Source organism: Coregonus lavaretus (assembly GCF_964263955.1).
Source record: "Coregonus lavaretus genome assembly, chromosome: 33".
Taxonomy (NCBI): Eukaryota; Metazoa; Chordata; class Actinopteri; order Salmoniformes; family Salmonidae; genus Coregonus; species Coregonus lavaretus.
The window spans coordinates 27,173,325-27,461,682 of NC_140020.1; the positions used below are offsets into that span (position 1 = coordinate 27,173,325).

General features: G+C 43.2%; 9 protein-coding genes and 3 pseudogenes across 16 annotated transcripts; 7 read left to right on the top strand and 5 right to left on the bottom strand.

Moving 5' to 3' along the window:
- The first annotated feature begins 3,141 nt into the window (after positions 1 to 3,141).
- LOC311108397 (ankyrin repeat domain-containing protein 9-like) lies at positions 3,142 to 4,023 on the top strand (annotated as a pseudogene). The gene has a single exon. The product of its transcript is annotated as an ankyrin repeat domain-containing protein 9-like (transcript).
- Positions 4,024 to 15,719: 11,696 nt separating this feature from the next.
- On the bottom strand, positions 15,720 to 18,404 carry LOC311108224 (4-galactosyl-N-acetylglucosaminide 3-alpha-L-fucosyltransferase 9-like). The gene is made up of 2 exons (XM_084150844.1): positions 18,339 to 18,404; positions 15,720 to 17,528 (listed from the first exon to the last, which is right to left on the bottom strand). The coding sequence occupies exons 1-2, from the start codon at positions 18,367 to 18,369 to the stop codon at positions 16,417 to 16,419; spliced, it is 1,143 nt and encodes a 380-aa protein (XP_084006970.1). The 5' UTR covers positions 18,370 to 18,404; the 3' UTR covers positions 15,720 to 16,416.
- A 35,991-nt stretch (positions 18,405 to 54,395) lies between these two features.
- On the top strand, positions 54,396 to 62,630 carry LOC311108449 (lactoylglutathione lyase-like; annotated as a pseudogene). Its single transcript has 6 exons — positions 54,396 to 54,464; positions 54,858 to 54,940; positions 55,310 to 55,450; positions 62,039 to 62,106; positions 62,231 to 62,320; positions 62,506 to 62,630. The product of its transcript is annotated as a lactoylglutathione lyase-like (transcript).
- A 14,643-nt stretch (positions 62,631 to 77,273) lies between these two features.
- LOC311108479 (BTB/POZ domain-containing protein 9-like) lies at positions 77,274 to 90,084 on the top strand. Its single transcript, XM_084151106.1, has 11 exons — positions 77,274 to 77,362; positions 78,381 to 78,599; positions 79,674 to 80,037; positions 80,282 to 80,549; positions 80,745 to 80,964; positions 81,287 to 81,406; positions 81,502 to 81,611; positions 81,781 to 81,970; positions 82,092 to 82,199; positions 82,313 to 82,391; positions 88,223 to 90,084. Exons 2-11 carry the CDS (start codon positions 78,412 to 78,414, stop codon positions 88,415 to 88,417), a joined length of 1,842 nt encoding a protein of 613 aa, XP_084007232.1. The 5' UTR covers positions 77,274 to 77,362; positions 78,381 to 78,411; the 3' UTR covers positions 88,418 to 90,084.
- A 435-nt stretch (positions 90,085 to 90,519) lies between these two features.
- On the top strand, positions 90,520 to 108,339 carry LOC311108481 (AN1-type zinc finger protein 3-like). 5 transcript variants are annotated; one of them, XM_084151109.1, is made up of 7 exons: positions 90,520 to 90,600; positions 91,201 to 91,565; positions 94,571 to 94,611; positions 97,759 to 97,956; positions 105,805 to 105,873; positions 105,967 to 106,140; positions 106,314 to 108,339. In XM_084151109.1, exons 2-7 carry the CDS (start codon positions 91,501 to 91,503, stop codon positions 106,466 to 106,468), a joined length of 702 nt encoding a protein of 233 aa, XP_084007235.1. In that variant the 5' UTR covers positions 90,520 to 90,600; positions 91,201 to 91,500; the 3' UTR covers positions 106,469 to 108,339. The 5 variants fall into 5 exon arrangements, with proteins under 5 accessions (XP_084007235.1, XP_084007236.1, XP_084007234.1 ...); XM_084151110.1 differs by having other exon boundaries at positions 90,538 to 90,634; XM_084151108.1 differs by having other exon boundaries at positions 90,551 to 91,071.
- Positions 108,340 to 108,760: 421 nt separating this feature from the next.
- Positions 108,761 to 111,976, bottom strand: LOC311108482 (protein yippee-like 5). Its single transcript, XM_084151113.1, has 3 exons — positions 111,778 to 111,976; positions 110,793 to 110,958; positions 108,761 to 110,109 (listed from the first exon to the last, which is right to left on the bottom strand). The coding sequence occupies exons 2-3, from the start codon at positions 110,931 to 110,933 to the stop codon at positions 109,885 to 109,887; spliced, it is 366 nt and encodes a 121-aa protein (XP_084007239.1). The 5' UTR covers positions 110,934 to 110,958; positions 111,778 to 111,976; the 3' UTR covers positions 108,761 to 109,884.
- An 11,809-nt stretch (positions 111,977 to 123,785) lies between these two features.
- LOC311108480 (phospholipase B1, membrane-associated-like) lies at positions 123,786 to 149,036 on the top strand. Its single transcript, XM_084151107.1, has 37 exons — positions 123,786 to 123,810; positions 123,914 to 123,991; positions 124,097 to 124,162; positions 124,253 to 124,323; positions 124,453 to 124,528; positions 124,860 to 124,970; positions 125,149 to 125,214; positions 125,333 to 125,404; positions 125,646 to 125,720; positions 125,850 to 125,910; positions 126,708 to 126,766; positions 126,941 to 127,020; positions 127,719 to 127,762; positions 127,961 to 128,069; positions 128,213 to 128,264; positions 128,382 to 128,462; positions 128,621 to 128,686; positions 129,043 to 129,149; positions 129,605 to 129,686; positions 129,812 to 129,916; positions 132,853 to 132,948; positions 138,477 to 138,548; positions 138,762 to 138,839; positions 139,048 to 139,108; positions 139,358 to 139,416; positions 140,452 to 140,519; positions 140,670 to 140,713; positions 141,776 to 141,878; positions 142,104 to 142,155; positions 142,418 to 142,498; positions 142,626 to 142,691; positions 142,845 to 142,939; positions 143,057 to 143,138; positions 143,357 to 143,461; positions 143,606 to 143,701; positions 143,928 to 144,002; positions 148,493 to 149,036. The coding sequence occupies exons 2-37, from the start codon at positions 123,947 to 123,949 to the stop codon at positions 148,757 to 148,759; spliced, it is 2,928 nt and encodes a 975-aa protein (XP_084007233.1). The 5' UTR covers positions 123,786 to 123,810; positions 123,914 to 123,946; the 3' UTR covers positions 148,760 to 149,036.
- Positions 149,037 to 149,731: 695 nt separating this feature from the next.
- On the top strand, positions 149,732 to 162,176 carry LOC311108525 (serine/threonine-protein phosphatase PP1-beta catalytic subunit-like). The gene is made up of 8 exons (XM_084151172.1): positions 149,732 to 149,805; positions 158,435 to 158,566; positions 159,059 to 159,289; positions 159,651 to 159,755; positions 159,829 to 159,900; positions 159,972 to 160,123; positions 160,288 to 160,422; positions 160,516 to 162,176. The coding sequence occupies exons 1-8, from the start codon at positions 149,754 to 149,756 to the stop codon at positions 160,618 to 160,620; spliced, it is 984 nt and encodes a 327-aa protein (XP_084007298.1). The 5' UTR covers positions 149,732 to 149,753; the 3' UTR covers positions 160,621 to 162,176.
- A 720-nt stretch (positions 162,177 to 162,896) lies between these two features.
- LOC311108398 (3'(2'),5'-bisphosphate nucleotidase 1-like) lies at positions 162,897 to 187,468 on the bottom strand (annotated as a pseudogene). Its single transcript has 8 exons — positions 187,419 to 187,468; positions 185,870 to 186,028; positions 185,463 to 185,552; positions 184,924 to 184,991; positions 163,960 to 164,046; positions 163,540 to 163,727; positions 163,147 to 163,252; positions 162,897 to 163,045 (listed from the first exon to the last, which is right to left on the bottom strand). The product of its transcript is annotated as a 3'(2'),5'-bisphosphate nucleotidase 1-like (transcript).
- Positions 187,469 to 194,080: 6,612 nt separating this feature from the next.
- On the bottom strand, positions 194,081 to 195,296 carry LOC311108807 (SAYSvFN domain-containing protein 1-like). The gene is made up of 2 exons (XM_084151570.1): positions 194,820 to 195,296; positions 194,081 to 194,603 (listed from the first exon to the last, which is right to left on the bottom strand). Exons 1-2 carry the CDS (start codon positions 195,036 to 195,038, stop codon positions 194,286 to 194,288), a joined length of 537 nt encoding a protein of 178 aa, XP_084007696.1. The 5' UTR covers positions 195,039 to 195,296; the 3' UTR covers positions 194,081 to 194,285.
- A 20-nt stretch (positions 195,297 to 195,316) lies between these two features.
- Positions 195,317 to 197,286, top strand: LOC311108808 (protein C10). Its single transcript, XM_084151571.1, has 4 exons — positions 195,317 to 195,419; positions 195,811 to 195,869; positions 196,236 to 196,412; positions 196,597 to 197,286. The coding sequence occupies exons 2-4, from the start codon at positions 195,818 to 195,820 to the stop codon at positions 196,734 to 196,736; spliced, it is 369 nt and encodes a 122-aa protein (XP_084007697.1). The 5' UTR covers positions 195,317 to 195,419; positions 195,811 to 195,817; the 3' UTR covers positions 196,737 to 197,286.
- A 78-nt stretch (positions 197,287 to 197,364) lies between these two features.
- Positions 197,365 to 211,169, bottom strand: LOC311108806 (uncharacterized protein). The gene is made up of 12 exons (XM_084151569.1): positions 211,018 to 211,169; positions 210,197 to 210,348; positions 208,681 to 209,202; positions 208,459 to 208,532; positions 204,125 to 204,756; positions 202,928 to 203,021; positions 199,836 to 199,911; positions 199,659 to 199,704; positions 199,465 to 199,561; positions 199,247 to 199,363; positions 199,091 to 199,150; positions 197,365 to 198,841 (listed from the first exon to the last, which is right to left on the bottom strand). Exons 2-12 carry the CDS (start codon positions 210,234 to 210,236, stop codon positions 198,752 to 198,754), a joined length of 1,848 nt encoding a protein of 615 aa, XP_084007695.1. The 5' UTR covers positions 210,237 to 210,348; positions 211,018 to 211,169; the 3' UTR covers positions 197,365 to 198,751.
- Between the last annotated feature and the right edge of the window lie 77,189 nt (positions 211,170 to 288,358).

Genomic DNA, 288,358 nt, shown 5'->3' on the forward strand with positions numbered 1-288,358 from the left:
CTCTCCCTCAACGTGACCAAGACAAAGGAGATGATTGTGGACTACAGGAAAAAAAAGAGGACTGAGCACGCCCCCATTCTCATCGACGGGGCTGTAGTGGAACAGGTTGAGAGCTTCAAGTTCCTTGGTGTCCACATCACCAACGAACTATCATGGTCCAAACACACCAAGACAGTCGTGAAGAGGGCACGACAAAGCCTATTCCCCCTCAGGAGACTGAAAAGATTTGGCATGGGTCCTCAGATCCTCAAAAACTTCTACAGCTGCACCATCGAGAGCATCCTGACTGGTTGCATCACCGCCTGGTATGGCAACTGCTTGGCCTCGACCGCAAGGCACTACAGAGGGTAGTGCGTACGGCCCAGTACATCACTGGGGCCAAGCTTCCTGCCATCCAGGACCTCTATACCAGGCGGTGTCAGAGGAAGGCCCTCAAAATTGTCAAAGACTCCAGCCACCCTAGTCATAGACTGTTCTCTCTACTACCGCACGGCAAGCGGTACCGGAGTGCCAAGCAGGGACGGCCTGTTCAATAGGGCGACATGGGCGACGCACTGCCAAACGGGAAAAGGAAGGGATTTTTTTTCTAATCAATTATATCACGGCAACAGTAGTTATCAGTGTTGTAATCTGATCTGACTGCCACTAAATGTCAAATCAGGCTAAAGTCGTGCTTCAAATGGCCCCGCCCGTTTTTGGGCGATTTCAGTCAGGTTGAAAATCGCCCAGAAGTCTCTCATAGCCTGTCATGTAAAATCTATTTTTTTCAAATTTCAAAGCTTTCAATACATTCTCTATGGGTGTCTGTGGGCTTGCACTTACGCGCTTTCGTCATACGTGACGTAACCATGAACGTAACTAAGCAAATAGCGGCTAGCAGCGTCTCTTTGCGACCTGCAGTGTGGCGTTATTTTATGTTTTTAATTTGTACACTTAGTGGCGTTATTTTATGTTTTTAATTTGTACACTTAGTTTACAAACATTCTGCCAACCATGGATTTCGAGTGGTGGGTTTTGGACTGATCTTGTTGATCGTGTACATACCCGCTACGAACGGACTAAATAATGAAAACGTTGCTGGCAGCGGAATCCAATACAGCTGGGAGACTTGGCTGGATGACAGAGTCCCGGACAGAGAAGTGGAGCCGGCCGGCTTCACCCTGGTCGGAGCGGACCTCGATCTGACAGTCACAGGGAAAATCGATCCTGGTAAGAGAGCGACTCTGTACCCCCGAGCCCCGACATTGAACTGCTTTCTGTGTCAATGTGACCTTACTATCTGCCCCGTGAGTTCCCCCAATTGTTTGTTACCGTTGTGTACTGTTGATAATCACAAGTTTACTGGAGAACTGAGACCAAGTAGAGACTTTGGACAGGGTGGATATGCACAAGATTTTAGTCAGACCAAGCTATAACATTATATATTTACTACGACAGTACATTCAACCAAAAGCTAATATAACAAAGGCATCAGAGATTATTTATAATCTGTCACAGAAACTGGATTCCATCTCCCCAGATCAGTCAATAAATGCTTCTGGTATTGACTTATATGCTGCCCCTGTCTTCATGTTGTTGCTGGACATATCTTTTTTAAAATGTGTGTAGGTCACCTAAATCATCAGAAAAATTGCCCCTCCTGAGAATTTTTTCAGGAGCCGCCACTGGTGCCAAGTCTAGGTCCAAAAGACTTCTCAACAGCTTCTACCCCCAACCCATAAGACTCCTGAACAGCTAATCATGGCTACCCGGACTATTTGCACTGCCCCCCCACCCCATCCTTTTTACGCTGCTGCTACTCTGTTAATTATTTATGCATAGTCACTTTAACTCTACCCACATGTACATATTACCTCAACTACCTCAACTAGCCGGTGCCCCCGCACATTGACTCTGCAACGGTACCCCCTGTATATAGCCTCCCTACTGTTACTTTATTTTACTTCTGCTCTTTTTTTTCTCAACACTTTTTTTGTTGTTGTTTTATTTTTACTTTTTTTGTTAAAAATAAATGCACTGTTGGTTAAAGGCTGTAAGTAAGCATTTCACTGTAATGTCTGCACCTGTTGTATTCGGCGCATGTGACCAATAAAAATTGATTTGATTTGATTTGATTTGAACTAGCTTGGCCGACGCCAAGGCCATGAGCAGGGCAGTCTTGTAGGAAAGGACCTTCAGGTCCACAGACTTCAATGGTTCAAACGGAAGCTCACACAGAGTATCCAGGACCAACGGCAGGTCCCAGGTCGGTGCAATAGGCTTAGACCCTGGTCCAAGCCGTCGCACGCCTTTCAGGAACCGCACCACCAGAGGATGACACCCCGGGGTAGAGCTGTCCATCCCTACATGACACTCCGAAATGGCTGCCATATCAACCTTCAATGTGAGAACTCCTTATCAAGAGAACACGTCGTCATCCCTACTGCGTCTGGCCTGTTGGAATGTGACCCTGGCTATCCAATCATTTTAAAAACAAGAAAATGCTTTGCTTAATATAAGGAATGTGAAACTATTTATACTTTTACTTTTGATACTTAAGTATATTTTAGCAATTACATTTACTTTAGATACTTAAGTATATTTAAAACAATTTTTTTTAAACTTTTACTCAAGTAGTATTTTACTGGCTGACTTTCACTTTAACTTGAGTAACTTTCTATTAAGGTATTAATACTTTTACTCAAGTATGACAATTGGGTACTTTTTCCACCACTGCTTAAAGGTACGGCTACAATTTTAGAATGTAACAGATTGTTAAAACAATTTCAGGTAAAATCTCAATAAAACATAAGGAATACAAGGAAGATATCTCTGCTATTAAGAATTTTGCTGTAGAGCATTTGGCTCAATGAGACAATTCTATTTACACTGCAATGCTTGGAGGGGGGTGACTCTAGAGGAAGGCTCACCCGATACCTCTGGGGGTAGCGGGCGCTGTGAGATGTGGGTCCTGTAGCCTATGTGTGAACGTAGTGTGAGTATGTGTATGTGTGTGCTTGAAGGCATTTATTAGAACAGGCCGGCCTACATATAAACAATACAAGCATTTTAACCTAATACCACGGACAGTTTGTGCAATTTTCTATTTTATAAATAGCCTAGTTTATGCCTGAACTACTGTGGTCTCGTTGAAGGATAGGAATGACGGGCATTAGGAAAGCAATCGGACCTCAGATCATGTCTACGTCGGCTACGAACAAATCTAGTAGACTCCATACGGACGACAAATGCAAGCAACAAAAATTCCAATCTTTTCTCTTCTACCAGGCGGTGCGGGACCTAAAGCCTGTTTAGATGTTGGAGAACATGCGGACAATGGATATTTTTTACTGGGAGGAGGATGTGAGACAGAGATCCTACACTCCCTCAGAGGCATTGCTGTACGGTATCGTACATGACCACCAAGCCTACACTCAATACTTGCTCAGTCACTACACTGATGAAGCACTGGCCATGCCCGGCGAGCGCTTTTGTTGCTGTCCATCCATTTGACGATGGCTGTCAGGTATGACAGACGGGACATACTGGGTCTCATACTGCAAGAAGTACATTGACTACCTAGTCTGCGGTCATATATGAACCGAGGCGGATGTTTTCACATGGAGGACGGTAAGACCCCACTACATCTGGCCTGTGAGCTCCTGCGCTCCGAAGCAGTCATTCTGTTATTGGGCAACGGTGCCTTGCCACTGGCAGAGGATCAAAACGGTATGACACCACTGGATGTAATTTTGGAACAGCTGTGGGACTCCAAAGTGAACATTGGGCCCAAAAAGCTGCGTCTTGACAACTTGTTAATGTTTATGCCCGAGATTCGTTTCAAAATGAAGAGTGCACTCTTCCAAAATCCTTGGTGAGCGCAAATTCAAATATCTCGTTGGACAGATTCCAGCTCCATTGTTTCTCATCGCTATTCAAACAATTCTGAGGCAGCTTCCCCCAGAGCAGTTCCCTGATAGCCTGGATGAGCTTCCCATACCCTTCTCCTTGAAACCACTACCCTGCAAACTGCAGACAAAATGAGAAAAAAAAATCCAGAAAATCACATTGTAGGATTTTTAATGAATTTATTTGCAAATTATGGTGGAAAATAAGTATTTGTGTCAATAACAAAAGTTTCTCAATACTTTGTTATATACCCTTTGTTGGCAATGACACAGGTCAAACGTTTTCTGTAAGTCTTCACAAGGTTTTCACACACTGTTGCTGGTATTTTGGCCCATTCCTCCATGCAGATCTCCTCTAGAGCAGTGATGTTTTGGGGCTGTCGCTGGGCAACACAGACTTTCAACTCCCTCCAAAGATTTTCTATGGGGTTGAGATCTGGAGACTGGCTAGGCCACTCCAGGACCTTGAAATGCTTCTTACGAAGCCACTCCTTCGTTGCCCGGGCAGTGTGTTTGGGATCATTGTCATGCTGAAAGACCCAGCCACGTTTCATCTTCAATGCCCTTGCTGATGGAAGGAGGTTTTCACTCAAAATCTCACGATACATGGCCCCATTCATTCTTTCCTTTACACGGATCAGTCGCCCTGGTCCCTTTGCAGAAAAACAGCCCCAAAGCATGATGTTTCCACCCCCATGCTTCACAGTAGGTATGGTGTTCTTTGGATGCAACTCAGCATTCTTTGTCCTCCAAACACGACGAGTTGAGTTTTTTCCAAAAAGTTCTATTTTGGTTTCATCTGACCATATGACATTCTCCCAATCCTCTTCTGGATCATCCAAATGCACTCTAGCAAACTTCAGACAGGCCTGGACATGTACTGGCTTAAGCAGGGGGACACGTCTGGCACTACAGGATTTGAGTCCCTGGCGGCGTAGTGTGTTACTGATGGTAGGCTTTGTTACTTCGGTCCCAGCTCTCTGCAGGTCATTCACTAGGTCCCCCCGTGTGGTTCTGGGATTTTTGCTCACCGTTCTTGTGATCATTTTGACCCCACGGGGTGAGATCTTGCGTGGAGCCCCAGATCGAGGGAGATTATCAGTGGTCTTGTATGTCTTCCATTTCCTAATAATTGCTCCCACAGTTGATTTCTTCAAACCAAGCTGCTTACCTATTGCAGATTCAGTCTTCCCAGCCTGGTGCAGGTCTATAATTTTGTTTCTGGTGTCCTTTGACAGCTCTTTGGTCTTGGCCATAGTGGAGTTTGGAGTGTGACTGTTTGAGGTTGTGGACAGGTGTCTTTTATACTGATAACAAGTTCAAACAGGTGCCATTAATACAGGTAACTAGTGGAGGACAGATGAGCCTCTTAAAGAAGAAGTTACAGGTCTGTGAGAGCCAGAAATCTTGCTTGTTTGTAGGTGACCAAATACTTATTTTCCACCATAATTTGAAAATAAATTCATAAAAAATCCTACAATGTGATTTTCTGGATTTTTTTTCCTCAATTTGTCTGTCATAGTTGACTTGTACCTATGATGTAAATTACAGGCCTCTCTCATCTTTTTAAGTGGGAAAACTTGCACAATTGGTGGCTGACTAAATACTTTTTTTCCCCACTGTAAATGTTTTAGCATGATTGATCAAGATATCTGTGTGATGAGCATGTAGGTCTATGTATGATTTTATCAATGCAAACCCCTGTATGAAATGAATAGGCTATATGAATGGGTGCTAATTATGATAATAGCTGTGATTCAAGTTTCAAATAAAATGGAAGATGTATTTGGTAAATCATTTTATTTTTCTTAAAACCTTTTTATATAAGTTGTATGCAACTGTCTCAGATTGGAGACTACATACAGTATAACAACATATTTCCATCGCATTTTTAGCCTACAGAAAATGTGTAATTTGTTATCTGTATAAAATGATTACCTGAAATATGTTTAATATCTTAATAGGAATTTTGATCTAGGAACTTTTAAACATATTTCAAATGCTGCTAACAATTCCACTATGCTTCTCCAGTGATGGCTTTCCTCATTATCAACATAATGGTCAAGAGAAATGAAAACTTGAGAAACTAATAAATTGAAACTCGCAGCATCGTTTCTTCTATTCATGCTTTTATCATTTGAAAGGAAGGAGAGGACCAGGTGTTTAGCCCACTGATAAGAAGATTGGGAAGAGGGGTTGGGTAACCTTTTTAGTTTCTCTGTTTATCCTCCCTAGGCTTATATGCATATTGATTGATTGGTATATGTTATTTTGCCCAAAGGCCTTAACTTTGAACATGAGTAGTTTTGGGCAGTCAGCAGCGGGAGAGGCAGAGTGACACAACTCCACCCTCTGCTGGCATACTGTAGCCCAGATATGTCATTGTGCTGTCTATGTATTGTTTTAATCCTCCCTCATGTGGGGCCTACCTTCACATGCCCTTTATAAGGCCTTTATAAATGCTTCATAAATAATTGATAAGCATTCATATGAGGTTTGTGTCACAATTGGCAAAGAACTGTATAAAGGCATGTTATATTACCCTAAAACAGTGTGATATTTGCTTATACATGATTTGTGGGTTTGACATGGATTTCAAGCCTTATAAAAACACAAACATTACAATGATGATAGTCTCTCGTGGCAGTAGCTGTCCAGACGCTAATATTTTATGTCATATTTGGCAAAGAGCTAGATAAAGACTTGTTATATTACCCTTATACTGTGTGATATTTGCTTGTAAATGATTTGTGGGTTTGACATGGGTTTTAAGCCTTATGAACACACAAATATAAGGCCTACATTACAGTGATGATAGTCTCTCGTGGCAGTATATCTGGGTTGCTGAAATTAAAGTTATGACAATAATAATGATCCTGATGATTAGCACTGACAGTACGCTGATGATGGATAGACAATACAGTCTCTCAGACAGACTTGCAGAGACATGGGAAATGTAGACTGGCTGCAGTTTTTGTCAATTAAAATATCCACCAGAGGGGGCTCTAAGATCAGGACAGGTACTGCATGGCAGGCGTCTGTATGTGTGGGCCCAAATTCTTTTTCTTTCAATGGAGGGACCTGAAAAACCTACTGAAGTAACTTTGATGAATCATTTTGTGGCCTGATGAATGCCAAAACACTTGTTATTATTCTCCAATCAGCATAATCTATATTTTATCATGATCTGTTCTGTGTTCCTTAAGAGGGACTCCACTGTAACAACTTCAAATTGTGTTTGTTTATGTGAAATTAGTGTTTATCTTGTCTAATAAGTGATTAATCACCTATATGTCAAATCATTTTTAGAAATCTGGAAAAACATGAAGAAAAAAACTAAGCCTACTGTGTAACACTATGGGGCCAATTCAGATTTAGGAAATCTAGCTATGCATTTTTTTTACGCGTTTTGATTTAACCCACTCAGCACATGACGTCCACGGATGTCAAATATTGGGAGATATCAGGTCCGTCTGTCGTGGCCGCTATTTAGTCCAAAAATAGTAGTCACAAATTGGGTTATGTTTAGTCCGTCCATTTTGGTCCAAATGTAGCTAAATATCAGCCTGACAGCTAGCTTTCTGTACTCATTGAAAACATGAGATCAACGAAGAAGAAGAAAAATATATATATATTGCATAGCCTATATTGATTAAATTATGGTGGCTTCATGGAAATGTCCACAATAAAATATTAAATGTTTATTTATTTTTCAACAAATTTAGCTTGTCAAATTGTCAGATGTTCTAACATCACTGAAAATGGTCTGTAATCTTATGGGTGCACAATTTAACAACTGAATTTATAGCAATTGCTGGTGATTAGCTAGTCATTGGTGTGTGTGCGTACAGCTAAATTACGTTAGTTATGTAGCTAGCTAGCTAACGTTAGCTGCTAGAGATTTTTTTTTTTGCTAACGTTACTCTGGGTAATGTTACCTGCAGTCAGATGCTAAGTTACCTAGGTAGTAAACAAGGCGGGAAAGCATAACTAGCTCGTTTGCTAACTAGCTTGCTGTAGTTATCCAACTATTATAGCTAGTTAGCTAACTAGGTCTTAAGACTCCCGAGTGGCGCAGTGGTCTAAGGCTAGCTGTGCCACTAGAGATCCTGGTTCGAGTCCAGGCTCTGTCGCAGCCGGTCGCGACCGGGAGACCCATGGGCACAATTGGTCCAAGGTAGGGGAGGGTTTGGCCGGCAGGGATGTGGGTTCGTTTCCCACGGGGGGCCAGTATGAAATAAATAAAAAACATGTATGCATTCACTAATTGTAAGTCGCTCTGGATAAGAGCGTCTGCTAAATGACGTAAATGTAAGAGGGGCTTGATATGGCGCTAAGAGAGGGGAATAAGGTTGGCTAAATTCACCTTCTGTTGGTGCGCTAGCACACACTTTTCTGCCGTGAAACATTAGATTACTGCACCATTTGTATTAGTTAGTTAGAGTGCATTCAGAAAGTATTCAGACCTCTTGACATTTTTCACATTTTGTTACGTTACACCATTATTCTAAAATGGATTAAATTGAAATATCACATTTACATAAGTATTCAGACCCTTTACTCAGTACGTTGTTGAAGCACTTTTGGCAGCAATTACAGCCTTGAGTCTTCTGGGGTATGACACTACAAGCTTGGCACACCTGTATTTGGGGAGTTTCTCCCATTCTTCTCTGCAGATCCTCTCAAGCTCATTCAGGTTGGATGGGGAGCGTTGCAGGTCTCCCTAGAGATATTCCATCGGGTTCAAGTCCGGGTTCTGGCTGGGCCACTCAAGGACATTCAGAGACTTGTCCCGAAGCCACTCCTGCGTTGTCTTTGCTGTGTGCTTCGGGTCGTTGTCCTGTTCGAAGGTGACCCTTTGCACCAGTCTGAGGTCCTGAGCGCTCTGGAGCTGGTTTTCATCAAAGGTCTCTCTGTACTTTGCTCCATTTATCTTTCCCTCGATCCTTACTAGTCTCCCAGTCCCTGCCACTGAAAAACATCCCCACAGCTTGACTCTGCCACCACCATGCTTCACCGTAGGGATGGTGCCAGGTTTCCAGAAGTGACACTTGGCATTCAGGCCAAAGAGTTCAATCTTGGTTTCATCAGACCAGAGAATCTTGTTTCACATGGTCAGAGAGTCCTTTAGGTGCCTTTTGGCAAACTCCAAGCGGGCTCTTCATGTGCCTTTTAATGAGGAGTGGCTTCTGTCTGGCCACTCTACCAAAAAGGCCTGATTGGTGGAGTGCTGCAGAGATGGTTGTCCTTCTGGAAGCTTCTCCCATCTCCACAGAGGAACTCTGGAGCTCTGTCAGAGTGACCATCGGGTTCTTGGTCACCTCCATGACCAAAGCCCTTCTACCCCGATTGCGCAGTTTAAGAATGATGGAGGCCACTGTGATCTTGGGGAACTTCAATGCTGCAGACATTTTTTGGTACCCTTCCCCAGATCTGTGCCTCAACACAATCCTGTCTCAGAGTGCTACAGACAATTCCTTTGACCTCATGGCTTGGTTTTTGCTCTGACATGCACTGTCAACTGTGGGACCTTATAAAGACAGGTGTGGGCCTTTCCAAATCATGTCCAATCAATTGAATTTACCACAGGTTGTAGAAACATCTCAAGGATGATCAATGGAAACAGGATACACCTGAGCTCAATTTTCAGTCTCATAGAAAAGTGGCTGAATACTTATGTAAATAAGGTTTTTCTGTTTTTTTTATTTTTTATGAATTCGCAACCATTTCTAAAAAACGTTTTCTCTTTGTCAATATTGGGTACTGTGTATAGATTGATGAGGAAAATGTTTTATTTAATCAATTTTAGAATAAGGCTGTAACATAACAAAATGTGAAAAAAGTGAAGGGGTCTGAATACTGTCAGTTAGTCAAACATGTTTTATTAGAGCAAAATCATGAATCAGGTCCAAATTTTGTTTAGACTTTCACCCACTCTCTGTGTGAGCATGTGTGTCTGTGCGCACTCTCACTGAAAAATGCAGTTAAAAAATGAGAGAGGGTGCATTGTCCTTACCGGAGCTTTGTTAGGCTGTGATGCACTTCACTTTATTTCTGAGTGACAACTGTAATAGCTAGCTAGTGATGTTATTGTCATACCAGTAGCATAACTGTTAGCTGTCATGTTAGGACAATATCAACAGAACAGTTTTTACAATATGTTGCGATGTCAAGGCTCATTTTTGCTTTTACACAAGGTATGTCATGTAGCAGTTGGGGTTTTGCATAGCTGATGTTAAAACATCAAATAGATTTTAAGAAGTTTCATTCCAAAATGTTATATACACTATATATACAAAAGTATGTGGACACCCCTTCAAATGAGTGGATTTGGCTATTTCAGCCACACCTGTTGCTGACAGGTGTATAAAATCAAGCACACAGCCATGCAATCTCCATAGACAAACGTTGGCAGTAGAATGGCCTTACTGAAGAGCTCAGTGACTTTCAACATGGCACCGTCATAGGATGCCATCTTTCCAACAAGTCAGTTCGTCATATTTCTGCCCAGCTAGAGCTGCCCTGGTCAACTGGTGAAGTGGAAACGTCTAGGAGCAACAACGTCTCAGCCGTGAAGTGGTAGGCCACACAAGCTCACAGAACAGGAGTGCTGAAGCGCGTAGCGCATGTTAAAATCGTCTGTCCTCAGTTGCAACACTCACTACCGAGCTCCAAACTTCCTCTGGAAGCAACGTCAGCACAAGAACTGTTCGTCAGGAGATTCATGAAATGGGTTTCCATGGCCGAGCAGCTGCACACAAGCCTAAGATCACCTTGCGCAATACCAAGCGTCGGCAGGAGTGGTGTAAAGCTTGCCACCATTGGACTCTGGAGCAGTGGAAATGCGTTCTCTGGAGTGATGAATCACGCTTCACCATCTGGTCGGACGAATCTGGGTTTGGAGGACTCCAATAGAACGCTACCTGGCCCAATGCATAATGCCAACTGTAAAGTTTGGTGGAGGAGGAATAATGGTTTGGGGTTGTTTTTCATTATTCGGGCTAGGCCCCTTAGTTCCAGTGAAGGGAAATGTTAACGCTACAGCATACAATGACATTCTAGACGATTCTGTGCTTCCAACTTTGTGGCAACAGTTTGGGGAAGGCCCTTTCCTGTTTCAGCATGACAATGCCACCGTGCACAAACCGAGGTCCATACAGAAATAGTTTGTCGAGATCAGTGTGGAAGAACTTAACTGGCCTGCACGGAGCCCTGACCTCAACCCAATCGAACACCTATGGGATGAATTGGAACGCCAACTGCGAGCCAGGCCTAATCGCCCAACATCAGTGCTCGACCTCACTAATGCTCTTGTGGCTGAATGTAAGCAAGTCCCCGCAGCAATGTTCCAACATCTAGTGGAGGCTGTTATAGCACCAAAGGGGGAACCAACTCCATATGAATGCCCGTGATTTTGGAATGAGATGTTTTACTAGCAGGTGTCCACATACTTTTGGTCATATAGTGTATGTCCACTGTGGGGCTATTTTTCTTTTTCAGGACAATCCGATACGTAGGCAGATACAATACAAGAACGATACGTGTTTATACGGGGGTAATATCTATTCAATTTGGTTATATTTCACTGACAAGCTCTTAACTTTGCCATTATACATGTTTGATTATTGGGGAGACTAAGTATTTAATTGGCTTCTAGAAACATCCTTAGACTGCGCTGGAGAGAACCTGTCAGGCTCAGAGGTTTGTATGTTCATGCAGAAGATAGTAATTATTTTATACAGTATAGTACATTCTGATTAAGGGCCTATTTACGGCTGTTTTAACTTTAACTGTCTACACTGAACATGTATGTTATTGTGTGTCACTGTCAATATATTTTGTTGTTACCAGATGGAAAAGACTTCTCCCTGACTTTTGTGGCCCATGCACTGGGGAAGGCTTGTGTTCTTGGACACAGTGGTAAGCAAGGCTGCATTCAACATGTGTTCCTCCAGCATTGATGATTGTCAACTGCAACACTTTTCCATTCATCAGAAGAGTTACATGATTGTGTCTCTTTCTGCAGGGTTAATGTTTGAGGTGCTGGCCCCTCGCTTCTCTTCCTAAACGCGCTCTGACATGGTGGGGCAGAGTGTGTGCTGGAAGCTGCTGGAGAACATCCTGGAGTGCTGGGTGGACAGTGTGCTCACTGGGCTGGTGCAGGCTGTCAACAGGTAAGGGAAGGGGAGATAGCTAGAGGTTATAAAAAAAGGTGTCAAACTGTCTGCGACTTTGTCCCATCTCTTTCTCTTGTAATATAAGTGTTATTTTTCTTCTAGGCCTGACAGAGGTCCAGGATCATGGGGAACCTGGTGTTGAAGAACAAAAAGGCCCGTCTCCAATACAAGTATGAGGTGAGATGGTAAACTGATGTTGAACTGGATAGTCAGTCATTCATTCTCTACTAAGTGTCTATTCAATCTATCATTTTTGGCATTGAAATAGCTGAAGTCTTCAACATTCCCAGACTCGTGTTTTGTGGATTCTTCCTAAGGACAGGGAGAGTCCACTACTTATACAGGTGAGTGTACAACCAAGTCTTTTAGTGTTGTGATGATATGTGTATTTATGACAATGTTGTTGATTGTGTGTGTGACTGTGTGTGCGTATGTCCAGGTGCTGCGGTTGCTGTGCCAGGCCTAGGTCAACCCCCTCTGGATCAGCAGCTGTATGTGAGCCGGGCTTTGCTGCTGTGTGTGGGACTACTGAGTGATGCAGAGCTATAGGAGCTACGGTCAGGTACACCCCCAACACTACAGCACAATATTGTGTCACACCATCAGAGCTGTTCACACTACTTTCTGACCTGTCCACCTCCAGGTTGTATTCATTTGAGAAATGAAAAAAAAAGTTTTCCTAGGAAAACGACTATGAGCGTTTTGTTATGGGAAGTGTCCATGTAGTCCCGCCTTGTTGAAGTCTGTTTTCTTCTGTTTGGTGCCTAATGATCACGACCGTCATGTCCTTACCCCTGTCAGAGCTGCTGCAGTTCATGTAGGGAGGAATGCAGAGCCACCTGGACAGCAGTGAAAGGCGTGTGAGAGGCGCTGAAATCAGGAGCTGACCCAGAATCAGAGCTGGATAGGTACGAGATAGCATGATCATAATCAAACCCATAATACTCTGTAATACCTCTTGTTACACACTACATTTATAATAATAATAATAATAATAATAATAATAATAATAATAATAATACTAATGTTAATAAATAATATTTATTAACATAATGCTGTCTGTAAGACTGAAGTTTTATATTTAATTAAAATCATTACAACTGAATTAATCTTCCCACGGGCAGTTAAGAAGGCATGGTATAGAGCTCGCCAGCTTGAGTAACCTCTGGTTCGTTCAGCCATTTCTATGGGGAAAGAATAGGGATTTGGGATAAACGCCGTAAATAAGGTCTGAGGTTAACACAGGCTTAGGAGATCGTTTTGTTCTATGAGATAATATCAGTCAGTTAATGTGACCTTTATGAATTATGAAGCCTTTATGTGCTTTTTTATATTACATAAATGCTTCAAAATTCACGAAAAGTGACATCGGCTGATTAAGTTTATCTAATAGAACAAAACGTATAAGATCTCCTAAGCCTGTGTTTACCACAGATCTTATTTTCGGCGTTTAACCAAAAACCCTACAGAAACGCCATTCATTTCCCAGTAGGCTTTGTCCAAAGAACCATGGCGGAGTAAGTGCCTACAAGAAGACTGTCACGTCTCCTCCCATTGTTCCCCTCCGGCGCTCGGATTCGCCGGTCTACTGAGCCACCGGTATGAGCGCATCACCTCGGCAACACCGGAATGGAAACCCAACGCACCCTAATCACCTCCAGCACACCTGCACCTCATCTCATCACCACCCCTTTATAGCCCTGCACTGTTCAGTGTTGTGTTGTGTGTGATTGTTAGTGTCTTGTCGTGTACTCACTCTTTGTTGTTCTATTGCTCAGTGTTAAGTAAACCTTTACATTGTTGATTCCTGCGTCCTGCCTCTTCGTATCCTCAGTACTCGTCACAAAGACACCATTTCTATTCTATTTCTGTCTATAGTAGTGTTGTATTAACTAGGCTCTATGTCCCTGTCCTATGTGTGTATGAACCAGTGATGATTCGCTCATCTCGTAAGGAAAAGAGAATAGGTTCTATCATCTATGTTAATTTACATTAGTGCAAATTACATGTTTATTTCCCCTCAGGCACACACATTTGTTCTTTGTTATTATGAAAGTAAATTCTAGAATGTATACTGAACCAAAATATAAATGCAACATGTAAAGTGTTGGTCCTATGTTTCATGAGCTGAATTACAAGATCCCAGAAATTTTCCATACGCACAAAAAACATATTTCTCTCGGATTTTGGGCACAAATTTGTTTACATCCCTGTTAGTGAGCATTTCTCCTTAGCCAAGATAATCCATCCACCTGACAGGTGTGGCATATCAAGAAGCTGATTAAACAGCATGATCATTTCACAGGTGCACCTTTTGCTTGGGACAATAAAAGGCCACTCTAAAATGTGCAGTTTAGTCACACAACACAATGCCACAGATTTCTCAAGTTTTGAAGGATTGTGCATTTGGCATGCTGACTGCAGGAATGTCTACCAGAGCTGTTGCCAGAGAATTTAATGACAATTTATCTACCATAAGCCACCTCCAACATTGTTTTAGAGAATTTGACGATACGTCCAACCGGCCTCACGTCGTGTGGGCGATCGGTTTTCTGATGTCAACATTGTGAACAGAGTGCCCCATGGTGTTGGTGGGTTTATGGTATGGGAGGCATAAGCTACGGACAACGAACACAATTGCATTTTATCTATGGCAATTTGAATGCACAGATCTGTGCTATGTGTCTGTTGTTGATCATTTGATATTAATTTATATCAGGGGACCAATAAAGTAATATTTACCCTATTTATTTACCCTAAAATATAAACATGGAGCCATCAAACCCTCGACTGAACACAGTGAATGAGGTGACATCAACAAACTCGCTACCTCAACCTCCATTATCTTCAACTGGACCTCAAGTGAACCAGGTAACCACTGTTGGTTTGGCAAACCCAGAGCTGAAATCCAGACGGACTCATACAGGGAGGTCACGAAGAAATCACACTACACAACACTTAGATTTATGAACATTATGTTTGGTGTTTGAGATTCTGTGTTTTATATATATATATATATATATATAGAGAGAGAGAGAGATGACTTAATTTAAAAATGCTAGGTGGGAAGCACTTCTCAGTTTACCTTATGCAGGTGCAGAACTAGCTCTGCGGGTGTGGCTGCTTGCACGCACTGAATACATTTAATTAAATCCCTGAAAACACACCCACTGGGTGGCCGAAAGAATAAAGCTGTAATATTTAACTTTTTGGGTAACCCGACCAAATTCACATAGAAATGTTTGTTATAGATATTGAATTATTCAATGTTCCCATACACGTGTTACTTATTTTGGTCTTGCTGCCATAAACTTTAAAATGTAGTATTTCATTCTGCATAATAGAAACTCCACTCTGTTAAAGTTGCAAAGCTACCAGCTTTTAGAAACTATTGATTTTCACACAATAAATAGCCTGCATTTATGTTTAGACTGTACAAAAGTTAGAAAGAAACAAGTTGTGCTGCTTTCAAGGCTTTTGTACATTGGATTCATAACCTGAGAAATTACAATTGTAGTAATTTGGCAGACATTCTGATCCATGGCAACTTACAGTTGGTGCATTCATCTTAAGGTAGCTAGGTGAGACAACCATATACAATAACACAGTGGTAAAGAGAATTTCCAGGTGAAACAAAAGGAGAGCAGTCGTTTATAATATCAATCAAAAACAAATCTGGTTTATTACAAGTTGCAGCAGGGAAACACCTCCAGAACAGAACCAGAGAACATTTCTTACAGGCCTTCTCTGAGAAGGCCCTTATATAGTAGGCCAGTCTACGAGTATCGAGTTTTCATAGACAAGTGTGAGTGTAAAGGCACGGACACATCGGTAGTGTTTGTTGGCTGAGAGTACTTAGCACCTCTGAACAGAGTGCCAGCGTAACAGTGTTGCTTCCGTCCCTCTCCTCGCCCCTACCTGGGCTTGAACCAGGGACCCTCTGCACACATCGACAACAGTCACCCTCGAAGCACCGTTACCCGTCGCTCCACAAAAGTCGCGGCCCTTGCAGAGCAAGGGAAACAACTACTTCACGTTCTCAGAGCGAGTAACGTCACCGATTGAAACGCTACTAGTGCGCAACACTAACTAGCTAGCCATTTCACACCGGTTACACCAGACATAATTTGCAAACAGTGTAAACTGATTCTACATGTTTTTTGGCAGTCAGATGCCAACCTGCGGGTGGTCACTAAAACACACAGTGCCGAACGAACCAGCAGAACAGCAGATCGACATATGGTGCGGTGTATGCGCTCCCTAAGTGCTGTGGGATAAATCAAGATTCCTTTTTGGTATATTGAAGATAATAGGCATGTGAAGGATGGTAATAGCTAATCATAAGTGACTAATTACACAAAATACCACTTGTAAAGATCGTGAACAACCCTATATTCTTTATGTTTGCCCACATGGTCACATCCATAACAAATAGCTTGGATGAACTCTTGACTCAGTTGAACCAGATGTTGCTGAGCAGAGAAGTTTCTACGCCATTGAAAGTAGCGCAGATATGCCTCATCATCCTTGTCCAACTTGAGGAGGAATTTAGCCAGGGCTTTTGCATTGGGAAAGTCATTAATATGGATGAAGGAATCTCCTGGGACAAAGTCTTCATAGTTCTGTCTCGGTGGGCCCAATACTACTGGCACAGTTCCTGCTGCAAGTGGTCCGTTTAGCTTCTCAGTGATGTAGTCTTTGTGGACTGAATTCTCAAAGGAGAGGTAAAACTTACAGCTGGAGAGTGTTGAGTAGTAGTCCTCATATCTCAATAGTTTTGCAAAGGCCCTGCCAAAGAGATCCACTTTAATATGTTTGACAAGTTCTTTGTAATAGTTATACCGTACCCCTGTTCCAGTTGCAGGGTTATTGTTACTCACAATCCAGCAAACTAATTTATCCTTCTTGGGCAGCACAAAGTCTTCACCCTGGCCTTTCCTTGCGGTCAAATGCCAACGAACAGGGATGTCTGCGTCCTCCCTATAACTCAAGGTCAAGTTGAAAAGGTTATCTAGACCAGGTATCCTAATTGTGTTTGTAGGTGATTCCACATGATACCAGATCCACTTCTGGAATGGTGGTCGAGGTGATGGAGGCAAATTGGATAAATCGTGTTTGATGGATTTGTGAAAGATGAGCACACCGTCTGCCTTGTTGTACAGAGACCTGTCATCGGTCAGGTGGCAGCCATCAATGTTGAAGAAAGTGGCACAATCGCTAAAATCAAACCTGCGGTTTTCAGGCCAGAACCACAACAGCATGATGGGCTTGTCTGGCTTTGGCTGCTTCTTAGACAAGGAGCTGTTCTCAGGTCGCTTTGAGTAATGACCTGGCAAAGCAGGCTGGGGAGGACAGATCTGAGATGGAACTGATTTAAAGTACATTAAAAACAGCATCAGAAATCCTCCTAGACCAAGAATCGAGAACAGGACGACACGTACCGATCCAGACAGCATTTTTGGTCCTGCAAAAAAGAGAGAACTTATTATTTTAAGTCATATCAATCTTGTTTGACTTATTAACAACCTGTTTTGTGAACAGGAAGTATGAGAACATAGCAAATGCAACAACTGCACAAAGTATATGTCAGCCCAGAACTGTAAACCACATCCTGTTACACATCAGCAAAAGTGAACCAACCGAAAATCTTCTTCCTAATTTAGTCAGACTAGCTTCAAATGTACCTAGTCTGCTTTTGTCCATAATGGGGGAAAATAGCCACTTTTCTATTATTTATTCATTTGCTTTCACCCTGTACATGAAAGACAACCACTCATGAACCCATTAACTGGGATGTAAACCTCCTCCTTCCAATAAGGAAATGTTCCCAACGCTCACTCTTTCACTACATACCCAACTCCTCAGTTTTATGTCTAAGTTAATAGTTAAGTTTTGTTCTCAGTAGAACACAAGTTTATGGTCTTTTTACAATGGTGGGTGAGATGCTTTAAACTTTAAAGTGACCTTTCATCTCTACACTTGCTGTTCTGCTTTGTGCTACCTTATCCTGTGCTATTTTGTAAAAAAAAACATTCAACTAGACTTGACATGAGGGTTTACCAATACAGTAAAAGACAATATGTGTTTTTGATTCTTTTACTTTCGGAACTGCACTCACTCTGACATCATGACCCTCAAATAGGATCCTCTCCCTTCCTATTTACAAGCAGACATATGAAACTAAGAAACCATGTTTGCTTAGCAAACCTTAGTCTTAGTTTAAGTCTGTAGTTTAAGGAGTTCAATAATGAAAGAGGGAAAGATAAAGACTCACCAGTCAACAGGTTGTTCTTGTCACAGCACATTCAGCCTTGCTTGGTGATTATTCTTGTTTTGCGGTTTAATTCAAACACACTCCCAGTGAGAACTGTGCACCTGTACAAGCTTTTTTATCTGTCACTTTGGTAGTCATCTGTTCAAGTAAATACATTTGAAACTGTGAGACGCTGTATCAAATTATCTTCAAAATATATAGCTATTGTTTAAGTTTGAAAAGGAAGAAACACCAGACAGACCCTCTTACAGCAATAGAAACAGAAAGCATACTCATTACGCTTCAGAGGAAAATTAGAGGCGGGGCAAGGCCTTAGCCACAGCCAATGAGCAGTCAATTTGCCCTTACCGGACCTGGAAGAACCTTCGATTTCTAAGCATATGGAGAATGACTGCCAAGAAGATTTACTAAACAAACATATCTGACATCACTTAATAGCTGGTAAGCACTAAACCTTTGTGAAATTTATTGCAACTCCACGAGGTGAGATCTTGCATGGAGCCCCAGGCCGAGGGAGATTGACAGTTATTTTGTGTTTCTTCCATTTGCCAATAATCGCACCAACTGTTGTCACCTTCTCACCAAGCTGCTTGGCGATGGTCTTGTAGCCCATTCCAGCCTTGTGTAGGTCTACAATCTTGTCCCTGACATCCTTGGAGAGCTCTTTGGTCTTGGCCATGGTGGAGAGTTTGGAATCTGATTGATTGATTGCTTCTGTGGACAGGTGTCTTTTATACAGGTAACAAGCTGAGATTAGGAGCACTCCCTTTAAGAGTGTGCTCCTAATCTCAGCTCGTTACTGTCACGAGAATTTCTATCTCTAATTAATCAAACTTAATGCTCTGAATAATTCCCAGAGGGTGTAAATTCTCTGGTTTAATCATGAATTTAACAAAGGTCCGTAACCAGCAAAAATAATCTGTATTTTTAATCATGGAGAGCTCTGGCACCACACAAAGGCACTTTGCTCCGCACAGCTATAAACCGTTTCTTAGTCCCCTTCACCCTGGAATGCTTTCAACAGTTTCTAACTCCCCCCTCTGTTAGTGGGTTCACACTACATTATAACTCTAAGACCTCACACATTTATACTGTATTTGGGGTGAAATCCTTTAGTCATTATTCTTAAAATACAAATTAATCTATCAATCCACCCCTTTGACTAAATGTTTTCACATTCAGGATAAATGTATTTTACAAGCATGATTAATCTCAGAGATTACGTCAGAACTAATAAACATTTCATCCAATGGCGGTCTTTCAGGGTCAAAATACTCGTCATCCACCAAGCCTGGAGGATCGTTTTTCACATTCCCCTGGTCAGAGTCCGGAGTCTGTCATCTCTCATCATTGTTGAGATACTGCATTTCACCAATGCCTTACTCACCAATCCTCGTACACAGGGAACAAGACAACAACCACATAATACAAGAATACCCATACAAACACTGACCACCCCTAAGATGGTGGCTGCTATGGTTTTCCCTTTACCAAACATTTCATCAAACCACCCTATCCACGAAGTACTAACTTCTGAGTTCTCAGTTCATTCTTCACTTAGTGCAGTTAATTCTGCAAGAGCTCTGGTGACTGTCCCATCCAGTGTGGTGTTGTTAGAGATAAATGTGCAACAATGGCTTATCATTCTATAGACATTGGCCCTTTCTGCCTGATCTAGAGCCAACCTCTTTTACTAAGTCATGAGTGGGATGGCGGTTAATTTCAGAAATCCCTTTTACTGCATCCCTAGTCCCGCCAATAAATCGTTGTTGGTCGTAATAGATATAATTAATCCACTTCACAATTTTGTTTATTGTCACGCACCAAAAGAACGTGGTAGTAAACCCTTCCCCTAATTATTTCATAGCTTGTTATCCATCCGATACCCCCCCTTGGTATCCCAATCGCATCCATCTAAATAGGGCTATTCTCCTTCTTGTTAAAACTCCTCCTACGTCTGTTTAACCCTTTCCTTGGTTCCTGGTGACTAGTTCTAACTAGCTGAATCAGTAGAACCAGGGCGCACGTATCCAGCCACCCTTTTGGTATTCTCTGCCTTATACTGCCTTTACTGGCACACGCCCACCACACATCGGTTACAGGGGCTGTTCATCATTTCCCCCCCCTCCCCTATCTAAATCAGTCACATTAATTATCTCCTTACAGCCATCAAAATCACCCAAGTTACGGGTGCCATTTCTATGTCTGTAACACTGGTATTCGCCAGGAGTTAAAGTGAATCTAGGTGGGCTGGCCGAGTATGTCAACTTTGCCAGCCCAATCCCTGTGCAATTGGGCTCTTTTTGATTGGACCCCAGGTCTAATACACAGAGAAACATTGCCTTTGGCATTGGGGCGGTCAACATTGTCGGTCGCCCAATGGAGCATACCTAACAATTGGTCTCCCCAAGGCCCTAGCGGTGTACTTCATCCACTTTAACCAGAGATTCTCATCAGGGACCCCCTCCACTTCCCCTTGGTTCCATTCTTGGAGGAGAAAATCTTTCATAGTGGACGGGTTAGTCGAATTGACTCCGTCATCCCTTGACTGATCTACTCGGTCTATTGCTATTAATGGATTAATGACAGTACCTGTGCCCTCCATATCTTTTGACTCCATCAAATGTAATCTTAGACAAGTATCCCGTCCGTATTCATCCGCGCAAGCCCAGTAAGTTCTTTTCATGTCCTCTTTAGTGACCTTTACTATTGTTACTACCATCTCCGTGGGGATGTCGTTATACCTTCTTATCCTCCATCTGGACGTCCAGCCCCCCCCCCCCCCCCCCCCCCCCCCCCCAAGGAGATGGTAGTAACAATAGTAAAGGTCACTAAAGAGGACATGAAAAGAACTTACTGGGCCCCCCCCCCCCCCCCCCCCCTGCCAAGGCAGTGACCAATATAACCTGATAGGGCCCTTACCAACAGGCCTGCTTCCAGTTTTCCTTCTTTAGGGATGCTCACCAGTCACCTGGTTAGATAGAGTGGGTCACCTTCTCCTTTAGTTCACCTGTGGGGCACAAAACCTCTGACATACGGGTGTGGTTAATAAACTATCTTCACACATGTTCAGATTAATCTAACAATTTCTGACTGCATTCTCTTTCTAGACTGTATCTAAAAAAATGTTTTCTTTCTTTCTTTATTTTTAAATATTTTGTCCTCTCCTTCGTATATTATTTAATCCTACCATTAGCCTCTTCCCCCCTCTTGACACAGTTCTGCTCATGTGTCAATATTACCACTTACCTAAACAATCACTTAGGTAATTTATCAACCAATTGCCACGCCTTTCATTTTTGAGACTGTCTTTTGCCTCTTTATTGCTCCTCCCACTTCCTTTGTCTTTTATGGCGGCTAAATTCGACTTTCATTCAGTTCAGAATCAATTGGTAATCCAATCAATCAATCTCTTATCTTGTAAAAACACTCATGTTTAGTTCAAACTCTGTTCTACCCCGGCTCTCCCGGGCTTGACCTGAAGACTGATTGTTGGACATGACAAGTCCATATTTAAATATTTCAAACCTAACACAACCCCCCCTCTTGCTGTAATCAATCGAGAAGATAGCAAAGGAGAGACAGGTTTTAGCCTGAACTCTGCTTAATCCTGGTGCCGCTCCCTTCACAATGTTTGAAGAGAGACAAAAGACAGCCATGGATTGAAGTAAGAGCAAGCACTTCGACCCTAGGTCACCTAAGTCTTCTGCCTAGCAACAAAGAATAAAAACCTCTATGTTCGTGATTAACCCAGTTATATCTAATAGCCCACCAATAAAAAAACCTCACCATCTTTAAATCACGACCAATGTCATATCCCTCTTTACTCTCTACCATTTTGGTAACATCCCTGATATATGTATGAAAAGCTAAGACTGTTTGGGAAGAGAGCAACAACATAAACTGTTCTTCCTCCTTAGAGTTCCAAATGATTTTACCATGGGCTGCCATTGCCTTCCCATAGATAAGATCACTTAATTTACCAGTATGCAGTACATAATGGAGTACCCAAGCTTTACAGCAGTCTATCATTACCAAAAAGCTCATCATTCTTCATAAAAAAAAAATGTTTTCCTAGTCCCTATCTTCCTGATCCTATTGCTAAATCAATGATCTAGGCAATAGCTGTTTCACCTTAGATTGTACATTCCTCTGATTACTGCAGCTCATTGCATTAATTTTAATTTAAAATATCACCCAACAAACCGTTCCATCCCACAGCATAGTAAACACCACCTATGAACTGTTGAAAATCCCCTAAATTCAACATAACAACCCTTTATAAACATCATACTGGGTGTGTTGTTTTTTATTTAAATCCAATTGAAAAACAACAATCAAAGATAGCCAGGCCCCACTTAATTTGGTAGCTCACTTTTATGACCTAAATACTGCCTAACTTCACTACTCCTCCCCCTACCCCTGGGCAACATTCCAATGAGATAAGCTAATCTCTTTCTCCTGGTTATACATTTTGTCAACCTTCAATTACCATCAGTAATCTAAAGATGGTAAGCACACACAAAACATGATACAGATATCCCCAGTCCTAACTCATCAATAATCGTTTGTATCAATCTAATTCCTCATAACTAATCTCACAATGATTATTGAACCCCTAAATCTGCTCCATGTGATCTCATCTCAAATGATCCATTATCAATTATTTTACCAACACCATAGGAAAATCTGTCTCTCCTTCTATTGTTCCTTTTGCCCCTGTAAATGTCATATTTCATTCATTAGCCAATACAATCACATACTCCGTGTAAGTAAGACATTATATTTTATCCCAGGCATCCCCTTAACATAATGCTATAGGAGACTTCCATCAATCCTGGAAGACACTATATAATACCACGTTTCATTAAGTTCACTACACCTTCTAATATAACCCTATAACCCCTTTCTATTAATTTAATCATTGCAACCTGTTGCATTGATGTTTTTAGAATATAAACATATTGTTTAATAACTTCATACCTATAATCAATGTTTATTCAATCCATCATCCTAATAGTAAAAACGATATCCCATTGTTCACGTAAGGAAACCAAATTATCGTTTTAGAATTCACCACTTATTTTCATACACCACTGGTGTTACCCAACCTATACAATAAAGTAATAACCATTTGAATTTATCAAAGCACTTCCTTTCAGTCAAGTATTTAGACCTCTACTTGAAATCTTACAGCTCAATCTAACTCGCTGGACTGTCTCAATTTTCACAGCTCTATCGCCATTTCAGTTCGCTATTCAATTTCTTTAACTGTTCTCTCTGATTCGGCCCTGATGAATAAAACAAATATACAGATATCGTTGATAAGCATACATTTAATGATATTCCTATCATCTGAACTTCCTTCTTAGGAAATAATGTCATTCGTACTTGTAACATATTTTCATAGACTTATCTAGAATACTTCTAAAGCTATCTAATTCAACTTTTAATACAAGTAAAAACTCTCTCTCCCTACACCCATTCCCTATTGAATAAGTGAGTCTTTCTATTTAACCCCAGCCATGCTTAAAATCTTCCATTCAACATCAACAAACCAAATACTCAGTAGTATCCGGTTACCATTCATACCAGCCGTTGAATTCACTCATACACACAGATTTCACCTTATGCCATTGAAATGCCCAACAAAACATAATAGTTCAATGGAACCCTCTATTGGCTCTCTACTATTTATACATTACTTCTATAACCACATTAGTTATGGTCTGATTACCCATTAAACCTTATCACATAACCGTATCACATAATCAAACAACGGCACAACCTTAAACTCATATGGGGCGGCAGGTAGCCCAGTAACCAAGAGCACCGTGTCAGCAACCGAGATGTCACCGGTTCCAATCCCCGAGCCGACCAGGTGAAAAATCTGCCGATGTGCCCCCGAGCAAGGCACCCAACCCCAATTGCGCCTGCAAGTCGCTCTGGACAAGAGCGTCTGCCAAATGACCGCAAATGTAAATATTCTCTACTTTCTCACCCATGACGTACGTCTACGTTTGGGTGAGAAAGTTCATACGTATATATCGTTAGAAATGTATAGGTACCTCTCAAATAATCACTTTGTGGTGTTTTTAGCCAATTCTTAATCGACACAAATCACTTCTTCAAACATTTTACCCGTGGAACCAAAAAATAGACTGTCATTTCCCGGACATTGCCCTTTCCCTTAGCTCTGCAGTCACGATGGTTATGACCTGTTTTGTTACAGTATTTACACGGGGCCTTACACTCTCTAGCAAAATTCTCTAGTCTTTCCTGACTCTCCAAAAGCCATACTCTCGCTGTGTCTAGCCCCTCCCCTCGCTGTTTCTTCAAATCCGTTCCACAGTTTAGCCTCTAATTTCTCCACATCGAGATGCCCAATAAATCCATACCTCTTCTCCCAAATGGATCCATAAAACATTTTATTCGATCTCCTTAACATATATCTTTCATCCCCCGTTAATTCTCGGACCTCTTTAGAATATTTATTTCCCATGGTAGCAAAATAAGAAATCCCCCCATTTAGTAATAATTCAATCAAGAATGATTTCCTTTGGGACTTATTAATGGTGCGACTTTAGAAAAATTTTATGATCTGCTTTTGTAATAAACCATTTAAATTATTCAACCCGTAACCCAGAGTTTTTAAGACACCAGTTTCATGAAACGGATGGAAACCATTTTTTCTCACGTGACCGATTTTAGTCCCTCCCTTGAAACAATGATCACGTATTTCGATGGATCATTAGGTCTCACATTTATACAACCTTATATGATTTTTACTAACACTATCCGTAACCAAGAGGTCGTAACTGCTCCAGTTTTATGAAATAGACAGAGTTAGAGCAAATCCCCAGCTGTTTATTACTCTCGACTTGTTTAATGTATCTATCTCACACGACGATAATTATATCCCTTCCTGTTTATACTGTAAAGACTGTATCTCGTACAATCTCAATATTAACTAGTTTATTTTGGTAATAGCTATCTACCCAGAGTCAATTCCGGACCCTTCTTCCTTCCTTTATAATTATCTTATGAGATTTTGGTAACTATTCTCTGCCCTTCACAATAATTATTATTCTCATACAAGTTCAAATAATCACACCAAATCCATCAATAAAAATTACTGACCTTCTCCTTGCAGTTCGGATTTAAATGCTTTTTCAATCTCGTTAACGTCTTTATCGTTCATAAGATTCATCACCGGCCTGTTTATAACCTTAACGTCGAAGGCCAGGTCTATTCTATACGGATGCTATCATCCGCCCGTGCACGGTTTTCGGTGTACTCACGATAAAGACGTATTTTGAGTTCCGCCCGAAGGACCATTTGTCACAAGAATCTCTAATTAATCAAACTTAATGCTCTGAATAATTCTCAGAGGGTGTAAATTCTCTGGTTTAGTCATGAATTAAACAAAGGTCCGCAACCAGCAAGAATAATCTGTATTTTTAATCATGGAGAGCTCTGGCACCAAAAAACATACATACAGCTTTTATATCCCTTGACACACAAAGGCACTTTGCTCCGCCCACCTATAAACCGTTTCTTAGTCCCCTTCACACTGGAATGCTTTCAACAGTTTCTAACTCCCCCCTCTGTTAGTGGGTTCACACTACATTATAACTCTAAGACCTCACACATTTATACTGTATTTGGGGTGAAATCCTTTAGTCATTATTCTTAAAATACTAATTAATCTATCAGTTACCTGTATAAAAGACACCTGGGAGACAGAAATCTTTCTGATTGAGAGGGGGTCAAATACTTATTTCCCTCATTAAAATGCTAATCAATTTATAACATTTTAGACATGCGTTTTTCTGGATTTTTTTGTTGTTATTCTGTCTCTCACTGTTCAAATAAACGTACCATTAAAATTATAGACTGATCATTTCTTTGTCAGTGGGCAAACGTACAAAATCAGCAGGGGATCAAATACTTTTTTCCCTCACTGTACCTGCATGAATCTGCAGGTAGCTAACCAACCAGGTTCAATGTTAGCTAGCTAACATTAGGCTATAACTAGCAATGCAAATGGCTCTGAGATACGAATAATATACTACACAGATCATACACATAACGTAAGTGTTACGTGAATTATTTAACAAACTATTTCAGTGTCTCTGTGCGTCTCCCAAAAGGTTGTAAGTCTTTTGGGATTTAAATAACGGACAGAGTCTTGATCTGCATAGTCAGAGATTTATTCATTGAGAATTCTGCCATCACAATTTCAGAGTCCATCTTTTATACTCATACGTCATACAAAAAAATCCCTCCCAACTGTAGGCGGGCTGTAGTTTTCCACTCTAAAACTGCTCTCCTGACCATCAGTTCACACACATATACACACATGCATACACACATACATACACACACACACACACACTTTCTTATCATAGCCTACTCCCTGCATTCCTCATTTATGTTCGTTCTCACAATATTCTGCACCATGTTTTCATAACAGTTTCTCCCCTCCCTAAATTGGGAGGCCTCTTTATCTTAGTTTCTCAGTTGTCTGTAGACAGTTCTCCTTGTCCTTTGTTGTCTGGCCTAACTCTTACTCACATTGCTAAATAGTGGCTCAATGCCATAGCCTTTACTGGTCCTACACTCACACATTTCTAACACATTATACACAGTTTCAGGGTGTAATAATTAGTCATTAATAATTAATCTATCAATTCCACCCTTTGACTAAATATTACACACATACTAAATATATGTTGTTATAGAAATGAATCACACTCATTGAAGTATATAAGTTGGTTTGCATATAAAAACATTACAGGTTCATCAGGGTTACCCCATGATTTAAAGTGTAACGTTACTTTTTAGCAATGGTAACTAGTACATCATACTTAAAACGAGACTTTAATACACAAAAGATCATTACAATAACTTTTAAACTAGAGATTTATAGTTCTAGGAAAACATCCAGTCTCAAACTATCTGAATCGTCGTCGTCCTCCACCAAGCCTGGTAGGTCATATCCTTCATTCCTTAAGTCGGAGTCCGGGATTGGGCCGTATGTCACCATCTGTTGGGAAACCGCCTTCTCCATCGCCTTGCTCAGCAATCCTCGGACACAGGGAATAAGACAACATCCACAAAAAACAAGTATACCCATAGAAGCTATAACTGCACTCAGAATAGTTACAACAATAGTTTTCCATTTACCAAATATGTTATCAAACCAACCGTTTAGTGAGCTATCAATACCAGAGTTCTCAGCCAGTTCGTTCGCCAGCGTGGTGAGTCCCTGAAGCGCTTTGGTCACGGACCCGACCGGTGCTGTATTGTTGGGGATGAAAGTACAGCACATAGATCCAAACAGAACACAAACTCCGCCCCACTCAGCCAAAAGCATATCTAAAGCTATTCTATTCTGCCATGCCATTAAGCTAGTTGCCGCTGTCTGCTCAGCCAATCCCTTTATTGCATCACGAGTGTGGTTTATAAATCTTTGCTGATTATAGTAAATATAATTTATACAATCTACGTTTTTATTAATTGTTGACCACCAGAAAATACTTGATTCAAACCCAGCTGCGATCTGATTCCTAGCTTTGAATTATTCTGGAACCCCTTGAGGTACTCCTATCCCATCAATATATATCATTCATCAAAGGAACCCGGGAGGAGGTCCCACTTTCTACGTGACAACTCACCAGTCTCTGACACGTTTGATTGTTTACATATGTAGGTGAGTTCACAATCTGTTATCACCACACAACCACCAGATGTCAGCACGGGCCTGGTTTTGGTTCCTAAAATCCTTAGGCTGCAACAAAGAGGAGAGTTTAGTCATGGTCTCTTTAGTTGTGACATTCTCTGTGTGGGAGCAGGAGCTAAGATGCCCTACCCTGTATCCTATCTTATTAGTCCTAGAAAAACAATAATAAGAATCCCCTGAGACTTCAAATGGAGGCAACCTAGGTCGGGGTGACTTTGTTATCGGGGGATACAGATAGTGCAAGATACTACAAGACTCCTTCACCACATTCCCAGGTGGCTTGAACAATTTAATCATGGAGGATAAACCTGACGGAGAACTAAAGCCTGTCAAGGGGAACGGAGTAGTTGTTAACCTTGGTTTGGCTGTCCCACAGGCATAACAGTCCTCTTTAGACATAGTTCTTGCCGTATACTGAATCCATTCCAACCACAGGTTAGGATCTCTATACCCCGTCTCCACCTGTACTACTTCCTTCAGGTCTATAGTTTGCACTATCTTCACCACAGCCCCTAGTACTTCCCCTTTCCCTACGTCTAGCTGTCTCCTATGCCTTCGTAGACTGTGCTCAGGTATTATTTTATCAACTTGTGTTAGGTTAACTACTACTTCTGGCGGATCAGGAGGGTTTGAGTGTGTTAGGAATATGGCCCCCACAATCAGACAGCTACCTACCGTCAGGAGACCTGTGAATCCCCACCCTCGTCCTGAGAACATGTCAGACGCCAGAGGCCAACCCATTGCTTTACCTTCTATCGAACTCACACAGGGATGATCAGACAGGGTAAGGGAATCTTCGTTAAGGAGCCAACCCCCGAGCCCTAGTGGTGATCGGTTCTTTCTCCTAACTCTGTGTTTGTTTGTCAAGTGTAGCTGGGTTTACCTTTTTACAGTGTGTGACATGCACCCAGGTGGATCTTTCCGCAATTCTTACAGCGAAGGCCGTCACCAACAGGACCTGATATGGACCTTCCCAACGGGGCTGCTTCCAGTCTTTCTTCTTCAAGGATTGGATCCACACCCAGTCACCTGGTTAGATGGGTTACCTTCTACTTTAGTTCTCCTGTGGGGCACAAAACCTCTGACATACAGGTGTGGTTAATAAACGACATTCTCACGTGTTCTGCTAGGGTGCTCTCTAGTTCTATGTCTGCCTGTCTGGTCCTGCCAACTGTGGCATTCTGTAAGGTCTTCCAAACACTTTTTCAAAGGGGGATAACCCATATTTATCTGGGGTTACTCTAAATTTCTTCCCTTCACTCCGTGATAACTCTATAAAATCAATTTCCAATTGCTGGAAAGGGTACTTAGCCGGAGGATACTCACCCTGAGGTGCCCTTTGTCTGTCCTGGTGATTATTTTGAGCACAGATAACACATCTTGAACAAAAGTTTTTTATTTTATTTTTATAATTAGTAATCCCATATGCAACAAAGTGTTGTCTAATCTGCACTACCATCCATCCCTCCTTTTGACACATGTCACTGCCCATGTGTCAATATTACCACCTACCTAAACAATCACTTAGGTAATATTGGTAATTTATCATCAAATTGCCATCCCTTATTTACAGTGGGGGAAAAAAGTATTTAGTCAGCCACCAATTGTGCAAGTTCTCCCACTTAAAAAGATGAGAGAGGCCTGTAATTTTCATCATAGGTACACGTCAACTATGACAGACAAAATGAGAAAAAAAATCCAGAAAATCACATTGTAGGATTTTTAATGAATTTATTTGCAAATTATGGTGGAAAATAAATATTTGGTCAATAACAAAAGTTAAATACTTTGTTATATACCCTTTGTTGGCAATGACACAGGTCAAACATTTTCTGTAAGTCTTCACAAGGTTTTCACACACTGTTGCTGGTATTTTGGCCCATTCCTCCATGCAGGTCTCCTCTAGGGCAGTGATGTTTTGGGGCTGTCGCTGGGCAACACGGACTTTCAACTCCCTCCAAAGATTTTCTATGGGGTTGAGATCTGGAGACTGGCTAGGCCACTCCATGACCTTGAAATGCTTCTTACGAAGCCACTCCTTCGTTGCCCAGGTGGTGTGTTTGGGATCATTGTCATGCTGAAAGACCCAGCCACGTTTCATCTTCAATGCCCTTGCTGATGGAAGGAGGTTTTCACTCAAAATCTCACGATACATGGCCCCATTCATTCTTTCCTTTACACGGATCAGTCGTCCTGGTCCCTTTGCAGAAAAACAGCCCCAAAGCATGATGTTTCCACCCCCATGCTTCACAGTAGGTATGGTGTTCTTTGGATGCAACTCAGCATTCTTTGTCCTCCAAACACGACGAGTTGAGTTTTTACCAAAAAGTTATATTTTGGTTTCATCTGACCTTATGACATTCTCCCAATCCTCTTCTGGATCATCCAAATGTACTCTAGCAAACTTCAGACGGGCCTGGACATGTACTGGCTTAAGCAGGGGGACACGTCTGGCACTGCAGGATTTGAGTCCCTGGCAGCGTAGTGTGTTACTGATGGTAGGCTTTGTTACTTTGGTCCCAGCTCTCTGCAGGTCATTCACTAGGTCCCCCCGTGTGGTTCTGGGATTTTTGGTCACCGTTCTTGTGATCATTTTGACCCCACGGGGTGAGATCTTGCGTGGAGCCCCAGATCGAGGGAGATTATCAGTGGTCTTGTATGTCTTCCATTTCCTAATAATTGCTCCCACAGTTGATTTCTTCAATCCAAGCTGCTTACCTATTGCAGATTCAGTCTTCCCAGCCTGGTGCAGGTCTACAATTTTGTTTCTGGTGTCCTTTGACAGCTTTTTGGTCTTGGCCATAGTGGAGTTTGGAGTATGACTGTTTGAGGTTGTGGACAGGTGTCTTTTATACTGATAACAAGTTCAAACAGGTGCCATTAATACAGGTAACGAGTGGAGGACAGAGGAGTCTCTTAAAGAAGAAGTTACAGGTCTGTGAGAGCCAGAAATTTTACTTGTTTGTAGGTGACCAAATACTTATTTTCCACCATAATTTGCAAATATATTCATAAAAAATCCTACAATGTGATTTTCTGGATATTTTTTCCTCAATTTGTCTGTCATAGTTGACGTGTACCTATGATGAAAATTACAGGCCTCTCTCATCTTTTTAAGTGGGAGAACTTGCACAATTGGTGGCTGACTAAATACTTTTTTCCCCCACTGTATACATCTAAGGTTGCTGGGGCCCCTTCATTCCCTGCCAATAGATTAGGTAAGGCTATCAGTGGGTACTGGCCCCCTCCTACTCTCTCATCTCCTGATTCATACTGACTCCCTCCTGAGCTCAGCTCCTAACTGGACTTTTGTTGTGGGGTTCAAGTCTCCTCAGGGACCTGGGTCTTCCACCCTTCGGTCCCTTGACCCCCCTATTGTACCCTAGTACTCTAGTTACTTTCTTAGCCTTCTCTTTCCATCTCTCTCTCTCTCTTTCTAATTTCTGCAATGACCAATTGGGTTGCTGCTGTTGTTCCAAACATTTCGTTAGAACCTCAACTGTACTATCTTCCTTTGCCTTATCCTCAACCCCCCTCTGTGCTTCCTCAGCTTCCCCTTGGTTCTGGTAAGGGGGTGGAAACTCCAAAACGGCAGCCTGCTGTGGCACCCTTCCCCTCACCACCACTACCTAATTGTCTGGATTTTCCCTCCAGGCCTAATCTGCCAAAGAGGGGTATAATCTGGATCCAAACCGTTCTACAGGGGGAGCTGTGGGTTCTGTCTTAGACCATTCTTACTTACTTTTTCCTTCTGCATAACTTACTTTTTCCTTCTCAGACCCTCCTCTCTCTTTCGAGACTCAGGGGGCCACACCTTGGCTGTATGTAGCCCTCTCTTTTCTGTTTCTTTAGATCATTACCACAATTTACATGCATTTGTTTAATCATGGATTCCAGTTTAAATACATCAAGTCGCCCAATAAATCCATATTTCTTTCTCCAAATAGGTCCATAATACACATTCCGTTTGTCTCGCATTTCCATATATTTTGTCGTCCCCAGTAAATTCTTGGACCTCTTGTGAGGATTTTCCTCCCATGGCTGGTACTGTTAAAAATCCCTTAGCCGCCTTTTTAATATAACAAGTTATTCAAAACACTTTCACACAACAATTGGAATCACCCCTTCCTGTATAGGTAGTCTTGACTAGTCCCCCAGAATTATCTCATACTCTACGGAGGAATTTATCCCCACAATGTAATCTTGATAATTCCTGACAGTCTCATACAACAGGAATGGGTTCTCCCTTTCCTGGTGATCTTAACCATCCAAATAGCCTCCTCTTCTATATAACAAGTCAATATAACAAGTAATTCAAAACAGTTTCACACAACACCTGGAATCACCCCTCCCTGTATAGGTAGTCTTGACTAGTCCCCCAGAATTATCTCATACCGTTACAGAGGAATTTATCCCCTCAAATGTAATCTTGACAATTCCTGACAGTCTCATACAACAGAAATGGGTTCTCCCTCTCTTCACTTCACTCTTTCACTGTATTTCTTTCTCCCGGATTATTTGTTGAACATTACTGTTCTGTAATCTACTACAGGTTCTCTGAATACAGGGTAGTTTCTTTTGGTAATGGCCTATTACCGTGAATCGTTACGGACCCACCCTGAGCAATCCCAGACTGCCCCAATTAATGAATAAAGACTACCAACCTTTTCCTTGCAGCCGAGATTCACTGTAGGTTTGGATTCCGTCACCGTCTCTGTCATTAATCAGGTGTCCTCTGGCCTGTCTTAACCCTTAATGTCAAAGGGCAGGTCTTTCTATTTACCAATGTATCATTCGCCCGTCGACGGTTTTCAGAGTTACCTGGAATGACAGGGGCAGGTATTGGATTCCGGCTCAGAAGGACCAAGCTATTATGATAATTATTTAACTAACTATTTCTGTGTCTCTGTGCGTCTCCCAAAAGGTTGTAAGGCTTTTGGATCAAGAAACGGACAGAGTCCCGGTCTGCATAGTCAGGCCTTTATTCATTGAGAATTCTGCCACAAAATGGTCGTACAATATTTTTATACGCACACGTCATACGAAAATCCCACCCCTCTGTAGGCGGGCTGTAGTTTTCCACTTTAAAACTGCTCTCCTGACCATCAGTTCACACACACACACACATACATACACACACATATACACACATACATACACACACATATACACACATACATTTTCTTATCATAGTCTACTCCCTGCATTCCTCAGTTATCGCCGTTCTCACAATATTCTGCACCATGTTTAACAGTTCTCCTTCTTCTTCGCCGTCCGGTCTAACTCCTACTCACATTGCTAAATAGTAACACAATGTCATAATCTTTACTGGTCCTACACTCACACATTACCAGGTAGTAGATTCTAACACAACTCACAAAGTTTCAGAGTGTAATAATTAATCACTACTAAGAAAGTACTAACCATACTTAAAACAAGAACATTTCACAACTATATTTAAGGGTGGAACATTTAGTCATTACTTTTAACCTGTATATATTTTAATTTCTATATCACCCTCACTGTACTGCTTGGATAGTTCCATATCAGCCACTGGCTTAATCCCATTATTTAAAAAAATTAAATTGGTTGAGTTGGAGACGTGCATCCAACATATAATTGTTTAACTTGTCGACAAGCTAGCAGGCTATTTATTGTATTTCAAAAGTGATATTGAATTAATTGTATTTGGTTTTCAACGGAACCAAATATCAACATTCGAAGAATTACATTTACATTTACATTTAAATGTAATGTAAATGAAGAATGTATCTTCTGCTTGGATAGTTCCATCTGTGCCACTGATTTAGTCTGACTTTAATTCCAGTTTGTCTAATTTAATAATTTATACGTTGAATTCACGTCTTATCTCAACCAAAAATCAAAGTTAAAGAATAGGATTAAATCAAATCAAACTTTAAATGCACTTTAAATAAAGTTTGATTTGATTTAGTCCTATTCTTTAACTTTGATTTTTGGTTGCGTTGACAACCAAACACAATTCGGTATCCCTAAATATAAGTTTTGAAATCAACCAGATCTTGAAACCCTAGGCCTATTGTATTGTATTTTAGTTGAATTCTAGTTTAAATTGGAACAATAGCTGTTGATGACTTTGTAAATGATATATAAGCCTAAATAGCATCATTGATGATATATGAGTGATTAAGTATGGTTACATTTCATTTGCTCTGTTAAACCTATCCTTTGGAATGACTTCAATAGCAACAGTGAATCTATTTCGTTTCTAAGTGAAGACCCCTCAACAATCATTCTCACGATAGCACATTGGTAATAGTCAGTGACAAATATCATAGCTAAGCAGGGTTGTGGGCGGTTAAAAACCTTAATGGGAAACCAAAGGGTAGCTGGAGATAGATACATTCTCCAGTAGGAGGTGCTGTCTAGGCTATAGTTTGTTTTCTGATAGTGGATATAACGTTGAAGATCTGACGTGTTTTTAAAGGTACAAATTCAACATATTTTATACAAGGTTTGTTTATGTTGAAATGTGGTTACCATGATGACATAATCCTGTGGTTGAAATTTCAACCTCAAAACAACAGTTGATAACTTTTTTCAAATCTAATGTATTTTCCACCTAGATTCCACGTCACAATACGTTGACAAAGTACGTTGAAACAATGTTGATTAAAGCAGCTTGTGCCCAGTGGAAGGTGATTTCCTGGTAGCCTACATTTGTGTGTACACCTGACTGACCGGGTGTGGCAGAGATTACAGTGGGAAACTAACTGTGTTGAGACAGTTGGCTATGGGCTCAGACTGGGCACTTCGCATGATTACCCTGGACTCCTATCTTAGCCCAGATGTATGCCCACAAATATTTATGTATGCTTTGGTATGAGTAGAGAAAATACGGTGTGCACTGGGAAAATACGGTGTGTCTAATTTAGCAGAAAGATCCCTGTTGTGGTTAATTAATTTCAGTCTGTGTAGAGTATCATAATCTCAATGATGTGTATCTGTCTGGGAAACTTGACAGGTACGCACCAGAAGAGGAATTCAAGGTTAGAAAATATGCCTCACTGGGAAATGTTCAGCTTTGGAGCGATGGAGATTTTACAATTCTCGTAAAGCACACACCCATACGACACTTTGCTCAGAAACAGGATTAACAGAGGTGTTAGTGAAATCATAAACATAACATCTAAATTATCCCTGTATTTTATTACTTCTGATGCCTGCTGATCAATGACAACTACATTTAGGCTCCCGAGTGGTGCAGTGGTCTAAGGCACTGCATCTCAGTGCTTGACGTGTCACTACAGACCCCCTGGTTAGATTCCACGCTGTATCACAACCGGACGTGATTGGGAGTCCCATAGGGCGGCGCACAATTGGCCCGGGTTTGGCTGGTGTAGGCCGTCATTGTAAATAAGAATTTGTTCTTAACTTACTTGCCTATTTAAATAAAGGTTAAATAAAAAATAATATGAAACTTGTATTGCAATTCAGCGTGGACACTTGGTTTAAATCAATTGGTTTGATTTATTATCAAAATGAACTTTTAGATGACTTTATAGCAGTTCTATTCAATCAGTTTTTAAATTGAGTAAATAACATAAGTGTGTACATAGAGAAACATAAGACAAGGGAAACTTTACAGGACACCAGGAGGAGAGCGTGCTATGTGTCTGTTAACAAGAATAGTTGGATAGTTGGGAAACAAAAGCAACTAGGGAACATGGGCAGCTTCCTGTCTCTGATTTTACACGTATCTCAACTCCATTGTTGCCTGTTGCCTGTAAACATTCACTAGACATACAGTGGAAGAGGCTAAAAAAGACACCTGACAAACTGGACCCAGATTACCTTGATGAGCTTAAAGTCTTATCTGCATGTGTGTGCGTGTGTGTGTGTGTGTGCATGCATCATTCACTTAATGTTGCCATCTGTGTGCATGCTAAAGGAGAGAGTCCTCCAATCCTACTTGATCCTTTTAGCTCCTCAGTCTCTCTAGCTCTGTTTCGTGGGGAGGACTGCATATCTTCCAGAAACCTCAGCCGGACCGCACATCCACGAAACCCAGAGGAAAGTAAAAATGACAGACATTTGGTATGATCCATCTATTCAAGAACCCAGTAAAGAAGATTGATTGAGAGGCTTAATTGTTATTGAGTAAGATGCGCACCCGGCTGAACACACATGTTTTCAAAGGCAATCAGACATACGCACCAATGGATGAGCAAGACTATCCACACTTACTAGGCTAAATATTTGGTTCTGTATCTCTTTATTGAAATCACATTGTAAACTGAGAACTTGAATGAAAATTATTTTTTCAACATCTGGACGTAAAAATGGGCTGTTCCCCATCCAAGGGTCAGCTCTTCCCAGAGGTAGCAGAGGGGATCCACAAGGCTCTGCTGCCAGGACCACCAAAGTTGGGTGACATCAAGCCTGTTGAGGGAGAAAACCAAGATATTGACGATATGGATATTGACAAAGAATTAGAGGAACTCTCATTATCAGAGGGGAATCCTATTGCCCCTCTGGGCAAAGTGGCTGACATGGCCCCCAACACAGCCATTGTGTCAAACCCAGGGGCCGTCTCTGAAACAGAGGTCAAAATGACGTCACAGGTGAGAGACATACAGATTGAGGAATTACCGGAAAAGCAGGTGAAAAAGGTAGCGAAGCGAAGGAAAAATAAGGGCGTCAAACAGGGTCGTCGAAAAGAAAAGGAGGTAAATACCTCCATCATCCAGGAGAAGGTGGACCTCCCCATGCACATGGCGAGAGCTCACCAGGCTGCCTACGAATACCTGAACCCCAACATCTTCAAGTGTGAGAACCTGCTGGAGCTGCTGGACCAGGCCGCCCAGACCCAGCTCTCCCTGCAGCCCATGATGACAGCCATTGTAATGCGCTTCGAGGAGGTCAACCAGGCCCTGGAGGAGATGGCTGAGGAGGGCGAGCTGATGCTGAAAGAGCATAGCAACCACATGGCCTGGCCCTCCGAGACAAGGGCCCCAGCTCCCATCCCTGCCAAGCCCAGTGCTGACCTATCAGAACCCCCTCCAGACCTGCTGCAGCAGCTGCTCCAGCATTCCACTGAAAAGTTAAAGCTGGTGGGGAGCTCGGTCCAAGGCCTGGGAGACACTGCTCTGGAAGAGGCGGCAGACTACTTTGCCTCGCTATCTAAACTACTGGGCGAGAAGCTGCAGGCCAAGCGAGCGGTAGACGAGCGTCTGAGCCAGGTGCTAGCACGCGTGGAGGCAGCCGCCAAGTGCAACCTTGATGACTTGTCCCTTCACAGCGAGGACAGCGGCATTGGGGGAGAGAACGAGTCGCTGACGGGATCAGAGCGCCACCGTTGCCAACAGGGGAGCTCTGGGTCCAGTGGCCGTGCCCGCCCCACACTCCCAAGCCATTCACCTGACCAGGTATGCCTTAATAAAGGTGAGGAGGAGGAAGAAAATGAGGAAGATGATGATTATGAAGACGAGGAGGATGAAGAGGAAGAGAGGTCATGGAGGGTGCGGTCCAACTCTTCCTTGCCAGACCCCATTCAGACCCCCAAGCGCAGTGAGAGGCAGCCACCCAAACGACCCCAGACCACTGCCCCCTTGGGCAGGCCGGTGAGACCACCACACTCACAGTCCATAGAATCTTTCCATGTTCAGGAGCTGCAACAGAAAGACCTGGACCAGCAGATGGGAGACGACACTCTGAGAAGACACTCTTCAGGAGGGAGGAAGGTTTCTAGATTTAAACTCGAAGGGTCCGCGAAGGCAAACCAAGCACCAAGTTCTCTACCAGCAATAGCACCACAACCCCCTGGCCGCAACTCTGTCAAAAGACTCATAAACACATTCAGTGGTGGGATGGACAGTAGACCAGGACAAAGTCTCACTAGTGCACACCTTAGGGGGTCTAGGAGGAGTGAATCTCCCATCTTACCCGACCTTGGAAGTGGAGAGGACATTGTCAATACCAACAACAATAATAACAGCTGGCCAGTGGAAGGCAGGGAGGACCTAGATGTGGACAACCTGCCCCCACCTCCCCCTGAGGTCCTGATGGACAACTCCTATGAGAGCAACGAGGAGAACCCGGGTGATGAGGACGGGGAAGAGGAGGACGTCGACAGGAGGGGCCACCCTGTGCCACACCAAAGGAGCACCGCCTCTCAGCGCCTGAGGGCCTCGTTGCAGAGCATGACATTGTTGCCCAACCGTGGCAGTGTCGGACCAATCAGGCAGGATGCCGTGGCGGGTGGAGATCAGCAGCCAGCCTCTGAGGTCAACCAAAAGACTGTGCAGGCCTCCTCGCTCTACCGCCAGGCCTGCAAGATCATCCACCTGCGCAATGAAGCTGAATCCCCTCCTACGAGACCTGATCAGGGTGTCCGAGGACCCCTTAGAGTTGGGGTGAGCCTCAGGCAAAGAAGCAGCAACCACTATGAGGGGGAGTATTACCCCACGAGCATGCCACCAACCGTCCCATCAGTCTCCAGAGTTCGCCTACCACCCTCTTGTCCCTCTACGCACCACAGACTACCAAGCCCCCCTGCTTTCGCACAGCCTAATCCACCCTCACGTCCATCCTCTCCCCGGGTCCTGAGATGGAGCACGGAGAACAGTGGTGAAGAAGGCATGTCGCCGTCAGTGTCCTTCAATGATGCCCGATTGGTGTTCTGTCAAAATAGCCAATCGAACTCCCAGATTTGGACCCCCTCCTGTAGCTCTACACTACCCAGGCCCTATGGTGAGCTCTCCCGGGGAAGGGTGTCCACACGAGGGTCCCAGACTGTCAGTAGGCGCAGCCAGTCTGACCAGAGACCCAGCCTGACGACTCAACGGGAGGAGTCCCTTATCCCAGGCACACCACAGGCCCGGACACGAGGAAGTGAGCCAAATATCACCAATAACAGTGAAAGGTGAGTGTCTCCCTTTACTCCCTGGGTCTAGCTAAAAGTTTAGTGTACCTAACATGATGACCAAACCGGCTCCGGAGGGGCGTCCACGTGCACCATCGTGCGCATGTTGAGTTTGTCTATCCCCACCAGACAAGATCAGGACACACAGGTTGAAATATCAAAACTAACTCTGAATCAGCTATATTAATTTGGGAACAGGTCAAAACACATATGAAACATTCATGGACATTTAGCTAGCTAGCTTGTTGTTGCTAGGTAATTTGTCCTTGGATATAAACATTGGGTATTTTACCTGAAATGTACAAAGTCCTTTTTTTTGCTGGATCTTTGTAGAATATCGTCCCATTTTGAGTCACACAAAATCTTGGGTTCTCTACTCCGACAATTAATCCACAGATAAAAGGGGAAACCTAGTTAGTTACTACTATTCTTCTCTTCTTCTTCTTCTGTGGATTTTATATGGTGGTTGGCAATCAACTTTAAGGTGCATTACTGCAACCAACTGGACTGGAGTTTGGACCTCGTTCATCTTTCGATCACCCATGTGGGTATATGCTCCTAAAAACCAATGAGGAGATGGGAGAGGCAGGACTTGCAGCGGCGTCAAGCGTCTAAAATAGAACCAAGTTTGGATGAAATTATAGAATAACATGTAGGTGTACATTTATTTTGCAATGCTCGCTAGGGTTGAATATTATCCCGGTATTTTACAAATGTTCCATCCCCAGAATAAATCACTTTTCTCCCAGGTAACCCGGTATTTCCCGCCACAACCGGAAGTGTCATTCAAAAGCATTATAAAGCATAGAAAATGTCTGGATTTGATTAGAGCTTAGATTAGCATGAAAATTCAAACCTGATGCTACCTGAGCCTGATGAGCCATACATTAAATACATTTTATGAGCCCTACATTAACGACATTTCATGAGCCCAAGCCCAAAAAAGGCCAAATGATTGCGCCATTATCCAATACATACTGAATATGATATAGGCTACTGAACATTACGCACAACAGAAAAACATAAAAGCCCATAGATGTAGCTAGCTACATGTATATGCTCTCTTGGGTAAATAAATGAAACTTGCTCCATTAGGCTAATCTTTTTTAGTGTGAACTGTATTACTGTAGTGCATTATACTGTATTATATGAACTGGAATTACGCACATCGTTCAAACCACGGGGGGCCAGTATAAAAGTTTGGGATGAGTCGGACCGCAGAGTGATGGAAAAGCAGCCAACAATCAGCCTCCTGAGTGGCGCAGTGGTCTAAGGCACTGCATCGCAGTGCTAACTGTGCCACTAGATCCTGGTTCGAATCCAGGCTCTGTCGCAGCCGGCCGCGACCGGGAGACTCATGGGCGGCGCACAATTCGTCCAGGGTAGGGGAGGGAATGGCCGGCAGGGATGTAGCTCAGTTGATAGAGCATGGCGTTTGCAACGCCAGGGTTGTGGGTTCGATTCCCACGGGGGGCCAGTATAAAAAAATATGTATTCACTAACTGTAAGTCGCTCTGGATAAAATAGAACATGCGATTCTGGTGCAGCCTACAAATTTACAAGTATAGGCTAGCGAATTTGATTTTAATTTCAAAATATAATAGGGCCTATTTGTATAATTAGTAGACTGACGCATATATACCTTTCATAATATTTCCCCTAATGTTTTAGCCTACCTCCTCTTTCTCTCTCTATTGTTGCTTCATTCCTTCCTCACATTCAACAGCTAAATGAAATAAGTTTTGTTGTCCTTATCTTCACCATTCTATTGACATCCTTGAATAATATAGGACTAGAATTGGATGCAGAAGGCTTTCACTTCTCTTCACGAAGATTGAATGGTTATGGGTCTGAATAAATAACTGCTATAGCCTACCGCCATCGAGCATTCGCTCTTCTTTCTATTGGCTGCTGTATTTAACATTCAGTAAAAAAGAGCGTGCCTCCCTCTTCGAATAGTCTATTGGTATAAGAAATGTTTTTAAAAAAGAATGTCCAGCAAGCTATTCTACTCTAGCTTTTCTTGCATGTGTCTCCAAGAGCTAAGGAGCGTTTTTTAAGAAGAGGCCAGCGGAGCACAGGCATTTGCGTATTGCGCAAGAGACAGAGGCTATAAGTTAGACGCTTACTATGCATAACCCATCATTAATTAGCTAAATATAAGGCTAATACTGCATTGAATTTATTACCTGAAAGAGGTAGGCTAGGACATCTATATATAGGGCTATATATCAATCTAGAACAGGATTATCTACACTACCGGTCAAAAGTTTTAGAACACCTACTCATTCAAGGGTTTATCTTTATTTTCACTATTATCTACATTGTAGTATAATAGTGAATACATCAAAACTATGAACTAACACATGGAATCATGTAGTAACCAACAAAGTGTTAAACAAATCAAAATACATTTTATATTTCAGATTCTTCAAATAGCCACCCTTTGCCTTGATGACAGCTTTGCACACTCTTGGCATTGTCTCAACCAGCTTCATGAGGTAGTCACCTGGAATGCATTTCAATTAACAGGTGTGCCTTATTAAAAGTTAATTTGTGGAATTTTCTTCCTTCTTAATGCGTTTGAGCCAATAAGTTGTGTTGTTACAAGGTAGGGGTGGTATACAGAAGATAGTCCTATTTCGTAAAAGACCAAGTCCATATTATGACAAGAACAGCTCAAATAAGCAAAGATAAACGACAATCCATCATTACTTTAAGACATGAAGATCAGTCAATACGGAACATTTCTTCAAGTGCAGTCGCAAAAACCATCAATGATGAAACTGGCTCTCATGAGGACCGCCACAGGAATGGAAGACCCAGAGTTACCTCTGCTGCAGAGGATAAGTTCATTAGAGTTACCAGCCTCAGAAATTGCAGCCCAAATAAATGCTTCACGGAGTTCAAGTAACAGACACATCTCAACATCAACTGTTCAGAGGAGGCTGTGTAAATCAGGCCCTAATGGTCGAATTGCTGCACAGAAACCACTACCAAAGGACCCCAATAAGAAGAAGAGACTTGCTTGGGCCAAGAAACACGAGCAAAGGACATTAGACCGGTGGAAATGTGTCCTTTGGTCTGGAGTCCAAATTGTAGATTTCTGGTTCCAACCGGCGTGTCTTTGTGAGACGTGGTGTGGGTAAACGGATGATCTCTGCGTGTGTATTTACCACCGTAAAGCATGGAGGAGGAGGTGTTATGGTGTGGGGGTGCTTTGCTGGTGACATTGTCCCATCTGGTTTGGGCTTAGTGGGACTATCATTTGTTTTTCAACAGGACAATGACCCAACACACCTCCAGGCTGTGTAAGGGCTATTTTACCAAGAAGGAGAGTGATGGAGTGCTGCATCAGATGACCTGGCCTCCACAATCCCCCGACCTCAACCAAATTGAGATAGTTTGGGATGAGTCGGACCGCAGAGTGATGGAAAAGCAGCCAACAAGTGCTCAGCATATGTGGGAACTCCTTCAAGACTGTTGGAAAAGCATTCCAGGTGAAGCTGGTTGAGAGAATGCCAAGAGTGTGTAAATCTGTCATCAAGGCAAAGGGTGACTATTTGAAGAATCTCAAATATGAAATATATTTTGATTTGTTTAACACTTTTTGGGTTACTACATGATTCCCTATGTGTTATTCCATAGTTTGGATTTCTTCACTATTATTCTACAATGTAAGAAATTGTAAAAATAAAAAAAATAAAGAAAAACCCTGGAATGAGTAGGTGTGTCCAAACTTTTGACTGGTACTGTATATGCACACCTTAAGTTGCCTTAACCATTTTGATGAACAGATGTGACCTGAACAAGTAGAACAGTAAACATGTGAGACAGCTTGCATACGGCACCCTGTTCAATAATTTTCACGTTATTTTAAATTACTACAGAAGTCTGAGGATCTTAAAAGGTGTCGTAACCAACTAGAGCGAAACAAGTTCAGTGGCATTTTGATGGATCCGTTTTCTAGGTAGTGGGTGTGTGATCATCTGATTGTTTTTCATATACGTCACCTTTGTTTATGTGGGTTAAATAATTGTTATGCCACTGTAAATGCCCATGTCTGCATTACAAACATGAACCAAACAAGTTAGTTTGTTATTGGTCCAGTATCGGGGAACACAATCTTCAAAGCAGAGTGCTGATGATAGAGAGTGTATGAAAATGACAGTAGGCCAGAGGGAGAGAAAGTATCATGGAAATGCTGAAGGAATGTGGACAATTCTTACCGCAAAGAACTGAAGTGACACTTCTCACAGTAACATGATGAGGTGCTATAAAATTTGAAAGCCAGAATGAAGGTTTGCGCTCAGGCTAGAATGAATGGTGGCCGGTGCGTGACAGAAAAAATATATTTAAAAGGTACTCACGCTCAAACTATAAAAAAGTAAAATCTGATAAAACCGAGATGCATAGATATACTTAATTTAATCCATGCACGAAATAATACAAAAGGTGAAAAAAAAAGGAGCATATGTTCCTTTACAGCATTTGTAATGGTTTGAGTGTGAGTGCTATTACATTAGCACTTCTCAGCTATCTGGCCCGCTACCCCACATAATCCACTCATGCACTAAAGCCTATTATTTTCCTGTTGTTTTATAGGATGGTCAATGGTCTTGTGATGGAAGGGGAGAACCAATCAGATCCAAGTGATGTTGCTCCAACTGACTTGGACACTGAGCAGTAGTGAATGGCAGCCTGCCAGGGTAGAATCTACCGAGCTAATTAGAAGGTGAGGACTGAGCATAGAAACGTTAGAACGTTATTCCAACAACAATAACATTTACAAAATAAATAAAAATATATTCTAATTAGGATTAGTTGATTTGTTGAAGATTAATAATGAGTATACTTTGCAATCTGTCAATACATTTCTGAAAATGTTTTATAATGATTGACTATGACTAATTATATATTGGTGAATTGGTAAAATTATTAGTTTCTTGTTCATGTCATACTGTTTATGAATTAGCATTTTGTGTCTGAACTGTTGGCATTTTTGTTATACAGTAACTACAGTGTTTGTTTGCAAATGTTGCTTTATTATTATTATTCTACAGCCTCCTGTAGCTCAGTTGGTAGAGCATGGTGCTTGCAACACCAGGGTTGTGGGTTCGATTCCCAAGGGGGGCCAGTATGGAAAATGTATGCACTAAGTCGCTCTGGATACGAGTGTCTGCTAAATGACTAAAATGTAAATGTATTCATAGTTTCACCTTTGTATTTTGTTTAATTTAATTGTTTTCTTTTTTCTACTTTTGTTCCTAATAAATTTTGTAAAAGAAAATACTGCCAACAGAGTATGTGCTTCATGAGAAGAGCAGTGTGACTTAAACAACACATTACCTGTCACGATCGTCATACATAGAGGACCAAGGCGCAGCGTTGCAGGCAAACATACTCTTTAATAGAGACACGATCAAACAACAAACGATACGTGACAGTTCACGGTCTAACATAAACAGACTTGAAACAAGATCCCACAAACGGGAAACAGACAGTTTAAATATGGCTCCCAATCAGAGACAACCAACGACAGCTGACACTCGTTGCCTCTGATTGGGAGCCACTCAGGCCAACATAGAAATACACATACTAAATAAACAAAAGAAATGCACACCCTGGCTCAACATACAAGTGTCCCCAGAGCCAGGGCGTGACAGTACCCCCCCCTAAAGGCGCAGACTCCGACCGCGCCCACCAAACACCACAGGGGAGTGACCGGGTGGGCACTCCGCTTCGGCGGCGGATCCGGCTCCGGGCCTGATCCCCGCTCCCTCTCCAACCCCCCAAAGTACCCCTGGTCCGGTCTGGCCCCGCTGGCCGGAGCTGGACTGCACACTGGTGGAGCGGATTGCTCTAGCTCTGGCGTGAAGCATCTGACCGGTGCCGGACCAGCCACCGGTGGAACAGGCACGGGCCGTGCCAGACTGACGACGCACACCACTGGCTTGGTGTGGGGAGCAGGAGAGGGCCGCGCCGGGCTGACGAAACGCACCACTGACTTGGTGCGGGGAGCAGGAGCGGGCCGGACCGGGCTGACGAAGCGCACCACTGACTTGGTGCGGGGAGCAGGAACGGGCCGTGCCGGGCTGACGAAGCGCACCACTGACTTGGTGTGGGGAGCAGGAGCGGGCCGCGCCGGGCTGACGAAACGCACCACTGACTTGGTGCGGGGAGCAGGAGCGGGCCGGACCGGGCTGACGAAGCGCACCACTGACTTGGTGCGGGGAGCAGGAACGGGCCGCGCCGGGCTGACGAAACGCACCACTGACTTGGTGCGGGGAGCAGGAGCGGGCCGTGCCGGGCTGACGAAGCGCACCACTGACTCGGTGCGCGTGGCAGGAACAGGCCGGACCGTACTGGGAACACACACCACTGGCCCTACGTGGGGATCAGGAACAGGCCGGACCGGACTGGCAACACACGCCAGTACCTCTCGCCGTGCCTCTACATCCTCCTTCCCCCTGGTGACCAGTGACTCCCGTAACCTGGCGGCCTCCTGCTGCCCCGTCGTCCACGGCGTTAGCCCCCCCCTAAAAATGTTATGGGCTTCACTCCTACCCGTGGCCAAGGCCTCCATCCCTCTCTTGCCAGACTTGCACTCATCTCCTCCCAAGTCCATCCTCTCTCCTCGTCACGCTGCTTGATCCAGTCGAGGTGGGATCTTCTGTCACGATCGTCATACATAGAGGACCAAGGCGCAGCGTTGCAGGCAAACATACTCTTTAATAGAGACACGATCAAAACAACAAACGATACGTGACAGTTCACGGTCTAACATAAACAGACTTGAAACAAGATCCCACAAACACAAATGGGAAACAGACAGTTTAAATATGGCTCCCAATCAGAGACAACCAATGACAGCTGACACTCGTTGCCTCTGATTGGGAGCCACTCAGGCCAACATAGAAATACACATACTAAATAAACAAAAGAAATGCACACCCTGGCTCAACATACAAGTGTCCCCAGAGCCAGGGCGTGACATTACCTCACCCAGCCATAAATACAGTGAGGGAAAAAAACATTTTTGACATGCGTTTTTTCTGGATTTTTTTGTTGTTATTCTATCTCTCACTGTTCAATAAACCTACTATTAAAATGATAGACTGATCATGTCTTTGTCAGTGGGCAAACGTACAAAATCAGCAGGGGGTCAAATCCTTTTTTCCCTCACTGTAGTTTCCTGATTCCTCTCACATACAGTTTTCTGTGAGCATGAGTCCCAGAGGCATCATGTACCCATTATTTTCGAGGGGACACAAAGTATGTTATGATGGAGGGGGGTGGTAAAACACCTGAAACAGCTTTTTTCTGTAATCTAGAGCCATAATCATAATGCCTCATTTTATGTAATACCTCTTTACCAGTTCAATTGTCATTTTAATTAATGATGCACATTGATTCTTTAAGAACATTTATGCCTTAGGAGTTTAGTACAACTGCCACACTGGTATATTGTATCATGATCCAAGAATTAAAGCATACCAGCTAAGATAGTTAGACAACTTGATTAACTTGATTGATAGCCTGAAATGCCTTGGTAGCTAGTTAGGAGGTTGGGAGATTGGGAACCTATCCAGCTGGCTAGCTAGGTGGCTAGTATTACAGAGAAACAACAAAACATTTTAGTTTTATTTATTCATCAAGAAGGAATCAATAGGGTACATAGAGTAGCTTGATCAAATGCATTTACTGTACAAATTTGCATAGATACTGAATTTCAATCTGCATAGAGGATCATCTCTTTATTGTGATTCAGCTATGAGATAATAAGCCTGTTGTCCCACTGGCACATTTTTCATAGAACTGCACCCACAGACAATGTCAAATACAGACTAGCAAATTGCAACAGATTGCAGCAGGCAGAGCTGCAGATTGTATTCTCATAGAAGGTCAAGCTAGTCTGTACCGGAACATATTATTTGTCTGACTGTTTGACAAAATCTACAGTAATGACTTACAGAGAGATTGCAATAGAGAGAGCGCAATAGAGAGAGAGAGAGAGAGAGAGAGAGAGAGAGAGAGAGAGAGAGAGAGAGAGAGATGGAGGGGGGGTAGACATCAGGAATTTACAGTCACAATTCATAGCAGAGCTGGGAATTGCCAGGGATCTTTGGTGCCGATACGATATGTATTGCGATTCTCACGATTCTATATGTATTGCGATTCGATACTGTGATTTTATTGCGATTCTATGTTCTAAACATATTGCTCACCACATGTCTGCTGCAGAGGGACAAGAGAGAGACATGATCATTTTTGTATTTTGTTATTAGGATCCCTATTAGCTGTTGCAAAATCAGCTGCTACTCTTCCTGGGGTCCACACAAAACATGAAACATGACATAATACAGAACATTAACAGACAAGAACAGCTCAAGGACAGAACAACTTAAATGTAAAACGTCACACATAGCCTACATATCAGTACATACACACAAAATATCTAGGTCAAATAGGGGAGAGGTGTTGTGCCTTGAGGTGTTGCTTTATCTTTTTTTCGAAACTAGTTTTGCTGTTCACTTGAGTATACGGAGATGGAAGGGAGTTCCATGCAATCATGGCTTTATATAATACTGTAGGTTTTCTTGAATTTGTTTTGGATTTGGGTGCCAGTCTCTCTTGGCTAAGAGTTGAGGAGAGACTGACTGCATCACTTTTTCTTTTTATAAGAAACATTGTGTTGAAAATCCCAAATTGTTTGCATAGTCAACTTACACACAGCTCTGACACACACACTTATCCCACCAGACATGCCACCAGGGGTCTTTTCACAGTCCCCAAATCCAGAACAAATTCAAGAAAGCGTACAATATTATATAGAGCCATTACTGCATGGAACTCCGTTCCATCTCATATTGCTCAAATGAACCGAAAACCTGGTTTCAAAAAATAGATAAAGCTTCACCTCACGGCACAACGCCTGTCCCCTATTTGACCTAGATAATTTGTGTGTCTGTATTGGTATTGATATGTAGGCTTTTATTTTATTTTTTTGATGTAGTTCTGTCCTTGAGCTGTTCTTGTCTATTAATGTTCTGTATTATGTCATGTTTCATGTTTTGTGTGGACCCCAGGAAGAGTAGCAGCTGATTTTGCAACAGCTAAGAGGGATCCTAATAAAATACCTAAAAATACCAAAATACCAATATGTTTTAACCATGACAGTTTACAATCCAAGGTAACACCAAGTAATTTAGTCTCCTCAACTTGCTCAACAGCCACATTATTAATTATCAGATTAAGCTGAGGTCTAGAACTTAGATGAATGATTTGTACAAAATACAATGCTCTTAGTTTTAGAGATTTTCAGGATGTGTTTCTTACTGACCACCCATTCTTAAACTGACTGCAACTATTTGTTTAGGGTTGCAGTGATTTCACTAGCTGTGGTTGCAGACACGTATAGGGTTGAATCATCAACAAACATAGACACAGAGACACATTGTTTAATGCCAGTGGTAGGTCATTAGTAAAAATAGAAAATAGTAGAAGGCCAATAAAGCTGCCTTGCGATACACCACAATTTCCATGTTGTTTAACATTAGAGAAGCTTCAATTACAGAAAACCCTCTGTGTTATATTAGATAGATATCTCTGAATCCACAATATAGCAGAGGTTAAAAAGCCATAAAACATACAGTGGGGAGAACAACTATTTGATACACTGCCGATTTTGCAGGTTTTCCTACTTACAAAGCATGTAGAGGTCTGTAATTTGTATCATAGGTACACTTCAACTGTGAGAGACAGAATCTGAAACAAAAATCCAGAAAATCACATTATATGATTTTTAAGTAATTAATTTGCATTTTATTGCATGACATAAGTATTTGATCACCTACCAACCAGTAAGAATTCCGGCTCTCACAGACCTGTTAGTTTTTCTTTAAGAAACCCTCCTGTTCTCCAGTCATTACCTGTATTAACTGCACCTGTTTGAACTCGTTACCTGTATAAAAGACACCTGTCCACACACTCAATCAAACAGACTCCAACCTCTCCACAATGGCCAAGATCAGAGAGCTGTGTAAGGACATCAGGGATAAAATTCTAGACCTGCACAAGGCTGGGATGGGCTACAGGACAATAGGCAAGCAGCTTGGTGAGAAGGCAACAACTGTTGGTGCAATTATTAGAAAATGGAAGAAGTTCAAGATGACGGTCAATCACCCTCGGTCTGGGGCTCCATGCAAGATCTCACCTCGTGGGGCATCAATGATCATGAGGAAGGTGAGGGATCAGCCCAGAACTACACTGCAGGACCTGGTCAATGACCTGAAGAGAGCTGCGACCACAGTCTCAAAGAAAACCATTAGTAACACACTACGCCGTCATGGATTAAAATCCTGCAGCGCACGCAAGGTCCCCCTGCTCAAGCCAGCGCATGTCCAGGCCCATCTGAAGTTTGCCAATGACCATCTGGATGATCCAGAGGAGGAATGGGAGAAGGTCATGTGGTCTGATGAGACAAAAATAGAGCTTTTTGGTCTAAACTCCACTCGCCGTGTTTGGAGGAAGAAGAAGGATGAGTACAACCCCAAGAACACCATCCCAACCGTGAAGCATGGAGGTGGAAACATCATTCTTTGGGGATGCTTTTCTGCAAAGGGGACAGGACGACTGCACCGTATTGAGGGGAGGATGGATGGGGCCATGTATCGCGAGATCTTGGCCAACAACCTCCTTCCCTCAGTAAGAGCATTGAAGATGGGTCGTGGCTGGGTCTTCCAGCATGACAACGACCCGAAACACACAGCCAGGGCAACTAAGGAGTGGCTCCGTAAGAAACATCTCAAGGTCCTGGAGTGGCCTAGCCAGTCTCCAGACCTGAACCCAATAGAACATCTTTGGAGGGAGCTGAAAGTCCGTATTGCCCAGCGACAGCCCCGAAACCTGAAGGATCTGGAGAAGGTCTGTATGGAGGAGTGGGCCAAAATCCCTGCTGCAGTGTGTGCAAACCTGGTCAAGACCTACAGGAAACGTATGATCTCTGTAATTACAAACAAAGGTTTCTGTACCAAATATTAAGTTCTGCTTTTCTGATGTATCAAATACTTATGTCATGCAATAAAATGCAAATGTATTACTTAAAAATCATACAATGTGATTTTCTGGATTTTTGTTTTAGATTCCGTCTCTCACAGTTGAAGTGTACCTATGATAAAAATTATATATATATTTTTTTAGATTCTTCAAAGTAGCCACCCTTTGCCTTGATGACAGCTTTGAACACTCTTGGCATTCTCTCAACCAGCTTCATGAGGAATGCTTTTCCAACAGTCTTGAAGGAGTTCCCACATATGTTGAGTACTTCTTGGCTGCTTTTCCTTCACTCTGCGGTCCAACTCATCCCAAACATGTAAGGGTTGGTGTGAGGTGTGACCCAGGTGCGGTGCAGGATATACAGTAGGCAGTAGGCAGAGATGGTGAAACAAGGAGTTTACATACACTAAGTTGACTGTGCCTTTTAAACAGCTTGGACAATTCCAGAAAATGATGTCATGGCTTTAGAAGCTTCTGATAGGCTAATTCACATAATTTGAGTTAATTGGAGGTGTACCTGTGGAGGTATTTCAAGGCCTACCTTCAAACTCAGTGCCTCTTTGCTTGACATCATGGGAAAATCAAAAGAAATCTGCCAATAATTTTTTTTGTAGATCTCCTCAAGTCTGGTTCATCTTTGGGAGCAATTTCCAAACGCCTGTAGGTACTACATTCATCTGTACAAACAATAGTACGCAAGTATAAACACCATGGGACCATGCAGCCGTCATACTGCTCAGGAAGGAGACGCATTCTGTCTCAGTTGAAGTCGGAAGTTTACATACACCTTAGCCAAATACATTTAAACTCAGTTTTCACAATTCCTGACATTTAATCCTAGTAAAAATTCCCTGTCTTAGGTCAGTTAGGATCACCACTTTATTTTAAGAATGTGAAATGTCAGAATAATAGAGCAAATGATTTATTTCAGCTTTTCTTTCTTTCATCACATTCCCAGTGGGTCAGAAGTTTATATACACTCAATTAGTATTTGGTAACATTGCCTTTCAATTGTTTAACTTGGGTCAAACGTTTCGGGTAGCATTCCACAAGCTTTCCACAATAAATTGGGTGAATTTTGGCCCATTCCTCCTGACAGAGATGGTGTAACTGAGTCAGGTTTGTAGGCCTCCTTGCTCGCACACACCTTTTCAGTTCTGCCCACACATTTTCTATAGGATTGAGGTCAGGGCTTTGTGATGGCTACTCCAATACCTTGACTTTGTTGTCCTTAAGCCATTTTGCCACAACTTTGGAAGTATGCTTGGGGTCATTTTCCATTTGGAAGACCCATTTGCGGCCAAGCTTTAACTTCCTGACTGATGTCTTGGGATGTTGCTTCAATATATCCACATAATTTTCCTTCCTCATGATGCCATCTATTTTGTGAAGTGCACCAGTCCCTCCTGCAGCAAAGCACCCCCACAGCATGATGCTGCCACCCCCGTGCTTCACGGTTGGGATGATGTTCTTCGGCTTGCAAGCCCTCGCCCTTTTTCCTCCAAACATAACAATGGTCATTATGGCCAAACAGTTCTGTTTTTCTTTCATCAGACCAGAGGACATTTCTCCAAAAAGTACGATCTTTGTCCCCATGTGCAGTTGCAAACCGTAGTCTGGCTTTTCTGTGGCAGTTTTGGAGCAGTGGCTTCTTCCTTGCTGAGCGGCCTTTCAGGTTATGTCGATATAGGACTCGTTTTACTGTGGGTATAGATACTTTTGTACCTGTTTCCTCAAGCATCTTCACAAGGTCCTTTGCTGTTGTTCTGGGATTGATTTGCACTTTTCGCTCCAAAGTACGTTCATCTCTAGGAGACAGAAAGCGTCTCCTTCCTGAGCAGTATGACGGCTGCGTGGTCCCATGGTGTTTATACTTGCGCACTATTGTTTGTACAGATGAACGTGGTACCTTCAGGCATTTGGAAATTGCTCCCAAGGATGAACCAGACTTGTGGAGGTCTACAATTTGTTTTCTGAGGTCTTGGCTGATTTATTTTGATTTCCCCATGATGTCAAGCAAAGTGGCACTGAGTTTGAAGGTAGGCCTTGAAATACATCCACAGGTACACCTCCAATTGACTCAAATGATGTCAATTAGCCTATCAGAAGCTTCTAAAGCCATGACATAATTTTCTAGAATTTTCCAAGCTGTTTAAAGGCACAGTCAACTTAGTGTATGTAAACGTCTGACCCACTGGAATTGTGATACAGTGAAATAAGTGAAATAATCTGTCTGTAAACAATTGTTGGAAAAATTACTTGTGTCATGCACAAAGTAGATGTCCTAACCTACTTGCCAAAACTATAGTTTGTTAACAAGATTTTTGTGGAATGGTTGAAAAACAAGTTTTAATGACTCCAACCTCAGTGTAAACTTCCAACTTCAACTGTATAATTTAGCTAAACAGGTGTGGCTCAAAACAGATGGGGCTCTGCCCTGAATGACGGGTGTCCATTGATTATAAGGTATTTTATGCATAAGTATGACAGCTCACAGTTTGCCTGCTTTGACAATGAAATAGTCATTATAATAATCGGCAACATCAAAAGGTTTTGTGATAAATGAGCCATCTAATTCAGTGAAAGATTTTTTCATCATACTTTGTCATTTATCTTGGTTTCACAATACAATTTCTTCTTCTTTTTGTTCAGTTTAGTCACATAATCTCTTGATTGACAGTAAGTTTGACAATCAGATGTGCAGCCAGAATTATTTACCACTCCTTTTGCCTTGTCCCTCTCAACCATACAGCTTTTCAATTCCTCATCAATCCACAGGGCCTTAACAGTTCTAACAGTCGGTTTCGTAATAGGTGCATATTTATCAACAACTTGAAGGAACAATTTCATAAATGCATTAAGTGCAGTGTCTGGATACTCCTCATTACACACATCAGACCAACAAATATGTTTTGTATTTTCAATTTAGGAATCAGTACAAAATGTTTTGTATTATCTCTTATATACTATTTTAGGCCCAGCCTTTGGAACTTTGGCTTTTCTAGAAATGGCCACTATATTATGGTCAGTACATCCAATGGGTATGGATACAGTTTTAGAGCAGAGTTCTGCAGCATTGGTAAAAATTTGAACAATACACGTGGATGATATAGTTCCTGTACTGTTTGTAAATAGCATGGTAGATCGATTAATGACCTGAACCAGATGACAGGCACTGGTTACAGTGAGCAGCTTCCTCTTGAGCGGACAGCTTGATGAAAACCAGTCTATATTCAGGTCAGCCAGAAAACAGACCTCTCTGTTAACATCACACATATTATCAAGCATTACACACATAATGAATGTTAGCACTTGGTGGCCTATAGCAGCACCCCAAAAGAAGAGGCTTTAGATGAGGCAGGTGAATGTGCAACCACAACACTTCAACAGCATTAGACATGAGATCCTCTCTAAGCTTTACAGGGATATGGTTCTGAACATAGCAACTTTTTCTCTAAGAATGTATCTAGAACCTAAAATGGTTATTTGGCTGTTCCCATAGGAGAACCCTATGAAGAACCCTATTTGGTTCTAGGTAAAACCCTTTTGGGTTCCATGAAGAACCCTTTCCACAGAGGATTCTACAGTCAGTCAATCAGCCATGAGAAAACTAGTTCTGATCAGTCATGGAAATAAAAGTGCTGAAAACAAATTGGCTCCCTATTTAAAAAGAAGATGGAGAACAAGCTATGAAGTTAAAATACTGGAGTTTGGTGCAGGTACAGCCAACTAGTGCAAAAATAATATTGCTATTTTGTCCAAAATATATGATACAACATAAAAAATTATATCCTAACATGTAACTATCGATTTTAAAGCAATGCTGACCTCTAGCGGTAAAGGAATGTGCTTTTTTAGGATGTTACATTACATCATGCCTACTCAATCATACATACAGTGTAGGCCCTCCGTTTTATTTACATGTCTAACCTACCACTCAATTCCCCATTCTTGAAACGTCTAACTGTGAGGATTGTAGGGGCCTGCTTTTTCACTCATTTATAGCTCCAACATTATTATTTACCAGGGAAAGTTGTCAGGTCCTTCTGTACCTACTCCTCTACTCTGCCAGGGCCCTACGTCACTTAAAACCGAGTAGGCTTTCTGCCAGTTGTAGCCTCCATTGCAATGCACACCTCCTCGGCATTAGTTTGACACTTACACTAACATATTCTACTAGTGCTTTCGGTTACATTTTTTGGTGAACCCTTCCTACCTGCCAACTTTAGGGAGTGTCATGCTTCACTGTCAATTATCTCGACTTGCCACAGTCGGCTTTGGGAGTGCCTATCCCAAGCTACTCGAACGGCCTGTGAATTTGCCTGCTGTCAATTGGGTTTATCACCGCAAAATGACAGATAAAGGACTCACGGATGAGGCTGTGTCCGCAGCGTGCAAAGAAGGGGACCCTATCACCCAGGTGAGTGTCACGCAGTAGAATGTGTAGCATTTATTTGTCACTTATTCACAGTAGGTCTATTTTACTTGCTTGACACAGTCTGTCTCAGCAAACCTGTTGTTGAGCAAGAGTCTCTGGCCTCAGCTATGTGAGTTGTAGGCTATATAGCTAAGGCTGTGTGCTCCTATAGCAAATACCAACGGAAAACAGCATTTAGGGAACTAGTTCCAGGCCTTAGAATGTTATTACTTATACTGAATAATGTGTTGGCTCTAGTTTGAGTTCTTCCTTTTCTTCTAGAGTTATAAGCTGAGAACATAGCTGAGAAGTAAGCGGTCAAGACATATTTTGCAAGTGACAACTCGCCCGGCACTCCCCCTTCTTTTCTGTCTGTCTCCCTCGGTCTCTCCCCAGGACTACATGTTGCAGCAAACTATGCTGAGGGTGAAAGACCCGCTCAAGTCTTTAGACTTCTACACCCGCATCATGGGCATGACGTGAGTCCCAGACTTCTCTCTCACACAAACATGAAGGGGCTTCGGGCCTAGTACCCTACCCCTCTAGATGAGTTCTCATTCTCTTGAACAAGAAATAGTGATTCATAAATGTTTATGACTAAAACTGCTGACCCCTTTAAATAAGTGTGTCGCATGTGTTTCTCACTGTGTGGTGATTGTGGCCCTAGCTTCAGGTTTTATGTAGAGTGATCGGTTTGATCTCCTGGATGCTTTAGAGTTATGAGAAATTAACCTCTGATTTTGCATGTGATGTAGTGACCTTTTCATTGATCTTAGGGAGTTGTATTCTCCATCTTCACCTCAAATTGTCCCACCAGTTGAACCAGTTGTGATTGCTATTTGCCTCAGGTTGCTGCAGAAAATAGACTTCCCATCAATGTGCTTCACACTCTACTTCCTGGGTTATGAGGAAAAGAAGGAAATCCCTGCAAACGTAAAGGACAGGACAGCATGGACTTTCTCCCGACGAGCCACAATTGAACTCACACAGTAGGCACCCGACTTAAAACCTCCCCACTGGGCACACTTTGGTTCAATGAACGTTGTTTCCATGTAATTTCAATGAAATTATGTTGAACCAACGTGGAATAGAAGGAATGAATTGACGTCTGTGCCCTGTGGGTCAGCACACAAGCACATAGATTTCAGGTCTGCTACTAAGTAGAGCTATGAAGTGCCCTGTAAATTTTTTATATAATAGAAGATGATCCTATAACATCTAACCAGGGGTCTCCAACAGGTAGATGGCAAGCTATCAGTAGCTCGTGGGCTGTCAATAAGTAACTCGCAAGTAGCCCATTCATAGACGTTAAAGGAATATTCCACCCAAAAACTATCTTTTGGTATTTGTTTCATTAGTCCATTGTTGACATAGTCCAAAAATGTTTTCAAGATACAGTGGGGGAAAAAAGTATTTAGTCAGCCACCAATTGTGCAAGTTCTCCCACTTAAAAAGATGAGAGAGGCCTGTAATTTTCATCATAGGTACACGTCAACTATGACAGACAAAATGAGGGGAAAAAATCCAGAAAATCACATTGTAGGATTTTTAATGAATTTATTTGCAAATTATGGTGGAAAATAAGTATTTGGTCAATAACAAAAGTTTCTCAATACTTTGTTATATACCCTTTGTTGGCAATGACACGTGTCAAACGTTTTCTGTAAGTCTTCACAAGGTTTTCACACACTGTTGCTGGTATTTTGGCCCATTCCTCCATGCAGATCTCCTCTAGAGCAGTGATGTTTTGGGGCTGTCGCTGGGCAACACAGACTTTCAACTCCCTCCAAAGATTTTCTATGGGGTTGAGATCTGGAGACTGGCTAGGCCACTCCAGGACCTTGAAATGCTTCTTACGAAGCCACTCCTTCATTGCCCGGGCGGTGTGTTTGGGATCATTGTCATGCTGAAAGACCCAGCCACGTTTCATCTTCAATGCCCTTGCTGATGGAAGGAGGTTTTCACTCAAAATCTCACGATACATGCCCACATTCATTCTTTCCTTTACACGGATCAGTCGTCCTGGTCCCTTTGCAGAAAAACAGCCCCAAAGCATGATGTTTCCACCCCCATGCTTCACAGTAGGTATGGTGTTCTTTGGATGCAACTCAGCATTCTTTGTCCTCCAAACACGACGAGTTGAGTTTTTACCAAAAAGTTCTATTTTGGTTTCATCTGACATTCTCCCAATCCTCTTCTGGATCATCCAAATGCACTCTAGCAAACTTCAGACGAGCCTGGACATGTACTGGCTTAAGCAGGGGGACACGTCTGGCACTGCAGGATTTGAGTCCCTGGCGGCGTAGTGTGTTACTGATGGTAGGCTTTTACGTTGGTCCCAGCTCTCTGCAGGTCATTCACTAGGTCCCCCCGTGTGGTTCTGGGATTTTTGCTCACCGTTCTTGTGATCATTTTGACCCCACGGGGTGAGATCTTGCGTGGAGCCCCAGATCGAGGGAGATTATCAGTGGTCTTGTATGTCTTCCATTTCCTAATAATTGCTCCCACAGTTGATTTCTTCAAACCAAGCTGCTTACCTATTGCAGATTCAGTCTTCCCAGCCTGGTGCAGGTCTACAATTTTGTTTCTGGTGTCCTTTGACAGCTCTTTGGTCTTGGCCATAGTGGAGTTTGGAGTGTGACTGTTTGAGGTTGTGGACAGGTGTCTTTTATACTGATAACAAGTTCAAACAGGTGCCATTAATACAGGTAACGAGTGGAGAACAGAGGAGCCTCTTAAAGAAGAAGTTACAGGTCTGTGAGAGCCAGAAATCTTGCTTGTTTGTAGGTGACCAAATACTTATTTTCCACCATAATCTGCAAATAAATGCATAAAAAATCCTACAATGTGATTTTCTGGATTTTTTTTCTCTCAATTTGTCTGTCATAGTTGACGTGTACCTATGAAGAAAATTACAGGCCTCTCTCATCTTTTTAAGTGGGAGAACTTGCACAATTGGTGGCTGACTAAATACTTTTTTTCCCCACTGTATGTAACTTTCAAAATACAGAAATCATCCCATATGATGCATTTTGCATAAAAAAAAAAAAAATGCATAATACGGGGATGATCTCTGCATATTTCATATAAGCATGATTTTTTTCTCAAAAAAACTAAAAGTTAAATTACTACAGACCTTTATAAGGTTAGGGTTAGTGTTCCCACACGGCCATATCTCCATGTTACAGTGCTTGTTACGGAAGACAGATGGAAGACAGAGGCAACCAGCTGTGCTTTAGCTATCTAGCATGCTCAAACACCTGTGTGTAAGCGTAACTGGGGAGTTTAGGTTCTCATCATTAGCTGTGATAAGCGTTGATAACAGGCTGCTATTTACTTTGGAAGATGAAGAATTTTCAGAATATGAGGATCATGTCTCTGTCAATTCAGAGTCTGACAGTGAGTTAGAAGAAGAGGATGAGATTGACCCTCAGCCAGCCCCAGGACCAGCCCATCAGCAGCCAGCCCCAGGACCAGCCCGTCAGCAGCCAGCCCCAGGACCAGCCCGTCAGCAGCCAGCCCCAGGACCAGCCCATCAGCAACCAGCCCCAGGACCAGCCCATCAGCAACCAGCCCCAGGACCAGCCCATCAGCAACCAGACCCAGGACCAGCCCGTCAGCAGCCAGCCCCAGGACCAGCCCGTCAGCAGCCAGCCCCAGGACCAGCCCATCAGCAACCAGCCCCAGGACCAGCCCATCAGCAACCAGCCCCAGGACCAGCCCGTCAGCAGCCAGACCCAGGACCAGCCCGTCAGCAGCCAGACCCAGGACCAGCCCGTCAGCAGCCAGCCCCAGGACCAGCCCGTCAGCAGCCAGCCCCAGGACCAGCCCGTCAGCAGCCAGCCCCAGGACCAGCCCGTCAGCAACCAGACCCAGGACCAGCCCGTCAGCAGCCAGCCCCAGGACCAGCCCATCAGCAGCCAGACCCAGGACCAGCCCGTCAGCAACCAGACCCAGGACCAGCCCGTCAGCAACCAGCCCCAGGACCAGCCCGTCAGCAGCCAGCCCCAGGACCAGCCCGTCAGCAGCCAGCCCCAGGACCAGCCCGTCAGCAGCCAGACCCAGGACCAGCCCGTCAGCAGCCAGCCCCAGGACCAGCCCGTCAGCAACCATCTCATCAGCAGCCTGCAGGAGGAGAAATATGGATGTCAGAAAATGGTGAAATTGAATGGTCTTCTTGCCCAAGGAATGAGCCACCCCTCAAAGCTGCCAATGTGATAAGGATGCAACCAGGGCCGATGTGGATGGCGGTTACTCATGTGCAGGACATAAAGTCTTCTTTTGAACTGTTCATCCCAGACACCATCCAGAAAATCATTCTGGACTGCACTAATTTGGAGGGAAGGCGTGTTTTTGGAGAAAGATGGAAGGAGATGGACCAAACTCATTTACATGCATACTTTGGGGTTCTTATCCTTGCTGGTGTTTTCAGATCCACTGGAGAATCCACAGAATCCCTGTGGGATGCAGAAACTGGCAGAGAAAATGTCTCTGGAAAACATACACATTATTTCCAGGATTATCCGCTTCGATAACCGAGACACCAGACCAGCTCGGCGGCAGAGAGACAAGCTAGCTGCAATCAAGTCAGTGTGGGACAAGTGGGTGGACCGCCTTCCCCTGTTTTACAACCCTGGGCCCAATGTTACTGTTGATGAGCAGCTTATGCCATTTAGGGGCCGCTGCCCCTTCAGTCAGTGCATACCGTCTAAACCTGCAAAATATGGAATCAATATCTGGGCTGCCTGTGATGCTGCTTCATCATATGCGTGGAACTAGCCAATTCCTCTAAGTTTGTGTTCACGGCCGACATGTCCCTAGTGTCTTACGTGCCAAACAAAGGCAAAAATGTGGTTTTCATTTGGAGGGGGATGGTAGCATCTAACAATTGGATTTCATTCTTTCTTGGGCACTGCGCAGCAATGCAAACGACGACTTCCTAATCAGAACCGTCTACCAATTATGGATATAGGCTTGGACGTGGAAAAAGTGTCGCCAAACAAGCATAGGTACGGGTCGGCAAATAACTTGCATGGTGGGTGTATGTATATATATATATGTATATATAAATATTTTTAAAAATACTACAGCCCATGTCAACGCATTGAATAACACATTCATAAATGGCAAAAAATGACAGTCAAAAAATAAATCACAAGGAATAAGGTTTTAGAAGTGTCTGTTCTATATCTATGAGATATAAGAAAGCTCAGGAAATATTTGAGTTGTTTTGGACACATATTTAACCCCTTATTTTTGTTGGCACAAAACTACCTCCCTACTTCCATTCATTTGTATGGGTTACCTTCAGATGAGTCCTGTGACACTTGTGGGGGTCGTAGAACACCATCATGTTTGTGAGAGTCGCATCTTTCCATAGACTAGTCATATTAGTTAGAACGGCCAAACCGTTCACACGCTACAGACGTTTTCGTGAGAAGACTAATTTTCGGGATGTCTCCTGGTCTGACAAACAGCACTGTAGCTCTGCCACTTTCCACCGTAGATGTGGAAGGGCGATATACAGTTGAAGTCGGAAGTTTACATATATAACTTAGCCAAATACATTTTAAACTCTGTTTTTCACAATTCCTGACATGTAATCCTAGAAAAAATCATTTAGGATCACCACTTTCGTTTAAGAATGTGAAATGTCAGAATAATAGTAGAAAGAATGATTTATTTCAGCTTTTATTTATTTCATCACATTCCCAGTGGGTTAGAAGTTTATATACACTCATTTAGTATTTGGTAGCGTTGCCTTTAAATTGTTTAACTTGGGTCAAACGTTTCGGGTAGCCTTCCACAACCTTCCCACAATAAGTTGGGTGAATTTTGGCCCATTCCTCCTGACAGAGATGGTGTAACTGAGTCAGGTTTGTAGGCCTCCTTGCTCGCACACGCTTTTTCAGTTCTGCCCACACATTTTCTATAGGATTGAGGTCAGGGCTTTGTAATGGCCACTACTATACCTTGACTTTGTTGTCCTTAAGCCATTTGGAAGACCCATTTGCGACCAAGCTTTAACTTCCTGACTGATGTCTTGAGATGTTGCTTCAATATATCCACATAATTGTCCTTCCTCATGATGCCATCTATTTTGTGAAGTGCACCAGTCCCTCCTGCAGCAAAGCACCCCCACTTCGGCTTGCAAGCTCCCCCTTTTTCCTCCAAACGAAACGATGGTCATTATGGCCAAACAGTTCTATTTTTGTTTCATCAGACCAGAGGAAATTTCTCCAAAAAGTACGATCTTTGTCCCCATGTGCAGTTGCAAACCGTAGTCTGGCTTTTTTATGGTGGTTTTGGAGCAGTGGCTTCTACCTTGCTCAGCAGCCTTTCTGGTTATGTCAATATAATACTTGTTTTACTGTGGATATATATTTTTTTGTACCTGTTTCCTCCAGCATCTTCACAGGGTCCTTTGCTGTTGTTCTGGGATTGATTTGCACTTTTCGCACTAAAGTATGTTCATCTCTAGGAGACAGAACGTGTCTCCTTCCTGAGCGGGATGACGGCTGCGTGGTCCCATGGTGTCCATGGTGTTTATACTTGCGTACTATTGTTTGTACAGATGAACGTGGTACCTTCAGGCGTTTGGAAATTGCTCCCAAGGATGAACCAGACTTGTGGAGGTCTACAATTTGTTTTCTGAGGTCTTGGCTGATTTATTTTGATTTTCCCATGATGTCAAGCAAAGAGGCACTGAGTTTGAAAGTAGGCCTTGAAATACATCCACAGGTACACCTCCAATTGACTGAAATGATGTCAATTAGCCTATCAGAAGCTTCTAAAGCCATGACATCACTTTCTGGAATTTTCCAAGCTGTTTAAAGGCACAGTCAACTTAGTGTATGTAAACTTCTGACCCACTGGAATTGTGATACAGTGAATTATAAGTTAAATAATCTGTCTGTAAACAATTTTTGAAAAATTACTTGTGTCATGCACAAAGCAGATGTCCTAACCGACTTGCCAAAACTATAGTTTGTTTCAAGAAATGTGTGGAGTGGTTGAAAAATAAGTTTTCATAACTCCAACCTAAATGTATTTAAACTTCCGACTTCAACTGTAGGTGGATGCAGTGTATTGAGATGCAGCCCATGCAAAAAAAAAACTGATATCGCTAGCTTAAAGATGCACTATGGAATGCTAACAGTTTGCTTACTTTCAGTTTATGTGACAAAACAAGCAAGTATAGTGTAGAGAATCATTGTACCATCTAAACCGCTGTGAAATATATTTTCCATAACCAAAAATATTGTATTTTCAACTGATTGAAGCTGATGTACAAAACCAAAAGTAAAACACGCAAAAAGTAAATGTAAAAAATGGGAAGCATAGAAATAGTGCACATAGACAGATCTACCACTTCTTAGACTTACTTTCAATGAGAATAACATATCTATAATTCACATTTCTATGTTAATTTTTGTCAGGGTCACCCAAAAAGTTACATATTTTAGCTTTAAACTGATGGATTTTTAAAATATGTTCATTAGAAACTATGGTTCCTACCCTGTCACAATACCATGATGGTGATGTCATATTTTTCTCTTTACTCTCTTCTCTTTAAGCAACTGGGGCTCTGAGTCAGATGAAAATCTATCATATTACAACGGAAACTCTGATCCAAAAGGTTTTGGTGAGAAAACAATATGATCTTTTTAATTCGACATTTTGAATGTGGTACTGATCAGCCATTGTCCTTTTCCACCATGAGGCAATTTCACATTCTTTAAATGTTCCCTCTCCAATCTATCATACAGGGCACATCGGAATTGCTGTACCTGATGTTTATGCAGCCTGCAAAGTATTTGAAGAAAAATGAGTAACATTTGTTAAGAAGCCAGATGATGGTATTTATTTTTTCTCTTCCCTGACATAACCCTCACACACAATTATTTTGTTTTATGTTTAGGGTCACTTTGAAAACGCATTTGTGTGTAGGATACATAACAATTTACTTTCATCTGTATCAGTCTGCTTCATCTGTATTCTCTCAATTTATAAATGCAACGTTCAAAGTTCTTTCTCCACACAGGTAAAATGAAGGGACTGGCCTTTATACAGGATCCTGATGGATACTGGATTGAGATTTTGAGTCCAAACAACATGTTCACCATAACATCATACAAGCGTCAAACTGAGACAGTACAAACTGACTGAGTCAGAAAAAGTATGTGATGAAAAGGTAAGAGAAATTGGAGAAACCAAAGGGGGTTATGTGAGGAAATTAAGAGGTGAAGATTGAGTATTTGCTTCTGATTGAGATCACATACAGATTCCCACTGAAGGCCTACTTAAGCGGGGTGGGGAAAGTTTATTTTAATATATTACAAATATACTGACGTATACTTAAATATACTACAAATTCATATAATATACTTCAAATACGAGATGTACTTTTCTAGTATATCTTAGGTTTACTATACATATTCTACACTTCACTACACTTATTACAAATGTACTTAAAATGCATTGTTTTTCAGTCTTTAAACTATATGTTCACTATCATTACACTTAAACACACTTACACATAATGTACTTCCATTTCATACACTTTAATTGTACTTTAGTATATTCATTCAAAATACACTTGGAGTTGTTTTGTAAGTTGAAACATTGATTTGTTTAATGAAACTCTTCTTGTGAGTGATCAAGTACACTATAAGTATAATTTCAGTGCCAATAATGAGTTTTGAGGTACTTTCTGAATTCCTGTTCAGAAGAGTGCAGAGAAAGAGAAAGTTGACAATGATAATAATTGTTTATTCCACATAAGGAAACATGCACAGCTGAGGAACATGCTTCCTGAGAGTATACTTTTTCATATCTCAAGAAAATATACTTAAAGGAAAACTTCACCCAAAAACTATTTGTTGGTATTTGTTTCATTAGTCCATTGTTAATATTGTCCCACAATAATTTGCATGTCAGCAATCACATTTTCAAGATATATAACTTTCAAAATACAGAAATACAACCGGTATGATGCATTTTGTATGGTTGAAAGAGATGGGGCAGACTTCCTGCAAATTGAGAAATTATGTGAATAAACTACAACAACAAAAAAGAAGAAACTGTATTATGAAGCCAAGATCAATGAAATAAAGAATGATGGAAAAAACTTTGGAGTACTTTCAATGAAATTATGGGCAGAAAGACAATTTCAACTCCATCTTTCATTGAATCAGATGGCTTATTTATCTTGAACCATTTGATGTTGCCAATTATTTTAATTATTACTTAATTAGCAAAGTGGACAAACGTAGGCAGCAAATGCCAACGAACAGTGAATCATTGTATTCATGCATAAAAAAAACGAATAATTAAAGAAAAACATTGTAAGTTAGAATTTTTTTAAGTTAGTGTGGGAGAGGTGGAAAAACTATTGTTGTCGATTAATAATGGCAAATCTCCTGGCATTGACAACAGATAGAAAGCTACTAAGAATGGTAGCTGACTCTATCGCCACTCTAAATTTAATATCTTTAATCTGAGCCTAGAGGAAAGTGTTCGTCCTCAGGCCTGGAGGGAAGCCAAAGTAATTCTGCTACCCAATGATGGTAAAGCGGCATTTACTGGTTCTAACAGTAAACTTTCAGCATGCTTATAGAGAAAGGCATGTGGCGCAGCGGTCTAAGGCACTGCATCGCAGTGCTTGAGGCGTCACTACAGACCCGGGTTTGATCCCAGGCTGTGTCACAGCCAGCCACGACCGGGAGACCCATGAGGCGGTGTAAAATTGGCCCAGCGTCATCCGGGTTAGGGGAGGGTTTGGACGGTCGGCCGGTATGTCCTTGTCCCATCATGCTCTAGCAACTTCTTGAGGCGGGCCGGGCTCATGCATGCTGACTTCGGTTGCCAGTTGTACGGTGTTTCCGCCGACACATTGGTGCGGCTGGCTTCCGGGTTAAGTGAGCAGTCAAGAAGCAGTGCGGGAGTTGCAGCGATGGGACAAGACTGTAACTACCAATTGGATATCACGAAAGAAGGGGTAAAAAGTACAAAACACAGTGCGACCGAAGTCAGCGTGCATGCGCCTGGCCCGCCACAAGGAGTCGCTAGAGCACGATGGGACAAGGACAATCCAGACTGGCCAAACCCTCCCCTACATTTTTAAAAAATAAATAATAATAATAATCTCTTCCAAGCTATTTTGCAATATGTATGGGACCGCTGTCAACATCCTGGTCCTCAAATGAAACTGATATACTTTGCTATTTATGCAATTTTGTTCCTCTGCCAGATTTGATCCTTTATATTGGGCAGACAGACCAGTGCCCTACCTCCTCCCGCTGCCACCTGCTTACTCAATTTTTGGGGTAATGCTGTAATCAATTGTTTGTAATCTTTGATTGAGCAGACCTTTCCATACAATTCCGGTAGCTCCATGAAAGACATAACTCTACCATTCCAATTTACAATATCATTTAAAACAAAATACCCTTTTCAAACATATTTTTCCCATAAATACAGGTCTTTTATCAACCAACACACTGGAGTTCAACCATAATATTTGTTGTAATATTTGTTCTATCTTTTCCGGGAGATGAAATTGAAATTGTAACCAGCTCTGCAATGCTTGTTTGAAAAAGAGAGATATTTTGAACAAGGCTTAATTTTCATTTAATCTAAAATGAGACATGGCAATCTGCATAAAGGCAAAAAGGCCACTTTTAAACAATGGATGAGCTTTTCTTAGTAATCTACTTGAGAACCATTTTGGGTTCAAGTAAAACTTTTGTATAAGTGAAGCTTTTAGAGAGAGGTTTAGTACTTTTATATTTAATAATCTCAACCCACCCAGTTCATATTCATATATAGATAGGCACGCTTTATCTTGTCTGGTTTAGCATTCCAGATAAAGCGAAATATGTTTTGCTCATATGATTTGAAAAACGAATCATCAGGAGTAGACAGCGCCATAAGTAAGTGAGTAAACTGAGATATGACTAAGTAGTTAATCAGTGTAATTTTACCATAAATGGACAGGTATTTACCACTCCATTGTTTCACGATCTTGTCTATTTTTACTAGTTTTCTATAAAAATTCATTGTGGAGAGCTCATTTAAATACACTGCTCAAAAAAATAAAGGGAACACTTAAACAACACAATGTAACTCCAAGTCAATCACACTTCTGTGAAATCAAACTGTCCACTTAGGAAGCAACACTGATTGACAATAAATTTCACATGCTGTTGTGCAAATGGAATAGACAACAGAGCATGGAGGCGCTACCAGGAGACAGGCCAGTACATCAGGAGACGTGGAGGAGGCCGTAGGAGGGCAACAACCCAGCAGCAGGACTGCTACCTCCGCCTTTGTGCAAGGAGGAGCAGGAGGAGCACTGCCAGAGCCCTGCAAAATGACCTCCAGCAGGCCACAAATGTGCATGTGTCTGCTCAAATGGTCAGAAACAGACTCCATGAGGGTGGTATGAGGGCCCGACGTCCACAGGTGGGGGTTGTGCTTACAGCCCAACACCGTGCAGGACGTTTGGCATTTGCCAGAGAACACCAAGATTGGCAAATTCGCCACTGGCGCCCTGTGCTCTTCACAGATGAAAGCAGGTTCACACTGAGCACATGTGACAGACGTGACAGAGTCTGGAGACGCCGTGGAGAACGTTCTGCTGCCTGCAACATCCTCCAGCATGACCGGTTTGGCGGTGGGTCAGTCATGGTGTGGGGTGGCATTTCTTTGGGGGGCCGCACAGCCCTCCATGTGCTCGCCAGAGGTAGCCTGACTGCCATTAGGTACCGAGATGAGATCCTCAGACCCCTTGTGAGAACATATGCTGGTGCAGTTGGCCCTGGGTTCCTCCTAATGCAAGTTAATGCTAGACTCATGTGGCTGGAGTGTGTCAGCAGTTCCTGTAAGAGGAAGGCATTGATGCTATGGACTGGCCCGCCCATTCCCCAGACCTGAATCCAATTGAGCACATCTGGGACATCATGTCTCGCTCCATCCACCAACGCCACGTTGCACCACAGACTGTCCAGGAGTTGGCGGATGCTTTAGTCCAGGTCTGGGAGGAGATCCCTCAGGAGACCAACGCCTCATCAGGAGCATGCCCAGGCGTTGTAGGGAGGTCATACAGGCACGTGGAGGCCACACACACTACTGAGCCTCATTTTGACTTGTTTTAAGGACATTACATAAAAGTTGGATCAGCCTGTAGTGTGGTTTTCCACTTTAATTTTGAGTGTGACTCCAAATCCAGACCTCCATGGGTTGATTAATTTGATTTCCATTGATAATTTTTGTGTGATTTTGTTGTCAGCACATTCAACTATGTAAAGAAAAAAGTATTTAATAAGATTATTTCATTCATTCAGATCTAGGATGTGTTATTTTAGTGTTCCCTTTATTTTTTTGAGCAGTGTATTTTGTGATATGAATACCAAATATGTCTACTTCACCGTCCGCCCATTTTATAGGTAAAGGTATATGGTACATTTATCATAATTAGGTTTTAGCCCAGAGAGGCCAGAAAATGTATCTAGATCTCCAATGAGACATTGCAGGGATCTTGCTTGCAGACTTTTTTTAAGCCTTGGATTTCTAATCCTCTAATGTTGTTATTATATCTGATTTTAATAGCTAGCATTTCGAAGGCCATAACAAATAGATATGATGACAACGGACACCCTTGTTTAACTCCTCTTCACAGTTCAAAGTCTCTGAGAAGTAGCCGCTATTTACTATTTTACACCTGGGGTTGCTATACATTACTTTTACCCATTGAATAAGAGACTCACCGAAATTGAAAAAATCCAGGCATTTATATATAAAATCATGCCTTACTTTATCAAAGGCCTTTTCAGAATGGACTGGATCTTTATATTTGCCATCTGGGTCTTGTTTTAATAATAGTGACATCAGGCCTTCCTACTGAGTATCTGACAAGACTACCATTTCTATAGGAGTAGTTAAAACAGGCTTATAATACAAAGATTGTGGGAGCTATACTTTTAGATTTCAGTGCAGCCTTTGATATTATTGACCATAATCTGTTGTTGAAAAAAAGTATGTGTTATGGCTTTTCAACCTCTGCCATATTGTGGATTCAGAGCTATCTATCTAATAAACACAGAGGGTTTTCTTTAATGGAAGCTTCTCTAATGTTAAACATGTAAAGTGTGGTGTATTGCAGGGAAGCTCTCTTGGCCCTCTACTCTTTTATGTTTTTTACTAATGACATCAAACAAAGCTTGTGTGTCCATGTATGCTGAAGATTCAACCCTATACATGTCAGCAACCTCAGCTAGTGAAATCACTGCAACCATAAACAAAAAGTTTCAGTCAGTTTAAGAATGGGTGGCCAGTAATAATGGTTTGTCCTGAACATCTCCAAAGCTAAGAGCATTGTATTTGGTACAAATCATTCCCTAAGTTCTAGACTAAAGTGCTTGGTGTTACCTTAGATTGTAAACTGTCATGGTCAAAACATATTGATTCAATGGTTGTAAAGATGGGGAGAGGTTTATCCGTGATAAAGAGATGCTCTGCTGTTTTGACACCACACTCCACAAAGTAAGTCCTGCAGGCTCTAGTTGTATCTTATCTTGATGATTGTCCAGTCATATGGTCAAGTGCTGCAAAGAAGGACCTAGTTAAGCTGCAGTTGGCCCAGAACAGAGCGGCACGTTTTGCTATTAATTGTAATCAGAGGGCTAACATTAATAATATGCATGCAAGTCTCTCTTCGGTAAGAGTTGAGGAAAGACTGACTGCATTCTTGTTTTTATAAGATACATTAATGTGTTAGAAATTCCAAATTGTTTGCATAGTCAACTTATACACAACACTGACACACACTTACCCCACCAGACATGGCACCAGTTTTTTTCACAGTTCCCAGGTCCAGAACAAATTCAAGAAAACTGTCATGACTCATGGAGTGGATGTAACTCTCACTCCTGCTGAGCTACAGTTAATTCTAGGGCGGAGGGAGCATGAGGCCAGAGAAACTGAGAGTTGTCATGAGGGGAAGAAAAACAGGAAGGGAGAGGTGAGCAGCAATCGCAGTCAGCCGAGGACTGCAGTCAACATCAGCACCTTCGACGTCGACTCCAGCATCAGCAGAGCCAGAGGTGGAGCATGGGGAAGTACCAGAAAGGGAGGACGAAGAACGGGCAATGGAACATGAACTTCCACCAACCTCTTCATTTTCAGTCCTTCTGGAGGATGACAAGTGCAGCGAAGGATGGGGGTTGGGGCTGGGCGAGTCCATTATGAACCAGATGTAACCAGTTTTGAGGAAGGAGTTGGGTACGGGGGATATGACAGTATATAAGTCATTGCTTGAGGGTTAGAACGCCCTTCTCTCTTTTGGGGCATTCTGCTTAGAGGGGCCTTTTGATTATTTTGTTATTTTTACTGCTGTTTTCGGTTCTACTTTTTGGAAATTTTTCTTTTTGGGGTTGGAGTCTGTTACTTTTTCTGAATTCTTCTAGACATCAGTTAGAGGTAAGCCTCCATTACATCCACAAGGGCTGGGTTATATTTTTACTTTTGGAGGAATAGGATTGGGTTCCTCAAGATTGGGAGCTAGGGCATTCACAGGATAATACTCATTGTAAAGGACTTTGCTTCAATGGAAACAGGCAGTGGATTTCTCCGACTGGAATAGAACAGAGGGTTTCCTCTTTTTTATTACTGTGTGGGTCCATGCTTGGGGTGTCTAATATGTCTTAGAGGGGAAGGCTAATTCTGACACAGTAACTATAATTATCATCTGGTGGAACAGTAATTGCATTACAGGGAGTAAGTCCAGGTCCACAGGTGAAGGGTTTGGGGCACGCACCTGTGGGTGTAAAACTAATTTTAATAATAATAACAGTTGCAGCCCGGAGAAAGTATACTCACTGCTCAAATTCCTCTGGTCTTATAGTTCTAGGAGAGCCTGATGAACTACGGGTTGCCCTATCCCCTTGGTTGGTTGTCCTGCTGAGTGGTTTTTATTCAAGGTTTCTCCCATCTTGGCTGGCGGCCGCCGAGTCAGCAAGGCACTAGGATCGGGACAAGGGCTGGGAAGGCAACAACCGTAGGTAATAGGCCTGAAAAGGGGTAACCTAGGCTAGCTCACTGATAATCTTTGGCGTCCCTGTGTGGGCTCAATTAAAAGAGCCTTAGGTGGGCACGACTAAAAGGTTAGTCTTAAAAAGCCCAAAAGAAAATAACAAAAGAAACCATAGACCGTGTAAGAAAAAATTGCCTAAATGAACAGGGGTTTAAATTCGATAGACTCATCTAAAACTCGCTCTGAGAAAAACAGTAGCTGCAGGTACAAGAATTGAGGGGTAATCGAAGCATGGCCGAAGCTCTGTCCAACAACTATGTGTTAATTCCCCTCCAGGGAACATGGTCAACGGTGAATGAAAGGATAAAAGCAAAATTGGTGACAAGCGGTGTGACTGAGCGAGTATGGGAGAAACAAACGTTGTCAATAAGACCAGGTCAATTAGCCGAGCTGGATCAGCAATGGGAGGAGAGACCAATTCTCTTAGCTCAGGTCTCTGAGGGAAACTCTGAAACGATGGGGGAAGGACTGGTTCAGTCGGACGTTTGGTGGAGGGCCATGAAGTCCCTTGGAAGGGGGAGATAGGAACCATAATAAGTCCTAACGAGGTGTCGGATAAGTACCTAAAGGCGGTGGGGAAGTATACTCTGGAGGTACTACTGGTACTCACCAAGGACGGCATAAGGGCAGCCCCAAGGCAGACGGAGTATGAAGCCAAGAGGGATAACATTTACCAAGACTACTATTTGGACAATACCTCGGGGGTTAAGGCGAGGTAATAATCCAGAGGCGTTGTACGAGTGCAGAAACGCAGGCTGATGGTCTTACGGCAGCTCAGGTGAGGGCTGCTGGGGAGGGCTGTATCCAGACCCAAGAGGCTACGGTGGAGCTGTTCAGGAAGGGACAGCTCCTTGGGTAGCGGAGGGTCCCATAACACCAGTGTGGGAAGAAGGGAGAGTGGGTCCCCCAGCACTGTCAGAGCCCAAGACTAGGAGCCCATACTTTCAAAAAACGGGAGGATCTGGCCCTCTTGCTAAAGGTTCTGAAAATAACGAACAGAGCGGAGCTGTGCCAAGGGGGCCTCAATGGGGCCGGTGGGGAAGGAACTGTGTGCTCTGGGCCAGGTGGTTATACAGCACCAGGGAATAGAGGAGACCTTAAGGAAGGAGGTTCCCCTAGTCTGAGTCTAGGAGTTTGGGCGCTCAGAAAACATTCAAGGAGCAGATGGAGAAGAGGAGAAGGGCTATACGAAGTACGTCGGAAGTGTCAGGGTTTGACCCGAAACCAGAGTCCAAGGTGCTCCCTGATAAAATGGTAAGTCAATGGTTGTAGGGGTTGGACGAGGACTGCGATGAGTCGGCTTCTAGGGTAGAAGTAGCAGGCGATGGAATGCCGCCCGAACCGCCTCCGAGAGCGCACCAAAAACCTCAACCCCAGGTGAGGAGATGGGGACAGGAGGGTAGGGTGAAGGGTAACCTGCCTAGAGCACCTTCTGGATAGGAATGCTTGGCCGGGGAAGGAGATGCGAGGTCCAGAGACACCAATCGAGCCTCCACCCCAGAGAAGGATGAATCCCCATGGCAAAGGGGGGATGCCAAAAGGTGAGGACTGGGGGCTGCCTCTGGAACCTGTAATAATTGAACAACTGCCATTAGTTAATGGGTTACTAATAGCTATGGCAGAAGGGAACATAGCTGGGAGTGGGGAAGAAGCAGTGGTGAACGCTGCCAATTTTGAGCATAGGGATGGGGTAGCCAAGGTCCTTGCCGATGTTGTGGGACCGGTCATGGAGGAGGCCGGACAATACTGGGTAAAAGTAACCATAGTTATGTTGACCAAAAATAAACTTCCGCAGGGGGTATAGTTTTATACAGGGCCATGATTGCATGGAACCCCCTTCCTTCTCATATAGCGCAAGTAAACAGCAAACCTGATGGGGATCCTAATCAAATAAAATAAAATATGATGCTGCTGCTGAGTTTTGCATCATATGAAGCAAAATGCATTATACCGGCTGTATTTCTGTCAAACTTGATTGCTGACATGCAAAACATTTTGGGACTATATAAACAATGGACTTATGAAACAAATACCAAAATATAGTTTTTGGGTGGAATTTATCTTTAAGTATACTTTCAAAAAAGTATATTTAACTTAAATGTTCACAAAATATATTTAAGTATATTTTCAAAGAGTTTGTGCAAAATTGTAGGCATATTACCCAGCATCCTTTTCTGCAGTTGAATTATATATAATGTTGTTCCTCATATTTAGCTTATTCAAATGTATTTATGTTACGCCACAAATGCTTTATAGTGCCTTCAGAACGTATTCACAACCCTTGACTTTTTCCACATTTTGTTGTGTAACAGCCTGAATTTAAAATGGATTAAATTAAGATTTTTGTAACTGGCCTACACACAATACCCCATAATGTCAAAGTGGAATTGTGTTTTTAGAATGTTTTTTTCAAAATAATTCAAAATTAAAAGCTGAAATGTCTTGAGTCAATAAGTATTCAACCCCTTTGTTATGGCAAGCCTAAATAAGTTCAGGAGTAAAGATTTGCTTAACAAGTCACATATTAAGTTGAATGGACTCACTCTGTGTGCAACAGTGTTTAACATGATTTCTGAATGACTACCTCATCTCTGAACCACACACATACAATTATTTGCAAGGTCCCTCAGTTGAGCAGTGAATTTCAGACACAAAGAAGGGAACTTATTGGTAGATGGGTAAAAAATAAAAAAGCAGACATTGAATATCCCTTTGAGCATTGTGAAGTTATAAATTACAAGTTGGATGATGTATCAATACACCCAGTCACTACAAAGATACAGGCGTCCATCCTAAATCCGTTGCCAGAGAGGAAGGAAACCGCTCAGGGATTTCACCATGAGGTAAATGGTGACTATAAAACAGTTACAGAGTTTAATGGCTATGCTGGGTGAAAACTGAGGATGGATCTTCAACATTGTAGTTACTCCAAAATACTAATCTAATTGACAGAGTGAAAAGAAGGAAGCCTGTACAGAATAAAAATATTCCAAAACATGCATCCTGTTTGCAACAAGGCATTAAAGTAAAACTGCAAAAAATGTGGCAAATCCAATACAACACATTACTGAGTACCACTCTCCATATTCTCAAGCATAGTGGTGGCAGCATCATGTTATGGGTATGCTTTTAATCGTTAAGGACTGGGGTGTTTTTCAGGATAAAAAAGATATGGAATGGAGCTAAGCACAGGCAAATTCCTAGAGGAAAACCTGGTTCAGTCTGCTTTCCACCAGACACTGGGAGATGAAGGATGGGGAGGCAGGTAGCTTAGTGGTTAAGAGCGTTGTGCCAGTAACCGAAAGGTCGCTGGTTCTAATCCCCGAGCCAACTAGGTGAAAAATCTGTCGATGTGCCCTTGAGCAAGGCACTTAACCCTACTTGCTCCTGTAAGTCGCTCTGGATAAGAGCGTCTGCTAAATGACTAAAATGGTAAATGTAATGAAATCACCTTTCAGCAGGACAATAACCTAAAACACAAGGCCAAATCTACACTGGAGTTGCTTACCAAGAAGGCAGTGAATGTTCCTGAGTGGCCGAGCTACAGTTTTCACTTAAATCTACTTGAACATCTAAGGCAAGACCTGAAAGTGGTTGAATAGCAATGATCAACAACCCATTTGACAGAGCTTGAATAATTTTGAAAATAATAATGGGAAAATGTTGCATAATCCAGGTGTGGAAAGCTGTCAGAGACATACCCAGAAAGACTCACAGCTGTAATCGCTGTCAAAGGTGCTTCTACAAAGTATTGACTCAGGGGTGTAAATACTTATGTAAATGAGATTATTCTGTACTTCATTTTCAATAAATTAAACATGTTTTCACTTAGTCATTATGTGGTACTTTGTGTAGATGGGTTAGAAACAAATCTTTCCACCTCCATGTTTGACGGTGGGGATGGTGTTCTTGGGGTCATAGGCAGCATTCCTCCTCCTCCAAACACGGCGAGTTGAGTTGATGCCAAAGAGCTCCATTTTGGTCTCATCTGACCACAACACTTTCACCCAGTTCTCCTCTGAATCATTCAGATGTTCATTGGCAAACTTGAGAAGGCCCTGTATATGTGCTTTCTTGAGCAGGTGGACCTTGCGGGCGCTGCAGGATTTCAGTCCTTCACGGCGTAGTGTGTTACCAATGGTTTTCTTGGTGACTATGGTCCCAGCTGCCTTGAGATCATTGACAAGATCCTCCCGTGTAGTTCTGGGCTGATTCCTCAAAGTTCTCATGATCATTGCAACTCCACGAGGTGAGATCTTGCATGGAGCCCCAGGTCGAGGGAGATTGACAGTTATTTTGTGTTTCTTCCATTTGCGAATAATCGCACCAACTGTTGTCACCTTCTCACCAAGCTGCTTGGCGATGGTCTTGTAGCCCATTCCAGCCTTGTGTAGGTCTGCAATCTTGTCCCTGACATCCTTGGAGAGCTCTTTGGTCTTGGCCATGGTGGAGAGTGGAATCTGATTGATTGATTGCTTCTGTGGACAGGTGTCTTTTATACAGGTAACAAGCTGAGATTAGGAGCACTCCCTTTAAGAGTGTGCTCCTAATCTCAGCTCGTTACCTGTATAAAAGACACCTGGGAGCCAGAAATCTTTCTGATTGAGAGGGGGTCAAATACTTATTTCCATAATTAAAATGCAAATCAATTTATAACATTTTTGACATGCGTTTTTCTGGATTTTTTTGTTGTTATTCTGTCTCTCACTGTTCAAATAAACCTACCATTAAAATTATAGACTGATAATGTCTTTGTCAGTGGGCAAACGTACAAAATCAGCAGGGGATCAAATACTTTTTTCCCTCACTGTATAAATATACATAAAATGTACTTATGGTGCATTCAAAGTATATTAGTTTTTTTATCTAATATACTAATAATATACTTAAGTTGTGTTGGATGGGTTGGACGGGTTAATATTTTTATTTTATTAAAAATAATATATATACAGTACCAGTCAAAGGTTTGGACACACCTACTACTTCACAGAGTTCAAGTAACAGACACATCTCAACATCAGGTGTTCAGAGGAAACCGTGTGAATCAGGCCTTCATGGTCGAATTGCTGCAAAGAAACCACTACTAAATGACACCAATGAGAAGAAGAGACTTGCTTGGGCCAAGAAACATGAGCAATGGACATTAGACCGGTGGAAATTTGTCCTTTGGTCTGGTGTCCAAATTTGAGATTTTTGGTTCAAACTGCGTGTCTTTGTGAGACGCAGTGTGGGTGAGGAACGATTCTCTGCATGTGTAGTTCCCACCGTAAAGCATGGAGGAGGAGGTCTTATGGTGTTGCAGTGCTTTGCTGGTGACACTGCCTGTGAAGTATTTAGAATTCAAGGCACACTTAACCAGCATGGCTACCACAGCATTCTGCAGTGATACGCCATCACATCTGGTTTGGGCTTAGTGGGACTATCATTTGTTTTTCAATAGGACAATGACCCAACACACCTCCAGGCTGTGTAAGGGCTATTTTACCAAGAAGGAGAGTGATGGAGTGCTGCATCAGATGACCTGGCCTCCACAATCCCCCGACCTCAACACAATTGAGATGGTTTGGGATGAGTCGGACGGCAGAGTGAAGGAAAAGCAGCCAACACGTGCTCAGCATATGTGGGAACTCCTTCAAGACTGTTGGAAAAGCATTCCAGGTGAAGCTGGTTGAGAGAATGCCAAGAGTGTGCAAAGCTGTCATCAAGGCAAAGGGTGGCTTTTTGAAGAATCTCAAATATAAAATATATTTTGATTTGTTTAACACTTTTTTGGTTACTACAGGATTCCATATGTGTTATTTCTTAGTTTTGATGTCTTCACTATTATTCTACAATGTAAAAATAGTAAAAATAAAGAAAAACTCTTGAATGAGAAGGTGTGTCCAAACGTTTGACTGGTACTGTATATATTCTTTCATCTGCTTGGGTATGCTATGGACACCTAAAAGAGAAAGGATGGGATAGCCGTAACATACAGAGAAAATATTGGAGATGTTTGGATGAGACAAACTGACAATGAAGATGACTTACTAATGCCAGGGTGAATAGCTGCTCCTAATGTTTTTTGACTGAGGTTGATATGATCCCAGCCTGTGTCTGTATTTTATTTGCAATAAACAGAAATGTGGATCTACCTCACGTATTTTCGACATCTGCGTTTTGTTCAAATTGTAAAGATTTAGCCAACTAGACCACTCAGCCTATTTATTTGTTAACCATAGCATCAGCAGTTTCCTTAGGTAGATTTACAAGAAGTGTGTAATTGTGGCCTGCATTTCGGGGCGTTCCTGCATGTGGGCATTACTGCATCTGCAGGAACCCCTCTTTATACTTCTATTGGTCCATTTTTAAGCTAGGACTCTGGTACACAGGCGGGAGGAGGGGGTGCTCCAGTTTAGTCGGTGGCGGTAATGCACCTTAACGTTGGATGCCAACCGCTGATAAACCCCACAGAAGAAGAAGGGACGGGGGCAACAACGGGTTTTGACTAGGTGGTATACAATGACCGGAACATACTTTTTCGTAGCAGGTTAGGATAGCTTACGCAGCAGGTTAGGATAATTAACATAGCAGTTTAGGAGAATTCGGTTAAGGTTAGGTAGGGTTAACTAAAATGCTCCCCTAACGTGCTACGAAAAGTCACTTCCGGTCGTAGCTGTACTCCATCAAGTCACAACTACAACAACGGTAGCTAGCTAGCTAGGACACCGGTAGACAGTGTCCTTCACCCCTGCCTGTTTGGCACTGCTTTCCTACAGTTCTGTTAAAGATGGCGAGGGCAGATGTTCGGCAGCTGGGAGCGAAAGACACTGGGCTTGTTCAACATTGCAGCCAACAGTGCAGGCGACTGCCGACTGACTGATCTACAAAAACCTTGCATCATAAATAACTACTAATGATTATTTGTAGATCAGTCAGTCACAATTTAACCATGATACATTACGGTTTTGATCCTCTCAAACACGGCCATTGCTAGGACTCTGGTACACAACAGGCGGGGGGCACCGGTAGCTAGCAAGCTATGACAATAATACTTTTATTTACCTTTTGTCCACATGGTAATTGCATAACAAGGTCGACTTTACCACAGCCACAGTCATAACTATGGCTAAACCCTGTCTATTTCTACAATGTATCTTATTAAAATCTGATTTTAAACTTAATGAGTTAATGAATTTATAAGATATAGCCAATTTTGACTTTGTGGGCTTTGGTAACTAGTGCCACCCCGAGAATATCAAAAGTGTCACCAAAGACAGTAAGTTCACAGATGAGCTGGGTTAGTTATGAAAAACTTTGGTAACTCTGTGGTTTCACACAAGCATGAACATGGTGCATGAACTGTAAAAAATAGAGATTGAATGCTTGAGGGGGCGTTCATGCAGGAACCAATGGAATGCTCGGGGGGGGGGGCGTTCTTGCAGATGCAAGAATATCCACATGCAGGAACGTCCCGAATTGCGGGCCGCAATCACAAACTATTGACATTTACAGGAATTTACATTGCTGTTACGTGATCATTTTCGCAAGTGTGACATCCACCACCTGCATTTACACTGCTTGTCCATACACAAGGGGCGCTATTCTTTCTTAGAAAAGTGCCGTTCTTCCCACCCTAACAACATCCGGGTTGTGACCCTACTCAGTTGTGTTTGTGATGGTAGCGTTTTTTAGTACTGATAGCAAATTATTGAATTATTCACGACGAAATTGTCAATACGGTCATTTGATTGAATAAAGGGGAAAATAACGTCAAGGAAGAGGTTTCGTGGAAGGGAGAACGAAAGGGGATACGCTTATTGTGCTGGTATGTCACACGGGTGAAACCCAAGCTGCTGTATCAGTTGACAGCGTCACAGATCAGTAGCACAGATAGAACAATGAGACAGATATTTCACCGGATGTATACATGTGAAGCATCCGCTTGGCGTTTCCACCTACTACCAAATTTGGTAGTGAGAGGAAGCCCATTGACCGGTAGTGGAAGAAGATGGAACGAGATGGATTTTGGCCGACATTCTGCTACTTTTGTCATCGATGAAACATTTGATCTCAATACATTTTTCTGTTCCCAAAACTAGAATGTGTTACGAACAGAGTGGATTACGTGTTGTAGACTTGACCCTTTGCCAAAGTTAAAAATAATTGCGTTGTTTAGCAGGATTGCAAAGGCGAATTGAGTTGCTACACACGCGCACTTCACAGCTAGTAGACAGTCCCTAACAGAAATATGCAAATGATAGCTAGTACGCGCCAATAGGATCTCGCTATCTCGTGCATGGCTCTGCCCACCTTGCTTCTTCTGCCCACTATGACTCATTTGTTCCTATTTGAAACGACAGGCTGTGGTATGGCTTGGTTTAGTTATACAAATCTTTGCCTCAGTGGCTGACATTGCTAGCTACACTGAATAGTTTCACATTCTTGATTTATTAGCTCGTTAGATGATTCCTGTATTTCAAGTTTTCTACCTATTATAACACATGCATAATGTCATTGTTACCCGCATTACACAGTATATATATATCCGCTAGCTCCGTCTACAGCGGGGCTGTTAAATTCATGTCATGGAGCCAGGGCCGAAATACTTCTGGTTTTTGTTTCTACCTGCCTTGTAGTTTATTGCACTTACATGGTGTCCCAGGTCTGAATTAGTCCATTATTAAAAGTAGAGGATGAAAAACAGAAGTGCCTCCAGGACCGACATTGAACAGCCCTGGTCTACAGTTATCTAAAGTTAGCTACTGTAGCTAGGTACTTGAGACAGTGTGTGCACTGCCTGTTTGTATGATACCCATTAACCATCTTGTCTTCTCTTCTGTCAGATGTTATTGAGACGCCCCAAGTCTAACCATAATGAGTAGCAACAGCCATCCTTTGCGTCCACTGGCCTCAGTGTCAGAGATCGACCACATCCACCTGCTGTCCGAGCAGCTGGGTGCTTTGGTTCCAGGTGAAGAGTACAGCGATGTCACCTTCATTGTGGAGGAGAAACGCTTTCCAGCCCATAGGGTCATCTTGGCAGCACGCTGTCACTACTTCAGGTACACCTGTTTGGATGGTTGTCTTTGCAGTGCATGAGGTTTTTGGCTTCCAATTATATGTCAGATGACTGGCTGTCCGGCAGTTGGCAATTCAATTTTAACCTTACAGTACTCCCTGCTTTTAGGTGATAGTGTTCTAGGGCGTTTCCACACCAGCGGGAGCAGAAAATATTTTGGGCATCTCTGATTGTTCTGGAAATTCTCACAAAGGGACTTCATTGGGAGGAAGGATTGTTTGACATGCTTTTTACATTTGTATCACAAACAATTTTTTAGAAAATCACGATGAAAGTGCCTCCACATCGTCAGACTCAGCCAGACTCTCATCCTCGCTGGCTGAACAGTTCAGCCTCCTCTTGGTTTCCTTCTTCTGCTCCCGCTTGGATCCATACTCCACATCTAACCAGCTGGAGGGAGAGTCCTGTTTCAAAGGGAGAGGTTTAGGGGGAGAGGGGAGCTTCAGAGAAGTTGGCAGCTGAAAAGGCAGTTCAGCCTTGGGGGTTGCTTTTTTAGTTTTAGGGGGTTCTTTGAGGACCAATATCTTCTCGCCATTTTACGCCCTTTTTAGACCTATACATGCCTCCTGTGAGACCTTATGATCTGTGAACGGTATAATAATAATAATAATAATAATAATATGCCATTTAGCAGACGCTTTTATCCAAAGCGACTTACAGTCATGCATGCATACATTTTTGTGTATGGGTGGTCCCGGGGATCGAACCCACTACCTTGGCGTTACAAGCGCCGTGCTCTACCAGCTGAGCTACAGAGGACCATGATACAGACATCTTGATGTCATTATACTCCTTATAGTGTGCTCTAACATATGGAGTATGTGTAGATTCTAAAATACAAATGTAAACATTAGTTTATTCAACATTAATAATTTAAATATCTCAACTACCCTTTTTGATTTAGCTTATTTTTAGACATTTGAGATATTTATATTTTTTATATTGAATAAATTGTGAACATTTGTATTTCAGAATCTAAACATACTCAATATGAGCACATTCAAAGGAGTAGCTAGGACTAGGTAACAGTCTCTGAGATGTTTAATAATTTCCCCAGAGCTCTGCTGTATGGGGGGATGAAGGAGTCCCAGCCGCAGGCGGAGGTGACCCTGGAGGAGACGCGAGCCGAGGCCTTCTCCATGCTCCTCAACTACCTCTACACGGGCCGGGCTAGCCTCAGCTCAGCCCGCGAGGAGGTGCTGCTGGACTTCCTGGGTCTGGCCCACCGCTATGGCCTCCAGCCACTAGAGGACTCCACCTCAGAGTTCCTGCGCACCATCCTGCATACGCACAATGTGTGTTTGGTGTTTGACGTGGCCAGCCTGTACTGTCTGAGTGCGCTCAGTGCAGCGTGCTGTGCCTACATGGACCGTCACGCCCCGGAGGTCCTGGCCTCAGACGGCTTCCTCACACTGTCCAAGGTGAGTGAGAGTGGGCAGGGTCGTGTTCATTAGGCCACAAACATGGAAGAACATGGACCAAAACAGGAAGGGAACTACCTGGACTAATAAGAAATGCTAATTTTTGTTACCCTTTGCTAAATGTTTTCAAACGATTTCCATCATGTGCCCTAATGAACAAGACCCAGATCAAAGAACTATGACTGAATCCAAATCGATAGGAGTCTTAACTGAATATCCTTTTATCCTCTATCTCTCTGTGCAGACTGCTCTGCTGACTGTGTTACGGAGGGACTCATTTGCGGCGAGCGAGAAGGAGATCTTCCAGGCGCTGTGTCACTGGAGCCGGCAGAACGGCGAGGGAGGCGCCACGCAGGAAGTGATGGCAGCTGTGCGGCTGCCGCTCATGAGCCTGACGGAGATGCTGAACGTGGTGCGTCCCTCGGGACTGCTCAGCCCAGACGACCTGCTGGACGCCATCAAGACCCGCTCAGAGAGCCGCGACATGGACCTCAACTACCGCGGCATGCTCAGTGAGTCTCAGTCGCTTCCGGTCCTGTTCTAGTAGTCGGCAACTAATAGCTTTATTTGTCAGTGGGAGTCTGTGTATTCTGTTTGCATGTGAATTCCGTGTGTGTCTCTCTTCGTATTCCATGTGTGTGTATTTTGTGTGTGTGAGATATGTATTTAATATTAAGTATTCAATGTGATGCCTTTGTGTCTTACAGTCCCAGAGGAGAACATTGCCACCATGAAGTATGGGGCCCAAGTGGTGAAGGGAGAGCTGAAGTCAGCGCTGCTGGACGGAGACACCCAGAACTACGACCTGGACCATGGCTTCTCCAGACACCCGATAGAGGAGGACGGCCGCGCTGGCCTTCAGATCAAACTGGGCCAGGCCTCTATCATCAACCACATCCGCATCCTGCTCTGGGACAGGGACAGCCGGTGAGTGAGACATCCAGCGTGTTTTAAGGGATCAGTTTGAGCAAGGCACAATTGCTAATCTTGATCACATAATGAGTAATTATTTGGGATGCAAGGTGATTTGCCAATCAGTGATTCTGCTCAGTCTAACTGCATTGTAGGCTATCAAACACGCATTCATTTTTCTCTGAAGGTTTTGCTCAACTGATGAGCAATGTTTTTATAGTGTTTTAAATATATATTGCAGTAATGTTACTATCATGCTGATATAGAAATACTCTTTAGCTATGCTTTGGTAACTGGGATTTGTATGGTCCATATCCATATTTCTGTTTTTGTGCAGGTCTTACTCCTACTATATTGAAGTGTCCATGGATGAGCTGGATTGGGTGCGTGTTGTGGACCATTCCAAGTACCTGTGTCACTCTTGGCAGAACCTCTTCTTTACACCACGTGTGGCCAGGTAAAACCTCACCCTTTGCATCTCTTCCTATGGTTGGCACCAATTTTGACTTTTGGTTCTACAACAGTGGGTGTGATTTTGTCCTTGTGTCCCAGGTATGTGCGCATTGTGGGGACGCACAACACTGTCAACAAGGTCTTCCATCTGGTGGCTTTCGAGTGCATGTTCACACACCGCTCCTTCACTCTGGAAAGAGGTATTCTCGGTAAGGCAGGAATATCAATTGTTATACTAGTGTTATATATGATTCTTAAGATGCCAGGTCTGATCAACATAAACATCTATTACTACTCTCGCCAATCCTCTACTTTATTCCCAATCCTCTCTCTCCTACTATTTTTTGCCTCTGCTTTTTTCATCCTTCATATCTGCAGTTCCAAATGAGAATGTGGCTACCATCGCGGCCTGTTCCAGTGTCATCGAGGGGGTTAGTCGGAGCAGAAACGCCCTGCTCAACGGGGACACCAGCAACTACGACTGGGACTCGGGCTACACCTGTCACCAGCTGGGCTCTGGGGCCATCGTCATCCAACTGGCTCAACCCTACACTATAGGCTCCTTAAGGTGTGTGTTTGTGTGTGCGTTTTCACTCATGTTGAGTCTTGGGAGTTTTTGTATCTGTCTGCATGTTTGCTACATTTTTTCATGCTAATCATTTAGTTATTTTCTACTTCTATCTGGACAGACTGCTACTGTGGGACTGTGATGAGCGATCCTACAGTTACTACATTGAGGTCTCCACCAATCAGCAGCAGTGGACAAAGGTGGTGGACCGCACCAAGGTGCCATGTCGGTAAGACTCCCAGTCTGTGTTCAAGTCTCTCCCTTTCCCAAACTCTTTTCAGATTATCTTTGTACAATACTGTCCATTTGAGGTATTTTAACAGTCTTGTTTTTCTTCAACAGATCGTGGCAGACACTCAAATTCGACAAGCAGCCTGCCTCTTTTATTCGCATCGTGGGAACTAACAACACTGCAAACGAGGTGAGGATTGCGCATACACCGTAATTTCCTTCATCTGTCGTCTGCATTTTTGCGTTTACAGAGCTCCAGACTGCGACCATTTAGTCGACTTGGCTGCGAAAGTAAAATTTTGAATTGGTCGCATCTGGAATATAAAAATAGATGTGTACAGTACTTTCGGAATGTATTCAGACCCCGATAACGACGAGACAGCCTATAGGGAGGTGGTCAGGGACCTGGCCGTGTGGTGCCAGGACAACAACCTCTCCCTCAACGTGATCAAGACAAAGGAGATGATTTGTGGACTACAGAAAAAAGAAGAGGACCCGTGCACGTCCCCATTCTCATTAACGGGGCTGTAGTGGAGCAGGTTTAGAGCTTCAAGTTCCTTGGTGTCCACATCACCAACAAACTAACATGATCCAAGCACACCAAGACAGTAGTGAAGAGGGCACGACAAAACCTATTCCCCCTAAGGAGACTGAAAAGATTTGGCATGAGTCCTGAGATCCTCAAACGGTTCTACAGCTGCACCATCGAGAGCACCCTGACTGGTTGCATCACTGCCTGGTATGACAACTGCTCGGCCTCTGACTGCAAGGCACTATAGAGATGGATGGGTATTCCAGCATGACAATGACCCAAAACCCACGGCCAAGGCAACAAAGGAGTGGCTCAAGTAGAAGCACATTAAGGTCCTGGAGTGGCCTAGCATAGAAAATCTGTGGAGGGAGCTGAAGGTTTGAGTTGCCAAATGTCAGCCTCGAAACCTTAATGACTTGGAGAAGATCTGCAAAGAGGAGTGGGACAAAATCCCTCCTGAGATGTGTGCAAACCTGGTGGCCAAATACAGTGGGGGAAAAAAGTATTTAGTCAGACACCAATTGTGCAATTTCTCCCACTTAAAAAGATGAGAGGCCTGTAATTTTCATCATAGGTACACGTCAACTATGACAGACGAATTGAGATTTTTTTTCCCAGAAAATCACATTGTAGGATTTTTAATGAATTTATTTGCAAATTATGGTGGAAAATAAGTATTTGGTCACCTACAAACAAGCAAGATTTCTGGCTCTCACAGACCTGTAACTTCTTCTTTAAGAGGCTCCTCTGTCCTCCACTCGTTACCTGTATTAATGGCACCTGTTTGAACTTTTTATCAGTATAAAAGACACCTGTCCACAACCTCAAACAGTCACACTCCAAACTCCACTATGGCCAAGACCAAAGAGCTGTCAAAGGACACCAGAAACAAAATTGTAGACCTGCACCAGGCTGGGAAGACTGAATCTGCAACAGGTAAGCAGCTTGGTTTGAAGAAATCAACTGTGGGAGCAATTATTAGGAAATGGAAGACATACAAGACCACTGATAATCTCCCTCGATCTGGGGCTCCACGCAAGATTTCACCCCGTGGGGTCAAAATGATCACAAGAACAGTGAGCAAAAATCCCAGAACCACACGGGGGGGACCTAGTGAATGACCTGCAGAGAGCTGGGACCAAAGTAACAAAGCCTACCATCAGTAACACACTACGCCGCCAGGGACTCAAATCCTGCAGTGCCAGACGTGTCCCCCTGCTTAAGCCAGTACATGTCCAGGCCCGTCTGAAGTTTGCTAGAGTGCATTTGGATGATCCAGAAGAGGATTGGGAGAATGTCATACGTGTCATACCTACTGTGAAGCATGGGGGGTGGAAACATCATGCTTTGGGGCTGTTTTTCTGCAAAGGGACCAGGATGACTGATCCGTGTAAAGGAAAGAATGAATGGGGCCATGTATCGTGAGCTTTTGAGTGAAAACCTCCTTCCATCAGCAAGGGCATTGAAGATGAAACGTGGCTGGGTCTTTCAGCATGACAATGATCCCAAACACACCGCCAGGGCAACGAAGGAGTGGCTTCGTAAGAAGCATTTCAAGGTCCTGGAGTGGCCTAGCCAGTCTCCAGATCTCAACCCCATAGAAAATCTTTGGAGGGAGTTGAATGTCCGTGTTGCCCAGCGACAGCCCCAAAACATCACTGCTCTAGAGGAGATCTGCATGGAGGAATGGGCCAAAATACCAGCAACAGTGTGTGAAAACCTTGTGAAGACTTACAGAAAACGTTTGACCTGTGTCATTGCCAACAAAGGGTATATAACAAAGTATTGAGAAACTTTTGTTATTGACCAAATACTTATTTTCCACCATAATTTGCAAATAAATTCATAAAAAATCCTACAATGTGAGTTTCTGGAAAAAAAATTCTCATTTTGTCTGTCATAGTTGACGTGTACCTATGATGAAAATTACAGGCCTCTCTCATCTTTTTAAGTGGGAGAACTTGCACAATTGGTGGCTGACTAAATACTTTTTTCCCCCACTGTACAAGAAACGTCTGACCTCTGTGATTGCCAACAAGGGGTTTGCCACCAAGTACTAAGTCATGTTTTGCAGAGGGGTCAAATACTTATTTCCCTCATTAAAATGCAAATCAATTCATAACATTTTTGACATGCGTTTTTCTGGATTTTTGTTGTTGTTATTCTGTCTCTCACTGTTCAAATAAACCTACCATTCAAATTATAGACTGATCATTTCTTTGTCAGTGGGCAAACGTACAAAATCAGCAGGGGATCAAATACTTTTTTCCCTCACTGTATATACTAGGCGGTGTCAGAGGAAGGCCCTCAAAATTGTCAAAGACTCCAGCCACCCTAGTCATAGACTGTTCTCTCTGCTACCGCACGGCAAGTGGTACCGGAGTGCCAAGTCTAGGTCCAAAAGGCTTCTCAACAGCTTCTAACCCCAAGCCATAAGACTCCTGAACAGCTAATCATGGCTACCTGGACTATTTGCACTGCCCCCCCCACCCCCACCCCATATTTTTACGCTGCTGCTACTCTGTTAATTATTTATGCATAGTCACTATAACTCTACCCACATGTACATATTACCTCAACTAGCCGGTGCCCCCGCACATTGACTCTGCACCGGTACCCCCCTGTATATAGCCTCCCTACTGTTATTTTATTTTACTTCTGCTCTTTTCTTCTCAACACTTTTTTGTTTTATTTTACTTTTTTTATTTAAAAATAAATGCATTGTTGGTTAAGGGCTGTAAGTAAGCATTTCACGGTATTGTCTACACCTGTTGTATTTGGTGCGTGTTGCAAATAAAATGTGATTTGATTTGGTGATAGAAGCTGTTTTTCAGTCTCTCTGTCCCAGCTTTGATGCACCTGTACTGTCTCCGCCTTCTAGATGATAGTAGGGTGAACAGGCTGTGGCTGAGGTCCTTGATGATCTTCTTGGCCTTCCTGTGACACCGGGTGCTGTAGATGTCCTGGAGGGCAGTCAGTGTGCCCCTAGTGATGTGTTAGGCTGACTGCACCACCCTCTGGAGAGCTCTGTGGTTGCGGACTGTGCAATTGCCATACCAGGCGGTGATACAACCCGACAGAATGCTCTCAATGGTGCATCTGTAGAAGTTTGAGTGTCTTAGTGGCCAAGCCACATTTATTCAACCTCCTGAGGTTGAAGAGGCACTGTTACGCCTTCTTAACCACACTGTCTGTATGATGGACCATTTTAGGTTCAGTGATGTGCACTCTGAGGAACTTGAAGCTTTTCACCCTCTCCACTGCAGCCCTGTTGGGGCGGTATGCAAATTGTAGTGGGTCTAGGGTGTCTGGTAAGGTGGAGGTGATGTGATCGTTAACTAGCCTCTCAAAAAGCACTTAATGATGACAGAAGTGAGTGCTAGGGGGTGATAGTCATTTAGTTCAGTTGCCTTCACTTTCTTGGGTACAGGAACAATGGTGGGCATCTTGAAGTATTTCAAAATCCAATTGAGGGGATAACACCGTTATCCTGTGTAATACTAATGTCACCGATAAAGGGAGGACAGGAGGTTCTCAGCTTTCTGTCGGTATAATTACAATTTCTCAATTAATAGCAACTATTTTACAACCAAGATATTTGATATGGCTTTGAGATAGAGTGCGCGAAATGCGCATTGGCCATTGCGATTGCATAGGCCTCAGTGGTAGGCTATGACTGCAAAGTTTTTTTAGGACATTATATTTACTGTTAGATTAATACATGGCTACTAGCAGTGGATATTATTACATTTACATAATTTAGCAGACATTCTTATCCAGAGCGACTTACAAATTACCGTAATTTTCGGACTATAAGCCGCGCCTTTTTTCAAATTTTTCGACCCTGCGGCTTATATAACGGTGCAGCTAATCTATGGATTTTTACAGCTAACGGCCACTAGAAGACCTCCTAAATCTATGGATTTTACAGGTTACAGTCCACCAACTTTAACTCTATGGGCTCTATGACCGGTCCGCGCCCCCCACCTTTAAGCGGCGAGCTCCAGCAGGAAAAGCTGGAGGCCGGAAAAGAGTGAGACAGGTAGCGCGTAAAAGTGGAACCGAGAGTGGTACGAGAGACAGAACGAGAGACAGACAAACAGACATTACGAGAGCGAGACAGTTTGTCTCTTTCCCGACAATCCCCTCTGTGCACGAACCCTTACATATGGTAATTAAACATTAAAACACCTGCGGCTTATAGTCCAGTGTGGCTTATATATGTACACATCATTCAATATCATTCAATTTAGCTGCTGCGGCTTATACTCCGGTGCGCCTTATAGTGCGGAAAATACGGTATATTTAAGCAATAAGGCCCGAGGGACTGTGGTATATGGCCAATATACCACGGCTATCTGCTATTATTATAAACTGGTTACCAATGTAATTAGAGTAGTAAAAATATAGATTTTGTCATAACCGTGGTATACGGTCTGATATACCATGGCTTTCATCCAATCAGCATTCAGGGCTCAAACTACCCAGTTTATAATTAGTTAGTGATCTAGCTAAAGTGTGTTGAGTTTCCACTTACTCAGGTGGGAAATTAACCCGAAATAAATTAGCCTATGATATTAGTGCACATAAAGACGTAAGAAAATTCAACTCTAGTAAACAAAAAAAATTAAAATTCTGGAGCCCTATTTCAACAGTAAAATATAATGACAATAGTCTAATTGTCAACCCAATATTCATGACAATCACTGGATTAGGTTGTGCATATTTTGAATCACAAAATGTTAGAGGAAACAACATATTTCTGAATACCATCTCACTTCTTAATAAAGCACTTTGAACTACATTTACATTTTAGTCATTTAGCAGACGCTCTTAACCAGAGCGACTTACAGTTAGTGAATACATATATATATTTTTTTTTTTTATACTGCCCCCCCCCCCCCCCCCCCCGTGGGAATCAAACCCACAACCCTGGCGTTGCAAACGCCATGCTCTATCAACTGAGCTACATCCCTGCCGGCCATTCCCTCCCCTACCCTGGACGACGCTGGGCCAATTGTGCGCCGCCCATGAGTCTCCCGGTCGCGGCCGGCTGCGACAGTTACCATACAAGTGTTATTTTATCTGGTTTTATTGCTAGTTTGAGTTACCTGGGGATGGCAGAGCGTTCCATGTAGTCATGGCTTTATTTAATACTGTGCGTTTCCCAGCCTCTGTTCTGGAGCTGGGCACTGTGAAGACCTCTGATTTGCTTGTCTTGTGTGGCACAGTCCGAACTGTGTGCCAACTGCTTGAACAGACAGTTCGGTATCTTCAACACCTCGCACAAAGACCAATAGTGATGCAGTCAATCTCTCCTCCAACTACTTTCTAAGTTGATTACTTATCTTTTTCTATTGCGTGACCGTGCGGGGGAACAAATATTGCAACCAAATCATGGGCTGGTGCCACCATCTGAAAAACTTAGTGGCACCAGGGGTAAATGTTTTATCTCCGTTCCTCATTCCCTGTTTCTCTCTCTTTTTCAGGTGTTCCATTGTGTCCACTTTGAGTGTCCGGCGCAGTTGGACACGGAGGTGAAAGAGGGCAGTCCTGGGCAGGCGTCACCTTTTGAGTCCAGTTCCACATCCCAGAACCCTAGACCCCTGCGGCCCTCCTGCAGCCATAGCCTTCTCCCCTCCCAGCCCTCCTCATCCTCCACTTCCTCACAACCCCACCTCTGAGAGAGAGAGAGAGAGAGAGAGAGACAGAACCCCCAAGAAAACAATTTTGCACAACCTTTATCCATCACACAGGATGCACTGCTAAAATGCTGCTAAGCATGCAATCAATTTTGATAACAAAGATAAGCCTCTATTGCAATGATGAACACGTTAACAGAATCTTACATCCATTTCAGGTTTTTAGGGTGCTCCCTGTCTGAGATGATAGACAATGAAGGAAAAAAAGGCTATGGAGTAAATTGGTCCATACATTTTCTGTGAAGGTATTAGCCCACATTTGCAGCCGGTTTAAGGGTACTCAGTTGGCACTCTTCAAAGCCGGGCCAGGTGCTATCCAGCCAGTGGAGGTGCAATCAGGACCGCTCGTCCAAAGATTAACCAATGGAATACAGCAGTGATGTTGGTAATAATATCACTATCAATTATTTTCTTCTCATTTTGAAAATGAACAATCCCAATGACAAGTTTTTACTTGAATGTTAAAAAATACTTTCTCATAATTTCTGTGGCATTGAAGTTGTTTATGTGCACTTGTTGGTTAACTAGAATGGTCATGTTCACCTATGTTGAAGGTTTTTATTTGGCAAATTAATTCGATTCACCCCCTCCTCCCAAGCAAACATTTGGGCTAAAATACTAATATTACGGTCTTGGCTGAGCAGCACTTCAATGTTCCGGTTTAAATTGTTTGGTAAATTTATCAGCACTTTGTAGAAATCGGAGGCTGGGAGAGTGGACCAAATTATGCACTGGAGCTTAGAACGTGGGATATTTATGGTTTATGAGCAGCTGATATTTGGCACTTTATTGTTCCCCATATTTACTGTAAGAAAGATGTTACCTAGGTCTACTAAGAACAGGAAAAATGTGCAGCGCTGGTAATAGTTATTTCTGTCTATGGATTTGTTTTTGTCATTTTATTGTTGTCCTCACCTTTGAGAAAAACTTTAATTGCTGCTTGTACTTACCGCTAAATGCTCAGACATAATACTGTATATTGTCAATGATTTTGTTTGTGTGGTTTGATTTGTTAATTAAGTTTTGTGTTGGCTCAACTGCTTATTTCTCAGTGCTGTGGTTCCTATTATCCCTCACCTCTTCCCTCTTTCTTAATTTTTTGGCTCATAATATTGCTCTACTTTTTATAGTTCCTTTGATCTCCTATGTTATTTTAGAAGCTTTCAAGTAGATTTGAGCAATCCTTTAGATACTTTCACGTTGCTGCTATTGCATGAGGGCTGAACATTGACTTAAAGTCAATTAATTAGAAAGCAGATTACCCTTCTCATATCTATACATTTTCCATTCTCTTTCTTGAATAGTTTTGATTTGCAATTTCTTTGTTGTATTATCTTAGTACAATAATATCATTACTGTACAATATCACCATTGCTTGGGATGACTTTTATCCGTTTTTCTATATCACTGCCATTACCATACAGTGGTGTTTCTTTTCAGAAGAGGTCTCTTTTGTAGATGTTGATAGAGATTCAGCAGAAAGGTCTCTGAACCTCTTACTGTTCAAATAATGGTGATTTATTTGTGAAGTCAAGCAGGTTTGCGTTAGTGAGTGCCAAAGGCTTCTTCGGACTGGTGATCTCTGCTTATGGAAAATGTTAGTGGGCCAATAAATGTACATTTTATTGCAGGCAGTGACTGCAGGAAACGGCATTATATCTTGTCTGACTCATTTTGCAGTACTTATTCAAAGCAACCCTCATCAAACTTGAAAGACCACGTGTTTTTTTTTTATACCCTACCAGCTGACAATCAAGCTTTTAAACAATACTGTATTAAAGATGTGGAACAAAACATGTACAACTTGTGTGTCATGAAGACTCACGTAAGTCAGTATGTCTTTGTATTTTGACATATGTTTTACAAAATACTGTAACTTTATAAACCAGCTGGCAATCAAGCTTTTAAACAATATTGTATTAAAGATGTGGGACAAAACATGTACAACTTGTGTGTCATGAAGACTCATGTAAGTCAGTATGTCTTTGTATTTAGACATATGTATTACACAATACTGTAACTTTATTTCCAATTTGTACTGTTTGAAAGATGTAATACTCTCAAGGGAGGGGTTAGACTACAATGGGGGGATGGGATAGATTCCAAACAAATTGTATCTCAAGAATGCTTGTTCATGCTTCAAGCACTCCAATTGCAAATGTTCGGTGAGCAATATGTTTGATCCATATATTTAGATAGGTAAGTGACTTCGAATAATATGAGTTGTGCAAATACCTACTCTGACGTGAAATGGATTTTGTGATCCTCCTGCTTCACAGCTGATTCATGTTTTGGTTTGTCCCAAAAAGACCAATGGGTTGGGACGTATTCATAATCGCGCTTCGGTAATAATTATTTTCAAAGATTCAAACCGTGAAGTAAGGAAATAAACTGTTTTATATTGCTTCTGTTTAAAATACATGAATCCATATAGTTTGTGTGTGTGTTTACATTCGTTAATCCAAAACACTAGGGGGAATTGCCTTCAATGAACGCCATTTTGATTCTATTGATAGGACACAGTGTACGTTTATTCTAAATTTGAGCCACAATGAAGGTGTAGGTACCGGTAGTTTCCTGAACCGCTTACTTTGTACAGTTCGGCCCACTGAAGATTGGGGGACACAGCACATGGTGTAAGTGGAAAGATTTTCGATGTGACTGCTGCTTACTCTGTGTCGAATACGCGTGATTTAATAATGAGATTGTTTGAAATATTTGTTGTTGTGGTGTTTATGTTTTGTGTTGTATCTTTCATGTTACAGGTTGGACAAATCGTTAACACCCCCTCTGTGGCTGTTAGTAGTAGCCGAGCTCCAGCTGATTGCTTTGAGTCCAGTGAGGACACTTGGATGATCAATTAATCCAATCTGAGCTGTTTAGGACTATTCGGATCCCTGTGGCCGCTCGTGTCGGCAAAGCCATCCACCTTCGTTGTCCAATTTGACTGAGGACTATTTATAGAAGCGGATATTTGCTACTTGAGTTGGCTGAAGATCCTTTACAACGACAAGGCCCCTGTCTCATCCCCAGCCTTGCGTACCCTTGATCATTTTATTGAAGTCATGGGGGATACTGGTAGTGAGCGCAGCAAACCCTTACCACCTCGGTGTCCATGTGGATTTTGGGGGTAAGATGTCGCACATAATGTATTGTGGAGATGGTTTATTGTAGTATTAATGGGGATGGGAATGAATGTAGCCTAGGCTAAAACCATTGTTGTTATGTTGGGCATACCGGGTGGGGGTTGGGGCAAATGTTTGAGTTACAAAACTGATTCCTATCTGATTTTTTAGGTTTGGTCTTTTTATCCTCTATCCATGAGTGTAGATCTATCAAAGCGTCGAATCATGTTCTGTGGTTCTGAACGTTTTATGTTACGTTTTCTTGTTATAATCTGTTCATCATTCGCTCTAGTTAGGCAATGTCTCCTTAAATGGAAATGTATCCAGTCATAGCTATGATATCCTAACTGAAGATGAAACGTTGACTTTGTATCCAATATTTTAGACTGTAATTGCTGTGTAACCACATTAGTTATCAAGTTACAGCACGTTCCTCCCTCACATTCCAGTGAAGTTGTGATTACATACCGGAAATGTTTCTTTAATGTCATTTAATCGAGCCCATTTTGGCAGAAAATGTAACATTAAATCATCTTTTGTGAAATCGAGCGACCAACCAAAGTGTATAGCCTACTAAGATTAAAAATGGGGGCTTTGTTTGAACTGGACAGTTCTTCCTGTATGTGCAACTATTGCCACGTTCAAAACAATGGGGAACTCGGAAATCTCCGACTTTACTGCGTTCAAAACAACTGGGAACTCGGAAAAAAACGAGCTCCCGACTGTTGAAAAAATCGTTTACGACTTGAGTTCCAGGTCGGAAACTCGGGCATCTTTCTAGAGTTCCATCTAAAAGATCACTGACGTCATGTCTTGAAAGCACCATAAGTAGCAATCAGAGGAGGACTCTGGGATATTAATCCCTGGATGATTTTATGTACTAAAACCCTGCCCTTCTTTCTTGTGCCATGCTCTCTAACTAGTCACACTGATCTTTAGGGTGTGTTGTGCGCAAACTGGGAATTACTCACACCTGTCAATGTCAGGTGACACAATCGGAAGCATGTTTACGGCTCTTATGGTCAACACCTGGTTCGAGGCGTCTGAAGCTTGTCACAGTTTTTCCCTCTGAAGCCCTCCGGCTTTCTTTGTAGCCCTTCCCTGCTGTGTGTTCAAACTATCTCTCTTTCTGAATATGCCTGATTACAGCAGCTAGAGTCAGGAACAAACATCCTCTTCAGTTTGAGGTCTCATTAAACATTTGGAGGGGAGTCTGTATCTCGAGACTGCAGGATATAGGCTTCGCCTTTAGAAGTGGGCTAGTTTCAAGAAATCTGGGCTGAATTTCCAACTCCTGTTTTTAGGTCAGTTGGTTCTTCTCTGGTAAAATGGAGCCTGTGCATATTAATGTGACTGAATTCAAAGGAATATTATTTTGATAGTGATGGACCATTCTAGACTGATATTCTGTTTTGATGAACATGTTAGCTCAGTTGAAGCCCTTATCGAGATGGGGAGCGAAGGAGGACATGACATTAGGTTACATTAAAGTGGGTAGGCAAACACATCTTCAATGTAGTGCAAGAATTCAAGGATTAGGCTAGCATGGGGCTGGTCAGAATGTTCATCTATGATTGAGGCCTTTCTAGGGATACTGCAAATCCTCTTCTCAGTTCAGGTCCAGTTACTGTACCACTGAATGACACGTGATGTAGGGAGGAAAAGTCAAATTGCAGTTAAGGTCATGGTAGGACGAGTCCTAAATGTATCCCAGGTCAATTAGAACACTGCATTGGTCACATTCCCTCCTGAGGGCACAATGGGCTGAATACCCTATGGAGTTCCAGCCTTTCCCATATTGACAGGGCTCACACAGCCCTGAACAGAAACATCCCAGCATTATGCATTGTGACCTCCTATTAAAGTGAGTGTCAGAGGTCCAGAATGAGAACAACCATTAGCCTACCACTGGAAACGTGATGTCATCGAGGAAAGGATTGAAAGGAAAGCCTGAGAAAATGGTGCATGTTTAGTGGGAGATTTAGATTTGAGTTGAACAGGTTTTTGAGGCTATGTGGAAGGGTATTCGGTTGTGTTCATGGTCCCGTGTAGCTCAGTTGGTAGAGCATGGCGCTTGCAACGCCAGGGTTGTGGGTTCGATTCCCACGGGGGGCCAGTATGAAAAAAATTTATGCACTCGCTAACTGTAAGTCGCTCTGGATAAGAGCGTCTGCTAAAAGGACTAAATCATGGAGTTTAGTCTGCTATGTCGTGAGTTAGCCTATTACACATCATTAGGATTGTGAGAGAAGTGAACCTCTGTCTGATTTTAGACATATTTTTTTCTGTCTAGGCCTATATTTTCTCTAGGCTATTTCTGACCACAACATTTTGTAATGTATACGTACAGTAATGCAAAAATGTGATTGATACACAAAGAGCTTCTGTAATAGTTGTTATCCATGTTGAGTTGACTAGCCTACTTCAGTCAGTAATGAACCCATGTCAATGGCGGTTGGTCACTTGTCCTAAAAGTCAAAGCCCCTGTCAGGATAGGCTTCTTGGCATATTTGATTAGCCTGGACTGATTAGCTTGTTAACCAGTGAGAGGTAATATCAAAGGAATGCAATGGTGTAGGCCTAGCTATCATTTGTTGCTGTAAAAATATTGACTTTATTGCTACCTTATGCTCATTCCCTTTTCAACTGTTTGCGACAACCTCTACCCCACCCCCGCCTTTGTTTGTTTCCCCCTTCTCTTCTTCCCTGCCATGACTTTCTGTCATCTTTCACCCCTGCCATATGTTTGTTTTCACTCACTTTCCGTAGCTATGGCAACCTCAGAGCAGTCTGACTGTCTGGGTATCAAAAAAGTGGTCAGGTTTGAGCGTCTCGAAAGCAATTGAAATGCATTTAAATGGTTTTTTTTGTGTGATTTTGTTGCAAATAAGAGGGACAGATTGCATTGACCGAAGTGTGTCTAGTGAGCCTTTATCCTGTTTGGCAATCTCTCCACCTTGGTACCATTCCTTTCTGGGACTGACTGACTTTTTTTTTTTTTTCTCCCCAGGTCCAGTAAAACCATGAACCTCTGCTCAAAATGTTTTGCTGGTAAGTCTTGCCGTTCCTTGCGCAAGCCAATTAAATTCCCATATGTGTGGAGGACAATGGGTTTCTGTTATGTGGCAGAGCCCTGTGTGTACCTGAGACATCAGAAGGGGGTGTGCGGCCTGGTGCAGATTACTGCCTGTCATGTGATGTCTCTGCTGTATGGAAATGCCGTTTTATTTTACACCTCGATTAGCTTACATTTATTGGTATGTTAGATATATTTTGTAGAAGTAATGTACTTTCCTTTATGGTAAAAAAAATCCATGTGAAATATTCCAAAGGCATGCAGTAAAAATACTAGGCTATTTACAGAATCCAAAAAGGGCCTAAACCCTATTTACAGATGGACTTCTCACTGACATAATAGCTATCTCAAGAATAAGACTGGTGTCAGGAAAAATATTTGCTCAGGTCTGATCTCATGCTTTGCTGTATGTCGGGGTGTTGGCTCTCAATACTCCTGTGGTAAAAGATTGCAGCTGTAAAATGGAGATTGTGACTGAAGTTTTGAGATGGGCTTCTGTAGTCCTTTTCAGCAGCAACATTGCCTAGAATAGATTCAATACACAAGAGCACAGTGACAGCAGAAATGGGTTCTATAGAGGATTAAGATAAAGCCCAACTGCTTTTTGACTTGTGCAGCCCTCTGGGTTTGTGGAGTTGATGGATAGACTCCCTGGTAGCCTAAAATGGGGTCATGCTCAGGGCTGTTGCGGTGACCGTATTACCGCCACACCGACGGTCACGAGACATGAAGGCAGTCAAATTCCACGTGACCGTTTAGTCACAGTAATTAGGCTTCTCCAAGCTCTGATGCTGCTGCTTGTCATTAGTAGCCTACCAAACTTGCTAACTGCCTGGTACTCAGCACTATTGTCCCTCTAATCACTCTGACATCAATGAAAATGTTTTGAAAATCGAATCAGACACTTCATGAGAGCTTATGTTGTGAAACATTTCTATAGGCTATGCAATTGCATGAGAAAACAGAGGTATGGCCTCTAAATAGAGGAGGATCTCTTCAGCTTTCAATAGGCTAGGCCTACTATATTGATTTATTTTTCAGCTTTCCTAATATTTAGCACATTGCTTATCTTAGCATAGCCTACCTGGCTGGCATGAAAATGAATCACAGGAAAAGCGTCCTCCATCCGCTATTTAAGTGCATAGATGACATGTATTTTTTCCCGCTGCCCCTGTTTCGAGACGGGTGCATGATAATGGTCCATTCTGAATCAAAACAAATTTCACACCTATATTATTTAGTATATGCAAAGATGAAATCAAGAATAGTCTGATGAGTGACAATATTAGCCTATCACTTGTGAATTATATATTATCACTTACATATGCAACTTTTTCAGATCATGGTCGCACACCTCGTGTTGCCTAGCCCATAGGCCTATTTGTTTTGATAAGGTTTGTAACTAAAGTGTCCAAATAACTTCTTAAAATTAAGCACATTCATCCGCTTTACAAGGGGTTTAGAGCCTAACTGGCATACATAAGCAGCACGTGAGTTTCAAGTTTGGGGAAGATAATGTTCACCATAAAAATGCACCTTTTATAATAAAAGCATTACATGCATAATGGCATTTGCGGTCACTTTTGATAATGGTGTTTTCCCGCTAATGGAACATTCCCATTAATAGCCTACTGCCATGTGCGCATTGCTGCGCTTATAATGTCAATAAATGTATTTCTCGCACAGAATAGAATAGGTCAACTTTTATACTATGGGGGATAGTAGATTGACATAGGCTAGTGCTTTTGCTGTTCGTTAGGCCTACTCATCTTGTTGGCTGACAGAAAGTAAATGTGGACAGTTCTTTCAATATGCACCTCAGAATTGGATAAGGACGCGCGCAGTTGCGTCCCCGATGTGTCTGTCTTCACTTGTAGCCTGTGAGATAGACCGATCACGTGATGGAGAGCACGCAGCACTCAGTGAGTGCTTCGGAGCGCGCATTCAGGGAGAAGGGCACAACAAAGGCATGGATTTTCTTAGGGTGCATTATGGCCACAAATTGAAATTCGAGGCATCAGCAAGTGCTTGTCAAATTGTGAATGAGAGAATAATGAAGTGTGTACAGCCTGCGCAAAAAACAAAGCAAAGCTCATGCCTTTCAAGCGACTTAAAATGCAGCCTTAAAATGTATAGAAAATCAAAACATATATAGCCCAACGTTTGTAGAACAACTGAAGTTACATTAACTCTAAATTAAGCATATAGGAGTACCTATTTCTTTGTTAACCGCTCAACACAGAATAGCCGCATATATTTGCACTCACGCAAATCGTTTGGAGAAATTATTTCTATTTTATTCAGCTTTGTTCAATTGTATTCTTCATACTATAAAATAATGCTGTGGAATTCTAAGCAAATCTTGTCTGCTAAATGAACTAGTGTAGCCCACAGCCATTTGGCATAGCCAGATCAGTACCTAACATAAGGACAACTCAGAGTATGCTATTCTGTTCTTAAATGGACTACTTTTTCATCATATCATGCTTCTTCTGTCTAAAATAAATAATGGATTTATTGTGAAGGTGTAGGCTATATTACATGGATTTATTAGACTTTTTAAAATGTAGATGTTCCAAAGGTCTGCATCAGTGGCTTGTAGGCTATGTGTGGAAGTCAGGAGATGCTAAATGTGTTTGTTAATTAACAGTCAATTACAGTGCGACCGACAGTTATTTGCTTGACAATCACCGGCTGATGGAATTGTGTGACCGCCACAGCCCTAATCATGCTGAAGGGTCATTCTGAGGGATTGACCTCCTCTCAGGCCAGACTATCTGGGATTCTGAATTATAATAATAATAATAATAAAATGGCATTTAGCAGACGCTTTTATCCAAAGCGACTTACAGTCATGCGTGCATACATTATTTTTATTTTAATTTTTTTGTGTATGGGTGGTCCCGGGGATCGAACCCACTACCTTGGCGTTACAAGCGCCGTGCTCTACCAGCTGAGCTACAGAGGACCACGTATGTTCTGGGGAGAGGAAATGGTGACGCATGCCCCCACATGTGTATGTTTGTATGTACTAATGCTCTGAAGCAGCTGGTCTGTTAAGAGCCAATGTACTGTATGTGGTGCTGGGGGCACTAAAAAGCATTATTTCATCGTTCTTTCAGATATCGAGCAGAAGCAGACAGACGAGGACTGCACCTCAAAGCCCAGCCCGAGCACTGGCAGTAGCCAATCGGCTGTCTTCAGTGGCGAGACGAGCAGCAACGGTAGCCAATCCCTATCGTCGTCACCACCCACTAGCTCCGAGCAGCCGTCGGTGTCAACCGAAGACCCTGTCCCCACATTATCACCTACACAGGAGGGTAAGAAGGGGGGTCCACAACTTAGAGTTTTGAGGTGGCGCACATTCTGAAACTTTTGAATGATTTACCATAGCTGAGATCATTGTCAGTCATGCAATCACACAAAGTCCTAACTAAATCTCATCAGACTGGACCCTCACTCTTCAGCATTTTCAATCTATATGGTTTATACAGTGCATTTGGAAAGTATTCAGACCCCTTCCCTTTTTTCACAGTTTGTTACATTACAGCCTTATTCTAAAATGGACACAATACCCCATAATGAGAAAGCGAAAATAGGTTTTTAGAAATGTTTGGACATTTATAAAAAATATACAGATACCTTATTTACCTAAGTATTCAGACCCTTTGCTATGAGACTCTAAATTGAGCTCAGGTGCATCCTGTTTCCATTGATCATCCTTGAGATGTTTCTACAATTTTATTGGAGTCCACCTTTGGTAAATTAAATTGATTGGACATGATTTGGAAAGGCACACACCTGTCTATATAAGTTCCCACAGTTGACAGTGCATGTCAGAGCAAAAACCAAGTGATGAGGTCGAAGGAATTGTCTGTAGAGCTCCGAGACAGGATTGTGTCAAGGCACAGATCTAGGGAAGGGTACCAAAACATTTCTGCAGCATTGAAGGTCACCAAGAACAGTGGCCTCCATCATTCTTAAATGGAAGAAGTTTGGAACCACCAAGATTCTTCCTACAGCTGGCCGCCCGGCCAAACTGAGCAATCGTGGGAGAAGGGCCTTGGTCAGGGAGGTGACCAATAACCCAATGGTCACTCTGACAGAGCTTCAGAGTTCTTCTGTAGAGATGGGAGAACCTTCCAGAAGGACAACCATCTCTGCAGCACTCCACCAATCAGGCCTTTATGGTAGTGGCCAGACGGAAGCCACTCCTCAGTAAAAGGCACATGACAGCCCGCTTGGAGTTTGCCAAAAGGCACCTAACGGACTCTCAGACCATGAGAAACAAGATCCTCTGGTCTGATGAAACCAAGATTGAACTCTTTGGCCTGAATGCCAAGTGTCACTTCTGGAGGAAACCTGGCACCATCCCTACAGTGAAGCATGGTGGTGGCAGCATCATGTTGTGGGGATGTTTTTCAGCGGCAGGGACTGGGAGACTATTCAGGATCGAGGGAACGATGAACGGAGCAAAGTACAGAGAGATCCTTGATGAAAACCTGCTCCAGAGCACTCAGGACCTCAGACTGGGGCGAAGGTTCACCTTCCTACAGGACAACAACCCTAAGCACACAGCCAAGACAACGCATGAGTGGCTTAAGAACAAGTCTCTGAATGTCCTTGAGTGGCCCAGCCAGAGCCCAGACTTGAACCCGATCGAACATCTGGAGAGACCTGAAAACGGCTGTGCAGCGACGCTCCCCATCCAACCTGACAGAGCTTGAGAGGATCTGCAGAGAAGAATGGGAGAAACTCCCCAAATACAGGTTTGTCAAGCTTGTAGCGTCATACCCAAGAAGACTCTGATGTAATCGCTGCCAAAGGTGCTTCAACAAAGTTCAGAGTAAAGGGTCTGAATACTTATGTAAATGAGATATTTCCGTTTGTTATTTGTAATTTAATCATTTTTAGAATAAGGTTGTAACGTAACAAAGTGGAAAAAGTCAAGGGGTCTGAATACTTTCCGAATGCACTGTATATGCATCTTCAGTCTATATGGTCAAACACTTATCAAATGCCTTATCTCTTAGTATTAGATGTCAATAAGGAAGAAAGGAGAGTGCACGTTTTAGTCCACATACACTCACCTCCATATTTCATTGGACGGTGAAGCTAAAATGTATAAATTTGGCTCTGTGCTATAGCATTTTGGATTTGAGATCAAATGTTAAATATAAGGCGACAGTATAGGATGTCAATTTTTTTGGGGGGGGTATTTTCATACATGTCTGTTTTCACCATTTAAATTGAAAGAACTTTATGTATCTAGTCCCGATATTTGGAGAAGTCATAAGTATTTGAACAAATTCACTGATGGTGTATTAAAGTAGTAAGAAATGTAGTATTTGGTCCCATATTACTAGCACGCAGCGATTTTTCAGCTGGTGGGTCGCGACATTTATTATTTTGACTGACACTTGCAACCCATTCAAAACCTCCCGCGACCCACCAGTTGGTTTTGAATGAGTTGCGAGTGTCTAAGTAAAAATAATACGTTTTTTTTTTTTTTTTTCATATAAATGAAGAATACTCTAGTCTGAACTTAAATGACTAAAACCAGGTAGCAAGTGTGTAGAAATGATTATGAACCTATATTTTTAAATAATTTAAGCTCTGTACTATTCTTCAATCACAGTATGTTCAATATAGTTATTAGTAGTCCTATTTAGCGGATTTGGTTGATTTTGTTGTCTCACCAGTGAGCTTAACATTCTTCATCAAGAATATGGGCAAAATTGAATTTTTGACAATGAAAAAGGTGGGACTGTTGTGTTTCGGATTATGTTTTGCCCAATAGGAACTGAACAGCGAATAATGTATTGTCATTTAGTAGCCAATTTGATTGTAAATAAGAATAAAATGTTTCTGAACACTTCTACATTAATGTGGATGCTAACATGATTACAAATAATCATGAATGAATCATGAATAATGATGACAATACCTCCTCAAATGCTAACCTCTCACCTAGGACTGAGCAATGTCAAATTAATTTGAATGTGTGTTTTAGCACAATATTCCAAATCCCTGTATCAGAAAATCAAGTTTATTTTTTTGTTGTATTTTTTATGAGAGTTTAAGTCCGCTTGTTCTCATGTTGCCTTTTTGGTCTTGTGTTACTCGCTCCATTCTGTGCTGTGTGCACATTCCCATATACTCTGGGAAGGCTATACGGACACGCCTGGTGCCCACATTGATGGCGTATGTCGTGCAGTGAGAGTCGAGTGGAGACTAACAAATTTTGTTCAGTCAGTCGCCCTTCCCAGCTAGCTAGTTTATGCTTGTGGCTAGAAACTTATACTACAAGTTATTTATCCCTCGCCCATTGAAATAAACATCAGTTTATTTGACAGGTTTTAACTAGTGTCATGCTGCTGATGTTGCCAGCTAGCCAGTATGAACTAGTTAGCTGGGAAGGACTCATCAGGATGACTGACTGAACTGAATCCATTCCTCTCTACGCTTGTCTCTCGGCTGCGCGACATGGGTCATCAATTTGGGCACCAGGCGTGTCCGTATAGCCTTTCCCCATTTACTTACACACACCAAGCCCCTCCCCCTGTCACTCACAACAAGAAGATGAGCGGTTTTAACTCGCTATTTACTTTTGAGGCTCGGTCCAACCGACTCAGTCATATCGACACAGACATTTAGACATTGTTTTACTGTAATAGAGGAGTAGTTAACCTTTCTAACGATACACTTTTTATGTCTCAACTCCTCAAATTGTGCGCAGAGCAGACACTACTAAAACAGGAGTATCAATTAACATGGATTCTGGAAAATGTATGCTCAGTTTGTCGCGCCCGGTATCATTTTAGCCAAAAACATATACTAGCTGTCTAGTCTGTTTTTATAAATGTGCAATAAGCATAAAACATAATTATATAAGTAAATGGCAACTCGTTCTCATTCTGAGAAATAAGCTAAGCCACTTGATTTCAACATCTAAACAAAGTGGGCAGGCTAGCATGCTGTTCAAACAGTTGGAGATGAACAGAAGGGTGTGTTCATAACAATTCAACTGTTCTGCCTTGTTAGCTAGCAAATAGGTCCAAGTTGGCTAAACTTGAAATATAAAGAGTAGCTGGCTACTCACTAGCATGTGGGCTTGTGCTTGAGGGATTGTTTGAGACCTGTGGTCATTTTCTATTATGCCTGCTACAAGAAGTTAGTCATTATTAGTGAATTAATGTGCATTATGCATGCATGTTTCTGGTTAAATTGTTTACAAAAAAGGCATTTTCATAGACAGACATGAAAGCCAGAGATCAGTGATTTATTGCAAAAAAGCAGGTTAAACAATTTTGATACAATTTAAATTTATTAATGGGTCTTATGGTTGTGGTAGAGTTATATTTAGCCTAGGTATAATTTCACAAGCCCTGAATTAGAGTATTGACCTTTTTAATTGTACAACAAAGCTTATTTCGAGAGAACCTAAAATAAAATATATTGTGAATCGCCCTTAAGGGCGGCAGGGAGCATAGCAGTTAGAGCGTTGGGCCAGTAACTAAAAGGTTACTGGTTTGAATCTCCAAGCCGATAAGGCTCTGCCGATGTGCCCTTGAGCAAGGCACTTAACCCTAATTGCTCCTGTAAGTCGATCTGGATAAGACTGTCTGCTAAATGATTAAAATGTTTGAAAGAAATCGATTGGGGGGGGTTATGATCTTTGTGCCTCTAACGTTCTCACTCATCATTTTTCATAATTGATTCATAATTATCCGTAATCATGGTAGCATCCACATTAATATAAAAGTGTTAACGAAACATCTATTTTTATTTACAATAAAACTGACTCCAAAATGACATAATACGTTACTCCCCATTCAGTTACTATTGGGCAAAACATAATCTGAAACACAACCAAAACAAACTGCAAATGCATCCCCAAAAACCTTTGACTACTTTAATACACTAAGTGAATTTGTCCAAATACTTAAGACTTCTTCAAATGGGGGGACTAGATGTATATAGTTCTTTCACTTCTAAACGGTAAAACAGATATGGCCATAATATGATATCACGGTATTTTTTGACGGTATGATGGTATTTGACAGTATTTTATGTTTTTTAATAATAAAAGGTATACATTTGCTTTGAGTAGTGCGTGACCCTAGGGTGGCAACACATACTGTAACTTCTAAGTGATTTAAGTGGGGCTTTCTCCATTCTGATTGTTTTATACTGTTCAATTCAACTTTAATCGAACATTTTCATAAATTTGTGCATTTCCTGCACTCATTTGAGATTATTTCCACACTCCCACGTAGGGCTGAACGATATATGGGCGAAAAATCGAGGCATTATTTTTAACTAAATGTTGCAATTGTGATTTGACTTGTGATATAGATCAAAACACTTGGGGGAACTGTTGGAATCATACATGTTTATTCTAATTCTATAGTTAGAATATAATAGTGGGCACTTTGAATACAGTGTTTGACATGACAACAGATGAGTTGTTGTAGCAGGGTAGGAACCAAAGTGTTGGTCAGTGTTTCCTAGGGGACCATATAATCTTTGGCTAGATTAAATGTTTTTTCATGTAGCCAACATATTCATGCTTCGCCTATTCCTCTTTGATTTAGAAGATACTGTTGCACAAACATGCTGATTTAGGCCTACACAATCACTGCTATCAGGCTGTATAGCTAGATACGTTTGCTCCGACTCGTACATATATTAGCTAGCTAGCTAGCTAGCTAGCTAACTTCGATTTAGCATTAGCGTATAACACAATTTAGCTAAAACTTGCTAAGGTTTATATTAAGAAGCAAAGTGGAAATAACATTGTTGTCATAAACATTGTTGCATGTGCTGCATTGACCATGCAGACTGAACGCAAGTTTCTCGTGGTCAAGCAACAACAAATGTGCTCCTTGAGTGACGGGGCTAGGTCTGTGTGGAAAGTGGCATGGAGAAAGATGGCAGAGAGGGATGACTAAAGTAGCTGTGTAAACTATTCAATCACATTTTAACAAACCAAACATTCAAATACCGTTTATAGAAGGTAAAGTAAAAACCCAAACAGTGCATCAATACCGGTATATAGTAAAATACAGTATACCAACCAGCACTAATGGAAATACCCTCAAATAAAAGGTGACATTCCGTACTGTCTCCTCGTGGAACATTTGATCTCAAATCCAAAATGCTGGAGTATAGACACAATTGCAAACATTTTCGCTTCGCTGTCAAATAAGATATGGAGGGGAGTGTATATACCATATGTATTTCATGAAGTCAGTTGGCAGAGGTCTGCAAGGTTGGACTGATATGGTGACAGCCTGCTTTTATTTCTACCTTGGGAGGAGTGGTGCTGTGTGTGTGTGTGTGTGTGTGTGTGTGTGTGTGTGTTTCACTCTGCTGGCAATACATTTACTAAGCCTGGCCCAGATAGGAATCATAGTGGGGCAACATGGTCACACTGACCATCTTTTAAGACCTGCTTGGTTCTCCCAGGATTTCACTTAAGATCTCCAGTTTTCAACCAATTGTAGTATCTTGTTGCGTTTTGGTATTTTTTAGGGATGTAACGATTCACCAATACGCATCGGTCCCCGATTTAAAATGTTTAAGATCCAAGTGCATCGGTCCGTGGAACCAAAACCGATCCAAAAAAAGCATGCATCGGTCAGAAAGTAGATTCAAACATAACGAATCGGCGGTTCACTAAAATGTTTTGCTCATATTACATTCTTTCTACTTTCAGAAAATAACTCCTATTTTGTGACAACTGAATTCCTCTCTCCTTCAGTGTCGAACTGCATGTAACTGTGTTGACAGTGTTGACATCTACAAGTCATTTTGCATGGCGAACAACCCCAGGCAATATCGGTAGCCTAGTTTTAAACTGAACACACTGCCCAGCTTCGCGCGCTGACCAACGTGAGGTAGGCGTCCTGTTCCTGATCTTACACATCTGCGCGGCACTTTCGGCATTCAAATGCTAAAATCACTTGCATGATATTAGGCTTTATTAGTTGTGACAACCTATGTAATTTGCTAGGTTATTGTTATCTATGTGCTGTTAAAAAGGGTGTTTTACAGGAATAAAAGTAATCTATAGGAGACAACTCTCATCTGGCTATACCTGCAGAATTGGGGCTTCCAATATATTTTATTTTTCGATTTTTCAGGTTCACCATCAGCAATAGTTTTGGTAGTTTTGCTTTAAACAATCAGTGTATATGATAATTTTTTTATATACAAGGTAAAGTTGATAATTTACTAACGAGGACAGCAATATCTTTTGCGAGGCGCACTGCATGGCCGACGCGAGAGGACAAGATCACTCCGTAAAGAACACTTCCGAACGGTCAAAACCATTTGATTTTGAGATGGGGGGGTGAAATCCAAATTGTGCTATATATTCATTGGCTATGTCATAGCTAATTTTTATACAATAAATATTGATACATTACTAGCTCAAGCACTTAATCTGCTAAAATGACAAGTGAATTAGTGGGTGATAATGATTTCAAAACCAAAGTATAGCCTTGTTTTAGTTTTTCTGTTACTATTTCCTTTAGCAAATATTTGTCTTACTTTTTAACACTGTTGGGAATGGGCTCGTAAGTAAGCATTTCACTGTAAAGTCTACACCTGTTGTATTCAGCGCATGGGGCCAATAAAATGTTATTTGATTTAGACAAACACACACAAGTCAGCTCAGACCGATCCATCTTAGAGAGGCCCAGTTCATGAGCTCCATCAGCAGCAGATTTTAATTTAGAATAAAAAAAGTAATGTTTATGCAACAAATGTTTGTGCATCGAATCGATTTGTTCTCTAATCAAACTGAATTGCACAGACTCGTTTCAAACTAAAAATGTATCGTTCCTGGAACGTATCGGAGCCAATGTATCTAGAGACCTGTCGAATCATCTTGAAAGGGAAATATGCACATCCCTAGTTATTTTTTTAACCTCCATGTTAAGAATGTAAGTCAAGCGATATGTTGACATAAATAGACTTGGCATGTCAGGATTTGACATGGATTTGAGCTTATCTGGTTGCATAACACTGCCACAAGGTCTTAAGTCCTTCAAGGTTCTGGTATTTTCTTTCTGGCTCCAAAACATCTTGGTCTAGGTGACACACATTTGGGCTCTTGATCAATGAGGAATGATTCCCTTGTCTTGCTCTTCCTCCTCCAGGAGTATCGTCATGCACAGAAACAGCCCAAGGCACCCTCTGTACACCCACAAAACGTCCTTGCGAATCAGGTACAGCCATGCTCCTGCTCTCTGTGTATATGTCCGTGCAATATTGTACGTCCCACGGTTACTCTGTAACCGCGTAACCTTCTGCCCTTTCAGCTTCAGGGTCGGAGAGTGAGGCGTCACCAGAGAAACGGGCACGGCGGGACTTGGAGGGGGAGGCGGCGAGCGAGGAGCCTAGCCGAGGGCCCAAGCAGAAAAACCGCCGGCGCTGCTATCGCTGCCAAACCAAACTGGAGCTGGTACAGCAGGAACTGGGCTCCTGTCGCTGCGGTCAGTACTACATGGGAACAGCGCAAACGCATCTGAACACGTCTGCCCATGGCTTCCATGTGTCTCCTCACTGTAACAGATTTTTACATAATCTATTTTTCTCTGTCTCTTTGTTGTTTTCCGCCTCCCTCTTTCTCTCATATTTTCCCTCCGTCCTTTGTTTTGTCTTCTAGGCTACGTGTTCTGCATGCTCCACCGTCTACCTGAGCAGCATGACTGCCTGTTCGACCACCTGGGACGCGGCCGCGAGGAGGCCGTCCTCAAGATGGTGAAGCTGGACCGCAAGGTGGGCCGCTCGTGCCAACGCATCGGAGAAGAGTGCTCTTGAGTTGCCCCCACTGCCCGCCCGTCGCCACCCATCCACACAACAGAGAAAATGCACTTAAAGAGAGAGGGGGATGAAAGAGAGAGCGAGAGAGAGAGAGGGGGAGGGAAGGGGAAGAAGAGGGAGAGAGCATGGTTGTAATAGAACCACACTTACCCCACCATTCTGGAGCTGAGGGTTGTTGACCCACTCCTGTTAGTCTTGACCCCTCCAGAGGGGGACAGTTTGGACCCTGCCTTGGACACGGTCACCATGGCAACCTCTGGAGCCACACTCAGTCACTATCACACGTTCGTTTTCACGCAGCCTTAACTCGCCAGAGGGGTATACTACAAAGCAGGATCAATGGGTTAGCCAGCTAACAGAAATAACTACTGCTGTTCAGGTTCATTTAAGAAAGCTAAACTTAGATATGTGTTTTTGGTTGTTGAGTAAATTGGACCATGCCCATTTCAAGCTTATCTTTCTTAAGAATTAAGTTATTTCACAATATTTAGGCAAGTTAGCTGGCTAACTCTTTTTATTTTTATATATATTTTTTATCACACAGCAGCGCAACCATAGCTCAACAACAATCTTTCCCCTCGGTCTTTGTTTCACTGATCACGAAAGATAAGGCTGTCTGCACCAGTACTTTCTATATCAAACTGACCTCTCTTTACCGGCTCCTTGGTCATCAATGGTGACAGATGAACGGAGCATAGCCCTGTCTGTCCCTTGACCACTCCTCAGGTTGTAGGGGGGTGGGATATTGACCTTTACCCTCCCCCACACACACTTTCTTTCTCCTCCCTCTTCACCCAATGGCTCTTGGATTGAATTAGCGTGTGTTAAGGACGTCGTCCCCCCTGGACCTGGGTCAGTTGTTGTGTGGCCGTGTTTGTTCTTATGAGACTCTGCTAGACTGGTTTGACAACAAACCGGACCACAAACCCTTGTACTGCAGCCTTCTCCTCCTCCGCTTCTCTGATGGATTAGTCTGAACAAATGGACTAGAGTCACTCACACACAGAACCTCTCTGAAGCAGAAGCCCTTCTCTGCCTGCTGCTCTTTGAATAAGTGATGCTGTTGCCGTTAATGCTCTTTCTGTTTTGTAATACCCTGTGCACTCTTACTCCCTTCTTTACATACACACTACACAACCCCCGACTCATTGGACTGTCAAACTATGGCTCTCTTCATATGGCCATACTAGCAGACCACTTAGAAAGCATGCATAATACATTGCTTCATTTTTTTGTAGTATGCTAGTCTGTTCCATATTTTCTTCCTACTACCCTAGTCACACTACTTGAGTGTGCTGGTCCCAATGCGCATCTCATTCTTCTTCCTCCCTTCCCTCTCTTGCTTCCTTCGACTCTTACTGGCCCCCTTCCTCTGGTGCGAGGAATGATTTGAAGGATGGCGGGAGCAATGTGTAGAGTTGCGTCGTGGGTGGTTTTATTTTGATATTTCTGCGACCCGTCATCTCTCGAGTGCTAATGGAAAAATGTACGAAATTAATCTTTCTGTATCTTAAAATACATTTTATTTAACCATATTGTTTTGATGTACTTACACACTAGCATAGAGCTGCATATTTAGTTAAATGTATAAAACAAGAACAATTCTGTTTTTATGTTCTTATTTGATTATTTTCCCTTTTTGCTGAGGATGAATAAACTGGATTAGAGGAATGGGTGGCCTGTGTGTGATCTTTAAAACATTGAATTATATGATTAAAATAAGGGTTAACATTTTGCATTATTTTCTACAGAAACTTGTAAGCAGTTAATCAAAACAAGTGATAATGGAAAGTGTGAACCTGATTCTATGGAAAATTTTGCAAATGTCTGTAACGAAAAATAAAAAGCTCTCTAAAATAGACAATGAACATGACCCTTTGTGTTTTCTGTCAGCCTTCAGAGTACAACTTTGTTAGCATTCTAAGGCTGTGGCCACATTTAGATTGGCTCCATCTGGAATTTTCAGACAATGGTTTTTCAATGGGAGTCAACAGTTGCCGAATGAATGACAATGGATATGATTGTCTGCCTAAAACCCAGCAAATTCTTTTTTAATGTATTGAGCTCTGCTGTAAAACAGTATACATGAGTTCTACTTTTGACAGACAACAGGACAATGAATTTCCTCTACTGTATGTTAATTCATCTGTGTGCCTGTACCCTTATGCTTTGTGTTGAGGTGTCTACTTAATCTAGCCCTTGTTTCGAGGAGTGTGTAGTCCTGCCCAATAAATACTCTTCCCTCATGAGTGTCCTATATTGATCAGAGAAGTGATGCAATACAAGAGGTAAAGTTGATTCATATGATCAATTTCTTTATTATAATAATTCATAAACCCGGAGGCCTTGACAACGAAAAAACAGTAGCTTTAACTCAACCCCTAGGTTTGATTTCCAGGCTTTCACACGATTTTGTTCCTTCGTTCCAATAGCGGAGTGATGAACGAGGATTGGAAGGATGGCATCGCAAGACCACACAACCCAAAAAGAAAACACAACACTGACCAATCCTAAAGTGGCAATATTATCAACAATGCCATTAAATTGTATTTTGGTCACATTTACACGATGGTTAAGTTGTCTTTTGATAATTGTTACACAATTGTCAGCATTTGAGGTTGATCATAGGTTCTATAGTCTAGGTGTGCTGTCGTTCCAGCGGTAGACGTGGAGAGAGGCTTTAGTACACAAACATGCATTTATCATCGGGATCAAAGTGAGGGTTGACGTCAGTTCTATAACGCGAAAAAAAAAACATTAAAAAATCACTATCAAATCAAAAAATCATGTTAGTAAAAGCAAATGGAAACTGGTTTTAATGACAAAATTCTGAAATATTATTTCCTCATAAATTTTCACACCCATTCTCACTAAATAAAACGTAAATATTGAATCCTAACACAAGCTTACTTGATCACAAGCATCACAATGCGGAAAGCCATCACTCATCTTCTGGTCAAATTTTTTGACCCAACGCTTTTTTATTTTATGGTGGAACACCCCCAGCACACTCTCACGCAACTGAGTGGTTGTTTTATCATACACAGCTGTAACACTGACATAAAGGCATTAGCATCTGTCCATGCACCCTTGCTCTCCACTCAGGGTCAATAAGAAGATACAACCCCTACTCTTCGGGCAGCTGTATTCCAATGTCTACACATGTATCGTGTAGAATCTAATGCATGTACATTATACGCAAGCAGTATAGCCTGTGAGCAAGTGCATTCTCAAATGTTTTGTGTGTACAATGTGTGTTAGGGGCGGACTAAATGACAGGATTGTCTAGCTCTACACAATTCTTGCTGGTGGGAAGCTGATACACAGGTAGTTGCCTATAGGGAGAGCAGTGTAGGGACACTGGGGATTGGGAAAGACGTTGGGTTCACAAGGCAGAAAGGGGGGACGAGGACTCAGGAGTTATCAGAGGGCACATGCTCCTCAAAGCCCTCGCTCTCCCTTACTAGCGCCCTTTCGAGGATGACGCGGCCTTCCTTGTAGCGCTGACTGTCTTCTGTGGCAAACTCGTAGATCCAGCCCAGCTTGCTGTTGCAGTTCTTGCAGCTGACGTCTCGCACCATGTGTCTGCCCGTCAGCATCACACGGTCCTGCACCTCGCTGTACTGCAGGTTCACCACCTGTGGGTGACAAACATATATATTTATTCAACAAAGTATCTGAACCCGCAAGAGGGACACCAACATAAAGAAAAATACAAGCGTGCACTATGTGCGAGTGACTAGCAGCTTGTCCCATAGAAGTATGCCCTAACAATGAGTTTGCAACAGCACATACAGTATGGAACGAGGCTAGAGAATTATGAAATGGTGTTGTGTGTTATCTGTAAGGACATGGTGTATTTCCCAGGACTCTATCTATAACCAATTAAAAAGGTCCATGCATCTGTTTTTATCTCACTATTAAATCATTTCTGGGTAACAATTAAGTACCTTACTTTATTTTTTATTATTTTTTTATGGTCAAAAAGAAACAAAAATAGCTTCTTAGCAAAGAGCAATTTCTCAAGTAAGAATTATGCTAGGAATGTCTGGGAGTGGGGAGGGGAAAATGTAAAACTAGCTATAGGCAGAGAGGTTTGGAACTCTCTTAATAGTCTAATAACTAATTTACCATCAGGTGATGTCACCAGGCAGGCCAAAATTCCATCCCACCAAAACAGGCATACATTTCAGGCGGTCTTTTCAAACAGCTCTTACACTAAAAGGGCATTATCATAATATTCAACATTTCCAACCTCAGTGTGAAAATATATATAAAACACAGGAAAATCAGTAAAGTTGTCAACTGTCACCAGGCTCACCTTGTTGAAGAGGAAGGCCCGGCCCGTGGCGCCAGTGAAGCGCGTGGAGATGAGCTCTGAGCGGTTGGTCAGGATGGTGTCACAGTTGGCGCAGGAGAAGAGGCGGGTCCCGCCAATGTGGTCCAGGAAGATCCGGCCCATAGTACTGTTGTCAGCCGAGACCAACCTTTAGGAAGGTAAAATAAGTCCTGTAAGACACTCACTCATTCTGACAGCAGCTGAACAGAGGAGAGCAGGGAGGGGGTGGCTCAGACTGAAACAGGTGTACATAAGACAACTACTTACAAAGATGCATACTGGGTTTTCGAGACTACATAGTGCCCAGTTAGTGAGTTATTTGTGTTATAGTGCGAGCCTATTGAGATCAACATGGATGCCAACTAGTTTAGGTGAACACATCATAGCAAAGATTACAAAGATGGCTAGAATTAACAAGTGTATCTTCTATTCGGTTTCATAGTGAACGGTTGTCTTCATTGGCTGACGTTGACAAATCCTTGGGGGTAAGTACATTCTACATAGAAACAAGGGCGGATGAATTGTGACTGCGTCAGAGAGTTGCAGCGGTTGCCATTTCCACTGGAGTTGCAAAACATTCCATACTAAATCGACGTTTGATTGATTGAACAACATGTAATCGAGAGGTTAAACAAGACCTGCGCACATATGAAATGTAAACGGCTGTCATAAGACTATGGCAGCTGTGTCAGTCCTTTTTTTCAAAATAGTAGCTTTTTGTGAGCCAAGTGCCAATCAGTCTTGATCGAAGTGTGAAGCGATTTAATTAATTTAAGTTGTCAACAACAACATGACCTCATTCAGATTGACAACAAAACTATACGTTTATCAATCGTTGTCTCTTATAACAAACACATGGACAGCATAGCATTTCACGGCTAGTTTGTACAATCAAATACCGTCTAGCTCATACAGTACACAAAGCCAATGTTCTCGACGAAACATCGCGTGCCCAACATTTTCTCACCTTGAATCTGTAATTGTCAGAGTTTTGTCGACACGAATGTTAATAACCGGTTTTCTTGACCACTTTTCTCGTCTTTATCAACCTCGAATCCAGTTTTGTTGTTGTATTTTCACGTTAATTTTGTCCTTCTCGTCGATTCTGTCGCTAAATATCGCGTCAGCTTTGTTGCTCTCTCACAGCTGTTCCGCAGACTATCAACATCCGGTACATGTGGTCCCGCCCCCTACTGGGTAAGGAGTTGTTAGAGAGACCCCAAGGGGGCAGCAGAGACCACATTGATTAAGGGCCAAAGTGTTTTAAACTACGCTGATGCAATGAAACCAGGGACAGTAGAGGAAGCTGATGAAACTACAAGTCCTCTTTTGATATATATATTTTTTTTTTTGAAAGCGGCCTGAAATTATGAAGCTCAGCTCAATCTTCATTGTACATTGTGGTATGGTTTCAGGCAGCTGATATGAGAAACTCATGGATCAAAACCTAGGTAGGCTGTCTAACAATGAACATAGCCTTCTGACATTCAGGTAGAAAAGTTTGCATCAACATATTTCCTATGCTCAAACAATGCAGTGTAATAACTGGACATGCACTCACATGAAATAACACTGCAGTAACATCACAAAGAATATCACAAAAAGATTAATTTCATTCCCAGACACTTCCACCCAATAACAGTCTGGTGGATCAACAAGTCAAACGTGGCCTTTGTTAACCCAAGTACAGGAAATCTTTGGGCACAAGGTTACAAAGGCATTTACCTGGCATCTTGAGCTGCACAAACTGTTCAGCCGTAGACTAAAGATAAGCAGCGCTCCTGAAGATAGAGCATTGTCATGCTTGAGAGTGTCCTTGGGAGACAGATAACAGAGTCTTGTGGAAAGACTAATCTATGCAGTTATCGCAATTGAAGTGAGCTTGTGATTATTGTATCAAACGTCTCAGAGTAGGGGTGCTGATCTAGGATACACAAACAGTATTTAGCAGATGTTATTGCGGGTCTAGTGAAATGCTTATGTTGTTAGCGCCAACAGTGAAGTAATATCTAACAATACACGCAAATCTATGAAGTAAAATAATGTATTTAAGAAATATAGAAATACTAGGACGAGCCATGTCAGAGTCTGGAATATATATATATATATATATATATATATACACACACACACACACACACACAGTGCACTCGGAAAGTATTCAGACCCCTTGACTTTTTCCAAATTTTGTTACATTACAGCCTTATTCTAAAATTGATTAAATAGTTTTTTCCCCCTCATCAATCTACACACAATACCCCATAATGACAAAGCATTTTTACGGAAATATCACATTTACATAAGTATTCAGACCCTTTGCTCAGAACTTTGTTGAAGCACCTTTGGCAGCGATTACAGCCTCAAGTCTTCTTGGGTATGACACTACAAGCTTGGCACACCTGTATTTGGGGAGTTTCTCCCATTCTTCTCTGCAGATCCTCTCCAACTATGTCAGGCTGGATGGGGAACATTGCTGCACAGCTATTTACAGGTCTCTCCGATCGGGTTCAAGTCCGGGCTCTGGCTGGGACACTCAAAAACATTCAGAGACTTGTCCCGAAGACACTCCTGCGTTGTCTTGGCTGTGTGCTTAGGGTCATTGTCCTGTTGGAAGGTGAACCTTCGCCCCGGTCTGAGGTCCTGAGCGCTCTGGAGCAGGTTTTCATCAAGGATCTCTCTGTATTTTGCTCTTTGCTCCGTTCACCTTTCCCTCGATCCTGACTAGTCTCCCAGTCGCTGCTGCTGAAAAACGTCCCCACAGCATGATGCTGCCACCACCATGTTTCACCGTAGGGGTGGTGCCAAGTTTCCTCCAGACGTGACGCATGGCATTCAGGCCAAAGCGTTTAATCTTGGTTTCGTAAGACCAGAGAATCTTGTTTCTTGTCTCCCGAGTGGCGCAGTGGTCTAAGGCACTGCATTGCAGTGCAAGCTGTGCCACTAGAGATCCTGGTTCGAATCCAGGCTCTGTCGTAGCCGGCCGCGACCGGGAGACCCATGGGGCAGTGCACAATTGGCCCAGCGTCGTCCAGGGTAGGGAAGGGAATGGCCGGCAGGGATGTAGAGCATGGCGTTTGCAACGCCAGGGTTGTGGGTTCGATTCCCATGGGGGGCCAGTATGAGGGGGGAAAAAAGAAGAAGAAAAAAAGACAAAAGAATGTATGCACATTACTAACTGTAAGTCGCTCTGGATATGAGCGTCTGCTAAATGACTAAAAAAATAAAATAATGGTCAGAGTCCTTTAGGTGCCTTTTGACAAACTCCAAGCAGGCTGTCATGTGCATTTTACTGAGGAGTGGCTTCCATCTGGCCGCTCTACAGACAATTCCTTCGACCTCATGGCTTGGATTTTGCAATGACATGCACTGTCAAATGTGGGACCTTATATAGACGTGTGTGCCTTTCCAAATCATGTCCAATCAATTGAATTTACAACAGGTGAACTCCAAGTTGTAGAAAGGTCTCAAGGATGACCAATGGAAACAAGATGCACATGAGCTCAATTTCAAAATCTCATAGCAAAGGGTCTGAATACTTTTGTAAATAAGGCATTTCTGTTTTTTATATTTAATACATTTGCAAACATTTCTAAAAACCTGTATTTGCATTGACATTATGGGGTATTGTGTGTAAATTGATTTTATTTTATTTAATCCATGTTAGAATAAAGCTTTAACTTAACAACATTTTTAAAAAGTCAAGAGGTCTGAATAATTTCTGAATGCACTGTATATCCCTTTTCCTGCAGTGAAATGACTTAGTGGCCTCATGGGTGGAATGTTAATATTTTTACGCTGAAAAGCCAGTGTGTCCATGTCAAACAATTTTGCTATATTTCAGTTTTCTGTGATGTATATAAAATGTAATATTGGAATTCAAACTCAAAATGTAAAACATTTTAACTCTATATCTGACATGATACAAGTGTCAGGTGTGTGAGGTTTATACTTTTGTTTCAAAGTAGATTTGTTTAAGACTACCAAGAAACATTCTGTGTGACCCTGATTTAGCCCGCTGCAGTAAAAGGATATTATAGCTAGGTAGGACAACCACATATCACAGTCATAGTAAGGACAGGCTTGCGAAAATATTCACCCCCCTTGGCATTTTTCCTATTTTGTTGCCTTACAACCTGGAATTAAAATTGATTTTGGGGGATTTTTTTTATTTACACAACACGCCTACCACTTTGAAGATGCATTTTTTGTGTGTGTGAAACAAACAAGAAATAAGAGAAAAAAAACAAAAAACTTGAGCGTGCATAACTACTCACCCCCCCCCCAAAGTCAATACTTTGTAGAGCCAGTTTTTGCAGCAATTACAGCTGCAAGTCTCTTGGGGTATGTCTCTATAAGCTTGGCACATCTAGCCACTGAGATTTTTGCCCATTCTTCAGGGCAAAACTTCTCCAGCTCCTTCAAGTTGGAAGGGTTCCGCTGGTGTACAGCAATCTTGAAGTCATACTACAGATTCTCAATTGGATTGAGGTCTGGGCTTTGACTAGGCAATTCCAAGACATTTAAATGTTTCCCCTTAAACCACTTGAGTGTTGCTTTAGCAGTATGCTTAGTGGCATTTTCCTGCTGGAAGGTGAACCTCCGTCCCAGTCTCAAATCTCTGGAAGACAGAAACAGGTTTCCCTCAAGAATTTCCCTATATTTAGCACCATCTGTCATTCCTTCAATTCTGACCAGTTTCCCAGTCCCTGCCGATGAAAAACATCCCCACAGCATGATGCTGCCACCACCATGCTTCACTGTGGGGATAGTGTTGTAAGGGTGATGAGAGGTGTTGGGTTTGCGCCAGACATAGCTTTTTTCTTGATGGCCAAAAAGCTCAATTTTTGTCTCATCTGACCAGAGTACCTTCTTCCATATGTTTGGGGAGTCTCCCACATGCCTTTTGGCGAACACCAAACGTGTTTGCATATTTTTTTCTTTAAGCAATGGCTTTTTTCTCCCCACTCTTCCGTAAACCCCAGCTCTGTGGAGTGTACGGCTTAAAGTGGTCCTATGGACAGATACTCCAATCTTCGCTGTGGAGCTTTGCAGCTCCTTCAGGGTTATCTTTGGTCTCTTTGTTGCCTCTCTGATTAATGCCCTCCTTGCCTGGTCTGCGAGTTTTGGTGGGCTGCCCTCTCTTGGCAGGCTTGTTGTGGTGCCATATTCTTTCAATTTTTTAATAATGGATTTAATGGTGCTCTTTGGGATGTTCAAAGTTTCAGATATTTTTTTATAACCCAACCCTGATCTGTACTTCTCCACAACTTTGTCCCTGACCTGTTTGGAGAGCTCCTTGGTCTTCATGGTACCGCTTGCTTGGTGGTGCCCCTTGCTTAGTGGTGTTGCAGACTCTGTGGCCTTTCAGAACAGGTGTATATATACTGAGATCATGTGACAGATCATGTGACACTTAGATTGCACACAGGTGGACTTTATTTAACTAATTATGTGACTTCTGAAGGTAATTGTTTGCATCAGATCTTATTTAGGGGCTTCATAGCAAAGTGGATGAATACATATGCATGCACCTCTTTTCCGTTATTTATTGTTTTAAATTGTTTGAAACAAGTTATTTTTTTCATTTCACTTCACCTATTTGGACTATTATGTCTATGTCCATTACATGAAATCAAAATCCATTTAAATTCCAGGTTGTAATGCAATAAAATAGGAAAAAGGCCAAGGGGGATTAATACTTTTGCAAGGCACTGTACATTTTTCCTCAATAAAGTTGCTATCAGCAAAGTCAGAGCTAGAAGGGAGGGTTTAAGATACCCTTTGAAGGGTAGGGTTTCAGGTTTTCGTAAAATGGTCAGGGACTCTGCTGTCCTAGCTTCAGTGGTGCCAGGACAGAGAATAGCTTGGACTGGGCTGAGCAGGAGCTGCCCTCTCGTAGGGGTGGGCAGGCCAAGAGACCAGAGGTGGCAGAACAGAGTGCTCGGGTTGCGGTGTAGGGTTTGAGCATAGCCTGAAGGTAGGGAGGGGCAGTTCCTCTTGCTGCTCCGTAAGCAGGTACCGTGGTATTATAGTGGATGCAAGCTTCGACTGGAAGCCAGTGGAGTGTGCAGAGGAGTGGGGTGACATGGGAGAACTTGGGAAGGTTGAACATCGGGCGGGCTGCAGCGTTCTGGATAAATTGCCGCTTTGGCAGAGTGGAGAGCCTCCATGACACATAGAGAAGCGCAGTCTCAGTTGAGTGACCCGTCTTGACGCCTGACTGGTTAGGGTCAAGAAGATAATTCTGAGAGAGATAGTGAGAGAGTTGGTCAGAGACAGCACGCTCAAGTATTTTGGAAAGAAAAGAAAGGGATACAGGTCTATAGTTTTTGACGTCAGATGAGTCGAGTGTTGGTTTCTTGAGGAGGGGAGCGACTGAGTGGCTAGGGTTGGAGGAAAGGGACACAGAAAAGGAAACACAGTAGTGATCAGAGACCTGGAGGGTGTTTGCAGTGAGATTAGTAGGCAAACAGCCTTTAGTAAAGATGAGGTCAAGCATATTGTCTGCCTTGTGAGTGGGAGGGGACTGGGAAAGGGTAAGGGTAAGGTCAAAGGAGGCAAGGAGGGGAAAGAGAGAGTTGGAAATACATTAATTGATGTCTAGAGGTTGAAGTCTCCAAGTACAAAGAGCGGTGAGCCATCGTCAGGAAATGAGCTTATCAAGTTGTCAAGCTCATTGAGGAACTCTCTAAGGACACCTGGTGGGTGATAGATGACAATGTTAAGCTTGAGTGAACAAGTTACAGTGACAGCATCAGTGACAGCATGGAATTCAAATGAGGAGATGGACAGGTGAGAGAGGACGAAAATAGAAAATCTCCACTTAGGAGAAATGAGTAGCCCTGTGCCACCACCGCAATGACCAGAAGCTCTCGGACTATGAGAGAAAATGTAGTCAGATGAAGAGAGAGCAGCTGGAGTGGCAGTGTTCTCTGCGGTGATCTCCGTCAGGCCAAAAAAGTTAAGGGACTGAAGGGCAGCATAGGCTGAGATGCATCGGCAGTTCAAAATGCTGCCAGAGACCAGGAATTCCACATGGGTTGTGCACACAGGGTACACTAAATTAGAAGGGTTGCAGCCAAGGGGTGGGGAGCGTCTGTAAAGCCTACAGGGAGAGGAGCGAACTGGGATAGAAAGCACACACATAGTTGCCAAAGCTGCAAAAGAGCAAAATCTATTTCCTTCCTCGAATAACTCGGCAAAACCGTATTTGTTTCGTCAACGGTCTTAGTTTTGCGATGAGACCGCCTCTGACACGTCCGCCGCTTACAGATGCCGCTGAGAAAACAGGGGAGACTGAAGTACTAATACTAATTGCTAATTTCCTTACAAAGGTGAAGAGCACACCTCCCAGTACTAATTGCTGATTGCCTAGGAGAGGAGAAACCACTCCCCCTCCAATACAGCCACTGATTACCAAAAAAACAACGGTCACAAATTGCCCTGCCCCTTAATCCTGGTTGATGTGTCAACAATCATCTGCAAGTCAGCAGTTCACACACCAAGTAGGCTGCTGGGAAAACAGGCAGCACTTAAAGTAGATGGCCCTAGCTAGCAAAAATACAGTAGGAGTCATATAGAATGAAGCACTGTTCAACCAATCCAGTAAATGTGGAAGAGGAGTTAAGATGGAGTGTCGCCTTGTTAATATTCCGGATGGAAACAACATCAGAGAGCAAGCTAGCAAAAGTTAGCGTTACCTAGTGATAATGGAATCTCCGACAAAATTGACACTAACAAAATTGGTATGTGGTGTCTTTGTGGCAAGAAGCTATCGTGTGAATATTACAAGTTTTATTCAGTGCTTCATCGAATACTTGCTCGGAAAGCTCCACGTTTTCCAGTCGTATGCTCATCCGCTATATGTTTCACCTGGGACTGTAAACAGCGAGGCGCATGTCCAAAAGTGGATGTCGCGTCACAGTCTCGCTTCCTTTTCTGTTAGTGCTATCCGGGATCCTTGGGATGTCACTACCCTTACGCTAACCCTAACCTTAACCATAACCCTTACCTAACCCTAACCTTACCCTTACCTTAACCATTTAAAATTTCAACTGCAATGGGGTGATGTCAGAGTTGGTGTGCCACAAGGATCCCGTTTAGAATTTTGTCTTCGTTTTCCCGTGAAAACCAGATGTCTCCGGTGCTGAGGGTGGGGTTAACCATGATGAATCAATAAGTAACTCTCCACTCTTGTATATGTAGCCTAGCCCAATATTCCCTCGTCACATGGCATGATATGTTGTAACTAATGATTTTCAGTTAGTTTTGTGAACGCTAGTGCAGTGAGTAAATCTCAAAGACAAAAGCAACCCCCATCTTTTATCTCCCCTCTGGCACAAAAGGTTACATAAGTCCTGTTATTTTATTACTACCGGGAATCGATAATCATTCTGACAAGAACATGTTGTAATCATGAAGTTCATATTGGTTTGAATGTATGTACAGTATTACATCTTTCTCATATCCAACATAGTTTTTGAAATAGGCCGCATTAGATCTCAATCTCTATTACAATATCTACCCACCTCTCTCTCTCTCGTCTTTGCGTTCACTTTCTTCCATTCTTTCTTCCCGTAATTATCACTATAGTGATGTAACAATGTCACGGCCATGCCCTTGAACGAGAGCCCAACCCCTCCAACTATGCATAATATGCATATGCATGATGTGTATTATTTACCCTGGATAGGTATACCTTTGAATCACATCAAACCGCAAGGTAGAGGAAAGCAGGACAGTAAAGGACAATAAGCCCAGACAACTGAGCTGTTAGACAAACAGACTGATAGTCAGACAGAAAGACAGACAAGACAGACAGAAGACAACAGGTGGCCTATGAGGACAAACTTTGACAGAAAAAGGATGCTTCCATTACTAGTTATAGCTCTGCTGGGGTTCTCGACAGCACCAGGTTTCTATGCACTTCTATACTCAAACTCTCTGATTGTTTTAAACATAAAAGTTCACAAACTGGGTAAATTGAAGAATACCATTGGCCTTGTGTCTTAGGTTTGCAGGAATGATATTGGGAAAATATTGCAAGTAGAGTCAAGTTGTATTCCTGTGGTGATTATTGGCCTGCCTGAGGTCTCTCATATTTCAGTATAACTGATGTACTATTGCCCGCTTTGGTTGTACCATTTTAATGTATTTCTGAAAAGTTAAAGTAACATCTTGGGGACCTTGTCAGGCTTTCAGGAGTGAGACAAAAACAGTATACATCATATGGGACAATGAACTATGTTATTGATACTGTAGGCCTATGACAATCTTTGGGGACATGAAAGCATTCTTGTTGAATGTGATCTGTCAAAAATCGCCTCTCTCTTCTAAGATGTTAACGCTAAATTCATGGAACAAATTTGCTCTGAGAAAGTATTTGAGAAAACCTAAGATGTTATTTCATGTATGCATACTTCATGTATGCGTTCCACATCCATTTAGCAGTAAGCAACATTGACTGTATAAAAATGTACTGTATTAATCTCCATAGTATGTGACCTGTAATGTTGCTTTTGTTATTCCCAGCCTCTGCACTGCCTTGCACTCAGATCTCTCTCTCCAAGACCCTTCCCTCCTCAGGTGAGTCTGTTCACTAATCAGTCATTAGTTATCAACGTCTTGACAGCCAAGGAGGGAAAGTACATCTTAACTGAGTTAAGAACAGTATGATCTGGCCTTGTACTCAACATTAAGAACACCTGCTCTTTCCATGACATAGACTGACCAGGTGAATCCAGGTAAATGTTATGATCCCTTATTGATGTCACTTGTTAAATCCACTTCAATCAGTGTAGATAAATGGGAGGGGACCGGTTAAATAAGGAATTTTAAGCCTTGAGACAATTGAGACATGGATTGTGTGTGTGTGCAATTCAGAGGGTGAATGGGCAAGACAAAAAAATGTAAGTGCCTTTTTAACGGGGTATGGTAGTAAGTGCCAGGCGCACCGGTTTGTGTCAGGAACTGCAATGCTGTTGAGTTTTTCACACTCAACAGTTTCCTGTGTGTATCAAGAATGGTCCACCACCCAAAGGACATCCAGCCAACTTGACACAACTGTGGGAAGCATTGGAGTCAACATGGGCCAGCATCCCTGTGGAACACTTTCAACAACTTGTAGAGTCCATGCCCCTACGAATTGAGGCTGTTCTGAGGGCAAAACTCAATATTAGGAAGGTGTTCCTAATATTTGGTATACTCAGTGCATATCTTCAGTCTCTTTAGTCCTTTCTGAGTTGAGTTGGCTGTTCTGAACGATCAACCAGTGCAGTCTCAGGCAAGCTCCTAATTTCACTATTTTCTCTCCAGCTCACAGTGTCAGACCCTCAGATGTGGCTGTGCTCTCTGCCATTGGACTTCCCCACACACACAGGTAAGCAGCATATCAAAATTCTCTAACCTTGATAGATAGAGGACACTACCAGGTGTCAATCTTGAGTCATACCTAGTGTCAATGTGAACGCAGAAAGGTTTTTCAGACTTCTGTTTTTCTCTCTCCCTGCAGCAGCGAGCTGTCTAGAGTGTTATCGAGACTTCATGGTAAGCCCCTGCTATTCATGGGGTTTTGGGGGTTCCTCAATGTATGTATGCACTCACTAACTGTAAGTCGCTCTGGAAAAGAGCGTCTGCTAAATGACTAAAATGTAAATGTAATCAAACCAGTTCTCTGAAACAGAAGAAAACATCTTGCTCCACAGTCTAATATTATTGCGAAGATATGTATTCAAAACCAGGCTATAAACATAGACAGACACGCATACAAGTACATACAGTACAAATTCCTAATTTCATGTGACCATTAGCACCAAATTCATAATTTAAAGTCTTCATCAAATAAAATCTCAATAAAACATATTTATTGGTTGATAAGACATTTTGGTGTGCTGACAGATCCTCCTCTTCCATGCCAAATGTCCTCCCTTTGCAATCTGACCCTCGTGTATACTTACGTTGAATTTTCATCTCACTTCATCAAGATAATCTAGGACCAGACAGAATTTAGGCTTTTGCCTTTTAAACAATTTATTTGCCTTCTAAACAATTTTCAATGATAGGATTGTGCGGAAAAGGATAAAAGCATTGAAAAACCTAATACATTTGGAAGAAAATGTAATAAATTATATAATGTACTTGAGATAATGGGAGTCAGCACTGCTCTTATATAACTTACTGTAACTATTGAACAGTTTCACATATCCTTATATTGAAAAAAAATAACATATTTGTTTTTTAGACAATACACAAATATAAGAATGAACAGTTTCACGTGTCTAATAGCTTATTATAGATCACTGTAGTATCAATTCATAAATCTCACACTACTGGGTGCCATCTTTATTGGTCCGGTATCAGTACCAACCCTGATACTACTAGTAATAAGCCTGGATAGAATCACCAGACTTTGCTGCCAGCAATTTCACAAGAAAGCATTTCATAAGGAAGAGATAAAGAGTATTGTACCTCTCACACAATAGAAAAGAACATAAATAAAGATGAAAGCGATAGACACAGTGTACTCTCAACTCACGTGGCACTTACTGTATGTTAGTACCAAGAAAGTCCGATGTGTCTGGTCAAACCAATTGCATACGTGTATCTACACTACCAGTCAAATGTTTGGACACACCTACTCATTAAAGGGTTTTTCTTTATTTTTACATTTTTTTACATTGTATAATAATAGTGAAGACATCAAAGCTATGACACATATGGAATCATGTAGTAAACAAAAAAGTGTCAAACAAAATATATTTTATATTTGAGATTCTTCAAATAGCCACCCTTTGCCTTGATGACAGCTTTGCGCACTCTTGGCATTCTCTCAACCAGCTTCACTTGGAATGCTTTTCCAACAGTCTTGAAGGAGTTCCCACATATGCTGAGCACTTGTTGGCTGCTTTTCCTTCATTCTGCCGTCCGACTCATCCCAAACCATCTCAATTGGGTTGAGGTTGAGGGATTGTGGAGGCCAGGTCATCTGATGCAGCACTCCATCACTCTCCTTCTTGGTAAAATAGCCCTTACACAGCCTGGAGGTGTGTTGGGTCATTGTCCTGTTGAAAAACAACCAGATGGGATGGCGGATCACTGCAGAATGCTGTAGTAACCATGCTGGTTAAGTGTGCCTTGAATTCTAAATAAATCACAGATAGTGTCACCAGCAAAGCACTCCCACACCATAACACCTCCTTCTCCATGCTTTACAGTGGGAAATACACATGCAGAGATCATCTGTTCACCCACACCGCGTCTCACAAAGAACCGGTCTAATGCCCATTGCTCGTGTTTCTTGGCCCCAGCAAGTCTCTTCTTATTATTTTTGAGGCTGGTAACTCTAATGAACCTATCCTCTGCAGCAGAGGTAACTCTGGGTCTTCCATTCCTGTGGCGGTCCTCATGAGAGCCAGTTTCATCATAATGCTTGATGGTTATTGCGACTGCACTTGAAATTTTCCGTATTGACTGACCTGTCTTAAAGTAATGATGGACTATCGTTTCTCTTTGCTTATTTGAGCTGTTCTTCAAATAATATGGACTAGGCCTTTTACCAAATAGGGCTATCTTCTGTATAAAAACCCTGGAATGAGTAGGTGTGTCCAAACTTTTGACTGGTACTGTATATCTATATAGACAGTATATACTTAATATATAGAGGATTCAGAGCCATTTTCTATAGTCTTTTTCACCCCATACTAAGTGCCAAGCCATGTGTATATGACAATGTTGATTTCACTTATAATCAAGCAACTTCCTCCTCCCCGTCTCTCTGTCACTCTAGAGCTGCTGGCCATGTTTAACCCTGCAATGACCAGTACTCTTCCTAGTCCGACAAACCTCTATTCTGAATCCTCACAGCACAGGTAAACCACAACTACACTTGCTCCCTGTGAGAGTAAAGACAGACAAAGGTAGTATTTCAGACCATGTTTTGTTAATTTGCAGGGCTCTTGTGGAGCAGGCAAAGGAACTACCACTCTCCCTCAGGAGTAACCAGGTATTCTAGTGACTCTCCTTCTACATCACCCAACACATTGTCCTATAGAATCAGAACAGCTTCCCTGGTTGTCATCTCTGACTGTGTCAGTCCTCTCTGATAGGCCGTTGAGCTAGACACAGACTGGAAGCTGGTGATGCTCTTCGTTCAGGTGGATGAGCTCTGTGTATGTCAGGACCAGGTCAGTAGCCACCTCACATGTCTGGATTTCAGTCAACGTCTGTATTTCATGACATTACAGTGTTAATAGCTGCATTCCTTTGAGTGAGTGTTTGTGTGTATGCAGGTCAGCGAGACAATCAAAGCAGCTGTCCAGCAGGTGGATCTTGCGCTGCAGGTGCTGCAGTCACAGGTGGGTTTTGGAGACTCGTGTGACACTCTTAGCAATGCTACAGTACATTAATTTAGATGATCGTTAAGATTGTTCTTAATGTATTTGCAGTTGAAGCGGACCATTGTCAATGTTGCACTGTGGTATGGAGAGTATGATACTGGATTTCGTTATCAGAACAGGTGACTTTCTCAACCAATAGCACAGCTCCTCAATCAGTCGGCGCACTCATTCCCTGAGTTTTAAATGATTCATTGATTTCAATCTATAGTTTGTGGTAGACATGTGATTGCTTGTATGTCTATTGACAGGATGTGTCAATGTATGGAGGAAGAACATGAAGGGGAGTTCAGACTACTGAGGGCCATCCTCACACAAGTCCTGCAGGTGCAATGTCTTACATCTATGTCATATCCCCTATATCCCCAACATCTATGTGTTGTTTACATTGCTTCTACTATACAAATAAGATCAAATAAGATTAGATTGCATGTTATTGTCTGTTTTCCCTTATGGGACATAAAATACGATAAACAACATACAGTAGGTCTACAGGAGATATGGACGGAAGGGGCTGTAGTACAGGGGATTATACAAGTTAAAATGAAAGTTGCACACTCATCTCTCCTTGCTGTGGATTTATTGGACCAACATTTCAGTTAAATAGGTGTATTATATATAGTTTATTTTACTAACTATTATTCATGGTGGTCAATAGGAGTCCCTTGATCGACACCTGGTGGAGAAGCAGTGGTACAGCAACAGAAATGACTTCACCGTCCTACTGCAGGATGCCCCCTTCATCACAGCAAACCCCGCCTCTGTTATTGTGAGTGAGAAGCCATTAAACCCTCCCTACAACTTTTATACATTAATGTGCTAATGTGCCTCTCTTATTGTGTGATGCAGAGTTGAGTTGTTATGGTGTGTGTGTGTGCGTACACTTGCATACCGGTACACGCATACGTGTGTCAGTGTGTGTAACACAAATGTTAATCTTTGTGCAGAGCGCTGCCCCCAGAGCGGGTGAACTACACACAGACAAACTGGCAGTACAGATGTGGGCCAACTTGGTGAGTCACACCAAATACTACACATGCTGCTAACACTCTGTGGCATTGTCTCGACTCTCAGTTCAGTCAAGTCAAACAAAGGAGAATTGACTCTGTTTTTTTTTCTTCTGTTTTTCAGCTGCAGCCCACCATAGCCCAGCAGAACATGGAGGAAAATAACATGATTATCTATGTGCCATGCCCCAGTGAGGTGAGAGAGTGCTGCCTCTAACACAAACCAGACCTCTCTCTCTCTCTCTCTCTCGTTCTCTCTCTCTCGCTCTCTCTCTCTCTCTCTCTCTCTCTCATTCTCTCACTTTCTCACTCTCTCTCTCTCTCTCTTCCCCCCCTCACTCTCTCTCTCTCTCCCCCCCCCCCTCTCTCCCTCTCGCTCTTTCTCCCCCTGTCTTGTCTCTCTCTCTCTCTCTCTCTTATCCCCCTCTCTCCCATAGGACCGGCCTTTCCTGAGAACAGAGAGTAACTCTCCTTCAGATCATACCAGTGAGCCCTCTCCTCTTCTCGACCCTGTGAGTTATTGTTGTCATGTTGATAAGGCCTGATACTGTAGGACTATTAGTGCCCTGCACATAGTGGTCTCCACGTACACATTATACATGGTAATTACGCTGGATGTGCTCTGCGTGTCTTGTCATCAGATCATGGGGACTCATATGCCCTGCGAGGACCGTAGCCCTTCCAACTCCCCACCCACCTCAGGTGAGAGGAATCCTCGCTATATACAATATACAGTATACAGCTTATTTGTTGAAATAGAGCCAGTATTCCCTGGTCTTGTATAACCCTGTACTTACTGCAGCGTTTCCCAAACTAGGGGTCACGACCCCACGTGGGGTCGTCTAATTTGAAAATGGGGTCGTGAGAGAAACTCAAAAAAGCTTCAAGCTTGGTTCATAGAACCGGGGTTATGTCAGTAACCTCCGGTAGCCGCTAGATGCAATGTAATAAACAAAGCGGTTTCTGTTTTCTTCTTGCAAATGTGGCGCTATCCTTTGAACCGTTTAAGTTACACAATATTATGAACCCTTCACTTAAAGATAACTCTTCAATGTCAGATAAGACTTCTGTTTCCCTCTACAATGCCCAATTGACTCATTAGAACAGAGTGGATAGGCACTAAATCAGACTGGTGGTAACAGAACATCATCCATGATAAAGTCATTTTCTACACAGAAGATCATAAAGCAAATTCACCTTTCTGATTCATTACAGTCACTTCAAACCATACTTCCTTCAGATTGAAATACTTTCAAAAGTACTGTCAGACTGATTCGTAATAGACTGTTATAGCCCCAATAAAAAATTGGCAAATAATGTTTTGATCAAAATGGGGTCGTGGACCAAAAAGGTTTGGGAACCCTGACTTACTGTATTATGGAACGTAAAACTTTTAGAAAACAGACAGAAAGATGTCAACAGGTTTCTGATTGGGCTACTTGGATAAAGTTTGCCTTACATAATTCTCATCACCTGATTCATCTTCTATGCGTTCACAGTTCACGCTCTCCGGCCTGGCGATATTAAAGTAATAGCAGCAGTGGGAGACTCTCTGACAGTAAGTCAACTGTTCCTTGTTTACCTTTTATCTGTACTGTAGTAGCTAGTACATTAGTGAATGAATCTACATTACCCAGTTGCAGGGCTGTTACTAATCATATGCTATTACTACCTGTATTATTACACTCATAATATTGCTATCTCTATAACACTCTCTTTGACCAACCGGCAGGCGGGCAACGGTGTCGGATCGGGATCCAGCGTAAACAACCTACTGGATGTCCAGACACAGTACAGGGGGTTATCATGGAGGTGGGTCCTTATCACTCCTGCAATAACACAGCAGTACAAAGTGCAGTGTCAATATCAGTTCATCTTCCTGTGCTGTGGGTTACCTGGAGGTAGAGGTCAAATCAAATCAAATCAAATTATATTTGTTACATACACATGTTTAGCAAATGTTATAGCGGGTGTAGCGAAATGCTTGTGCTTCTAGCTCCGACAGTGCAGTAATATCTAACAAGTAATATCTAACAATTTCACAACATATACCTAAAACACACAAAACTAGTAAGGAATGGGAGTTAAGAATATATACATATATGGACAAGCAACGACAGAGCAGCATGGACTAAGATACAGTAGAATATTATAGAATAGAATGCAGTATATACATATGAGATGAGTAGTGCAAGATATATAAACATTATTAAAGTGACTAGTGTTCAATTTCTTAAAGTGGCCAGTGATTTCAATAGGCAGCAGCAGCCTCTAATGTGCTAGTGATGGCTATTTAACAGTCTGATGGCCTTGAGATAGAAGCTGTTTTTCATTCTCTCGGTCCCAGCTTTGATGCACCTGTACAGACCTCGCCTTCTGGATGATAACGGGGTGAACAGGCAGTGGCTCGGGTGGTTGATGTCCTTGATGATCTTTTTGGCCTTCCTGTGAACACTAATCTATTTAGTTACATTTCTAAATAGTCTATATTCTGTCTTTGTGTTTCTCAGTATCGGTGGAGACGAGAACCTCACCACTGTCACCACTCTTCCCAGTGAGTCACCTTCCTGTTGCTGTCATCTTGTCTTAGCTATCAGGCTACTTGTGTAGACAAAATGTTGCCAAACGGCTGGAATACACATTCACACATTTACATTCAGTACAGTAAGACAAATACAGTTATTCTATGTGTATCATTATCAATGTGTTCAGGTTTGACTGATATGTCTTTGTCTTTTGTGTTGCTGCTCAGATATCCTGCGTGAGTTTAACCCCTTCCTGACTGGCTACTCAGTGGCCAAAGGCAAAGAGCACACCCCTCAGGCCTTCCTCAACCAGGCTGTGGCCGGAGAAAAAGCCAAGTGAGTCTCATCACCAGTCCATATGATACTCTTCTATCCAGACATACCTTCCTCTCTGACTGCCTATGTTTTACTGAATATGTTTTGTAGTCTTTATACTGTTGCTGAATAGTGAGGTTGGATTGTCTGTGTTTGTTTTTAAGGGACATACCAGACCAAGTGCGAGCACTGGTGGCCAGGATGAAGAATGACTCGGTAAAAGACTATCCTGAATTATATTTGAATCTACTTCTGTTTGTCTACCACACATAGATTGATATAATACACAAGCTTATATGTGAACATGTTCTCACCCTCTGTCCTCTTACACAGCGCGTTAATTTCCAAGAAGACTGGAAAGTTATCACTTTGTTCATTGGAGGCAATGACATGTGTGAGTACTGCTACAACTCTGTGAGTACCAATACTATATGATAAGATACAATACATTAAGATACAATACAATACCATTCTGTATCGTGACCTTCTCTAAGAACTCTGTCTGCAGTGATACTTTACCGGATGTGCATGTTCCATTGCTCTGACTGTCACTACCTTTCATTGTCCCACAGCTGTTTTACTCCACTGACAACTACGTGCACCACATTCGTGAGTCTCTGGATTACCTTCATAAACAGGTCAGAGCTGTAGATTTGTCACAGTTTTTTCCACATTTTTACATTTACAAATCTGATCAGCTAGCACATGCTTTCCTGTGTTTCAATTACTTGTTGTTTAACACAAACACTTTCTTTCTTTCTTTCTTTCTTTCTTTCTTTCTTTCTTTCTTTCTTTCTTTCTTTCTTTCTTTCTTTCTTTCTTTCTTTCTTTCTTTCTTTCTTTCTTTCTTTCTTTCTTTCTTTCTTTCTTTCTTTCTTTCTTTCTTTCTTTCTTTCTTTCTTTCTTTCTTTCTTTCTTTCTTTCTTTCTTTCTTTCTTTCTTTCTTTCTTTCTTTCTCTCTCTCTCTCTCTCTCTGTCTCTCTCTCTCTCTCAGGTGCCGAGGGCCCTGGTCAACCTGGTGGAGCCTCTGTACATCCCCATCCTGAGACAGATGCACTCAGAAATGAATGCCGATCTCAAGTGCCCTACCTGGCTTGCCAGGTAAGAGTCCCTGGCTGCAGATGGAGCATCACCATTGTATAATCCATGACAGGGAGTGTGCAAGTGCACACTTTGAATCGGGATGGACCCTATCTGTGGGCTCCCGAGTGGCGCAGCAGTCTTAGGCACTGCATCTCAGTAACAGAGGCATCACTACAGACCCTGGTTCGATTCCAGGCTGTATCACAATCCGGCCGTTATTGGGAGAACCATAGGGCGGTGCACAATTTGCCCAGCGTCGTCTGGGTTTGGCTGGGGTAGGCCGTCATTGTAAATAAGAATTTATTCTTAACTGACTTGCCTAGTTAAATAAAGGTTAAAAATAATAAATACAAAAATCTGTAATCCTCCTCATCAAGCCACCACTTTCATATATTTGCCATTATGTAGGGCAATGTACCAACGGATCTCTGAAGTCTAGATCAGTAACACCTGATCTTGTGTCTCTCCTTCAGTATTCTGTGTCCCTGTGTCATCTCACCTACGGGGGGCTCTGTAACACTTCGGAAACTCAATGATCTGAACAGAGATTATCAGGTATGGCAAAGACTAATTCTGCAGTGCAGTGAGATCACAATATTATACTTGACTCTATGGTAAATACCATAGAGGGTGGTTGCTCATTGATTACCAATAACAAAAACGAACTCTACCTCTTTCAGCGTGGACTGCATGAGCTTGTTGAGTCAGGACGGTACGACACCCATAACAACTTCACGGTGGTCCTGCAGCCTTTCCTACGAGACATCATAATTCCAGTGAAGGAGGTTAGGCACACTGCATTGTCACTCACTTGTTCTCTAAAACAACAATTGTATGACTGATCAATGTGTGTGAAAATTCCAATGCCGTTTCATGGCTACACACACTCAAATGCACAAATGCACACACACGCACACACACACACACACACACACACACACACACACACACACACACACACACACACACACACACACACACTGAGTTGATCATGTCCAACTGTAATTACAATCTGTTGTGTCTATATATATATATATATATATATATATATACATATATATATATATATATATATATATATATATATATATATATATATATATATATATATATATATATATATATATATATATATATATATATATATATATATATATATATATATATATATATATATATATATATATTGTTTTTTATATACACTACCGGTCAAAAGTTTTAGAACACCTACTCATTCAAGGGTTTTTCTTTATCTTTACTATTTTCAACATTGTAGAATAATAGTGAATACATCAAAACTATGAAATAACACATATGGAATCATGTAGTACCAAAAAAGTGTTAAACAAATCCAAATATATTTTATATTTGAGATTCTTCAAATAGCCACCCTTTGCCTTGATGTCAGCTTTGCACACTCTTGGAATTCTCTCAAGCAGCTTCACTTGGAATGCTTTTCCAACAGTCTTGAAGGAGTTCCCACATATGCTGAGCACTTGTTGGCTGCTTTTCCTTCACTCTGCGGTCCGACTTATCCCAAACCATCTCAATTTAGTTGAGGTCGGGGGATTGTGGAGGCCATGTCATCTGATGCAGCACTTCATCAATCTCCTTCTTGGTAAAATAGCCCTTACACAGCCTGGAGGTGTGTTGGGTCATTGTCCTGTTGAAAAACAAATGATAGTCCCACTAAGCCCAAACCAGATGGGATGGCGTATCACTGCAGAATGCTGTGGTAGCCATGCTGGTTAAGTGTGCCTTGAATCTAAATAAATCACAGAAAGTGTCACCAGCAAAGCACCCCCACACCATAACACCTCCTCCTCCATGCTTTACAGTGGGAAATACACATGCGGAGATCATCCGTTCACCCACACCGCGTCTTCTCACAAAGACACGGCGGTTGGAACCAAAAATCTACAATTTGGACTCCAGACCAAAGGACAGATTTACACCGGTCTAATGTCCATTGCTTGTGTTTCTTGGCCCAAGCAAGTCTCTTCTTATTATTGTTGTCCTTTAGTAGTGGTTCCTTTGCAGCAATTCGACCATGAAGGCCTGATTCACACAGTCTCCTCCAACAGTTGATGTTGAGATGTGTCTGTTACTTGAACTCTGTGAAGCATTTATTTGGGCTGCAATTTCTGAGGCTGGTAACTCAAATGAACGTATCCTCTGCAGCAGAGGTAACTCTGGGTCTTCCATTCCTGTGGGGGTCCTCATGAGAGACAGTTTCATCATAGCGCTTGATGGTTTTTGCGACTTCACTTGAAGAAAGTTTCAAAGTGTGTTTCCGTATTGACTGACCTTCATGTCTTAAAGTAATGATGGACTGTCGTTTCTCTTTGCTTATTTGAGCTGTTCTTGCCATAATATGGACTTGGTCTTTTACCAACTAGGGCTATCTTCTGTATACCCCCCTTTACCTTGTCACAACACAACTGATTGGCTCAAACGCATTAAGAAGGAAAGAAATTCCACAAATTAACTTTTAAGAAGGCACACCTGTTCATTGAAATGCATTCCAGGTGACTACCTCATGAAGCTGGTTGAGAGAATGCCAAGAGTGTGCAAAGCTGTCATCAAGGCAAAAGGAGGCTATTTGAAGAATCTCAAATATAAAATATATTTTGATTTGTTTAACACTTTTTTGGTTACTACATGATTCCATATGTGTTATTTCATAGTTTTGATGTCTTCACTATTATTCTACAATGTAGAAAATAGTAAAATTAAAGAAAAACCCTTGAATGAGTAGGTGTTCTAAAACATTTGACCGGTAGTGTATGTACAGTTGAAGTCGGAAGTTTACATACACCTTAGCCAAATACATTTAAACTCAGTTTTTCACAATTCCTGACATTTAATCCAAGTAAAAATTCCCTGTTTTAGGTCAGTTAGGTCACCACTTACAATACCTTGATTTTGTTGTCCTTAAGCCATTTTGCCACAACTTTGGAAGTATGCTTGGGGTCATTGTCCATTTGCGACCAAGCTTTAACTTCCTGACTGATGTCTTGAGATGTTGCTTCAATAGATCCACATAATTTTCCCTCCTCATGATGCCATCTATTTTGTGAAGTGCACCAGTCCCTCCTGCAGCAAATCACCCCCACAGCATGATGCTGCCACCCCCGTACTTCACGGTTGGGATGGTGTTCTTCGGCTTGCAAGCACCCCCTTTTTCCTCCAAACATAACGATGGTCATTATGGCCAAACAGTTCTATTTTTGTTTCATCAGACCAGAGGACATTTCTCCAAAAAGTGATAGATAATCAATGAAGCTTGTGGAAGGCTACCCGAAACATTTGACCCAAGTTAAACAATTTAAAGGCAATGCTACCAAATACTAACTGTGTGTATGTAAACGTCTGATCCACTGGGAATGTAATGAAAGAAATAAAAGCTGAAATAAATCATTCTCTCTACTATTATTCTGACATTTCACATTTTTTAAATAAAGTGGTGATCCTAACTGATCTAAGACAGGGAATTTCTACTAGGATTAAAAGTCAGGAATTGTGGAAAAACTGAGTTTAAATGTATTTGTCTAAGGTGTTTGTAAACTTCCGACATCAACTGTATATAGCAAAAAAAAAACAAAAAAAACTATTGGGTTTCTAAACTTACCTGCACACCTTTTTACTTAGTATTTTTTATCTCCACTTTGTCTTTCACACACACACAAACACACATTGACACTCTCTATCTGACACATAGGATGGACGTCCAGACCGCACTTACTTCAGTCCTGACTGCTTCCATCTCAGTCAGAAGGCCCAGACTCGGATGGCTCGTGGTCTCTGGAACAACATGGTGAGACCCAATAGACTCTTAGAAAAAAGGGTTCTAAAAGGGTTCTGTGGCTGTCCCAAGGTAGAACCATTTTTGGTTCCAGCTAGAACTCTTTTGGGTTCCATGTAGAACCCTCTGTGGAAAGGGTTTTACATGGAATCCAAAAGGGTTCTACCTGGAACCAAAGGGGTTCTTTAAATGTTTTTTTCTAAGAGTGTAACACATAATATGTGTGTCAGCCTAGGCAAACCCTTCACATCGTCAAATTTTGAACTTGTTTTGAAGTTCTGAAAACTACAAACTGTCCCAAATCCAGATATTTTTAAAAATCATTTAGATATCTTTATCAATACCGGAGTTATGAGTTTTTAAAGTTGACTTCAGCCAAAACCTAAAAACGGAGAAAATAACATTCAAAGACTCTGTTAAGTTTTTTTCTAACTCCATTGAGAGGCATGAGAGAAAAACACCAACACTCAACTTGATTGTTTCAAAAGAGAGTGTCACTATATTCATTATTTTTAAAACAGCAACTGCTGGTATTGTTTGCATTCAATGATTATTACTAGAATTAATTATTATACTGTAAATAATAGATACATATACAGTATAATAAAATGATACAAAATAATGTACATTTCAGTGCGATTATGAACCGTCAACAAAAAATCCAACAACAAATCCTTGATTTGATTATATACAACACTGGATGGCATGAAATATGGCAAAAAATAATGGTAATAATTGGCCAGCAGGAACAATCTCATCTGCTGAGAGATAAGATGAAATGAGTTTGTCATACCGACAATGTAAAAACAATACAAATACTCACAACACTACAAGACAGTCAAACAAAGCATCAATATAACTGTAGAGAGGCAAGTAAAATAGTACAGTACTAGTGTGCAAAAGCAAATAAAGTGCTGTGTGTTGCGACCAGGTGTTGTTGAAGGCCTGGATGGCAGTGGGCAAGAAGGATTTCATTCATATTGATATTAATGAATTTGAATCTCTCTCTGACAAACAAACACAAAGAGATCTCTAACACACAAACTACTAGGTCATCATTCTTACCTTAGCTGAGTCCTCCCGAGTGGCGCAGTGGTCTAAGGCACTGCATCGCAGTGCTAGCTGTGCCACTAGAGATCTTGGTTCGAATCCAGGCTCTGTCGTAGCCGGCCGCGACCAGGAGACCCATGGGGCGGCGCACAATTGGCCCAGCGTCATCCAGGGTAGGGGAGGGAATGGCCGGCAGGGATGTAGCTCAGTAGGTAGAGCATGGCGTTTGCAACGCCAGGGTTGTGGGTTCGATTCCCACGGGGGGCCAGTATGAAAAATAAAAAAATAATAATGTATGCACTCACTAACTGTAAGTCGCTCTGGATAAGAGCGTCTGCTAAATGACAAAAAATGTAAATGGTGACGACCACCTTGGATCCAGTGCTGGGCACCAGATCCATGTGCCTGCCCATTCCTTTCACCATCTTACCCTGAGGGAAAAAAACATGTTTCGGTGCTTTATCAGTCTTATTTATTTGAGTCCACAATAAAGTAAATAGTCATGGAGACCCAAATGTTTATAAAACACACACACACACACACACAAAGAAGGGGCTCTATTCCTATTCAAACCTTTGTGTGTCCATTATCTCTCTCTCTCTCTCTCTCTCAATGGCTGGTGAAATAGTCAGTGAAACAATTCAGCTAACGTTAGCTATACCATCTTGTCGTCCTACTTGTCTTCAAGAGTACTGTCACTCCAACAACACTGGCTATAGTCTACCTTGAACAAATGCAAAGTACATGGAGGTAGTGATGGCCTGATATTTTATAAATTCTAGCTAATGCATTGTGTACATAACTAGATAGCTATCTAGCTAGCTATCTGAACATACCTGCTTGCTCCTCGTTGAAGATGCTCTCTCACCTCAGACCCTGAGCAGTCGATGGATAGTGAACTTGAAATTGATCCTGACAAAAGTGAGGAGAAAGAATGAGGTGAAGTGAAGGCTTCCGAGCCTCACCCCAATGATCAGGAAAATGCCTGAGATGACTCTGGCCCAGTGGGAGTACGATTAGTGGAGAAAGTGTACCCATGCCTTTTGTCCGATCCGTTTGTGGGATCAGGCTGGGTGAAGAAGGAGTTGGGTTCTGTCAATTCAGTCAAATTATCCAGAGGGAGAGGGTTTCGAGACTCGAGACGAAAGCATTGTCCTGCTTTGCTCTCCGGAGCAGAGCGCCGCTGAAAGGAGTGAAAACTGGGGTGGGGTTGAGTGTTAAGGTGGATAAACTGAAGTGCGACACAGACCCGGTGGCAAGCGCGACACTGAGGAGACCCTGTCTGTCCTTCTGAGTTTTGATGCAGAGTGTTTGCCAGATAAAGTCATGCTAGGGTACTGTATATAAGTTATCCAGAGAGCTTTTGTTCCGAACCCACTACGGTGTTTCAGGTGCCAAGTTTATGGTCATGTTGCAGCAGTATGTAGGGGGGAGATTCTGAGGTGTGATAAGTGTGCAGGAGGGCATGGGACAAACGAGTGTGTAGTTTTGGTGGAAAAAGTGTTTCAATTGTGGGGTGGCCATGTTGCTGGGGATCAGAAATGTCCTGTGTGAGTGAGACACTTTGAAGCAGTGCAGAAAGTGTCATATGCTGAGGCAGTGAGGAAAGTAGAGGATGGTGGGCAAAAGGTGAGGGAGCCTGAGAGGATCTCAGTGAGTAGTAGGCCAGAACAGAGTGACCCGAACAGCTTGTGCTTTAGTAAGGTTGGCTTCTTAGTGTTTATTGAATGGTCATTAATTGTGCCGCAAGATGGAAAGGAAATCCCAGAAGATTGAATTGGTAGTAGCAGCAGCAGATACATTTTTGGGTATCAGAGATTTTAATACCGAAGAACTACAAGGGGATTTGAGAGAAGGGGTTCCAGCGACGGCCTGGTGTAGGATCTGTTGGGGACAAAGTAGTGGGAAGGGGTGGTGGGTTGTTGGGGATAGTGGTGTATATATACAGTGCATTCGGAAAGTATTCAGACCCCTTGACTTTTTCTTCATTTTGTTAAGTTACAGCCGTATTCTAAAATGAATTAATTTATTTTATTTTATTATTCCTCATCAATCTAGACACAATACCCCATAATGACAAAGCAAGTTTTTAGAAATTTTAGCAAATGTATAAAAAAACAACAACTGAATAATCACATTTACAAAAGTATTCAGACCCTTTACTCAGTACTTTGTTGAAGGACATTTGGCAGCAATTACAGCCTCGAGTCTTCTTGGGTATGACGCTACAAGCTTGGCGCACATGTATTTGGGGAGTTTCTCCCATTCTTCTCTGCAGATCCTCTCAAGCTCTGTCAGGTTAGATGGGTAACGTCGCTGCACAGCTATTTTCAGGTCTCTCCAGAGATGTTCGATCGGGTTCAAGTCCGGGCTCTGGCTGGGCCACTCAAGGACATTCAGAGACTTGTCCCGAAGCCACTCCTGCATTGTCTTGGCTGTGTGCTTAGGGTTGTTGTCCTGTTGATGAACCTTCGCCCCAGTCGGACGTCCTGAGCGCTCTGGAGCAGGTTTTCATCAAGGATCCCTCTGATGTAGAGATGGTTGTCCTTCTGGAAGGTTCTCCCATCTCCACAGAGGAACTCTGGATCTCTGTCAGAGTGATCGTTGGGTTCTTAGTCACCTCCCTGACCAAGGCCCTTCTTTTAAATTTTTCCCCGATTGCTCAGTTTGTCCGGGTAGCCAGCTCTAGGAAGAGTCTTGATGGTTCCAAACTTCTTCCATTTAAGAATGATTGAGGCCACTGTGTTCTTGGGGACTTTCAATGCTGCAGAAATGTTTTGGTTCCCTTCCCCAGATCTGTGCCTCGACACAATCCTGTCTCGGAGCTCTACGGACAATTCCTTCGACCTCATTGCTTGGTTTTTGCTCTGACATGCACTGTCAACTGTGGGATCTTAGACAGGTGTGTGCCTTTCCAAATCCTGTCCAATAAATTTAATTTACCACAGGTGGACTCCAATCAAGTTGTAGAAACATCTCAAGGATGATCAATGGAAACAGGATGCACCTAAGCTCAATTTCAAGTCTCATAGCAAAGGATCTGAATACTTATGTAAGTATGGTATTTCAGTTGTTGTTTTTTTATATTAGCAACAATTTCTAAAAACCTGTTTTCGCTTTGTCATTATGGGGTATTGTGTGTAGATTGATGAGGAACATTTTTTATTGAATCCATTTTAGAATAAGGCTGTAATGTAACAAAATGTGGAAAAAGTCAAGAGGTCTGAATACTTTCCCGAATGGCAGTGCAATTTCCTTTTTTCCCCATTTCCCTTTTCCCTTTCATTTTTAACAAATGTGCAAAGCACTTTCAAAACTATGAAAGGCAGCAATACGCAACATAGCATCTAGTCTGCCGGAAAGCCACACAAAGAATAATAATAATAATAATAATATGCCTCTTGCTTCCAAAAAGTTTAGGATAGGATATTGATTGCTTTGCTACCTAAAATCTAAATAACTGCTGAAATTACTGCAATACTTTTAATATGTTTTAATCACTTTTCATGACATTTTGGCCAGCTAATAGGCCTACCCACTGATCAAGCAACACTGAAAGAAAGTCTGAACCTCTTTTATGAACGTGAATGATTAGCTCCGGCGCATAGCTACGTAGACAAAATGAAAATCCGACCCATTTGCATTCATAACTACATTGTTGATTGTAAATGCCAACTTTATACTACTACATTACTAACTATCTAGCTAGTTATTCTGTGTCTAAACCAACCTGATTTAATTTATCTATAGCATGTTGTCTTGAATGGGCCAAGTCAGCTGCGACACTCAGATCAGGGAAGTTTGAGCTAGCGTTTTCACATTGGGAATGCAAGCTAATGTAAAAAAACTTTAAAATGATCTATTTTCCTTAAGTAATCATGCAATATTTTTACATTACAATAAAGTAAAGGTTTAAAGTATCCAAAACAGCCTAAATCTAAATTTTCCCCAAAACGGATTTTCGTTGCATTTTGGCTTTTTCCTAACAATGAGTCAGCCGCGACATCCAACGGGTTCTCGGCCGCCTCACATATATCCATCTATATGTTATAATTTACATTTTTTTTTTTACATTTTAGTCATTTAGCAGACGCTCTTATCCAGAGCGACTTACAGGAGCAATTAGGGTTTAGTGCCTTGCTTAAGGGCACATCGACAGATTTTTCACCTAGTCGGCTCGGGGATTAGAACCAGCGACCTTTCGGTTACTGGCACAACGCTCTTACCCACTAAGCTACCTGCCGCCCCTGATAGTTCATAAACACATGTGACAATACATGTGACATGTCATAACATATACAGTATATGGCTCTGACTGTCACTACCCAAAACACAACACTGTTGCACTGAGGGACAAAAAGGAAGACTCACAAAATTGAGACACAAACAACACCTTGAGTTGAAATCCAAGATATAATACAATCATCCCAGTTCTTTTCAATTCTCTGACATGTTGCTGAATCATTCTTGTTGCTTTTGTGTTCCACTAGCTGGAGCCTCTGGGCAAGAAAACTACCCAACAGGACTTTAATGATGTTATCCCTGTGAAATGCCCCTCTAAGGTACAGTATTATGACAATATGTTTACAATGGTCGGAACTATAGAACTACTGTGTTGTCTTCACTTTCTTTCATAGCATTTACTGAGATATTCTGGTCACTCTTGTGGAGTTTTACAGAAAAGTCTGCAATTATAACATGTCAATTCATGAATATAAAGTGTTGATAGTGCTATATGTTTAGCTGATACAACTGTGTCTCTGTCTTCCCCCAAGACCTCACCATTTGTGCGTACCTATGTCAACAGCAATTACACCTATGAGGAACCCACCCCAACACCGCCACCAATTACGGTAGGCCACCATTCCAGGTTTAAATCTCTGTGCCTTCCAGTAAAAAATTTACATGTGTAGATAAGGTGGACCAAGTCAACATTTTTAAGTGATAGAGGAGTAATGATAACTGTTATTACAGCAATGCGTTCATAATTAATTTAGGTATTAAATATTTCACAATACTGTCTCCCTTTCATGAGTCAATATGTTGTGTCTTCTCTCCCAGAACTGGGGAAGTGACTTCTCTTGTGGGAATTTTACTCCATCCACCTCTGTGCCTACATCAGGTGAGAGTGAGAGAAATGTAGTAAGAGGTCAAGGTTTCATAAGAGGAAGTGCATGACTGAGGGAAGGCCAATGACCTGGTTGCATGACATTTGTCCAACCCCCTCACCAGACAAATCACACAACGTGTCTGAGATAGGTGTCGAAACCCAACAGTGTATGATGACTTTGTTTTAACATTATGGACTATGGAAAGTAAAGAGATGCTGGTGTATTTGTGTTTATGTTTCAATCTGTTCCTCTGTCCCCAGTTCATAAGCTACGACCAGGAGACATCAAGGTGGTGGCAGCACTGGGAGACTCAAACACTGTAAGAGAGTGTTTATGTTGGTGTGTGTTATGTTGGTGTTTGTGTGTGTTATGTTGGTGTTTGTGTGTGTGTGTGTGTGTGTGTGTGTGTGTGTGTGTGTGTGTGTGTGTGTGTGTGTGTGTATGTGTGTGTGCGTGCGCGCGCGCGCTTGTGTGTGTGTGCATGCCCGTGCATGCATGTGTGCTTGTAAAACAAAACAATCTGAATGTGCTAATAGCAAATTTGCTGACATATGCAATTGTAATCCTTGGGCGAGCTGCCTAAAAGTTTTTTTTGGGTCGCCTAAATCCAAACAGTGAAAAGAAAAACTGCTTTAAGTGTAATTTGGGGGAAATGAATTTTAGGGATGGAAAAACGTTTTACGTGTAATTTTTGGGTTAATAAATCTTCGGGATTGGAAAAACACTTTAAGTGTAAACTTAAATGACTAAAACCAGATATATAGTATGTCGAAAAGATAATGGACCTGTGTATTTTTTTATAATATCATCTTTGAGAACTAACAATCACCAAAATAACAGCTAGACAGTCAGGGAGAATAAAACATTCAGAAAACAATTAATTTAGCAGTATTAATTTTGTTATTATGTTTGAGCAAAATAACACAGCATTAGCCATGGCAAAATGTGTACAATTGCAGGACATTGGCTTAGAAATGCAAAAATGTCTCTACAGCGCCAAGATGGGGGCCTCTAACATTTTCTCTAAAATGTAGCCGAGCCGATGTCTGACCGCGCTCATTGACATACCCTCTGCCACGCCCTATGCCACGCCCACTACCTAAGCCCATTTTTGATCCAGAAAAAACTCTGATATGAACCATCTAATCATTTGTTATTGGGGAGTCGTTTGACATTAGCGATGCCCCATTGATGTTCGAAGTGTTTGTCAAAGTCAAGTGTATTCATATTCATACTGATGTACCAGCAGTACATGCTTGTGTCTGACTTTTATATTATCCTTTGTGCTGAGAGGATACAGTATATTCGTTACATGGTGGGTTGTTAATGTGCCTTTGTTGTCATCCGTTTGCAGGCAGCAGTTGGAGCCAAGGCAAAGAACGTGTTGCAGCTCAACACAGAGTATAAAGGAGTGTCATGGAGGTACCTACTGTAATGAATCATGCAGAAAAATAGTCCAACTACACAGCATACACGTTATGGACCACTTGCAGAGCACATTGACACTGCCATACTGCTTTTTAACACTTGTCAACAGTGAAATTGACTAAATGTGTGTGTGTATTTCTGCAGTATCGGAGGAGATCAGACCTTGGACACTGTCACCACACTACCAAGTGAGTCACTATTTCCTCTTGTCACTGATCCTATTGGCTCATCTTAAAGGAAAACCACCCAAAAACTATGCTGCAAAACTCAGCGTCATATGATGCAAAATGCATAATACGGAGATGATTTCTGTATTTTGAAATGTCAACAATGGACTAATGAAACAAATACCAAAAGTTTTTGGATGGAATTTTGCTTTAACTGTCCACTAAAATGAGCCAAATGAGCCATGATTTCCAGTGTTTGGGAGTAGTGAACTACACACTAGTAATTTAATTACATTTTGCTGTAGCTTGGTGGTAGTTGAACTATTTTAAATTGTTGGTTGTGTTTTCAGTATTGAATTACTTTTTTTGCCATGTAGTGGTGTAGCTAACTACTGGAACTACACACTACTTGTTTTGCAAAAATAAAATGTGTAAAGTAGGCAAGAATTTCCTTTCTTTTTCAGCATCATACCTTCCTAATTCTCACTTGAAACATAGTTTTTGTGTTTAATAGGCTAAATTACACATTCTGTTAACATCTGACACCAGAGTGATCTGTTCTTGCAATTTGTAGTCATTGACATTTCAGATTTAGGTATGATAATTTTTTACGAAGCAGTTTGGATGTAGTGAGCTACTGTTTAAAAGTAACTTTAGGTAAGTAACCTATATGTTTCTTAATGGTAGCTTTAGTGTAGCTTAACTTCTTCCGGTGTGAAGTAATTAGCAGCTTGGTACACTGTATTTTCACACTAGCTTCCCCACATTGATGATTTCACATAAGACTAATTCTGTAACATCTTTGGAGAAAGACTTCAATGAATATGCAGTGCACAAGACATGACATCAACCCTGCCATGATCTTGTGGCGTTTCAGCATTTTCATATACATCCACAAGATGGCAGTCTCAACATATGATATCATGACATTCCTTTGGAGTGCAGCCTCCTTGTAAAGAGGAAACATTCTTCATCCAGCACCCTCTCTGTAGTGTAGCTAAAAAGGACCACTTGATACTGAAATATCTGTGTGCTTTATCAGAATGAGCCAATACGTATTTCCAATCTCTCTTTCTCTCTCAGACATCCTGAAGAAATTCAACCCTTCCCTCCAGGGCTTCTCCAAGGGTCAGGGCTGGCTGCAGAATAATGGCTTCAACATGGCGGTGCCTGGAGCCAAGGCCTTGTGAGTAGAGAGCTAAGTTTAGACCTCTCTGTTCCCTCGTCCACTCACTGTCCTCATTTTGCTGTCAATCTATTTCCCATCCTCTTTTTTTGTGTCATCCTTCATTTCCAGCAGCTCTGGCTGCTAGTCTATCACCTCCCCCTCAGTTTTTCCTGTCTTTTCTTCTCATTTGAATAAAGGCATAATAAACACTACATTTTAACAATGTCTCTTTGTCTCTTGTAGTGAGATCCCAGCCCAAGTCCAAGCTCTCATCAAGGCCATGAAAGATGACAAGGTGAGACTCTGGTCTATGTCCCATTGGCACCTATTCCATACATAGTGCTCTACTTTTGACCAGAGCTCTATGGGCCCTGGTCAAAAGTAGTGCCCCACATAGAGAATAGGGTGCCATTTGGGACGCGGCCTCTTCAATGTGTTGAATAGTTATACTGGACTCAATTAGTAAGCATAATTACGTATTGTTGTATTAAATAAGTGTATGATCATATATAGCTATTTCTCTCTCTTCTCACTGTATCCCTTCGTCTTCCACACAGAAGGTGAATTTTGAACAGGATTGGAAGCTAGTGACCTTATTCGTTGGCTCCAGGGATCTGTGTGATTATTGCATGGACCAGGTATGTGTTCTTCTCCTAAAGTCTAACAAAAGACACACACAAGTATTACAATCGTAATAACTTTGTTGCACATTGGGGAACTGTGATAGTGTTAAAATTAGTGTTATTTATACTCCTCTTTACACAGAACAACCTTACACCCAAGAACTACAGTGAGAATCTGATGTTGAGCCTGGACATGCTGTACAAAGAGGTAAGTGATGGAAAGCTTGGTAATGGAGATCTATTATAGGTGAAAGCCTGTACTTACTCAACGAGGATAAATTGCTAAATCTAAAGATCTAAAGCTCAATATCATGCCATCTTTCACCCCTCTTTTCTCTCTCCTTTCATCTCTCTTGCTAAGGTACCGAGGGTAATGGTCAATGTTATCGAGGTTCTGGAGATGAATCCATTGAGGAGTGTCAGGAAGAATGATCTGTTCTGCAACCTCATACAGAGGTTTGTATGGAACCTCCACATTTCCCCACAAAGACAGCAGCTACACCCATTGCATCTTATGTCTGTAGAATGTGTATATTCAGAATGTTTCCTCTCACGTGTCTTTGTTTTGCACAGGAAAGCTTGCCCCTGCTTTTTGAACCCTGAAGATAATTCTCCTGAGCTTACAGAGGTTAGACGGATCAACCAGGAATACCAGGTAAGTGCAGAACAGGGTCTGAACTACCAGTCTTAACAACTGGGATTTGGAGGATATTTTCCAATGTTCCAATGTGTCATGTAAAGTGTGTTACTCAGAGATACATAAGTTCCACAGATAAAGATACAGGGATTCGATGTGATCAGATCAATCCAACACAATTCTACAATACTTAACAGCGTCTCTGTTCTCTCTACTCTCTCTATGCTTCTGTCCAGATCGAGACTGAGCGACTGGTCTCTGGGGGGCGCTATGATGGGCGAGAGGACTTCACTGTTGTCGTTCAACCCTACTTACGAAACTCATTTGTTCCTTTCATTGGGGTGAGTGTGGTTTAACTGCACACACACGCACGCATGCATGCATGCATATACACTCAAGCACACACACACACACACACACACACACACACACACACACACACACACACACACACACACTGACACTGCGTTCTCTTGTCTCCTCAGATTGGGAAGCCTGACCTGAGTTTTTTCTCTGTGGACTGTTTCCACATCAGTGAGCGAGCACATGCTGAGATGGCCATTGCTCTCTGGAACAACATGGTAAGGACAGCCACATATAGAGTAGTGTGGTCCCAGATCTGTTTGTGCTGTCTTGCCAACTCCTAAATTCATTTTCAAGACAGCATCCACAGATCTGGGCCCAGGCTACATAGATAGCACTCTGAAACATAACTCAAAACACATGAGCTCTATGGTCAGTGTATATCCAGGCATATAGGTTTGTGTAGGTTTGTGGTCTGACAGCGGTAGTGTTTTGTTTTTACAGTTGGAGCCGGTGGGCATGAAGCAGGTCTACAACAACTTCACATACGACCGCACCAAGATCAACTGCCCCTCTGAGGTATACTGAATGCATATGAAATGAATACAACATTTATTGGGGAAAAGTTTCCCTGCTGAAAAAAACAGCATAGACCAGCATATGCTGGTGACTAGTACTGGTTTCCCTGGTGACCAGCCTTTGTTATGTTTTGGACTCTTTGATGCTGGTATGCTGGTGACCAGCTTATGCTGGTATGCTGGTGATGCTGGTATGCTGGTCACCAGCAAAACCAGAATCAAAGTACTTAATTATTTAGACTATACACTACATACTGTATATCATATCACATGTTTTGCCCTAATACAGTGGCCACATCAGGCCTGCGAGTCACATTATGCTGGCTTGCAAAGTTATGTTTAATTCCTATTGGAATCCAGCCAAAGTGGGGATATCCAACAATTTGAACTTTTAACTTGGATTATCTTGGCTTAGAAAACATTTCAGGCCACATCTAAAACTAGATAGAAAGTATGTATAAATTATAATCGACCAAATATTTCAAATAACTGCCCTTTTTCTGGCGTGCAAATTGATTTTGACAAACAAATCAGTACAATCTGTGCAGCCCACCCCTGAGCTAGACCATGCTGGTCAGCCATCATAACCAGCTAGACCACGCTGATCAGACCATCATAACCAGCTAGACCACGCTGATCAGACCATCATAACCAGCTAGACCATGCTGATCAGCCAGCATAACCAGCTAGACCACACTGATCAGACCATCATAACCAGCTAGACCACGCTGATCAGACCATCATAACCAGCTAGACCATGCTGATCAGACCATCATAACCAGCTAGACCATGCTGATCAGCTAGACCATGCTGATCATCCAGCTTGACCAGCTAGACCATGCTGATCATCCAGCTTGACCAGCTAGACCATGCTGATCATCCAGCTTGACCAGCTAGACCATGCTGGTCAGACAGCATAACCAGCTAGACCTTGCTGGTCAGACCATCATAACCAGCTAGACCATGCTGATCAGCCAGAATAACAATCTAGACCATGCTGGTCAGACCATCATAACCAGCTAGACCATGCTGATCAATCAGCATAACCAGCTAGACCATGCTAGTAAACCAGCATAACCAGCTAGACTGTGCTGGCCAGACCAGCTTGACCAGCTAGACCATGCCGGTCAACCAGCATAACCAGCTCATGGGAGAATGACTGCCCCCTCTCATTGAAGCCAAGAAGTTCAAGGGCAACCACAGTACTGCAGGCTGTTGTTTTCAGAAAAGCAGGATCCCCAATTATAGTGAAGAGGAAAATGGCAATCTTCGTGGGCAATATTCGTCTAAATAAAATAACAAATTGTAAGACAATCATGGTGCCAATACTTGCTTATATTACACCAGATGTGCACTACATGACCAAAAGTTTGTGGACACCTGCTCGTCCAACATCTCATTCCAAAATCATGGGCATTAAAATGGAGTTGGTCCCCCCTTTGCTGCTATAACAGCCTCCACTCTTCTGGGAAGGCTTTCTACTAGATGTTGGAACATTGGTGCGGGGACTTGCTTCCATTCAGCCACAAGAGCATTAGTGAGGTCGGGCATTGATGTTGGACGATTAGGCCTTGCTCGCAGTTGGTGTTCCAATTCATCCCAAAGGTGTTCGATGTAGTTGAGGTCACGGCTCTGTGCAGGCCAGTCAAGTTATTCCACACCGATCTCAACAAACCATTTCTGTGTGAACCTTGCTTTGTGCACGGGGGCATTGTCATGCTGAAACAGGAAAGGGCCTTCCCCAAACTGTTGCCACAAAGTTGGAAGCACAGAATAGTCTAGAATGTCATTGTATGCTGTAGCGTTAACATTTCCCTCCACTGGAACAAAGGGGCCTAGCCCGAATCATGAAAAACAGCCCCAGACCATTATTCCTCCTCCGCCAAACTTTACAGTTGGCACTATGCATTCGGGCAGGTAGCGTTCTCCTGGCATCCGCCAAACCCAGATTTGTCCGTCGGACTGCCAGATGGTGAAGCGTGATTCTTCACTCCAGAGAACGCATTTTCACTGCTCCAGAGTCCAATGGCGGCGAGCTTTACACCACTCCAGCCGACGCTTGGCATTGCGCATAGTGATCTTAGGCTTGTGTGCAGCTGCTCTGCCATGGAAATACATTTCATGAAGCTCCCGACGAACAGTTCTTGTGCTGACGTTGCTTCCAGAGGCATTTTGGAACTCGGTAGTGAGTGTTGCAACCGAGGACAGACGATTTTTACGCGCTATGCGCTTCAGCACTTGACGGTCCCGTTCTGTAAGATTGTGTGGCCTACCACTTCGCGGCTGAGCCGTTGTTGCTCCTAGACGTTTCCACTTCACAATAACAGCACTTACAGTTGACCGGGGCAGCTCTAGCAGGACAGAAATGTGACGAACTGACTTATTGGAAAGGTGGCGTCCTATGACGGTGCCATGTTGAAAGTCACTAAGCTCTTCAGTAAGGCCATTCTACTGCCAGTGTTTGTCTATGGAGATTGCATGGCTGTGTGCTTGATTTTATACACCTTTCAGCAACGGGTGTGGCTGAAATAGCCGAATCCACTAATTTGAAGGAGTGTCTAGATACTTTTGTATATATAGTGTATGTCCTTGAACCAATGATTTTAAAATTGCAGACATTAAAGCTACAATATGTAACTTTTTGGGTGACCCGACCAAATTCAAATAGAAATGTGAGTTAAAGATCTGTCATTGTCATTGAAAGCAAGTCTAAGAAGCGGTAGATCTGTTGTATGTGCGCTATTTCTTTGCTTCCTGTGCTACAGTTTCTTTTTTGCGTCTTTTACTTTCGGTTTCGTACATCAGCTTCAAACAGCTGAAAATACAATATTTTTGGTTATGGAAATATATATTTCACAGCGGTTTAGACAGTACAATGATTATCTACACAATGACTGCTTGTTTTCCCACATAAACAGAAATTAAATGAACTATTAGAATTTTAGCAACCAGGAAATGTCGGTGCGATTTCTGCATATTGCACCTTTAAAAATATAATTTAGATTCTATCTGCAGCCTGCAGTACCCCGGTCAGCCTGGTCGGCCTTCAACTTGAGATCCTCAATGAGAGGGGGCAGCACTGAGCTAGCCTGCAACATCACTTCCTGGACTAGCTCAAACTGCGCATTTTATGTCTCCATGAGACGCCATCTTATTAAGCTGGCATCTCATGGGTAAATCAATTTCTATGGGAAGATCTCAAGGGCATACTGCTCGCGTCCTCTCGCCTCGTCTCCTACTCAAAACCCATTGGATGAGAAAGCCAGAGGTCCCTCCCCTCTGACCTTCTACTCCAATGTGTTTTTAGAAGGAGACGAGGAGAGAGGACGCGAGGAGTATGCAATTGAGATCTTCCCCCTGGCTTCAAATGCTCTATTGAGTCTTCACATAGGAATGAATGGTGTCACGTGATCGATGGCTTTATCCATTTACAGTATATATACAATCTATGAACCAGCTAGACTCTGCTGGTCAGACCAGCTTCATCAGCTAGACTAGGGATGGATCAATTTCCCAAAAAAATGTATAAATATACAGTATATACTTTTTTGGGGGCGGTAACTCAGTCGGGGTCTCAACTTACTGTTGAGCGTTAGAATAGTAAAATACACAAGGTGCAATTTCGAAATTTGGTGGTGAATCAGCAGTTTTTCTCTTGTTATGTCAGTCACTGACAGTCACTCAATTAGCCCATGTCAACTAAAACTTTTTAGATTGGTAAATTAGTCTAGCCAGCTATCTAAACTTGTAGTAATCATGGTCGAATTACTGACCGGGCTCGTGCCCAGGGGCCCTGACTTCCAGGGGGCCCCCATTGATTTTTTTTGTCACATCCACTGAGATGTCAGTCATATTAACATGGCATCGGTCAAGGAAAAATGTGTAGAATTGCAGGAAATTAGCTTAAAAACTGCAAACATTTCTCTCTCCCCATGGCCAAATGAATAGAATTGCATGAAATTAGTTATAAAATTGCAAAATATTCTCTCCACCCCATGGCTTAATGTGCAGAATTGTAGCAAACTTGCTTTAAAATTGCAACATTTTCTCTACGGCCCATGGCAAAATGTGTAGAATTGCAGGAAATGTACTCCAAAACTTCTCTCCAATGTCAAGAGTGGAGCCCCTTATGATTAGTTCAGATTTTCTGTGGCCCCCACCCCCATCAAAGTTGCCCATCCCTGAGCTAGACCATGCTGTTCAGACCAGCTTGACCAGCATAGTCCAGCATGAACCGGCATAGACAAGCATGAAAATGCATGCTGGTATTTGCTATTTTTTTCAGCAGGGTTGGTCAGGTGTTGGCTAAATGGCAATCAGTGAGTCAGTTGTAGGCTAACTCGACAGTGCTTGTGGGTTGTCGAGTGTGTTGGTTGAGTAGCAGACCATTTTAGCCATATCACCTACTAAAAGCTACTTCTTACAATGTCTCAGAAGAAGATCTATGCTCAGGTTAGTTCCCCCTAAACTGAAATTTGCTCTCTCCTTTAGGATCAACCCTTCATCTTCACTAAGGTCAATAGCCTCCCGAGTCCACCTGTTACCACCACCACCCCTGTCCCAGTCACTAACACCTCCACCCCCAGCCCTGTGCCCCGGTGTGACTCCTCCATACCTGTGTGGGTACCCGTGTTGCTGGGCATCACTGGCTTACTGATTGGCTGTGGAATCACCTGGCTACTCATGTCCTGCAGAGAACGGCAGAATAAGAGGAAAATGGGAGAGAAAGAGGTTAAGATGAAAGGAACTGGTTTCTAATGATATTCAATTCTAAGAGGGTGTTTGGAAATGGTCACAAAGGCTCAGATATAAACACAAACACACAAACACACACACATGCATACACACGCACGCAAACATGCGCGTACGCACACACATGCACACATGAGTGTATAGTGTTGTAGTAAACATAAACATATTGGATACAAAGTATGTAATAGATTTGCTAATTGTTTTGTAAATGCACACTGATTATGGCATATTTTCTTCCTGCTTTCTTGTATGAATAAAGTGTGTTTTGTACACCTTGCATTTCCATATTCCTTTGTATTTATTTAAAACAATAAACGTTGTTGATGTACATTCCATTCAGAAACAGATAACAAATACTTTTTTCTAGAGATTTTTTTCTATAAATTTGAGTGTGAAAATACAGTATCAAAAGCATTTAGGTGTCATGGACAATAACAGCTTTCTATCAACCAAAACAGTTAAATTGTCAGTAACTATGTCATTGGGTATTTCAAAAGAGAAATGTTGGCATTCAATTGCATCAGGTGAGCCCCTATGAATTACCAGGATGGATAGGTCAGCGTAACCCAAGCCCATGCAATAGAAATGGGAGCCATTGTCCATGGAGATTAACAAAGGGAGAAAGGGGGGTATTTTATTGAGGTACACAACAAGTTGTCTCACCATGTTAATATTTAATAGAGCTATGATAGAGGGTCACAATAAAAGTAATGAATATCCCCAAATTATGTTAATACACTTAGAATTGACTGTGTCTGCAGGCAGGTCAGCTTCCATGAAAGGTAAAGAAAGCTACCTGCAAAATGTTTTGTACCCCCCCCCCCCCCCCCAAAAAAAAAAAACGAATCTAGTACCGTACTGCTGGTTTCAAATCTTTGCCAAAATACAGAAAGAGTGAACCAAAATAAACTGTACAGTTGGTACAGTAGTAGACCACTCCCTCTGCTGGTGAGCACGACGTAGTTCTCTCTGCGTAGTAGTTTTTAGTGTTTCAAAGAAAATGGCGGAAAGCGAGCTCAACGTTGACAGCATCATCTCACGATTGCTTGAAGGTATGATATTTTTTATTTTGCAATTAACCTTGTGGTTATTTGGTGGGGACAGCACAGAAAACAGGTCTAACATGATTTCATGTTATGGTCAGGTGTCGAATAACGAATGTAAAATCATTTTTGGTAACGCCAGTTGACTTTGCTAGCTAGCTAACGTTAGCGCGTCAGAGCCAGAGGAGGAAGGTGGGAGAGTGGGATGTGGTTCAACAAAGTACAGTGACTTTAGCATTAGCTAACAGTGTGTTATGCCATGTTTAGGTTTAGCTAACTACAATTTAACAAGAACTAGTTAGCTAATTTGCCGAAAAGGCAACACCTGTTTGAATATAAATATCTGTTGTCACGTTTGATTTGTGTTATGTTAGCTAACGCGGTGTGTTACAGTAGATGTATGATCATGCAAGCAAACGTTACTCTAGATTACTAAATTAGCTAACTAGCTAAATACTATTTGCGCAGGACAGGGATGTTATTTTTTAAATATATTTTTGTGCCTAGCCAGCTAACATCAGCTTTTACACCTTGATGAGAGGGGTCTTTGTAAGTGGACAGCTTGGTTTGCCAGCGGGAACCCCCACCCCCCTCTCTGTCCATGTTGCTAGGTCGTCAGTTAGTTGTTAAGCTAGCTAGCAAACTACATTCACATTGGTTTTCAATGTAAGGCTGTATAGGGGCTATTACGTTGTTAGTGAAGTAAGAATGCCTTTAATTTAGTCATTTGTCTATGTGTAACGTTATAGGTAGCAAGAACACAGACAAACCCTGGTTAGCTGGTATGCGTCAACTCGAGCAGCCATAACATTGATTTAACCTGCCCTTGGTGGCTACTCAGTTTCGCTTCAGTAGCTAGTTAGTCTTTTTATAAACCTCTCTCAATGTTTGTTGGATATGTACCCACCTTAGCGTTTTATCTCTGGCCTGAAATCACCAATGGAAGATGTCACACTTTAGCATGTTTGTCTGGATAGCTTTTTTTCATAGAAATACTGAATACGTTTCAAAACAGCCAAGGTGAATTTCAAGGAGTTGTTGAAGAGTACAGTCAACCTGATCTGTATTTATTGGCCTAAATAATACACTGTCCTGACACTCTGTCCCACTTGGAACACTCAGCAACAGTGACAACCACCTGTTCTATTCAGTTCAGCACATTGCTGAACTAAAATGGCAAGCCTTTGAAAAATCCCAACTAGGGATGTTAATGGATAACCTTTAATCGGTTAGCCCCCGAAAATACATTTGACCAGTAATGCTTATCGGTCTATAGGTTAATTTGCATAATTGTGTGGAATTAAATTGGCGCGTGTGTAGTTTCATTAGTCCTCATGTATCTTATTTATCACATGCAAAGCATACAGAGCCTAGTTTGAGGAGCGGAATAGCCTATCACCTGTCAGACAGCGCGGAAGCAGCTCCTAAAAAAGCTGGTACTGGAGTGAAAAGTGCTTTTATAAGCCTAGTCATTGCGCAACAAATAACAATTCTAAATAGCAATCATGTGTTAAACTGTTTTTATGGCCATGATTAAAAAGAGCTACTATTTTTATTTCTCAATCTCAACTCGTAATTAAAGCGCCCCTCCCGTTCCCCAATCGAGTGCATAGGCTATAGTCAATGGTAGGCAGGCTATCAGCGAGTCACCCACCACTTTGCAATGTGAGCTTGAGGCAGTATAATTGTTTGAAACCTAAACGTTTTACTTTACTTGAAATAATGAGGCGTTTCTTACCTTGCTTCAAAGTAGCCTAGCCAAAATCCCACCATAGAAACATGGAGGCAATTATTTTATAAAGACTTCCTTGTGCCATTAACCAGCCTTTCTCTCCCGTTGTATTGGTTTTCATATCAACTTTCTTTGGTTTTCCAGAAGCCAAACGTACAATCCTAGTCATATTAGCAACCCATCCTAGTTGTTGCTATTACATTCCCCCTCTTTCATCTCTGTCACATTTGGAACTGCTCGCATTAGGTGCGCTGTTTAGAATGGTGTTTTCACACTAATTGTATTTTGGCAAATGTTTGAAAATTAAATTTTAGTAGCTGACGATAGGCTTTCTATTGTTGCATGTTTCCATTAAGCTCTTAATGAAAAATGTCAGTTCCTTGTATGCATACATAGTATTTTCTGTTGGTCACGTAATTTTACTGTTTTGAAAAAATGTTTACAAATATTCTGATAGGTTAATGAGGGTCAGATAATCGGCAGCAAAAATGACCAAAATGTGTTTACTCTGCAGCAAAATGGCCTGAAATTTGCATCCCTAATCCCAACTCAATTACGTCCAGACCACTAGCCGGGAGCTTGCCTAAGTCACTCAGTGACTCCCTAAAAAGCGTTAGCCAATCTATTACTGTAATGAAAATCAAGTGTCTGTGACCTGCAATCCTCTGCCATTTGTCCAATCGGGCAGAATGCCTAAATTCTAAATGTCATTACATTTACATTTACATTTTAGTCATTTAGCAGACGCTCTTATCCAGAGCGACTTACAGTTTTTTTATTTTTTTCATCGAACCCACAACCCTGGCGTTGCAAACGCCATGCTTTACCAACATCCCTGCCTGCCATTCCCTCCCCTACCCTGGACGACGCTGGGCCAATTGTGCGCCGCCCCATGGGTCTCCCGGTCACGGCCGGGATTAGCAAATACATTTGACTGATCATGCTTATTGGTCTATAGGTTAATTTGCAAAGTTTTGTTGAATTCAATTGGTGCGTGTGTATTTTCGTTAGTCATCATGCCTTTTATTTATCACACATGCACACAGAGCCTAGTTTGAGGAGCGGAATAGCCTACCACCTGTCAGACACAGCGAGAGTAGCTCCTCAAAAAGCCTGTAGGCAACTGGAGTGATACCTGCTTTCACTCCAGCAATCAATCAATAGTATATCATGGCGACACATTTTTTCATATTGTCCCCATCCAAGGAATATCTTCAAGTTATAGTAATGAATAATCACAACAACAGTGTCACAGTTTAATGTCTCCAGAGATATTAGAGAAAGGAGGAGATAGGAATCCCATTGGGCAATGAATGGAGGGACGTATATCGCTCCACCCTTCAGACTGTCGACCAATCGCGTTCACATTGTCATGCTGCGTCACGCGGTTGCTAAGCTAATCATCACGCAATCACTTCTCAAAGTCAGGGTGTGAGTCGAAAAACGTGTCTATTTTCCTAAAAAGTACGTAATGTCACGATTATCTGACATCTTGATAAATATTTGTAATGTTGTGCTTCACACGTTAGCTGTTCATTAAGAAAATGTTTTCTTACTGAAACCATAACTAACTAAATAAGCCCACTAACATAATAGGCCCAGATAGTAAGTGTTATTTTTGTATGAAGGATGAGTTGGTGTTGACTGGTGCCAGTCCAGTGTTCGCACATAAATAGCACAGATTGCTAGCTAGTAGCTAGGCTAACTACCTTGCTGGCTAGATGGAGCCTAACTACATTGCTGGATAGCTAGCCAGCTAATGTTAACCAAGTGAGCATGTGATGAGGATAGGGCTGCTTGCTTGGTGAACTGTACTTTTTGATTATTTACTTATTCAAATACGCTGTGGCAAGCTACTCACCGTCAAACCACCACTCTGACTCTCACGTCGTGACTTACGGGCTGAATGATGTTCAATGAGTTTGACCATGCTTAAAGAGATGGTCAATGTCTGAGTGGCGCAGTGGTCTAAGGCACTGCATCGCAGTGCTAGCTGTGCCACTAGAAATCCTGGTTCGAATCCAGGCTCTGTCGTAGCCGGCCGCAACCGGGAGACCCATGGGGCGGCGCACAATTGGCCCAGCGTCGTCCAGGGTAGGGGAGGGAATGGCCGGCAGGGGATGTAGCTCAGTTGGTAGAGCATGGCGTTTGCAACGCCAGGGTTGTGGGTTCGATAAAATAATGTATGTGCTAACTGTAAGTCGCTCTGGATAAGAGCGTCTGCTAAATGACTAAAATGTAAATGTCTGATTTGTTATTGTTACACATCTAGCAATCACTGCCCTTATTTAAGAGGTTTTCGAAAAGCTCCCTGGTATTTGTAGTTGAATCTGTGCTTGAAATTCAATACTTGACCGAGAGACCTTACAGATGTAGTAAGTAGTCCCCTGTAGCTCAGTTGGTAGAGCATGGCGCTTGAAACGCCAGGGTTGTTGGTTTGTTTCCCACGGGGGGCCAGTATGAAAAAAAAAAAAAAGTATGCACTCTGGATAAGAGCGTCTGCTAAATGACTAAATTGTAAATTGTATGTACAGTGCATTCGGAAAGTATTCAGACCCCTTGACTTTTTTCAAAATGTGTTACGTTACAGCCTTATTCAAAAATGGATTCTATTGGTTTTTTCCCTCAATCTACACACAATACCCCATAAGGAAAAAGCAAAAACATGTTTTTATACATTTTTACAAATTAAAAAAAAAAAAAAAACTGGAAAGATCACATTTACATAAGTATTCAGACCCTTTACTCAGAACTTTGTTGAAGCACCTTTGGCAGCGATTACAGTCTTGAGTCTTCTTGGTTAGGACGCTACAAGCTTGGCACACCTGTATTTGGGGAGTTTCTCCCAAACTTCTCTGCAGATCCTCAAGCTTTGTCAGGTTGGATGGGGAGCGTCGCTGCACAGATATTTTCAGGTCTCTTCAGAGATGTTCGATCGGGTTCAAGTCCGGGTTCTGGCTGGGCCACTCAAGGACATTCAGAGACTTGTCCCGTAGCCACTCATGCGTTGTCTTGGCTGTGTGCTTAGGGTCATTGTCCTGTTGGAAGGTGAATCTTCGCCCCAGTCTGAGGTCCCGAGTGCTCTGGAGCAGGTTTTCATCAAGGATCTCTCAGTACTTTGCTCCGCTCATCTTTCCCTTGATCCTGACTAGTCTCCCAGTCCCTGCCGCTGAAAAACATCCCCACAGCATGATGCTGCCACCACCATGCTTTACCGTAGGTATGGTGCCAGGTTTCCTCCAGGCGTGACGCTTGGCATTCAGGCCAAAGAGTTCAATCTCGTTTCTCATGGTCTTAAGAGTCCTTTAGGTGCCTTTTGGCAAACTCCAAGCGGGCTGTCATGTTCCTTTTACTGAGGAGTGGCTTACGTCTGGCCACTCTACCATGAAGGCCAGCTTGGTGGAGTGCTGTAGAGATGGTTGTCCTTCTAGAAGGTTCTCCCATCTCCACAGAGAAACTCTGGAGCTCTGTCAGTGACCATCGGGTTCTTAGTCACCTCCCTGACCAAGGCCCTTCTACCCCGTTTGGTCGGGTGGCTAGTTCTAGGAGAGTCTTGGTGGTTCCAAACTTCTTCCATTTTTAGAATGATGGAGGCCACTGTGTTCTTGGGGACCTTCAATGCTGCAGACATTTTTTGGTACCCTTCCCCAGATCTGTGCCTCGAAACGATCCTGTCTCAGAGCTCTACGGACAATTCCTTCAACCTCATGGCTTGGTTTTTGCACTGATATGCACTGTCAACTGTGGGACCTTATAGACAGGTGTGTGTCTTTCCAAATCATGTCCAATCAATTGAATTTACCACAGGTGGACTCCAATCAAGTTGTGGAAACATCTCAAGGATGATCAATGGAAACAGGATGCACCTGAGCTTAATTTCGAGTCTCATAGCAAAGGGTCTGAATGCTTATGTAAATAAGGTATTTCTGTTTTTTATTTTAAATTAATGTGAAATAAATTATAAAAACCAGTTTTTGCTCTTGTCTTTATTGGGTATTGTGTGTAGATTGATGAGGAAAACAATTAATTCAATCCATTTTAGAATAAAGCTGTAATGTAAAATTTTTGGGGAAAAGGGAAGTGTTCTGAATACAGAGGAAGGGAGAGTTATTAAAAAATCATGTCAACCCCTATTATTTAGTATATGTAACTTATTATGTGATTTTGTTAAGCCACAGTTTATGCAATGACTATTTTCGTTATTTAAAATATTCAGAAATGTTTTGGAAATGATGAAAAATCATGGAACAGCTGATATTCCCCCCCCCCCCCCAAAAAAAAAAAAACATTTGTTCTGAAGTGTCTATCCTATATCTGAGAGATATAACAAAGATCAGGAAACATTATTTATTTTGTTTACATGTATTTTTGGTTTTGCACTTCACTTTTTTTTTCACAGTTTCCATATATACTGTATCTCTAGCTTAAACTGACAGATTTTTATGGGGATTTTTTTATTATGCTAATAAGATTTCTGCGGGGGCGCGGACATCGACCTTAGGGGGTTAAAACTATAATTTTGAAATCATGGATGGTCAGTCCTTGCATCCATATCTCTGTCTATTACGGATGAACCCATTTAGTCGACTGGTCGGCCAAGATTTATTTAGTCGAGCAGTGGCAATTCTATAAAAAAATTAAATAGGGCACACGAGACGCCTGTCTGAGTGGACTAATCCATTGCGGAGGCCGCAGGGATGGCACACCAGTAGTACATTTACTGCTAATTACCATCATTTCTAATCTACAGTGTTTGTTTGGTTACGGTAATTTCTGTTAATGCATTCAATATATTATTACAGTCTTACTGTTGTCATTGTAGGAGTGGACACATTGTTTGCAGAGCGCACAACCTAGGCTACACAGGAGTTGGCGCGCTCCTGTCAATCTTGAGTAAGGACATGCACCTGATTACACATAGAACTAGGCCTAGGCTACCTGGCCTGCGTGCAAATGTAGGCTTATAAATGTGCCCATTTGGGGATCTGATACTATTTTCTCAAAGTACTTTTTTCTTTGGCTCAAAAAGCAAGTAAACAAAGTCTGTTTTTACATCCATTGAGAATGACAATAGTTCCTCAACGTAGCCTATTTGAAAAATAATTCCAGCTCTCTCTCTTTCGATAACCACTCAGCATGAAAGGGGAAAAATGTCATGCTCTGATCTGGTGGACATTTCTTGAAAAAGCCCTACCCGATTACTTCTTATCCCTTGCGCAAAGTAGCCTACAGCTGTGTCTGTCTGTCAGGAGCTCACTGATGAGGGAAACTGAGGGCCCAGAATATTTTATACAATGTTGCAAGTTTGCTAGCTCCAGCTTCAGGCTGGAACCAAGTTAATGGTTGGTTGATACAATGTTTCAAGTTCCTTGCAGACAGGCCATGCATAGCCAATGTGATTGGCTGTTATCTGTTAATTATTTATGCATAGTCACTTTAACTCTACCCACATGTACATATTACCTCAACTACCTCAACTAGCCGGTGCCCCCGCACATTGACTCTGCACCGGTACCCCCCTGTATATATAGCCTCCCTACTGTTATTTTATTTTACTTCTGCTCTTTTTTTCTCAACACTTTTTTGTTGTTGTTTTATTTTACTTTTTTATAAAAAATAAATGCATTGTTGGTTAAGGGCTGTAAGTAAGCATTTCACGGTAATGTCTACACCTGTTGTATTTGGCGCATGTGGCAAATAAAATTTGATTTGATTATAGGATATTTATTTTTATCAGGATATTTTCTACCTGCGTGCTGCAATGTTTTTAATTGTTGGCTTTATGTAGGCTATTTTTACATATTGGCAATGGCAATAGAAGTTACTTTTAGAATGTTGATTAACCACATGACATTGATTTTGAGATATGAAGACTTTATTATAAATGAAATGAAACTGTTCCACAAAAATGTGCATATGAAAATCACAACTGGCACGCAGATCAGTAGAAAGAAATGGTACGATAACTTGGCACGCCAAAGGGAAAAGGTTGCCGACCGCTGGTGTAGCCTATTGGCAACTTCAGGAGCATAATTGCAGAATCTGCAAAGGCCAGCAGCAGCGGGAGGAGGGTCAGGTTGGGAACAGGTTTTTTTTCTTCTGGTTAGGCTATATTGATCTCTTGCTCCCTCTTTTTAGTAATTTGTGGTAATTTTTAATTGCAGCACTAAAAGCATCAGGCAAAGTAGCCTACACATAGTTGATTTTATTCAAACATAGGGTGTGTCTATATACAGTGGGGGAAAAAAGTATTTAGTCAGCCACCAATTGTGCAAGTTCTCCCACTTAAAAAGATGAGAGAGGCCTGTAATTTTCATCATAGGTACACGTCAACTATGACAGACAAATTGAGAAAACAAAATCCAGAAAATCACATTGTAGGATTTTTAATGAATTTATTTGCAAATTATGGTGGAAAATAAGTATTTGGTCACCTACAAACAAGCAAGATTTCTGGCTCTCACAGACCTGTAACAACTTCTTTAAGAGGCTCCTCTGTCCTCCACTCGTTACCTGTATTAATGGCACCTGTTTGAACTTGTTATCAGTTGGCTCAGTAGGGTTGTCCCGACTAAAAAAACATATTTGTCGACGTGAGAGTCGTCTGGTCGAAAGAACAGACAACTCTCACATCGACAAATATGTTTTTTAGTCGGGGACACCCTACTGTCTATGAATTTGAGTGGTTACACTTCTCCAGCCCTATCCTTCAGCTTTTTACCGAAACGGATGGGTTGAACACTTTGTTTCAACTGCAGATTTGCCACTTTAAGGTGGTTGTACATTCTGCACTGATTTGAAGACGATGAAAAGCACATAAAACATTTTAAAGCCAGCACGATTCAAATGGAGAGAAGGGTCATGACTCATGGTTGTGATTGATCGCCCTATCTTTCTCTCCTCAAGTGCGAGGATGTCGTCCAGGGAAGATAGTCCAGATGACGGAGGCGGAGGTGCGGGGGTTGTGCATCAAATCCCGGGAGATCTTCCTCAGTCAGCCCATCCTACTGGAGCTGGAGGCTCCGCTCAAAATCTGCGGTCAGTACAATTAGTTCTCCCTCCTGCTATATCCTTACTCCTGGGTCCTCTCTCTTTCCTCCTGAGAGCACAAATAGCATATGAGAAATGTATGAGACATACCAGGGTTAGAAAAATATAAGCTGTCTGAATAAAGACATAAGCCTAATGTTTGTGAATTTACATGACCATGAAAAGGGCATCCTCACCACACACACAGTTGTCTTTAAACCAAAAGGAGAGGATAGGATAACACATTGGAGAGACATAGGCCTAGCTCAGTAAGTAGAGCAGTAGGATATAAGTGGTGTGTCTCCCCCAAGTGTCTCTGCAGGATGGGGCCATCTCCCTTCCATAAAGGACAATCTGGCTCAAGCTCACTCTCCACTCCTGTGTCCAGGGCTCATTTAAAAAAAGATAGTCAATCTCAATGTGACTTTCCTGGTTAAAGATAACATAAAATAATGGTCGTCTCACAACCTCTGTTCTCTATCTCCCACTTTCTCTCACTAGGTGATATCCATGGCCAGTACACAGACCTACTGAGGCTCTTTGAGTACGGGGGCTTCCCGCCGGAGGCTAACTACCTGTTCCTTGGGGACTACGTGGACCGAGGCAAGCAGTCGCTGGAGACCATCTGTCTACTGCTGGCCTACAAGATCAAATACCCAGAGAACTTCTTCCTACTCAGAGGCAACCACGAGTGTGCCTCCATCAACCGCATCTACGGTTTCTATGACGAGTGTAAGACAGGAAGCAGTGGCACACACATATACATGATGAATCAGTTATCTTTCTCAGAGTGAGGTTGGAAGATTCATAATGGCAATGGTTTTTATGTTCTCTACTGTCAATATACACTGAGTATACCAAACATTAGGAACACCTTCCTAATATTGAGTTGCACCCCCTCAGAACAGCCTCAATTCATCGGGGCATGGACTCTACAAGGTGTCGAAAGTGTTCCACAGGAATGCTGGCGCATGTTAACTCCAATGCGGATCATAGCTTTCAACTGGTCAGTATATCTCATGGAAAGAGCAGGTGTTCTTAATGTTTTATATACTCAGTGTAATTCCATGTCTTTCTATGTTGTGTTCCCCAGGCAAACGCAGATTCAACATAAAGTTGTGGAAGACCTTCACAGATTGCTTCAACTGTCTGCCTATCGCCGCTATAATCGATGAGAAGATCTTCTGCTGCCATGGAGGTATGCGTGGGGGCTTTTTTATCAATAATTTTTCTATAAATATTATTAATTAACAATCATCCCTCTTCCTCAGGTCTCTCTCCTGATCTACAGTCCATGGAGCAAATCCGACGCATCATGAGGCCCACTGATGTCCCTGACACAGGTGTGTTAACGTGTGTGTGTGGTACATGTGATGTATTTGTGGTGGCTCTGACTGCATTCTCTTTGTGCTAGGCCTGCTGTGTGACCTGCTGTGGTCGGATCCAGACAAAGACGTGCAGGGCTGGGGGGAAAACGACCGGGGCGTCTCCTTCACCTTCGGGGCCGACGTGGTCAGCAAGTTCCTCAACCGCCACGACCTGGACCTCATCTGCAGAGCCCACCAGGTAGAGCCTAATGTATGAGGGCTATGTTCATTAGGATGCATCGCTAAAGGATACTGAGGGCTATGTTCATTAGGATGCGTCTCTAAATGATACTGAGGGCTATGTTCATTAGGATGCATCTCTAAAGGATGTTCATTAACTCAAGTGTTGTTCTGTACTTGAAGGTTGTTGAGGACGGCTACGAGTTCTTTGCCAAACGGCAGCTGGTGACGCTGTTCTCGGCTCCCAACTACTGCGGGGAGTTTGATAACGCTGGGGGCATGATGAGCGTTGACGAGTCCCTCATGTGTTCCTTTCAGGTGAGAACACACACGTAAACACACTTACTGTGGATGAGTCTCCCATTGCTGAAAGCACACTAAGTGTTAATACTTTCTCTCTTTCTCTCTCAGATTTTGAAGCCGTCAGAGAAAAAAGCTAAGTACCAGTATGGGGGGGTGAACTCGGGACGACCCGTAACCCCGCCTCGTACTGCCCAAGCCCCCAAGAAGAGGTGAGCGCCTGGCCCCCCCGTCACGCCTCCTCCTCGCACCCTTTCCCCTGCTGTCCCCTGCAACGTCCTGTCCTCTCCCTCCCATCTATGGGAAGCGCTCTAGCCCCCCCCACCCCTGACCCCACTCACCTTTTTCATATGTGTAAAACATAAAATCTTTGCTGTGAACAATGTTTGTTTTTTTGCTTGTTTGTTGGTATTTTTATTCATAATGTAAGTGATTTGTGGTTTTTCAATGCTATGAAATGTGTTGCTCGGGTTAAGGTGCAGCAATACGATACAAACCTTTTGTGGAAAGGGGCAACACATTTGGAACGGACGCTTTTCTGCCTTCAAATATAGAAAAAGTATTGATTTTTATTTGAGTGTGTGAGTGAGGTGGGTTCTTTACCCCAGCCAACAACGTTGACTCTTCCAGACCTATAACGTAAGGCAGATATTGCCCCCCTTGCATTTTCCCTGCTAATACGTACGTAACCTTCTCACAATATTACTAATAACATGGCCATTTTCCTCCCACATTTTGGCTACAGTAACTGAGTGGAATGGTTTAGCCTCCTAGTGAGTTTGGAGAATGTCACTTTCACCGTTGGACTCAATAATGTTTTCTCTTTATGTGGACACTAATGAAGTATTAACAAAAATTACTTTGAAAGTGCTCGTACAAATGCATATTAGCAGACCATACACATTGACGGTATATACACACGGGGCATGTATTGCATACACATGCTATACATATTAACAGAAGTACTAGTACAGTTAAGGTCATGTGTGTCCTAACTCAAAGGGCTCACAAATGGGTCTCCCAAATGCCTGTTGGTTTTGAATCAAGCCCTTCCATCACCACAACAGCCTCTCCTCTTATCCACTGAACCTGCTTCCATTTCTGAAGACTGTTTGTTAAGGACATTGCTTTTACTGTATGCCTGTGAGAATGCATAGATGGTTGTGGCTTGAGAAGTTAAAGGCAAGTCAATTGCACCGGATTTCAATTGGTGTTCAGTAGCCTATTCTTTTTCTCACACACACACGACCAGTTGGCCTCACTAGAAGTTTTGTTGTTTTAAAAAAACGTATGAGCTGTTTTCAGCATTGCCCCTGCAGTTCTTGTAAACATGACATATTACACACGGAGGAGGTCAAGAGCATGTTTACCAATCTCGCAGAGATGGCACTTTGTACTCAGCAGTATCAGTTACTTAGACATTGCTGCCTCCCAGTGGTAGATTGACTGCCTAAAGAGGCTGAAGACTTCAACAACAAGCAAGGCATCAGAATGCATGAGCCAGTGAGTATATCTACTTGGTGTATCTTTCCTGTATGCTGATTCCAATATCTGGTTCAGAATTATTATTCTCATCCAACTAATGAGTTTACTAAGGAATATTTAAATAACAAAATATAATTTTAGTTTGAGTTAGGGCATATCTTGCCTTTTGCCTTGTTCTCATCTATCGGTCTCTATTCAAGTTGGAAACTGTCAATGTTTTAAACAGTTGAGATTTGTACAAGTTTGTTTCAATCTTTGAATGGAATAAATGAAACAGTGCTGTTTGACCCTGCCTCATGTCTGTCATTATGCTTTAGGGTGCCTTTCAAACCAGAAACTGATCGGTAAAAAGAAAAACTCTGGTTTAATTGGCTCCCGAGTGGCGCAGCGGTCTAAGGCACTGCATCTCAGTGCTAGAGGCGTCACTACAGGCTGTATCGCAATCCGGCCGTGTCACATAGGTCTGCGCACAATTGGCCAGCGTCGTCCGGGTTTGGCCAGGGTAGGCCATCAATGTAAATAAGAATTTGTTATTAACTGACTTGCCTAGTTAAAACATTATAATAATGCGTTGGAGGAGGGCCTAGTGTTGTTGCGCTGTCCACCAGAAAGGTAATAAAGACATGTCAGACAGATGGTATCAACCAATTTAGAATTTTTGGACATATGTTTTGGTTTGAAGGTCAAGCCTGACTGGCTGACACCAGCTCTCGAAGTCTTCCGATTTGAAGTCACATGTGTCAGCCAGGCTAGCCTACGTTTTGCCATACCATTTTGGGTAATGAATCAGTTATTATTTACACCAGAAGTGTCAAAAACATGGCCTGATTTTCCTAGTCAACAATTACCTATACAGTACACAGCATAAAAGTGCAGTGTTAACACGGATGTGCAACATGTTACACAGACAATTATAGAAATTAAAACATACGATTCTCAAGATGCTAAAACATTTATGCTAATTTGGCAGTGTTTTTTGACAATAAGTTGTACAGTAAATGTATCAATCAGGGCTTGAGAGCTTGCAGGACTGACTGGGGCACTCTGCTAGCATAATACTGGTGGTTGTGTAGAGTGGCCAGCACCCCAGCGGAGTTCATGTGCTTCACGTTAGCATCGTAACACAACACATTGCCAAGCATGTCTGTCAGCTTACCTGTAGAGGGACAGGCAAAAAAAACAGCAGGCAACATTATTACTGTCCTTAGTCACAATTAGGAGGTAGTTACAGTAAGATAGAGGAAGGATGTTGCTTACCTCCAACTGCATGCAGGATGGCTTCAGGGGCACAGGTGTCCCACTTTTTAGTTCCTAGACTGGCAAAGACATAGGCTGAAGCCTTCCCCTCCACAAATTGAATAATCTACACAAAGAAAGGGTGCAACAGAGGAGTAAGACTACATTTTATAGTTAGTGTCTTCAGAAAGTATTCATACCTCGACTTATTCCACATTGTGTTGGACAGAATTTAAAAAATATATAAAAAATCCCCCTCACCCATCTACACACTGTGACACAATCTCTATTTAAGCCATTTGAAATTCAGGCTGTAAGAACAACGTGGAAAGTTAAGGGATGTGAATACTTTCTGAAGGCACTGTATATTGATACCTATGCACCCCTATACCTTCCCATCCCTGTATATTTCACCTTATTTCCTGCTCCGCCGACTCTTATCACATCATGAGGTTCCACGGCATCCACGGTGTCTGTGACAAGTTTGTTGCTGTGGGAACGGGTCGTGGTGACGATGCGTCGGCCATCCGGGACCTCCTGTAGCTTGAACCCGAAGGCGTTCCCCACAGAGTTCTCCCCATGTCTGCTGACTCCGTCCCCAGCTGTGGACACAAAAACAGGACATTATACACTCACGGACCAAGGTAGTGTTCAGTAGGGCACACTGTAGCAAATATTCTATAACCATAAATGAAAAATCTGTTCTTATTGGAAAAATCATGTAACATCTCCCTATTTCAAAACATTTTCTCCCTACTGAACATGCCATGCCCTGATAGGGTGAGAGGGTATAAGACAGAAAATAATTTGTCGTTGTCGATTATTTGTTGGTACCTGATAATTGAAGAAGGGCTGGTTGATGACCCCAGCAATGGCCTTCCCTCCATATGCAATGCAGTAAAGTCACGTGATCAAGAAGCCCTGAGATCAGACGACAACATTTTAGCTGAAGGGAACATACAGTATAACAGTGGACTTCACACAAGTATTGACATTGTACTGTATAACTACACTAAACAAAAATATAAAACGCAACAATTTCAAAGATTTTACTGAGTTACAGTTCATATAAGGAAATCAGTCAATTGAAATAAATTCATTAGGCCCTAATCTATGGATTTCATATGATTGGGAATACAGATATGCAGCTGTTGGTCACAGACACCTTTAAAAAAAGGTAGGGGCATGGATCAGAAAACTAGTCAGAAGCTGGTGTGACCACCATTTGCCTCATGCAGCACTACACATCTCCTTCGCCTAGAGTTGATCAGGCTGCTGATTGTGGCCTGTGGAATGTTGTCCCACTCCTCTTCAATGGCTGTGCAAAGTTGCTGGATATTGGCGGAAATTGGAACACGCTGTCATACACGTCAATCCAGAGCATCCCAAACATGCTCAATGGATGACATGTCTGGTGAGTATGCAGGCCACGGAAGACCTGGGACATTTTTAGCTTTCAGAAATTGTGTACAGATCCTTGCGACATTGGGCCGTGCATTATCATGCTGAAATATGAGGTGATGGCGGCGGATGAATGCCATGACAATGGGCCTCAGGATCTCGTCACGGTATCTCTGTGCATTCAAATTGCCATAGATAAAGCTTATGCCTGCCCATACCTTAACCCCGCCGCCAACATGGGGCACTCTGTTCATAATGTTGACATCAGCAAACCACTCGCCCACACGGCCACGGCGCCATACACGCTGCCATCTGCCCGGTACAGTTGAAACCGGGATTCATCTGTGAAGAGCACACTTCTCCAGCGTGCTAGTGGCCATCGAAGGTGAGCATTTGCCCAGTGAAGGCGGTTACGACACCGAACTGCAGTCAGGTCAAGACCCTGATGAGAACAACGAGCACGCAGATGAATTATGGTAGAGAAATGTGCATTCAATTTTCATTCCTGCAGTCAGCATGCCAATTGCACGCTCCCTTAAAACATGAGACATCTGTGGCATTGTGTTGTGTGACAAAACTGCACATTTTAAAGTGGCCTTTAATTGTCCCCAGTTTAAGGTGCACCTGTGTAATGATCATGCTGTTTAATCAGCTTCTTGATATGCCACACCTGTCAGGTGGATGGATTATCTTGGCAAAGGAGAAATGCTCACTAACAGGGAGCGACTTACAGTTAGTGAGTTAGTTTTTTTTTTTTTTTCATACATAAAACAAAGCAAAGAAATATCATACCATCTAACACTACACTCACAACTTCAAAACTACTACTAATAATTAACCTCACCCTTCTCCACTATTTAAATATACTCACTCCTACCTCATGCCTGCAGCTGCCACCACAACCTCAATTGTTTTCGATTTGCTTTCCATCCCTGCAGTACAATTAATAACCATTGCTATAAACGCTAAAACCCCAATCTTACTGAAACATATATCACTTGCTTGCCTATCCCACTGTACTGGTATATATCTCCTACTCTCACCACTCCCCCCCCCCCCCCCCCCCCCCCTTGACCCCTCTTCCTCTACTTTCTTAACTGCCTCCGCATATGACAACTTCTTCTCTACTCTTACCCTGGAAACCTCAACCTGCTTCTCTCACACTGGACATCTGATCCCCAGCCCCATGGCCACCCCTACAATTAGCACATACCACTACTTTCCCCACTGCTTCACACTCCTTAATCTCATGCCCTTCTGCACACTTCTCACACCTTGGAATCTCCCTCCTACTTACTGCTGCCACATGGCCATAAGTTTGACACCTGTAACAACGTACTCGGCACATACGCTCGCACAGGATAACTTATATATCCTAACTTCACTTTATCCGGCAAAGACTCAACTTCAAAACTCAAAAGAACAGACAATGACTCTTCTGTTTCCCCACTCTCGTCACCCTGTTTACGTCGCACCAAACGACGAGCATCACACACACCGGGAATCTTCTCCTTCAGTTGATCCACTTTTACATTCACTGCTACTCCAGTAATCACTCCTCTCAATGGCGCCCTTTTCTTAAGAGCGAAACAATTCACAATTCTTTCCCCCATTTGTTTAACTCTAAGCGCCTTCTCCCTCTGCCCAACAGAAACACAAACAATTATTACTAGACCACTTCTGGTTACCCTCACCGATTCCACTATACCCAACGCTTTTTTTCACCCATCTTGAAACCACAAATGGATCAGCCAAAAGGCAAGGATCCACTTTTTCCACAAACTTCACTCCTACTGTCACAGACTCATCTTTATCCTGACCCTCTGCACAAGCCTCTGGCTCCGAGCACTTCACCACACCTACCACCTCCGATACTTCACCCTCTTCCATTTCTACTCCTGTCTTCAGCTCACTTTGCTTACATTTCCTACCACTCTTCTTTAACAAACCTTCTCCCTTTTTCCCGCCATTTTTTACAGACTCAAACTCACAGTCTTCCTCCCTCTCTCTCTTAGACCTCCTCTGCCTCTCTTTTCCCCTCCATTCCTCCTCATTCATCCAAGTATACGTCTCCTTATGATAATACTCCTAACCAATATCTATTTCTTGCCTTCCCAAAGGACTCAATTTTCGCCCTCCCTTCCGGCGTCTATTCTATCCTCGACCTCACAGTCCACAATGACCTCTTCATTGCTCCCTCCGGCGTCTATTCTATCCTCTGGACTTTTGTCGACATCTTGGCCTTCGTCTTCTATCGGAAAATATTTGATCCGCCACATAGTCCCCAATCGCCTGACCGAAATCCTGGCCGACGATTGAGATTCCCAGACCCCTGTCCACAACTGGCTTCAAACCACTCTGTGCACGTGGAAAGCGAGTCGATTCGACTCACAACCTCCTATCGAGCACACACTACACCCCGAAGCAGGAGGGGAGTAGAGCTATCCGGGTAGGGTAGTTTCCCTCCCCCACCTGCTCTCTGCAGGGACATCACCGGATAGAACATCCAATATGGTTCCCAACGCAATGCCATATATGGACATGTGTATGTGAGGTCCGAACTCAGTAGCTCTACTCTCATTGGTCCTAACGATTTGTTTGCGTGTAGCTTGCGACACAGCCGTCAAAACATAATGGATTTGATCAATGGATCATCAGAAATGGGTACAGATAAATAGCTAGACATATACAGTAGCTACTTAGCTAGTTAGTTTTTTAAAGAAAAAAGGAAATCTGAATTCGATACACACTATTCACAAAACGATCAGCGGGCGATTGTTTAGCAAAGGTGAACTAGCTAGCTACAAATAGCTAGCTTGCTAGATGGGTGATGCATATTTAAGGTGTTAATAAACAGTTAGAAGTGGTTTTATATTACATTTACCAGCACGTATACCTAGCTACCTGCCTTTAACTATATTGAAGAGATAAGCAGTGTCTTGCAAGTCAAGATCCGAGCTCCAGCAAGCTCATTTTGAGACCTAGCTAGCTATATATATAAACAAAACAGTGTGTACCAATACTGTACCAATTTAAAATACAAACACAACACAACAGGACATTTCCTTAATCCCACCTGGCCTATCAGAGGTCAAGATGAAGCTACCAGCATATTGCTTACACCTACAATACTTCCAGATATACAAAACAAGTTTCTAAGGGCTACATGTTTATTTGTGTTTCAGGGATTAGTGCCAATGGACCAAGACCCTGGGCTCTGAGTCCAGGCCCAGATCAACACTGCATCTATGTGGTGTAATGGCCAACACCACAATAGCAAGAGACTATCTGTGCTATTAAGTATAGTAGGGCTGCCTAAACTAGGGTTAGTAGGGATCAGGCATTCCTGATCTGTCATGGCATTGGTCATCAACCATGTCCCTGGAGAGCCACAGGGTGTGCAGGCATCTGTCCCAGCTAACACTATTTGGACTAATACACTGGAGGGTTTGTAAGTGTTGGGCTTGACCCCACTGTTTACCCCACAGCGCCACATGGTTTAATAGTGGGGGGGGGGGGGGGGGGGGGGAACCTAGTGAATGACCTGCGGAGAGCTGGGACCAAAGTAACAAAGCCTACCATCAGTAACACACTACGCCGCCAGGGACTCAAATCCTGCAGTGCCAGACGTGTCCCCCTGCTTAAGCCAGTACATGTCCAGGCCCGTCTGAAGTTTGCTAGAGTGCATTTGGATGATCCAGAAAAGGATTGGGAGAATGTCATATGGTCAGATGAAACCAAAATAGAACTTTTTGGTAAAAACTCAACTCGTCGTGTTTGGAGGACAAAGAATGCTGAGTTGCATCCAAAGAACACCATACCTACTGTGAAGCATGGGGGTGGAAACATCATGCTTTGGGGCTGTTTTTCTGCAAAGGGACCAGGACGACTGATCCGTGTAAAGGAAAGAATGAATGGGGCCATGTATCGTGAGATTTTGAGTGAAAACCTCCTTCCATCAGCAAGGGCATTGAAGATGAAACGTGGCTGGGTCTTTCAGCATGACAATGATCCCAAACACACCGCCCGGGCAACGAAGGAGTGGCTTCGTAAGAAGCATTTCAAGGTCCTGGAGTGGCCTAGCCAGTCTCCAGATCTCAACCCCATAGAAAATCTTTGGAGGGAGTTGAAAGTCTGTGTTGCCCAGCGACAGCCCCAAAACATCACTGCTCTAGAGGAGATCTGCATGGAGGAAAGGGCCAAAATACCAGCAACAGTGTGTGAAAACCTTGTGAAGACTTACAGAAAACGTTTGACCTGTGTCATTGCCAACAAAGAGTATATAACAAAGTATTGAGAAACTTTTGTTATTGACCAAATACTTATTTTCCACCATAATTTGCAAATAAATTCATTTAAAATCCTACAATGTGATTTTCTGGATTTCTTTCTCCACATTTTGTCTGTCATAGTTGACGTGTACCTATGATGAAAATTACAGGCCTCTCTCATCTTTTTAAGTGGGAGAACTTGCACAATTGGTGGCTGACTAAATACTTTTTTCCCCCACTGTAATTACTCTACAACATAGCTACAGGTATAAGAGCAGATATGGTAAGTAGACTAGGCCTACTTATTATAGGCAGGGTTGGGTGGTGAACACTTAGTACCCGCAAGGCAGATCATAAGTTACCTTGGCTTGTCATGTGTTGCTGCCATGCTGTGTTGTTGTCTTAGGTCTCTCTTTATGTAGTGTTGTGGTGTCTCTCTTGTCGTGATGTGTGTTTTGTCCTACATTTATATTTTTTATCCCCCGTCCCCGCAGGATGCCTTTTGCCTTTTGGTAGGCCGTCATTGTAAATAAGAATTTGTTCTTAACTGACTTGCCTAGTTAAATAAAATAAAATAATATAGTTCTCCCTCTATGTTCTCGCTCTTTGTTCTCTAGTTCTCTCTCTTTGTTCTCTATGTTCTGTAGTTCTCTCTCTTTGTTCTCTAGTTCTCCCTCTTTGTTCTCTAGTTCTCTCTGTTCTCTAGTTCTCTCTCTTCTCTAGTTCTCTCCCTATGTTCTCTAGTTCTCTCCCTATGTTCTCTAGTTCTCTCCCTATGTTCTCTAGTTCTTTCTCTATGTTCTCTAGTTCTCTCCCTATGTTCTCTAGTTCTCTCTCTATGTTCTCTAGTTCTCTCTATGTTCTCTAGTTCATTCTTTATGTTCTCTAGCTCTCTTTCTATGTTCTCTAGTTCTCTCCCTATGTTCTCTAGTTCTCTCCCTATGTTCTCTAGTTCTCTCTCTTCTCTAGTTCTTTCTCTACGTTCTCTAGCTCTCTTTCTATGTTCTCTAGTTCTCTCTCTATGTTCTCTAGCTCTAGTTCGGGAGCCAAGAAGAGAGGATGCACATGGAGAGGAGGGCCATGGAGAGAAAGATGTATATTAAGTACAATTTCACCAATCTGAAATGGTTGTTGCATCTCACACTATGCGATCTCCACTTCAAATTCAAAGCACACTGCACAATATGGCCTGATAGTAGCCTTCACACTGAGCGATTTTGTTTACACTCCCTTCCTTCTGTGTGTACGATAGCTGTGAATACATTGAGAGAAGATAAAGTCCATTCTCCTAACGTTGTTGACCCTGTCATACTGTGATAGCAAGGGAGCCTTGTCCGCCACATACGGCGTGAGGATGACAAACAATCTAGAAAACATATTGGGATGCTGTGGCTCGTGGCAAATGTATGTCAAAAATTACACAGTGACACCTATTAGACATGACTAGTGTGTTGTCCTTATTTTTCATTAGATATTACAAGTTTTAATTCATTTAATTCATTCACATGACAGAATACAATTGAACTCTGAATTGCATGATACAAATTAAATACAAAACATCAACAAAAGGAACATACATGCAACATACATTTAGGGAACTATTATTGTGGATGTTGTTATGAGTTGCCGTTCAATAATTGAGTCATGTAAGGTATGGATGATCTTTCAGATCATTCAGTTCTTGCTGTGACAGGTCTGAGTTTGTGTGAGTGGCATTTTTTCCTTCTAGAGGTTGTGATGATTGGTTGTGGTAGGAAGTTCCTGTTGTCAGACTGGAGGAGATCATGGGCAAACAATGTATTTCCACCTGTGATCGAACTTCTGAAGTGCGCTGCCGATGAGGGCCAGGAAGATAAGGGGTCCAAGAAATTAACCTTGAGTCACTCCACAGGTCAGATGTTGCCATGGTGAAAGGGTGCCTTAGTACCTCACCCTCTGCTTCCTTTTGGAGATGAAGCTACAGACCCAGGGGATAAGAGACTCTGACTCCTAGCTGAATCAGGCACTTTAGTACCATTGCAAGGTCAACTTTGTTGAAGGCTTTGGCAAAATCTGCTGTTATTATAGTGTATAAACAGTGTAAGGGTCTTACTTGCATCAGTGGATTGTACATCATGTCTAGGAGAATGACCAAGACATCTGTCGTCGAACGGCCCTTTTTGCATCCAAGATGTCTTGGGTCAAGCTTGTGGCCGATGTCTTCCAGCATCCAATCGGTGGAAAAACTGTCAGCCACCTTAGCTCCAGTATTACAGCATTGTTCCGGTGTTCTACAGCTCTAATGCCTATAGAACCATTCATACTGTGTTCATGCTGTTTCTTAGTTATATTTACTTCTGTCTCTAAGAAACCCAAGTTCCGGCCAAGAAATGAGAGCCAAAAACAGTGGAGGTTCCATTTGTCACACTGGCAGTCTATTGAAAAAAAGGTGAATGTCATTATGACCATTACAATTTCACAATAAGCTGTCAAGTACAATATTATTTTGTTATTTGACTGATATAGTGACAATATAGGTCTGTAAAGAAAATAATAAATGAAGGCTTAACAGATTGTTTTACTTTAAGTAAGAATATGTTCAAATAGAATATAGCCTATATTTGTGACTTTATAAGTGTATTTAGATCACAGGATATATTGTGGTTCATTGAGCGGTGTCACGTACTGTATGTTACCTAGATAACTGCATGGTGTAGGGAGAGTGAGGAGAGGTATGGCTATTCACCTCTTGTGAATGCCACTTGGCCTCATTTCCCTACAAAAGGGATTAAACCCACATGGAGGCATGCAGGTATTTTAATAACAATCATAGAGGCCAATTACAGTGGCTTGCGAAAGTATTCACCCCCCTTGGCATTTTTCCTATTTTGTTGCCTTACAACCTGGAATTAAAATGGATTTTTTGGGGTTTTGTATCATTTGATTTACACAACATGCCTACCACTTTGATGATGCAAAATATGTTTTATTGTGAAACAAACAAGAAATAAGACAAAAAATACAGAACACTTGAGCGTGCATAACTATTCACCCCCCCCAAAGTCAATAACTTTTGCAGCAATTACAGCTGCAAGTCTCTTGGGGTATGTCTCTATAAGCTTGGCACATCTAGCCACTGTAATTTTTGCCCATTCTTCAAGGCAAAACTGCTCCTGCTCCTTCAAGTTGGATGGGTTCTGCTGGTGTACAGCAATCTTTAAGTCATACAACAGATTCTCAATTGGATTGAGGTCTGGGCTTTGACTAGGCCATTCCAAGACATTTAAATGTTTCCCCTTAAACCACTCAAGTGTTGCTTTAGCAGTATCCTTAGGGTCATTGTCCTGCTGGAAGGTGAATCTCCGTCCCAGTCTCAAATCTCTGCAAGACTGAAACAGGTTTCCCTCAAGGATTTCCCTGTATTTAGCGCCATCCATCATTCCTTCAATTCTGACCAGTTTCCCAGTCCCTGCCGATGAAAAACATCCCCACAGCATGATGCTGCCACCACCAAGTTTCACTGTAAGGATGGTGTTCTCGGGGTGATGAGAGGTGTTGGGTTTGCGCCAGACATAGCGTTTTCCTTAGTGGCCAAAAAGCTCAATTTTTGTCTCGTCTGACCAGAGTACCTTCTTTCATATGTTTGGGGAGTCTCCCACATGCCTTTTGGCGAACACCAAACGTATTTGCTTGTTTCTTTCTTTAAGCAATGGCTTTTTTCTGGCCACTCTTCCGTAAAGCCCAGCTCTGTGGAGTGTACTGCTTAAAGTGGTCCTATGGACAGTGTTATGATGAGTTTCTAGGCATCAAGTGATTATGAATGTAAGGATGTACTTAGACACTTTTGATGAGGAGTTCATGTACATGTTTTATTAGTCATTACCGGGTTAGTTATAAAAGACATTGGGACATAGCCCATCCTCTCTCATCTTTCTCTCTCTCGAACAAAGATTCACTCTCTCTTATATAGCCTGTTACAAACTTCTCCACAAACATCTGGTAATCATCATAGGCACTCCCTTTCTCTGTTGCTATTACCCTTTGACCCAAGCCAGTACACCATATCCATCCCTCATACTATTCTAAACATCATTAATCTCCTTTGACATAATGGAATGTAGACTTTCTGGCACCAAACCAATTATCTAGTAACTCTAACCTGGTCCCCACGATACTATGACATGACATCATTACACCATAAAAACATCATATCAGACAGATACTCCAATCTCCGCTGTGGAGCTTTGCAGCTCCTTCAGGGTTATCTTTGGTCTCTTTGTTGCCTCTCTGATTAATGCCCACCTTGCCTGGTCCATGAGTTTTGGTGGGCGGCCCTCTCTTGGCAGGTTTGTTGTGATGCCATATTATTTCCATTTTTTAATAATGGATTTAATGGTGCTCCGTGGGATGTTCAAAGTTTCTGATATTATTTTATAACTCAAACCTGATCTGTACTTCTCCACAACTTTGTCCCTGACCTGTTTGGAGAGCTCCTTGGTCTTCATGGTGCTGCTTGCTTGGTGGTGCCCCTTGCTTAGTGGTGTTGCAGACTCTGGGGCCTTTCAGAACAGGTGTATATATACTGAGATCATGTGACACTTAGATTGCACACAGGTGGACTTTGTTTAACTAATTATGTGACTTCTGAAGGTAATTGGTTGCACCAGATCTAATTTAGGGGCTCCACAGCAAAGGGGGTGAATACATATGCACGCACCACTTTTCCGTTATTTATTTTTTTTGAATTTTTTGAAACAAGTTATTTTTTTAATTTCACTTCACCAATTTTGACTATTTTGTGAATGTCCACTACATGAAATACAAATAAAAATCAATTTAAATTACAGGTTGTAATGCAAGAAAATAGGGGGATGAATACTTTTGCAAGGCACTGGTATCAGCAACCATCAGTCCTGTGTTCCAATGGCATGTTGTGTTTGCTAATCCAAGTTTATCATTTTAAAAGGCTAATTGATCATTGAAAAAAACCTTTTGCAATTATGTTAGCACAGCTGAAAACAGTTGTGCTGATTAAAGAAGCAATAAAACTGGCCTTCTTGAGACTAGTTGAGTATCTGGAGCATCAGCAATTGTGGGTTCGATTACAGGCTCAAAATGGCCAGAAACAAATAACTTTCTTCTGAAACTCGTCAGTCTATTCTTGTTCTGAGAAATGAAGGCTATTCCATGCGAGACATTGCCAAGAAACTGAAGATCTCGTACAACGCTGTGTACTACTCCCTTCACAGAACAGCACAAACTGGCTCTAACCAGAATAGAAAGAGGAGTGGGAGGCCCCGGTGCACAACTGAGCAAGAGGACAAATACATTAGAGTGTCTAGTTTGAGAGACAGACGCCTCACAGGTCCTCAACTAGCAGCTTCATTAAATAGTACCTGCAAAACACCAGTCTCAACGTCAACAGTGAAGAGGCGACTCCGGGATGCTGACCTTCTAGGCAGAGTTGCAAAGAAAAAGCCATATCTCAGACTGCCCAGACTCTTAATCTTTTCTTTTTATTGCCCAGTCTGAGATATGGCTTTTTCTTTGCAACTTCTTTCGAAAACAAGGACATTTCTAAGTGACCCCAAACCTTTGAACGGTATTGTATGTAAATAAGGTATTTCTGTAAACCTGTTTTTGCGTTGTCATAATGTGGTATTGTGTGTGTAGATTGAAGAGGTAAAACATGTATTTAATCCATTTTAGAATAAGGCTGTAACGTAACAAAATGTGAAAAAAGTGAAGGGGTCTGAATACTTTCCGAATACACTGTAAGTGATGTAATAAATTCTATTTTATTTCCATGTGAAATGACTTTCTTTTGCAGTTGTTCATACTGCAATGTTCTATGTGTTCATGTTATTTTGTTAAGAGCGACCTGATAAGGGTGTACCGCATCCAGAAAAGACTGTGCTTATCTGCTATGATTGTCTCATCCAAGCTCAACAATCTCTATAAGGTTTATCAACACCCCGGGCACAAGTTTTTTTTTTAACCCTACTTGAGCTGGAGTTACAGTCCGGTTCAAAGTGATTGGCACTCTTGATAAAGATCAGCAAAAAATATGGGGAAAATTATATTATTACTTAGAGAAAAATATTTTGTTTAACAAGGACCCTTGATTTCAATACCTTTCAATACCTCACCTTGCGAGGATAATGGCACTGAGCCTTTTCCTAAAATGTTACAGTGGGGAGAACAAGTATTTGATACACTGCCGATTTTGCAGGTTTTCCTACTTACAAAGCATGTAGAGGTCTGTAATTTTTATCATAGGTACACTTCAACTGTGAGAGACGGAATCTAAAAAATCCAGAAAATCACATTGTATGATTTTTAAGTAATTAATTTGCATTTTATTGCATGACATAAGTATTTGATACATCAGAAAAGCAGAACTTAATATTTGGTGAAGAAACCTTTGTTTGCAATTATAGAGATCATACGTTTCCTGTAGGTCTTGACCAGGTTTGCACACACTGCAGCAGGGATTTTGGCCCACTCCTCCATACAGACCTTCTCCAGATCCTTCAGCTTTCGGGGCTGTTGCTGGGCAATACGGACTTTCAGCTCCCTCCAAAGATTTTCTATTGGGTTCAGGTCTGGAGACTGGCTAGGCCACTCCAGGACCTTGAGATGCTTCTTACGGAGCCACTCCTTAGTTGCCCTGGCTGTGTGTTTTGGGTCGTTGTCATGCTGGAAGACCCAGCCACGACCCATCTTCAATGCTCTTACTGAGGGAAGGAGGTTGTTGGCCAAGATCTCGCGATACATGGCCCCATCCATCCTCCCCTCAATACGGTGCAGTCGTCCTGTCCCCTTTGCAGAAAAGCATCCCCAAAGAATGATGTTTCCACCTCCATGCTTCACGGTTGGGATGGTGTTCTTGGGGTTGTACTCATCCTTCTTCTTCCTCCAAACACGGCAAGTGGAGTTTAGACCAAAAAGCTATATTTTTGTCTCATCAGACATTTAACATTTTAGTCATTTAGCAGACGCTCTTATCCAGAGCGACTTACAGTTAGTGAATACATATATTTTTTTATACTGGCCCCCCGTGGGAATCGAACCCACAACCCTGGCGTTGCAAACGCCATGCTCTATCAACTGAGCTACATCCCTGCCGGCCATTCCCTCCCCTACCCTGGACAACGCTGGGCCAATTGTGCGCCGCCCATGAGTCTCCCGGTCGCGGCCGGCTGCGACAGAGCCTGGATTCGAACCAGGATCTCTAGTGGCACAGTTAGCACTGCGATGCAGTGCCTTAGACCACTGCGCCACTCAGGACCACATGACCCTCTCCCATTCCTCCTCTGGATCATCCAGATGGTCATTGGCAAACTTCAGACGGGCCTGGACATGCGCTGGCTTGAGCAGGGGGACCTTGCGTGCGCTGCAGGATTTTAATCCATGACGGCGTAGTGTGTTACTAATGGTTTTCTTTGAGACTGTGGTCCCAGCTCTCTTCAGGTCATTGACCAGGTCCTGCCGTGTAGTTCTGGGCTGATCCCTCACCTTCCTCATGATCATTGATGCCCCACGAGGTGAGATCTTGCATGGAGCCCCAGACCGAGGGTGATTGACCGTCATCTTGAACTTCTTCCATTTTCTAATAATTGCGCCAATAGTTGTTGCCTTCTCACCAAGCTGCTTGCCTATTGTCCTGTAGCCCATCCCAGCCTTGTGCAGGTCTACAATTTTATCCCTGATGTCCTTACACAGCTCTCTGGTCTTGGCCATTGTGGAGAGGTTGGAGTCTGTTTGATTGAGTGTGTGGACAGGTGTCTTTTATACAGGTAACTAGTTCAAACAGTTGCAGTTAATACAGGTAATGAGTGGAGAACAGGAGGGCTTCTTAAAGAAAAACTAACAGGTTTGTGAGAGCTGGAATTCTTACTGGTTGGTAGGTGATCAAATACTTATGTCATGCAATAAAATGCAAATTAATTACTTAAAAATCATACAATGTGATTTTCTGGATTTTTGTTTTAGATTCCGCCTCTCACAGTTTAAGTTTACCTATGATAAAAATTACAGACCTCTACATGCTTTGTAAGTAGGAAAACCTGCAATATCGGCAGTGTATCAAATACTTGTTCTCCCCACTGTATATGAGATTGGAGAACACATTGGGAGGAATCATAGACCATTCATCCATACAGAATCTTGATATACTTGGTCTGCACTTATGGACTGCCCTCTTCACTTCAAACCACAGATTTTCAATGGGGTTCATGTCCTGAGACTGAGATGGCCATTGCAAAATGTTGATTTTGTGGTCAATTAATATAATATGCCATTTAGCAGATGCTTTTATCCAAAGCGACTTACAGTCATGCGTGCATACATTTTTTGTGTATGGGTGGTCCCGGGGATTGAACCCACTACCTTGGCGTTACAAGTGCCATGCTCTACCAGCTGAGCTACAGAGGAGTACTTCTTTGTGGATTTAGATGTGTGGTTGGGGTTATTTTCTTGCTGGAAGATCCACTTGTGGCCAAGTATCAGCCTCCTGGCAGAGGCAACCTGGTTTTTGGCAAAAATGTACTGGTGCTGGATCAATTTCATGATACCGTTGAGCACAACCTTATCAAGGGTGCCAATAATTTTGGGCCTGACTGTACGCTGTGGTGGTGGGGCAGCATGCGTCACGTACAGTGCCTTGCAAAAGTATTCATCCCCCTTGGCATTTTTCCTCTTTTGTTGCATTACAACCTGTAATTTAAATGGATTTTTATTTGTATTTCATGTAATGCACATACACAAAATAGTCCAAATTGGTGAAGTGAAATGAAAAAAATTACTTGTTTCAAAAGATTCTAAAAAATAAATAACGGAAAAGTGGTGCGTGCATATGTATTCACCCCCTTTGCTATGAAGCCCCTAAATAAGATCTGGTGCAACCAATTACCTTCAGAAGTCACATCATTAGTTAAATAAAGTCCACCTGTGTGGACTACACAACCGTTGTGTCAAATGCATTGTGTATCAGTAGTACAACCTGAGTGCATACGGGGCCTCATTAAAGGAAAAAATACACTGAGTATTCAAGCTGTAATTTCAATACATTTGAGATTTGTAAAGTCAAAAATTGGTTGGTGGTGACATATGACTTACTTCTCTTTTACCTCCTTGTGGAGCATAGGGCCTCAGCAGCATTGAGGGTTCAGCCCACAAGGTCATGGAGATACAGTGGCTTGCGAAAATTCACCCCCCTTGGCATTTTCCCTATTTTGTTGCCTTACAACCTGGAATTAAAATATATTTTTTTGGGGTTTGTATCATTTGATTTACACAACATGCCTACCACTTTGAAGATGCAAAATATTTTTTCTTGTGAAACAAACAAGAAATAAGACAAAGAAACAGAAAGCTTGAGCGTGCTCATAGTTATGCATGCTCAAGTTTTCTGTTTCTTTGTCTAGTTATGCACGCTCAAGCTTTCTGTTTCTTTGTCTAGTTATGCACGCTCAAGCTTTCTGTTTCTTTGTCTAGTTATGCACACTCAAGCTTTCTGTTTCTTTGTCTTATTTCTTGTTTGTTTCACAAGAAAAAATATTTTGCATCTTCAAAGTGGTAGGCATGTTGTGTAAATCAAATGATACAGTCTTTTTTATATCAAATCAAGTGTGTGTGTGTGTATATACAGGTATGTTATTCCAATATGATCCTATGAACAAATCTGAAGTCAGATGTGTCTTCTACATAATACATTACATTTAATTGATAGGACCATGGGAAAGGTGAGTCCCCATAAACCATGTTACAAACTGATTGACCTCATAAACCATAGACACTGAACAAAAATATAAACATAAGATGTAAAGTGTTTCTCTCAATTTTTTGGAACAAATTAGTTTACATCCCTGGTAGTGAGCATTTCTCATTTGCCAAGATAATCCAACCACCTGACAGGTGTGGCATATCAAGAAGCTGATTAAACAGCATGATCTTTACACAGGTCCACCTTGTGCTGGAGACAATAAAAGGCCACTCTAAAATGTGCAGTTTTGTGACACAACACAATGCCACATGTCTCACGTTTTAAGGGAGCGTGCAATTGGCATGCTGACTGCAGGAATGTCCACCAGAGCTGTTGACAGAGAATTGAATGTTCATTTCCCTACCGTAAGCTGCCTCCAACGTCATTTTAGAGAATCTGCAGTACGTCCAATCGGCCTCATAACCGCAGGCCACGTGTAACCACGCCAGCCCAGGACCTCCACATCCGGCTTATTCATCTGCGTGATCATCTGAGACCAGCCACCCGGACAGCAAAAAAATTAATAAAATGGGTTCGCACAACCAAATAATTTTTGCACAAACTGTCAGAAACCGTGTCAGGGAAGCTCATCTGCGTGCACGTCGTCCTCACCAGGGTCTTGACCTGACTGCAGTTTGGTGTCGTAACCGACTTCAGTGGGCAAATGCTCACCTTCGATGGCCACTGGCATGCTGGAGAAGTATGCTCTTCACGAATGAATCCCGGTTTCAACTGTACCGGGCAGATGACAGACAGCGTGTATGGTGTCGTGTGGGTGAGCGGTTTGCTGATGTCAACGTTGTGAACAGAGTGCCCCATGGTGGCGGTGGGGATATGGTATGCATTTTATCGAATGCAATTTGAAATACACTATACAGTGCATTCGGAAAGTATTCAGACCCCTTGACCTTTTCCACATTTTGTTACGTTACAGCCTTATACTAAAATGGATTATATGATTTGTTTTCCTCATCTACACACAATACCCCATAATGACAAAGCAAAAACAGTTTTTTTGACATTTTTGCTAATTCATAAAAAATACAAAACTGAAATATCACATTTACATAAGTATTCAGACCCTTTGCTATGACACTTGAAATTCAGCTCAGGTGCATATTTTTTCCATTGATCATCCTTGAGATGTTTCTACAACTTGATTGGAGTCCACCTGTGGTAAATTAAATTGATTGGACATGATTTGGAAAGGCACACACCTATCTATATAAGGTCCCACAGTTGACAGTGCATGTCAGCGCAAAAACCAAGCCAAGAGGTTGAAGGAATTGTGCAAAGAGCTCCGAGACAGGATTGTGTCGAGGCACAGATCTCGGGAAGGGTACCAAAACATTTCTGCAGTATTGAAGGTCCCCAAGAACACAGTGGCCATCATTCTTAAATGGAAGAAGTTTGGAACCACCAAGACTCTTCCTAGAGCTGGCCGCCCAGCCAAACTGAGCAATCTGAGCAATCGGGGGAGAAGGGCCTTGGTCAGGGAGGTGACCAAAAACCCGATGCTTAATACTTTCCAAATGCACTGTATTTACAAAAGTATGTGGACCCCCCTTCAAATTAGTGGATTTGGCTATTTCAGCCACATCCGTTGCTGACAGGTGTATAAAATCGAGCACACAGCCATGCAATCTCCATAGACAAACATTGGCAGTAGAATTGCCTTACTGAAGAGCTCAGTGACTTTCAATGTGGCACCGTCATAGGATGCCACCTTTCCAACAAGTCAGTTCGTAAAATGTCTGCCCTGCTAGAGCTGCCCCGGTCAACTGTAAGTGCTGTTATTGTGAAGTGGAAACGTCTAGGAACAACAACGGCTCAGCCGTGAAGTGGTAGGCCACACAAGCTCACAGAATGGGACCGCCGAGTGCTGAAGTGCGTAGAAATCGTCTGTCCTCGGTTGCAACACTCACTACTGAGTTCTAAACTGCCACTGGAAGCTATGTCAGCACAATAACTTTTCGTCGGGAGCTTCATGAAATGGGTTACCATGGCCGAGCAGCCGCACACAAGCCTAAGACCACCTAACGTCGGCTGGAGTGGTGTAAAGCTCACCGCCATTGGACTCTGGAGCAGTGGAAACACGTTCTCTGGAGTGATGAATCACGCTTCACCATCTGGCAGTCCGATGGACGAATCTGGGTTTCTGAACGTTACCTGCCCCAATGCATAGTGCCATCTGTAAAGTTTGGTGGAGGAGGAATAATGGTCTGGGGCTGTTTTTCATGGTTCGGGGTAGGCCCCTTAGTTCCAGTGAAGGGAAATCTTAATGCGAAGCATACAATGACATTCTAGACGATTCTGTTCATCCAACTTTGTAGCAACAGTTTGGGGAAGGCCCTTTCCTGTTTCAGCATGACAATGCCCCTGTGGACAAAGCGAGGTCCATACAGAAATAGTTTATATAAGATCGGTGTAGAAGAACATGACTGACCTGCACAGAGCCCTGACCTCAACCCCATCGAACACCTTTGGGATGAATTGGACTGCCAACTGCGAGCCAGGCCTATCGCCCAACATCAGTGCCCGACCTAACTAATGCTCTTGTGGCTGACTGGAAGCAAGTCCCCGCAGCAATGTTCCAACATCTAGTGGAAAGCCTTCCCAGAAGAGTAGAGGCTTTTTTAGCAGCAAAGGGGGGACCAACTCCATATTAATGCCCATGATTTTGGAATTAGATGTTAGACGAGCAGGTGTCCACATACTTTTGGTCATGTAGTGTACCTTCGCACAGCCGTGACGAGATCCACGACAACATTCCACAGGCCCATTGTCGTGCCATTCATCCGCCGCCATCACCTCATGTCTCAGCATGATAATGCACGGCCCATGTCACAAGGATCTGTACACAATTTCTGGAAGCTGAAAATGGCCCAGTTCTTACATGGCCTGCATACTCACCAGACATGTCACCCATTGAGCATATTTGGGATGGATCGAGTTGTACGACAGCGTGTTCCAGTTCCCACCAATATCCAGCAACTTCGCACAGCCATTGAAGAGGAGTTGAACAACATTCCACAGGCCACAATCAACAGCCTGATCAACTCTATGCGAAGGAGATGTGTCGCGCTGCATGAGGCAAACGATGGTCACACCAGCTACTGACTGGTTAAATGATCCACGCCCCTACCTTTTTTAAAGGTGTCTGTGACCAACAGATGTATATCTGTATTCCCAGTCATGTGAAATACATAGATTAGGGCCTAATGAATGTATTTCAATTGACTGATTTCCTTATATGAACTGTAACTCAGTAAAAAATATTATATTTTTAATATTATATTTTTAATATTATATTATATTTATATTTTAGTTTTTTTGTATGTGCATGCGTGCATTATGTGTGCGTATGTGTGAAGGTGTGTTAGTAAATGTCAGATTGTCCATTCGTAAATTCAGAGCGTTTCGCTCTCGGAGCCTTCAGAGCGCACACTGGACGCTCTGGCCGAGGAGTAGGGTTGATCTGAGCGTTCTGACCTCACAATGGTAGTCAAGCACACAAGCTTCCAGATACAAATGAGAGAACACCTACCAAACTCTGACCATTTTACTTGCCCTAGCAGAGCTGGTTAGGCTGTTTTCATATTATCTAGAGCGTTGGTGACTGTAACTGTGCTGCTGGCAACAATTATGTTTATTTGCGGATGTTTACTGACACCGGTCATGTTCAACGGGTGTTGTGCGTTCGTAAATTCATCAGTTATTCTGTGCTCTGGCACACAGACTGAGTGCTCTGAAATCGGAGTCATAGCCAGAGTGAATTTACGAACGCACCCAGACTGTATGAAAAAGTACCAGATTAAATAAAACCAATTTTATGAAACCCTTGACTAAGACTGTTGAATCCCTGATAGTCAAAATAGCATGAGAAAAATATATTGTTCTTTTAACCAAAATTTCGTTGGTGTGTCCATATTTTCAGAAAGGGGGACATTGGCAAATCTGAATAGATAAGGCCTGACAAAATACTAACTCTATATCCTGTGGTCTACATCCTGAGATCTCCTCCAGTATTACTGCCGTCACCACAGCAGCTAGATAACCGCAGATGCAAGACTTAATACTGCAAGCTAAACATGTTGAATAGTGGGTTTATTCATAGGGTCAAGTCGTCATGTGACTCCCTAACGGCTTTACAATGAAAATCTTGTAGACTGATATAGGACACTTCTATCCAAAGGTGAACGGCTTTAAACTGCATTTCTCTCATGATGTATAGCATGTGTAAAAGAAGTCAAGTTGAAAACCACTATGTCAAATTCTCCAAGCATGTTTAATCCATCATGTGACACCTGGACTTATTCTTATTACATAAACAATTAACAATATATTTTGTGATGTAAACCAGAAATATTAATCACTGTTGATCTATACTGTTCTGATCTAATGAGATGGATGTAGGATATTATATTCCTTTCCCAGTCATGGAGGACAGAGACATTCAGCTGTGCACCTCACTGAAGACCACTACTGAATCGGGGGTAGGTAGGATATTGTGGTAATACATTAATTTTTCATAGGTTAGGGTTAGGCATGACATTCCATGTCAGACTCTTCAATACCACTTTTCTCAACATCTTAGACCCCAAAGGTTAATTAACCCTTTTGAAGCTTATGTGACTTATAATATTTTTGTAGAGGGCTGAAAGCCACAGCCGAATGGGTTACAACTGACAATTTCTCACTAGATATCGATATCGCCTCTTACACAGATCACAGGTTAGGGTATACAGTACCAGTCAAAGGTTTGGACACACCTACTCATTCAAGGGTTTTACTTTATTTTTACTGTTTTCTACATTGTAGAATAATAGTGAAGACATCAAAACTATAAAATAACACATATGGAATCATGTAGTAACCAGAACAATGTTAAACAAATCAAAATATATTTCATATTTGAGATTCTTCAAAGTAGCCACCCTTTGCCTTGATGACAGCTTTGCACACTCTTGGCATTCTCTCAACCAGCTTCATGAGGTAGTCACCTGGAATGCATTTCAATTAACAGTTGTTTCTTGGTAAAAGTTAATTTGTGGAATTTCTTTCCTTCTTAATGCGTTTGAGCCAATCAGTTGTGTTGTGACAAGGTAGTGGTGGTATACAGAAGATAGCCCTATTTGGTAAAATACCAAGTCCATATTATGGCAAGAACAGCTCAAATAAGCGAAGAGAAATGACAGACCATAATACTTTAAGACATGAAGGTCAGTCAAGCCGGAAAACTTAAAGAACTTTGAACGTTTCTTCAAGTGCAGTTGCAAAACCCATCAAGGCCTATGATGAAACTGGCTCTCATGAGGACCGCCACAGGAAAGGAAGACCCAGAGTTACCTCTGCTGCAGAGGATAAGTTCATTAGAGTTAACTGCACCTCAGATTGCAACCCAAATAAATGCTTCACAGAGTTCAAGTAACAGACACATCTCAACATCAACTGTTCAGAAGAGACTGCGTGAATCAGGCCTTCATGGTTGAATTGCTGCAAAGAAACCACTACTAAAGGACACCAATAAGAAGAAGAGATTTGCTTGGGCCATGAAGCACGAGCAATGGACATTAGACCAGTGGAAATCTGTCCTTTGGTCTGATGAGCCCAAATTTGAGATTTTTGGTTCCAACCGCCATGTCTTTGTGAGACGCAGAGTAGGTGAACAGATTATCTTCGCATATGTGGTTCCCACCGTGAAGCATGGAGGAGGAGGTGTGATGGTGTGCGGTTGCTTTGCTGGTGACACTGTCAGTGATCTATTTAGAATTCAAGGCACACTTAACCAGCATGGCTACCACAGCATTCTGCAGCGATACGCCATCTCATCTGGTTTGCGCTTAGTGGGAGTATAATTTATTTTCAACAGGACAATGACCCAAAACAAATACTTTTTTCCCTCACTGTATATGTTGTCAAGGGGGAAGGATATTGACGATTTAAAAAAATACGTACAGAAATACAGAGATGAATAAAAGCAGACGTACATTTTTTAAAAGCATGAGTAAAAACACTGTCCAAGCTCTGTCCCACTCCCAAAATAATATCACCCAGGAATACACTGGGTACTTACGACTCTGCTCATTCAGCTCTCCTCTCATTCTTTCCTCTCTTCTCCTCTCCTCTCTCAGCTCATCCTCCACTCTCACCACAATCTAGGTCAAGTGACCTTCTCCATTGGCAATGGCATCATCTAGTCCCTCTTCCCTCCTCCCCACCCTTGGTTCTTAACACGCCTGCCTCATCTGGTGGTGGGGCGCTGGAACAACAACTGTGTTCCCGACTGGGAAGTTTCTCTGGACTCCACAGGTAAATCGTGGGAAAGTCATTGGTTGGCCACACTCCAGGTGCCGGGGGATCAGATGCAGCGGTAGGTACTGTTGGCCAGGGGGTCTCGTTCTGCTCCGCTGGTCCGCACTGTGGAAGCAGCCCCCTTAAACTGAAGACTGAAACAGAGAGACAGGAAGAGTTCAGGATTAGACACACTGTGATCTTGGAAATCAAGGCTCTTTACTAAAACTTTACTAGTTTTAGTGAGTGAGAACTGTCATAGTTTTAGTAAATGAGACACTTGTTTTGCTATTCCACTACATGTCATCCTAATGGGTCATTCTGTGAGCCACTGACCTGTGTGTTCCTCCTCAGTCAGCAGCAGGTGTATTCTACAGGAGCTGGGAGCCTCCTAACTGGTCCCCAGCTGGAGACACTTAGTGACGGACCACTGCTGTGGCATTACACACTTGCTGCAGGACCAAACACATTCCGATCAGAGATGTACACATTTATAAATGATTCATTAACCATTAATAAACTAATTATAAACCCTTTATAAACCCCTTGTAAAGGGACCCTTATTGTAAAATGCCATTTTGCACCATAAAGCTCACAAAATGTGACATGAAGTTATAATAGTTGACCATTGCCATTTGCTCTTGGTAAAGTTCTTCTTGATCTGGGCGCTGACAGACTCATGGATGTTCTTATCCAGGGCTGTGTCTCCAGCAATCCTGAGGGACAGAGAAAGGGAGGGAGGGAGAGAGACATGAGGGCCAGGCTCTGTGTGTGCTTGTGTGTGTGTGTTTGCTCCCCAGAGAGGTAGAGGCAGCAGGTGGCTGTGTGTGTGTGTTTGTGACAGCGTGCAGTTGTGTGTGTGTGTGTGTCTATATTACTACTAACCAGAGATGTTAAGGCCACTGGATGACTGTAGAGTTACCACCACATGGTCCTGTAGATATTAATGTCCTGTGTGTGTGTGTTTCTGTACTACAACCAACCAGAGACGTGGAAGCGGCAGGATGAGAGGGAGGGCAGAGCCGCTATCTACTTGGCCCTCTCCGGCCCCCAGGCATGGCCTGGCACGGGCACCACCTCAACACCCACAGCCACTCCTCCACTGCAGGCTCCTCCTGCCTCTGCCTCTCCACCTAGACCAGCACCCAGAGACCCCCACCACCTCACAGCCCGGCCCAATGCAGCCAGGCCACTGGGGGAAATAAGAACAGAAGACAACATGGTCTATACAACAATAACAACAACAGGCGACTACAGAGATGGACAGAGAATAAGTCAATAAAGGACGATAATGTTCAGAAGGCAGAGCACATAAGAAAACACAGTGAAACAGGAGGTAGACTACTATCTGAACTTGTGCAATATCACATGCTTATTTTATGAACAAAACCCAGCTTCACTAAAGAACATCAATAGAGGACAGAATCAACAGGGTTGAGTTCAGGTGGATGACAATGTAAACATTAAAGCTAGTAGTAGGCTTAATGTAATGAATAGAGATGATTAACCTGTACCCCTGCACATTGACTCAGTACCGGTACCCCCTGTATATAGCCGTGTTATTGTTATTTATTGTGCTACTTTTGATTTTTTACTTTAGTTTATTTAGTAAATATTTTCTGAACTCTGTTTCTTGAACTGCATTGTTGGTTAAGGGCTTGTAAGTAAGCATTTCACGGTAAGGTCTACACCTGTTGTATTTGGCCCATGTGACAAACACAATTTGATTTGATATAATTAACTGCTAGACCTACTTGGCAGAGAGACACATAAGATAATATCTGGACAATTAATTTATATCTGAACTTTCAACAATGTTGTTCTCTACTGAACACAGACCGGACACGGACACACACACACACTCACACGCTTTACAATGACAGACATGTGACTACACCTACATAGAACAAGAGATAACCAAGCCAGGTTATTCCAATCCTTTGGTGTATGTGTGTGTGTTTGTTTGTGTGTTTGTGTGTGTGTGTGTGTGTGTGTTTGTGTATGTGTATGTGTGTGTGTGAGTGTGTGAATGTATGGACAATGGAGGAGGTATATATAGTATAAAACCACTTCTAACACTCTTTCCCCTGTTTAACACCGTAAATATGCGCCATTACCCATCTATCTAGCTATTTGTAAGTGCATTATATATACAAAAGTATGTAGACACCCCTTCAAATTAGTGGATTTGGCTATTTCAGCTACACCCGTTGCTGACAGGTGTATAAAATCGAGCACACAGCCATGCAATCTCCATTGATAATCATTGGTAGTAGAATGGCCTTACTGAAGTGCTGTAAAGCCTGCCGCCATTGGACTCTGAAGCAGTGGAAACGCGTTCTCTGGAGTGATGAATCACGCTTCATCATCTGGCAGTCTGACGGACGAATCTGGGTTTGGCGGATGCCAGGAGAACGCTACCTGCCCCAATGCATAGTGCCAACTGTAAAGTTTGGTCATGCAGTGTATGTTCTGTGAAATCCATACATATTTTTCACTTTTTCACCTCAAGTGCCAACCTTCTGTCTTTTTTTTCAGCCCTACTTCCACATGGAGGACTACACGTTTGAGTGTGGGGCTACGTGGCCGGCCTGCTCTCCTGGACCGCCAACATGGCCATCTTCTTCGGCATCAACAAGGAAGTGCTGCCACTCAAGGTACGGGGAACAGGCGCTGAATGATGTTACCCTCCATAAAGTAGTATCGTAACCCTATATGTCTGTGTACGTGTGTGTGATCTGATGTTAGATAACCATTGTGAACAGCATTTCTTCTCTCCAGGTTAGCCTACTTAGAGTGTGTACGCGCTAACCTGGTTATGCAAGAGGACAGACTGACGATTGCCAATGCTGAGCTGGCTCAGGCTCAGGCTCAGGCTCAGGCTCAGGCTCAGGCTCAGGCTCAGGCTCAGGCTCAGGCTCAGGCTCAGGCTCAGGCTCAGGCTCAGGCTCAGGCTCAGCTGGATGAGAAAGGCCCAGTTGGACAAAGTACAAGCCACGTTCGATGCTGCCATGAAAGAGGAACAGGTAAGGTCCAATCCTCAAAAAAACATGTTCTGTATTCTTGAATTAGAAATAATGCAACAAAAAATATATATATGTATAGATAGTAAAATAGAATATAGTTCACTCAGTAGATGAGTTTGTGGACTTGCTGAATGAAAAGGAATAAAATGCAGGAATAAAATGGTGGCAGCGTCAGCACTCATTGATGGGCTTAGTGGAGAGAAAGTGCACTGGACAGAGCAGAGAAAACATTTTAAATCACAGATCAACAGGCAGGTTACAGATAAGAGAAGGATAGCAGAAAGTTATTTTACTTTCAGTATTCTGACTAAAGGCATTATATATATAGATTTAATGCAATGCAATACAAAACAATGCACTACAGACAATATCAATGCTCAGTTCTTTCCCCCAGACGCTTTTCAATGTGACCATTTACATTTTGTTGTCCTCTTCTCTTTGGACAGACTCGAAGGGGACGTCCTCCAGCTCACTGGCTTCCTGTCGTACTGCAGACCCTTCAACCAGAACTTCTGGAATGAGAGGAGCTGGATCCCGCCCTGGACAATGTGCTGGTGAAGAACAACGTCAATCATAACGAGTGTCAGATCCTCATCAAAGGTATAAGATCCTCACTACTGATCCTAGTTAACAGATCTCTGTATAGGTAGTAGTGTAGTTTATTAGTAATATATTCTCATAAACTATTTTTATTTGTTGTAGTAATACAGTATTTATTGTAGTAATATAGTAACAGCATAGTAATAATAATAGTAAATATGTAATATGTGTGTTATAGAGGGTGCTGCTTTAGACCTGAAGGCATGCCCTTCCAAGCTGTTCCGTTGGATCCTGGATCTGACCTGGCTCTACTGAGATCATGAACCAGGTGGGGCTGAATCTCAATCCTGAACAATAGAGTTCACTTATATTAATGTAATCATTAGCAATTACTTTGTCTGAGGAGTACACTACAGTGTCTTTAGCAAGCAAATCCCCCCCCCCCAACTGTGTGCTAAGCATTGTGCGTTCCTAACAGGTGTGGTTCAATTAAAAGATCTTTGAGCCAACATTCTGCTTCTACACGGGTTACAAAGTGCCTGTGTGTAAGATCCTTCACAGAGGATTCTACATGGAACCAAAATGGTTCTACCTTTAACCAAAAAGGGTTCTTCAAAGGGTTCTCATATAGGGACAGACAAATAACTTTTTTTCTAAGAGTGCACACTGCATAGATAAGAAGTAAGAGTTGTGATGATCTAATATGGTGTCTTACGTGATGTCTGTGTTGGGATGCAGGCCAAAGACCTGAGGTGTGTCCACTGCAGGCAGGGTCGCGATGTACTCCATGTGCTGCTCCACTGTTTTACACACAGGCACTTTGTAACCCGTGTAGAAGCAGAATGCTGTCTCAGAGATCTTTTAATTGAACCACACCTATTGGGAACGCGCTAGCCATCGACGGTACCATCATCATGAGCGAGGTAAGAGAGCTAGCTAGAACATCCACTTTCATGTAATTTGACTATATTTCACATTAACACTTTACACTGGGTTATTCCTAACGTTATAAGGGGGTTATATATAGGTTATAAACTGTTATTTCAAGGTTTATAAGGTTATACATCTGTGAGTTATTTTGGCGCTTGAATATTGAATGTCGTATTAATGTTTTACCTGGTAGAACCTGCGTGATGCCCTGGACAACATGTTTGACGCGTGCATGTGGAAGAAGTGGTCTAATCTGGACTTCTGGTTCACTGGGCTGCTGGAGTGAAACACACAGTTTGACAACTGGGTGTTTGAAGGCAGGCCCAATACCTTCTGGATGAATTCTCACAGTGTCTACAAAAAAGCCCAATCCAGACTGTACCTTTTAAGGATGCTTAAATGCTTTGTATGTTCTACAGCAGTGTCGTGGCGAGTGTAGTGACATATGCCATTGTGTGCTGGAAAGGGAATTAAGCTAAGGAAGACTTAAACAAGCTTCACAAAATCATTAACAAAGCAAGTGCTACAATTGGCTGCAGCCTGGAATCAATGCAGGACATGTTCATAAAAAGGCTGCAGGTAAAAACCCACATGATCATGGACAATGACACACACCCACTCCACAGCACTCTAATGCAACACAGGAGCAGCTTCAGTAGCAGCTTCATCCTGCCCAGATGTTCCACAGAGAGGTTTAGACGGTTATTTTTACCGACAGCCACGAGGCTTTGTAATGAGTGTAATTGATTAACTGTTTTATGAGGTCTTTCTATTGGAAAATGTTGTTGCCTGTTTTCCCCCATAGTAGGATAGAAAACAGCACTTGAATCAGACTGTTCTTTTAGGGATACAATGGTTGGTGCATGTGTCTTTATGTTATCGTAATATTTCTTTAAATCATGTGTTGGTCATTGTTGCGTGTCCTGTCATTGTAAGTCGTTGGTGATGCATGCTGTGATAAAACAATTTCCCAAATTGGGATTAATAAAGTAATACTCTACTCTCTACTCTTGACTGGCTTCTTCAACGTGCCTCGTTCAAAACATTAATTTGGCTAACTGATCAAATTTACAGGCCAGTTTCAATTTACCTGGTATATTTAAGATTAGTGTATTCTGTTTTTACATTTTTGTAATGTCAACATCCTATTTCATCGCTGAATATATTAGATTAATTTGTTAGATGTGTTTGATATCCCATAATAATCATATCCCTTTATGTTTGCTCCCCCCGTATGGCTGCAGGTTTCCTGACAGCCATGAGGCAGGAGATAACCAGGGCTGGGATCTGGACAGTCACCCTGCATAATGAGGTGCTGAAGCAGCGCAAGGAGATTACTGCCTCTCCTACTGTAAGTAGCCTCATGCAAAATAGTGTCATTAACAACACTTGTACTAGATACAGCTTTCCCATTGTAACGCTCAATGCCATCCCTCATATTCTTATCGCTGTCTCTAAGGAGGGGGTCTACGTCGTGTTCCTGGATGGGGCTGGCTGGGACCGAAGAAACTGCCATCTCATGTTCACCATCAACTCCACCACCCCCAAGTTCGACATCTGCTCCATCTACAAGCCCAGGCACACAGACCTCACATGGGTGGTGATGCGCACAGTGCAGTCACCCGATCACTGGATCTTACGTGGTGTTGCCCTGCTCTGTGACATCAAGTGATGGACAACTACTGTCTTTCTTTGGTATTTGTGTGTGTGTGTGTGTAAATCTGTGCTTTCATTCAAGTAAGACAAATAAATAAACTAGTGAGAAATTTTAATGGAATTAACAAGCAGTTTTACATTACAACCAACAGCAGTGCGCATTGTTCATTGTCTAGGTGCAACCAAAAACCATAAGATCATTTTAACACAAAAGGCGCAACTCACACACATTTAAAAACAGTTTCTTTACGTCAGTGTTTCCCCATCTCCAGTACCCCAAAAGCACCATTTTTTTTTTGTAGCCACAGACAAACTCACCTGATTCAACTCATTGAGGGCTTGATGATTAGTTGAAAGTTGAATCAGGTGTGCTTGTCTGGGGCTACAACAAATGTGTGCTGTTAGGGGTACTTGAGGAATGGAGTTGGGAAACACTGCTTTACATGGTTAGCTGTAGTATTCCCATTTCACAGTCCAACTGCTCTGTTGTGAGAGTGCCCATGAGAGGCTGACAGTCTGGGTTGAATACTGAGTAAGCGCTCAGTTCTCCAGGTTGAAGTTTAGTTGGGCTCCGCAGTCCCTGGTAGAGCCAGTAGAAGAGGGAGATTAGGAAGAAAGGCAACACAAAGCCAAATTCCGCAAACACCCCAAGCAAAACCAGCCAAAGCAACACCTTCAGCAAAGTCCGGTTTCCAAAACCAAGTCGTCTTGAACCAAGCCTTCGACCCAGAATGCAGTCCAGCAGACAGTCATCCTAAAAAAGTGAGGAGAGAATCAAGTCAGCTAGCTAACATTAATGGGTGGAATTAAGGTTAGCTATCTATGACTATGCCATGAAGCTACCTCAGTACCTGACGTTTTAGTCATTTGAGTAATTTAGTTTTAGCCTACCCCCCATTGTAAAGTCCCTGTAGCCTGAGGGACGGCAGACATCGGATGTTTTGTCAACTCCAGTGCGTCTGTATCAGCTGTTGACTCCCAACTGGCGGACTTCAAAGTGTTGCCACTGCCAGGTGATGTTATGGGCTGCATCTCACTAGCCCTTGTTCGGGGCTCTGAACTCTACAAGCTTTTGCGAATGTTAACAACTTCTGACTCATGCTCATGCAGAAATTATAGAGTGCGTGGCAATCTATGCAATGTGCGCGCTGTGCACGGCGCGTATCAATCACTGGTAAAAACACTAGCTAGCCATCTAGCTAACGTTAGATGGATTGTTGAGAGGTGTATCTAGCAGATTGCCCCTCGATCGTGCGAAATCCTGCCTTCTCAATAGCCGAAATGTTATATAAGGCACTGATGGAATTCAACGGTTCACTGTCACAAAGAGCGGTATGACAAATTCGCAGACGAGAGATCTTAAAATCTGTTGTTCTACTGTGGAATGTTTACTTCCTGTTCGGCCGTACGTAATGACGTCTGTTTCTGCATCTTCTTCTTCTTTGGTATCATGGCGTTTGCACGTTGTTTGTGCATGCCGCCACCTACTGTACAGTAATGTGTGGTCGATCACATTACATTAGGTGATACAAAAACAAAAAGGAAGGGGGAGAAGGAAAAAATTGCACCACCAACTAACCCTACACCTATATACCACTATTTCATTATTTTACTTTTTAGCACCACCCCATTCCGCTACTTTGACCCAAACTGTTCCTACACCAGGCCGACGCCTGGGAGGACAGGTCTCTTTCGCTCAATGCACCTTAATTATTCTGCAGTAAAACCTTATACACCCAAGTACTTCTCTGCAGCTGCCAGCACAACATCTATTTTCTGTGATTTACCTTCCATTTCTGTGGTACAGTTGATAACCATGGCAAAGAATGCTAAGAAGCCAACCTTACTGAGGCACAAATTCGTATCACTGTCTCTCTCACACCGGGCACTTCTGATCCCCAGTAACATGGGCACCCCTACAATTGACACACAGTTTTTTCCACGGATACTACACATTCCTTTGTCCCATGCCCTGTTGCCCACTTCTCACATCTCGGAATCTCCCTCCTATACAGTGCTGCAACATGACCATAAACTTGGCGTCTGAAACACCTTAGCGGGTGTGACACAAAAGCTCTCACAGGATAACTGACATATCCTAACATGACTTCATCAGGTAAAGATTCTGCTTCAAAACTCAAACGGACAAACATTGTCTCCTCAGTTTCACCATGCTCGCCACCAGGTCTGCGTCTCACCAAACGGAGGGCGTCATTGACACAGGGAATCTTTCATTTTAGTTGCTCCACCTCAACACTTAACGCCACACCAGTAATCACTTCTTTCAAAGGTGCCCTGCTCCAGAGAGTAAAGCAAGTCACAGGTCTTGTCCCTAGGCACGTGACGCGAAGCGCCTGCTCCCTCTGGACAGAAGAAACACAGAAAATTATCACAAGTCCACATCGAGCTACCTTCACCGATTTAACAGTACCCAACTTCTACCCAGCCTGAGACTACATTTGGCTTGGCTGATCCAGAAGGCAGGGATCAACTTTCTCCAAAAATGTCACTCCCACTGGGCCCAAATCATCCTTTGCATGACCATCAGGGCAAGGCTTGGACTCGGAGGTCTTCACCACGTCTGTCACCACAGGTAATTCTTCCTCACTCTCGTCAGGTTCAGAGCCATCAGCCAGCAGAATACGGTTTGTACTTGGCGCCATTCTTCCTCAACACACATCTTCCCACTGCTTCTCCTTCTTCATCGCTGTCCATAACCACGTCGATCCGTTCACCACGCTCATGCCGTGCTTTCATCCGCTATACTGCTTGTAAAACATGCACTGATGGCCTTTCTCCAATACCCACCTTCTGTTCCTTAGCCCAATTTACTAGTCCGTCTATCTCTGGCCTCTCCATGCTCGCAAAACGTGGGCTTCCCTGCCCACCTGTCGACGTCAACTTGTACCCTGTTTGGAAGCCACAACCGAAGGGCCAATAACGTCTGTCGTGTCGTAAAGCGCAAGGAAATGTTGTAAACGTGACTCAACCAAGCACTGTCAGAGATATTAAAAAGTATATTTTTCTAAAATATTTCACACTGTCAAAATTCTTTCTCTCTGTGTGTGTGTTCAAAGTACAGTAATATCATGTTCAAGTACACACATTTTAATGGAATTAACAAGCAGATGTTTGTTCTTTCACAGCATCATCAATGTGCAGCAGTGGTGAATGATCTTGTAGTTTGGAATAGGCTCCATTTGACTTCAAAATCAACATCAGCAATGTGCACCATTCAAATAAATACATTTCCAGTTAGCTATTCAATTTCAGATTAAAGTCAGTTGTTTGAGGGTCTCATCTGTTGGCCAGTGGTCTGTAGCCCATCTCTCCCTCTAGCTGCTCTGCTGTAAGTGCCCCCAGGAGAGGCTGACAGTCTGGGTTGAACACTGAGTAAGCGCTCAGTTCTCCTGGTTGACGTGCAGTTGGGTTCCGCAGCCCCTCATACAGCCAGTAGAAGAGAGAGATAAGGAAGAAAGGCAACCCAAATTCCAGCTCAGTGAACAGCCCAAGTAGAACCAGCCAAAGCAACACCTTCAGCAAAGTCAGATTTGTGAAAGCCAGTCGTGTCGAACCAAGCCATTGACCCAGATTGCTCTCCAGCAACCAGTCATCCTAAAAAGTTGGGGAAAGAAGAAATTAAGTTAGTGAACATTGACAAGATGGAATCAAAGTGTATTACTAACTGACATCTACTTGACAAATAGGGCCAGTTTCCCAGACAGCATGCTCAATGACTCTCCAATTAAAGTGTTTATTAGTCCAGGACTAGGCTTAAACTGTGTCCGGGTAACCGGACCATTGTATTTTGAGTATTGAGTTTTAGCCTACCCCCCAATGTTTAGTCCTTGTAGCCTGATAGACAGCTGAGATTGGATGTTCTGTTAACTCCTGTGTGTCTGCATCGGCTGTTGATGACTGGCAACTGGCCGACATCAAAGTGCTGCCACTGTCAGATGATGTTTTGGGCTGCTTTTCAGAAGATTCGCTCTTCTTAGCGGCCACATCAGCCCTTCTTCGGGCTCTGAACTCCGCAAGCTTTTGCTCCATATTGTGATCAACTTCTGAGTCATGCGGCAATGAAAGACTGCGTGGCAAAATGTGCACTACAGATAGGAAAGTACTGGCTACTGCCTGGGCTAGCTAGATTTTGAGCGGTCCCAACAAGATTGTTCGTGTGAAATCCCGTCTTCTCAACCGCGGAAATATAGTCTCAAAAGTGTTTTCATGGTAATGCTCGAATTAAATGTTTCACTGTCATAGGAAGTATGAAATATGTTAAATCTGTTTCACTTCAGTTTGTTTACTTTCCTGTTCACCCAGGCGTACGTAATGACGTAGGTTGAGTCGTAAAGCGCCACTCCCCCACCACCCAGCTGACAAGCCAAACATTTCTTGCTAGACTGTTTGTATTTATTCCACTGATATATTGTAAGTAACCAATACTGCATTTTATTGATTATTTAGGTATTTAATTGCGCATTCCAGAGTAACGCTATTATAGTTTACAATTCAAGCGTTTTTGATAACCGTTAAAGATGGAATAGCTAGCTAGCTAACCTAGCCACAACAGCTAACTAGCTTGCTACAAGCGTACTGTACTCATGTAAAGAATCTCCATCCATAGTTCTTGATTCATTTGATAAGGCTAAATATATAGCTAGATAGATATGCCCATTTATGCAGTTGTCCAATGTTTGTGTAAGTAATGGACACAGGAAAGTATTACTCACTGTACATACACATGCAGAAGATAGCTAAGTGTCTGAAATACACATTATTCATTTCAATATCCACTCTAATATCACACCTTTTTTTCCAGACACATAATGGCCTCAGCTCCAGCCCAGCAGCCCACCCTCACTGTTGAGCAGGCCAGAGGTATGAACAGTCACATACGTTTGGCTTATCTAGGGAAGGGAAAGGGGATACCTAGTCAGTTGCACAACTGAATGCATTCAACTGAAATGTGTCTTCTGCATTTAACCCAACCCCTCTGAATCAGAGAGTTGTGGTGGGCTGCCTTAATCGACGTCCACGACGTCCACGGTGCCGGGGAGCAGTTGTTGTTGTGGGTTAACTTCCTTGCCAGCAGGTTTTTTCCACCTTGCCAGCTCAGGGATTTGAACCAGTGGCCTTTCAGTTACTGGCCCACCGCTCTTAACTGCTAGGCTACCTGCCACCCCGCTCTATTACTAATGCCCAGTAGTGGCACAGATCTCTTCACAGTGCTCTTGTGTGTTGCAGTGGTGCTGAGTGAGGTCATCCAGGCCTTCTCTGTGCCAGAGAATGCAGCACGGATGGAGGAGGCACGGGAGAGCGCCTGCAACGACATGGGCAAGATGCTGCAGCTGGTGCTCCCTGTGGCCACCCAGATCCAACAGGAGGTCATCAAGGCGTATGGCTTCAACAACGAGGGAGAGGGTAAGATGCCACTTTGTGAAACCTGTTCGATATAGAATGAAGCGATAGAGAGAGACAATCTATTGTCACTTTTCAGTGTCATTGATTTGTGTGATGACTGAACACCATCTTTTTGCTTCATCATGTTCAGTTCGAGCTCTTTGTGAAATCATGGTGGTCATTGCTTGTTTTAACAATTTTTCAGGTGTCCTTAAATTTGCCCGTCTGGTGAAGATGTATGAAACTCAGGACCCAGAGATAGCAGCCATGTCCGTCAAACTGAAGTCTCTTCTCCTGCCTCCCCTGTCCACTCCACCCATAGGTGGTGCCATCCCAGCTTCCTAAGAAACTTGCCTTGGTCTTTCAGAAGGGACATCTAAAAATGTTACTGGACTTGAAAATGTGTGTGCATGGTCAATTTCATCAAGTACGTGCACGCTTGGAACTCATCTCATTATATTATTTTCAATCAATCGTAGGAAAAAGTGAATTGGTTAACTTACCTAGTTAGTACTAACACCCTGGGATAAAGCACACAAATCAGACCTGTATTGGTTCAAATGAAAACACACATGTCAGAATCGCAAGCTCCGACCAGGATGGACAAATGTCATTCTTCAAAGTCAGTTATATTGCATTCCTGGATTTAAATGCAATACACTTCTGACAGCTAACTTAAATCCTTTGTTTATGGATATTTGTTTTCAGTATTAGTTTTTTTACATTTAGCCTTAAGTCATTTATACCACGAATTGCTGTTTGAGAGGACTGAATGAAGTGTCATTCCTTGCGATACAGAGTTGTTTGTTTTATTCCATTTTAGTGACCTTTTCAATCTCAGTTGTCACTGCTGGATCAGATATGTATTAATACATGTAAAAAACAATGCTACTCAAATTTTTTGTTGAAATGTTCTTTTTTAAAAGTGAAAACAGCAACACACCAAGCAGATTAACACAAACTTTATTATTGCAGTAAGGCTTTGGCAACTGTTTCTGTTATTCATCATTCTCATAATACAATATTTAGAGACATTTCACAGTAAAACTCTTCGGGGAGCGGCCCATGCCTCAATTTATACTTTACACATACTGTACAGCTCTTTTATTTCTCATCTTCTCCTTCACACATAAAGACAAACAAGCATTGTAGGATCCAGTCCTTATATGGCCACATTGTTGCTCCTATAATCAAGACAAAACCTCACAGTCCATTCCCATAACGGGAGACAAGTCCCTCTGTTCAATAGTCCACCCTATGGCACTTTTGTTTTCATTCTACATTTAAAACATTGACTTAAAAAATCATTTTCAAACCAATCGTAGATTCAACATATAACTAATTATAAACTGGGTGGTTTGAGCCCTGAATGCTGATTGGCTGAAAGCTGTGGTATATCAGACTGTATACCACAGGTATGACACATTTATTTTTACTGCTCTAATTACATTGGTAACCAGTTTATAATAGCAATAAGACACCTCTGGGGTTTGTGATATATGGCCAAAATACCACAGCTAAGGGCTGTATCCTAGCACTCCGCGTTGCGTCGTGCATAAGAACAGCCCTTAGCCGTGGTATATTGGCCATATACCACACCCCCTCGGGCCTTATTGCTTAATTAGACAGTTCTGTATATACATTTCCTCAAAGGCAGTCACTCTTGGTTGATCCCGGCTGTGATGCAGCGCCACTGAATGAACTCATTCAAGTTGTCCGGCTCCTCTTTGTGCTTTGAGTTGGGGTTCATAGACATTAGAATACTACTTATGGCTACATAAATATCCCAACATTTCTAAGCAAATAAAGTCTGATAAAGAATGTGATACATGGCAGAGAGTGTCCATAACATAACAAATCTTCCAGTTAAAAACTTAGATGACGGAACAGACTTCATATTGTTGATAAAGTGCTTAATTAAAAGGCATCAGAATAAGTGCAACACATTGAACAGCAGTGGCACCCAAAGTGATAAACTTGAAGTCTGATAATTTTTCCTGGTGCAAATTGTCTAGAATATACTGTAGTCCTCAGATAGTCACATTCACAATTTCCTCATCTATGGTGCTCCTTGTGTTCTCATTTCCAATGGCTTCTCATATTCAGTGCAAAATCACCGTGAAATTTAACAAAAAAACTGTGCACCTACAACCAATTGCCGGCAGCAGGAGTCTGCACGGCGAGTGAGGCTGAAGTACAATTCAGTTCCAACAGTTGTCCTACACCCCCTAGTGGTGCGCCAGTCAATTCAGCCAATCAGCTGTCTCAGTTCAGTTGATGATGCAAGAAAACAAACCAGACTGGTGGTGGCGGACCAGTTAGATGTCGAGTTTGGGAGGGAAGCCAGAAGGGAAATGACCTCACATCTCAAAGTGACGAAACATGCTTTCAACGTACCCCAGGACCCTCTGCCAGTCGGGCCCACCTGGTCTCAGCATCTCTTCAACGGTCTATCAAGCAAATAAAACACTGTTAAAGACACCAGCTTAATGGCAACCCAACTGTACCCTCGGCTCTACAAGGACAAACACTACTCACATTAAAAAGGTGGCAACTGAGAAGCGTTAACATGACCAGACTCAGAAAAACAGTCAGACATCAGTGACAGGACATCTACCATTCCACTCACAGTCAAGCTCTTTTTTTATTTTACAGTTTCTTTCCCAACAACTTTCATGGCATGTTTAAATGTGTCTCACCAGTGTGGCTGTGATTCCTACACTTTCCCCTGTCTGGAAGGCTAGGCCCAGGTTCTCACTCTGCACATAACAAAAAATGTAGGTGTGAATAAGGTCATTAAAACAGTTTGTATGTTGTGTGAACTATGGAGTCATATGTGAATGCATTTCTCTTACCTTGTCTCCTGGGCTGAGACTGCTGTATGGGATGTGTGTGGGTAGGTAGGTGTGGTACACAGCACAAAAAGCCAGACCGTCCTCCCAGCTGCTGCTGAAGTTGGTGATCTCAATATTCTATTACAAAAATCAAAAATAGAGGGTTGACTTGTATTGGTGAGATAAGGTGACCAATGGTTTGGTAAATGTGAATGGTACTTTTCTTTGCCACTTCTGACCTTGTAGCCCTGGGTGCGGCTTTGACACCAGCGCAGGAGTGAGTTCCGCCTGGAGCCTCCATGACGTCGTAGCAGCATGCTGAAACCATCCTGAGGTCTGGAAGGTGGATAACGGACAAAAGTTATAGCTAGGTAGATAGAAGGCTTTATTTGGGCATATTTCTTAAGTATCTCTAGAGGGCCCGTCCACTCACCTGAACGAGGACAGTGGGTCTGCGTTCTGGTCGTCCTCCTGTTTTTCTGCCAGACGTTAGCAATTAGTCAAGAGCATAGTAACTTTACACATATAGCAAAATGCACTATACACATTCAAAAGCAAACAGTTGTCTTTGAACTCAAAGTATATGTATGTGTGAATGAAATGAACACACTTGTATAGAAGCTGGACCAGGTGTCCTGTGTTTGCAGTATGCGGTCCAACCTTCTCCCTTTGGCTGGCTCTTCTTTCTGGTAGGAGATAGAGAGAGGAGACAGACAGGACATTCAGTAGTGGCTATAGTATGCATGACTGTTTCCAAATGGGTCAGAAAATGACCCTTGAATTAGTCCAGGCTAAGACTATATACTGTATATGCACTATATAAAACACACTCATACATACACTGAACAAAAAATATAAACGCAACATGTAAAGATTTGGTCATGACCGGGAGAACCATTGGGCAGCGCACAATTGGCCCAGCGTCGTCCAGGGTAGGGGAGGGAATGGCCGGCAGGGATGTAGCTCAGTTGGTAGAGCATGGCGTTTACAACGCCAGGGTTGTGGGTTCGATTCCCACGGGGGGCCAGTATGAAAAAAAAAAAAATTAGAAATGTATGCACTCACTAACTGTAAGTCGCTCTGGATAAGAGCGTCTGCTGAAATGACTAAAATGTAAAAAGTGATACAAGATTCATTAATGTATGTAAAACTCATAAGATGCATGGTGGACAGAGGACAAGGACACGCCATGTGTTATAGAGGTCACTGGTGAGGGACAGAAGGTCTGCGTGCCAAGATAGATTGGGGGCCACTTGTGATAATCTTAGAAGGTGTACGTGAGGTAATGGCCTGGCTAGGGTGACACAAGTAGATCGGGAGAGCATTATATAAACAGAGATTTTGTATGGAAGTCATTCAGATGGCAGGAGGCTACGTCCGTACCGCCTGTCATTGTAACCATTAAATAATGTCTGAAGTAACTCTCCATCTGTGTCCCATATTCTCTTACATACTGAACCTCTCGATACAAGAAACTCATCATAACACCCACTCAAGGACATTCAGAGACTTGTCCCGAAGCCACTCCTTCATTGTCTTGGCTGTGTGCTTAGGCTCGTTGTCCTGTTGGAAGGGGAACCTTTGCCCCAGTCTGAGGTCCTGAGCACTCTGGAGCAGCAGGTTTTCATCAAGGATCTCTCTGTACTTTGTTCCGTTCATCTTTCCCTTGATCCTGACTAGTCTCCCAGTACCTGCCTCTGAAAAACCAAAGAGTTCAATCTCGGTTTCATCAGACCAGAGAATCTTGTTTCTCATGGTCTGAGAGTCCTTTAGGTGCCTTTTGGCAAACTCCAAGCAGGCTGTCATGTGCCTTTTACTGAGGAGTGGCTTCCATCTGGCCACTCTACCATAAAGGCCTGATTGGTGGAGTGCTGCAGAGATGGTTATCCTTCTGGAAGGATCTCCCATCTCCACAGATGAATTCTGGAGCTCTGTCAGAGTGACCATTGGATTCTTGTTCACCTCCCTGACCAAGGCCCTTCTCCCCCGATTGCTGAGTTTGGCCGGGCGGCAAGCTCTAGGAAGAGTCTTGGTGGTTCCAAATTTCTTCCATTTAAGAATGATAGAGGCCACTGTGTTCTTGGGGACCTTCAATGCTGCAGAAATGTTTTGGTACCCTTCCCCAGATCTGTGCCTTGACACAATCCTGTCTTGGAGCTCTACGTACAATTCCTTCGACCTCATGGCTTGGTTTTTGCTCTGACATGCACGGTCAACTGTGGGACCGTATATAGACAGGTGTGTGCCTTTCCAAATAATGTCCAATCAATTGAATTTACCACAGGTGGACTCCAATCAAGTTGTAGAAACATCAATGGGCTACAAGACCATCGCCAAGCAGCTTGGTGAGATAAGAGCATCTGCTAAGTGACTAAAATGTAAATGTAAGGTGACACAAAAGAACTGTCAATCTCCTCGGCCTGGGGCTCCATGCAAGATCTCACCTCGTGGAGTTGCAATGATCATGAGAACGGTGAGGAATCAGCCCAGAACTACACGGGAGGATCTTGTTAATGATCTCAAGGCAGCTGGGACCATAGTCACCAAGAAAACAATTGGTAACACACTACGCCGTGAAGGACTGAAATCCTGCAGCGCTCGCAAGGTCCCCCTGCTCAAGAAAGCACATATATTTGCCCGTTTGAAGTTAGCCAATTAACATCTGAATGATTTAGAGGAGAACTGGGTGAAAGTGTTGTGGTCAGATGAGACCAAAATGGAGCTCTTTGGCATCAACTCAACTCGCCGTGTTTGGAGGAGGAGGAATGCTGCCTTTGACCCCAAGAACACCATCCCCACCGTCAAACATGGAGGTGGAAACATTATGCTTTGGGGGTGTTTTTCTGCTAAGGGGACAGGACAACTTCACCGCATCAAAGTGACGATGGAAGGGGCCATGTACCGTCAAATCTTGGGTGAGAACCTCCTTCCATCAGCCAGGGCATTGAAAATGGGTTGTGGATGGGTATTCCAGCATGACAATGACCCAAAACACACGGCCAAGGCAACAAAGGAGTGGCTCAAGAAGAAGCACATTAATGTCCTGGAGTGGCCTGGCCAGTCTCCAGACCTTAATCCCATAGAAAATCTGTGAAGGGAGCTGAAGGTTTGAGTTGCCAAACGTCAGTCTCGAAACTTTAATGACTTGGAGAAGATCTGCAAAGAGGAGTGGGACAAAATTCCTCCTGAGATGTGTGCAAACCTGGTGGCCAACTACAAGAAACGTCTGACCTCTGTGATTGCCAACAAGGGTTTTGCCACCGAGTACTAAGTAATGTTTTGCAGAGGGGTCAAATACTTATTTCCCTCATTAAAATGCAAATCAATTCATAACATTTTTGACATGCGTTTTTCTGGATTTTTGTTTTGTTATTCTGTCTCTCACTGTTCAAATAAACCTACCATTAAAATTATAGACTGATCATTTCTTTGTCAGTGGGCAAACATACAAAATCAGCAGGGGATCAAATACTTTTTTTCCCCTCACTGTAGCTCCATTCTTGTGTATTTTTATTCCTCGTGTTACTAATTTATTTATTTTATTTTTATTTTATATTACTCTGTGTCATTGGAAAGGGCTCGTAAGCAAGCATTTCATGGTAAAGTCTACACCTGTTGTATTCGGCGCATGTGACATTTGAAACCATTGCAATGAGATGGGATACTCCCAAAAACAACTTGTTGGTTGAATATAAGCGTTACCTTGCATAGAGGCAGTGTTGTACTAGTGGTGGTCTGGGAGCTACCATTCTGTGCAGGGAGAGAGTCAGTGGGCAGGGGAAGTCGAGAGAGGCTCCTGGAACAGATAAGATAGGATTTAGTTGCAACAGATAAATGTAGGACTCTTGTGTCTATATATCAACTGTTGCTCCTACAGAGACACAGGCTAGCTTTCATCAAATATCATAGACTGCTTTCAAAAATAATACTTGTGTCAAAGTGAAATGCTTCAGATAACAACAAACAGATGCTAAACCCCCAAAGTGCTAGTGCAGTGGTCACCAACCTTTTCTGAGTCAAGATCATTTTCTGAGTCAAAAGTTGATCTACCACTCAGATAAAAAATACATTACTTAAAAAATGTAACCAATTAAAAACAGTTCTGTAGCAATGACATTTGTGCAGTAAGCTATAGGCCCAATACATTATCACTGCATACTGGCTATGCTTGAATTGCCCTGCCAATGTTGTTTTTCTCAGACCATTTTGAAATTATATTTCAAAATGTTAGGTATATCATCACACTGGTAGTGGTAAAGAAAATTTGTTGTATTACTTGTGAGACACAGCTGAGTGACCATAACAATTAGCTTTTTTATTTTATTTACTGGACTGATGGCCTGCATCTCCTGGTCATTCTGACTCACCATCCCTCCTCTCTCCCTCTAAACAAAGTGTTGACAGTGCTGAATAACAACTTAAACATGAACTTACTCATAACGAATACAGCATAGAGCTGCTGTTTTTGAGTCTCTAGTCATGGTTTTAAAAGTTTGGAAATTTTACATTATCAACTTTGCTGTGTGTTCAAGGCTTCTTTTTACAGTCTATGGCGCAAGGAAACAATGCAGACACAGTGATCTGAGCTATCTGATTGGCCAGCAGTAGGACTATAAGTGCACTTTTTTTGCTCTCTGGGCCTGCCAGGTAGACAGAGTTCTACCTTCAGACACATTAAATGGTTCAAAATGGGAACACTTTGCGTTCCCGGTGCTAGGGCTGCTGAATCAAGCGCATCTACCACCAACAGTGCAAAACAAATGTTAAAAAATAGGAACGCAAGGCTTTATCGTTGGGTTTTTTACAGAAATGTTTGGTGATCAACTGGGAAGGCCTTGGCGATCGACCGGTTGGTGACCAATGTGTTAGTGCATCATACAGGCATGACGAGGCTCTCACCTGGAACGCTCTGACATCATCACGATCCTCCGTGGATCTCTTAAGCCGCACCCCTTCTCTCCAGCTGCTACCAAATTCCGTAGGTACGTCTCTGCTACCCCCTTCCCTTTGAGCAGGTTCTCCCCTCCTCTAACAAGCTCCTCAGGAGACTTCCCTCCCATCTTAACATCCACTCCCTCACTATTTATTATTTTCTCTCCTTCCACTTCTCTTTCTGAATCCTCTCTTTGTTTCCCATCCAGCGCCTCCACCGCGTTTATGTCTTCACCAGTGTCTTCACCAGCCGGCCTCTCCTCCGTGTCTCTTCCCTCCATCTCTCTGTGACTGTGTGAGTCCTTCCCTCTCTCTGTCTGCATGTGTCTGAGTGTGTCCAGCTCAGCCCTGGTATGTTGGTGCTCCAGGGTGAGAGCAGACAGTCTGTGACAGGCCTCTCTGTGTTCAGCTCTCAAGCTCTCCAGTTCCCGGTCTGTGTCCTGCTGTCTGCAGTGGGCCTGGTCCAGCTGGCCCTCCACGTCCCCGTGGCTCTCTCTGAGCGTGCCCATAGTCTCCTCCGCTTCAATGCGCAGCCGGTCGGCCACAGACACCGCCACCTGCAGATCACACTGGAACTGGTGCCACTCAGCTCGCTCAGTCTGCCAGAGAGTGAGAGAGAGAAATAAATAATCATTTACATATAAAGACACAATTCAATGTCCATCCATCTCTATCAGAGAGTGAGACAACCAGACAGATTGAGAGAGAGAGATAGAGTTAAATATTCTGTACACTCAAACCAGAGCCATACATTTGTGTGGAGAATGTAAGAGAGTGAGTTGACTCATTGTATCAGGGAATACAGAGTGTACAAACATTAGGAATACCTTCCTAACATTGATTTGCACCTTTTGCCCTCAGAACAGCCTAAATTCGTCTGGGCATGGACTCTACAAAGTGTCGAAAGCGTTCCACAAGAATGCTGGCCCATGTTGACCCCAACGGTTCCCACAGTTATCAAGTTGGCTGGATGTCCTTTGGATGGTGGACCATTCTTGATACACCCGGGAAATTGTTGAGTGTGAAAAACCCAGCAGCGCTGCAGTTCACACTCAAACCGGTACGCCTGGCACCTACTACCACACCCCGTTCAAAGGCACTTAAATCATTTGACTTGCCCATTCACCCTCCGAATGGCACACATACACATTCCATATCTCAATTGTCTCAAGGCTTAAAAAAACCTTCTTTAACCTGTCTCCTCTCCTTCATTTACATTTTAGTCATTTAGCAGACGCGCTTATCCAGAGCAACTTACAGTTAGTGAGTGCATACATTTTCATACTACACTGATTGAAGTGGTTTTAACAAGTGACATCAATAAGGGATCATAGCTCTCACCTGGATTCACTTGGTCAGTCTGTCATGGAAAGAGCAGTTCCTAATGTTTTGTACACTCAGTTTATATTTAATATCATCTTTAATATCATGGGTGGGTCATATAGAAGAGGCAGGGGAACTCAAAGGGGAGAAGAAGTAGAGGTGGTATCATTTTACATCTAGGCCAGCAGACAGACATGCATACTGCCATATGTATCAGAAAATCAATAGCGCTGTTAATACAGTAAACATGTCTAAAACAGGGATTTTGCATTGGTCAAAAGAAAAGTTAAACAACCTAGCTAACCGATTCAGGTGAACACTTCAATAAAGTATGCCAGGAATCCCTGCAATGTTCCCTGTGTACAGTTAAATCACAGTAATCTAGAGATAGAGGGACAACCTCCCATATTGAATGTCAGGGCCATCACACTGCTTATCACTGGCTCATTTACAGTAGTTGTTGTACAATGTTTGCAGATGGTGGAGGCCGACTGTGTATTCTCAAACAGAACCTCCTAGAAAAAAAAAAACACTGATAATGGTTGCTTAGGTTAGCACACATATTGAGAAACCCTGCCTTCCACAAACCCTGTGACTTGCCTGAACATTGCACTTACTTACTGCTTGAATGAAATCCCAAGTCTTAGGGCTCGATGAAATCGTATTGCGGAAGATCTATGGTATAGGGTGATTGAAATGTAATCTCTAAAAGTCTAAGCCGTTGGCACAAAACTACCTCCATACTTCCATACATTTGTATATGTTACCTTCAGTGGAGTCCTTTGTGGCGGTCGTAGAGCAAAATAGATAACACCATCGTGTTCGTGAGAGTCTCCCCTTTCCGTAGACTGGTCATAACAGTTTGTAGGTCGTGATTTTCGGGATGTCTCATGGTCTGACAAACACTACTGTAGCTCGGCCCATGCAAAAAACCTGATATCGCTAGCTTAAACTGCCGGATTTTGATGGGGATTTTTTTATTATGTTACTTGACGCACTGGTGAGTCGATCGACTCTTAAAGGCAAAGTTTCCGCTTTCACGGAAACTGCATTCACGGTAAACGCTGCATATGTTGGCTCAATCGGAAATCACGTTCAAATTTCAATCGCGCTATACCGCGGATCTTCCGATTGAATCGAGCCCTAAACAGAGCACAACACAGCACAACACAGGTAGAGAAGGGAAAAAGCAATCCACTTCAAAGTAATAGGGATACAGTGGGGGGAAAAAGTATTTAGTCAGCCACCAATTGTGCAAGTTCTCCCACTTAAAAAGATGAGAGAGGCCTGTAATTTTCATCATAGGTACACGTCAACTATGACAGACAAAATGAGATTTTTTTTTCCTGAAAATCACATTGTAGGATTTTTTATGAATTTATTTGCAAATTATGGTGGAAAATAAGTATTTGGTCAATAACAAAAGTTTCTCAATACTTTGTTATATACCCTTTGTTGGCAATGACACAGGTCAAACGTTTTCTGTAAGTCTTCACAAGGTTTTCACACACTGTTGCTGGTATTTTGGCCCATTCCTCCATGCAGATCTCCTCTAGAGCAGTGATGTTTTGGGGCTGTCGCTGGGCAACACGGACTTTCAACTCCCTCCAAAGATTTTCTATGGGGTTGAGATCTGGAGACTGGCTAGGCCACTCCAGGACCTTGAAATGCTTCTTACGAAGCCACTCCTTCGTTGCCCGGGCGGTGTGTTTGGGATCATTGTCATGCTGAAAGACCCAGCCACGTTTCATCTTCAATGCCCTTGCTGATGGAAGGAGGTTTTCACTCAAAATCTCACGATACATGGCCCCATTCATTCTTTCCTTTACACGGATCAGACGTCCTGGTCCCTTTGCAGAAAAACAGCCCCAAAGCATGATGTTTCCACCCCCATGCTTCACAGTAGGTATGGTGTTCTTTGGATGCAACTCAGCATTCTTTGTCCTCCAAACACGACAAGTTGAGTTTTTACCAAAAAGTTCTATTTTGGTTTCATCTGACCATATGACATTCTCCCAATCCTCTTCTGGATCATCCAAATGCACTCTAGCAAACTTCAGACGGGCCTGGACATGTACTGGCTTAAGCAGGGGGACACATCTTGCACTGCAGGATTTGAGTCCCTGGCGGCGTAGTGTGTTACTGATGGTAGGCTATGTTACTTTGGTCCCAGCTCTCTGCAGGTCATTCACTAGGTCTCCCCGTGTGGTTCTGGGATTTTTGCTCACCGTTCTTGTGATCATTATACCCCACGGGGTGAGATCTTGCGTGGAGCCCCAGATCGAGGGAGATTATCAGTGGTCTTGTATGTCTTCCATTTCCTAATAATTTCTCCCACAGTTGATTTCTTCAAACCAAGCTGCTTACCTATTGCAGATTCAGTCTTCCCAGCCTGGTGCAGGTCTACAATTTTGTTTCTGGTGTCCTTTGACAGCTCTTTGGTCTTGGCCATAGTGGAGTTTGGAGTGTGACTGTTTGAGGTTGTGGACAGGTGTCTTTTATACTGATAACAAGTTCAAACAGGTGCCATTAATACAGGTAACGAGTGGAGGACAGAGGAGCCTCTTAAAGAAGAAGTTACAGGTCTGTGAGAGCCAGAAATCTTGCTTGTTTGTAGGTGACCAAATACTTATTTTTTTCCACCATAATTTGCAAATAAATTCATTAAACATCCTACAATGTGATTTTCTGGAAAAAAATTCTCAATTTGTCTGTCGTAGTTGACGTGTACCTATGATGAAAATTACAGGCCTCTCTCATCTTTTTAAGTGGGAGAACTTGCACAATTGGTGGCTGACTAAATACTTTTTTTCCCCATTGTATACTTGTGTCTGTGTGTGTGTGTGTGTGTGTGTGTGTACGTGTGTGGTCTTTGAAACAATTTTGAGGATTTCCTCCATCTATCCCTGTATCTGCAGTGCTGAGGGAGAAAGAGAGGGAATGCAGTGGGGAAGAGAAGGGAGGGGCGTCTGACTCACCCTCAGTGTGTCCTTCAGGCTGCGCACCTCCTCCACCAGCTCCTCTCTCTCCACCATCAACCGTCTCAGCAGCTCTGACACACACACACACAAACACACGAAACACATGGCACACAGATCAAGACAAATGTAAGGACATGTATGCACACTGTCAAGTTGAGACAAGACAAACAATTATGAATCGATTGGGTTACTACGGCCATGCAGATGCGGAGACCTTACCGACTGCTCCTGCTGGTGCGTCCAGGCCCGGACTGAGCCCCAGTGTGGACCTGTGATGTTCCAGCAGGTTGAGCAGAGCCAGGGCCATCTCCTCCCTAGCCCGCACCGGCCCTGCCTGGGGCTCCAGACCACTGTCCCGCTCCTGCCAGCTCTGCTCCAAAGGGCTACCATCCGACGGAGGCCCCTGGCCTTGGGACACAGGACTGCTGCTGTGGTTGTTGTGGCTGCTGGAGCACCTCACCGTTTGCCTTCCACCGTCCATTTCCACCCCCGTCCCCTGCGGCAATGCACTGCTCTCTAGGCTAATCACGGCCCATTCTGGCGGGACAGACAGCGTGTAGCTCCAATTGGAGTTGGTGGAGGGGGAGGCTCCGCCCTGGCAGACGATGCCCCGGGTGGCCCCAGAGGACGGTGTCCCCTGCTGCAACAGCTGAGCCGCGGCTGGAGCCAAGGCCAGAGCTGCAGCCAGGTCAGAATCAGAGGGGGAGGAGGGAGGAGTGTGGAACAGATCTAAATGAGACCCTGGAAAGAGAGAGAGAGAGGGAGTGGAGAGGGGGAGAGAGTGGAGTGGGGGAGAGAGGGGGATTAAAGAAATATGAGATAGGGGAAAGGAGAGGAGGGAAGAGGAAGAACAGAAAAGAGAGAGAGAGAACTGCTGTCCTAAGCTATTTTCTGTCTATAAAAACTACACAGGATACCAGAGTTGGGTGTGGCTATAGGAGGATGCCTGCACTTTGATGCAGAATATGCATATATAAACAGTCAATGCCCTTCCTCTCTCTCACACAGTCCCTGGTAGGCTGATAGTCACTGCAGAGCCTGTCATGCCAACGCCTTGGTACATTAACAACCACTCATCCCCGAGTGGCCATATCTAGAGACACACTCCCTCACTGAATCTAGACGCAGCATCTCTTGCTGCTTGCAGTCAATTGATTTACATGCGAAACACATCCACCATTTCATACTCTACTGCATACTCACACACACACACACACACACACACACACACACACACACACAGACAGATACAGTTACACAGGTCCCTAAGCCTCTAGTGTCTCATGTTCCCCCTCCCTGTCCTTGTGTTGGGCTGCAGAATTCTGCAGACTCATCATTCACCTAGCACAGCCTGATGTATTGCATGTGCCTGGCGGAGCGCACACAGTATCCAGGGAGATATTCTCACCCCAGTCTGAGTCTGTTTCCAGCCTAATGAAAACAGCTAGAAAGGATAGGAACGGCCAGGGTTTTAAACAGGTGTTTAGGGAAGGAAGTGTGTGTGTGTGTCAGAAAAAGAAGACGTCAGCAATGCTACAATAGAGAATCACAGCTAGACAGATCGAGAAGGGGAGGTATAAAGATAATGAACAAATTGTGTAAGAGTACAAACAGCTTGAAAGGAAATATTGTGGAAACAGGAAGAGAATGTTCTAATCAGAGTTACTGTCAGAGAGTTTCATATAATGAAATGTGACAATGAGTGTGTGTGTGTGTGTACGTTCATGTAGGGAACCTGTAGGGCCATGGCTGTCCTTGCCAGCGACGTTACCCATGATGCAGCAGGTGCAGAGTGGAAGCAACTTGACAGTGTGACCCAGCACCCCTCACTCTCCCCTCCGGTGCGCTGTCTTAGGTCCACCGCAGAGTGGACAGGCAGTAATACACCTAGAAGTACAGAGAACGCTCAGTCCATGAATCTTTTAACACAAATATGGCTAACACTGCTAAATTCTCCTTTAATAGAGTAGGTACGCTCTGACTACAGTGGCAAACCATGTTTGTTGACAAGTGATCCGGAGCAATGACTCATACTTAAAATGCTGCAAGCTAATTGAGCACAAGGATGACTGCTGGGATGTGCATTTCCCTGCAGGATGTACACCAACATCATGTCCAGTGTAGCATTAGATTAATAACATAAGTAGGTGATGGAGAGAGAACCTGACAGTCCCCCCAGGGTTTTATGTGGAATTAATATTAATAAATTGCTCGATCAACGGAAAGGCAGCTGCTTAGGTTTATCCACTGGTGTGTGGTCTTCCAGAACAAATACCTGCTAAATACAAGTGTCTAATTGGTAGGCATGGCTATAAGGCTACAGCAAACTCTGAACATGTGTAGACACATTAGACAGCAGATCCTGAATGAAAGAAACCCTGATATGATATACTGACTCTGGTTCTGTACAAGGCTATAAGATAGAGAGGGATATGCAATAACAAGACACCGAAATGCAATACTATTAGTGTCTATCTCTGCACAAAAAATATCGCCGTGCGAGCTGCTGGAAGCAGGCAAATACCGTAGGCTATTGCAACGCAATCAACCACCCACCTTGATATCCCCACGTACCGCCCGATAAAATACTCCAGTTGTCTCAATCTTTTTCTGCTTTCTGCCTCACCGCATTTGTCTCCGTTTCCCCCTATTTTTGTATATTCAATAGTCAGAGACAGGCTTGAGGCAGTTTCCTGCTGTTGTTGAAACGCGAGTGTAGGGGAGAGACCGCTACACCACAGAGCCGCCCAAGATAATGTTGGGTCCTGCATGGAACTCGATTATAATGCGGCAAACTGGGAAAAGAACAGAGGGATGGACTAAGCTGCTCGGTGCAAGGTAGCCTACTGTCCTTCTGCAAAAGTTGTATCCCAGAGCACAGGCTCATTTATTTAACTGGAAATGTGTTTATAAATAGGTCCAAGTTTAGAGTGGTTGAGCACGCAGGATATCATGAATTGTGATGATATTCAGGATGAGAATGACAAATGCAGTCCAAGGATGCATGTAGCCTGGTCTCGTAGACTAGTAACATAGTAAACGTAAACCCGAGAAACTACATATAGTATGATATGTTACGTTTGGTATAGGCTTGGACGGTATACCCTAGCCTATACCATTTACCATATTTGGAAATAGCCACAGGATGGTTTTTCAATACCATCAATACATTTGAAACTATTTAGTTTACGTTTTTCAATGAATTCTTATATTTGTAGATAATTTAAGTAAATACCTGCAGTCAACTTGTGCATTACTTTAGAAGATAAAGCAGATCAGAAAATGGAGTGCAACTGAAGCACAAAATGAATCTAAGGCTGAGCAGAAATTACAAGAAGAAGCATTTTAGATCTGCCTTTACAAAACGCAGCAAAACGCAAAAAATAAATATATGCACTCACTAACTGTAAGTCGCTCTGGATAAGAGCGTCTGCTAAATGACTAAAATGTAAAATATTTCTTATGTGTTTTATATTTCTTTCCTGCGTGAAAAATGCAGAATTCTGCGTTAGTGCAACCCCTAAGTTTAACTTGCTAGTGATCTAAGTAAGTAGCTAAATTAATAAGGTGACGGGGCATCATATTGTGTTAGCTTTGTGCCATGTTTGAGAAGTCAAAGCCCTTTGGATGAGTTATTGGATTTCCTGTGCAATTACTTGTGCTAATTTTATTAGCATTCTGGTAATAGATGCCCAGTGGGCTTTTTATTATATTTTATGGCGCCCCCTTGTGTACTAAACCGGTAATACCATAAATCCCAGGATGAAAGACGGAAGGTATGATGATATGAAAATCTGGATACTGCCCAACCCTACTGAAGGGGTTATGTCATAAACCCTCAAAGTTCCATAATGGGGCCAAAATGTCAGCCATCTTGGTCAGGGAGAAATCCAGAACCAGTCTAATTGGAATTAATGGCAGTAGAGGCATAGGTGATGCATTTTCTGCTTTTACTTATGCAGGAAAATAAAAGTAAGGCATGTGATTTATCAGAAATGGTGTAATGGAATTATAGGCAACCTAAAATATAATCATATAATTGAAAATACACTTTATACAGGTTTTATACACATTGTCTGAACAAGTAGCCTCTATGATATATGTAAACAGATGATAAATGTCTCGATTTTGTTTTCTTGGAAAGCGGTGAGTACATGATGATACAATATCAGTTCTTGTTGCATTTACAACTTGTCTAAGTCCTATCATCAACTGATTTGAGCCAGTGTATGGCTGTGTATTGACTGCATTGTTTGAATGGAATGTTGGGATATTGGCAGTTAATTTGAAAAATTAATGGAGTCATTCGTCTTAAACCGGCTGGCTAGCTAGCCGACAAACATATACTGTACAGTGCAGATAAATTCTCCACATTCATTGTTTTACACAACATCTTATCACAGCACTGGCAAACCATGGAGACAGAATCATTAGATTATTTGTTTTGGTACTGTCCACTTGTTTTTGGTCACAGGTCCAGGAATGGCTGAAGGATTGCAATATTTACCTGGAGCTAACCCTGCAGATAGCACTAGTGTGATCTGAAAAGTCATAGTCAATCGATCAATAATATAATAATACTTTTAGCAAAAATTTTCTATTTACAATCTGTAGAAACAATGAGAATAGAAGGGTTCAGAACTTTTGTGAAACATCACAGTACAGTTGATAAATATATGGCAAGTAGAAATCCAATATGGATGGTGTTAAGAGATAGATGGGAGGGATTGAATGGAACTGAAGGTTGGGACTAATAACAACACAATAACTAGTGTAAAACATACTGTGTCCATAATAAGTATATAGGTTGAGAACTTTTGTGAAAGAGCACAGTTTGGGGGATATGGCATGTAGAGGGAAACCGGATGGACATCATGAAAATGATCGTTGAGGATAGAGGAAGTTCAGGAGTAAAAACAAACAAAATAGAATTATTGTAAAATTGACTGTGTCCATAAAATGTATATAGTATGTATAAACTGGAAGTAGAGGCCTAAGCGTTGTTGTTTACTCCAATTAGGGGAGGGGTGGTGGGGTTGGAAAGTAATAAAGTAATATATTTTTTTTAAAGGATATGTGTATATAAATTATATGTATGTATATGTATTTATATGTATGTATGTGTATTTATATGTATGTATGTGTATATATATGTATGTATGTGAAAAAACATATGGGGGATTGGAAGTGATGCAGACAATTACATTGATGGAGGTTACAATCTATCTGCAATATTAAAGCTGATCTACCCCCTCAGAACTTTCAGGGTGTCCCTGACAATATGGTTGCGTTCACCTGCTCAGACGTTGCATGCATTAACCAATGATTGCATGCCACTTCATTGACTATGCTGTCGGGCACCATATTGCTATAAAATATGTTTTCATCAAGGATCTCTCTCTACTTTGCTCCGTTCATCTTTTCCTCGATCCTGACTAGTCTCCCAGTCCCTGCTGCTGAAAAACATCCCCACAGCATGATGCTGCCACCACCATGCTTCACCTTAGGGATGATGCCAGATTTCCTCCAGACGTGACGCTTGGCATTCAGGCCAAAGAGTTCAATCTTGGTTTCATCAGACCAGAGAATCTTGTTTCTCATGGTCTGAGAGTCTTTAGGTGCCTGTTGGCAAACTCCAAGCGGGCTGTCATGTGCCTTTTACTGAGGAGTGGCTTCCGTCTGGCCACTCTACCATAAAGGTCTGATTGGTGGAGTGCTGCAGAGATGGTTGTCCTTCTGGGAGGTTCTCCCATCTCCACAGAGGAACTCTAGAGATCTGTCAGAGTGACCATTGGGTTCTTAGTCACCTCCCTGACCAAGGCTCTTCTCCCCCGATTGCTCAGTTTGGTTGGGCGGCCAGCTCTAGGAAGAGTCTTGGTGGAACCAAACTTCTTCCATTTAAGAATTATGGAGGCCACTGTGTTCTTGGGGACCTTCAATGCTGCAGTAATTTTTTGGTACCCTTCCCCAGATCTGTGCCTAGACACAATCCTGTCTTGGAGCTCTACGGACAATTCCTTCAACCTCATGGCTTGGTTTTTACTCTGACATTTACATTTTAGTCATTTAGCAGACACTCTTATCCAGAGCGACTTACAGTTAGTGAGTGCATAAATTTTTTCATACTGGCCCCCCGTGGGAAACAAACCCACAACCCTGGCATTGCAAGCGCCATGGTCTACCAACTGAGCTACAGGGGACCTTATATAGACAGGTGTATACCTTTCCAAATCATGTCCAATCAATTGAATTTACCACAGGTGGACTCCAATCAAGTTGTAGAAACATCTCAAGGATGATCAATGGAAACAGGATGCACCTGAGCTCAATTTTGAGACTCATAGCAAAGGGTCTGAATACTTATGTAAATAAGGTATTTCTGTTTTTGTTGTTTTTCTACATTTGCAAAAAATTCTAAAAACCTGTTTTTGCTTTGTCATTATGGGGTATTGTGTGTAAATTGCTGAGGAAAAAAATATATTTAATTGATTTTAGAATAAGGCTGTAACGTAACAAAATGTGGAAAAAGTCAAGGGGTCTGAATACTCTCCGAATGTACTGTACGTTAACTATGCACTATATAATTTTGGTTCAGTAGTTATCCGTTTTGAGCAGTTTAATTAAGTGATAGTTAATTGTGTTGTTAACAAATGATCATATCAAAATAAAGTGAATAATGTATCCAAATGGAAAGTGTGATTTGGTGCAGTGAACAAGTGACTTTGTGAATTTGTTTGTTGTACTCAGTCAAATGAAAATGTCCTTAGAGTTTTGAAACGAGCTATTTTGATAGAATAAGAATAAAATCATGTTGAAATGACAGAAATTACACCCTTGATGAATTAGTGAAACAAATTTCACAAGGTATGTGTACTCAAAGATTTGTGTAAGGTCTCCATGAGCCGTATTGAGAAGATCCAATGAGTGTTCCCCCAGATCTTTTAAATGTGGGAAAAAAAACTGGTTTTAAATCAAATCAGGATGAACACACATCGGTTTTAAATCACACACACACACACACACACACACACACACACACACACACACACACACACACACACACACACACACATACATACATACCAACATGTATAAACTTTGTTTACCTTTTCATATTTCAGTTATATCTCAGCAATTAGAACATTTTATAAAAAACAATGATGGGGTGTTTAAAAAATGTACAACCCAGTTGTTGTATCTTATACAAATAAAAACATATCTTTAATAAAAAAATAAAAAAAATAACCAACAGTGGGAAAATGTACTTACAGCTGTCTATAGTTGTTTTCTTCTCAGTGATGGAATAGAGTTGGCTGAATGGATCCTCTCCAAGAGTCAATGCTCAAGATGTCTGCTGTGATGTCAGTAGTTGTGATCTTAATAATGGTGCTTTATTTATACATCATTGACCTTTGACACACCCCTCACAAGTTCAAGCATTCTCTCTGGTAAAGGAAAATGGTATATGCCCAGACACCACCCTGACCTCGCATGCCCAGACGCGACCCCCATACATTAGCACACACACACACACACACACATACACAGCCAATTACAGTGAGGGAAAAAAGTATTTGATCCCCTGCTGATTTTGTACATTTGCCCACTGACAAAGACATGATTAGTCTATAATTTAAATGGTAGGTTTATTTGAACGGTGAGAGACAGAATAACAACAAAAAAGTCCAGAAAAACGCATGTCAAAAATGTAATAAATTGATTGCCATTTTAATGAGGGAAATAAGTATTTGACCCCTCTGCAAAACATGACTTGGTACTTGGTGGCAAAACCCTTGTTGGCAATCACAGAGGTCAGACGTTTCTTGCAGTTGGCCACCAGGTTTGCACACAACTCAGGAGGGATTTTGTCCCACTCCTCTTTGCAGATCTTCTCCAAGTCATTAAGGTTTTCGAGGATGACGTTTGGCAACTCAAACCTTCAGCTCCCTCCACAGATTTTCTATGGGATTAAGATCTGGAGACTGGCCAGGCCACACCAGGACCTTAATGTGCTTCTTCTTGAGCCACTCCTTTGTTGCCTTGGCCGTGTGTTTTGGGTCATTGTCATGCTGGAATACCCATCCACAACCCATTTTCAATGCCCTGGCTGAGGGAAGGAGGTTCTCACACAAGATTTGACGGTACATGGCCCTGTCCATCATCCCTTTGATGCGGTGAAGTTGTCCTGTCCCCTTAGCAGAAAAACACCCCCAAAGCATAATGTTTCCACCTCCATGTTTGACGGTGGGGATGGTGTTCTTGGGGTCATAGGCAGCATTCCTCCTCCTCCAAACACGGCGAGTTGAGTTGTTGCCAAAGAGCTCCATTTTGGTCTCATCTGACCACAACACTTCCACCCAGTTCTCCTCTGAATCATTCAGATGTTCATTGACAAACTTCAGACGAGCCTGTATATGTGCTTTCTTGAGCAGGGGGACCTTGCGGGAGCAGGGGGACCTTGCGGGGACCTTACGATCTTTGTCCCAATGTGCAGTTGCAAACCGTAGTCTGGCTTTTTTATGGAGGTTTTGGACCTTGCTGAGTGGCCTTTCAGGTTATGTCGATATAGGATTCGTTTTACTGTGGATATAGATACTTTTGTACCTGTTTCCTCCAGCATCTTCACAAGGTCCTTTTCTGTTGTTCTGGGATTGATTTTCACTTTTCGCACCAAAGTACGTTCATCTCTAGGAGACAGAACGTGTCTCCTTCCTGAGCGGTATGGCGGCTGTGTGGTCCCATGGTGTTTATACTTGCGTACTATTGTTTGTACAGATGAACGTGGTACCTTCAGGTGTTTGAAAATTGCTCCCAAGGATGAACCAGACTTGTGGAGGTCTACAATTTATTTTCTGAGGTCTTGGCTGATTTCTTTTGATTTTCCCATGATGTCAAGAAAAGAGGCACTGAGTTTGAAGGTAGGCCTTGAAATACATCCACAGGTACACCTCCAATTGACTCAAATGATGTCAATTAGCCTATCAGAAGCTTCTAAAGCCATGACATAATTTTCTGGAATTTTCCAAGCTGTTTAAAGGCACAGTCAACTTAGTGTATGTAAACTTCTGACCCACTAGAATTGTGATACAGTGAATTATAAGTGAAATAATCTGTCTGTAAACAATTGTTGGAAAATTTACTTGTGTCATGCACAAATTACAATGAGGGAAAAAAGTATTTGATCCCCTGCTGATTTTGTACGTTTGCCCACTGACAAAGAAATGATCAGTCTATAATTTTAATGGTAGGTTTATTTGAACAGTGAGAGACTTGTTTTTCAACCACTCCACAAATTTCTTGTTAACAAACTATAGTTTTGGAAAGTCGGTGAGAACATCTACAGTGAGAGAAAAAAGTATTTGATCCCCTGCTGATTTGCATTTAAAATTATAGACTGATTATGTCTTTGTCAGTGGGCAAACGTACAAAATCAGCAGGAGATCAAATACTTTTTTCCCTCACTGTAGATGTTCTCACCGACTTTCCAAAACTATAGTTTGTTAACAAGAAATTTGTGGAGTGGTTGAAAAACAAGTTTTAATGACTCCAACCTAAGTGTATGCAAACTTCCGACTTCAACTGTACCAGTCAAAAGTTTGGACACACCTACTCATTCCAGAGTTTTTCTTTTTTTTAAAACTATTTTCTACATTGTAGAATAATAGTGAAGACATCACAACTATGAAATAACACATATGGAATCATGTAGTAACCAAAAAAGTGTTAAACAAATCAAAATATATTTTATATTTGAGATTCCTCAAATAGCCACCATTTGCCTTGATGACAGCTTTGCATGACAGCTGTTGTGATCTTTGGGTTCAGCTGAGACTGTTCTATCATGTAACAGGTAAATCTGCATGGTCTTCACTGGCAGACCTTGGTATTACTCTCTTATTTTGGATTGGATCAGAACCAGGGATCAATAGTGCTATCATATAGTCTGTGTCATTGGTCATGTTTCTAGACTGCTCACCCAACAAATTATTACAACATAAACAATAGACACATGAGGAATACATTTTATTCAGTCTCTCAATGCCTCCTCCATTGAAAAACAATACCTCACTTAGTGCAATTTCATTCTTACACCTGTCATGTGAAACCCCCTTTACCCCGGTGCACATGATTCGGACCCACAATGCATTATGAATCTGTTTTTTGTCAGTTAAGATGCAAATGACTCTTTAACAAAACTCATACAAAGTGATGATTGTTTTGATGACAAAATGCATATTCAAAAAGTACACTAATAAAGCAAGTACAAGATCTCACCACAGTATAGAGAGAACCATGTTCACAGTCCTGCTATAGGACACTTAACCCTCATAGTCAATGTCTTTGAGACCCACTGACATTTAAATGGACCAGTTTAACGTTGTCCATCAAAGAGCAGGTAAAGTTCTTCATATGACTTCAGTCCTCCAGTCACACGCAATGACCAGCCCACACTGTCCATCTGTACTGCATGTCAAGGCTATAAGTTAAACTAGACATCAATGCTGAAGAGAGATAGAATGAGACACGGATATAGGGGAAGAAGCCATGCATCTTGTTCCATCTGTTCATCCTCTCCTTCACCGGAGCACACGGGCGCAGGGTATAACCTGGCACCGACGGAGATGGCGGCCTCGCGACTAGCTCTTAGGAAACCTTGCAGTATTTTGTTTTTTTATGTATAATTTTTTACATTATTAGCTCAGAAAGTGTTTTGCATCATTACATACAGCCGGGAAAAACTATTGGATATCAGAGCGGCGGTAACTCACCAGCATTACGACCAGGAATATGACTTTCCCGAAGCAGATCCTTTGTTTCCTCTCCCCAGGGCAACTGAACTGATTCCAGCGGCTGACCCAAAACATCGCCGGCGGAGGAGAGGCTCTCGGAGCGGCCTGCTGGTCCGACTTAGGAGGCGCGCACACCACCCACCGCTTCCAAGTATTCTACTCGCTAATGTTAAATCTTTGGTTAACAAAGTCGACGAACTACGGGTAAGGATTTCTTTCCAGAGAGACATCAAGGCCTGTAACATACTCTGTTTCATGGAAACAAGGCTCTCTTGGGATATTCTGTCGGAATCGGTCCAGCCAGATGGGTTCTCAGTTCATCGCGCAGACAGAAATAAATATCTCTCCGGGAAGCAGAAGGGCGGAGGTGTGTGTTTCATGATTAACGACTCGTGGTGTAATTGTAGTAACATAGAGGAACTCGATTCCTTCTGTTCACCCGACCTAGAATATCTCACAATCAAATGCTGACCGTATTATCTCCCAAGATAATTTTCTTCGGTTACAGTCACGGCCGTGGATATCCCCCCTCAAGCCGATACCACGACGGCCCTCAAATAACTTCACTGGACCTTATGCAAACTGGAAACCACATATCTTGAGGCTGCATTTATTGTAGGCGAGAATTTTAACAAAGCAAATTTGAGGACTAGGCTGCCGAAGTTCTATCAACATATCGACTGTTGTACTCGCGCTGCTAAAATCCTCAACCATTGCTATTCAAACTTCCGGGATGGTTATAAGGCCCTCCCCTGCCCTCCTTTCGGCAAATCTGACCACGACTCCATTTTGCTCCTCCCTTCCTATAGGCAGAAACTCCAACAGGAAGTACCCATGCTAAGGACTATTCAACGCTGGTCTGACCAATCGGAATCCATGCTTCAAGATTGTTTTGATCACGTGGACTGGGATATGTTCCGGGTAGCTTCCGAAAATAATTTAGACATATACACTGAAACAGTGACTGAGTTTATCAGGAAGTGTATAGGTGATATTGTGCCCACTGTGACTATTAAAACCTACCCTAACCAGAAACCGTGGATACACGGCAGCATTCGCACAAATCTGAAAGCGCGAACCACCGCATTCAACCATGGCAAGGTGACAGGGAATATGGCAGAATACAAACAGTGTAGCTACTCACTCCGCAAGACAATTAAACTGGCAAAACATCAGTATAGAGACAAAGTGGAGTCGCAATTCAACGGCTCAGACACGAGACGTATGTGGCAGGGTCTACAGACAATCATGGACTACAAAAATAAAACCAGCCACGTCGCCGACACCGACGTCTCGCTTCCAGACAAGCTAAACACCTTCTTCGCCTGCTTTGAGGATAACACAGTGCCACTGACGAGGCCCACTACCAAGGACTGTGGCCTCTCCTTCTCCATGGCCAACTTGATTAAGACATTTAAGCATGTTAACCCCCGCAAGGCTGCCGGCCCAGACGGCATCCTTAGCCGCGTCCTCAGAGCATGCGCAGACCAGCTGGCTGGTGTGTTTATGGACATATTCAATCTTTCCCTTTCCCAGTCTGCTGTTCCCACATGCTTCAAGAGGGCCACCATTGTTCCTGTATCCAAGAAAGCAAAGGTAACTGAACTAAATGACTATCGCCCTGTAGCACTCACCTCTGTCATCATGAAGTGCTTTGAGAGACTAGTCAAGGATCATATCACCTCTACCTTACCCTAGACCCACTTCAATTTGCTTACCGCCCCAATAGATCCACAGACGATGCAATTGCCATCACACTGCACACCTCCCTATCCCATCTGGACAAGAGGAATACCTATGTAAGAATGCTGTTCATTGACTATAGCTCAGCATTCAACACCATAGTACCCTCCAAGCTCATCATTAAGCTCGAGGCCCTGGGTCTGAACCCTGCCCTGTGCAACTGGGTCCTGGACTTCCTGACGGGCCGCCCCCAGGTGGTGAAAGTAGGAAACAATATCTCCATTTCGCTGATCCTCAACACTGGGGGCCCACAAGGGTGCGTGCTCAGCCCCCTCCTGTACTCCCTGTTCACATGACTGTGTGGCCAAGCACGCCTCCAACTCAATCATCAAGTTTGCAGACAACACAACAGTAGTAGGCTTGATTACCAACAATGACGAGACCGCCTACAGGGAGGAGGTGAGGGCTCTGGAAGTGTGGTGCCAGGAAAATAACCTCTCACTCAACATCAACAAAACAAAGGAGATGATCGTGGACTTCAGGAAACAGCAGAGGGTGCACCCCCCTATCCACATCGACGGGACCGCAGTGGAGAAGGTGGAAAGCTTCAAGTTCCTTGGCGTACACATCACAGACAAACTGAAATGGTCCACCAACGCAGACAGTGTGGTGAAGAAGGCGCAACAGAGCCTCTTCAACCTCAGGAGGCTGAAGAAATTCGGCTTATCACCTAAAACCCTCACAAACTTTTACAGATGCACAATTGAGAGCATCCTGTCGGGCTGTATCACCGCCTGGTACGGCAACTGTACCGCCCACAACCGCAGGGCTCTCCAGAGGGTGGAGGTCTGCCGAACGCATTACCGGGGGCAAACTACCCGCCCTCCAAGACACATACAGCACCCGATGTCACAGGAAGGCCAAAAAGATCATCAAGGACATCAACCACCCGAGCTACTGCCTGTTCACCCTGCTATCATCCAGAAGGCGAGGTCAGTACAGGTGCATCAAAGCTGGGATCGAGAGAATGAAAAACAGCTTCTATCTCAAGGCCATCAGACTGTTAAATAGCCATCACTAGCACATTAGAGGCTGCTGCTGCCTATTGAAATTACTGGCCACTTTAAGAAATGGAACACTAGTCACTTTAATAATGTTTACATATCTTGCACTACTCATCTCATATGTATATACATATACATAATATATTATATTTATTATATTATTATTATATACTGCATTCTATTCTATAATATTCTTCTGTATCTTAGTCCATGCCGCTCTGTCATTGCTTGTCCATATATGTATATATTCTTAAATCACATTCCTTACTTTTTTGTGTGTATTGGGTATATGTTGTGAAATTGTTAGATATTACTGCACTGTCGGAGCTAGAAGCACAAGCATTTCGCTACACCCGCTATAACATCTGCTAAACACGTGTATCTGACAAATCAAATTTGATTTGATCTGACAGACAAAGCATAACATGGATAGGGTGCTGAGGAGCGGGAGCTGTACCCAGTCAGGGTGATGAAGGCAACGCGGGGAGTCATGATTTCCCCAGGCCTGCTCCTCAGCACCCTATCCATGTTATGCTTTGTCTGAGTCTGAAAACACATACACACCCACACAAAATCAGTCACCAACAGTGGGGAAAAAAAGTATTTAGTCAGCCACCAATTGTGCAAGTTCTCCCACTTAAAAAGATGAGAGAGGCCTGTAATTTTCATCATAGGTACACGTCAACTATGACAGACAAATTGAGATTTTTTTTCTCCAGAAAATCACATTGTAGGATTTTTTATGAATTTATTTGCAAATTATGGTGGAAAATAAGTATTTGGTCACCTACAAACAAGCAAGATTTCTGGCTCTCACAGACCTGTAACTTCTTCTTTAAGAGGCTCATCTGTCCTCCACTCGTTACCTGTATTAATGGCACCTGTTTGAACTTGTTATCAGTATAAAAGACACCTGTCCACAGCCTCAAACAGTCACACTCCAAACTCCACTATGGCCAAGACCAAAGAGCTGTCAAAGGACACCAGAAACAAAATTGTAGACCTGCACCAGGCTGGGAAGACTAAATCTGCAATAGGTAAGCAGCTTGGTTTGAAGAAATGAACTGTGGGAGCAATTATTAGGAAATGGAAGACATACAAGACCACTGATAATCTCCCTCGATCTGGGGCTCCACGCAAGATCTCACCCCATGGGGTATAATGATCACAAGAACGGTGAGCAAAAATCCCAGAACCACACGGGGGGACCTAGTGAATGACCTGCAGAGAGCTGGGACCAAAGTAACAAAGCCTACCATCAGTAACACACTACGCCGCCAGGGACTCAAATCCTGCAGTGCAGACGTGTCCCCCTGCTTAAGCCAGTACATGTCCAGGCCCGTCTGAAGTTTGCTAGAGTGCATTTGGATGATCCAGAAGAGGATTGGGAGAATGTCATATGGTTAGATGAAACCAAAATAGAACTTTTTGGTAAAAACTCAACTCGTCGTGTTTGGAGGACAAAGAATGCTGAGTTGCATCCAAAGAACACCATACCTACTGTGAAGCATGGGGGTGGAAACATCATGCTTTGGGGCTGTTTTTCTGCAAAGGGACCAGGACGACTGATCAGTGTAAAGAAAAGAATGAATGGGGCCATGTATCATGAGATTTTGAGTGAAAACCTCCTTCCATCAGCAAGGGCATTGAAGATGAAACGTGGCTGGGTCTTTCAGCATGACAATGATCCCAAACACACCGCCCGGGCAACGAAGGAGTGGCTTCGTAAGAAGCATTTCAAGGTCCTGGAGTGGCCTAGCCAGTCTCCAGATCTCAACCCCATAGAAAATCTTTGGAGGGAGTTGAAAGTCCGTGTTGCCCAGCGACAGCCCCAAAACATCACTGCTCTAGAGGAGATCTGCATGGAGGAATGGGCCAAAATACCAGCAACAGTGTGTGAAAACCTTGTGAAGACTTACAGAAAACGTTTGACCTGTGTCATTGCCAACAAAGGGTATATAACAAAGTATTGAGAAACTTTTGTTATTGACCAAATACTTATTTTCCACCATAATTTGCAAATAAATTCATTAAAAATCCTACAATGTGATTTTCTGGATTTTTTTCCCTCATTTTGTCTGTCATAGTTGACGTGTACCTATGATGAAAATTACAGGCCTCTCTCATCTTTTTAAGTGGGAGAACTTGCACAATTGGTGGCTGACTAAATACTTTTTCCCCCCACTGTAATAGATCTTATTTTCTCCTGTCAGAATTAAAATGGCTAAGTAAAGAAGTTAGTGAATTTATGTCATTAAAATAAACTCAATATTTTTTATCTACATATGTAAAATTCGACTTGCAGGTTACCTGTACTTGAATGCATGAATGAGAATGTGTAGTATTGTTAAAGGCACTCACCTTCAGGTATCTGATGTACCATGGGGATAGCCTGGGCAGGCGGAAAAACATATTTGCTTTCTTCATGGTTGCGCTTGGCAAAGAAAGTTATCAGTTAAGTTTCCTGGGTTTTCAGTCTGTTTTCACACACAGAACTCCCCTCAGTTCTCCTATCTGTCTAGCGTGATGTAAACTCTAAACCTGTATATAAAGGCTCTCTCCATAATAATGGTGATAAGAGGCTTGGAAGAAGGGCCAGCAGGCTGCTCCAATCCTAAATTCATGGCATAGACACGCACACACCTGGTCAAACAAACAAATGCACATTGATAGGACTGACAAGAAATCAAATAATTCTAGTACTAAAGAGTAATTATTTGTACATTTAAAAAATACATTGATAAGCATTAAGACAGAGAGAGATACGCTGATTGTGTCTGCCAACTTTTCAAGCTAATGTGTGTGCATTTTTTATTTTGTTGCACTGACTACTTTAATTAAAGTTGTTATGGTACATGAGAATATATAGATATTTTTGTACAGTGGTAATAGGGGCATATGTGAGCTCAGGTGTCCATGGTGATGTTGCCAAGACAACACTAAAGGTGTTCAGCCCCCTTTTAGCAGTTTAAACTTGATTCTCATTTTGGATCAGATTTATTTCTGGGTCTCTCTCTGCCAGCTAGTTGAAGTGCCAAGCAACATGGCAAGAGATCAAGACTTATGTCTCATCGGTTAGTGTGATGCAAAGAGTTGCCTGAACACCAGAGGTGTAAGAAAAGTGTACATTGACAGTGTGTGTGTTTGTGTGTGTGTGTGTGTGTGTTTGTGTGCATGTGCGTGTGCATGTGATCCTACCGAGACGGATGGATGGCCTCTCCAAATCGAGAATGAACCATTGACATCAGAGCTCTTGTCTGTGTTTAGCAGGGAGTTTATCTCCAGCCATTTGTCTGAGCAGAATCAGATAGGATAATAGGATCAGCACAACATAACATAACATAGCATAACAGGTCTTTCTACAGGGGGGAAACCTTAATCAGCACAAACTACTGACAGGTCAAGCTTGTTTTTATTATTGGATGATGATTTGCATGACATTTTAGATACAAATTATGGTATTTGTATGGTGTTTGTTTTCATGAGCAATCCATGTGAGATCACCTTGCAGTGCAGCTGATTTTTTGTTCATTGTGTTCTTATGTTTGTTTTGTGTATGAAAATGGTATAGGCAGAAAATGTGTTATTGAGACCAATGCATGATGGACTGACTGACTGTGTGACTGTCTCACTGAGGGTAGGCTGGTTTTGAGAGGGGGAGCGTGGACCTTGTCCTCTCACTCAGTCTTGGCAGCCGTTTAGATGGCATCATGGGAAATAACTAGCTAGTGTGCAGCACCTATTTGTTTGTAAGGTTCCAGAGATGTGGGCCGAACATGCTGATTAGTAGCCTGTTCTCAGCATCCTGCCGTTCTGTGTCATCATCCCCTCATATTCTCCACTGACCCAAACTTTTCTGCAGAATCTTCTCTTCAACAAGCACCCACCCACCATCCCACTCACTAAGTATTGTATACAGATGCCGCTTGTGCCCTTACTAAGCCCTGACTACGATGTTAAAATAGCCTGGCTACCTTGGCTACCGCATCAGTGAAGGTGTCCCTGAGAGACAAACATGTTTGTATCAAAGTTCACCCTGCCCTCGTCTCTCTCTCTCTCCTACATACATACGTATATACGCACGGTTGCATGCACACATACATACACACACACACACACACACACACACACACACACACACACACACACACACACACACACACACACACACACACACACACACACACACACACACACACACACACACACACACACACACAAGCACAGAAACTCCTCTCCACACCATAAACATACACACAGTAGAGTATCCCTATTCCCTCTCTTAAACTTGTCTCCTCTCCTCTGTCTTCCTCATACACACACTCAGTTAGCTGCATTTATATGGCCGTTCACACAAGGTCCCTGCAGGCTTACAGTGGAGAAGTGCTTTGAGTGCCACAGCTCTGCCGTGGACACATTTTAACATTGGGAGACTGCACACCTCAACATGGCATCATCCACACAGCCAGTGCAACCGCCAACCAGAACGTTTCCATAGTCATGAGAACTGAGATGCCCCCATCTAAAGACATCATCATATATCATTGGTTAGTTTAACTCTGTAACCACATGTTGTATGACTTTAGGTCACTCATGGATAGATGCATTTAATATCTCTCAAGTTAACTTAGAAGGTGGGAGCCTACCCAGCTCCTTGGCCATTACCTATGCATTGATTGATACGCATACAATGCTGAAGGACAAACTGGTCAAATCCTGTTGACATCATTGCAAATAGAAACACAGCTATATTTTGTTTGAATCAAGCTGAAATTATTACCCCATCTAGTGGTTTGAATACATCTGTGTATGTACCTTCTCATTTGTTTGACAAAACATTTCCTCACAGCCTGGTCTCATAGACTAGACGTAACATAGTAAATGTAAATTAGTATGATATGTTACGTTTGGTATGGTTACATAAGACAGATGGTTACTTAAGGCAAAAACGAAAGTAGGGTGGTTGGTTGGGGTGGATAGGTGCTGTATAACATGAACGTCTAGCAACCCAAAGGTTCCGAGTTGAAATCTCATCAAGGACAACTTTAGCATTTTTGCTAATTAGCTACTTTTCAACTACTTACTACTTTTTTTTAAAGCTACTTTTCAACTACTTCCCCTAACCCTAACTTTAACTCTTTTAGCTAACCCTTCCCCTAACCCTAACCTTAACCCTTTAACCTAAGCCCTAAACCTAACCCTAACCTTAACCCCTAACCCCTAGCCTAGCTAACATTAGCCAGCTAGCTAGAATTTGTAACATATATTATGTTTTGCAAATTCATAACATATTGTACATTTTTCAAATTCGTAACATATAATACGAATTGTGTCTCGGATTTACATACATAATAATATAAAATGCTCTGAGACCAGGTTGCTCCTCAACATCTTTAACCAGGGGTGTATTCATTACCTCTTGCAATGGAAACAGTTAAACATTTAAGAACCAAAAGGAAGTAAGTGGAACGAAACTGGTACGGACCTACCAGAATTTGATTCTGATTTTCTAAAGATTGAAAACAACACAGTAGACTGCAAGATGAGTTCTCTTTTTCACAGCATAACTGGGGTCTTTGTCAGGCACACAAACAACACAGTAGTCTACTTCAAACTTCTTATGACACATTGTAGGCTATCTAAAACTACACAGAAGAAAAATATGAATGCAACATGTAAAGTGTTGGTCCCATGTTTCATGAGCTGAAATATAAGATCCCAGAAATTTTCCATATGAACAAAAAGCTTATTTCCCTCAAATGTTGTGCACAAATTGGTTTACATCCCTGTTACTGAGCATGTCTCTTTTGCCAAGATAACCCATCCACCTTACAGGTGTGGCATATCAAAAAGCTGATTAAACAGCATGATAATTACACAGGTGGACCTTGTGCTGGGACAATAAAAGGCCACACACAACACAATGCCACAGATATCTCAAGTTCTGAGGGAGCGTGCAATTGGCATGGTGACTGCAGGAATGTCCACCAGAGCTGTTGCCATAGAATTGAATTTTAATTTCTCTACCATAAGCCGCCTCCAACGTCGTTTTAGAGAATTCGGCAGTATGCCCAACCAGCCTCACAACCGCAGACCATGTGTATGGCGTCGTGTGGGTGAGCGGTTTGCTGATATCAACGTTGTGAGCAGAGTGCCCCATGGTGGCGGTGGGGTTATGGTATGGACAGGCATAAGCTACGGACAACGGACACAATTGCATTTTATCGATGGCAATTTGAATACATAGAGATACTGTGATGAGATCCTGAGGCCCATTGTTGTGCCATTCATCTGCCGCCATCACCTCATATTTCAGCATGATAATGCACGGCCCCATGTCGCAAGGATCTGTACACAATTCCTGAAAGCTAAAAATGTCCCAGTTCTTCCATTGCCTGCATACTCACCAGACATGTCATCCATTGAGCATGTTTGGGATGCTCTGGATCGACATGTACAACAGCCTGTTCCAGTTCCCACCAATATCTAGCAACTTTGCACAGCCATTGAAGAGGAGTTGGACAACATTCCACAGGCCACAATCAACAGCCTGATCAACTCTATGCAAAGGATATGTGTCGCGCTGGATGAGGCAAATGGTGGTCACACCAGATACTGACTGGTTTTCTGATCCACGGCCCTAACAAAAAAAATTTGACCAACAGATGCATGTCTGTATTCCCAGTCATATGAAATCCATAGATTAGGGCCTAATATATTTATTTAAATTGACTGATTTCCTTATATGAACTGTATGAACAAATTGTTGCATGTTGCGTTTATATGTTTGTTCAGTATAAGTTGAAAAGGCAAACAGATATTTTGGACCAAAAATGGGAAAATAAATTGTTGGTAGGCTAAATGAAGGTCAAGATATAGGCTAAAGAATGTAGGCCATCATTCGCCTATATATTTAGGAGAAGTGGTCTGATTAGGCCTATTAGGGTATTGACTTCATGAAAATGGCATCTGTCTATGCTCATTTTCCATTTCATACTCAATATGTGCAAGAAAGTCGGCTTGGAGATGGGGTTTGGGAGAGCTTGAAACTGTCAGATGAACTATGAAACTGCAAATGTTCTGCAGCTGACTGCAACATTTTTTAATAACATATCAGGCGTCCTCGACACGCATGGATATTAACTAAATTTACTTGAGAGTCTTTATTAATATGACATTAATTATAAGGCATTAGTCCATTTCACAACTGACCAAAGGTGTGAAAAATATGTGTTGGCTAGAATGTCCGTGTTGAAAAAGGTAGCCTACCATGAACAAAGAATAATAGTTTGGTCTATTTTCACCTGCACAATGAGCGAAATTGTTTTTACCTCAATATATGAATGGTTGTTAGTTGATTGGAAATGGATACATAAAAAAAAAAAACTGCCCTAGCCATTTTATTTGGCATGAAACCAGTGAGCTCGTGGAATATGATGTAGGCCATTTACTGCGGTGATCATTAATAATAATAAGACGTTACCTATGGAGAAACAGCGCAAATCAGGTCGGTGGAATTACTTATTGTTAGTGAATAGAAACTAGAAGCTGAATATTGTCAGTGCCCCTGATATTTTGGTCTTCCTTTTTTTTGCTTCACGCGCTCAATTTTGCATAGCTTACATACAAAGTAGGCCTAGCCTATATAATGTAGGCCTAGCTATGCTCAATGTAGTATACATATTTTTGATTTGGTTAGTAGTGGTGGGGTTTTGTTTGTCCTGTATTTAAATGGTTTCAACATCAAATATAGGCTAGCCTACTGCAGGGCAAGCCAACCCATCAAACAGGCGTTCAAATATCCAACTTTCAGATTACCATGGCTACTACAGACACATTGCTGCCTTTTCCTTGACAAGAACCCAGGTAAGAGGCATGGCAGGCTAAATCTACCAAATAAAACAAAATGTTAATTATTAGGCAGAAAGCATCAAGCAGCGAAACTCTGAATGACAGTGAGTGCTTCAATACGACATCCAGTTCCAATAGCTTAGGAACTGAATGCACTTCACTCAAGTTCGCCATCTCATACTGTAAGTATGTACAGTACTTAATGGATTTGCATCATGTGTGTTACTGTAGATTGTATGGTCAAAGGTTCAATGCATTATATAATTTTTACTCCACAAGAATCTTCGTAAATGGGTTTAATACAGAGCGATTTTAGTGCCAAAAGAAACTATTTGAATTCAATATTTTTAAATGTGTATTTCATGATTTGAAACTGAATTGAATGAGTATTGCATTCAGTTTTAAAATTCAATTTCAATGTAATTGAATATTCTAATTGAATATTTATATATTCAGCTTCAATATGGTAGATATTGCATTCATTGTCTTTGTATCATGTTTACAAAGTTGACCAAAGTTTAATATATTCAACTTCTCAGATGCATTCAGATGCAGTTCTCTAAGGCTGCTTATTCTCTAAGGTTGCGTTTACACAGGCAGCACAATTCTGGTCTTTTTTTTCTTCCACTAATTAGTCTTTTAACCAATCAGATCAGCTCTTTTGCCAATAATTGGGCAAAATATCAGAATTGGGTTGCCTGTGTAAACGCAGCCTACATTCAGATTCAAAACCAGAGACAACATCCTGGTATTTTTCCAGCAAGGAATGGTAGAAGAGAACAGATAGAAACAAATGTTCCCTGTGTTAAACAGGTTTCTGGTGGTTTCTGAAGCCAATGTGGCATGTTGAATTTATTTTCTTCTTATAAATGTGGCTCTAGTGTTTGAACCGTTTGGGCTATAACCTTTTATGACCCCATTCCTGAAAGCTAAGGCTCTCTGGAACATAGTGCCTTCTCTTCCCCTCTATGATGCTCACAGGATGTGCAGGACATGTTCGAAGGGAGTGTGACAAAAACCGCATCCTTAGAAGGGCTATGACCGGGCTATTCAACACTATTCTTATTGGGGCCAAATTGCGTATTCTTGTCACACTCCCTTCTAACGTGTCCGGCACGTCCTAAAAGGGGTCGTAATAGCTTATAGCCTAAACGATTCAAACGGTAGAGCTGAATTCATAGGAAGAAAATAAAGTCAACATGCCACATTAGCTTCAGAAACCGCCAGAAACCTGTTTAACACAGAGGGCTCTATTTAAGGCAGCACTAGTGTCAAATGCAAAATATTTGGCATTTTTTACTTGTAAAAGCGAGCGTTCTGCTATTTTCCAACCCTGGCACCAGGGTTGGTACTTTACATGTCTTATATCAACTCGCAATTGCGCTGAGGTGGGAGGAGTGTCCTTAAAAACGTGCGCCAAAGAGCCAATTACAAGCAGCACTACTGGTGGTATTTAAGACTCACCAAAAGCTGGTCTATGGCATTGATTTTGCCAGCGGAGGTCCACAGTAGCCTAATCGGTAAACTATAACCAATGTTTTATTAAAATATCATGAGTAGCAAAACAGTCAACAGACATTCCCATTTTTTCTTTATATTAGACATAATTTTTATCCATGCAGCCTCTGTGAAAAGTTTGGACTCATTAGGGCTATGTGCGATGCCCATTGAATTAAAGGTGTCAGTGACTGTAGGAAGTCTGTTTAGGAACATCAAGTTATTACAACAGACTGCTTGTTGTTTTCCTTTATCATTTAGTAAAACAATTGCATGTTCCACTTTCATCTGTTGGACCTAACTGTAAAATTGTGGGAATTCCGTTTGTTTACCTTTCATGTGGCAAAGTCACTAACAGGCCATATTAATGGCGATAGTAGGCTAATCTGATTATAACATTTGAGCAATGTCCAGTTGTCCATGGCTTAAACATGCAGTGCATTTTCGAAATGAGAATGCAATGTGTGTAGACAATTATTTCCATGTTGAAGCCAATAATACAAAAAAAAGATTGGCTACATGTTTGTTATAACTAGGCCTATTGTAGGCTTAGTGTATACTTAAGCAATAAGGCCCAAGGAGGTGTGGTATATGGCCAATATACCACGGCTAAGAGCTCTTCTTAGTCGCGACGCCACGCGGAGTGCCTGGACACAGCCCTTAGCCGTGGAATATTGGCCATATACCACAAACCCCCGAGGTGCCTTATTGCTATTATAAACTGGTTACCAATGTAATTAGAACAGTACAAATATTATTTTTGCCATACCCATGGTATACGGTCTGATATACCACGGCCTTCAGTCAATCAGCAATCAGGCCTAAAACCACCTGATTTATAATATTTAATAAACTATATTCAATGGATAGGACAACCATCCATGCCTCCTGCCAAAGAGCCCTTAGGCCTAAGTGTGCACACATTGCCATATGCTCATGGAACGAGAGATGCGATTTATGATGTCATGCTTCTGACCCAATTCTATTTACAAATATTGTTGTTGGTTTAAAAAACAGATTGATTTTCAATCAATTTAAACAAAAAAACAACCAAACTTAATAGAAAGATTATGGTGCGAATTTACATGGCTTGTACATGGCTATATCTGGAGAAGTTCAAATATGATCTGTAAGATGGTTCCTTGATGTTTATAAAACATTATATTTGCAAGCAGTATAACGGTGAGTGGACAGTCCCCCTTGTCTTTATATTAGATCTTTATCCAGCAAATTTGAAAAGTTTGGATGTGCATAAAACCCTCCATAGTCTAAGTTGCCTTGTCTGTATTATAAGCCCATGAGGAGCAATTATGATGCCTGTAACTGTGTTATTTAAAACAAGTTGTTTTGTTTATATTCAAATTTGATTAGAATTATACACTGTCTTTTTAGGCCTTATAAATTGCCTAGTGAATTTTATCTTGCTTATTGACTATGTTTGGCTTGTCCATGTCCAGACTGCAATTTACAGTAGGCCTAGACCCTACAGTGAGGGAAATAAGTATTTGATCCCCTGCTAATTCTTTACGTTTGACCACTGACAAAGACATGATCAGTCTATAATTTTAATGGGAGATTTATTTGAACAGTGAGAAACAGAATAACAACAACATTTATTTGCATTTTAATGAGGGAAATAAGTATTTGACCCCTCTGCAAAACATGACTTAGTACTTGGTGGCAAAACTCTTGTTGGCAATCACAGAGGTCAGACATTTCTTGTAGTTGGCCACCAGGTTTGCACACATCTCAGGAGGGATTTTGTCCCACTCCTCTTTGCAGATCTTCTCCAAGTCATTAAGGTTTCGAGGCTGACGTTTGGCAACTCGAACCTTCAGCTCCCTCCACATATTTTCTATGGGATTAATGTCTGAAGACTGGCTAGGCCACTCCAGGACCTTAATGTGCTTCTTCTTGAGCCACTCCTTTGTTGCCTTGGCCGTGTGTTTTGGGTCATTGTCATGCTGGAATACCCATCCACGACCCATTTTCAATGCCCTGGCTGAAGGAAGGAGGTTCTCACCCAAGATTTGACGGTACATGGCCCCGTCCATCATCCCTTTGATGCGGTGAAGTTGTCCTGTCCCCTTAGCAGAAAAACACACTCAAAGCATAACGTTTCCACCTCCATGTTTGACGGTGGGGATGGTGTTCTTGGGGTCATAGGCAGCATTCCTCCTCCTCCAAACACGGTGAGTTGAGTTGATGCCAAAGAACTCGATTTTGGTCTCATCTGACCACAACACTTTCACCCAGTTCTCCTCTGAATCATTCAGATGTTTATTGGCAAACTTCAGACGGGCCTGTATATGTGCTTTCTTGAGCAGGGGGACCTTGCGGGCGCTGCAGGATTTCAGTCCTTCATGGCATAGTGTGTTACCAAATGTTTTCTTGGTGACTATGGTCCCAGCTGCCTTGAGATCATTGACAAGATCCTCCCGTGTAGTTCTGGGCTGATTCCTCACCGTTCTCATGATCATTGCAACTCCACAAGGAGAGATCTTGCATGGAGCCCCAGGCCGAGGGAGATTGACAGTTATTTTGTGTTTTTTCCATTTGCGAATAATCACACCAACTGTTGTCACCTTCTCACCAAGCTGCTTGGCGATGGTCTTGTAGCCATTTCCAGCCTTGTGTAGGTCTACAATCTTGTCCCTGACATCCTTGGAGAGCTCTTTGGTCTTGGCCATGGTGGAGAGTTTGGAATCTGATTGATTGATTGCTTCTGTGGACAGGTGTCTTTTATACAGGTAACAAACTGAGATTAGGAGCACTCCCTGTAAGAGTGTGCTCCTAATCGCAGCTCGTTACCTGTATAAAAGATACCTGGGAGCCAGAAATCTTTCTGATTGAGAGGGGGTTAAATACTTATTTCCCTCATTTAAATGCAAATCAATTTATAACATTTTTGACATGCGTTTTTCTGGATGGATTTTTTTGTTGTTATTCTGTCTCTCACTGTTCAAATAAACATACCATTAAAATTATAGACTGATCATTTCTTTGTCATTGGGCAAACGTACAAAATCAGCAGGGGATCAAATACTTTTTACCCTCACTGTATATCAGTGTGAATGCTATAGACTATGTTTAACAATGTATTTCCATATTTAATTAATGCATTTAGAACAATGTTGGCTGCAAACATGTTCTAAATATTTAGCAAATATGTGGCAGGCTATTTAACAAACTAGGTTATAAAAGACTAACATTCAAATTGGAGTTGATGACAATGCAATATATAAAAGACCGTACTTGAAGCACCCACATATTTAGGTATGGAGCACATTCTGATTGGCCAGTGAGGGGCCAAGCCTCAATACACCCACAACTTGTTTATTCATCAAAACCCAGCCCTTTCGCACCACCGCCAGCTACTGCGCCCATAATTCTGGTTGTGAAAATAGCAAAAAATAATCTGTTCTCTTCTACCATTCCTTGCTGACAAAATACCAGGATGTTGTCTGTCGTTTGGAATCTGAATTAAGAGAACTGGTCAAAAGACTAATTAGTGAAAAAAACATCAGAATTGGGATGTCTGTGTAAACGCAGCCTTAGAAAACTGAATTTGAAAACTGAATCTGAATACATCTGAGAAGTTGAATATATGAAACTATATGTTTAACTTGAAATTATTGTTTGTAAACTTGATACGTAGACAATGACTACAATATCTACCATATTGAAACTGAATTTAAAACATATTCAATTTGAATATTCAATTAAATTGAAATATAATTTTTAAACTGAATGCAATATTCATTGAAATCAGTTTCAAATCATGAAATACAAGTTCAATTTATGAATTAAATAATTCAATTTGTGCCTTACAAATAAACAAAGATTGAATTCAAATACAGTTTCTGTCGGCAATGCAATGTCTCATTCTGTTGCCAATGAAATCATTTTAGAGGTCTTGGTGAAGGTGGAGGTTTAAGGCTATCTTTTATGTTAATGTTCTTCTTTACATTTTAAAGGGTTGTGAGTAATGGCCCACCACTTCTTGTTAGACATGAATGATTATGCATGTGTGTTGCAATAGCCATGTTGCCTAAAATGTCCCTTTCAGTGCTGAAGGATACTTTTTACATCTACTTTTTACACGTTCTAGATGAACTGATTATGAATCTCTCCTCATACGAGGACGGAGGGCTACATTAAGTTGCCCCATCAGCAGAATACCTCCTGTCTATCAGTGAATCAGGGAATCAGAGTGTAAGCATGGCTTTTGATGTTCAGAACCAGCGATGGAGGACTGTTCCGAGCGTTCCTTATCGCTGCTCCTCAGACCTTGCAATTTCTCTAGCATGACTCATCAGATTCTCAAGGTTGTGGCATCATAAATTGTGCATGTTAATCACTTACAGGACACTTCAGTTAATAGAATCTGGCAAATCTACTGCATCTCCTGCCTGATTAGAACACATAATGAGAAACTGGAAAGGATGGAGGCAATATAGGAACTTCGGGGGACTGTTTAGTCCAATATGTACAGTGAGGGAAAAAAGTATTTGATCCCCTACTGATTTTGTACGTTTGACCACTGAAAGAAATGATCAGTCTATAATTTTAATGGTAGGTTTATTTTGAACAGTGAGAGACAGAATAACAAAAAAAAATCCAGAAAAACGCATGTCAAAAATGTTATAAATTGATTTGCATTTTAATGAGGGAAATAAGTATTTGACCCCCTCTCAATCAGAAAGATTTCTGGCTCCCAGGTGTCTTTTATACAGGTAACGAGCTGAGATTAGGAGCACACTCTTAAAGGGAGTGCTCCTAATCTCAGTTTGTTACCTGTATAAAAGACACCTGTCCACAGAAGCAATCAATCAATCAGATTCCAAACTCTCCACCATGGCCAAGACCAAAGAGCTCTCCAAGGATGTCAGGGACAAGATTGTAGACCTACACAAGGCTGGAATGGGCTACAAGACCATCGCCAAGCAGCTTGGTTAGAAGGTGACAACAGTTGGTGCGATTCTTCGCAAATGGAAGAAACACAAAAGAACTGTCAATCACCCTCGGTCTGGGGCTCCATGCAAGATCTCACCTCGTGGGGCATCAATGATCATGAGGAAGGTGAGGGATCAGCCCAGAACTACACGGCAGGACCTGGTCAATGACCTGAAGAGAGCTGGGACCACAGTCTCAAAGAAAACCATTAGTAACACACTATGCCGTCATGGATTAAAATCCTGCAGCACACGCAAGGTCCCCCTGCTCAAGCCAGCGCATGTCCAGGCCCGTCTGAAGTTTGCCAATGACCATCTGGATGATCCAGAGGAGGAATGGGAGAAGGTCATGTGGTCTGATGAGACAAAAATAGAGCTTTTTGGTCTAAACTCCACTCGCCGTGTTTGGAGGAAGAAGAAGGATGAGTACAACCCTAAGAACACCATCCCAACCGTGAAGCATGGAGGTGGAAACATCATTCTTTGGGGATGCTTTTCTGCAAAGGGGACAGGACGACTGCACCGTATTGAGGGGAGGATGGATGGGGCCATGTATCGCGAGATCTTGGCCAACAACCTCCTTCCCTCAGTAAGAGCATTGAAGATGGGTCGTGGCTGGGTCTTCCAGCGTGACAACGACCCGAAACACACAGCCAGGGCAACTAAGGAGTGACTCCGTAAGAAGCATCTCAAGGTCCTGGAGTGGCTTAGCCAGTCTCCAGACCTGAACCCAATAGAAAATCTTTGGAGGGAGCTGAAAGTCCGTATTGCCCAGCGACAGCCCCGAAACCTGAAGGATGTGGAGAAGGTCTGTATGGAGGAGTGGGCCAAAATCCCTGCTGCAGTGTGTGCAAACCTGGTCAAGACCTACAGGAAACGTATGATCTCTGTAATTGCAAACAAAGGTTTCTGTACCAAATATTAAGTTCTGCTTTTCTGATGTATCAAATACTTATGTCATGCAATAAAATGCAAATTAATTACTTAAAAATCATACAATGTGATTTTCTGGATTTTTGTTTTAGATTCCGTCTCTCGCAGTTGAAGTGTACCTATGATAAAAATTACAGACCTCTATATGCTTTGTAAGTAGGAAAACCTGCAAAATCGGCAGTGTATCAAATACTTGTTCTCCCCACTGTACATGCCCATCTGAAGTTTGCCAATGAACATCTGAGTGATTCAGAGGAGAACTGGGTGAAAGTGTTGTGGTCAGATGAGGCCAAAATCGAGCTCTTTGGCATCAACTCAACTCGCTGTGTTTCGAGGAGGAGGAATGCTGCCTATGACCCCAAGAACACCATCCCCACCGTCAAACATGGAGGTGGAAACTTTATGCTTTGGGGGTGTTTTTCTGCTAAGGGGACAGAACAACTTCACTGCATCAAAGGGAGGATGGACGGGGCCATGTACCGTCAAATCTTGGGTGAGAACCTCCTTCCCTCAGCCAGGGCATTGAAAATGGGTTGTGGATGGGTATTCCAGCATGACAATGACCCAAAACACACGGCCAAGGCAACAAATGAGTGGCTCAAGAAGAAGCACATTAAGGTCCTGGAGTGGTCTAGCCAGTCTCCAGACCTTAATCCCATCGAAAATCTGTGGAGGGAGCGGAAGGTTCGAGTTGCCAAACGTCAGCCTCGAAACCTTAATGACTTGGAGATCTGCAAAGAGGAGTGGGACAAAATCCCTCCTGAGATGTGTGCAAACCTGGTGGCCAACTACAAGAAACGTCTGACCTCTGTGATTGCCAACAAGGGTTTTGCCACCAAGTACTAAGTCATGTTTTGCAGAGGGGTCAAATACTTATTTCCCTCATTAAAATGCAAATCAATTTATAACATTTTTTACATGCATTTTTGTATTTTTTGTTGTTGTTATTCTGTCTCTCACTGTTCAAATAAACCTACCATTAAAATTATAGACTGATCATGTCTTTGTCAGTGGGCAAACGTAGAAAATCAGCAGGGGATCAAATACTTTTTTCCCTCACTGTATGTATTGAGGAACCTAAATATGTGTCTGTATTAAAAGCTCTGATTTAAATGATTTGCAACACTTTACTTATTGACAATACTCAAAATCTTACTCTACCTTCACTCTTAAATTACCAGGACTGTCAACCTCTGAGTTATCCACCACTAGGTGGAGCTATCTCCTTTGATGATGAACACATCCAAATGAACCAAGGTACCAGTGTGGCACAAGAACCAGTCAGCGTGGCAGTCATATTCATTTAGGCCCACATGTGCAATGTCTGGCGTTTGGGGAAATCACTTCATCAGTGACCCAATGCAATATGTTTGGGATATTCTTGGTCAGCACTAGTACAGTCGTGGTCAAACATTTTGAGAATGACACAAGTATTGGTCTTCACAAAGTTTGCTGCTTCAGTGTTATGAGATATTTTTGTCAGATGTTACTATGGTATACTGAAGTATAATTACAAGCATTCCATAAGTGTCAAAGGCTTTTATTGACAATTAAATTAAGTTTATGCAAAGAGTCAATATTTGCAATGTTGACCCTTCTTTTTCAAGACCTCTGCAATCTGCCCTGGCATGCTGTCAATTAACTTCTGGGCCACATCCTGACTGATGGCAGCCCATTCTTGCATAATCAATGCTTGGAGTTTGTCAGAATTTGTGGGTTTTTGTTTGTCCACCCGCCTCTTGTGGATCGACCACAAGATCTCAATGGGATTAAGGTCTGGGGAGTTTCCTGACCATGGACCCAAAATGTCGATGTTTTGTTCCCCGAGCCACTTAGTTATCACTTTTTCCTTATGGCAAGGTGCTCCATCATGCTGGAAAAGGCATTGGTCGTCACCAAACTGTTCTTGGATGGTTGGGAGAAGTTGCTCTCGGAGGATGTGTTGGTACCATTCTTTATTCATGGCTGTGTTCTTAGGCAAAAATGTGAGTGAGCCCACTCCCTTGGCTGAAAAGCAACCCCACACATGAATGGTCTCAGGATGCTTTACTGTTGGCATGACACAGGCCTGGTGGTAGCGCTCACCTTGTCTTCTCTGGACAAGGTGTTTTCCGGATGCCCCATACAATCGGAAAGGGGATTCATCAGAGAAAATGACTTTACCCCAGTCCTCAGCAGTCCAATCCCTGTACCTTTTGCAGAATATCAGTCTGTCCCTGATGTTTTTCCTGCAGAGAAGTGGCTTCTTTGCTGCCATTCCTGAGCAAGCTCTGCACTGGTGGTGCCCCAATCCCGCAGCTGAATCAACTTTAGGACACGGTCCTGGCGCTTGCTGGACTTTCTTGGGCGCCCTGACGCCTTCTTCACAACAATTGCACCTCTCTCCTTTAAGTTCTTGATGATCCGATAAATGGTTGATTTAGATACAATCTTACTAGCAGCAATATCCTTGCCTGTGAAGCCCTTTTTGTGCAAAGCAATGATGACGGCACGTGTTTCTTTGCAGGTAACCATGGTTAACAGAGGAAGAACAATGATTTCAAGCACCACCCTCCTTTTAAAGCTTCCAGTCTGTTATTCTAACTCAATCAGCATGACAGAGTGATCTCCAGCCTTGTCCTCGTCAACACTCTCACCTGTGTTAACGAGAGAATCACTGACATGATGTCAGCTGGTCCTTTTGTGGCAGGGCTGAAATGCAGTGGAAATGTTTTTTTGGGATTAAGTTAATTTTCATGGCAAAGAGGGACTTTGCAATTCATTGCAATTCATCTGATCACTCTTCATGACATTCTGGAGTATATACAAATTAGCATAATCAAAACTGAGGCAGCAGACTTTGTGAAAATTAATATTTGTGTCATTCTCAAAACTTTTGACCACAACTGTAGCTCAGTTGGTAGAGCATGGCGCTTGCAACGCGAGGGTTGTGGGTTCGATTCCCACGGGGGGCCAGTATGAAAAATGTATGCACTCACTAACTGTAAGTCGCTCTGAATAAGTCTGCTAAATGACTAAAATGTAAAATGACTGTACAAACACATCTGCATATTAATATCTAGATTTACTCAGGAAGGTAATCCAGAGGGGCATCTCTCTATCCTGTTAGACAGTGTCCATACAGAAACAACACCGTCCAAAGTATTTTTTCACTGAAAACTGAGCTGGAAAATGTAGTGTTGTACCTCCCTGTTTCAGCCGTTTCCTCAGTTTTGGTGCGTAATGAATACAACCCTGCTCTATCGACCTGCCTCTCCCCCCATGACACCAGCCTCCCTATCATAACACAACCACACCTCTAATTATCTTAAAATGGATCAAATAAAGCCCAGATGCACTTTTAATTATGCCAATGTTCAGTTGTATCGCTTTGTATTTATGGCTCGGAGCATTGAGCTGCATTTCTCTGGAGTGGAGCCATTTGTCAAGTTCCACGCTCCATCCTTGAGTGAGCGGGGAGCGGTTACCACACCCACATTCTCTGCCCCTTACTGGCGTAATTAATGCTCACCTTATTCAAATGAGGGACAGAAACAAAATAATGCGGTGCCTTTGAGGTACGCCTCAGGAATTCATCTGGGGGACTGGGATTCTCTGTTGTTCCATGTGTGGAGTTTTTGAGGACTGTTTACCATATTGTAGGCCTTTAGTGTAGATAGCTTGACTTGTGACCAAAGGGCCATTTCAGGTCTCAGGTTTGGTGGATCTCAGATTGTTGTATAGAGCAATGTTGTCTTTCTCAGAAGTAATAATTTCAACCTGTGGTGCTTTATTGGATTACAGACAAGAAAATATATATTTTGCTGAGATATTGATGAGGTAACTTTTCACAGTGAAGTTGTTCTCTGCTAAATCTAAATTGGAAATTCATGGAAGTGTAATTTGTAATACTTCCTAATTGTTGAATCAGCAGGATAATTCTGTAGCTCTGGCACTAACTTTTCTTGAGGTGATGTTGTGCAGGAACGTTAAAGGCCCAGTGCAGTCAAAAACATGATTTTCCTGTTTTTTGTATGATATTTCCACACTAGGAGGTCGAAATTGTGAAAATGTAAGAGCTGATTGAAAGAATAGCTGGAATTTCAGCCTGTACAGGTGGGATGGAGTTTTTGGTCTGCCGAATAACGTCACAAGGTGATCTGATTTACATTACAATAGAACAATGAACATTCATCATTTATTTGCATGAAGTGCATTCAGAAAGTATTCAGACCCCTTGACTTTTTCCACATTTTGTTAAGTTACAGCCTTATTCTAAAATTTATTAAATTGTTTTTTCCCCCCTCATCAAGCTACACACAATACCCCATAATGACAAAGTAAAAACATATTTTTTTGTCGTTGCAAATGTATTACAAATAAAAAACTGAAATATTACAGTTCAATATTCAAGCTCTGTCAGGTTGGATGGGGAGCGTTGCTGCACAGCTATTTTCAGGTCTCTCCAAAGATGTTAGATCGGGTTCAAGTCCAGGCTCTCCCATATTCTCTTACATACTGAACCTCTCGATACCAGAAACTCATCATAACACCCACTCAAGGACATTCAGAGACTTGTCCCGAAGCCACTCCTGTGTTGTCTTGGCTGTGTGCTTAGGGTCGTTGCCCTGTTGGAAGGTGAACCTTTGCCCCAGATTGAGGTCCTGAGCGCTCTGGAGCAGGGTTTCATAAAGGATCTCTCTATACTTTGCTCCATTCATCTTTCCCTTGATCCTGACTAGTCTCCCAGTTCCTGCCACTGAAAAACATCCCCACAGCATGATGCTGCCACCACCATGCTTCACCGTAGGGATGGTGCCAGGTTTCCTCCATACGTGACGCTTGGCATTAATTGTAAAGAGTTCAATCTTGGATTCATCAGACCAGAGAATCTTGTTTCTCATGGTCTGAGAGTCTTTAGGTGCCTTTTGGCAAACTCGAAGCAGGCTTTCATATGCCTTTTACTGAGGAGTGGCTTCCGTCTGGCCACTCTACCATAAAGGTCTGATTGGTGTAGTACTACAGAGATGGTTGTCCTTCTGGAAGGTTCTCCCATCTCCACAGAGGAACTCTGGAGCTCTGTCAGAGTGACCATCAGGTTCTTGGTCACCTCCCTGACCAAGGACCTTCTCCCCTGATTGCTCAATTTGGCCGGGCGGCCAGCAAACTTCTTCCATTTAAGAATGACGGCGGCCACTGTGTTCTTGGGGACCTTCAATGCTACAGACATTTTTTGGTACCCTTCTCCAGATCTGTGCCTTGACACAATCCTGTCTCAAAGCTCTACGGACAATTCCTTCGAGCTCATGGCTTGGTTTTTGCTCTGACATGCACTGTCAACTGTGGCACCTTATATAGACAGGTGTTTGTCTTTCCAAATGGACTCCAATCAAGTTGTAGAAACATCTCAAGGATGGTCAATGGAAACAGGATGTACCTGAGCAAAATCTTGAGTCTCATAGCAAAGGGTCTGAATACTTATGTAAATAAGTTAGTTCTGTTTTTTATTTTTTATTAGATTAGCAAAAATTTATAAAAAACGGTTTTCACTTTGTCATTATGGGGTATTTTGTGTAGATTGATGAGTTCTTTTTTTCTTTATCCATTTTAGAATACGGCTGTAACGTAACAAAATGTGGAAAAAGTCAATGGGTCTGAATACTTTCCGAATGCACTGTATATCCTCCTAATTCTGTTGCTGGTCCCACCCAAAAGCAAGAGAGATTGTCCAGTATGGCTGTCTTTGTACTGTCTTCCATCCGAACAATCACTTTGTCTGATTTGGCTTCGATTTATTTTTCATAATCAAGTGTCAGAGAAGTTCAGTCATAACCTACGCATCTGCACAGCACACTTCGCATCGGACTGCATTGCAAATCAGGCTAGGTACACGCATGGATTTCACAGCAGCTCTATCAAGGTTGTTTCACATGGATCTTGAAACCGACAGCAGCAGCAACCATTCATGAAGTACAGTTCCTTCAGAAAGTATTCATACCTCTTGACTTTTCCACATTTTGTTGTGTTACAGCCTGAATTGAAAATGGATTAAATGTAGATGTTTTGTCACTGGTCAACACACAATACCCCATAATGTCAAAGTAGAATTATGTTTTTCGATTTTTTGCTGAATTAATAAAACATAAAAAGCTGAGTCAGTAAGTATTCAACCCCTTTGTTATGGCAAGCCTAAATAAGTTCAGGAGTAAAAATGTGCTTTACAAGTCAGATAATAAGTTGCATGGACTCACTCTGTGTGCAGTAATAGTGTTTAACATGAATGACTATCTCATCTCTGTACCCCACACATACAATTATCTGTAAGGTCCGTCAGTCGAGCAGTGAATTTCAAACACAGATTCAACCACAAAAGTCCAGGGAGGTTTTCCAATGTCTTGCAAAGAAAGGCACCTATTGGTAGATGGTTAAAATAAAAAAGCAGACATTGAATATCCTTTTTAGCATGGTGAAGTTATTCATTACAATTTGGATGGTGTATCAATACACCCAGTCACTACAAAGATACAGGCGTCCTTCCTAACTCAGTTGCCGGAGATGAAGGAAACCGCTCAGGGATTTCACCATGAGGTCAATGGGGACTTTAAAACAGTTACAGAGTTTAATGGCTATGTTAGGAGAAAACGGAGGATGGATCTGAGTACCACCCTCCATATTTCAAGCATAGTTATGGGTATGCTTGTAATCGTTAAGGCAAAATCCCAGAGGAAAACCGGGTTCAGTCTGCTTTCCACCAGACACTGGGAGATTAATTCACCTTTCAGCAGGACAATAACCTAAAACACAAAGCCAAATCTACAATGGAGTTGCTTACCAAGAAGACAGAGAATTTTCCTGAGTAGTGGAGTTACAGTTTTGACTTAAATTTACTTGAAAATATATGGCAAGACCTGAAAATGGTTGTCTAGCAATGATATTATCATTATTATCAACACCCAATTTGACAGTGCATGAAGATTTTAATTTAATTTTGTATAATAGGCAAATGTTGCACAATCCAGATGTGGAAACTCTTAGAGACTTACCCAGAAAGACTCACAGCTGTAATCACTGCCAAAAGGTGCTTCTACACAGTATTGACTCAGGGGTGTGAATACTTATGTAAATTAGATATTTCTGTATTTAATTTTCAGTAAATGTGCAAGAATGTCTAAAAACATGTTTTCACTGTCATTATGGAGTATTGTGTGTAGATGGGTGACAGACAAGGTGGATTTTATCAATATATTCGCCTGTATTTACCCCCAACAAATGAAATGCTAATTAGTTGTTTTGGCTCTATAGTCTACAGCACTTTGGATGATACAATGACTATGAGGTTAAAGTGCAGACTCTCAACTTTAATTTGAGGGTATTTTCATCCATATTGGGTGAACCGTTTAGAAATTACAACACTTTTTGTGCATAGTCCCCCCATTTTAGGGGACCAAAGGTATTGGGAGAAATTCACTTATACGTTTATTGAAGTAGTAAAAAGTTAAGTATTTGGTCCCATATTTATAGTATGCAATGACTACATCAACCGTGTGACTCTACAAATTTGTTGGTGTTACGAGTGTCAGTGTAATGCGGTGGGTCGAAGTCAGGCGCAGGACACAGATCTCGAAGAAACGTACTTTACTGAGAAATGAGTAAAGAATACAATTCAGAAATCTCTCCACACAGGGAGGAACTAACCCGCTCACAAACGACACACGAAACGAAAACAACCACGCACAAAACACAATGGGAGCCACTGGGTTAAATAGGGAAGGCGTGATTACAATAATGGGCAACAGGTGTGTGACAATAGGCAACAGGTGCAACATAGAACATAGATCGGCAGCAGCTAGTATTCCGGTGACGACGAACGCCGAAGCCTGCCCGATTAAGGAGGAGGGGCAGCCTTGGCAGAATCCGTGCGTCGACACTGGCCTCGGGGACGGCCAGGAGGACGCGGCGCGGGGCGAGTCGGGTGATTACGGTGGAAATCCCTCAACATGGAGGGATCGAGGATGTCCCTCCTAGGGACCCAGCACCGCTCCTCCGGACCATACCCCCCCACTCCACGAGATACTGCAGGCCTCCCACCCGACGCCTCGAATCTAAGATGGAACGGACCGAGTACGCCGGTACCCCCTCGATGTCCAGTGGGGGTGGAGGAACCTCCCGTATCTCAGACTCCTGGAGTGGACCAGCTACCACCGGACTGAGGAGAGACACATGGAACGAGGGGTTAATACGATACTCAGGAGGAAGCTGTAACTTATAACATAACTCGTTCAATCTCCTCAGGACTTTGAATGGCCCCACAAACCGCCGACCCAGCTTCCGGCAGGGCAGGCGAAGGGGCAGGTTTCGGGTCGAGAGCCAGACCCGGTCCCCCAGTGCATACAACGGAGCCTCACTGTGGTGGCGGTCGGTGCCCCCTTCTGCCGCCCGATGGCCCGCTGCAGGCACACATGGGCAGTGTTCCAGGTCTCCTGCGAGCGCCGAAACCAATCATCCACCACAGGTGCCTCGATCTGGCTCTGATGCCACGGTGCCAGAACTGGCTGATAACCTAATACACACTGGAATGGAGTAAGGTTAGTGGAGGAGTGGTGGAGTGAGTTTTGGGCCATCTCTGCCCAGGGGAGGAAAACCGACCACTCCCCCCGCCGGTCCCAGCAATATGACCTCAGAAACCTACCCACCTCCTGGTTGACTCTCTCCACCTGCCCGTTACTTTCAGGTTGAAATCCTGAGGTCAGGCTGACGGAGACTCCCAGACGTTCTATGAACGCCCTCCAAACCCTCGAGGTGAACTGGGAACCCCGATCAGACACTATATCCTCAGGTATCCCATTGTGCCGGAAGCCGTGTGTAAATAGGGCCTCAGCAGTCTGTCGGGCCGTAGGGAGACCGGGCAGAGGAATGAGGCAGCAGGATCGTGGTATTCCCTTGTGAGGGGGGAAGATCCGTCACGAAATCCACCGATGACCAGAGGAAGGTGACGTGTGAGCCCAATAGATCAAACGATCGCGTACCTCCAGCGGGACGTACACTCGACCCTCTGGACACTGGGGAGGAGTGGGTTCGTTATGCAACGCCCGCTTGCTGTCTGCGTCCACCTCCCACACCACCGGTGCCACCAGACACGACGCCAGAAGTATGGGACTGGGCTCCACCGAACTCCCCTCCGTATCATACAGTCGCGACAGAGCATCTGCCTTAGCGTTCTGGGAACCTGGCCTGTATGACAGGGTGAAACAAAACCGGGTGAGAAACATTGACCACCTTGCCTGGCGAGGGTTTAATCTCTTCGCCGCCCGCATGTACTCGAGATTGCGGTGGTCAGTCAAAATGAGAAAAGGGTGGTTAGCCCCCTCAAGCCACGCTTTCAGGGCTTGGACCACGGCCAACAGCTCCCGGTCCCCCACATCATAGTTGCGCTCCGCCGGACTGAGCTTCTTAGAAAAGAGCGCACAGGGGCGGAGCTTGGGTGGTGTGCCCGAGCGCTGGGAAAGTACAGCACCTATCCCAGCCTCCGACGCGTCCACCTCAACCGTGAAGGCCAAGGAGGGATCCGGATGCGCCAGCACTGGAGCCGTGGTAAACAGGTTCTTCAGATGATTGAATGCCCTGTCCGCCTCCGCTGACCACCGCAGACGCACCGGTCCCCCCTTCAGCAACGAGGTAATGGGAGCTGCTACCTGACCAAAGCCCCGGACAAACCTCCGGTAGTAATTGGCAAATCCCAAAAATTGCTGCACCTCCTTCACCGTGGTTGGAGTCGGCCAATTACGCATGGCCGAAATGCGGTCACTCTCCATCTTCACCCCAGACGCGGACATGTGGTACCCTAGGAAGGAGATAGACTCCTGAAAGAACAGGCATTTCTCCGCCTTGGCCTACAGGTCATGCTTCAACAGTCGTCCAAGTACTTTACGCACCAGGGACACATGCTCGGCCCGTGTAGCGGAGTATATGAGAATGTCATCAATATACACCACTACACCCTGCCCGTGCAGATCCCTGAAAATTGACAAAGGCTTGGAAAACTGATGGAGCATTCATCAACCCGTATGGCATGACGAGGTACTCATAGTGTCTTGAGGTAGTGCTGAAAGCCGTCTTCCACTCATCTCCCTCCCGAAAACGCACCAGATTATACGCTCTCCTGAGATCCAATTTCGTGAAGAAGAGCGCCCCATGCAGTGATTCCGTCATACATGCTATCAGAGGTAAGGGATAGCTGTACTTGACAGTGATCTGATTTAGCCCACGGTAATCAATGCACGGGCGTAACCCACCATCCTTCTTCTTCACGAAAAAGAAGCTTGAGGAAACAGGTGAAGTGGAAGGCTCTGTCTCAGAGATTCGGAGACATATGTTTCCATGGCTGCCTTCTCCGCCTGTGACAGAGGATACACGTGACTCCGGGGAAGTGCAGCGCCTACCTGGAGATTTATCGCACAATCCCCCGGACGATGGGGTGGTAATTTAGTCGCCCTCTTCTTACTGAAGGCGAGAGCCAAATCGGCATACTCAGAAGGAATGTGCACTGTGGAGACCTTGTTTGGACTCTCCACCGTAGTAGCCCCCAAGGAAACCCCTACATACCTCCCTGAGCACTGACTGGACCATCCCTTGAGAGCCCTCTGTTGCCAGGAAATAGTGGGATCATGAGTGGTTAACCAGGGAAGTCCCAACACCACAGGATTCGCAGGAGAATCAATCAGATAGAGACTAATCCTCGCCTCATGACCCCCCTGCGTCCTCATTATGAGTGGTGCGGTAACCTCCCTGATTAGACCTGACCCTAGCGGGCGACCATCTAATGCGTGGACAGGGAAGGGCACCGTAACACGAACAGTAGGAATCCCTAACCTATGAGAATATTGATGATCAATAACATTTCCAGCTGCGCCTGAATCTACTAGCGCCTTATGCTGGGAATGAGGAGAAAACTCTGAAAACATAACCTCTATACACAACTGACCAACAGGGAGCTCTGGGTGAGTCGGGTGCCTACTCACCTGAGATGGTCGACCAGTGCTCTGCTTACTGCCTCGATTCCCTGGGGACCCTCCCCAGCACCGGCCCGCAGTGTGTCCTCTGCGTCCACAGTTGGTGCAGGGGACGGCCCCTCTCCTGGTCTCCCTAAGCGCAGTACCTCCGAGCTCCATGGGGGTAGAGTCGGAGGTGCTGGGGGATGGAATGAATGGGCCCCGATCAGAACGTCCGTGGGTCTCCAACAGGTTATCCAGCCTGATGGACATCTCCACCAGTTGGTCCAGGTTGAGATTGGTATCCCTGCAGGCCAGTTCCCGCCGAACGTCCTCCCGTAGGCTGCACCGATAGTGGTCGATCAGGGCCCTCTCATTCCATCCGGTGCTGGCTGCCAACGTCCTGAACTCCAGCGCAAATTCCTGGGCGCTCCTCTTCTCCTGTCGTAGGTGGAACAGACGCTCGCCCGCCGCTCTCCCCTCCGGAGGATGATCGAATACCGCCCGTAAGCGGCGGGTGAAATCCTCGTAGCGGACCGATGCAGTGTCAATTCCTCCCCACTCTGCGTTGGCCCACTCGAGCGCCTTCCCCGACAGACAGGAGATGAGGGCGGACACTCTCTCGTATCCCGAGGGCGCCGGGTGAATAGTTGCCAGGGAGAGCTCTACCTGGAGAAGGAAACCCTGACACCCGGCTGGTGTACCGTCATATGCCCCGCGGGAGCGAGAGCCGAATTCCACTGGGTCCAGGTGGCGAAGGGGTGGACTGTGGTATGGGTGGTAGAGTGGTTGGAGGAGGTGTGGGAAGGCCACCTCTCTCCCAACGGTCCATAGTATTCATCACCCTCTCCATTGCAGTGCAGAGAGCCTGGATGATACTCTCCTGTCGTTGAAATCGTTCCTCCATCGATTCGGACTGACTGTCTGTACCTGCTGACTCCATAATGGTGCGTGGTTCTGTCATGAGTGTCAGTGTAATGCGGTGGGTCGAAGTCAGGCGCAGGACACAGAACTTGAAGAAACGTACTTTACTGAGAAATGAGTAAAGAATACAATTCAGAAATCTCTCCACACAGGGAGGAACTAACCCGCTCACAAACGACACACGAAACGAAAACAACCACGCACAAAACACATTGGGAGCCACTGGGTTAAATAGGGAAGGTGTGATTACAATAATGGGCAACAGGTGTGTGACAATAGACAACAGGTGAAACATAGAAACATAGAACATAGATCGGCACCAGCTAGTACTCCGGTGACGACGAACGCCGAAGCCTGCCCGAGCAAGGAGGAGGGGCAGCCTCGGCAGAATCCGTGACAGTTGGATGCATTTGCTGTTGGTTTTGGTTGTTTCAGATTATTCTGTGCCCAATAGAAATTAATGGTAAATAATGTATTGTATCATTTTGGAGTCACTTTTATTGTAAATAAGAATAGAATATGTTTCTAAACACTTCTACCTTCATGTGGATGCTACCATGATTATGGATAATCCTGAATGAATCGTGAATAATGATGAGTGAGAAAGTTACCGAGACATAAATATCATACCCTCCAAAAAATGCTAACCTCCGCTGTAATGGTAATCCAGGAGTAGCAGCAGTTTGAATCCAGGCATGTTTTTGTTTTCTAAGCCTAACCCTCACCTTAACCACTCATTGCATGCTAAACCTAACCCTAACCACTCGCTAGCATGCCTAAGCTTAACCTATTGCAATTGCATGTAAATGTAAGTTGTCTTGTGAGTTAGGCTATTTGATTTATGTTTTTATCACGCAGTGTTGTCATGTGTAATGATGTTATTACATGATCTGCAACCCCAAATTGGGTAATAGTGTCATGTGATATTACCTAGGATGAGAAATCATCAATGGAAGGTCCAACTGAATCCAAGAAACGTGTCTGATGTCAGTGACGTTAATATTCACACGAGATGAGAAAAAACACTCACTCTTGGTCAGCTGAAGCAGTGATGTCATCAGAGGAGGAGGAGGTTGGCGCTTTGAGCTTTACATTTTATTGCCAGGAGTATCAGACACATGACAGACATCTAGTGAGAGGAGAGAGGGACAACACAAAGAACGGAAAAGGAGAATAAGGATCCAATGAAATGGAGACAAACACAAGACATCCTCTGAACCTCTAGAGTCTAGAGATAGAGGTAAAAAAAAGGGGGGTGGGGGGGGGTGTATGTGGAGATATAGAACTGCAGAGTCCTGAATCCATTCAACAGAAATTCTGTTGCCGTATTTTGCTGTGTACCGGGAGAGCCTGTGGAACAGGCAGCGTGCGTCTCTGTCTCTCACACTGCTGCAGTGGAATACACGCAGAGCCCAGCACTGCTCTTGGTGATACACAGCCACAGCACAGTACAGCAGACTGGTCCTCCTGCCTCTTCTCCTCTCCTCATCACCCTATTCCTCTGAGGGCTTGGATAAAAAAAAGAAACGGAAGGAAGGAAGAGTGGGATCTTTTTTTTTTTTTTTTTTTTTTCACCGGAGCAGACTCTTTCTCAGATCTGATCAGAAACACCACTGTCTGTGTCTCTGTATGACTGTGCCGTGTTTTCCTGTCATCGAGTGAAAAAGCGACATATGTGCTCCGATGTCTCCAGAATATAGGCACGCTGCAAGGTAAGAGCATTGGGATGCATGTCATGTTACCCCTAAAGGCTCAACCACATTTTTCACAAGAAGGAGGAATGCGAGACCTATTGAAGTAATATACGTTTTCTTGTCATAGCCTTGCTACTGTCTCAGAGGCTGATGAAACCGGTTGATTGAAAGTTGACGGACCCAGACCTAGTACATGATATTCATCTCTGTATTGGATTGGGGGACAGGTAGAAAAATCACACCAAACCAAGCCTCGGTGGAGGCTGAGAGATTCATAACACCTTAGGCAGAAGCAGTTCATCTGTCTTCAGCTGGAAGTGAAGAGCGAATGCTCTCGCCCTCGATCGTCAGTGATCCGTTCAGCTACTGTATGTATGTGTGTGTTAAGAGTGGGAGGGCCGACCCACTGCCAATGCTCTCGATGGGCAACAGGGGAATTTTTACCCTGCCGATGTGACTAACATCTGTAGATGGAGCTACCTTGGTATATTGCGGCCATGTATCTTTGGGGCTCAGTTTCTCAAATGAAATGGATGAATGAAATGGGGAAGAAGATAATGTTGCCTAGCAGTAATCTCATAGGGGTTTGGTTGGCCGGAGTGGGGAGATGTGATTTGTGTGTGTGAGAGAGAGAGAGCAAGAGAGAGAGAGAGAGAGAGAGAGAGAGAGAGGGAGAGAGAGAGAATGAGAGCGAGTGGTTGCGTGTGCATTTGTGCGTGCATGTGTTTGCGTGTGTGTTTGTTAGACATAGAGACAGATACAGCGAGAGAGGGAAACAAGGGAAGAGAGCAGGGATGGAGCGAGATATGGTGTCACAGAGTCCTCCCTTTCCCACTCGCCTCTCTCTCTCCATGCTCTGCAAAACATGGGGCAGACATGTGGTGTTTTCCCTCGCATCTCTCAATCACATGTGGGACGTCTGCCCTAAGTCCTGACCTTAGTGTGACCTAAAAGAGATTTGTCACTTTCAACCCTCTAGGCCTGTCCACCCCCTACCACCACCATAAATTAGAGACGGCGCCAAGCTGCTACTGCAGCTTCCTCTGAATCCTCTGCAGTTGAACAGCTTCACCGGGCTTGTGCGTGTGTGTGTGTGGGTGTGTGTGTGTGTGCCTGTGTCTGACTGGCCTGTATGAGATAATTTACCATGTGTGAGGCTTGTACACTCCAGGCACTACAATGTGATAGACAATGCTTTAACAGGGATCCGGAGAAAGATTTCATCACTGTGGATATGGTCCGTTGCATTGATGTGACAAACAGGCATGTTCACACACATATACACACACACACACACACACACACACACCAGGGCTTGACGTTAACTTTTAGTAGGACTGTAGGGCAACTTTAGAGAAAGGCGATGGAGGGAATAGCAGCCGTTTTACGGGCTCCTGACCAATTGTGCTATTTTGTGTTGTTGTGCTATTTTGCGTTGGTTTCCGCCATCATTTACTATGACTGACAAGAGCTTCTGGACATCAGAACAGCGATCACTAACTTCGATTTGGATTAGGACTTCTACTTCAATGAGTCAGTGGCGAAGGACATACTGCTCATCCCGGACCAGGCCCAAATCCCGACACTCGTAAAAGGAAGAGGCGGCGTTACAGAGGCCGGGGTGCGGGATACCTGACGAGACTATGTCGGCGAGTGGATAAACTGCCTCTACACTCCGTTCTACTGGAGAACGTGCAACACTGGAAAATAAACTGAATGAGCTCTGTTTGAGACTATCCTATCAACGTGATCTGAAGAACTGTAATATCTCATGTTTCTCAGAGTTGTGGCTGAACAAGGACATGGACAATATAAATGTAGCTGGTTTATCTATACATTGGCAGGACAGAACAGCAGCGTCGGGTAAACTCAAGGGGGGTGGTATGTGTCTCTTTGTTAACAACAGCTGGTGCGTGATCTCTAATACAGTATTAGTCTCACGGTTCTGCTCACCTAAGTTAGAATACCTTATGATAAGCTGTAGACCAGAGTTCCCCAACTGGCAGCCCGCGGGCCGAATTTGGCCCACGGGTGGTTTTATTTGTCCCCCCAAAACATTGTATTTATTATAATTTTTTATTTCATTGTTGGACATAAAAAACTGTACAAACACAAGGAAATCAGCTCCATTTTAATTTGGTAAATCTGTTCCCAAGTAATCCCACGCATAATAGAGAGACACGTGTAAGCAAGGTTTGAAATGATTCTGCTTTAGTCAAATATTATATCTGTTTGGGCGTCCTCCAGTCAATTTGCAGTCTACAAATTATTTGTAATTATTTTCTGGCCCCACAACCATCCGCTCAACAAAACAATTGGCCCGCGGCTGAATCTCGTTGATGATCCCTGCTGTAGACCATACTATTTAACAAGAGAGTTTATATCAATATTTTTCGTAGCTGTCTGTTTACCACCACAAACCGATGCTGGCACTAAGACCGCACTCAACAAGCTGTATAGGGCCATAAGCAAAGAAAAAAAATGACCACCCAGAGGCGGCGCTCCTAGTGGCCGGTGATTTTAATGCAGGGAAACTGAAATCCGTCTTAACTAATTTATACCAGCATGTCACCTGTGCAACTAGAGACGAAAAAACTCTAGATCATCTTTACTCCACACACAGAGACGCAAACAAAGCTCTCCCTCGCCCTCCATTTGGCAAATCTGACCATAACTCTATCCTCCTTATTCCTGCTTACAAGCAAAAACTTAAACAGGAAGTACTAGTGATGCGCTCAATAAGGAAGTGGTCCGATGAAGCGGATGCTAAGCTACAGGACTGTTCCGGTAGCACAGACTGGAATATGTTCCGGAATTCATCTGATGGCATTGAGGAGTTTACCCCATCAGTCACCCACTTCATTAATAGGTGCATCAATGACGTCATCCCCAGATTGACCGTACGTACATATCCCAAACAGAATACATGGGTTACAGGCAACTGAACTGATATAAAAGCTAGAGCTGCCGCTTTCAAGGAGCGGGACACTAATCCCGCTATGCCCTCTGACGAACCATCAACCAGGCAAAGCTTCACTACAGGACTAAGATCGAATCCTACTACAACGGCTCTGATGCTCGTCGGATGTTGCAAGGCTTGCAAACTATCGCGGATTACAAAGTGAAACCCAACAGTGAGCTGCCCAGTGACGCGAGCCTACCAGATGAGCTAAATGCCTTCTATGCTCGCTTCGAGGCAAGCAACACTGAACCATGCATGAGAGCACCAGCTGTTCCAGATGACTGTGTGATTACGCTCTCCGTAGCCAATGTGAGTAAGACCTTGAAACAGGTTAACATTCACAAGGCCGCAGGGCCATAAGGATTACCAGGACGCATACTCAGAGCTGGCAAGTGTCGTCACTGACATTTTCAACCTCTCCCTGACCCAGTCTGTAATACCTACAAACCACCATAGTCCCGTGCCTAAGAACACCAAGGTAACCTGTCTAAATTACTATCGCCCTGTAGCACTCACATCTGTATCTATGAAATGCTTTGAAAGGCTGGTCATGGCTCACATCAACACCATCATCCCAGACACCCTGGACCCACTCCAATTCACATACTGCCCCAACAGATCCACAGATGATGCAATCTCTATTGCACTCCACACTGCCCTTTCCTACCTGGACTAAATGAACACCTGTGTGAGAATGCTGTTCATTGACTACAGCTCAGTGTTCAACACCATAGTGCCCTCCAAGCTCATCACTAAGCTAAGGATCCTGAGACTGAACACCTCCCTCTGCAAACTGGATCCTGGACTTCCTGACGGACTGCCCCCAGGTGGTGAGGGTAGGCAACAACACATCCGCCACGCTGACCCTCAACACGGGGGCCCCTCAGGGCTGCGTGCTGAGTCCCCTCCCGTGCTCCCTGTTCACCCACAACTGCATGTCTGCACATAACTCCAAAACCATCATTAAGTTTGCTGACGACACGATGGTGGTAGGCCTGATCACCGATGTGACAGCCTATAGGGAGGAGGGCAGAGACCTGGCAGGGTGGTGCCAGGACAACAACCTCTCCCTCAATGACAGCAAGACAAAGGAGCTGATTGTGGACTACAGGATTCGGAGGGCCGAGCATGCCCCCATTCACATCGACAGGGCTGTAGTGGAGTGGGTCAAGAGCTTCAAATTCATCGGTGTCCACATCACTACGGACCTATCATGGTTCAAACACAACAACACAGTCTTGAAGAGGGCACGACAACGCCTCTTCCCCCTGAGGATGCTGAAAAGATTTGGCATGGACCCTCAGATCCTTAAAAAGTTCTGCAGTTGCTCCATTGAGAGCATCTTGTCTGGCTGCATCACCACTTGGTACTGTATGGCAACTGCTTGGCATCCGACCATAACGCGCTACAGAGGGTAGTGCATACGCCCCCAGTACATCATTGTGGTCGAGCTCCCTGACATCCAGGACCTCTATAACAGGCGGTGTCAGAGGAAGGCCCTAAAAATTGTCAAAGACTCCAGGCACCCAGGTCATAAACTGTTATCTTTGCTACCACACAGCAAGCGGTACCAGAGTGCCAGGTCTGGGACAAGAAGGCTCCTGAAAAGCTTCTACCCCAAAGCCATGAGACTGCTGATGTCACGATCGTTGACGAACGGGACGGACCAAGGCGCAGCATGATAAGCATACATGTTAATTTAAACTTAAACACCACGACAAAACAACAAACAAAACGTGAAGTCCAAGGTAGACAAATAACATACCTCACACGGAACAAGATCCCACAACTGACTGGTGCCAAAAGGCTGCCTAAGTATGGTCCCCAATCAGAGACAACGAGCTACAGCTGCCTCTGATTGGGAACCAAACCGGCCAACATAGATCTACACATCTAGAAACTAAACATAGAAACTACACACCCTGGCTCAACATTTAAGAGTCCCCAGAGCCAGGGCGTGACAGTACCCCCCCCCAAAGGTGCGAACTCCGACCGCTCAACCTAAACATAACAGGGTAGGGGCCGGGTGGGCATTCCGCCTCGGAGGCGGATCCGGCTCCGGGCGTGACCACCACCTATTATCCGCCTCCCTTTTGCGCTCCTGGTCTGGTCTGGAACCGCTGACTGGAGCTGGACCCGACGACGGTGGAGCGGACTGCTCTGGCTCCGGAGTGGAGCCGCTGACCGGAACTGGATCAGGCACCGGTGGAGCGGACTGCTCTGGCTCCGGAGTGGAGCCGCTGACCGGAGCTGGACTGGACCCCGGTGGAGCGGATTGCTCTGGCTCCGGAGTGGAGCAGCTGACCGGTGCCGTACCAGGCACCGGTGGAACAGGCACGGGCCGGACTGGACACACGCACCACTGGCTTGGTGCGGGGAGCAGGAACGGGCCGGACTGGGCTGACGACGCGCACCCCTGGCTTGGTGCGGGGAGCAGGAACGGGCCGGACTGGGCTGACGACGCGCACCCCTGGCTTGGTGCGGGGAGCAGGAACGGGCCGGACTGGGCTGACGACGCGCACCACTGGCTTGGTGCGGGGAGCAGGAACGGGCCGTACCGGACTGGCGAGGCGCACCACTGGCCTGGTGCGGGGAGCAGGATCGGGCCGGACTGGGCTGACGACGCGCACCACTGGCTTGATGCGAGGAGCAGGAACGGGCCGAACCATACTGGGAACACCCACCACTGGCTTAGTGCGGGAATCAGGAACGGGCCGGACCGGACTGGCGACACGCACCACTTGATTGGTGCGAGGAGCGGGACTGGGTTCCTTCATTAACCCCCGCTCCTTCTGCTGCCTAACCAGCTCCTCTCGCCGTGCCTCTACACTTTCCTTCTGTTCCCTCTGAACCAATGACCCCCTTAATCTGGCGGCCTCCTCTGCTAAACGGCTGAACCACTCTATCGCGGCCTCCTGCTGCCTCGTCGTCCACGGCGTGAGCCCCCCCCCTAAAATTTTTTTGGGCTTGTCTCTCCCCCGTGATCATGGCCTCCATCCCTCTTGCCAGACTCTCGCTCATCTCCTCCCAAGTCCATCCTCTCTCCTCGTCACGCTGCTTGATCCAGGATTGGTGGGATCTTCTGTCACGATCGTTTACGAACGAGATGGACCAAGGCGCAGCGTGATATGCATTCATATTTATTAACGACTAAACACACGACAAAACAACAAACTAAACGTGAAGTCCAAGGAAGCATACAAACAACATACCTTACACGGAACAAGATCCCACAACTGACTGGTGCCAAAAGGCTGCCTAAGAATGGTCCCCAATCAGAGACAACGAGCTACAGCTGCCTCTGATTGGGAACCAAACCGGCCAACATAGATCTACACATCTAGAAACTAAACATAGAAACTACACACCCTGGCTCAACATTTAAGAGTCCCCAGAACCAGGGCGTGACAGTACCCACCCCCCCCACCAAAGGTGCGGACTCCGACCGCGCAACCTAAACATAACAGGGTAGGGGCCGGGTGGGCATTCCGCCTCAGAGGCGGATCCGGCTCCGGGCGTGACCACCACCTATTATCCGCCTCCCTGTTGCGCCCCTGGTCTGGTCTGGAACCGCTGACTGGAGCTGGACCCGACGACGGTGGATCGAACTGCTCTGGCTCCGGGGTGGAGCCGCTGACCGGAACTGGATCAGGCACCGGTGGAGCGGACTGCTCTGGCTCCGGAGTGGAGCCGCTGACCGGAGCTGGACTGGACCCCGGTGGAGCGGATTGCTCTGGCTCCGGAGTGGAGCAGCTGACCGGTGCCGTACCAGGCACCGGTGGAACAGGCACGGGCCGGACTGGACACACGCACCACTGGCTTGGTGCGGGGAGCAGGAACGGGCCGGACTGGGCTGACGACGCGCACCCCTGGCTTGGTGCGGGGAGCAGGAACGGGCCGGACTGGGCTGACGACGCGCACCCCTGGCTTGGTGCGGGGAGCAGGAACGGGCCGGACTGGGCTGACGACGCGCACCCCTGGCTTGGTGCGGGGAGCAGGAATGGGCCAGACTGGGCTGATGACGCGAACCACTGGCTTGGTGCGGGGAGCAGGAACGGGCCGTACCGGACTGGCGACGCGCACCACTGGCCTGGTGCGGGGAGCAGGAACGGGCCGGACTGGGCTGACGACGCGCAGCACTGGCTTGGTGCGGGGAGCAGGAACGGGCCGTACCGGACTGGCGACGCGCACCACTGACTTGGTACGAGGGACAGGAACAGGCCGGACCGGGCTGGCGATGCGCACCACTGGCTTGATGCGAGGAGCAGGAACGGGCCGAACCATACTGGGAACACCCACCACTGCCTTAGTGCGGGAATCAGGAACGGGCCGGACCGGACTGGCGACACGCACCACTTGATTGGTGCGAGGAGCGGGACTGGGTTCCTTCATTAACCCCCGCTCCTTCTGCTGCCTAACCAGCTCCTCTCGCCGTGCCTCTACACTTTCCTTCTGTTCCCTCTGAACCAATGACCCCCTTAATCTGGCGGCCTCCTCTGCTAAACGGCTGAACCGCTCTATCGCGGCCTCCTGCTGCCTCGTCGTCCACGGCGTGAGCCCCCCCCTAAACATGTTTTGGGCTTGTCTCTGCCCCGTGATCATGGCCTCCATCCCTCTTGCCAGACTCTCGCTCATCTCCTCCCAAGTCCATCCTCTCTCCTCGTCACGCTGCTTGATCCAGGATTGGTGGGATCTTCTGTCACGATCGTTTACGAACGAGACGGACCAAGGCGCAGCGTGATATGCATTCATATTTATTAACGACTAAACATACGACAAAACAACAAACGAAACGTGAAGTCCAAGGTAGCATACAAACAACATACCTTACACGGAACAAGATCCCACAACTGACTGGTGCCAAAAGGCTGCCTAAGTATGGTCCCCAATCAGAGACAACGAGCTAGAGCTGCCTCTGATAGGGAACCAAACCGGCCAACATAGGTCTACACATCTAGAAACTAAACATAGAAACTACACACCCTGGCTCAACATTTAAGAGTCCCCAGAGCCAGGGCGTGACAGCTGAACAGTTAATCAAATGGCTACCCGGACTATTTGCATTGACCCCTTTTTTGCATTGGCTCTATTCACACTCACTGGACTCTACCCACACACTCACACATACTACATTACTACACCGCTTGACTTACAGTGAGGGAAAAAAGTATTTGATCCCCTGCTGATTTTGTACGTTTGCCCACTGACAAAGAAATGATCACTCTATGATTTTAATGGTAGGTTTATTTGAACAGTGGAAGACAGAATAACAACAACAAAATCCAGAAAAACGCATGTCAAAAATGTTATAAATTGATTTGCATTTTAAATAGGGAAATAAGTATTTGACCCCCTCTCAATCAGAAAGGTTTCTGGCTCCCAGGTGTCTTTTATACAGGTAACGAGCTGAGATTAGGAGCACATTCTTAAAGGGAGTGCTCCTAATCTCAGTTTGTTACCTGTATAAAAGACACCTGTCCACAGAAGCAATCAATCAATCAGATTCCAAACTCTCCACCATGGCCAAGACCAAAGAGCTCTCCAAGGATGTCAGGGACAAGATTGTAGACCTACACAAGGCTGGAATGGGCTACAAGACCATCGCCAAGCAGCTTGGTGAGAAGGTGACAACAGTTGGTGCGATTATTTGCAAATGGAAGAAACACAAAATAACTGTTAATCTCCATCAGCCTGGGGCTCCATGCAAGATCTCACCTCGTGGAGTTGCAATGATCATGAGAACGGTGAGGAATCAGCCCAGAACTACACGGGAGGAGCTTGTCAATGATCTCAAGGCAGCTGGGACCATAGTCACCAAGAAAACAATTGGTAACACACTACGCCGTGAAGGACTGAAATCCTGCAGCGCCCGCAAGGTCCCCCTGCTCAAGAAAGCACACATACATGCCCGTCTGAAGTTTGCCAATGAATCTGAATGATTCAGAGGAGAACTGGGTGAATGTGTTGTGGTCAGATCAGACCAAAATGGAGCTCTTTGTCATCAACTCAACTCGCCGAGGAGGAGGAATGCTGCCTATGACCCCAAGAACACCATCCCCACCATCAAACATGGAGGTGGAAACATTATGCTTTGGGTGTGTTTTTTATGCTATTTCAGGGCAATTTCACCCAATCAAAGGGACAATGGACGGGGCCATGTACCGTCAAATCTTGGGTGAGTTCCTCCTTCCCTCAGCCAGGGCATTGAAAATGGGTCGTGGATGGGTATTCCAGCATGACAATGACCCAAAACACGCGGCCAAGGCAACAAAGGAGTGGCTCAAGAAGAAGCAAATTTAAGGTCCTGGAGTAGCCTAGCCAGTCTCCAGACCTTAATTCCATAGAAAATCTGTGGAGGGAGCTGAAGGTTCGAGTTGCCAAACGTCAGCCTCAAAACCTTAATGACTTGGAGAATATCTGCAAAGAGGAGTGAGACAAAACCCTCCTGAGATGTGTGCAAACCTGTTGCCAACTACAAGAAACGTCTGACCTCTGTGATTGCCAACAAGGGTTTTGCAGAGGGGTCAAATACTTATTTCCCTCATTAAAATGCAAATCAATTTATAACATTTTTGACATGCGTTTTTCTGGATTTTTTGTTGTTGTTATTCTGTCTCTCACTGTTCAAATAAACCTACCATTAAAATTATAGACTGATCACTTCTTTGTCAGTGGGCAAACGTACAAAATCAGCAGGGGATCAAATGCTTTTTTCCCTCACTGTATTCCACATTTTGTTGTGTTACAGCCATCAAAATTGATTAAATAGATTTTTTGTTTCACCCATCAAAACAGAATACCCCATAATGACAATGTGAAAACACGATTTTAGTAATGTTTGCTATTTTCTTGAAAATGAAATACAGAAATATATTATTTACATAAGTATTCACACGCCTAAGTCAATACTTTGTAGAAGCACCTTTGGCAGTGATCACAGTTGTGAGTCTTTCTGGTTAAGTCTCAAAGAGCTCTCCACACCTGGATTGTGCAACATTTGCCCATTATTCTTTTCAAAATTCTTCAAGCTCTATGAAATTAGTTGTTGATCATTGCTAGACAACCATTTTAATGTCTTGCCATAGATTTTCAAGTAGATTTAAGTCAAAACTGTAACTCAGACACTCAGGAACATTCACTGTCTTCTCAGTTAACAACTCCAGTGTAGATTTGGCCTTATGTTTTAGGTTATTGTCCTGCTGAGAGGTGAATTAATCTCCCAGTGTCTGGTGGAAAGCAGACTGAACCGGGGTTTCCTCTAGGATTTTGCCTGTGCTTAGCCCCATTCCGTTTCTTTTTTATCCTGAAAAACTCCTCAGTCCTTAACGATTACAAGCATACCCATAACAGGATGGAGCCATCACTATGTTTGAAAATATGGAGAGTGGTACTGAGTGCCCCAAACATAACACTTTAGTTTTATTTCATTTTATTTATTTGCACCAAAGAAAACAAGTGATAGACAACAATACAGATATATCTTCTTCCCCCCCCCCCGGTGTGCAGGTGTGGTTGGAAGCCCAAGGGCTTATATGAAAACCACACCACAAAAAAACAGTATTTGTTTTGTTTAAATGTGTGTTCGTGTGTGTGTGTGAGAGTCAGGCTATATCGATGAGATTACTGAGTAGTTTGGTTCATCAGGCTGACCGGCAGTCTTCGCTTGAAGTTATTGAGGGATGATGATGTTTGGCAATGTGAAGATAAGAATTCCACAGTATGGTACCTCTGTATATGATAGAGAATTGACAATGTGAGGTGCTGCAGAGGGGAGGGTGAAGATATCGCGGTGTCTTGTTTTAATAGGTGGATTTCAGAATTCACCTGGAAGAATCCATTGAAGGGTTTAGGTTAACTCTCTCAGAGGGTTAACCATGGTAGGTGAATGTGCATAATTGGCGTACATTCATAGCATAAATAGACAAGATATTGAGTTTCTTAAACAAAGGTGCAGATGGAGCCAGGTAATTAGAGGAGGTGGCTAGTCTTGTAAATGTCTTTGTATGATGAATACTTTTTGTTGGTAGGAGGCATACATTGCATTCGGAAAGTGTTCAGACCCCTTGACTTTTTCCACATTTTGTTACGTTACAGCCTTATTCTAAAATTGATTAAATACATATTTTTCCTTATCAATCTACACACAATACTGCATGATGACAAAGTGAAAACAGATTTTTATTAATTCTTTACAAATGTATTAAAAATAAAAAACAGAAATACCTTATTTACATAAGTATTCAGACCCTTTACTCAGTCCTTTGTTGAAGCACCTTTGGCAGCGATTACAGCCTCGAATCTTCTTGGGTATGGCGCTAGAAGCTTGGCACACCTGTATTCGGGGAGTTTCTCCCATTCTTCTCTGCAGATCCTCTCAAGCTCTGTCAGGTTGAATGGGGAGCGTCGTGCACAGCTAATTTCAGGTCTATCCAGAGATGTTTGATCGGGTTCAAGTCCGGGCTCTGGCTGGGCCACTCAAGGACATTTTGAGACTTATCCCAAAGCCACTCCTGCGTTGTTTTGGCTGTGTGCTTAGGGTCGTTGTCCTGTTGGAAGGTGAACCTTCGCCCCAGTCTGAGGTCCTGAGCACTCTGGAGCAGGTTTTCATCAAAGATCTCTCTGTACTTTGCTCAGTTAATCTTTCCCTCAATCCTGACTAGTCTCCCAGTCGCTGTCGCTGAAAAACATCCCCACAGCATGATGCTGCCACCACCATGCTTCACTGTAGGGATGGTGCCAGGTTTCCTCCAGATGTGACCCTTGGCATTCAGTCCAAAGAGTTCAATCTTGGTTTCATCAGACCAGAGAACCTTGTTTCTCATGGTCTGAGAGTCCTTTGGGTGCCTTTACGCAAACTCAAAGTGGGCTGTCATGTGTCTTTTACTGAGGAGTGGCTTCTGTCTGGCCACTCTACCATAAAGGCCTGATTGGTGGAGTGCTGCAGAGATGGTTGTCCTGGAAAGTTCTCCCATCTCCACAGAGGAACTCTGGAGCGCTGTCAGAGTGACCATCGGGTTCTTGGTCACCTCCCTGACCAAGGCCCTTCTCCACTGATTGCTCAGTTTGGCCGGGCAGCCAGCTCTAGGAAGAGTCCTGGTGGTTCCAAACTTCTTCTATTTAACAATGATGGAGGCCACTGAGTTATTGGGGACCTTCAATACTGCAGAAATGTTTTGGTACCCTTCCCCAGATCTGTGCCTCGACACAATCCTGTCTCGGAGCTCTACGGACAATTACTTCGACCTCATGGCTTGGTTTTTTCTCTGACATGCACTGTCAACTATGGGACCTTATATAGACAGGTGTGTGCCTTTCCAAATCATGTCCAATCAATTGAATTTACCACAGGTGGACTCCAATCAAGTTGTAGAAACATATCAAGGATGATCAATGGAAACAGGATGCACCGGAGCTACATTTCGAGTCTCATAGCAAAGAGTATAGTTTCCGAATGCACTGTATGGGTAAATTAATCTATGGTATAGAGTTAGCGAGCAAGCCTGATGAACTAAACCACTAATGTTTCTGATGATACAGATTTCATCACTTTGCTGCAGAAAAATGTAATATGATCTTTCCAGGATAACTTTTCATCAATTAAAACTCAGAGGAATCTTGTGGATGCGACTTGTTCCATTTAATACCCACCAATTGAGATTCTGGCTCTTTAATTATTGTTTTATATCTCTTATTCTTACTAGTGAATACAATAAAGGTGATATATATATATTTTAAGATAATTTGTTTATCTGGAATCATTCAGAACATTTGGCCATGCCTGTGTTGGCTTCATTAATTAGTGAATCAAAATTATTGTGTGATAAAATCAAATTGGTATCATTAGCAAAGAGAATGGGATGTACGGAAAAAGACACAGCAGCAAGGTCATTGATATAGATTAGGAATAACAAATAAAGGTGAAATAAAAAATAAAAAAATAAAAACAAAGGTCAAATTATCTAACCTTGTGGCACGCCACATGGTATCTTGACCCTGGTAGATGCACAGCCGTTTGCATAAACAAATTGTTCTCTATCATAAACATAACTATTTAGCCAATTATATGTATAATCATGAAAACCGTAATCATGCAATTTAGAAAATAATATTTCATGATCAACCGTGTCAAACGCTTTGGATAAATCTAAAAAGATGCCAACAGCGTATTCATTTTTGTTCAGGGCAGAAAATATTTTACCCAGAAGTTGCAAAAGAGGAGTAGTTTTTACAAAAAACATATTGGTGCTCATATAGAATACAGTGAAGATTTTAGAAAAACATTGTTGTACAGATATTGGGCGATAATTTGTAAAAGATCTTGCATACACAGATTTATAGAAGGGGATAACTTTGGCAATTTTCAAATCTTTAGGAACAATACCAGTTTTCATAGATTTGGTGAAGATATACAGTGGGGAGAACAAGTATTTGATACACTGACGATTTTGCAGGTTTTCCTACTTACAAAGCATGTAGAGGTCTGTAATTTTTATCATAGGTACACTTCAACTGTGAGAGACAGAATCTAAAACAAAAATCCAGAAAATCACATTGTATGATTTTTAAGTAATTAATTTGCATTTTATTGCATGACATAAGTATTTGATACATCAGAAAAGCAGAACTTCATATTTGGTACAGAAACCTTTGTTTGCAATTACAGAGATCATAAATTTCTTGTAGGTCTTGACCAGGTTTGCACACACTGCAGCAGGGATTTTGGCCCACTCCTCCATACAGACCTTCTCCAGATCCTTCAGGTTTTGGGGCTGTCGCTGGGCAATACGGATGTTCAGCTCCCTCCAAAGATGTTCTATTGGGTTCAGGTCTGGAGACTGGCTAGGCCACACCAGGACCTTGAGATGCTTCTTACGGAGCCACTCCTTAGTTGCCCTGGCTGTTTCGGATCGTTTTCATGCTGGAAGACCCAGCCACGACATATCTTCAATGCTCTTACTGAGAGAAGGAGGTTGTTGGTCAAGATCTCGCGATACATGGCCCCATCCATCCTCCCCTCAATATGGTGCAGTCGTCCTGTCCCCTTTGCAGAAAAGCATCCCCAAAGAATGATGTTTCCACCTCCATGCTTCATGGTTGGGATGGTGTTCTTGGGGTTGTACTCATCCTTCTTCGTCCTCCAAACACGGTGAGTGGAGTTTAGACCAAAAAGTTCTATTTTTGTCTCATCAGACCACATGACCTTCTCCCATTCCTCCTCTGGATCATCCAGATGGTCATTGGCAAACTTCAGACGGGCCTGGACATGCGCTGGCTTGAGCAGGGGGACCCTGCGTGCGCTGCAGGATTTTAATCCATGACGACGTAGTGTGTTACTAATGGTTTTCTTTGAGACTGTGGTCCCAGCTCTCTTCAGGTCATTGACCAGGTCCTGCCGTGTAGTTCTGGGCTGATCACTCACCTTCCTCATGATCATTGATGCCCCACGAGGTGAGATCTTGCATGGAGCCCCAGACCGAGGGTGATTGACCGTCATCTTGAACTTCTTCCATTTTCTAATAATTGCGCCAACAGTTGTTGCCTTCTCACCAAGCTGCTTGCCTATTGTCCTGTAGCCCATGCCAGCCTTGTGCAGGTCTACAATTTTATCCCTGATGTCCTTACACAGCTCTCTGATCTTGGCCATTGTGGAGAGGTTGGAGTCTGTTTGATTTAGTGTGTGGACAGGTGTCTTTTATACAGGTAACGAGTTCAAACAGGTGCAGTTAATCCAGGTAATGAGTGGAGAACAGGAAGGCTTCTTAAAGAAAAACTAACAGGTCTGTGAGAGCCGGAATTCTTACTGGTTGGTAGGTGATCAAATACTTATGTCATGCAATAAAATGCAAATTAATTACTTAAAAATCATACAATGTGATTTTCTGGATTTTTTAGATTCCGTCTCTCACAGTTGAAGTCTACCTATGATAAAAATGACAGACCTCTACATGCTTTGTAAGTAGGAAAACCTGCAAAATCGGCAGTGTATTAAATACTTGTTCTCCCCACTGTACGTTAGAGGCTCAGTAATCGAGGAAGACACTGATTTCACCAAAGAGGCACCAATCTCATCATGACCTGCTGCTGTTACCTTTAAGTTACCAGTTACCTCCATCACCTCCATTACATCAGAAGAATCAAACTGAAGCAGAGAAGGGAAACGTCCCTTCATGTAATCCAAGGGATTTCCATCAGTTTTCTCTATTTTCTTTGACAGAGAGGAACCCACATTCACAAAAAAGTTATCTATAGGTCTTATTTCCAACAATATATTGAGATGGGATAGTCGGAGATGCCTTTTTCTTTCAACAGTTGATTGATGATTTTCCAAGTTTACTTTATATTATTTAAGGATTCTTGGAATTTCATAGTAAAATATATTTTTGGGGATATCCGAAGTAAGTGAGTAAATTTGTTCTTATACTTTTTGTAATTTGCAGAATTCAGGGGAGAGGGATTTGTGAGATTCAATTGGAAGTCAAGGTTTCCAGAACCCTTCTGCTGCTCTCTTACGTGGTCTAACTAAGGGAAAGCAGTGGTGAAATACAGAAAGATGTGAGAAAAGTCTGGTAAGTAGACTCCACATCGGCCTGATTATAATTTATGTAGCAACATTTTAAATAGTGTTTTTTACATTGGATAAAAGTAGAGACTCAGAGCTAGAAAATGGTATATCATACACTACAGTTGAGGAACAAGGGGAAAGTAATTCTGGTTTGAATGTTGATAAACTTGCAACCTCACTTTTGAGAAAATGGCCTTTAAATATTTTGGTACACCTACTGGAGAGCTCTTCTTTGTCTACACCCATTCAGCATCATTCACACCCTCTTAAAATTGATCCCCACACATTTTTTTAAGGGTTGATCCGAGTGTTCTGTCCTAACAACAGCAGTCAACGTTGGCTAGCATGCTAGCTACTTCCAGACACAAATTAGAGAATAGCTCACGCTGACCATTTTACTCTCCCTAGCAGTGCTGGTTAGGCTGTTTTTATGTTATCCATAGTGTGGGTGACTGCAACTGTGCTGCTGACAACAATCTACGCTTTTTTGCCAACGTTTACTGACACCTGCCATATTCAACTGGTGTTGACAGTTCATAAATTTGTCAGTTATTCTGCGCTTTGGCACACTCAGATGAGAGTGCTCTGAAATCGGAGTAGATAGCCAGAGCGAATTTACCAGCTACGTCTATCAACAGCTGTCGTGTCGCAGTGACATCATGAACATTCCATTGAAATGAATACTTGCATAGTGGAGTCTTTTGTTAAGACATGTATCTTGCTAGCTAAACAATTAACCATAATCCCAACTCATGACGTTACTACCCTGCATGAATCTGCAGGTAGCTAACCAACCAGGTTCAATGTTAGCTAGCTAACATTAGGCTATAACTAGCAAAGCAAATTGCTCTGAGATACGAATAATATTACTACACAGACCATACACGTACTGTTAGCTAGTGAGCCGGCCAGCTATTGTTAGCTAGCTAGCTAACAGTACACTTTAACTTGAAATGAAAACATCTTTCTGACAAAATTAGAAACGTGTAATATCTGAAAATGTAGCTAGCTAGACTCTCTTGCCCAAATACATGGATGGGCGCTTCTCCCTCTATGTCACAGATGCCATGGTTGCCCTTAGTTTGAAGATGTAATCTGGAGACAGGTGTTTTCTCCATCTCCTTAGCTATCATACTCTAATTCCACTGATTTCAAAACTCGGTCCTCCAGAAAGTGGAGAGCAACACTTATGCAGATCTACTATGCAATATACATTTTTTAAAGCCGCGATAGACAGGATTACCTACACATACTGACCAGCTCAAATAGACAGAAGCATGCTACATGGCAGACCAATCCGAACTCATCTATAGGGCATGTCCAGCCCACTCATTATCTCAGCCATTCATGGCTAGCGGGAAGGTTTTTGTCTTTTTCTGTGGCTAAACCAACTAGGCTCGTAATTTAACAATTGTGTTCGTATTTACAGATGGCATACAAGTTTGTTATTAAGGCACATGAAAGTTCACATGTGCATTTCTGCCAAAAAACGCATTTTGATAAACACACAGTTTACGCTCAAATGGCTCTCCTGTGAAGTAGTGACGCGCAACATACGCCTAGTTTCCTGAAATGAGTCACAAATGTGCAGATGCGGCTACACAGATCTGCTCTTTGATCTCAATAGCGCATCTCTGCCTGTCATGCAATACAATCCTACTCCGATGAGCTCTGCAGAAATTGTGAAAAGAGTAATAAATAACATCCAGAGGACACAGATCTAATTCTTATCAGAGTAATTGTTTGATATTGTTTTTTTTGTTTTTTTTAACTCAAATCTATATTCTTCTTATCCAACTTTTTTATTTATTTCCCCGGACAGGCGTTAATGTCGAGCCCTGCGCACGCAAACACACACATGCTGGGTGGACAGCTGTGACGAACCGAGGCAGCCATTTGTCATCCCCTGTAATATAGAGGAGATTCTCTGTGGGATAGGATAGCAGAAGCTCCTCACAGCTACCTGCACTGTCTCAGGCATCTGTGTTGCTCCATTCCCCTCCAGATAGCATAGCACCCTTAAAGGTGTTTCCCCAGCAGTTAGCCTAGCATCCCTAAAGCCCCACTCCTCAGCTACTCCCTCACTATTGTATCTTTACCTGTCTGTCGCGTAAGCAAATCAATCACCTAGCTCGATTTATGAGATTGGTGACACGCTTATCTGGCCTTTAGTTTCAGTCACGGGAGGCCTACCACCACTTAAGTTTTATGGGCAATAAAAGCAGTGTGTAGCTCAACCATCTCTCTCCATATCTAATCCTACAGTGTTATGACCTCGTCTACCGTGTTTAACAAGCTGTAGTATATCTGTCTGACATTGGTTGATGTGATCTTCAGTGTGTGTTCTACTGTTGGGGTGTATGGTGTGTAGTACTGTATAAAGAATAATGATATGATATAGCCTACTGCGTAAGACTTGGATCCCTTGTTCGGTGGATAGTCATGCTTAGCATCATGCACTGGGCTGAGTGGGTGTGTGAGTGAATATGAGTTGGACTAGAGTGCATTCAGAGCCTCCTCTTTTATTGTGTGACATTCCTACTCACACACTCACATTTTCGTTGTGTATATAAACTTCAATATACTGGCTGTATCACTTGCTGTACTGCAGGATTTTGTAGTAGCGTATGTGTTGTGTGTTCTCTTTATATCTCCAAATGGGTGTGTTTGTCCACACACACACACACACACACACACAGACTCACACACACACACACACACACACACACGCAGTCTTGTACAGCTAACCTTGTGGGGACACACAATTTAGTCCCATTCAAAATCCTATTTTCCCTAACACCTAACCCTAAACCTAACCCTAACCCATACTCTTACCCTAACCCTCACCCTAACCTTAACCCAAAAACCTAACCTTAACCCTAAACCTAACCCTAGCTCCTAACCCTAACCCTAAAACGAACCCTAGCTCTTAACCCTAAACCTAATTCTAACCCTAACACTAATTCTAATTCTAACCTTAACCCTAAACCCCCTAGAAATAGCATTTGACCTTGTGGGGACCAACAAAATGTCCCCAGTTGGTCAAATGTTTGTTCGTTTACTAAACAGGTCCACCCCCCCCCCCCCCCCCCCCCCCCCCCACACACACACACACACACACACACACACACAGAGAGTACCTCGATTTTGGCACTGAGGGTTTGGTGTGATGCTGAGCATCTGGAGTGGCAGCCAACTCTGCTAGTAAAATGGCTCAAAATAACTTAACAAAATATGCACCCAAAATGTTAAGCTACATCAAAACCGACTATTATTCCTCATTACTTGGAGACTAACAAGTGCGCGTGTGCGCTAGCGTTCTTTTGGGCATGTGTGCATAGTGTAACAATTCCTGTGGGAGGCGGGAAAGGGATATTCTGCTTGATGTAGGCACCCATTACCTGCAGTAGGCACCCATTACCTACAGTAGGCACCCATTACCTACAGTAGGCACCCATTACCTACAGTACACACCCATTACCTACAGTAGGCACCCATTCTGAACCTTGAATCCAACGTTGAATCTCTTTACCACCATTTTCATGACTATTCATTCATTTAAGGTCAATGGGTCCATTTGGCACAAACCTTCTCCTTTCCATGTCATGCAGGCATGGCAAATACACTGCATGTGTTTCATGGCCTCGAGGCTCTCCTTTTGCAGACGTTTAGTAGGTTAAATATGGAGTTATACACCATGACTGCACATACTGAGAATACCATATCACCACAACTGATCCGCTTTGAGACCTTCTCTCTGTGTGTTGAGGTTAGAGTGCATGCAAAACCAGAGCTCAGGTGTTTGTAGAGAGGAAACCTTTCATGGTAGAAATTAAGCAAAGCGTGTGTTCTGTTCTCCGGTGGAGAGATGTTGCAGTAAATAATGGGTGTCTGTGGCTTCCTTAATGAGGGCTGGATTCATCCTCTCTCTGACAGTAACGCAGATCGCAATGCGCTGCTCTCCTCGCCAGCCTTGTTTCCATGGAGATGCTCAGCAGTATCCCTTTTTGTTCCTCTGTACATTCCTCCAAACGATGGTGCTTCATAGGATCTGGGCCAGAAAGTACATGTTCTATGTGTGTGTGTGTGTGTGTGTGTGTGTGTGTGTGTGGAGGTTGGCTTGTTTAGAGGTTTAACTCTGTGTGTGTGTGGGTGCAGGTGTGTTTACTGTGTGAGTTAGTGAGTAACTGCCAGTGTGGTAGTGTGTGTGTGCGTGCAGGGGTACGTTCATGGACGGGTGTGTAACTGACTGTGTGTGCGTATGTACAAGAGTGGGCGGGATTATGCTCTTCTCTCGCTGGGTTATTCAGCCTCTGATGTGTTGTGATTCACCAATACAAGATATTCTCTGTTTCACTGCTGATAGCAGGAGCGCCCCATGGATCTATATTTAGGCCTGCAAATGACAGATGACACACAGATTACTCAGACAAAATCAGACAAAGTCAACCGTTTTTAGGGGGGAGTCCAAGATATCGTTTGATGAATCATAGCACAATTATAGATGCATGTCAATGGCCTCGGTCTACTGGTTCATCAGTAGATATTTTACGGAACATTCAATCGTGACACATCAGAACGGACCTCCTTTTCTATACTGAACAAAAATATAAAGTGTTGGTCCCATGTTTCATGAGCTGAAATAAAAGATCCTAGAAATGTTCCATACTCACTAAAAGCTTATTTCTCTAAAATGTTGTGCACACAATTGTTTACATCCCTGGAATAGGTGTGGAATATCAAGAAGCTGATTAAACAGCATGCACCTTGTGCTGGGGACAATAAAGGCCACTCTAAAATGTGCAGTTTTGTCACAAAACACAATACCACAGATGTCTCAAGTTCTGAGGGAGCGTGCAATTGGCATGCTGACTGCAGGAATGTCCACCAGAGCTGTTGCCAGATAATTGAATGTTAATTTCTCTACCATAAGCCACCTAAGCTTTTTTAGCCACTCTAAGTCATTTTAGAGAATTTGGCAGTACGTCCAACCGCCCTCACAACCGCAGACCACCTGTAACCACGCCAGCCCAGGACCTCCACATCCGACTTCTTCACCTGCTGGATCGTCTGAGACCAGCCACCCGGACAGTTGATGAAACTCTGGGTTTGCACAACCAAATAATTTCTGCACTAACTGTCAGAAACTGTCTCAGGGAAGCTCATCTGTGTGCTCGTTGTCCTCACCAGGGTCTTGACCTGACTGCAGTTCAGCGTCGTAACTAACTTCATTGGGCAAATGCTCACCTTCGATGGCCACTTGCATGCTGAAGAAGTGTGCTTTTCACTGATGAATCCCGGTTTCAACTGTACCGGGCAGATGGTAGATAGTAGCAGTGTGTAGGTAAAATCACTGGGGAAGCCAAGCCAATATAAACGCCATATTAAAACCTATGTTGTGATAATTGCGTTGTTTGCTCTGTAACCCATTCGTTCATACGCCACAGGGATATACAATAAGGCCATGACAACAAAAAGACAACAGTCACACAGTGGCGGAATAAATTCAACTACACAAACCGTAGAGCAACATCTGCCCGGTGAAGTCCACATAGCAAATATTGTATGTAACAAAAAGTTATATGACCTGCAGCATGGTCAAGCAAGTTAATGTTTTCGACAGTTTACTACACAACTACTGATTTAGAACCACAGAGTTACCACAAGTCAGCACAAAGACAACAGGAGCACCGCTATTCCAGCACCATTTCAACTTAAACATCATCAAATCAACAAGGTTATATATGCTTAGTTTAATGCACTGAAAACAAACTTAAAGATACCAAAAACAATTTAGTCCAATCAATATTGCTAAATATAATGTGGCTCTCCATGGTACTGATTTCTGTCTGTGTGTGTGCGTGCTTGTGTGTGCGCGCAAGTCAAAAAAAGCTCACCCTACTTGTAGACCAGTTGAACTCCAATGCCATCCTCCTTTCTTTCATGTTGGCAAAACGGTCTATGGCTCTGTCATACAGTACACTTTTAGTTTTACTTTTCATAGGCTTCCAGGCTAAAATGCTTGGTAGCCTAACTTCGCATGGGCAAAAATGAACCAGCTAAAGTTGGCTAGCTAGTTAACGTGAGCGTACTAGGCTACATCTAGGCTACATATTGAACTTGAATTGTCTCAGGCCAGTGGCACAATATATTCATTTATGGTTAGATCAGAATCGCCGTCATAATCATTGGCCTGTACAGAGAATTAAGTGAAAACCACAAGTCCAAATCCACATCTCCATCCATGGCTTAGGAAAGGGCCAATTTAGCAAGCTAGGTACTGCAGGACATCAACACAAGTGGTGTGAAGCCAAATCCAAACTGGCCTCCCTTGGGGGGTGTTTTGCTGCACCAGGACAACCCACAGTTGAGCTCAGCTCAATGCTGATTTGCTAATTATTTTATTTTATTATTATCAAGGGAGGCTAAATGCTTGCTGACATCAACAATGAAATGCTACGGCGCCAACATGTTATACTTTTTTGTTCCAGACAGCATCAGATACATAGGCTACACATACTGAGATAGGGGGGTGCTGTTTTCCTCACTCGAATGATTTCTCAGGTGAGATTCAGCCACTTGCGAATTGACAGACAATTATGAAAAGATACATTATTTAATAATGTTTATTTTTTTATTGGTCTATTATTTGGGGAAGCCTGCTCCCCTGGAATCCATGAATACATGCCACTGATGGCAGACAGCATGTATGGCGTCGTGAGGGCAAGCGGTTTGCTGATGTCAACGTTGTGAAGTGTGTGCCCCATGGTGGCGGTGGGGTTATGGTATGGGCAGGCATAAGCTACGGACAATGAACACAATTGCATTTTATTGATGGCAATTTGAATGCACAAAGATTCTGTGACGAGATCCATTGTCGTGCCATTCATCCGCCGCCATCACCTCATGTTTCAGCTTGATAATGCACGGCCCCATGTTGCAAGTATCTGTACACAATTCCTGGAAGCTGAAAATCTCCCAGTTCTTCCATGGCCTGTGTGTGTGTGTGTGTGTATGTCACCAACAGACATGTCCCGATTGAGCATGTTTGGGATGCTCTGGATCGACCTGTATGACAGAGTGTTCCAGTTCCCACCAATATCCAGCAACTTCGCACAGCCATTGAAGAGGAGTGGGACAACATTCCACAGGCCACAATCAACAGCCTGATCAACTCTATACGAAGGAGATGTTTCATGCTGCATGAGGCAAATGGTGGTCACACCAGATACTGATTGGTTTTCCAATACACGCCACTAATTTTTTAACAGATGCATATTTGCAGTGATATAAAGTACTTCAGTAAAAATACTTTAAAGTACTACTTAAGTAGGTTTTTTTGCATCTGTACTTTACTTTACTATTTATATTTTTGACAACTTTATACTTTTACTTCACTACATTCCTAAAGAAAAGTATGTACTTTTAACTCCATACATTTTCCCTGACACCCAAAAGTACTCGGAAAAGTACAGGAAAATTGTCTAATTCACACACTTATCAAGAGAACATCCTGGTCATCCCTACTGCCTCTGATCTGGTGGACTCACTAAACACATGCTTCATTTGTAAAATATATCTGAGGGTTGGAGCTTGCCCCTTGCTATCCGTAAATTAAAAAAAACAGAAAATGGTGCTGTCTGGTTTGCTTAAGGAATTTGAAATGATTTATACTTCTACTTTTACTTTTGATACTTAAGTATATTTTAGCAATTACATTTACTTTTGATACTTGAGTATATTTAAAACCAAATATTTTAGACTTTTACTCAACTATGATTTTACTGGGTGACTTTCACTTTTATTTGAGTCATTTTTTATTAAGGTATCTTTATTTTTACTCAAGTATGACAATTGGGTACTTTTTCCACCACTGCATATTTGTATTCCCAGTCATATGAAATCCATAGATTAAGGCCGAATTAATTTATTCCAATTTACTGATTTCCTTATATGAGCTGTAACTCAGTAAACTCTTTGAAATTGGTGCATGTGCGTTTATATTTTTGTTAAATGTATATTTCACCCCTGTTCATGTCCTAAAAATTTGAAGGCCGCCCTTTCAAGCTTAGTGTGAGTGATAGCCTTAACACGACTAGAAAAAAAAGATGGCGTCTGATGTCTTGACCCAGCATTTGCTCCAATCTCCCCAGAGGCTGAAGACTGAGAGCAGTGGTTAAGACAGACTACTGGGGGTTTGTGGTGACAAGGATGATAGACAAGTGTGACCTCTGGCCAGACAAAATGGCCACCATGGGACTGGAGGAAAGAGAGGATATAGAAAAGCTGTGAAAAGGTCTTTCTCGGTTTTAGCCGGAGTGATGCAATGCAGAAGCCTTAATAGAGAGAGCCAGAGAATCCTGACAGTATTCTGTGGAATAGAAGGGTAAAGCCTCTGGCTGCAGCAGTCATCCTCTCTCTGTTCTGTTTAACTATCCTCCAGTCCTCCTGGCTAGTGTCAATACTTGAATAATGGTTTTGTTGTGAGTATTATACAGGAGTATCTATCTAAGTGCTCGGGTCAAGGGAGTGCCCAGAAATTATTGACTGTGTGTGTGCATGTGTGTGTGTGTGTGTGTATGTGTGTGCGCGTGTGTGTGTGTTGAGCGGATCATGTTCAGATGTATTTTCACCTTTCACCTTACCTTGTGGAAACCCACAGAACTATGAGCGGACAACTGCATCGACCTGTGTTGCCTGAGTAGTGTTCTTTTTTTTGGCAGCATGTAAAGTGAACATCTCCACAACAGATAATAGGATTGTCTCTGTGCTGGGCTACCCTATGGAAAAACAGGGGGGTTACAGCCACCTCTGTGGGGGGAGACTGCTTATAGGATTGGGGAGGGGGAGAGAGGGAGTGGGGGAGGATGGTGTGGAGCTCAGAGTATCGTCTCAACCTGGGCTTGGTTGATCTCTTGGCACTGCCTTGGCTCTGCCAAGGGGACTGCAGGGCGCTAATAAGGAGAGTGTTAGACTGTGAACGGGATAGCAGAGCCCTGCCAGGCTGCACATGTCCACACTGGTAATGCCGAGCGGCTAATGCTAATGCACTAACTACTGTAACCACACAGGCAGGCAGGCATTGGGGTGGGGCTGCTGTGACCAGGGCCAGGCTAACACCGTTAGGGCATGGTAGAAGGGCACGAATCAGCTGGTTAACTCTGCTGGACAGACGGACACACGCACGCACGAGCACACACAAACAAACGCGCACACACACACACACACACACACAAAGACTCCAGCCACCCAAGCCATAGACTGTTCACTCTGCTACTGTCTGGCAAACGGTACCGGAGCATCGAACCAACACGTTCCGAGACAGCTTCTACCCCACGCCATAAGACTGCTAAATAGCCAGAAGACTGCTAAATAGTTAATTAAATGGTTAGTGGACTATCTGCACTGACCCTATCTTGCACTGACTCTATGCACACTCACAAGACAATATATACACTGCTCAAAAAAATTAAGGGAACACTAAAATAACACATCCTAGATCTGAATGAATGAAATAATCTTATTAAATACTTTTTTCTTTACATAGTTGAATGTGCTGACAACAAAATCACACAAAAATTATCAATGGAAATCAAATGTATCAAGCCATGGAGGTCTGGATTTGGAGTCACCCTCAAAATTAAAGTGGAAAACCACACTACAGACTGATCCAACTTTGATGTAATGTCCATAAAACAAGTCAAAATGAGGCTCAGTAGTGTGTGTGGCCTCCACGTGCCTGTATGACCTCCCTACAGCACCTGGGCATGCTCCTGATGAGGTGGAGGATGGTCTCCTGAGGGATCTCCTCCCAGACCTGGACTAAAGCATCCACCAACTCCTGGACAGTCTGTGGTGCAACGTGGCATTGGTGGATGGAGCGAGACATGATGTCCCAGATGTGCTCAATTGGATTCAGGTCTGGGGAACGGGCGGGCCAGTCCATAGCATCAATGCCTTCCTCTTGCAGGAACTGCTGACACACTCCAGCCACATGAGGTCTAGCATTGTCTTGCATTAGGAACCCAGGGCCAACAGCACCAGCATATGGTCTCACAAGGGGTCTGAGGATCTCATCTCGGTAACTAATGGCAGTCAGGCTACCTCTGGCGAGCACATGGAGGGCTGTGCGGCCCCCCTAAGAAATGCCACCCCACACCATGACTGACCCACCGCCAAACCGGTCATGCTGGAGGATGTTGAAGGCAGCAGAACGTTCTCCACGGCGTCTCCAAACTCTGTCACGTCTGTCACATGTGCTCAGTGTGAACCTGCTTTCATCTGTGAAGAACATAGGGCGCCAGTGGCGAATTTGCCAATCTTGGTGTTCTCTGGCAAATGCCAAACGTCCTGCACGGTGTTGGGCTGTAAGCACAACCCCCACCTGTGGACGTCGGGCCCTCATACCACCCTCTTTCTGACCGTTTGAGCAGACACATGCACATTTGTGGCCTGCTGGAGGTCATTTTGCAGGGCTCTGGCAGTGCTCCTCCTGCTCCTCCTTGCACAAAGGCGGAGGTAGCAGTCCTGCTGCTGGGTTGTTGCCCTCCTACGGCCTCCTCCACGTCTCCTGATGTACTGGCCTGTCTCCTGGTAGCGCCTCCACGCTCTGGACACTACGCTGACAGACACAGCAAACCTTCTTGCCACAGCTCGCATTGATGTGCCATCCTGGATGAGCTGCACTACCTGAGCCACTTGTGTGGGTTGTAGACTCCGTCACATGCTACCACTAGAGTGAAAGCACCGCCAGCATTCAAAAGTGACCAAAACATCAGCCAGGAAGCATAGGAACTGAGAAGTGGTCTGTGGTCACCACCTGCAAAACCAGTCCTTTATTGGGGGTGTCTTGCTAATTGCCTATAATTTCCACTTGTTGTCTATTCCATTTGCACAACAGCATGTGAAATTTATTGTCAATCAGTGTTGCTTCCTAAGTGGACAGTTTGATTTCACAGAAGTGTGATTGACTTGGAGTTACATTGTGTTGTTTAAGTGTTCCCTTTAATTTTTTGAGCAGTGTACAAACCATATACACACTCACTCACACACACACTACACCAGTGGTTCCCAACCTTTCTTGGTTACTGTACCACCAAATGAATTTTGCTCTGCAAGGAGTACCCCTGAAGTACCTTCATGTGCATTTTACCAGTAGGCCTATGGTCTCATGAGTCTTCTCACGTACCCTCCTGTGGATAGGCCAAGTACCCCTGGTTGGGAATCACTGCACTACACTGACACTCTCACACAAAACCCACACACATTCACATTCACACGCACATAACACACACGTATACCGACACACACACACACACACACACACACACACACACACACACACACAGTAATCAACCCCTAAATTACCTACACAGGTGTTCACATGTGTTTGCATAGGACTGCATGAAAAGTCTGCTTTGAAAAGTCAGCTGGGTATCATTCAAGCTACACCTGACTTTGAGGTAAACCCTCACAAGTACCATACTTACCTAAATAATGAGCCTGTTTTACAGCAAAATGACTACATTCTACAGGGACAATCAGTGGTCTAAATTAACCCAGAAATACAGCCTTAGGTCATTGTAATTGATCCGGTAGACTAATCTGGTTTTGTGCCAAGCTTAACTAGTTCAACCTCTTCAGGGAATGAGAACGCCAATGTAAATCATGTTAGAAGGAAACGCACATATGGCCAGTTCACACTATCATTCATCTCAGTGTCTTAATAGGGCGTTACACTTCATTATCAATAGTTGTTTCATCAGATGAATTAGTCACAGTGTATAGAGGTAGACATATTGGTGACATAAAAGTTTATTCTGAAACTCAGGTGACTGCCAGGTGGTTCATGTTTCTGTAAAAGCATTTTGTGACCACTGCTGATGTAAAAACGGCTTTAGAAATACATTTGATTGATTGATTGTTTGAGTGATTAATTGATTTGTATGATTGATTGATTGTCACGACTTCCTCCGAAGCTGCCTCCTCTCCTTGTTCGGGCAGGCTTCGGCGTTCGTCGTCAACGGCCTTCTAGCCACTACCGCTCCATATCTCATCATTCCATTTGTTTTGTCTTGTCTATTACACACACCTGGTTCATATCCTCTCATTAGTACGTGTATAAGTGTTCCCTCTGCCCCCTTGTCCTTGTGGGTGATTGTTTATTGTGAGGAGATAGTAGCTCGGTTGAGCTCAGGGAATTTTGTATTGCCGGGGTATTTTCCCTGTGTGCCTGTTTGTTCCAGTGTGCCTGTTTTGCGCACTGGACTGGTTAACGTTGTATTACGGAATAAACTCTGTATGCTGTGATTTACCCTCCTGCGCCTGACTCCTTCAAATCACGCATCACAGAATCACCCACCCGCTATGGAGTCAGTGGGAGAGGAGCACATGCCTGGAGTCGTGGCAAGGGTCCAGGAGCATTCGACAATGCTAGCCAGCTTGGGAGAAGCGATGGATCGGGTTCTCCAGGTCGTCCAACGCCTGGAGAGGAGAGGACCCGATCTGTCGAGACCAGCTGGGCAACCGGATCCAGCCACCCACACCCCAGCACCCAGAGGGATCCATATATCCCGACCATGGGATTTCGACGGCACAGCTGCTCTCTGCCAGGGATTCCTCCTCCAACTGGAGCTCTACTTCTCCAGCATCAGCCCGCCCCCATCGGAGCGGGAGAAGGTGTCCGCCCTCGTCTCCTGCCTCTCGGGGAAAGCCCTGGAGTGGGCCAACGCGGTCTGGAACGAAGGAGGAGCCGCGTTGGACAACTACGGGGAGTTCGCTCGCCTCTTTCTGGCTGTCTTCAATCACCCGCCCAAGGGTCGAGAGGCGGGTGAGCGGCTGGTCCACCTGAGGCAGGGGACGAGGACTGCGCAGGACTTCGCCTTGGAGTTCCGGACTCTAGCAGCTGGGTCCGGGTGGAACGAGCGGGCCCTCATCGACCATCTGCGGGAGGACGTCCAAAGGGAGCTAGCCTGTCGGGACACCATGTTGTCCTTCACGGACATGGCCATCCACTTGGACAACCTGCTGGCGGCCAGATGACGTCCTGGAGGGGGTCTGCCCGTTCCAACCCCATCCGACTCGAGCGGAGGACAACAGCGCCAGTGTCACTCTGGTGGCACGAAGGGACATTACACCGCACGACGTCGTCAACGTTCTTTTGGGTCTGGAGGCGGCAGGCAGGGCACTCTCGCATCACCCCAGGTATCGAACACCCACACTTGTTCAGAGCCCTCTGCTGTGCACTGTACCCTATCCATCCACCTTCCTGATTACATTGTAGTTCCTTAGTGTAAGGTGCTAGTCGATTCAGGGGCAGCTGGGAACTTTATGGACAGGTCATTCTCACACAGTCTAGGTATTTCATTGGTTCCCCTATCCAATCCACTCCCCATCAGTGCACTTGACAGTCGACCATTAGGGTCCGGGTTTGTTTGGGAAGTTACAACCCCAGTCACTATGGTTACCCACGAGACTCATCGCGAGCAAGTCACTTTTTTATTATTATTGAGTCTCCTGCTTTCCCTGTTGTATTAGGTATTCCTTGGTTAGCACTCCACAACCCCACCTTCTCATGGCCGCAGAGGGTTCTCACGGGGTGTTCGCGAGAGTGTCAGGGTAGGTGTCTCTGTGTTTCCGGTGGTGCAACCACGGTGGAAAGTCCAGACAGTACCTCCACCGTGCGCATTCCCCCCGAATACCTCGATTTGGCACACGCGTTTACCAAAACGCAGGCGACCAAGTTACCACCTCATCGGGCGGGGGATTGCACGATAAACCTCCGGGTAGACGCTGTGACTCCCAGGAGTCATGTGTATCCCCTGTCACAGGCTGAAATGGAGGCTAGGGAAACATACGTCACCGAGTCCCTGCGCCAGGGGTTTATACGTTCCTCCACTTTGCCCGCCTCATCTAGTTTATTTTTTGTGAAGAAGAAAGACGGTGGTCTGCGCCCTTGCATTGATTATCAATCACTGAACAAGGAGACGATACGATTCAGTTATCCTTTACCCCTCATTCCTTCAGTGATCGAGTAAATGCATGGGGCGTGCTTCTTCACCAAATTAGATCTCCGGAGTGCGTTCAACCTGGTGTGTGTCCGAAAGGGGGATGAGTGGAAGACAGCATTCAGCACAACCACGGGGCATTATGAATACCTGGTGATGCCCTACGGTTTGATGAATGCTCCATCCGTCTTCAAGTCCTTTGTGAACGAGTTGTTTCGGGACATGCTTGGTCACGGTGTAGTGGTCTACATCGATGACATGTGTCCCTGGTTCGCAAAGTGCTGGCCCAACTGTTGGAAAATGACCTTTATGCTAAGGCAGAAAAGTGTCTGTTTTTCCAGCAGTCCGTCTCCTTCCAGCAGACCGCATTACCATCACAAGTGTGGAGATGGAGGAAGATCGCATTTCAGCTGTGCGTAATTGGCCGACTCCAACAACGGTTAAGGAGGTGCAGCACTTTATTGGCTTTGCCAACTAATATCGGAGGTTTATCCGGGGCTTTGGCAAGGTTGCAGATCCCATTACATCTCTGTTGAAGGGTGGGCCATCCCGGCTCTGCTGGTCTGCTGAGGCAGACAGGGCCTTCAGTAACCTGAGGGTTCTGTTCACCTCAGCCCCGGTACTGGCCCACCCCGATCCATCACTACCGTTCGTAGTGGAGGTGGATGCGTCCAAGGTAGGGATAGGCGCTGTCCTATCTCAACGCTCGGGCATGCCACCCAAGCTCCGCCCCTGTGCCTTCTTCTTCAAGAAGCGCAGCCCGGCAGAGCAGAACTACGACGTTGGTGATCGGGAGCTGTTGGCTGTTGTCCGAGCCCTGACCATGTGGAGGCATTGGCTCGAAGGGGCGAAACACCCTTTCCTCGTCTGGACGGACTACCGTAACCTGGAGTACCTCCGGGCAGCGAGGAGGCTGAATCCTCGCCAGGCCAGGTGGGCCCTATTCTTCACCCAGTTTGATTTCACACTATTATACATCCCGGGTACGAAGAACGTGAAGGCAGACGCATTGTCACGGCTGTATGACACAGAGGAGAGGCCCAGAGACAACACCCCCATACTCCCGGCCTCCTGCATTGTGGCGCCGGTAGTATGGGCGATGGACGCAGATATTTAGCAGGCGTTACGCACAGAGCCATCTCCACCTCAGTGTCCAGCTGGGCTGCAGTACGTGCCTGCTCTTATCCATGACCGTCTGATCTACTGGGCAAACACGTCACCCTCCTCTGGTCACCAGGGTATCGGTCGTACAGTGCGCTGCCTGACCGGAAAGTACTGGTGGCCTACCTTGGCTAAGGACGTGAGGGTGTATGTCTCCTCCTGCTCGGTGTGCGCCCAGAGTAAGGAACCTAAGCATCTCCCAGTGGGTAAGTTACAGCCTTTACCAGTTCCACAACGACCATGGTCTCACCTGAGTGTTGCTTTCCTTACCGATCTTCCCCTCTCTCAAGGTAACACCACCATCCTGGTTGTTGTGGACCGCTTTTCCAAGGCCTGCCGCCTCCTTCCTCTGCCCGGTCTCCCCACGGCCCTGCAAACTGCAGAGGCCCTGTTTACACACATCTTCCGGCACTACAGGGTACCAGAGGATATAGTGTCTGACCGGGGTCCCCAGTTCACATCCAAGGTCTGGAAGGCGTTCATGGAACGTCTGGGGGTCTCGGTCAGCCTGACCTCTGGTATCCACCCCAGGTCTAATGGGCAGGTGGAACGGGTAAATCAGGATGTGGGTAGGTTCCTGCGGTCCTACTGCCAGGACCGGCTGGGGAGTGGTCGGTGTTTGCCGTGGGCCAAAAATGCCCAGAACTCTCTCCGTCACTCCTCCACTAACCTAACGCCATTCCAATGTGTTTTAGGTTACCAACCGGTTCTGGCACCGTGGCATCAGAGCCAGACCGAGGCTCATGCGGTGGATGACTCGTTTTGATGCGCGAAGGAGACATGGGACACTGGTCACGTCCACCTCCAATGCGCCGTGCGTCGTCAGAAGGCCAACGCTGACTGCCACCGCAGTGAGGCCCCGATCTTCGTACCGGGTGATCGGGTCTGGCTCTCGACCCGGAATCTGCCCCTCCGCCTGCCCTGCCAGAAGCTGAGCCCGCGGTTTGTGGGGCCGTTCAAAGTCCTGAGGAGAATCAACGAGGTTACCTATAGGTAATTACTCCCCCATGATTATCGTATTAACCCCTCGGTTCATGTGTCTCTCCTCAGGCCGGTGGTGGCTGTTCCGCTCCAGGAGTCTGAGGTGCGGGAGGTCCCTCCGCCTCCTCTGGACATCGAGGGGGCCCCGGCGTACTCTGTCCGTTCCATCCTGGATTTGAGGCGTCGGGTGGGGGGCCTTCAGTACCTCGTGGAGAGGGAGGGGTACGGTCCGGAGGAATGGTGCTGGGTCCCGGTGAGGGATATCCTCGATCCCTCTCTGTTGCGGGATTTCCACCGTCGCTATCCGGCTTGCCCTGCTCCGCGTCCTCCTGGCCGTCCCCGAGGCCGGTGTCGGCGCGCTGCTGGAGCTGCACGTCAAGGGGGGTGGGGGTACTGTCACGATTTCCTCCGAAGCTGCCTCCTCTCCTTGTTCGGGCAGGCTTCGGCGTTCGTCGTCAACGGCCTTCTAGCCACTGCCGCTCCATATCTCATCATTCCATTTGTTTTGTCTTTTACACACATCTGGTTCATATCCCCTCATTAGTATGTGTATGTACCTCTGACCCCTTGTCCTTGTGGGTGATTGTTTATTTTGAGGATATAGTAGCTCGGTTGAGCTCAGTATATTTTGTATTGCCGGGGTATTTTCCATGTGTGCCTGTTTGTTCCAGTGCACCTGTTTTGCGCACTGGACTGGTCAACACTGTATTATGGAATAAACTCTGTATACTGTGATTTACCCTCCTGCGCCTGACTCCTTCAAATCACGCATCACATTGATGTTCTCTCTGAAGACGTTGATGATATTTTAAGGTGGATTTTAGTGACTGATTTAGAGATTTCCTTTGAAAGGAAACCATGGGAATTGACCTTGTGTGACCTTGAGTATTAGATTCGGTGGTTATGAGAGGGAGCATGTGTGTGCAATGTGTCATGCTGTGCTCTGAGAGGAGAGATACGGGGAACCACACACCTCCTATCCAACCAGTTCTGCACAGCCTGTACTCTCCTACTCACACACTGGGAGAAAACAGCTACTGTGGGAGGTCAATAAACTGCAGAAACATCCCAGTAACATTTCCTGAAACGTTTTAGAAAAACTCTAGCTGGATGTGAATGGGCAAACACACTGACTACTGTTAGACTGTGAAATACCTGGGTTCACACCAGGTAATTATCAGAGTAGTTCTCTGTGTTTATGTATCTGGTAGGGGTTTGACCTCAGAGGCATTTATAGTTGAGGGCAGTGAACTCAATGACCTTACTTTACCTGGCTACCCCTTGGTGGTTCCCGTTGGTGATGTCACACACCTGCTGCATCATGTCAGTCTGGAGACACAGACACATGGTAAGGACCATCTGGTCTGGGTGTGTGCACCATTCATTACACACACGCACATGCACATACAAGATTACACACACGCACACACCGTACACAGGTTCACAGCCCCAGACTTCAATACTAATTGCCTGCATAGACGTCTGTCAAGAGGGCAAGGGCTCACTAAAGAAGATTTCTATGCATAAAATAACACACTAATTTCAGGCACTCATTAAAATACAACAAGACCAATATTCACCAAGCAATGTTAAGTTACGTGTTCATACCAATAGCTTCTGTACACACATGAAATAGATAGTTCATTATGCGTTATTTATTCCAATTTGCAAAGTAATGTGCTTGAGGTGATCACCAGTTACAGAATCACAGAAGGTATCTGTATCACAGGAAAGTGTGATAGTGTGATGGAATGGATTTATTGCTAGGTCTGTGTGAAGAGTGCTCATGTCTGTATCCCAAATGGCTCCCTTTTCCCTATATAGGGCACTGCTTTTGACAAGGAACCCTCAGGCTCTGGTCAAAAGTAGTGCACTATGTAGTGAATAGGGTGCCATTTGGGACGCAATCAATGTCTTACAGGGACTCACAACAACATTGTACCCATCTCTCTGTGCAAACATCTACTGTACAGTACTGTGTGTTCTGTGAGCTGTGAGTCGCATCAATTGAGGGCAAATAAACGTGTTGATGCGGCAGTTCCCCCCCCCTTCCTTTGCCTATTTCCTCCCTCCCCCCTCTATTTGTGGAGCCTCTACTCTTCTCTCTCCTCAAGCTTTACTGAAGTGATGCCTAAGATTGGTACACAAGCCTACTCTGCAAGATGAAATGAGAGTTGTCGCAGGCCGTTGCCTAGTTACAGGGGACAGGGGCCATCTCCATAGTGAAAACACTCAGCCGGGCTAACCGGACTGTAGCGGTCATATTCGCTGCGTGGGGCAAATACCTGTGGAATAGCAAGAGGAGAAGCTAACTGTTTCCAGCTTTTTATATCAGACACTGTTACAGTAGTTCGCCGTTCCGGAATTACTCCCCAATGTAATATAACTAACCTTAGAGCATGATTTGGATGCCATGGCATTGATGTGATGGTTTGGTCAGTATGTGTTTGTGCGTATGTGTGTGTGCGTGTGCGCGCGCACACAGGGGCAGCAGCAGCTGGTATGGCGGGACACAACCCCCCTGCCCTCCTGCATGTTTGGGCTGCTTTTCTGGAACATTAAACCCAATCTGGGATGAACCCCCTCACCTCTCTCTTTCTCTTTCCCTCTCCTCTCTCATGACACACACACACACACACACACACACTGTCCCAGGACCTGGACTGGACCCTGTCACTAGTAGCAAAGCAGCTGTCTCAGAGATAATAGGACTTGATTACATCTAAATGACAGTCATCCTGTTGAACAAGGAAATACGTCATATAGGGAGGGCATCAAAGGTGAAAGGGCAGAATTCCTCAACACACAACATATTCCTCTGACACTACTGCTGCTATTTACAACAGTACATAAGGCAAATGTATTCTTCAGCAGTAGTCTGTATTGTGTCTCTATCAGTTCCCCTTGAAATGCCCCACCAAATCAAACGTACAACAGGCTTTAAAGGTGAAAGAGGATTCCTTGACACACTACATAATCGGAAAGTACAGTTGCTATTTACAACAGTACATAAAACCAAACTTAGTATGCCTCAGTACATTGTGACTATATCAGTACCACTCCCCTACTTCCACTCCCCCCTCCTCTGTAAACACCCCACTAACACAGATGGACAACAGTAGAGGGAAGCTGTCTCCTACTGTAGCCCCCAGGCGGTGGGCTGCTGACGGGGCAGATCTTGGAGATGAGTGATGATAGCCCATCATGTACTCACCATCTGCTGCTGTTGAACCACTGCACACTGAGCCTGTAAGGGGGCCTGCTGGCTATACCACATCAGTATGCCTGGCTGTCCTTAATAAACCAGGCCTGTCTGGATGAATCTGACTCCTGTACGACAGGTAGTCTTAGGCCCCCAATTCAATCAATTGCAGTCAGAGAAAGGAAAATCACAGTGTCTGTATTTTAAGGACGGGTATGGTTTTGCATATAATTACATATAGAACTGATTTATAGGGCCTTTGTGTGGTTTTGCCCTAATATTCAACAATGATGTCTGTGTGAGGAACAGCTTGTGGGGTGTATTGGTTTTAACATAGTTAACACTTTGTAAACTGATTTTCCTTTATCTGCAATGTTTTGAATAGGGGCCTTGGGCTCCTCTCATGGTTGGTTTTGTAAATGGTCTTGTCCAAACTGGAGGGATACTGCTGGTCAGCACATTGGTTAGTTATTTGAGACTTATTGACTCAGTTTTGAAGTTATAGTTTTCATCTACAGGACAAGGATCATAGTACAGAACAGGTCCTTAGCACCATTCGTTTTTTTGCATTGCCCAGTGGCCCTAAGAGCTGACTGGATTTCAAATAGGAAATTAACATTGTGTCTGGAATTGCACAATGATAATGCACACTGACATTTCATTTGGGTTTTAGCAAGCCTGAAAGGTGGGATCTTTGTCTGATCTCTCTCCCAGATTTGGGTCACAAGTGTTTTGTTGTGTGTGTGTGTGTGTGTGTGTGTGTGTGTGTGTGTGTTTGTTTGAGTTGTTGACTGCCTGAGGTGAAAGACACATCACACAGTGTTCTGTACCCCTAGGCGCTAGCAGTGACACTACTGTTTTTCTCCTAGCTACAGTAACCTGAGGCCACACACACATACACAAACACATGCACGCACACACAAAATAAAGGCACACGAAATAAGGACACCTGACATATAGTAAGCGGCACTTTTTACCCATCCAGACCTTTTCTCAATCTCCAAACATTAAAATGCGTCGACATCCCCAACACTTTCCCCTATCCTCTCCGCACCAGCAGAACTGTCAGTGCTCCGGGACGTTGAATGTCAAGCTCCGTCTCTTCCTTCTCCCTTCATCTCGGAGAATAGGAGTCACCTTCAAAAAAAGAGATGAAAAGTGTGGTTGTGTCACAGTGCTCTGGCTGTAATCTGAGTGTCCATCACTCCTTTCTCCCAGAAGTCCCTAGAGGACCTACTCTCTTCCCTTCTACGGTGGCAGAGATCATCCCTCTGTGACAGGCTGAGAGCCCTAACGCCTTGTATTTCCCCCCTCTCAGCTTACCCTTTTTCAACCCAGCGGAGGAAGTCAAAGGGAAGAGAACAGGAACGGTGTATGTTGATGAACGAACACAGACATTTGTAGAACATGAGAAGATAATGTCTTATCACACATAGGCCAGGTAGAAGTGAAACCGACGTCAGTGTGCTGCTAGCAGTGTAGCTTCCTCCACTGTCCCCATACCGGTCTCGAACCAGTGAACCTCTGCTCGCAACACACGTGACCGCCCTCCTTGACAACGTACCAACCAATTGAGTTATCTAAAAATAACGAATTTGGCGACATTTCAATCTAGCTGTGGATTGCGCTTACGGTACGTTCTTAACTCTGTTACAGAAGGATCAATGAAATATGAATAAGCGAATGAGGAGAGGAGTTTGGATGTAAACTGTGTTAGCATGTGAAAATGAGGAATGGACATGGGAGCGGTATGTGGAATAAATGGGTTGCATTTTATTTTCTGTTCGCTGAACAGGTGTTTATGGGTCATTGATATGCAAACATGCTCTGAGCACATTGGGACAATTTTATTTAGGCCCTAGATGTTGGCCGTGGGATTGTTTGTGTGACAGGAGGAGATTCTGACTGTGTCTGAAATGGCACCCTATTCCCTATATGGTCAGAAGTAGTGCACTATATAGGGAATAGGGTGACATCTGGGATGCTGCTGAGGAGACATTGTATCCTTAGAGAACATAAGCAGGAGTGTTACATTCCACCCAACCCCTCATATGCAATATCTCCTATGTTAAACTAAAACTCTTTGGTGCAATACAATTAAGGTTATTGCATGTTATACACATTACTGCTTCTTGTAATCCAGATTATTGGGGCTGTTTTGGCTAGATTGGCTGCTTTGGGTTCCTTCAACTGTTACTTTCACTTCCATCCTTGTGATCCAAAGGTCTGGGTGTGTCTATATGTGTGTTTGCATGCGTCTATTAAACTGTTAATAAAGAATGAGCTAATTGAAAAGTTCAGATAGTTTCATTCTGAGTGCTGCATTACTCAGTTAATGTCCTACTGTACAAGCTCTGAGTCTCTGTCTATACGGGTATGAAGTTGCAAGCGAGACAGAGCAACCTTGCTATCTGTCTCTCCCACTGATTTCTTTTGAGTTGCCTAGCAACGGGCTACAGCATTTCATACGAAGGATACCCACGTCCAAAAAAAGAAACCGTGAAGGCTACATTCCTTCATCTGCCACTGTGGGTGTTTGCCCCGCTGAATTCATTATGGCCTCACCAGTAACCCTTCATTGGAATAGCATCAGGATAACGTTGGAGGAAGCGTTTCAAAGGCAACACTCTTGACCCAGAGCATCTTATTCAGCCCTAATTGGTTG

Coding starts and splice junctions, on each gene's coding strand:
- LOC311108224 (XM_084150844.1), bottom strand. CDS start 18,369: ATGTGCTGTGACAAGAACAACCTGTTGACTG. Junction 17,529..18,338: donor CAAGAACAACCTGTTGACTG/GTGAGTCTTTAT, acceptor TCTTTTTTGCAG/GACCAAAAATGCTGTCTGGA.
- LOC311108806 (XM_084151569.1), bottom strand. CDS start 210,236: ATGGGTAACGTCGCTGGCAAGGACAGCCATGGCCCTACAG. Junction 199,364..199,464: donor GCCGCACCCAGGGCTACAAG/GTCAGAAGTGGC, acceptor TTTTTGTAATAG/AATATTGAGATCACCAACTT. Junction 199,151..199,246: donor GTCTCAGCCCAGGAGACAAG/GTAAGAGAAATG, acceptor TGTTATGTGCAG/AGTGAGAACCTGGGCCTAGC.
- LOC311108481 (XM_084151109.1), top strand. CDS start 91,501: ATGGGGGATACTGGTAGTGAGCGCAGCAAACCCTTACCACCTCGGTGT. Junction 91,566..94,570: donor TGTCCATGTGGATTTTGGGG/GTAAGATGTCGC, acceptor TTTTCTCCCCAG/GTCCAGTAAAACCATGAACC. Junction 97,957..105,804: donor ATTATCACCTACACAGGAGG/GTAAGAAGGGGG, acceptor TTCCTCCTCCAG/GAGTATCGTCATGCACAGAA.
- LOC311108479 (XM_084151106.1), top strand. CDS start 78,412: ATGAGTAGCAACAGCCATCCTTTGCGTCCACTGGCCTCAGTGTCAGAG. Junction 82,200..82,312: donor CGCACCAAGGTGCCATGTCG/GTAAGACTCCCA, acceptor TTTCTTCAACAG/ATCGTGGCAGACACTCAAAT. Junction 82,392..88,222: donor CTAACAACACTGCAAACGAG/GTGAGGATTGCG, acceptor TCTCTTTTTCAG/GTGTTCCATTGTGTCCACTT.
- LOC311108807 (XM_084151570.1), bottom strand. CDS start 195,038: ATGGAGCAAAAGCTTGCGGAGTTCAGAGCCCGAAGAAGGGCTGATGTG. Junction 194,604..194,819: donor CAAGGACTAAACATTGGGGG/GTAGGCTAAAAC, acceptor CCAACTTTTTAG/GATGACTGGTTGCTGGAGAG.
- LOC311108480 (XM_084151107.1), top strand. CDS start 123,947: ATGCTCTTCGTTCAGGTGGATGAGCTCTGTGTATGTCAGGACCAG. Junction 125,911..126,707: donor CAACTCCCCACCCACCTCAG/GTGAGAGGAATC, acceptor ATGCGTTCACAG/TTCACGCTCTCCGGCCTGGC. Junction 126,767..126,940: donor CAGTGGGAGACTCTCTGACA/GTAAGTCAACTG, acceptor ACCAACCGGCAG/GCGGGCAACGGTGTCGGATC.
- LOC311108808 (XM_084151571.1), top strand. CDS start 195,818: ATGGCCTCAGCTCCAGCCCAGCAGCCCACCCTCACTGTTGAGCAGGCC. Junction 195,870..196,235: donor CACTGTTGAGCAGGCCAGAG/GTATGAACAGTC, acceptor TGTGTGTTGCAG/TGGTGCTGAGTGAGGTCATC. Junction 196,413..196,596: donor CTTCAACAACGAGGGAGAGG/GTAAGATGCCAC, acceptor ACAATTTTTCAG/GTGTCCTTAAATTTGCCCGT.
- LOC311108525 (XM_084151172.1), top strand. CDS start 149,754: ATGGCGGAAAGCGAGCTCAACGTTGACAGCATCATCTCACGATTGCTT. Junction 159,756..159,828: donor GATCTTCTGCTGCCATGGAG/GTATGCGTGGGG, acceptor CCTCTTCCTCAG/GTCTCTCTCCTGATCTACAG. Junction 160,124..160,287: donor TCATCTGCAGAGCCCACCAG/GTAGAGCCTAAT, acceptor CTGTACTTGAAG/GTTGTTGAGGACGGCTACGA.
- LOC311108482 (XM_084151113.1), bottom strand. CDS start 110,933: ATGGGCCGGATCTTCCTGGACCACATTGGCGGGACCCGCCTCTTCTCC. Junction 110,110..110,792: donor GGGCCTTCCTCTTCAACAAG/GTGAGCCTGGTG, acceptor TGTCACCCACAG/GTGGTGAACCTGCAGTACAG.